The 288358-nt window shown below is 42.6% G+C and overlaps 4 protein-coding genes and 1 long non-coding RNA gene across 15 annotated transcripts; 3 read left to right on the forward strand and 2 right to left on the reverse strand.

Annotated features, from left to right (window-relative positions):
- The first annotated feature begins 22156 nt into the window (after positions 1-22156).
- RBPMS (RNA binding protein, mRNA processing factor) lies at positions 22157-181500 on the forward strand. 3 transcript variants are annotated; one of them, XM_084877076.1, is made up of 10 exons: positions 22164-22662; positions 88365-88442; positions 91858-91896; positions 93045-93107; positions 121675-121825; positions 157059-157189; positions 167768-167838; positions 169582-169651; positions 172466-172568; positions 181380-181500. In XM_084877076.1, exons 1-9 carry the CDS (start codon positions 22600-22602, stop codon positions 172478-172480), a joined length of 681 nt encoding a protein of 226 aa, XP_084733202.1. In that variant the 5' UTR covers positions 22164-22599; the 3' UTR covers positions 172481-172568; positions 181380-181500. The 3 variants fall into 3 exon arrangements, with proteins under 3 accessions (XP_084733201.1, XP_084733202.1, XP_084733200.1); XM_084877075.1 differs by lacking the exon at positions 167768-167838 and having other exon boundaries at positions 22157-22662; XM_084877074.1 differs by lacking the exons at positions 167768-167838; positions 169582-169651; positions 172466-172568; positions 181380-181500 and adding an exon at positions 160086-160268 and having other exon boundaries at positions 22169-22662.
- GTF2E2 (general transcription factor IIE subunit 2) lies at positions 160300-242609 on the reverse strand. 9 transcript variants are annotated; one of them, XR_014794445.1, is made up of 10 exons: positions 242521-242609; positions 240027-240196; positions 222381-222472; positions 214690-214797; positions 212167-212349; positions 206896-206989; positions 197467-197582; positions 194889-195020; positions 178306-178360; positions 171246-171618 (listed from the first exon to the last, which is right to left on the reverse strand). XR_014794445.1 is itself a non-coding variant. In XM_084877067.1 (9 exons), the coding sequence occupies exons 2-8, from the start codon at positions 240190-240192 to the stop codon at positions 194901-194903; spliced, it is 879 nt and encodes a 292-aa protein (XP_084733193.1). In that variant the 5' UTR covers positions 240193-240196; positions 242521-242609; the 3' UTR covers positions 160300-161346; positions 194889-194900. The 9 variants fall into 9 exon arrangements, 7 of the variants coding, with proteins under 7 accessions (XP_084733193.1, XP_084733191.1, XP_084733194.1 ...); XR_014794446.1 differs by lacking the exons at positions 171246-171618; positions 178306-178360 and adding exons at positions 182104-186526; positions 194318-194430; XM_084877067.1 differs by lacking the exons at positions 171246-171618; positions 178306-178360 and adding an exon at positions 160300-161346.
- Positions 186546-194432, forward strand: LOC311619109. The gene is made up of 2 exons (XR_014794447.1): positions 186546-188444; positions 189945-194432. It is a non-coding gene; the product is annotated as an uncharacterized lncRNA (long non-coding RNA).
- On the forward strand, positions 226045-234803 carry SMIM18 (small integral membrane protein 18). The gene is made up of 2 exons (XM_084877077.1): positions 226045-226275; positions 234313-234803. Exons 1-2 carry the CDS (start codon positions 226096-226098, stop codon positions 234640-234642), a joined length of 510 nt encoding a protein of 169 aa, XP_084733203.1. The 5' UTR covers positions 226045-226095; the 3' UTR covers positions 234643-234803.
- A 3374-nt stretch (positions 242610-245983) lies between the features above and the next one.
- GSR (glutathione-disulfide reductase) lies at positions 245984-281927 on the reverse strand. Its single transcript, XM_084877047.1, has 13 exons — positions 281628-281927; positions 273648-273674; positions 268678-268766; positions 265982-266051; positions 262453-262600; positions 261774-261828; positions 259653-259752; positions 255545-255631; positions 254915-255073; positions 252724-252835; positions 250464-250595; positions 249471-249604; positions 245984-247845 (listed from the first exon to the last, which is right to left on the reverse strand). Exons 1-13 carry the CDS (start codon positions 281901-281903, stop codon positions 247696-247698), a joined length of 1539 nt encoding a protein of 512 aa, XP_084733173.1. The 5' UTR covers positions 281904-281927; the 3' UTR covers positions 245984-247695.
- Between the last annotated feature and the right edge of the window lie 6431 nt (positions 281928-288358).

Raw genomic sequence — 288358 nt, forward strand, 5'->3', positions numbered from 1 at the left:
CAGGTTCCCCTGTGGTAACATTTTGTAAAATCCTATATAATAAAAGTATTGTATAATATGCTAAGTACCTGACCATTCATTAAACTGTTGGTTCAACCATTCCACCAGTTATTATAGCGCACACTGACCACCAGGAGGCAGATGCTCTGACTGGTCGGTTAGCATGCTGCTGGGGTCCGGCCTATTGGGACTGGGCTAGAGAGGCCGCACACGCCCTAGAGCCCTTCCACAGTCCCTCCCCAGCCAGCTAGCCCCCAGAGTCCCCAATCAGGAGTTGGAGAGATAGCCCCGATTGGCCCCAATCACAGGCCAGGCTGAGGTGCCCCACCGGTGAATAAATTCATACACTGGGCCTCTAGGTAAAGTATAATATCATAACCAGGTTATTGGCATGGCTACAATCCACCAATCTCATTCAAATTTCCCTGGTTTTACTAATACTCATTTGTGTACATGTATGTGTGAGTTCTTACAGTTTGATCACTTGTGTAGACTTAAGTGTCCACTGTCAGAGTTAAGAGACTGAATATTCCAACACCTTAAGGTTCCCCCTCCTGTTGCCCCATTAAGCCACAACGACCTCCTTCTTGCCCACTTTACCCCCAGCTCCAAGGTCCTGGCCCTGACATCCATCTTTTGTCCATTTCTAAAATTTTGTCATTAAAAATAAGTTACATCAATGGAATCATATAGCATGCAACCTTTTTGTGAGTGGCTTTTTTAACTCAGTATAATTCCCTGGAGTTTCATCCAAGTTATCCTATTATCCATAGTTCATTATTTCTATTGCTGAGGATGAATATTCCACAATTTCTCTGACCATTAACTTGTTGAGGACATCTAGACTGATTCCAGTTTTTGCCTATTACAAATAAGGTCTCTCTGAGCATTCAGGAATAAATTTTTCTGTGAATGTAAGTTTTGGGGATAAATGCCCGTGTGTGTAATTGATGGGTCATTTGATAGTTGCATGTTTAGTTTTCTAAGAAACTGCTAAACTCTTTTCCAGACTGGCTGTGCACTTTTATATTCCCATTAGCAATATCTGAGTGATCCAGTTTCTCTGTATCCTCACAAGCATTTTGCGTGGAGACTTTTTAACTTTACATATCCTGATAAATGTAGTGATATTTCATTGTGGTTTCAATTTGCATTTCCCTGAGGTTTAATGATAATAAATTTATTTTCATGTATTTATTTGCCATCAGAATATCCTCATCATTGAAATAGCTATTCATGTCTTTTGCCTATTTCTTAACTATTTTGGTTCATTACTGCTGAACTTTGCAAGATCTTTTATTATTATTATTATTATTATTATTATTATTATATTTTAGTTCTTTATGTAGTCCTTTATCCTCTATATGGTTTGCTAATATTCCTATTCATTCCCAATTTGCAGCTTATCTTTTCATTCTCCTAAGAGGGTCCTTTGTGGAGGAAGTGTTTTCAATTTTGATGAAGCTCAATTTATCAACATTTCCTTTTATGGCTCATATTTTGTGTCGAGTCTAAGAACGCATTGCCTAGCCCTAGATCATGGATATTTTCTCCCATGTTTTATTTTTAAAAATACTTTAGTTTTCCATTTTACATTAAATCAGTGACCCATCTTGAGTTAACTTTTGTATAGGTAGATGTAAGGTTTAGGTCAAGGTTTATTTTTCACTTATGGGTGGCCAATTGCTTCAGTATCATTTGTTGAAAAGCTAATTTTCCTTCAATGAATTGTCCTTGCATCTTTGCCAAAAGCCAGCTGAGTGTATTTCTGGAATCTTTACTCTGTTCCATTGCTGAATGTGTCTATCTCTCTGCCAATGCCACACCATCTTGATTACTGTAGCCATGTAGTAAGTAAGCCTTAACGTGGAGTAGAATGATTCATACCACTTTGTCCCCCCAGCTTCCTCAGACTCTGAACAGAGGCAGAGAGTCTTGGCCTGTGGGAAAAGGGGCTTCCCAGACCAGACCACTTGCTGAAGCTGGGTTCTTTTGTCTCCCAGCCTCATGGCTTTCCCAACATTTCATCATACATCCCTCAGTAAGGGTTATCTGAAAATTATAGATTTATTGAAGGTTAGGTTGGAGGAGACCTTAAGCAGCAATTATTTCGGATTTCCCAAACCATGCTCCTTTGAAGAGCTGGTATAGATATGCATGATTCCGTAATAAACAACTTTTTTAAATTCTGTATTCCTCTCTTGCAGATTTACAGCTCACACTGTATATTCAAGGTTCTGAGAAGTCTTGCTATAGGGAGACCCTCTTACTGTTGTTTAATCTAGGGTCCCCAAACTAATCTGATGACACAATTTTTTTGTTGTTGTCACAAAATATCTATAACATATCTTAGAACTAGCATCCTGAAGAACAAAAACTGCTGATCAGCCCATTTTCTAGATGAGGGGACTTGGGTTGAGAAAAGTTAAGATGTAAGCAAAGTCACAGGACTAGTTAGTGGTACAGCTGGGTCTAAAAAACACATTTCCCAGTATGGTCAGCATGGTTCAGTGGTTGAGTATCGACCTATGAATCAGGAGGTCACGGTTCGATTCCCGGTCAGGTGCATGCCCTGGTTGAGAGCTTGATCCCCACTGTGAGACATGCAGGAGGCAGCCAATCATTGATTCTCTCTCATTGATGTTTCTATCTCTTTCTCCCTTTCCCTTCCTTTCTGAAATCACTAAAAGTATATTTAAAAAGTAAAAATAAATAAAAACCATGTTTCCCAAATTACTGATGACCCAGTGTTCTGTGAATCTTTCCACACCACTGACTATGAGTCAGGCCCTCAGGCTGCTGAAAAACAACAGGAAATTGTTTTTGAAAATATTTCTACACATGTAAGTTTTTATAACACATATGTGGGATAAAAGAAGGATATTAAAAAAGACACCCATCATTCAGCTTAAGGAGTAGATTATTATCAAAACCTTTGAAACCCTTATACACTTCTACTCAATTATATCACCCCATGTTTATCACTACTTGTTTTTCTTTATTATATATGTATATATACAATTATATTTTGCCAATTTTAAGCCTTTAGTTAATGGTAATACTATAGTATTCTCCTGCAATTTACAAAGTTTTGCTTGTTCATGTTGTGAGATTTATCCATGATTAGTGTAGCTATAACTCAGTCATTGTTGTACAGAATTCCATTGTGTGAATATATTATAACTTCTTTATTCATTCTCCCATCAATTGGGTTGCTTCCCTTCTCATGTTGGTTTGTCATAAGCAATGTTGTATGAATGGTCTTACTTGTACACACATGTGTTAGCATGTGGGCTAGAGTTTCTCTAGGGTATAACCTCGGAGAGAAAGTGCTGCGTTATAAGACATACTCATCTCAGTTTTATTTATTATATTACCAGATAATATTATATGAAATGGTGGTTCAATTTATAATTTACATTCTCACCAGCACTGTATGAGGCATTCTTCATTATTAAATTTTTTTCCAAGAAGAAAGTTTTGCAAAGAACGAAACAAATGGTAATCGGAAGGGGCAATATCAGGAGAATATGCAGGTTGAGGGAGAACTTCCCATTCCAACTGGCGCAACTTGGTAACATTATCTTGCCAGGCACTTAAAAAAAAAACCAAAACCCAAACCTTATATTATTGAAAATTTCAAACATATAAAAGAAATAAGCCATCCTTTAACTTCAACACTTACCAACTCATGGCCAGTCTTCCATGAGCCATCTTGGAGTATTTTAAAGCTAATCCCAGATACAATATCACTTCACCTGTAAAAATTTCAGAATAAGCCCCGGCATATGTGTGACTCAGTTGGTAGAGTGTCCCCCTATGCACCAAGAGGTCACTAGTTCAATTCCCGGTCAGGGAACATGCCCGAGTTTCAGGCTCAGTCCCCAGTAGGGTATGTGCAGGAGGCAGCCAACCAGTGTTTTTATCTCTCTCTCACATTCCTCTCTCTCTCTCTCCCTCTCAAAAAAATTTTAAAAAATTAAATTAAATTAATAAAAACATAAAATAAATAAATAATAAAACTGGGAGCTGTCAGCAGCCATGTCCTGACATCTGAACAAAGCTGGTCTGTAAGAGTGTTATCATTGTAATTAGCTAGTTAATGTTAATAATAGGAAAATAGCAAAGGGGAGGCCACACATTATAAGCATGGTCATTTGGGCAGCTTCACCAGGAAGCTATAGCTTCACACTGTCCCCAGGGAACCACCGGTCCACTTTCTGTATATCATGGAGGAAGGGATGGAGCAAAGAGGGAGATGGTCTGGGCACATGAAGTTGGGGTGATATAGGGAAGGTGCTTGCCTGTCAGTCTAGCCTGGAGAACAATGGATTGGCTAGGGGGTGAACCCCATCAGAAGCATGTGATATCTTGGAAAGCTAAAATTCCCAAAGAGTTCCTTCTCTCTTGTTTGCTCTCCTGTCTTCTCTGTTCACTCTTACTCTCTTTTACTCCGCGACCTGCACTCACCCATGCATTCGTCTGTTCTCTCCATAGCCATGTGGCCTTAAGCAGCCTCATGGCGCTTGGCCATGCAGAAGCCACATGCAATGAACTGCAGCTGGGGACTTAAGCTCAGCTAGCCAGATGCTGGACTGGACTGAACTTTAATATGGAGCAGAAATTCTGGGAAGTGGCTTTACTTCTGGCTCTGCTGAAGAAAAGATTGAACTTCTTCCTTAATTCTGGCTCTGCTGAAGAAAAGATTGGGTAGACAGAGATGAAACATTGGAGGGGAACCCCCTTAATTTATATCATAATTAAAGCTTTCCATGAAACCTTATCCTTCTGTGGGGGCCTCAGGAAATTCTTTTATTCATGGTAACCCAAGAACTCTACTTCTACAAGAGGAATGAGTTGACACAGAGAAGCAGAGACATTACTTATTTTTTGTGCTTTCTATATAGTGTTTTTTTAAATTTTTTAAAATAAATTTTTATTGTTCAGATTATTACAGTTGTTCCTCTTCCCCCCCTCCCCCAGAGCTCCTCTCCACCCAGTTCCCACCCCACCCATACCCATGTCCTTACCCCCCCACACACACTGTCCTCATCCATAGGTGTATGATTTTTGTCCAATCTCTTCCCAACCCCCCCTTACACCACTTTACCCCAAGATTATCAGTCCACTCTCTTTCTATGGCCCTGTTTCTATTATATTCACTAGTTTATTCTGTTCATCGGATTTTTTATTCATTTGATTTTTAGATTCACTTGTTGTAGATATATATTTGTTCATAATTTTTATCTTTACCTTTTTCTCCTTTTCCTCTTCTTAAAGAATACCTTTCAGCATTTCATATAATACTGGTTTGCTGGTGATAAACTCCTTTAGCTTTTTCTTGTCTGTGAAGCTCTTTATCTGACCTTCAATTCTGAATGATACCTGTGCTGGGTAGAATAATCTTGGTTATAGGTTCTTGCTGTCCATGACTTTGAATATTTCTTGCCACTCACTTCTGGCCTGCATAGTTTCTGTTGATAAATCAGCTGACAATCGTATGGGTGCTCCCTTGTAGGTAACTAACTGTTTTTCTCTTGCTGCTTTTACTATTCTCTTTGTCTTTTGCTTTTGGCATTTTAATTATGATGTGTCTTGGTGTGGTCCTCTTTGGATTCCTTTTGTTTGGGGTTCTTTGTGCTTCCAGAACTTGTAAGTCTATTTCCTTCACCAGGTAAGGGAAGTTTTCTGTCATTATATCTTCAAATAGGTTTTCAATATCTTGCTCTTTGTCTTCTTCTGGCACCCCAGTAATTTGGATGTTGGTATGCTTGATGTTGTCCCAGAGGCTCCTTACAATCTCTTCATATTTTTGGATTCTTTTTTTCTTTTTTCTTTTCCAGTTGGGTGTTTTTTGCTTCTTTTTATTTCAAATCTTTGACTTGATTCTTGTGATCCTCTAGTCTGCAGTTGGATCTCTGTATATTATTTTTTATTTCAATCAGTGTATGCTTAATTTTTAGTTGGTCCTTTTTCATATTCTTGAGGGTCTCACTAAATTTATTGAGGGTTTCTAGAAACTTCTTGAAAAGCCTGATAACTGTGGTTTTGAATTCTATATCCAGTTGTTTGCTTTCCTCCATTTCTTTCATTTGTGACCTTTTTCTTTGTCTCTACATTTTTGCTGCTTCCCTGTGTTGAAAGAGTTGATTTGTGTGCTAGGTGTCCTATAGGACCCAGTGGCTCAGCCTCCCCAGTTGCCTTATGTGAACACTCTTGGTGCACCCCTTTGTGGGCTGTGTGCACAGTCTTGTACTTATGCCTTGATTGTTGTTGGTATCACTGGAAGGAATTGACCTTCAGACCAATTGGCTGTGAGGTTAGCTGTGTCTATGATGGGAGGACTTCCATGCTGGAGACACCCTTATGAGGCAAGACTTGCTTCAGTGGGATTTGGTGCTCACAGAGTCTGGATCTGAGGAATTGTAATCTGAATGGTCCCACTCTGACCACTGTGTACATTGACTCTTGGATCTCCAAGGAGGTGCTAATTTAGCCTTTGCCTGAGGCCACCCAGCAGAAGCTATGGAGAGATCTGCAGATTCCTCTTCTTTGTTTGGGTTTTGGAGGTGCCCAGATGAGGCCCAGCTGTGAAGCAATGCAAGCTGCTGTGGGGCCTTGGGCCTTCATTTGGATGTTTTGGGTCTTTCTGACTCAGCTGCAGTTTGTTAGATAAGTTTAGATTTCAAAAGACCAGGCCATTCATATGCAAAAGCCTCTGCACATAGCTTGGATGGGGCAGTCTCAGGGCAGAGCAAACAGCAATGGCTTCCCATTAGCCCTGCCCTAAGAGGCCCCTGGGTCTCAGTGTCCTATGGAAATCACTGCAAGTACCTCTGAGAGAAAGCTGCCCTCCAGTTCTGACTAATGCCAGACAGACCAGTTTCTCCATTTATGAGTCTGGATCCCCAGAGTCTTGCCAGGAACAGGAGCTTGTATCTCCCTCCTGCTTGAAAAAGATAGCTGCGCTCTCAGTTGCCAGTTCTTTCCTCACTCATGTGCCTCCATACCTCTGCACTTTACTCCCACAGCTCCACTGAGTCTCAGTGTGCTTTTCTCTTTCCTTCTAGTTGTAGAATTTCCACTCAGCCAGCCTTCCTGTGGTTCTGGATGATTGTCCGTTTTGTCATTTAGTTGTTTTGAAGTGGTTGTGCGAGGGTGCAAGTTCAGGTATTTACCTATGCCGCCATCTTGGTTTCTCCAAAGCAAGGACATTTTAGACCCTGTTTCCAGTTGCTCCTGAAATCTACATGTTTTTTAATGCTCACTCATCTAAATGTATCAAACCTTTCTGGATCCCAAAAGACAAATCTCAACTTGAATAAGGTACCCTGGACTGTCACCCACCTGCAACCAAGTGAATCCAACTGACATCTATCTTCTCTTTTTCCTAAAGAAATATCAAATCAGCATAACAGGAATTTGGAGAAATGTTGCCTCTAAGGTTGCCCCCAAGTGGTAATGTTCCTTATCAGCACAACCAGGTATGTTACTGTCAGACACCTTTTACCTTTATATCAAAAAGAGACACGAGGAGTTTGGCTCCCCAGAACCATGGATACTGGACTGGAAAATTAAATGACTTGGGTCCCTGAAGGCACAAACCTAACCATGCAGGAGGAAACATAACAGTAGACTGATTACGTAGGGTTAATGACCTTAATGAAACTGTCTTCTGGGCTAATCAATAAGACAGCAAGGGATATATAGTTCTCAAGTCTTGCTTCATCAGGAAAGAGAGTTTTCTTTAAAATGTTTTAACTAACCCTAACTGGTTTGGTTTAGTGGATAGAGCATTGGCCTGCAGACTGAAGGTTCCCATGTTCGATTCCCGTCAAGGGCATGTACTTTGGTTGCAGGCACATCCCCAGTGGGGTGTGTGCAAGAGGCAGCTGATCGATGTTTCTCTCTCACCGATGTTTCTAATTCTCTGTCCCTCTCCCTTCCTCTATGTAAAAAAAGTTAATAAAATATATATTTTAAAAATGTTTTAACTAATTAAAATATTGTAGCAGATGCTCTTGATGCCCACCAATACCCTGTTAATCCTCACCTGAGATCACCTGCAGCATCTGAGTCTTCCAGAGTGCTTTCTCTGGCAGGAAAAAAAAGAAAGAAAGAAAGAAAGAAAGAAAGAAAGAAAGAAAGAAAGAAAGAAAGAAAGAAAGAAGGAAGGAAGGAAGGAAGGAAGGAAGGAAGGAAGGAAGGAAGGAAGGAAGGAAGGAAGGAAGGAAGAAAGAAAGAAAGAAAGAAAGAAAGGAAGAAAGGAAGGAAGAGTTATCTAAATACTACCACATTTCTATCACTCTCCCCTTACTCAAAATTACTGGCATCTCTTGGGAGTCAACCCCTTCCTCCACCTCCAGCCCCTGGTAGCCACTGATCAGTTCTTTAGTCCCTTTCCGGAGGTCATATCCATGGAATCACACATTATGTAGCTTTTTTTAGTTTGGCTCTTTTCACTTAGCAAATTGCTTTTGAGATTCATTTATGTTGTTGAACATGTCAGTAGTTTGTTCCCTTTTATTATTTAATAGTGTTTTATTGTATGAATATATCACAGTGTGTTCACCCATTCAGCAGATGGAGAGTATTTGGGTTGTTTCTAGTCTTTGGAGGTTATACATAAAGACATTGCAAACATCACCTATAGGTTTTCCCATGAACGGAAGTTTTTATTTCACTTGGTAAATACCTAGAAGTGGGGTTGGTGAATTGTATTGTACATTTATAAGAAACTATTAAATTGTTTTCCAGACAGCAATGCATGAAATTTCCAGTTGTTCCACATCCTCACCAACGCTTGGCATTATGAGTTTTAAAAATTTTAGCCATTGTGATAGGTGTGTAGAATGATTTTAATTTACATTTCACCAATGACTAATTATGTCAAGCATTTTTTCATGTATTTAATCGCTATTTATATATCTTCTTTCCTGAAGTATATATTCAAATCTTTAACACATTAAAAATATATATATACTTTTATTGGTCAGAGAGGAAGGGAGAGGGAGAGAGATAGAAACATCAGTGATTCTCATAATTGATCAGCTGCCTCTTGTATGCCCCCTACTGGGGATTGAGCCCACACCCTGGCATGTGCCCTTGATCAGAATCGAACCCAGGACACTTCAGTCCACAGGCTGATGCTCTATCCACTGAGGCAAACCAGCTAGGGCCAGCACATTTTTAAATCGGGTTGATCTCTTCTTGAGTTTTGAGCATTCTTAAGATATTCTTTTCCTTAATTTTGAAATGAATTTTTTTTTTTCTGGTTGAAATTGTAGTATATACTTAGTTTAAAAATATCAGGAAGCACAAATTTTTTTGTGTACAGTAAAAACTAGAGAAATTTGCCATGATTATTTTAATCACAACAAGATTAAAAAACACACCCACAAAAACGTTCAAAACACTAAAAGCAGAAATTCATCAAAGGCATGTCATTTTATTGATGATGCTAAGCAACATTCGCAGGCCACCCACACTGCTTCCCACTCTCTGCTGTAGATGGATTTTTCCTATAGCTATGACCTCCAAAAGCCTTTCTGTGTCCTTGACCACTTTTTTTCCTTTATTTTGGAAATATTTTTATTGATGTCAGAGAGGTAGGCGGAGAGAGAGAAACATCAATGATGAGAGAGAATCATTGATTGGCTGCCTCCTGCAGGACTCACAATGGGGATTGAGCCGCAACCCAGGCATGTGTCCTGACGGGGAATCAAACCGTGACCTCCTGGTTTCCAGGTCAATGCCAAACCAGTGAGCCACACTGGCCAGGCCTTTGACTACTTTTCTACTGGGTTATTGAAAGGCAACTTAAATACTGGTGATGTTAAATATATTTAATTAACATTTTTAATAATTAGGAGTAACATCCTTCCCCCCCTCTTTTTCCTTTTTCATAATTTAATTTAGAAATCATTATGCAGGTCTGAGCATGGAAGGTAGTTGGAGTTTACACAAGGAAGACAGCCAGGCAGGGTGACAGCCTGGCAGGCAGAAGGTACATAAAGGGAATTGAGCAATAAGTAAATATATTGAGGATAATGAGAGCCAGGCTTCTCACTTTTGGAGAAGGGAATTACAAATGTGGAAAAGGAGAAGAACTAGAATGAGCTTTGTGTGCTGGATTGGAATTACAGGGATTGATGTGAATATAGAAACACAGAAACAAGTGTGTGTGTGTGTGTGTGTGTGTGTGTACACAGAGATATAGATATGCAAAAATGTGTGTGTGTACACATTTATAGATTTCCTAGCTCTGTCCACTAAGAGGACCTGTAGCAATGAGCTACCTAATGTCCATATCTTGGTATTTAATACAATTTTCCATGAAAAGGGCTCCTTGTAGAAATGGCTGATTCCAGGTCTGGGACATGGAAAGTACAAGATGGGTCTGCAACATCTTCTTGTATCAGAAAGTAAAAAAGTGCTCATAGACTGACGGAACACATAGAAAGGACACAGCAGTCAGTTTGAATGGGACTCCAAATCTGTGCCAAGTCTTGGCCAATTTGAGCATTAAAATAAACAATAATAGTAACCTTATATCCCACTGAATAGAATAGGGATCCATAAGACCACGCTGACATACATAGGTAAGTGAATAAATACAGGGGAGAAGAAAAGTTCTTCCTTAGAGTAGAACGCCAACCAATACATTTTAAAGGAGTGATGGAGTTAGAAGACTCCCACTGTCAAAATTAATTCAGGCAAGAAACATCAATTGATGCTAAAACTGGAAGATGAAAGTTGGATGAGAACAGGATATTTACACAAATTTAGAGTTGCTCCCCACAAAATAAGTGATTAGCTATAAGCAGAAAAAGATGAATTTTGCCATCAGACATTATTTTGGAACAAAGTGACACATGCTACTAGGAGGGGACACAGTAAGAAAAGCACAGCATCACTTCTGTGATATCCCTGACAAAATCCATAACCTTAATCTAAGGAAAGTGTAATAGGTGCTTAAAGTGTTTGTTAGTGATTATGTTACAGAAGCTGAAGCATACACCTTCTTTCATAACCTCCACACATATGTTCTTGATTGGTTGCTGACCAGTTCAAACTGACATTCAGGAGGCAGAAAAAAATTGTTGAGTTAGACCAGGTTGTAGTCCATAATCTGATAACAAGTCTGATCATGTCTGGTCAGCAGAAATCAAGATCAGCACTAGTGGAATAAATTCTAGAGAGTGTCATACCAAATAATGCTTTTTAAAAACCAAACATTTTCTAGAATGCTAAACTGATGTGGTATCAATGGATTTACATCATGGTCGAAAAATGAATCATCTATCCAAGCCTGCCTGTAATGACTTTCACATTTTAAATTTGGCGTAAATAGATATAATAGCAGTGTCAGATGAGGTTATGTAACTACTTAGTTTTTAAAAGTTAATGAATATTGTAGCAAAATTCATATGCTTGCTCTAATTTTTTTTTAAAAGTAGTGAAGACATGGATGTTATTCACTTAAAAGCTATTTATTCTACAAATACAGGGTAGACAAAAGCAGGTTTACAGTTGTGAGTACATAAAATAGAGTTTATTCTTACATTTTTATTTATTACTAGAGGCCTGGTGCATGAAATTAGTGCATGGGAGGGAGTTTCCTCAGCCCAGCCTGCACCCTCTCCAATCCGGGCCCCCTTGGGAGATGTCCGACTGCCGGTTTAGGATCAGTCCTAAACCGGCAGTTGGACATTCCTCTCACAATCTGGGAATGCTGCCTCCTAACTGCTCACCTGCCTGCCTGCCTGCCTGATCGCTCCTAACTGCCCCCCCCTTGCCAGCCTGATCACCCCCAACTGCCACCCCCACCAGCTTTGTTACCCTTAACTGACTCCCCCTCTGCCGGCCTGGTTGCCCCCAACTGCCCCCCTCCCACTGGCCTATTTACCCCCAACTGCCCTCCCTTTCAGGCCCGATCACCCACAACTGCCCTCCCGTGCAGCCATCTTGTGTCCATTTGGGGGTGGCTATTTTGTGTGTTAGAGTGATGGTTAATTTGCCTATTATCCCTTTATTATATAAGACAAGAAATGACAAATGTTGGTGAGGATGTGGAGAAAAGGGAGCCCTCATAAACTATTGGTGTGAATGTAAATTGGTGCAGCAGCTATAACAAACAGCATGGCTCAGTGGCTGAGCATTGACCTGGGAACCAAGAGGTCACTGTTTGATTTCCAGTCAGGCATATGCCTGGGTTGAGGCTCAATCCCCAGCAGGGGGCATGCAGGAGGAAGCTGATCAATGATTCCCTTTCATCATTGATATTTTTATTTCTCCCTTCCCCTTCCTCTCTGAAATCAATAAAAATATATATTTTAAAAAGCTGCCTAAATATAGAGACTACTATATGATTCAGCAATTTATGTGAATTTGGAATAAAACACTAACTTGAAAAGATATTACACCTCCCTTTTCATTGCAGTATTATTTACAGTAACCAAGATATGGAAATAACCTGTGTACATCAGTGAGTGAATGGATAAAAGAAAATATATATGTTATTAATTATGTTATTAATAATATATGTTATTCAGCCACAAAAAAAGAATGAAATCTTGACACTTGTGTAAACATGCATGGACCTTGAGGGCATTATAGTGAGTGAAATAAGTCAGAGAAAGACGAATACCATATGATCTCTTATATATAGAATTTAAAAGTAAAATAGAGAAGGGATTGGTGGTTACCTTCAGTGGGCAGGGGGTGAAGGGTAGGAGAAATGGGTGAGCAGGGTCAAAAGGTAAACACACACACACACACACACACACACACACAAATAAGGGAGTTGTGTGCATTAACATTTTTTCTTTGTAATTTTCCCTGATAGAGATGATCCCTCTAGCATTTATGAAATTACAGGCATATCAAATGTACATTAATTTTTATTATACTAGTATGTCTAGATATAATAACCCCAAATAGAAAGCTGTAAATTTTTTTTATTCTTTTTTTACTCAAATCCCTTTGAGTAAATTCATTAGTTATCGGGGGGGGGGGGGGGAGGGGGGGATGTTTTATTTTTCCTGTTGGATATTCCTAAAAAGAGGGGAGAATTTTTAAATGTCAATTTAACAATAAATTCTGAAGAAAAAAACCACATCACTTTCCTTTCGATCAATCCTCCAGGTTACAGCCCCATTTTCACTCTCACTTCCAAGGTGCCAGCTGCTATCAAGGCTTGAGTCTTTCGGGGATTCTTCAGTGTAAGGTTGTTTTTCAATTTTCTCCCATCAGGCTTAGGATTTATTTTTCTCAGTATTTATCTATATGCTTGGCAGCTTCCCAAATCTTATTGCCATTGTTTTCTTTCATTCTCTTTATCCTTATTAGTTTATGTCTTAAAATAATGACAAAAGCAACAAATCTTTTCTGTGTCTTTATTAGGGATTTTGGAAAAGAGTGGGTAGAATGGTTTATATTTAACCTGCCATCTTCAAACAATAAAATGTGACAATCCATGTAGTCTGTGGCATGGTCCCCTGTTCAGTGCTTTTAGCTGCTGTTATTTTTATTAGTGTGTCTCTCTCCTCTTGCACCTGACTGCTTAGTCTGTCTTTTCTGACTAGTCTTTCTCCTTGTCCTGTCTAAACATAGATATTTCATATGATTCTATTCTCCCACTTCATTGCTTAAGCTCGCCTATGATTTCAATTCAGATGGCACACAAATATATGTAATATCTCCTCTCTCTGGACTGGACTCATTTCCTAACAATCAGCATGATCCTGACACTAGCAAACTTCACATGTCTTATATTGAACTCATATCTCCACATAGCCATGTCTTCTCTGAACATGTTTCTTTCTCTCTTTTTTCTTTTCTTTTTGGAGTTCATATCACCAAATTCTTGACGCCTTGAAACCTGGCTCTTACGTCAAATGCCTTATTTTCCCTTAGCCCCTACAGTCAAACATTTGTCATCCATTTTTCACTTCCTGTCCCTGAACCATTCGATGGCATTGCTTCCCATCTACCGTCTTGCCTCGCCTGAATCTATCTTACTAGCCACTGAAGGGTTCTTTCTGAAGTGCGGTTCTTCATAATGACTAAATGAACTAAACCTTTAGCCTTACCTCCTAACACTCACTTTTAAGTTCACTACATCCTAGACAAGTTAGAGTACAATAGACATTTAAATTTTTTAAATTTAGCATTTGACCTTTGTGTATAAGTGACTCTCTAAAAGGCCAGAGGCATTTGTTAATTTATTTATTTTTTCCTGAAGCACAAATTCAAATCACATAAACTGTAAAACTGGAGATAAGAAAAGTCACTTCATCATAAGCATGCCTTGTCAACTATACCACACAGCCACACCTGAATCTGGCTTTGTTGCTTTGTACTTATCCTCAGGCATACAGCAATTTTTACTAAGGTTATGAAGGAACCACATACATTTTCAATTCTACTTTACTGTCTTTTAGAAGGAAAAATGTAAGCTAGAAATGGCACTTGTTTTTAACATTTTTATTTATTTCAGAGAGGGAGTGAGAGAGAGATAGAAATTTCAATGAAAAGAGAGAATCATTGCCGAAACCGGTTTGGCTCAGTGGATAGAGTGTCGGCCTGTGGACTGAAAGGTCCCAGGTGGACTGAAAGGTCCCAGGTTCGATTCCGGTCAAGGGCATGTGCCCTGGTTGCGGGCGCATCCCAGTTGGGGGGTGTGCAGGAGGCAGCTGGTTGATGATTCTCATCTATGTTTCTAACTCTCTATCCCTCTCTCTTCCTCTCTGTAAAAAATCAATAAAATATATATTTGAAAAAAAAGAGAGTATCATTGATTGGCTGCTTCCTGCACGCCCCATACTGTGGATCAAGCCTGCAATGTGGACATGTGCCCTGATTGGGAATGGAACCGTGACCTCCTAGTTTAGGGGTGTCGAACTCAATCAGAGAAGGGGCCAAAATCTAAAATCCAGCCTAAATCGCGGGCCGAATGGTTTACTGAACAGTCATAAACTGACAATGTCATAAACTGACAGCGGAGTGCAGTGATGACAGCGCGGTGCGGGCCACATTGCAAGGCCTGGCGGGCTGGATTTGGCCCGCGGGCCTTGTGTTTGACACGTGTCCTAGTTCATAGGTCGACACTCTACTGAGCCATGCCAGGTGGGGTGGCACCTGTGGTTTTGTTATTTTATAGATATAACTACTGTATCAAAGATGACTATACTTGGGAACCCTTCAAAATGTCCAGTACATTGTTCCCTCCCGCAGTGTTTGTATTATAAACATAAGTAATCACCCCAAATTGTAGTGACTTACAACAAACAATAAACATTTATTTGCTCACAAGTGTATTTACAGTTTGGGCCGTGTTCTGAGAAGACAGCTTGTCTCTGCTCCATGTGGTGCCAGCTGGGGCGGCTCAAGGTGGAGGCTGTGCCTCAAGATGGCTCACTGACAAGGCTGGTTGCTAGTGCAGGGCCATCAAACTGGGAGTGGGGATGGGAGGACTGGGGGGTGAATTTCCTCCATGCAGGGCTCTCCAGGTGCCTGTTCGGGCTTTGTCATTACATGGGAGCTGGCTTCCAAGAGAGAGGAAACAGAAATCGCCAGAATATTTTAATGCCTGGGCTCAGAAGTCCCAGAATGCCATTTCCTCCGTACTCTATTGGTCAAAGCAGAAACAGGCCCAGTCCAGACTCAAGGGGAGGGCAGATGAGCTCCAACTCTCGAGGGCAGGAATGGTATGCATATACAAGATGGTGAAGTTATTTGAGGCCATGTTTGAAAACTAGCTCCCACCACTCACCCTATGGACACAACAATACATTTCCCTCCCATGTGAAAAATACACCATTTCCTTCCTTAAGGATATCGAAATAGTTCGTCCCATTACATATCAATTCATAGTCTAGAAAAGGACTGAGCAAACCATAGCATGAGGGCCAAATCCAAATCAGCTGGGCCTGTAATTCTCTTCTACATGGGCCTCTTCATATGGCTGTGTGGGCATCCACAAATAATTGGAGGGAAGTGATTGAATCTCAGAACTATTTAGGAAGTAAAAAGATCAGGAGGATGTAGCACAACAATGTGAATATACTGTGGACTATATTTGTACAGCCCCTGAGATAAGAATGGTTTCTATATTTTCACATGGTTAGTAAAAAAAAAACACCCAGAAGATGCAACAGAGATCTCACATGTGACTGCAAAGCTTAAAATATTTACTATCTGACTATACACAGCACAATTTTGCCAATCCCTGGTCTAGGCCAGTGGTCGGCAAACTCAGTCGTCGACAGAGCCAAATATCAATATACAACGATTAAAATTTCTTTTGAGAGCCAAATTTTTTAAACTTCTTTTAACGTCACTTTTTCAAAATAGACTGGCCCAGGCGGTGGTATTTTGTGGAAGAGCCGCAAGTGGCTCGCGAGCCACAGTTTGCCTACCACGGGTCTAGGCTATTTAAGTCAGATCCAAGTGCAGATGTGGTTCCTGGATATAGTTCCTTGACTTTGGCTCCTCAGATGTTTCCCTTTGATATGAAGACCAGTGAAATAAAGAGACAAAGTGTCTGTTTCTCACACACCCACTATCGAATGGTAAACCTATAATAGAAAACCTGTAATAGATACATATTTCCATTCAAAAAGAGGAGAAAATGGAAGGGATATGGAATGTGATCCATAGCAATTCTGAAATTCAGTCACATTAGTTCCTTAATTTGACCTACTCCTGCTCTTTGGAAATGATTCTCAGTGGCCTTGTGCTCCATCTTAAGTCCTCTTCCACTTTGGAAACAGCCCATAATTGCAGATGAGTCACTTCCTCAGCCTGCCTTCTGCCTGTACAGTTGATGGTCCAGATGCTTCTATTCATTCCTAGTACAAGCCAGTAGAGATCCTTAAAGAGCCATAGGTTTCTTATATCTCAAGTTATAATCATCTCCCTTAGGCAAAAGCCACACTCATGTTTTTTGTCCCAAGACTGGCCCTTCTCTACCATGGGCCAGCATGAAACTGTTGTGGATTCTTAGAAGCCCAGCTGTCCAGTTGAAGGGATCTATTAAGTACTGTCTTAAATTTTTCTGAGATATCAACTTATCTATTGGTGTATAATAAATTACCCCAAAACTTAATGGAAAACTACAATCTGTTATTATTTCATTGTTCCTGTTGTTTAGGAATCCAAGTCTCTACTTTGCCGGATCCCTCTGCCTCAAGATCTCTCAAAGTCCACAGCAAAGGTGTCAGCTGGTCTATGGCCTTATTTTAGTCAGCTCAGGCTACCATAACCAAATATCACATAGTAAGTAGCTTAAACAACAGATAAACAACATTCTGGACATTGGAAAGTCTAAGATCAAGGTGTCAACCAATTTAGTTCTTGGTGAGGGCTGTCTTCCTGGTTTGCATACGCTCAATTTCTCAAAGTAGTAGCCTCATATGGCATAGAGAGTGCAAGCTTTAGTGTCTCTCTTCTTATAAGGGCAGTAATATCATCATGGGGCTCTACCCTCATGACCTCATCTAAACTTTATTACTTCTCAAAGACCCTAATGCCATCACATTTCAGGTTAAGGCTTCATAATATGACTTTTCAAACATTTGGGATTCAAACATTAAGTCAATAACAGGTCTCATCTAAGGCTGCATTTAGCAAAGAGCCACTTCCAAGCTTGCTCACATGGTTGTTTGCAGGATGAAGTTCCTGTGGGTTGTTGGACTGAAAACTCTACTTCCTTTCTACTCTTGGAAGGAAGCCTCCAGTATTCCTTGCCACATGGGCCTTTCTGGAGGGTAGCTCATTGCAGCTGTCTTCCATAATAAGCAGCAAATGAGAGAGAGTGAGAGAGGGTGTGTAGGATAGGGGCCGTGTCCTCTTTGTGATCTAACCTGGACATGATATCCATCACTTTTGCCATTCTCTATTTATTAAAAGCAAATCATTAGGTCCAGCTGATACTCAGGGGAGGGAACTACACAACAGCTTGAATACCAGCAGGTAAGGATCATTTGGGGCCTTTATAAAGGCTGCCTACCCCAAGGTCTTGTAGCTATACCCTTGCTTTGAACTTCCTTAAGGCCACATTTCCTTGATATCACTTTGGATTTGAGCTTTGCTGTTAGGTTTCTGTGACAGCAGGACCTCACTTTTAGGCATGCACTTATGTTTCAGTCATCTCTTGCTGTATAACAAAAACACCCTAAAGCTTAGTGTCTTTACACAACAGCACTCACTTTTTTGCTATTTTACAAGTTGGGCCAGACTCCGTGAAGACAGCTCATCCGCCTTCATGTGGCGTCAGCTGGGCAGCTAAACTAGGGCTGGATTATCCACTTCCAAGATAACTCACTGACAAGCTGGCAATTGGTACCGGCTGTCCGCCGAGAGCTCAGCTGGGGCTGTAATTCTCCTCCACGTGGGCCTCTGCACATGGCTGTGTGGGCTTCCACAGTAATTGGAGGGAAGTGATTGAATCTCACAACTATTTAGGAGGTGAAAAGATCAGGAGGATGTTACACAACAATGTGAATATACTTCATCCTACTGTACACTTAAAAAATGGTTAAGATGGTAATGCTATGTTGTGTGTTTTTGCCACAATTAAAAAGTAATAAATCAGGGGACGCTGGTGACAGCCTGGAGGTGGGTGAGAGTGTGGTGAGGGAGAAAGAACATCAAGAGTGAGAAAACCCAATAAAACACAGACTCTGGCCTCAAAAACTTTTTTTTTTGTGTGTGTGTGTGTCCAGCAGAGGATGCAGAAGAGTTCATCACAACACATGTGGTAGATACTGTAGCTTTCTGTTGTTGCGCTAACAAAGATACAAAGCCCGTGCCTCAAAACAGACCTTAAAGCCTGCGATTCCCAGAGAGAAGCATTTAAGACATAATTACAGGTTTGGATTTCTTAAAGCATGCCTCAAAACGAACACTGCCAGAGGAGCAGAGAGGAGTAATAAAAACTACAGGTGCATACAATCTTTCCCTACCAATCCAGCATGGAACCTGGTAGGCCAGAAGCAATGCGGTAGGCTGGTGGGCAGGACAGAAAGCAGATGTTTCTTGGTCATTAGCCCTACGTTTCTAGGATATAAAGTCCCTTTGTTGTCTTATGACTTCGTGCGTCTGGAAACTATTGCTACTGCGGAGATCTCACTTTTGGAACTCTCTTTCTTTGAAGTAGTAAACAGGTAATAAAGATCATTTATATCCCGAAGGAATGTACAGGCCCTTTCTCCCCCACTACCCTACCACCTCCCACATGGTCAAACTCTTTCCCCATACTCCCGGGGTTTTATAAATAGCCAAATTTACAGATTTTTATTGAGTTTTGTTGGCAACACGATTCTGTTGTTCTTTTGATAAGCTTAGACCATTAAAAAAAAATATATTTTATTGATTTTTTTTTTTTTTTTTTTTTTTACAGAGAGGAAGAGAGAGGGATAGTTAGAAACATCGATCAATCATCTGCCTCCTGCACACCCCTCCCTACTGGGGATGTGCCCATAACCAAGGTGCATGCCCTTGACCGGAATCGAACCTGGGACCTCTCAGTCCACAAGCCAAGGCTCTATCCACTGAGCCAAACGGGTTTTGGCGCCTAAACCATTCTTAATGGAAATAACAATATAGGAGCCCTCCTTTTATTGGCTTAGTACCCCCACCCCATACACTTTTCTAAAAACACTCTCACCCTTGACTAAATACTCTAGGTCTCCCTGCTTTGTTGTGAACTGCCTGAAGCGTCAGCTGACCGGCTGAGTGGTGCGATTTTATTTTTCCCTTTCCTGAAATCTCACCCGTTGTCCCAGTCTGCACAAGCTCTCTATCTGGGGTCTCCCCTATGCAAAATACCTAATAAAGATCACTACCATGAGTTTTCCTAGTGCCCTCATGGAAGCTCTCCATGTTCAGATGCTTCCACGAATTCAGACCCTCCTGCTTCATCATGGAAGAATCTAATGTTATTCAAGCTTGAAAGTCAAAACTGATAAGACAATGTGTTCATTCACTAAAAAACATTGAGAGCCTACTATGTGTCAGGCACTGTATAGGTCTTGGGAACACAACCATGAGCAAGACAAACAAGGATCCTCTCATGAAACTTGCTTTTTTTTTTTTTTAAATCCCAGAGATTTTTGACTTTTAACAATGGACAAAGTGCTGGCTTGGCTTAAAGACAAAAGAATCAGGTTCTCTGTTTGGAATGAAGCCACGTTTCCCTGAGTGGGGGCAGGGGAGGCCCTCCCAGCATCCTGGCATCACACACCTTCCACATGCTCACCGAGTCTGCCTGGAACCATCAATGACTAGATCAACTGTCATTTTTCTTGGGCCTCTGCCAGGCTGCAGCAACACAATGCCTTTCTGTGAAGGGGGTTCGGTAAAAGGCAAGAAAGGGCGAGGCGGGTAAAGTGCTGGCACTACCGGTCAGCACAGGAGCCCGAGACCACCACGCAGCCAGTGCTCGGGGACACAGTGCCCCCTCGTGGCTCCGCGTGTGCCAGAGTGAGGAACTGGAAGTGGGAACGGCTGTCCCAAGTTTCCAGATTAATTACCTCCTCTCAACTTCTACTGCCATTTGAAGACCCTGGGTTCGTTTTTTATCCAGGACACACCTTTCTCTTGCCGGAGAGAGAAATGACATCCTGACAGCCATGAAGTCTCCGCATCAAAATCTTCAGACTCCCCTCACCACCGAGAAAAACCCAAGTATCCCTACTGGTTTTCCTTCCATCATGCTCTCCAAGCAGATATTTTCTTTGCTTTCCGCAATTGTAGCCAGGATGTGCGATCGTGTTGCCGTGGGGCTGTTTGGGGTATCTTGTCGCCACAACACCGCTTCCAACGCCCCAACTCGGAAGCCTTATCTTCAATCCCCCCCTCCCCGCCGCCCTCTCCCCGCCCCGGCGGCACTCAAACCCGCTCCCAAAGACCGGCCGGGGGAGGGGGTGGGGCGGGGAGGTAAACAGCGAAGTAAGCAAATAATTAGCAATGGTGATTGCTGCTGAGCTAAAGCAGCGGCGTGCTGGGAGGGAGAATTCCTGGGGTGGGAAGTGAAACGGAACCTACTGCTGTTAGGGAGTTTTCAATGTGTGTTTGTGGCAGTCACGTTTGAAAAGCTTAAACGATAACAGTATTGGAAAAGCTCTCCATGGCCCGGGAGTAAATGGAACAACGTTAATAACAATGCAAACTTCCACGTATTGTAAACTTAGGCCGGGTAAGAATGCGTGCTGGGTGCTATCGCTCTCCCCATCGACCTATAATCTGCTCTCACAGCGAACTGCGGGAGATGAACCGACCACACCACCTCGCAGGTGAGGAAGGGAACGGAGCAAGCCGGCCTCGTGCTCCGACCTCCTGGAGGGCCAGCCCTTTCCTTCAGCTGCTGTGACCTCCGGAGGTCTGCCCCGGCCTCCGGTTCGGCTCGCAGGGAGCAGTGTTCCCACAGCCAACAAATATTTGCCCAGTGCCTGGTGTATACCTGGTAGCGCATTTTAAAGGCTGTGAGACCGAAAGGTAAACAGGGCTTGGTCTCGTTGTCCAGGGAGGGGCTCTCAGAAGAGTGAGGAAGACAGCCAGGTAAACAGATGATTCCAGAGCAGCCCGGCGCGGGCTGCGAGGGGGAGACGCCCCGGGGCCGGGGAGCCCGGCGGCGGGGCGGGGAGGCGGCCCGCTGGGAGGCGGCGATCCCGCATCCTGTCACTTCCCGCTGCCGACTAGGAAGGGAATAAGTGGGTCTAATCCGGTCCTGGAAAGAGGGGTAGGCTTTGATCCCTCGTGAGAAGCCAGCAAACAAAAGTAGCACATCGCACTTAAAGGGGGGCCTGGCGCTCCGAAGCCCCGCACCAGAGCCCCGCGCACTGCCCCGCCAGTTCACCCACGTCCGGCCGCCCAGAAGCAGGCTCTCCCTGAGGTCACCCTGAGGACCTGGCCATCCCTCCCCTTCGGCGGCCCTGACCCTCCGACCTGCCGCGGAGCCGGGGACCGGGGACCGGGGACCGGCGGGTCCCCTCCCGGCTCTCTTCTCTGGGCCGCGGACCGCCCCTCCTCCTGCGGGGGCTTCGCCCTCCGCGTCCCGTCCGGTCCCGTCCCTCCCGGCGACAGCCACTGCCCGGCCAGGGAGGGCGGGGGCAGGAGGAGGAGGGGAGGGGAGGGGAGAAGGGAGGGGAGGAGGAAGGCGAGAGAAAGGGAGCTGCCCGGATCCCGGACTTCCCAGAGCCTGTCCGGAGCGCGCACTCAGCGGCTCCCGGTCCCAGGTCCCCGCCGCCCGCACTCCGCCGCCTCCGCCTCCGCCCCGCGCCCCCCGCCCCGCCTTCCAGGAGCCGCCGGGCCCCTCGGCCGCCTCCCCACTCTCCGGGGTCACTCCTGGAGGCGCGCCCTCGCCCATCCTTTCTTCCTTCCTCCCCTGGCGCCCGCCTCGCTCTCCAGGTCTCCGCCCGGGTCCCGATCGCCCCGGTCGGTCCCGCCTCGGTCCCGGCGCCTCGCCTCGCCCGCCCGGATCCCCGCTTCCTGAGCCGCCGCCCCGCGCCCGCCGCCCGCCGCCCGGGGACGGGAAGAGGGCGAGCCCGCCGCGCCCAGCCCCGCGCCCGCCGCCCGGCGAGGGAGCCCGGGAAGATGAACAACGGCGTCAAAGCCGAGGACAGCCCCGCGAGCGAGGCCAGCCTGCAGGAGGAGGAGGTACGGGGCTCCGGGCGCGGGCTCCTCCGGGTGCGGGGCCGCCGGGCGCGGGGTGGGACGGCCCGGTCCGGGCCCCGGAGGGGGTCCCCTCCGAGAGCGCGTTTCCGTGGGTGCGCGCCTGGCATCGCGTAACTTTTCGGACTTTTCGGAGACTTTCTTGTAAGCATAATGCTCAGCTTTGTCTCCCCGAGACTTTGAAAGCGGAATCGAAAACTGACTCCGGGGTGACCTCAGATCCCTGGGAGCCGGGGTCAGGGCGCGGGAAGCGGGGGGTGCAGTTTGTGGGGTGTGTGTGTGTGTGTGTGGGTGCAGTTTGTGGGCTGTGTTTGTGAATGCGGTTCAAGGAAGGACTCGGGGAAAGTTCGTCCCAAAAGGATACCCTCCGTGCCCTGCCCCCTCCCTCAGCGTCGGAAGGTCTCGGTGAAATATCTTCCAGGCGGAGGCATTTTGGATTAATAGATAACTCCTGAGCCACATTCTTCTCTGATGAGTCAAAGACCCCGAACCTGGGCGATTAGGTTTTGTCAATTTAGGGCGACGCGGTGCTGAGGAGTAGGGGCGGGTGGGGGGTGGGGGAGGAAAGGAAGTTTAAAACTTGACAATTCACCAAGTGGTCATCGAAGCTGTTTTAATAGGACTTGGGCTTCTGAGCCTACATTTCTTGTGGGGGGGTCCCTAATAACAACTGAAAGGTTGCGGTGCGCAGCGCTCCTCCGATAGAAACAATTCAGGGAGGGTAGGAGGGAACTCCTCAACGCAGCTTTCAGAATCGTGTCCTTACACTGGTGGTGTCCCGTGTGGTGCTTCTGTTCCCGCAGGTGCAGTCTCTGGGGTCCAAGAAGCAGTCTGTTTCGCCTACTTTTTAAAGAGCCCACTCCCTTGAGTTCTAAGACATTCTAAAAAGGACTTTAGAGTGCGTGTGGATGCAAGTATGCATCTAGATGTGACCTGTAAAGCACTCTTACAGGTCTTTATCCCAATAGAGGAGGTTAGCAGAAAGACCCTAAACTTATAAAGTTTGTAGGGTGTTTAGATTATTACTGAGGCACTGTGTGGTGTGTAACCTAAAATTCTGCTAGGGAAGCCAAGCTTTGCGGAGGTTTAATAAATACATATAAGCCATCAGCACCTTGTCCACTTGTAAAACGGGGCATATTTAAATGGGGAAGATAGGGGAGAGACCTAAGAAGATGCAAACTTACATGGTAGTGTCACCTCAGTGAATTGCTGCAGGCCAAAACTTGCCCTCTCACTGGAGGAAATTGCCCATTTGATTATGAACTGTTAATTTGAAAAGTGTTGCTTCCATTCTTGTTTTCAACTACAAATGAAGCAACCATATAGACATTTTCTTTTTCAAAGAGATAAAGATTCCCATTTTCATGTTCCACTTTTTCTTGAACCTTACTGGGTTGCTTTGCTATTTATTTTCCCTACCTTTGAAGTAAAATTGAAGAAACCGTGACATTTGCCTTTTTTTTTTTTTTTTTTTAAAGAATTGCTACATGTTACTAATTCACCTAACACATCACTGTAATGCTTGCTTCAGAAACCTTTCTATTTCAGTTAGGTCGGCAGGCTGTTTACTTCGAAGGGTGGAGCTATAGTGTAGGAAACCATCTTTCTGTGTGTTCATCCAATTGAGAAAACTTGCAAATGGGAAATAGTTAAATCAGGCAAACCAAAATTTTTTTGGGTGTAGGTAGCAAAAGGTTTGCATATTCCCAATTGTAACCTACTTAACTTGATAAAATTAGAGAAAAGTCACATTTTTCTGCTTGACCTTTTATCTGTCCTGTTGCCCTGACCGTTCCTTTTCAGGTGGGAATGGCACGTGGCGCAAGGAAGTGTCCGTAGTCATAGCAAGGTATTTGCTATTTTTTTTTAAAAAAGAGGACAGTTAGGAAGATTTCAGAACCCAAATTGCACAAGAGGTGAAGAGAGAGGTTTATAACGTTAAGATTTCAGGAAAAGTGAGGAAGTTGGCCTGAAGGATCCAGGTAATTTTGCCCTAATTCCCTGGATTGGGTTATGTTTTGATTTGGAAAAACTCCTAACCTCTTTTGTCTAACCCTGAAAGCCACAAGTAAAATAAATATGGTTTTTAGTGAGTCCCATTAATGTGCTCAGCATTATACAAAACCGCCACACTGGATCCTTTTTCTGCCCACCCAGCGATCAGCAATTTGTCCCCAAACCCATTTAAAAGTCTTAGCTGAGGACTCGGGTAAACAGTACACACAAACAAAATGTTATATACACATAATGGCAAGAGAGGGAAAAAATGTGTCTTGCTGTAGTTTCTGGTGGTGATTGAATTGAGGAGGAAAAGAGTCGAGTCATCAAGAGAAAGTAGTTTATTTCATACATCATCCGGGTAATTTGCCCTCTCTGAGCCACATTATAGAATCCAAGTAATTTTCCCCCTATTTTAAAAATAAGTTCCTTTTCTCTTCCTCAACATTTTATCTCAGCTTCTAGAGCTTACACTGAAATAACTGATGCAAAAACACTTAATAGGTTACAACTGTATGGATTGTAAGTCTATTTTCTTGTACTTAAATCTAAAAAAGCAGTCTAGGATTTAGGAGAATTTTTTGCAGCTTTTTAAGTTTGGAAGTTTTTTTTTTTTTTTAGAACTTGGGCAGGACATATACTTCAGCTTTGGGTAGTATTTAAAACTTAGGGAGGGAAATAATTTTAAGATTTGGCTAGCCAACTGTGGAAGAGAGAACACATCTGGCTATGCATGTGTATTGCTATGCAAATTGTAAAGGAAAACTGGTTGTCAAAATCTTTCTGGGATCTGAGAGTTATAAGGCTTATGTACAGGGTATTAGATTATTTCTTATATCATTATGCAGTTAACAAAATAATTCCTAGAATTTGCCTCTAATTTTGGACTAGGCAGTATTTTCTGAAACACCTTTGGTAATTTACACTTGATCAGACTTTATTAATAGATAAGTAATGACTTAAACTTATTTACCAGTTGTTTTAAATATGAGCTCTCTTAAAACCTAGTAATGGTAGACATAATGTCTTTTTGGTCACTGACTTTTCAAAATAGGAATTTCTTTTTGGGAAATAAGCTAAATAAATAATTTGCTTTTAGTTTTATTTTGTGTCATTGGGTACTTTTTAGGCTGATTACAGGTTATTTTTTTAAGGTGTTTTATTATGTTGAGGTGCTGATGTTAGAGTAATATCTCCCTAAATTGCATTGACTGAGTTTTCTTGTACTTAAATCTAAAAAAGCAAAGGACTTGGCAGTGTTGGAATATTGATCAACAAGATGTTTGGCAGATGTTGGGCAGAAATCAACGTAGTCAAGTCAGTTTTTCAGAAGTTAATACCAATCTTTACCTCGCATTCCTTCTTTTAAAGTGGGTAGTAATTTTGCCAAAATATTGGGGTCATGAAGAAAATAGTTTCTTACAATTGGCACAGAGAAAAGGGTACCGTGTCCATTTGGTGTGGCAACCTCAGGTTTTCATTGAGTGTTAAGATTCATCTATATTATGAAAAGTACAGAACGGTTTTATACAATTTAACCATGTCTGGAGTTTCTGTTACTCCAAATCAAATCTAATACAATCAACGTATACTTAAGTCAAAGGACAGATTTGGTGACAAGTGCGTTGGGTGGAAATGTGGTGACTTCATAGTAAAATGATGCTGCAAGACCACCGCCCACATGGCACGCGCTTTTTGTTATTCTGGTGGTTTTTGTTATTCTCCCAGTGGTGGTTTTCCCCTGATAAACCCTTCTGTTCATGTGCAGGCTTCTTTGTTTCCATGGCATTTGTTCATGGGATAGATAGTTTGGCCAGGACAAAAGTGATCAGTATTGGGATGGGGAAGGAAAAATATCTTGGGGACTTCAATCAACAGAAATGTATTTCCTCCCAAATCTGGAGGTCAGGAATTTTAGAAGCAATGTGTGTCCACATCGCCACGCTCCCTGGGAGAATCTGATTTTGTCTCTTCCTGCTTCTGACTACATTTCAAATGAGGGGATAATCCTCAATGTTACAACATTATATGAAGAGAAAATATTTTTAATATCCATACCATATGCCAGTTCTTTAAAAAAATACATGTCAAATAATAAGAAAAATTGTCAGATTGGTGGAATATAGATCATTTTTATTTACTTTCTGATGTTTTTCTGTGCTTTCTGGATTTTCTAAAATGAACACATGAACAAAAACAACGACTTTTGCTTTGTAGAGGTCATTACGTTTCTTTGCGCTATCTGTAGGTGTCACGAAACCACTGGTCTGGTTCCGTTCTGTTTTGTTCACAAGTGTGGCTGCAGGAATCTTAGACTTTCTTCACAGTGTTTCTCACCTACTCCCTTGTCCTGGCTCATCTTCGTGATTTTGAGCAGCTCTCTTTGTTCTCATCTGTTTTCTCAATCCATCCCTACACCCTTTTGCAGTGTCCTCTGACTCCCTCAGCCTCAACGCGCCTTCAGCGTAAGGCCGATCTCCACACAGTAAGATCCAAACTTGACAAAATTGCCTGAACATACTCTGCAAACCACTGCTTTCACCCACTGTTTCCCTCTTGATCTTGCCTGCACTGCTCTCAAGTTTCAGCCTTCATTTTTGCAGGATCCCATCACTCAGTCCCTAAGAGATGGTTTTCCTCAGAATCCCAGTTATCTCTGTTTAGCTTTCTGTTATCTTCATTTAAGTCCTGAATCATTACCTTCTTTCCTGTGGTGTTTTTTTTGAAGATCAGTGACATCTTGTCACAGTATTCCCAACACTCAACACCTACTACCCCAGCACCAGCGAAGTACTGCACACATAGTTGCAAACTACACACACACACACACACACACACACACACACACTTCTTTTTCTTTATACATGCATCACTTACAAAATAGCCTTATTGGTAGGATTGGTGATGATGTTAAAAAGCAGCCACTGTTTGTGATGGAGATCCCTTGCCCACAGTCATGGATGGATCCGCTGGGAAGTTAACTCCCTCCACCTGCCATGAATGGCCTCCATTTGAGTTCACAGGTGAGCATGCCTGGTCCATCCTCCAGCCCCCGCCAGTGTGGGCCCGCTCACTCCGAGGTTGCATTTGGGTCTTCACCATTAGAATTTGGTTTCTGCTGCGGAACTCTCTTTGATCCTTGGACTTGGGCTCCTCCAAGGCTCCCTGGAAGAGCACAGAGCTCCCTGAATTAGTTCCCAAACAAGCCTGCCCTGTGTGACAGCCACTTCGGAATGTTTGTGTTCAGTTTCACTTGGCACCTTCGTGTCTGCCTGGGGATAGGGGAAAGGGAATGCAAATGTTCCTCTTGAGCAGTGCTTGCTTTGGTCAAAGAAAAAACTTAGGGAGGAATGAGGGGAATGAACCTTAATAATAGCTGCAGCAAGAGTGTGTGCACGGCTCAGTGGGCTTGAGGCCATGCGGGACGTACCTGGACCGGATATTTAAATGGATGCTATGTCAGTATCAGAATACCATCCCTGATGGGGATGAGTTTATCTGATGTCTGGGGATAACTTGGGTGTGACTCTTCAATGTGTATTGGAAGACTGTTTTAAACAACCTCAGTGTATTGTGTGTGTTTGGGGTGGGCAGGGCTTGACTGCAAATAAAACCAAGACAAGTCTTTGAGTTTATCAGAATACAGTTGCCCAGTTGGTCATGTTTATGATAGCAGAAACAAGAAAATACTGGAATATTGGATCCTATGAAATTTTCAGAAGTCTCTTAATCCATTCACCCACGAAATGGTTAACCTTTGAATATTTACTATATGTCAAGTAATGGCCAAGCAGTTGATGTGTATTAACATTGTTTTATCCTCACAACAAATTGATGCGGGTACTGCCTTGATGATGAACCTCATTTTATAGGGAGCCACTGTGAGAGGCTGAGTAACGGGGGTGATGGGCAGATTCTGGGGGTGCCAAGGCCTCTGATGGCCCTTGTGAACAGACAGGTGTCATAAAGCACCATGCTAAAGCAGGACACAGTGCACACTGCAAGGAGAGGGTAATGGAGCTGTTGTCAAGGAAAGCTTTGACAAGAGGTGACAGTTGAGCTAGGTCTCAATTAAAGATTTAGCCAGATGAGGAAAGGGTTGAGACAGTGGGAGAAAGACTGGCCTGTATCAAAATACAGGGGCTTTTTAAAAAGGACCCTTTTTGGAGACAGCAAGCAAGGCCCGCCAGGAGAGGAAGGGAGAGTCTGGGAGGCCTCAGAGGGGAGATGATGGAGGAGCTGGCCTTTGATTCCCGGGAGTCAGGCTTTATCTTGTGATGGGATCTGGGCTGCTCTGTAGGAGAGACCTGGCATTCTAGAACATTCCAGCGGGAAAGGGGGTGCAGCAAGTTTTGGAGTGGCCACAGAGCCAGAGAGACGGAGGTGTTCAGGGGCCTCAACAACTGTCAGATTCACGGGAGAGACGGTGAGCTGCGTCCGGGCAGTGGCTTGGGTTTCCCCGGTGTATAACCAGCTACAGTCTTCGGCTGTATTTGTAGAAATAGGAAATGGGGAGGCTGAAAAGGGCAGAAAAGGAGGCACATAGGTGATGAAGACGTTGGTTTGGAGGTGCAGAGATTTGATTTTGAAAAGCGATTTTCAGAACAGTTCAAGGACCTGTGGGCAATGTGAGGGCGAGGGCCCAGAAAATTGAAGAGAGATGCCAGGATTCTGTTTTCTAGGAAGCCCGTGTGGGTAGGCAACAAAAGAGAAAGGCATTTTACTTAAGTTTTTATCAATGCAAAAAAGTGTTTGGGGAGAGAGGGAGAGAACTTGGGGAAAATTAAAGCAAAAACATTAAAGCACTCTGTAATGTAGAAATATGAAAATGTATTACGTACAGTCTGCCTAATTATCACCTAGTAGTGTTTGGTATACTGAATCCATTTGAAATTGGGAATAGGAAGGAGCTTAGAAAAATCTAGGTACCTATAGTATTTCTCATGCTTTTTTTTTTTTTTTTTTGCTTTCATCCACAGTCAATGGAAATTGTTCTCTAAAATTTTCAGTCAACTCCCAGGCTTTCACACTCCATCCCTGTTCTCCCTCCCTCACCCCCCACAACACACACACCCTGTGCCTAGAAGGTCAATCTACCACAACATTTGTAGGTGGGCTTACAAAGTACAGGTAGACGGGCGGCTTGGAGAGTCTTCAGTGTTTTTCTAAGAGAAAAATTTCCCCGAGTTGCTTTGTTCTTTTTTTTTTAACTTTATTTGGTGGTGGAGGAGGAGGTGAAATAACAAAATGAGCCTTTGGCCAGAGACCTAAGTCGCCTATTCTGTGGGCCACATTTTCAATGTGCTGCTGCCTTTTCTGCTCTCGGCTAAGGATCTGCTGGTGGAGAAAGAAAAAAAAGAGAGCCTGGGAATTGAAGTCAACAACCTGCCCCTGCATTGGTGTTTTCTCCTAGGTTTTAACTCACTGTAGCCATTATGATGCATATTATGCAGAAGAGTGGAGGAAAAGGAAATAGCAGTCATAAATGCCAATCACACCAGGATGATGAGCTTAAAATTCCGGGCTGTAGTACGGCATTGTCATACAAATGTAAATGCTGAGGAGCCGCCTCCCTCCGTCCTCCCAGCCCCTGGGGTCTGACAGAGGGGCGAGAAACCCGGGTGTCTCAACATTGGGGTGCGTCTCACCAACCCTTGAAAACAAGCAGGAGGCCACTTTCTCCTTTGAATTAGCCTTTATTTCTCACGAGTTGATTTTTAAATGACATTCCTTTTGCTCTTCCTGAATTATGTCACCAGGTAGGTATGCCGGCAGGTGGCCAGCATTATTTTAAGAGAAGTCTCAGAGATTAAAAATCAGTGTTTTCCCGGAACCCCCAGGATCCAGTTTTGTGAAAAAAATCTCTCCTAGGCTCACCTAGAAGATGCATAGTTGGGGCCTCCGGAGAGAAGGGACTGCACGGAAAGTGCTATCTTATTACAGAAGTACCAGAGTTTCCTTTGTGCTGGCAGGGGAAGTGCTGCAGCGGTGTAATTACCTTCCCCAGCATGTGTGATTTACAGGACTTAGAACGTGCGAGTTCCAGAGGCATCTGTTTTTCAATACGGTATCCCTCTAAGCCAGCAGGAAGTGTTTTGGGGTTAGAGGAGGGACGGTCGGACCGACACACACACACACACACACACACACACACACACACACACACCCCGTCCAGTGCCGGCCCAGGGATGCTGGGTGACAGGGGACTGAAAACACTGTGAATTGCCTCTCCCCAGGGCCTTGCTAATCAGAAGGAACAGGGAGCGGCCGGAGTCCAGTCAGCCACTGCTGGGCCAAATCCTTGTGTTCCTGTTCTGCCTTCTCCCCTCTCTCCTTTTTGAAACCCAATTCCTCCTTTTCCAGGATCTTGAAACATTTCCCCATTCATGAGCAAAAGACTTGTTCGAGCTAACTCATGCCGAGACCATTTTTTGTTGCTCAGATTTTCTTTCTGAGTCCCACTTAATGGGTAAGAAAATTAATTGAAGGGCGAGTTGAAGATCAGGTATATATCCAAATACAATCAGATTTGTGAAAGCGTTTGTGGATTTATTTTTATTTTTGCACATTCATTCATTAAGCATTTACTAAGGAGTGTCTGTCTACTCTGCTTTAAACATTGCACTTTAACCGCATGGAGTGTTACCATCCCATGGTTAGGGGTAAGAAAACCGAGGCTCTGGGATATTAAGTCATTTGTCCAAGGTTTTACAGCTGGTGGGGAGAAGCTTAAAATTTCTCCAGTGGTGCATGTGACCGACCGGGCCCTGCCGGTCTCTGACCTCATCCTCCAGGAATCACAGCCGCCTTCAGCCTTCGGCTGCTTGGCCTTGTTAGGTCCCTCCAACTGGCCAAACCCGTTTCTGCCTCAGGGCCTTTGTGCTGGCTGTCCCACCCTACACCCAGATGTTTACAGGCCAGCCTCTTCCTTGTCACTCATTCGGATCTCTGTTCAGATTCAGATGTCACCCGGAGAGATCTTTGACCTCCAAATTGAAAGTAGCTCCACTTTCCAAACCACTGTTGCAGCCCTCCTCTTTCTTTTTCCCCGATGGTACTTCTTAGTCACTGACATTACCTGTGTACTTATTTGTCTTCCACTCCTGGAATGTGGCTCCATGGCCGAAGGGACCTCTGTCTTAGGGCCCTTTGACCCCCAATACCTGAAACTGCTCGGCAATTTTTTTTTTTTTAATAACTAGACTGACCTGTCAAACTCAAGCCTGTACAATACACCACAGCATCATAAACCTTTTCCCAGCAGTTTTTAGATTAAATTTTAATGAATACTGCCTTCAAGGCGATCATTTCTGGATCCCCATCTCCACTTAATTACATCAGAAAGTCTAATTATCACAGCTTTTAGCCAGGAAATTTGGGAGGGTAAGTGTCGATAATAGATCCCTTGTGGTCGCTTAGGGGTTATGCACAGTTGTTTGTTTTTACACATTAAGAACTCTTCCTTTCCTTTGCCCAGTGAGAATGGAGACCCAGTACAGAATTTCCCGGAGCCAGGAGGGAAATGTGGGCCTGGGACGGGGTGATGGGTAAAAGTACGCTAGGTGACTTTGATTCCTGTTTCGCAGACGTGACTGCTGGGTTGCGCAGGGTTCATGTTAGTAACCCAGGTGGAATTGATTTGGAGATAGACTTAACACACTCTGTCCTATGAGTTAGTCTAGCCTCAAGCTCAACAGTGTTTTCTCTCCCTCCGTTTGCCTACAAAGTGGAAAGGCACGCAGCTCAGGATGATGGAGGCTGTGGCTGGACCAATCCAGCCCTCAGGCACCTGTACGGGCAGCCTGGGGGGTGGGGGGGGGCGTCCAGTGTGGGTTTTGTGAGCCTTTATGGAGGCACCGCACAGGCACAGGTCACGTTCACGGGGCAGGCCCATCGACTCAGGAGCCGTTGGTATTCGAATTTCAGGATGAAGGAAATGTAAGTCTATTCCTTTGGTCGCTGGACTGCCTGCTGAGCACACTGATGCACTCATGGAAACGCAGGCCATTGGCTAAGCCTCATCTGTGGCATTCATGTCACAATACAGGACCTTGAGCAAACTTTTTAAACCTCACGGTCATCCTTTGAGAGTGTTAGAACCAATGGCAGGTACATCCTTACATTAGTTCTTGACCAAACCATCAGTACTCTTCATTCGTTTTTTAAATTGTTGTCTTAGGATTCTCTCTCCTTTTCTCAGGGACTCAGGACAAGTCATTTCAGCTGTTTTGTCAAAGATAAAGTGAAGCCTCTGTTTCCTAAACTAATATGTAGGGATTGGACAGGCAAATTGTGCGTGAAAAGAACTGTAGCTTCACTCCCACTGCCCACCTAGCCCACTCCCGTTCCCCGAGGTGATCCTGAGCACACACGCCCGCATGGCATCCACCTGGGCGGAGGGACAGGCTGTTGGCAGGAGAACGGCTGAAGCCTGACCTTTGTTTTGTTTTTCACTAAGTCAGTGCCTCTCCTGAAGAATGGGTAGGAGTTTCTGGGTGTGCAGAAGGGCCGGAAATGACCGGCGCTAAAGAAAGGGATTCTTTAAGTCCCATCCTGCATCTTTGTGTTTTGAGGAGGATTATGCAGAGGACCAGAGCTAGGAGATTAACCTCTGCCTGAGCCATTCTGATGGGGGAGAAGATTCCTTCCCTGCCTTTTCTCCCAAGGGCCCCAGGGCCAGGCGGTACCAGCCCTGAGCACCAGGGGAGCTCTTCAGGAGGGTGTTAACCCCCCCAAAACAAGAAAGGAGCAGGTTGGGCAGAATTACACCCACTGTGACATTTAGCCTTAACCTTGGCTTTCAGACTTAGCTTGAAAAACCCATCACCAGCAAAATGCAGAAATATGGAATGGAGGGAGGAGGAGAGTTTGTAGGGTCTGTTTCTCCATAAGTAAAAAATGGGGCGCTGTGATTTGCTAGTAAATGCCCTATAAATAAATCAAAGATTTGAAAAACCGTGTTAACTACTGTCTTTATTTTTCTAAATCTCAACAGACAACCTGGATCGTAGGAATGACTTCAGCCTCCTCCTCCTCTCCTAAGTGGTGCATGTGACCGGGCTCTGGGGCAAGGGGGGGGGGGGGGTAGGGGGAGGGGGGGGCAGGAGAAGGTGTTTATAATCATGTGGGATAGCTGGCCCAGATGAACTAGGAACTGCCAGGCCTCTCCCCAACTTAGGGATAACTTCCTGTCTTCACTGGTAAGTGACGTCTCTGTATCCGGCTTTGTACAGCAGGATCCTGAATTTATGTTTATTGCTGGGGAAGTCGTCGTCTTATCAAAATTACTTTGCCTTTACAAATTCTTGCTGACTTGCACCATTCTGGGCACCCCATTCCTTCCTCCCTCCCCACCCCCTCAAAGGAATATAAATTTTCTCACTCATAATTAGAAATACACATTTTGTTGAAAACGGTGTTGTGGTTTACCTACGTTTTCAGAACACTTGAAAAGGCAAACATCTTCTCGAAGAAAACACATGACTACACCACTGTTTTTAGGCTTTCCATCGTAACTGCAGTGTTAGGAAGACCTGCCGATGTGTCTGTTGGATACTGTGTGTTGTGGATAAAGAAGTCAGTTTACTTACTGCCCAGCACCAGCTACTGAATAGAGGAAGGCTAAGGCTGGTGCTCAGATCCCAACATGTGCATTAGATGTCATGGAAGACTGTACTTTATAAAATATGCTTATTGTTTAAAAGAGATGTGGCCATTGATAATCCCAAGGTGTCCAGGGGAAAATTATTCCCATTGAAAATTCCAGTGTCCGACGTGTTGGTAGATTTTCTCATTTTCGTGCCACATAAACTTTTGAGAAAGGTTACTGTCGTGTTATTAATTTACAGATGTTGAAATAGACGTTGATTTAAGATTTGTTTGGCGGCTTACTAGTATATACAGTGTACACTTGGCATATGTTTTTCATTTAGGGTATCAGTTGTTTCCCCGTTATTATCTGTGTAACACCACTTGAATTTTTATAGAGAAAATAAAACACGAGTGATAAGCTCAACATTCAGCTGCTTAAGAACTGTGCAATATAGCACTAAAATGCTTTGCATTGATCATTGTTTCTGCCCCAGCCTTCCAAGCATTCCCAATTGTGGTGTTATCTGGAGGTTCGTTTGTGGGTTTGATGGCTTTAGGGTTTGAGCAGCTTTTGCCTATGGCTCTTCACATTCGTGCGACTACTGGCAAACTTGAATCCCAGTGAAATGTCCTGGTCAGAAGTGTTGGTCCATTCCCTTCGCGTTCTCAGATCAAAGGGAAGCATCTTGCCCTTTGCAAGACCCGCATCTGTTGCCATTTGGTCATAGTGCAGCCAACCTCCGACTCCTCTATCTTCAAAACAAAAAACAAGGCAGTGGGGAGGGAGCAGAGCTTCAGAAGTGCTTGTGGGTTTGGAATATTATGCGTTTCTGGTTTTGGCAAATATACTTGGAGACGTTTTAACCATTAACTGCCTCTTCCTCTCCCTTTCAAAGCACCCCGAAGGCCTTTCATCAACCTAAGAATTGCTCTTATTTCTGTTGTTGTAAATCATGGGTCATGATTATCCAGAGAAATCCTGGTGTGAGCGCACCCTAAAGTTACCTACAAAGGGTTGTTTTTCCTTATTCACTGAGGAGGTCAGGCCAGGCGTAACCTGGGTGCCACTTGGTGCAGGAGATCGAGGCATAGAAACCCAGCTGTTTAACCTGGCGCCCCCCACTCACTCCAGTGCTCTCCAAAATCTCTCCACGAACCTAATAAGCATTATATTTTTCAAATTGAACTTGCAATCCTGCTGCTTAGGAAGCCTGCCATACATACCTCACCTTCCTCTCTACCCCTAATGGATGAATTTGCAGTCACGTGAATTAGGAAATTTCTCATAGAGAGATGTGATAGAGAAATATTGTAAGGTTCACAGGTGGTTTCCCTTTATGTGAAGCTCTGAGATGTTAGCACAGTTTTGGGTAGTTGCTGTCGCTGGGCACTGCCCACTCCCCTAGCAGGGGCTGCAGCACAGACACCTTGGGCGGCAGAGATGATCTCTTGGGAGATGTTTGCATATTTTACATCCTGTTTTGCACTCAAGTCTGTGGGTCATTCCTCCCAGAGTTTCTCAAAGGAAGGGTAGTAATGTGTTCTATTTTAGAGATTAAAAGAAAATAATAAATCCATTGGATTTTTAATTTATTTGTCTTTTAGGTTTGGGACGACCAAAATTCCCAAGCCGTTTGTTTAACTAATTGGATCACTTTGTACCCAAGTTTCTTTTCACTTTTTTGTTTTGTTTTTCAAAACAAAGTTTTTGTTTTCCTTTTTGGCAAAGACGTCCACCTACATTAATTCTCCTCCCTCTCCTCCCCTCTTCCCCCAGAAAGAAAAAAGAGGTAAACAAAAAATATACAGTTCTACAATTCCCTTCTTCACAACCAGGGTTAACACTGGTGTATATCTTTTTAAAGCCCTTTTCTCTGTGTATGTAACACACACAAACACCCACCCACCCCTGTATTTTAGCAAAGACGAGCTCGTGCTATGATAATGTTTACATTTGACTTTTTTTTCTGGTTGACAGTGTTATGAACATCTTCGCGTGACAGTGGGTATTATTGATCGTGTAGCTTGTTCCCAGCTTTGTGATATAAACAGTGTCTGTACATCCTTCTAGCGAAATCCGTGTGTGCGCCATAGTGATTTCCTCTGCTTAAACTTTTAGAAGTGGAATTTCTGGGTCAAAGGGCGCACATTCTTTGTTAAGGCAGAAGCTGTTCATTGCCAAGTCCTCTGTAGAGGCAGTGTGCTAACTTCACTCCCACCGGCGGCTTCAGCAGGCCCGTTTGCCTAGGTCCCTGACACTGCAGTTCAAAAAAACATTTCAGGGGCTGCTCCTCACCGCGGAGTTGTTCCCATTTCTATGCTCTCTGTGATTCAGAATTAATATTCCAGTCTGATCTGTACAACATCTGGACCTGGCATGTTGACTTCTTAAAAATCCCATTTGAAGATACTGTCCAATGGATTCAGGTACTGCTGTCGGTACCAGATGTTTGGCGGGTCATTTCTGGAGATGTCATCCCTGAGTTCATTGAACATGAGAGTGTTGATTTTGTGATCTTGTACATGAAGTCCTTGATAGAGATTGCTGGCTATACACGTCATGACTGGCGATGACCAGTACCTTGGGTGTTGTGTGTGCATACCCAGCATTTCATGGAGGCAGTTCCAGCATTTGTCAGGTTCAGTCCCATTTCAGAACGGTTAGATTGTGGGAACGTGTCTGAACTGCTGGGTATGTCCTTACCCCTCCACTTTCCTGGTCACTGTTTGGTTTGCTCTTGAAATGAGGGTAGAGACACGCTTAGACGTGTGGGTCAGTTTTGGAGGACAGCTAGCCAGTTACATCCCTGGAAGGACCTTGTATGGATACAGTTAAAACAAAGTCGCGGACCCAAATGTTTCTCCTCCTCCCCAGTCAGTGGAGGAGGAGGGCAGGCTCCAGTGGAGGAGCTGCCAAAAGTGTTCCTGTGTCTGAACAGCGGACTACTGGGGCGTTTTCATCCTCCCGCAAGGGGCTTTTCACTGTGAATGCCCACAGCATACCGAGAGCCAGAGACTGTCTGAGGAGTGGAGCTAAGGTCTCCCCATGTGGGCAGGGCAATCACCATTAACCCCAGCCCTCAAGGCCTCCTTAATTGTTAACAGAACATTCCTGCCGAGCACACACCCTCTGCAAAGCCTACACACATGTTCTGAGAGTGTGACTCTAGGAAGTGAGCAGATGTAATAGAAACCTCAGTCTTGACTCATCCTGACTGTTGCATATGAGTGGAATTTGCATCTCATTTAGTGTTTAACAAATTTCCACTGAGGTCATGAAATAATATCGAATTTATGTGCACACTAGTGGCCTGGTGCACAAATCCATGCACATTGAAAGAAAATTGATTAGAAGAAATATTTTAATAGCGCTATTCATCCGTTCTCTATAATAGAGGTGTCAACCAAATTCACAGTAGACAATGACAGATAGAAACACACGTGTTCAATTGGCACCAGCGAGAGCTTTATATGTATCGCACATGCCCGAGTCAATTTAGCCTTTCTTTTTTAGATATAGAACAAATTTGCTTAATTAGACCTGCTTGCTGATTAAGCTAAATTTTCCAGCCCAGTGAAGCACCCCAACTTCTCTTTCAGGTAATTGTCAGCAACACAGCAGTAAATATCAACACAGAGCACATTGTAGATCACGCATGGAGAACAAAGGTGAAATATTTAACTGTAGCAATGCTTGACTATATTCTGTGCAGTGAGAAAACCTGAAGTCATTTTCAAGGTCGACCATTTCTTTTCAGTCGGGTCAAGTTTCTAAGCTTTCTAAAACTCCATTTTCTGGCTAATGAAAAGAAAATAGGATTCCACCGAGTCTCCTATCCAGGACTTCCGTAAGGATCAAATGAGATGAGGCGTGGGAAAGCGCTTCACAGACATTTGGTTAAAGTGTGAAATGTTTCCATCTGGCTATGAAGGCAGTCCTTTTCCTGAGCTGAAGAACTGTAAGGAGGCTAGAGGGAGAGGAAGCCGGGCATTTCTATGTGAGGTCATTCCCTGGCACCCACAGCGACGGTTTCTGGGCTGGGCTGGGGGTCACGTTATGTGCCATGGGGCCTCAGCAGCATTGGCTGCGTTTTGATGGGGGGTTGTTCCGGGGTGGTGGTGGGGCCTGTGTCCCACTTGGGAGAAGCTGAGTGTGTTGCTTTGTGGGCTCCAGGTCTGCAGTGCCATTTCTCTAAATGGCCAGTGTACATCACGGCAGCTCCTGCGTCGAGCTGCTGTCCCCTGGTGGTCAGTGCGCATCATAGCTGCTGGTTGGACGGTGGGACGCTTAACATATTAGCCTTTTACGTATATAGATAGCTTCTTTCTCAAAGGAACTGGGAGCTCTTTTGCAAATAAAATAAAAGCATGCCTTCTTTTCTTGAGTCTTAGAATCCAGTTGAGAGATGGCCCAGGAGTGGGTGAAGAGAACATTGGTTAGTGGGGAGGAGGTCGATGCCCCTCGGGTACAGTCATTGGTCCTTACCGAAGGTGAGCTGTGAGCCCGCTGTTGTCTTGGCCCCTCAGCGGGGATGTGGAAGTGTGTACAGAGAACGGTTTTCCTGCCTACACGGAAGGACCCAATCTACATAGAAGACACTGAGGAAACCATCTGAGTTCCCATGTAAATGGACGGCGTTGTGTAATATAGGCAGGACTTAGACATCCAACGAGGGAGATCATTGTGGCTGAGAGTAAAACAGGCTCTTTGGAAGGAAGAGATGGGCCGTCACTGGTAAGGTTTAAATAGGTTGAAAGAATGGACACTGGTAGGAGAGTGTCACCGTCATAAAGGGTTAGAGGTAGGAATGGTTGTGGCATGTTTATGTGGTAGGGAGAGCCTTATTTGGCTTTTATTATTATTATTTTATTTACTTATTTTAAAAAATATTTTATTGATTTTTTACAGAGAGGAAGAGAGAGGGATAGAGAGTTAGAAACATCGATGAGAGAGAATCATCGATCAGCTGCCCCAGTGGATGTGCCGGCAACCAAGGTACATGCCTTTGACCAGAATAGAACCTGGGACCTTTCAGTCCGCAAGCTGACGCTCTATCCACTGAGCCAAACCAGTTTCCGCTGGCTGTTGACTTTTAATGCATGACAATGGTAAAGGTTTGAGGATATTTTAAAGAATTTTGTTTGTCAGTTGTCATTGGTGATAGTTGTACAACCTGCAGAACCCAGTGTCAACATGTTAAGCCTTTCGCCTGTTTTGTTTTTTTTTAAGCCAGGCTTGCAAGGCCACACAAGCCGTGTGGATTAGCATGCTGGAGTCAAGAAAGCATTTCCCTCTTTGACGATTTCCCCTTCACTTCCTCCACGAGAAGCCATGACTGCATTTGTTTCTTTGTGTCTTCATTCTGCCTATTCAGAATAGCACGGCTGTTATCAGTCGTGGTGACGCTTTGCCTTAGAAACGAAAGAAATATATAATTCCTAGGCGATAGAGTCATCCCACGGATACTAGGCTCCTACTGTATTTAGGCTCTGGCGATACAATGGGCAGCAAATAGACATTGTCCCGGACCTCTCTGGAACGTACAGTGCAGTAAGGAAGTGCATAATAAATAGAAGCACAAGTAAACATAGACGCACAAACTGATAAGTGCTCTGAAGGAAGGGCATAGTCGTGTGAGACCATAATTGATGGGCTTAAAAGGGGACCTTTGTTTGCTTTGTTCCAGGCACCGTTCACATGAGTGTGTGTGTGTGTTAACTCTTTTAGTCCTCATGACACCGTCACGCTAAGTGCTGACCGCCATTATTCCTAATGTACAGGTGAGGAACCGGGCTCAGAGAGTTGAATAACGTGCTCGAGGTCACAGCTAATAAACGGCAAACCCTGGGTTTGAACCCGAGCAGTTAATCCAAAATCTGTCATCTTGGGCTAAACCTCACTGCCAGTCTGGAGTGCTCTTCCTACAGAGAAGTTTGTTCCAAGGAGATCGAGAGGTCTCTTGAGCTCAGTGCCTCTTAGGATGCTGCCTTCGCGGAGAGAGGAATTTGAGGTATGGGACCTGCCTACGCCCTCAGTGATCAGTAATGTGGCAATCTCTTTTCGAGGAGGTGAGTCACCCGGTTATATATAGTGCCTCTGCTTTCAGAGGTTCTGGGTGGCCTCTGACTTCTTGCCGCAATCTAGCCTTTCCCGTCTTTTCCATCTCACCTGTCTGCACTCTCCATTAGGCCTTCAGGGCCTCAGCTGACTTTCACTCACTCTTAGTCCATTCTATACTAGTGGCAAATTCCCCTTCCAGAGGTGTTGCCTGGAGGCTCCTTGATCAAAGGATCCGATGTGTAAGAAAGTGCTCTGAAGAGTCAAGAGCAGTGTCCACCACATTTTTGTGGAGCAGTTAGGGGTAAGATCCAGATTTCATTCGCCAAATGTAAAGCTCCACATGACCCAGCCCTTCCCTGCATTTCCAAGCTTCGTGTCTACTGTCTGCCCCTGGCCCTCTCTCTCTTTAACCCCAACCCCACAGCTCGGCTGTGACGGTAGCCCGTACTTTTGTTAATAACAATTTTATTCTATTGAGGTATAATTCACCCTTCTATAGGGTATCTTACAATCCACCCCCCTAAAGTGTACACTTTATTACTCAAATATTAGAATATTTTTTGTGAGCCCCCCCCCAAAAAAAAACAACAACACATGTGCTTATTATATACTTATACCACCTATAATATTACAATGTGCTAGGCACATAGTAGGCAGTTTAGGGCAAATCAGTGAACAAAGCTAAGCACCTTGCCTTTGTGGGGACTTCAGATTCTAGCAGAGCTTACATTCTGAGTGACTTAAAAAATTGTGTGTGTGTGTGTGTGTGTGTATCTGCTACTCGTATATTTCCAGCATCTGGCCATATGCCATGCAGTGTAGAGTCTCGGCAAATATTATTTGATAACTATTACATTGAAATTTTCTTAATTTTTATGAAATTTAATGGGGCTACTTGATCCTCTACAAACTGTGAATGGGTTGCTGTCTTATTTCTTACTGGCACTGGAATCACAGTTGCTGAATTGATTCGCAAAGGTAAAAAGATGGCTACTAAGAGCCCCCTTGGAAATGGGAACCAGCGTGAGGAGAGCAAGTCTCACCTCCTGCTGAGAGCCAGTTCTTTGCCCCAGCCCCTCACCTGCTTCTTGCCCCTTTCCTAGGCCGTTCAAGTTGGAGTCCTAGTAATTCTGATTGGCGTCTTGGGTGGAGTTGGTTCTTCACTTACTGTCAGAGCTGAGAAGGTTTCCTCCTCCTCCCTGTTCGGTAGTAGGAAAGCGTTTCCTCAGTTCCTGACAGAACAGGAGCTGGCCCAGGCCCCCCAGGGAAGCTGCCAGCGCCGCCATAATTAACAGCGATTAGGCAGGTATCTCCCTTCCTCCCTCTCCCGAGGATTAATGAGTTAATGTTTGCAGAGGCCTCTGGAAATGTTAAGTGCTCCGTGTTGCTCTTATCTTCCCTCTGAGCAGGGTTGCCTTATAAGGCTGTCCACTGGGGTCCAGGGCCTTCTGCTGGGGAGCGGGCCAGCCGGGAGGCTGATGGCTATGGCAGGCCGTGACAGCGCTCCCAGAATGGGCTCAGATTTCCTATTTTAATGCTGTGATGCCACTTTTTTTTTTTTTTTTTTTTTTTTTTTTTTGCTAATTGTTAGTGTCATCTCACAAGTACTTTGCCCTCAGCTTTATTGTGTCTATATTTAGCACCCATTTCTGTGATTCTTTTTCTCTGAAAACCAAGTATGGTAAAAATCCATTTGCACGAAATACTCCAGCCAAAGTTAAGTTCTTAACTTTTCTTTTCCTGGAGAGGTAGGCTGCTTCTCCCAAAATTATTTTGAAGTACATCCATTCTTCTTAAAATGCTGTGTCTAAACAAGAAATAGCATTTCAGTGGTGCTTCATATTATTATTATTATTATTATTATTATTATTATTATTTGGTCAATTCTCACCTAAGATACTTCTTTCCATTGATTTTTAGAGAAAGTGGAAGGGACAGAGGGAGGGGAGAGAAAAGAGAGAGAAACATTGATATGTCTCTCTCACATCTATTGGTTGCCTCCTGCATGTGCTCCTACCGGGTCCTGGGATCAAACCTGCAAATAGGGATGAGCCCTTGACCGGGAATTGAACCTGAGACCCTTTGGTCTGTGGGCTGACACTAACCACTGCGCCACACCAACCAGGGCTCATGCTCCATATTTTTAAATCAATGAGTGAAAATGCCCAAATATTTAATATACGGTAGATTACTGCAAAAGTTCACTCACTTTCTTTCAACAAAACTGCTACCCTAGCTGTTTTGGCTCAGTGAATAAAGCGTTGGCCTGTGGACTGAAGGTCCCCGGGTTCGATTCCCGTCAAGGGCACCATGCCTAGGTTGTGGGCTCGATCCCCAGTAGGAGGCGTGCAAGAGGCAGCCAATCAATGATTCTCTCTCATCATTGATGTTTTTCTCTCTCTCTCTCCTCCCTTCCTCTCTGAAATCAATAAAAATACATTGGAAAAATGAGACACTGCTTTTCAATACATAGTATGTAAATATGGAAATGTACCTATTTGAAGACCAGTTTTAAAGACTTCCTCTACTGCTCTGGTTGCCCTGTGATGGCATAAAGATTTATGCTGTCATAGGTTTCACTGGAGCTGGAGGCGATCTACACAGTGCTTTTGTAATCTCTCCCCCTCCCCCTCTCCCGCTTAGTATTGAGGCAGCTAGAGAGAGGCCAGGGTGGGGTCTGCCGGTCCCTGTTTAGAGCAGTCTGCATGGTTCCGTGTCTGTCTGGAAGAAGAGCCATCCTCTCTTCCTGGATCCCTGAATGCCAAATAAAATCATTCCTGCCTTTTGAGTTCGTTCATTTAAAAAGTGGAGAGAATGGTAGCTCCTGAGCCTGCTCCGAGAAGGGTGCCGTGAGGGTGGATGGTGTACAATATGTCAGAATGGCTTTCTGGGTCGAGAGGGGTAGAAGGTTAGACTATTCTGTCTTTATCCTTGTTGAACTCTTGAAGTATCTCGGGCATATTTCCCCTTTTTTAGTATCATCAGAACAAAGAGTATTGGATCGTTAGTTGCTATCCACGCTGGCTCAGCGGGGCCCCTGTCACTTTCATTAATGATACATTTCTGCTTGCCAGGGCAAGTACCTTGCAAGTAAACATAAATTCTACTTAGAGGCAACGGACAAATATTTTTGATGAGCCTTGGACCTCCTGTGTCCGCTCGAATGTTTATAGGCAACCTCCTGTTTATAGGAAATGGCGCAGAGTCGGGGAACTTTGGCCTTGTAGTGGTGGGAAGTGGGACAAAGTGGGCCGGGCTGTTGCTGGTTAGCTCACTTGATTGGAACGGTTATGCAGATGAACCCAAGGTCACTGGACCATCTGCGCGCAGGCCAGCCAGCTCGGCTCTGCTGGGATTCCAGCCCTTGGCCGGGAGGCTGGGCAATGTGTGTCACTGGTCACCAGGCTGGAGCAGAAAGATCACCAGACCCTGAAAACCAGCTCACAACATGCCTTGTGGATAGTAGACTATTTGCGGCTCTTTAATTTATGGGGATATCATAAGAAATTCTGCATAGTTTTCTTTATTTTTTTTCATTTTTTTTCCTTTCCATTGAGGATCCTAGGAAAATATAGAAAAGTAATGAAACAAAAACCTTGTGCTACCCCACTCCTGACAGGTTTTGCACTTGGGATTTTTCCATTCCTGACATTCCTGTTCCCTGGATTCCATGATGCCATGGACTTCCCCCCCTTCCTTGTCCCTGCATTCTCCTTTCCATGTGTTGTCCTTTGGTCCTTAATTGATAGTAATCCTTAGCCCTTCATCCTGCACCTTCATTTCTCATTATTCTGCAGTCCCGTGGATGATGTTTTTTGTCCCAGACTTCTGTTCTGAGCTCCAGATTCAAATGTCCAGTGTCCACACCACTTCAGTTGGCTGTCTCCCATGCGCCTTAAATGTAACACACACAGATGATTTTATTATCCTCAGGCCTGCCGCCCTCCCAATATCCCCCACCTGAGTCACCCCTTTCTCCAGGTACCCAACTCTTCCATCTCCCTCCCTTACTCCATCGTGAAATCCAACAAGTTATCCTCCCCTATCTCTCTCAAATCTGTTGACTTCGGTCCGTCTTCCCTGCTGCTGCCCTAGTTCAGGCCACCATGGAAGCTTTCTGCATTGCAGGAACTTGGAAACACCTTTCTGTCTCCAGCCTTGCCTCCCCCCCACAGTCCGTGTTCCTCCGGCCAGCCAGGGTAACCTTTCAAAGAATGGAAATATGCTGTCACTCTCCTGTTTGTGAAAGCCTTGGACTATGCCCCTCTGCCAGATGGCCTCATCTGTGACACTTTCTCCTGGAAACTCTCTGCCATTCACTCCCCTAATAATGTGCTATCTCATTCATTCATTCATTCATTCATTCATTCAGTAAGCATTTTTATTGATTAGCCAGGGCAAACACTAGGTTTTGGGAGCACACTTCAAGGAGAAGGGAAGGGGTCGAGACAGAGCTGGGAGTGGGCTTGGCTGTAAGTCACTCGGGCTAGTGGCTTACGAGTTGGAAGGCTGGAATGGCTCTCTCTGTCTTTGTGAAACCTGGGCTGGGTCCATGGAGCTCACCGCTTGGTGTGTTGGATGGCAGTGCGGTGCTAGCACAGGGCTTGGCGTGTGGAAACTGTGCAGTATTTCAGCTTGTTTTTCTGCTGGGCTTTGAAGGATGGCTCTTGGGAAGAATTTTGTGGGAAGCACATTGCCCAGAAGGGAGGACATCTGATTTCTTCATCTAAAGTAAGTGCTTCTGAGGTTTGTCAGTTTGGCTTTGGGTTAGTTTTGTACTTATAATGTATGGGGCTAAGTCTTAATGTAATAAAACGAATCCCTTTTGTAACATTCCAAGTCATGTTACATTGCAATGTGGGAATTTCAGAGTTGGGAAATCTCTCTCTGAGCCAGGATATAGAGTGTGGTTTCTGGACATGCTAGTGACTTAGGAGCTGGAAGAGTTCACATAAAGTAGCTTTGTTCCTCTTCATTCTGGGTTTGTTTCGCATTATCCTGGCCAGATACACCAAACAAAATGATAAAGGGTAGAAGAGGCCCTCCATTAGTGGAGTCAGTGTTTGCATAAATGCTAATCCCTAGAAATAGAATGTTCTTTGCTCTTCAGCCTTACAGATCTACTCTTTTACCCTCACTCTGCCCTCCTGATGTTCGTTCATTGTTTTTCTTCTGGTGGGGGAAGCTTGTTCTTCAAAGGGGACACATTTTTATCTAATCTAAGACGACAATAAAATCTTTTGGTTGTGTTTGTGATCACCAAAAAGTTTGTTAAAATGGTTAGGTATTTTACTTTCATATAGGAACAAAACACAATAGATGACATTGTCCGGGTTTTTGAGTCTTTACCAAAATGTTTGGAATTGTCAGTGCCGTCTGTCTTCTTTGTCACTGTCTGCACCTCACAGTGAGTCTGCATGAGTCAGAATCAAGTAACTAATATGTCATCAGTGAGTGAGAACAACATGGAGATACTCAGACAACCATACATACCTTGGTCCCTCCTTTTTTCATTGTTAAAAATTACAAAGTAACAAGTACTTATGATTTTTAAAGATGTAAAAATATAGAAGTGGATGCTGCAATTTAATTTTCCCTTAAGCTCTGACCCCTATTCTATTCTAGAGGTATAATCACAGTTAGAGGTTTAATATACACCTTTCTATGTACTTAGATGCAAATAAAACGTTTTCTTACATGTAGTACGTATGTTTTGCTTCTTATTTTTATTAATTTTAGAGAGAGGGGAAGAGAGAGAGAAACATTAATCAGTTGCCTCCATATGCACCCTGACTAGGGATCCAACTCGCAACCCAGATATGTGCCCCGACTGGGAACCAAACCCATAACCTTTTGTTACGTGGGATGATGGTCCAGCCAACTGAGCCACCTGGCCAGGGTGCTCCCTGTTTTTATTTATTTTTACTTGGCAATGAAAATTAGGTCTTCTGTATCAGAATGTAGCTCACATTTTTAATAGCTACATAGTATTCCATTGTATGGATGTATGAAATATAACTTACCATTTCCCACTAACTTGCATTTCAGTTAGTTTTAGTATTTTTGCTATTACTACATGAAGCATCTTTGCATATTTATCTTTGGACACAGGCGTGCTGGTTTTTCTAACAGTGATTAGAGTTGCATTTTTATGCATTTAATTTATACTTCCAACTACATATACACTTACCTAGTTAAATGTAAGGTTTTATTTTGTTTTCTGTGTTCTTATGATATGTATATGATAAATATAACTTATATTTATGTATATTACATACATATTTGATTAATTCAAATATGTATTCCTAGAAATGGAATTTGTGGATGAAAGAGTTATGTGCATTTAATTTTTTCATAGATAAGGCTGAATTGCCCTCTAAAGAGACTAATCAATTTATAATCTCATTTAGAAAGTTCATTTCATCATACCCTTTCTAACATTAGATATTATCTTGCTTACTTTGTATTCATTGGCTGAAAGAAAGCATTTCATTATTTTAATTTGGATTCTTTTTTTTTTAAATAAATTTTTATTGTTCATATTATTACAAATGTTCCCCCCCCCCCATTGCTCTCCTCCACCAGGTTCCCACCCCACCCTCTGTCCTTTCCCCACCCCCCTTTGTCCTCATCCATAGGTGCACATTTTATGTTCAGTCTCTTCCCACATCCCCCTCTCCCCTTTTCCCCAAGAATCGTCAGTTCACTCCCCTTCCATACCTCTGATTCTATTACATTCAACAGTTAATATTGTTCATCAGATTTTTTTTTAATTTCCTTGGATTTTAGATTCACTTGTTGATAGTTACGTATTTGTTCATAATTTTTTTTTAATATATTTTATTGATTTTTTACAGAGAGGAAGAGAGAGGGATAGAGAGTTAGAAACATCGATGAGAAAGAATCATCGACCAGCTGCCTCCTGCACAACCCCCACTGGGGATGTGCCCGCAACCAAGGTACATGCCCCTGACCGGAATCGAACCTGGGACCCTTCAGTCCGCAGGCCAAGGCCCTATCCACTGAGCTAAACCGGTCTTGGCTGTTGTTGTTCATAATTTTTATCTTTATTTACTTTCTCTTCTGAAAGAACCCCCTTCAGCAATTCATATAATTCTGGTTTGGTGGTGATGAACTCCTTTAGCTTTTTTTTTTATTAGTGAAGCTCTTTATCTGGCCTTCAATTCTGAGTGATAGCTTTGCTGGGTAGATTATCTTTGGCTGTAGGTTTTACAGCCCAGCTCCCTCTGTTTGAGCCTGGGTCCCCGGGGTCTGGCCTAGAACCGGGGTTCAGAGCAGTCGGAACTGGGGCCCAGCACAGTCGGAGCTTTTATCTCCTTCCCGTTAGGGAACGCCAGCCAGGCACTTAGCCTCCCTCCTCTCCAGCTCCGTCCTCTCAGCGCGCGCCGCGTGTCTCCGTACCTTAGGCTTTTCCAGCTCCTCCGCTCTTCTTCTGGTTTTCTCCTTGCTTCTTGTTGTAGAATTTCCAGTCAGTCGACTTTCCTGTAGTTCTGGGTAATGTCCATTTTATATTTTAGTTGTATTTTATTGAAATTGTTTTGTGAGGCTGCAGTTAGGTGTTTACCTGTGCAGCCATCTTGGATTCTCCCTAATTTGGATTCTTAATGAAATCTAACATTTTCATGTGTTCACTGGTTTTAGTTTTTAACAACTTTTTAAACTATTCTTTATTTTCCATTTGTTTGTCTTTATGGGTATCTAGGCACCATTTTACATCAGAGATGGGGAACCTTTTTTCTGCCAAGGGCCATTGGGATATTGATAACATCATTCTCAGACATACAAAATTATCAACTTAATTAGGCTATTACATTTGGTCAAACATTTAATTAACTCGCTCCTAATACCTTGGCTGGGCCAGACCAAATGATCTTTTTGGGCCTTATATGGCCCAAGGGCCGGGCATTTTCCCATCCTGTTTTACATAGTAAATATTCTCTAATGGATGTACTTTCTAATAGGTATTTGGGAAATATTTACCCTAGTTGTTGTGTATCTTTTAAGGGATAGGACTAAGTTGTCATTATTTCCTGTCAGTATAACTTATTTGCCTAGAAAATCCAGGATTATCGATTGGGGGAAAAATTACCAATTGGAAAAAAATTAGAAGTATTATAATAACAATCTTCAGAAAGATAGACAAACTAGATAAACACAAAACCACAGGGCTTTTTAAAAAACATACCAGCATAGGAAAGCAGTACTAACTGATTAGAAACGATGAATAGACTACCAAAAATGAATAAGATAATTAACACCCTTGGCAGAAGTAAAAACAAATTTGTGAGAACTACTTGAATAATATATTCTAAAGGACATAAAGGACCTGAATAAGTACTATTTTCTTGGATTGGTATTATATAGTCATCAATTTCCTTCAGATTAATTTACAAATTAAATATAGTTTCAATAAAAACTTCCAAGTGATTTCAAAAGAACAAACTAGTACTAAACTTCAACTGGATTTATAAACATATATAATGCCAAGAAAATTTTTAAAAAGAGGAACTCTAAAGGGGGACTTTCCTCACCAGATAGCCAGACCCATTTAAAAACATTTAAAAAGATGTTTTAAAACAGTATAATGATGTAGTTAAAAGAGACAAGTCACTAATTGAGGAGACTGAAGGCCAGAAAGGGGAAATGACAGCTTCAGGTCATAGAGCTAGCTTAGGACAGTTTTCATAAAGTCTAAAAGCATTTCTCCCTTCTGAACCGATGAGGTGGGTATCATTCTGACTTTTAGTAGAACTCCACGTGGGGATTTCTCATTTTGTCACCTAAAAAGATAGTATAGGGATGTGTGTGTAAATTACATGTTTATTAAATGTAATAATATTTAAATACTAAAATTTTTGTGTTTGAAGTCACGAAATGGCCAATTTTCATTTACTTCCCGCCTATGCTTTAAATTTGTGCTGTGTTATGAAGAAGATGAATAAAAAAGTGCATGGATGGGAGGGGGGTTCAGAGTTTGTGATCACTTGTATGAAAATTTGGCAGTTTGTTTTGTTTTTCTTAAGTTTTTTTGAGTGTCGCAGGAGCTGGTCAGCTGCTGAACCTTGTGTTTAGCAAACTGATAGCATCTGGGGTGGGGCTCGAGGCGGAAACATGTTTAATCACACACTCACCAACTTCCTGGCACTGAGAACATTATCAACAGGCAGCAGCTACCAGGCTCACTTAACTCTAGTTCTGGACAGGCACATGTGCAGCAATAATTTTTAAAGTACATTTCTTAAAGAGAAAGGCATTACTGTGCTTCCTCTTTCTGGTGATGTTTTCAGGAGTCCTGTGCAGTCTGTGTGTGTGCATATGCCTTTCCCATTAAAACTTTCTTAAAAGTACATATGTCATATCTAAATACCATAGTTAGTGTTCTTAAATTTGGAAGCACAACATCACACAGGTTAATTTTTAGAAATTTTCTGGGTCCTGACTATGGGCCAAGCATTGTGACGCCCCCGGATGACTCGGGCAGCAGGTGAAAGTATTAAAACAGGAGGTCAGAAAAGGCTCCTAGCCGTTACAGAGATGAGAGGAAAGCAATCTGGAGGTAGGAGAGGGAGGAAGGGTTCTTAGAAGCAGTAGCAGTTGGGCTGGGAAGTGCAGGATTAATTGTGTTGTTTTATACACAAACCTGGGCCTTGTTTAGGCAGGAGCATGTTCCGCAGGCCCTCTTTGGAAGGAAGCTAGTGCACCAGAGAAACCCAAGCATATGCTTCTGAACAAATGTGGACATACCTGAGGGGAGATTTTGGAAATCCTTCCACTTTGGGTTCATTGTCCTCATTTTTTCCCCCCTTAAACTCATAGTCACCCAAGAAGGCACAGGAAAAGTACTTAACAAATACACCTTCTTTTAAAAACAAGCATCACCGTCTTTTTAATGAATGGTCATGAGAGGATGTGTTTTCCTGAAACAAAGTTGCATCTTTAAGAAATACTTGTTTATGTCTGCTATTGGCGCTGGAGGCAGTCAGTAAACAGGAAATCCCATTGACTTCAGTCAGCACCTCTGTAATTTCACGGCTAATTTCGTAGAGGTCATTTACCTGTTGATTTCAACGATCCAGAGTAGAGTTGGGAGGCAGGACCTGGGAGGAGTGAAATGCACTTAGCCCTCTGGGCTGTGCTGGAAGGACAGCCGTTCTTCCCGCTGGACCTGAGTCACCAGAGGTTTTGCCGCCTGGTCTCCCAGCCCAGCCTTTCCGTGTCCTCTGCCCACTGCCCACCGGTGCCTTTTTGTTCTCCCTCAGGCTGGGGATCCAGACTCTGCAGCACTCGTCCCTTCCCTCTTTGTTCCTGTGCTCCGGTCACCTTGCTGCTATTTATAGGTCATCAGTTCTGCTTTCGTTTGAAGGCCTGTGTGGCAGGGCTTGGCACCTCCCGCCCCTTGGCGTATGTGAGATCTGGTTGCCCAGCTGCCTCTGAGGGGGCAAGGGGAGACAGTTCTGGAAGGAGGAGGCCTGGGACCAGTCTGAGTTAGGGTTCTCCAGCGCGGGTGGGGCTCCAGGGGGCTGAGGGGAAATCTATCCTGGGAGAACCAGCCACTTCCTTCCGCCTCTCCTTGCACTCTTCCCCCCTTTCCCCTTCCTTTCTCTTAGTTCTTCATCTCTGCTCTTGTCTCAGGCCCACCAGGACCAAAGAATTCGCAGAGTTAATCTGTTGGTGGCAGGGGAATTCTGGAAAGAGAATACCTCAGTTTAGGTTTTCAGAGACCAGTCACGTGGGGGAGCTAAGAAAGGCATGATATGGTGAATAGGAAGAGTTTTACACCGGATCTGCGTGTAGAAAACTTGTAAGGGAGCTTTTAATTTCTTCATGGGGCCTTCAGCTTTGGAGTCTGACGGGTAGGTTTGGAATCCTGGTTTTCTGTCCTGGCTCTGCCGCTTGTTAGCTGAGTTATCTTGGGCAGGTTCCTTGATTTCTCTGAGGCTAGTTCTTCCGGTGTAAATTGGAAATAACAACGTCCACAGCCCCAGCCAGTTTGGCTTAGGGGACAGATAGAGCATTAGCCCATGGACTGGAGGGTCCCAGGTTTGATTCCCGTCCAGGGTACATGCCTTGGTTGCAGTCAATAAGCCCAGCATTAGTGACATTGGAGACTGACTTATAAATCAGTTACCCAAGGTACCTGGTTGGGTTGGATTCATAATTAGGTTCACAATGTGTCTCCTTGCTGACGGAGTGAACTTTAACCTCCTAAACCTTAGTTTAGTTTTTTTTATCTATTTTAAAGAAGAGAATAGCATCTTCATGGAATCATAAGGTGCTATTATACATAAAACATGGGACATCGTATCTGGCATAGAATTTGATTGAGAAAGGAAGCTTTTATTTTTACTTCATAGTAAATTTTAAGGCACAGTGAGAGCAGTTAATGCTACAGTAACATCTTTGTGCTCTCTGTCCTTGGAAATATGGCTGTGCTTCCAAAATTTGACGCTCCTTACATTATTTTATTTTCCCAGAAAACACACACACACACACACACACACACACACACACACACACACCAAGAGCATTAGTAACTCTTTACCCCATTATTTCTTATGCAGAAATTTCTGTCTTCACTAACAAGTAAGTTAAGACTAGGTTTCGCAGTATAGAATTGCAGTGTATATAAGCATGAATCCTACTTTGGCAGTATTCTCTGTACCTGTGGTTTAAAGATGCATTGCCTATGTAGAATAATTTTAATTTCTTTAGCCCCAACATTTAGCACAGTGATTAACGTGGTAGTGGCTCAATCAATGTCTCTTTAACTTAATTTGATTCCCTGCTTTATAAATATTTTTTTTACCCGTTAACAGTTAAAATATTTGTATTGTGGCGGTTATTTTTAGTGTTTTATTTCACATTGAACATTGAACAGATTAACCTTGGATATTGGCATGTTGCTGAATATGCCTTTTCTTTTCAGTTTTGTTGAAATAGCTAATGTCCTCAACCAAGAACTTCTGGTACGATTTAGTAAATTTGTCAAACACTAGGATCCAGACACTGTACTAAACATTTGATAAACATCAGCTTGATGAGTTCTCATCACAATCCTCTGAGGTGGTACCTCTACGATCCTTACTTTATAGGGGAAGTAACCAGAGAGGGTAGCTGGTCTGAGCTCACCCAGCTCTAGGGCTTTGGGCTGGCATTGGAACCCCTGCAGCTGCCAACTCCAGCAAGTGTTCCTAACCATCACTCTGCTCTTGGGGCCTGAAGGCTTCTCTCTCTCTCTATCATGAAAAGTTGCCTGTGTCCCTTGACCTGTGCACTGCTTTTAAGATGGGTTTGAACAGTGGTAGAGTTTTGTTGATTTGACATCAGAGGAATTATGATATGTTGAAACGCTGGTGACATCAAATGTGATGATCACAGACAGATGTTGGGTAGATATTCATGTTTCACTAAAAGGCCAAGTTGTCAATCAGTGAATAAGGTCTCTTGTGTTCCAACTCCTCAGCAATTCTTCTTCTTCAGGGGGCAGTCATCCTTTTAATCTCGTGGTAGAAAATTAAAGTGAGTTTCACTGAAGTGTGCTTTACTTTTAAGTTTTCTTTTAAATATTAGTTCAGAAAAGTTACATTAAGTACCTGCTCTGTGGATCCAGCTTCTTGCATTTTCTCACTGTTTCGCCATTTGGAGGGAAGGTCTCTTAGAATTAATTACAAATTGGAGGGCTTATAACTTATTGGAAAGCCTTGACCATTTGGGGTCATGAGTAGGTGGCAGGCTTGCATATTATGACCTGAGTCAAGTTAGGCAAACATAATTATCCTCAGGTCTTACAGGCCCTTTGCTCAGTCTGAAGCTAAAGTATTTGTCAGAGTTTCAAGTAAGGCCTATGGTGGGGATGAGAGTGGAAGGGGTATGGCTTTCTCATTTTGCTTGTAGTCATTTCTTGGCCCAGGTATTACAAGACACACTGTGGTCTGGCTCTACTTACCCTATTCAGTAACAGTGTTAGTTATTTTGGGGGGGTGTCATTGATCCCTAAAATCTGCTGAAACCTATGGGCACTCTTCCCAAAACACACACACACACACACACACACACACACACAGTTTTGTTCATAACCCCTTCAGGGCCACAAACCTAGGCTTAGAGTATATGGCAGTTCATCGTGGGAGCCAGTTTGCCACCATTCTCTCTCTGCCTGGATAGCCTGCTTCAGCCTTCAGCTAACTGGTTTATTATATTTTCACTGAGGGCCCAGTGCACGAATTCGTGCATCTTGGAAGGAACTGTGGGCCGTGAGGCTGTGGTGGGCACAGGGGCAGTTCTCAGCCTGTCCGCTGCACCCCCACACAGCCCCTCCTGCCATGGCCCCCAGTCCCCTCTCTGCCGGCAGCCCTGCTCCAGCCATTGCCGCTCACACCCATTGACCGTGTGGAGTAATGGGGGCTAGTGCCGTCCGCGGTGCGAGCAGCGGCTGCTTTCCTTTCTCCCTTCTGACGGCCACACCGGATTCCCCGAGCTCACTCACCTCTGTGTGCCTTGGCACATCTGTTCTCTACCTGGAACGCCCTTCCGTTCTTCCTGCACCCCCGGAATGCCTGCCATCTTTCAGTGCCCAGCTGGAGCATAGAAACCTTGCTCAACTCCACTGGCAGTCTCTCCCCTGTTGCTACAGCACGTTGTAAAGGCCCAAGTTACAGCACACATATCATGTTGTAATTATTTTTTATATGTTTGGCAGACTCCCCTGCCTGTAAACCCAGTGCTTGTCTTAATCATCTTTGATCACTCTGTGCAGTGTCAGGTGCTAGACATGTTTGCCATCCAGAGTTTAAACAAGCAAGCTGTGGTGGGTTCGAATGCCAAGATTCATATTCTGACCTGTGACCTTGTGATGAAATCACTACATCTTTGTGCCTCCGTTTCCTCATCTGTACCCTTGTGGGGAACCAAGGGAATCAGTGCATGTTGTGCCTGGGACATGGTAAAATATCCAGCCAGTGCTTATCATCATGCCATTCTATATAATAAAAGCGTAATATTCAAATTGCCCTCTCCACCGGGAGTTTGACCAGGCAGTGGAGCTGGCCAGGGGAAGGGAGGGAGGCCCTGGGTGGCAGCAGGCAGCTGGGGGTAAGGGAGGGAGTACACAGCCAGTGGCTGACAAGCTGCTAGGGACCCTACCAGTGCACAAATTTCATGCACTGGGCCTCTAGTTTAATCATGATGTTGGAGAGGGGCTGTTATTGAATGAGTGAAAAATTCTTAAAGATAATCCAGCCATAATTGGAGATAACATTACTTAGAGTTACAGAAATTTAGTCAATTCTGTATTCTCCAAGTTTTACCCCCAGGATAGATCACATAAATCAACCTAACATTGGCAGGGCACCGAGAGGCTTGGTGGGACACACTCCCTGTAGTCTACTACCCATCTCTCTGTATCGATGTTAATGGTCATCTACATGAGGGCTTCAGGTCCGTTCGAAGTAGGTGCTGTGGGATATGACTTCTTAAAAAAGAAATACAGCGCATACTGTTTTGATGTTACAGTTTAAATGTGTTCAAAACCTTGTGTTTTTCAAATTGCTTTCAGAGGCAGCTTCCGCAAGCTTCAGAAAGGGTGAGGTCCCAGTCCTGGGTGGCCCCAGGAGTACTGCCAGCCTTGGGAGAATCCATAGTACACTTAATCACCAAAGCATCTGCGTCTGCTTCTGAGACAAGCCAGATGTGGTGAGGAGAAATTTCATGGAAGGAGTTCCTTCCTTAGTGTATTTTATGTGTAAGCAGGCTAGAGACATCCTGCAGTAGTAAAAATAAATAAATTAAATAAATAAATAAATATGTATATAAATATATAAATATATATAAATATATATATACATACGTATATATGTGTGTGTATATATATGTGTATATATATATATATGTGTGTATATATATATATATATATACACACTATGTTAGAACTGCAAGCTGCAAGGCTTACTAGTCTAGCTTTTTCTCCCTAGACAGTGAGGAAACTGAGGTAAAAAACGGCGGGGTGCTTTGCCCTATAACACTATGTCATGGATGTGGGGACAGGTCTGTGCCATTCATCCTCGCGTGAACTTCGCATGGACGGCCCTGTGGCTGGTGGGTGGGGGCAGGGGTGGGCCTGGGTGCCCTGCAGCCAGCTGTCTGAGGAGGGAGCGCCTGTCTTCAGGCACACAGCTTGCTTCTAGAAAGCCTTCCTAGACTCTTTCATAACCAAATTTCGCCTAAATTAAAAGTAGTGAAATCCAGGCCTCCCGGAAGGGTATTTAGTTTTCCCTTAAAAAAAAAAAAAAAAAAAGGCAAAACAATTAAGCTAATGACAGTGTTGGAAGCCTTAACCACCGCATCCAGTGGTTGCTGTACATGTCCCCAAATGTTGGTAGTGAAATATAAAAGCAGTCTATAATCTTATTTTGCAATCAAAGTCTAGCCAATTATGGTAGCTCTCCAATGTGTTCTTAGCAATTGGGGCGGCAGGTCACCCAGCGAGGTCCCTGTCATCAGCTTGGTGCAGCCATTTCCTCTCCGGGGTGGCTGCTTGGTGTCCGAATAGTTTCTGAGTCCAGCTCCAATAAATGGTACTATTTATTATCTCCAGATCTCCATGTTTTAAAAAAAATGGTATACATCTGCTGTTGCCTCCTTTTTCAGAATACAGGTCAGTTTGTGATTTTAAATTATTTGTAAAGTGAAAGAGGGGAGAGAGCTTTAGAAGAAATTAAATAACAGTAACATAAGTTGAATGCCCAAGCCCTAACTTTGGATTTATAGAACAGCACTGTAGGTTATAACTGTGTGGTTATAGAATCTATGCAATTAAAAAAAAAAAAAAAAGTGAAATGACAAAAGCCCTGTCGCTTGCCACTGCTGGCAGCTGAAGAGAGAATTACACCTAGCACACTGTATACATACCTGTAGCTACTGTGTAATACAGAGAAGAAGCAAGTTCAATGTTTTGATTGATTCTATATTGTCGTGTGAAACAAGGTGTAGTTGAGAGCTGAAAGCAAAGAAAAGGTGGCTTTGCTGTGTGTATCCATGAAATGTACTTTTTGGACACATTTTTTCCCCCAGAAAACCAATCTTATAGTGAGTTATCTAGTAACTTCTGGTTCATTCCCCCAAAATACATTGCAAAGTATATCCTATCAAAGAACAGGAATGCAGTAGTGACATTTTAGAAGTTACTGGTATTTCAGTGCTGTGAGTGAAGAGAGTCGTGTTTGAGTGCGTGGGAGCTGTCTCCGTTATTAATTGGATCATAGGGAGTAAGCATGCAGCAAGCCTTTTATACCCGTATTTTCCGGTGTATAAGGGAAAATATGTGTCTGAAGATAGGCGCTCCCTCAGACCCCCTAATTTTACAGTTAAAACATAGGTTTAGGCCTATATTCGCTGTATAAGACTACCCCCCACTTCAAAGAAAAGACTTACTTTGCCGTCACGATCTGCAGGTAATTTTGGTCTTTTGCCCCCGATTTTCGGTTGACTTTTTTTCATTTCAAAAGTCGTCTTATACGCCGGAAAATATGGTACATGTTTGAGTGGGTATCCTTTTGAGGGACACGTGTTAACACCATATTTGGTTTCTCCTAAAGGCCAAAACTATAGCCTCTGCCTCATCTCCATTGACTTGACTTCGCTACAGATGAAAGTTCTATGAATTTTAAAAATGCCTCTTACAGTCCATTCTTTTCCAAGGTAAACTAAGTGCTTAATATGTGCAAGGCACTGTGAAAGCTACTGAAATGTAAAGACAAAACAAGGCCCTTCTCTTAAAACAAAAGACTCCTTTCTTCCCTGGCGTGAGTAGTGAAAAATGAAGCAGGTGATTACAGAGCAGAAGAGTAATCATTATTACATAAAATAAAGAGTAACCTTATTTGTAGGTACAATTTAGTTTTAATATTTAAATTAACGTGAATGAACCAAGGCCTGCTTTTACTCGTGCATATCAGTATAATTATACTTACTAATTATACAGCTCTGTTCTATCAAGTAAGAGTTTACATTTTTTTAATTAATACTTTCCAAAGACCACTTTTCTTTGAATCATTCTCTTATTTGTTAACATCATTTGAAATAATCCTATAGTTTAAATAAAGTGACTACTATACAGTCAAAAAGGAACTGTTTTTCATCCCGTTGTCTCATTAGAGGCTCTGAGTCTTTGGTTAGAGAGAAAACTGCAGGCAGGTTAGCCCAGCATCTCATTTGCGTTTTTGTGTGTGTGTTTTTTTTACTCTTAAACAGGAAATCTTCCCCAGGTCCCTGGTGACCTGGTAGTGACATAGTATTGATCACACAGGTGCTCATGGCTTCAGTGTCCCTTGAGGATGTTGGTGCCAAGACTGTGTAAATCCTTCCTGGAGTGAAATGTCATTAACCCCTCAGGAATTATTGCTTTAACCTGGTCATTTACTTATCTTGCCTTTCAACCAAACCATTTTTTTTTTTTTTTTTAATTTTGTTCTTGTAACTGCAGTGACTGCCTCCAGGAAGGTAGTTACAGTATGGAAGTTGCTGTTGTGAAAGCCAGGTGAGGGTCAGTAGAGTGTGAGAAAGTGGTGTGTGGGTTTATACGACTAACAATTTAAGATGAGGGTAATAGCTGTTGTAATAATAAAGCCAAGGACAGCTTCTGGCTCATTTATGACTTGGCAGTAAGTTGAGTTCATTATTCAGCACTTTATTCTTGTTAGAACAAGGCAAAGAAGAAACAAACAAACACATAAATAAATGGGAAACTATCATTGCACAATGGTTTTCTATCTGGTTAAATTGCAACATAGGAAAACAACAAAAGAAAAAACCCTTTAGCGTAGACATTCCATTGACCCGAGAAGAGTCACAGAAGCTTGGAGAACAGCTTTTGTTTGGAGAGCTGGACTGTTCTTGAGTCTTCCCATGTGGAATATTCCGTAGAAATCCAGCACAAGCTTCTGCTTCTCTGAAATGATTGTCTTTTGCCTGAGAATAGGCCCTCCTTTTCCGTATGGAAACCAGAGAAGCTGTCCTGCAGTGATTCAAAGAGCTAGTGCCCCCCCCCCCCCCAACCCCCAAACTTGACTAACAACACAGCAATATAATTTTACCATTTAAAACTTGGCTGACCCAAACATGAACTTTCAAAGAAAACAAGAGTCATTACTAAAAGAGATTCCATTTCTTTCCGGGGACTAATTTAAGATGACTTTCCAAAACTTTGAAAAAACGTATTCTTCCAAAGGCCACTTAATTTTGATACAAAATAAACACCCAGAAGGGAGGCAAAATATAGAGTTCTTCTCTATGTTTGCATTGTAAAATCCCCTTTTTTTCCCTTCCTGGAGGTGAGTTTTCTCTTTCTAGGGTTGTCATATGTCAAGAGCCGCAGTTTTTCCGCTTTATTGACTAATCAGTTTGCTGACCACTGGTCTAGTACATAGTAGGAGTTCATGAAATGATAGCTGTTCTTATCACTGTGACTCATTACTATAATTATTGACTTGATCTCCCATGTCCTGATTTTTGCTATTGTGTACATGCTATCTAAATGATGACTTCCAAGTACGTATGAGTTATTTCAAGACTAAAATGACTGTGCACTCATTAATCTTAGGTGGTGCTAAACCAAGGCAGTGACTTCTCTGAGTGATTCAGCCTATATTTTGTTTGCAGTTTAAAAAGAAAAGGGGGAAAACCTTTTATAGTCCTGGACCAACAAGTCACTTTACCTTTCTAAAGCAGTAAAATGAGGGAGCAACATTAGATGATCTTAACAATTACCCCTCATCACACACATTGCCCACGCACACACAGTTTAGTTCTCCAGGTAAAAGGGTTTTCTATTGGGGACTAGCTTATAGAATACTGTTTAACCAGCTACTAAGGGATCTTTGTGGCAAGAAAGGAAGACATCTCCACCCTCAAGGAATTTATAGCCTAAGCTCATCTAAATGCTATCAGTGAACAAGGTCGTGAAACATGTTTCTAGGGGATAAACATCCAAAGAAGACACAAATCTATCTGGTCAGAATAGTTACTAACTCCTTGTGCTAAGCTAGTACACATGCTCTCTGAAGACCTCTGAGGTGCATTGCTCTTAAAGTTGGTTAATTCTCTTTAGTAAATCCTTAGACCTTTGTAATCCAGTGGTACCCATATTTTATTATCTGACTTTATAAATTTGAAGTCTTCGGCTATAATGTAGAATTCCATTCGTATCAATAATACTTGTGGGGCAATGAGTACTGTATTGGTGATGTGCACAGATAATTTGGGGCTAACTAGAGGTGTCGAACTCAATCAGAGAAGGGGCCAAAATCTAAAATCCAGCCTAAATCGCGGGCCGAATGGTTTACTGAACAGTCATAAACTGACAATGTCATAAACTGACAGCGCGGTGCGGGCCACATTGCAAGGCCTGGCGGGCTGGATTTGGCCCGCGGGCCTTGTGTTTGACACATGTGGGCTAAACGGAGAGAGCCAGCAACCAATGGGGATGTGTGTATGTGTGAGGGGGTGGTGGTAGTGATGAATTAGGGAAGACTCCATATCAGGAGTAATCTTGAAGCTAGGCTTCAAAAATATGTCGGTGACTGGGAAAACAAGAAATAAATTTTGTTTAGATTACTTAAGTCAGCAATACATTGATCCAAGATATATATAAAAAAATTTCCTGAAATATATAGGTAAATTCAGAGAGGGAACAACAATTTTTCTGACATTTCCTTCAGTCCTTACTTGCAATTCAATTATTTCCAATAACTATCCCCTTTTCCTTTTGAAGAAAATAATTGTCTTCTCTTATAGTAACTGCCTCCCTCTCAAGTCAGGCCTTCTTTTCCCTTTCCAAATCTCTGAATACTTCCGGTGTAGGAGCTTTCTGTTCCACAAGCTAGCCCCTTTCACTGTGGACAGTTCCGGCGGTTAGACTCTTAGGACTTCCTATGACTTCCATGCACACTCCTCTTTCTGACTCGTTGGATGACTACATCATTAACCTGAGCCTTTTTCTCCTTCAGGCTAAGTACCTCTACTTTCTTCAACTGTTCTCAGATGCTCTAGTTTCCAGTTCTTTCACCGATCCGATTGCGCTGGTCTGGGTCTCCAGTTTGTTCCTGCCGGTCTTCAGATGGGGTCTTGTGCTCAGAGCACAGCCCTTCTATGCAGGTTGGCGCTATCACTGTCCTTTATCTAATGTCACTGTCACTTAGGACATGAGTTTTCTCAGCACATGTCACCCCGTTTTCCTGCTTCTCCACGGCTGGAGCACGTGGTTTGCCACAGCTTGCTGGTGCCCTCGTATTCTTTCATGCAGTTGTGGTTTGCTTGTGTTTAGTTTAAAAAAGATGATGTGTTCATTGTGCGTGAATCATAGGATGCCTGCTCACTTAATAGATGTTTTCTGAATATAACTGAATCAAGTAATGAAATTTAAATATTTATACTCCTTGTCATGTATTGCAATTTGACCTAGACTTGTCAGGATTATAGGACTAACATTAAAATTGATCTTATCAAAGCCTGCCATTTGGATAAACAAGTTCACTTCAGAAGCATTTTGTATTTAACTCTTTGTTTGAATGCTTTAAAAACACACACACCTTGTTTTTATGCAGGAAGTTATTTACCTGTTATGCAAGTTTATATTGGAGCATAATTTTAAGATATTTATTATTATTTATTTCCATCTTCCCCTGCTGATCAAAGGCCTCTTGGCTTTTAGTAAAATAAATGGATCAACAGGGTTCTCTAAATAATAATCTGTAAAATTTCTGAGCCAACTGCTTGTCTTACCTTTTTCTTTCCTAGTATCCATTGTATTTATATAAACTACTTTTTGTTGTCCATTCATTTATTGATAGGCATTTTGGTTGCTTTGATGTCCTGCTATTGTAAATTATGCTGCTATGAACTTGGGTGTGAAAATTTCCCTCTGAGATCTTGCTTTCAGTTCTTTTAAATATATACCCACAAGTGGAATTGCTAGATGATATGGTAATTTTGTTTACTTTTTGAGGAGTTTTTGATACTGCTTTCCATAGTGGATGCACCATTTTGTATTCCCAGTAAAAGTGCAGAAGGGTTCCAATTTCTCTACATCCTCAGCCTCTCTCCCTCCCTCCCTTTTTCTTTCCCTCATTTGATAAGTAATTGTCAGTGTTTTTGTGCCTGGAAGGTGCACAAATATATGTTGTCTAAAAAGCTGAGTTTAAAAATTGTTCTCTTTCTCTTGTTTTGAATATGTCTGGTGCAGTGCAGCCTATCATTGTTTCTTCTTGATTTTCAGCAAAGCCTGTATGGGAATCTTGAACCTATGTACAAGAAAATAGTGGGACATTTTGGTAGCTAAAATGGCAGATTTCAACTTGGCACAACTATAACACTGACAGAAAAAAAAGAGTAAAGTTCAGCAGAACAGATTGTGGGAAGCCATTATTCATGTCAGAGAGTTTACAAATAACAGGTGTACACAGTCTGCGCGCTGGGATGCTCCTTGCCCATTAATGGAAATGCTGCGGGGACCATGCAGTCAGGGAAGATGGATAAGGTGGTGGATCTCTCCCATTTTCCTCATAAAGCCTCATTTCCGCCTTCCGCTGTTAGAGGCTAGGAGTACCACAGTGTTTCCTTGCCATTAAGTCTGAAAAAGGAACCCTTCAAAAAATATTAAAGAGAAAAAGACATACGTTTTGGAAGTCTGATTTACCAGTCATCGATAGTATTTTTAACTTATTCTCGTATTTTCTTAATATTAGGAACAACTTTATAATCTGTCTTCTACATACTTTCATATGTTATTGGAGACAAGTAAACTTGTATCAAAGAACATGGAAAGTTTCTGACCTAAGAGCATGTAGTGACTGAGTGTCAGTTTTAAACGGTACTTTTTTGGACCTTTTGTGTGCAAAGTGTTCCCTCTGGTGGTGTAGGCATAATTAATGTAAAATAAAACATTTTAGATGCTTTTTACTCCAGCATCTCTGGGTATGGGTGCCTTTTTCGCCTTTGCAGCACTCGGGTCCCTGGAGGGCTTTCTCTGCTCCCGCCCCCCGCCCCCTCCCAAATGTGGCTTCGGTGGACCATTTTTCCTAAAAATGCAGTACTCGTCGTACCTTCTCTGAAGCCTAACTATGATTTTGGAAAGATAGATATTTTTTAAATGTCTGCATTAATTCAGAAATTATGGGTAGAAAATAATAAACCTAATTCACCTGTGCTATGTAAAAAGAAAAGGCTTCCCAGCATAAGGTTAAGAGTCCAGGCTTTGAACTGTTTGAGTTCAAATCCCAGTTTTAAGACTCACCCGTTTCGCTGCGGGCAGGTTCTTTACCCCTGTTCCCTCCTTGCAAAATAACTCCTATTGAATAAGATTGTGGTAAGGGTAATTGCATTGATACAGGTCCACACTTAGCTGAAATCTTTGGGACCAGATGTGCTTCAAAACCTTTTAGATTTTATAAGGGAACATAGCACTCACCCATAGGTAATAACCTCATGAAGTCTAAGGTAGCTCCTAACATTAAGCACACTAATACTTCTGCAGCTAACCATAAATAGTAACACTGAGTGGAAGACATTAAAACAGTAAATACTTACACATCGCTTTAGGTTATGTTTTGCCACCCAGTGAGTTGGCACATAATACTCTCTTCTCCCCTCACACAGCGATAGGCCGTCGGAGCGTTTAGATTTTGGGATTTGGATTATGGTTTGTGGATCGAATATAGAAAGCATTTGTAAACACCATATTATAAATGTTCGTTTATATGAATTCTTTCCATATTTTGTGACTTTTGGCTTGTCATTATTTACAAGAATTAGTTAAATCGTTTGGTTTCAAGTGGATATGGTGAGGGCCACACATAACTGTCTGTATTTTTCATGTATTATTTTATCCAGTTGTGTAACAAGAAGAAAGATGGAAAACAAGGTGGAGGTGAAAGATCCCTTATTTCTCCTGATTCCCATCTAGCCTCATCTACCAGTTGGCTCCTCCTAGAACAATTTTTTTTTTTTATTAGAAGCACTTTATTCCAGAGATTTCAAATAATTTCTGCAATGTTTTCTTCTGTTGTGACTTTTGCCCTGACTTGCCTTTAAGTGCACACTAAGAACAGAAAGGCCATTCTGTGAATTTAATCTTTTGATCTGCTTTGCTGCCGGTGGGTCATTTCTAGGACATGATAGTATAAAAAAAATCCTCAGTTTTCTGTAACTTAAGTGCTCCTAACACTTCAGCTCTCCTTTCCAAAGAGAGTTTAAACTCCTGAATTTAGACTGTGGGATTTTGTATGAATTCCTGGTATAAAAGTCTGGCAGTCCGGTACAGTGTATCCTAATAAAATTCATTAAAATATGTTGTGGCTCTTATAGTAGAAAATAATTAGAGCTCTAGATTTTCATCCTCTTTCCACCTGATACACAAGTTGGAGCCTGACCAAAAGAAGGAAGTGGGAATGTTTGGAAGAAGAATGTATGCTTTTGAAAAGATAAACCAGATACTGCAAAGCAGAAACTATATGCTCCATGAGGGGGGAATTAAAAAATTTAAGAGAAATGTTACTGTCCTTATATCTGCAAGATATAGATGTATTGACAAAAGTAACTAAATACATAGTTATTCAGACCCTTCAGGAGAAAAACATATCTTTTAGATTACTTCGTTGGTTTATAGCTAATCTCTGAAGTACTATAAATTCCACTTCTACCCATAAAGCAGTAGTCTTATTAGTTCCTAAAAATAATTGATTTTCTGTAGAGGAAAATTGATATTGGAGGGGGTTTTTTTGTTTGTTTTTTAAAATATATTTTATTGATTTTTTACAGAGGAGGAGGAGAGGGATAGAGAGCTAGAAACATCAATGAGAAAGAAACATCGACCAGCTGCCTCTTGCACACTCCCTACTGGGAATGTGCCTGCAACCAATGTACATGCCCTTGACCAGAATCGAACCTGGGACCTTTCAGTCCACAGACCGACGCTCTACCACTGAGCCAAACTGGTTTCGGCTGGAGTTTTTGTTTTTGTTTTTGTTTTTTAATATATTTTATTGATTTTTTACAGAGAGGAAGAGAGAGGGACAGAGTCAGAAACATCGATGAGAGAGAAACATCGATCAGCTGCCTCCTGCACACCCCCCACCGGGGATGGGCCCACAACCAAGGTACATGCCCTTGACCGGAATCGAACCTGGGACCTTTCATTCCGCAGGCCGATGCTCTATCCACAGAGCCAAACTGGTTTCGGCGATATTGGAGTTTTTAATGCTTTTTCTTCCTCACTATCATTTCTTTATCCTTTATCTTTCGTCTGTCTATAAAGTTATATTTGTGTGGAACTTTGTTAAAGAAGGAGGTGATGGATCGGTTAAGACATACCAATGTGGTGATTCACTAAAAATAACTTGGAAAGTTAGATCAAAATTGCCAAAAATCACCTTCTTGAAGTTAAGTCTTGGTTTTTTGTATAAATTTATCTCTATTCCTGTTTCACATTCTAGTGAGTTTGGCTAATAATTTAAAAGATGGTTTATAATTTATTGTGTATTCCTTCTAATTACTTTTCCCTTTATTGTAGTTAACCTGTGATGTAGAGTAGGCCATTTAGTACATTATTTTTAGCTGTCTCACAGTATTTAATATCTTATATTTTACTCCTTTAACAAGTAAGAATCAAGGCCAGCAGTCAGTAAGTGTGAGGTTTTCTGTTTCAAACTACACAAAACCAAGGAGGTTAAGGAAGAAACTAAGGTGTCTTAGGTTTTTCTGCTTCTGTGCTTTCTATACTAAGATTTAATACAGAGAGAGTAATTTTTCAGTCATCAATTTAATAAACTTAGCTTTAAAATGAGTTATTATTTAGTTATAGCATTAGAATAACTTGTAGGGTGTGTGTGTGTGTGTGTGTGTTTGTGTGTGCGCGCGCGCGCGCGCGGTTCATGGTGGGTATGGTAGGTCCATATTCATCAGGGATTCTTCATTTTGCTGCTCTATCATCTTATGGTCTGAGATGACTAGTTTCCATGTCGATAGGAAAAAGGAAAGATATACTCTCTATTCTAATGTTTCACTTGTAGAGAGAGAGCTCCTAATTCTTTTTTAAATTGATTTCAGAGAGAAAGGGAGAGTGAGAGATAGAGCCATCAATGGTGAGAGAGAATCATTGATGGGCTGCCTCTTGCACGCCCCACACTGGGGGTTGAGCTCACAACCCGGGCATATGCCCTGACTGGGAATCGAACCTTGACTTCCTGGTTCATGGGTCTGATGCTCAACCATTGAGCCACACCAGCTGGGCTCCCCATTCTTAATTTAGGAGAACTTTTGTAAGGAGAAACTATTATTGACAAAGTGAAACATAAGGTTAAAAATCAGTACTTTGTGGAGTTAAATACTTGCAGAACTTAATTGTGTCAGTATATAAAATGTATTGGGTTACATTCTGTTTTACTTAGCAGTGTGTCTTAGACATCTTTCTATATCAGCAATACTGATCTGCCTAATCTTTTAAAATATTATATAGTATTTATCTGGGGAATTTTTAAACAGTGCTGTTAATATATCACCTGCTTTCTTTGTGATTACATCTTTTGCTAGGTGATGAATTCTAAATAGCTCCACCACATAGACAGGAGATTTCTAAAGCCTCTTAATTCATTTTTGTCCTCTTGCCTCCGAAAGCTATAGTCTGGTCTTTCAGAGTTCTCAATTGTCACTGTAAGAATACATATGCTATGAGAGAGACAGATAGGTACAGATAGGTCCTGTACATGACCTGACGGGGGATCGAACCCAGCAACTTCTGGTGTATGTGACGACGTTCCAACCAATTGAGCCACACAGGGCAGAGCAATGGTAGGTAACATTTGTAAGAGAAAACAGTGATTAGAGCAGTGCTAATTCCACATTCTTGGGCTTTTGAACCGTTTACCATTCTGACATGTAGGAGATTGAGAATAAAAAATGAATAAAGTAAGAGAGAGGGAAATGTGGAAGACAACAAATGTCATAGTATTTTAGTTAAAATACTACATCTTTAACATGATCTTCCTTTTCTGACAGTAGCCCCATATCCTCATACATTGAACCAACTTGATTACTGTCCGGGCCTCAGGCTTAGTTCTTTGTGGTTCTGGAAGTCCGTCCTCCTCACATAGCACCTCCTCCCAGGAGGAGTCATAGATAAGGGCTGTCACCTCCTCTCACACAGGCAGGAACTGGGCCCTAGGGAGAGCCAGAGAAGGAAAGTCAACTCATCCAGACTGGAGGCCAGATTCCAGGGGGTTTCTGCTCCTCTGACAGTCTCAGGCGTTCCTGGGACTTTCGGAGTACTTTTAATTGTTTTGGAAAGAACTCCTTCAGAACCAGGGTCTATAGTTTTATGGGCGGAATTTGGTTTCAACAGAAAATCATGAAAAATTACAATTTACAGTCCAAGTCAACTGGGATATCCTGTTTAGAAGCAGGACTCCGGGCCTTTTTAAAGAACAGTTTATCTTCCTTTTAAACAAATGGAGGTATTACAAGGGACACAGATGGAAGGTAGATTGCGCATAAAATAAATTAATACATAGTCTTCTTCTCCTAAATAACTTCCCTCTTAAAATGAAGGGTGGGAGAATGGGTTAAAATTTCACAATTTTAGATTGTTACAGTTAGTCGCTTTACAATCAAGAAGCACCATAGCTAGCCAGCATTTTATTGTAATATGTTTAAAAGCAAGCTGCTTTAAAACTCCTGGGGGTAGAATATTTCATCACTTGCATGCTAGTCCCTAAGAATTAAACAGTTTAGCACGAAATGAATCGAGAATCTATAAAAATCGGCTAATTTGGGGTTGCTATACTCTGCCAATTAGACTTAGTTTCATGTGGTAGGAAGTCTGGATTGTTACAACCTGGTGTTTGTTTTTATTCCTTATACTCAGAACTTGACTTTGAGAGGAGGGTAGGATAGATATCATGAGAGGTTTAGGTAGGGGCTGGAGGGTATGAGAATAACACCATGTCCCTCTGTGATATTGGCTGGGAACTCCCAATGGTGAGTGAATAGCTCAGGCCTTCAATTCCTGCCTTGGAGTTCATGACTCTTGAATGGGCAATAGACATCATAACTATGAAAAAATAACTAGAAATCTAGAAGTCGACTGCTTTAAAACTCCAAGTCAAGTAGGATATCCTGTTTGGGTTTGATAAACTGTTCTTTGACCTAGTCTTCCCTGAGTCTTCTATAACAACACGGGTAAATGTAGCTATTAATTTATCTGTCACTTTTGGTCTTATTTGGTTTCCCTCTGCCTGAAAGCAATAAAACTTGTTAAACTGAAGGAAAAAGGCTTTCGTTTAAAAATAGGGAAACTTGGAAGTAAAATGACTTTTCCTTAGCCTTTTGTGACGATAAAAGGCAGGTGTATTTCTTTAGTAAAAATCCTACTACATATATAAAAATGATTGGAAACATTAATACTCACAGTGACTAGTCAGTGCTTTAGAATTTGTTTAAAAGGAGACTGCATAAAAGCCCTGGAGGTAGACTATTTAATCACGTACATGCCAATGACACGTTCCAGTTCGGGGTCTTTTTTTTTTTTTTTTTTTTTTTAATATATTTTATTGATTTTTTTACAGAGAGGAAGGGAGAGAGAGAGAGCTAGAAACGTCAATGAGAGAGAAACATCGACCAGCTGCCTCTTGCACACCCCCTAATGGGGATGTGCCCGCAACCAATGTACATGCCCTTGACTGGAATCGAACCTGGGACCCCTCAGTCCACAGACCGACGCTCTACCACTGAGCCAAACTGGCTTCGGCTAGTTCTGGGGTCTTGAACAGGCTCTGGTGCCACAGAGTAGCGGGTTTTTCTCTTTTTCACAAGGGGCTCGGAAGCAGAAGTAGACAGACCACAGCACATTTCACTGGCCTGGGCTTGTGAGGTCTTTGGATTCACACCTGCCATCCCAGGGCCCTACGCCTCAGAAGATTTCTCTTCATACCTCCCTAATATTTAATACACTTCTGTACAATGATGTCTGTCAAGTGTTCCCTCAGCCATTGACGTGGGGTCTGTACTCATTTGTCTTTGTTGATTAGGAAAGACCCAAGATTTCTTTCATTATTTATTGGGTGTTTTGAATTGGGTCATGTGAAGGTTGATGTCAAGCAAAGGAACAATGCTTTGCACAGGAATGAAGTCTGGATTTTGATAGATATGGATTATGATTTCCCCTTCCCCAAATAGTTTTCTCTTTGGAAATAGCTCGAATTCTTTTAGGCTCTCCAGAAATGTGAATGGGGCTAGTGTCTCTTCTCAGGGAAAACTGCCATTTTCCTAATGTTTCCCAGCAGGAAACAGTCTGTTGGTGATGAGTACACTGATAAAAATGAAGAACAAGTGAGAAATTGGAAAGTTTTGCACAGATTTTGAGGCCATATTTTACTTATGAAACATTTAATGCTTATGTTTTTAAAAATCAAATTAATTGTATAAGTCTTTCCCATCTTCTAGAGCAGTGATTTTCAACCATTTTCATCTCATGGCACACATAAACTAATTACTAAAATTCTGCAACACACCAAAAAATGTATTTTTTGCTGATCTGACAAAAAAAAATGGTATATTTTTGATTCATTCACATTGGATGGCTATTGTTAGCTGTTTTTGTCATTTTAAGATTTGACAATCTAAGGGAAAAAGAGGTCAGTGCCCCTGACTAAATAGTCAGGTATTGCATGTTTTAAAAATTCTTGCAGCACACCGGTTGGAAATCACCATTGTAGGGAATGAAGAATAGTCGGCAGCTAGATGCAGTATTGTTTTAGGAATTGTCATTAGCCTGGAACCACTATATGTAGTAGCTGATTCTCAGTTTCTTTCCCATCATTATTCTAGTTACAGTATTATTTCAAGCACTCTCAGAAAGATGTCACATCCATGGACCTTTTTTAGGAATGAAGCAGTGATCAAAGGTCATTAGTACTATAATGCAAAACTCACAATTCCCTGTCAACTCTTTTTCCCTTGCTATCATGGCCTGCTTCCTTTGTGAGCCCCCTCTACAAGGCTACATTCCCGTTTCTAAGAGATTATCAAGAAAGTACTGCCCTCGCTGGTTTGGCTCAGTGAATACAGCGTCGGCCTGTAGACTGAAGGGTTCTGGGTGCGATTCCAGTCAAGGTTACGTACCTCGGTTGCAGGCTCCTGGTCCTGGTTGGGGGCATATGGTAGGCAACCAATTGATGCATCTCTCTCCCTTCCACTCTCTAAAAACCAATGGACAAAATATTCTCGGGTGAGGATTAAAATAAAAATAAATAAATGGAATCATACAGCATTTGCCTTAAAAAAAAAAAAAGTACTAAGTTCAACTTAACTAAGCACTGGTGACTGTAAAAAATACATTCTGACCATTGCCTTCCTCTTACTAATATTTATTCTGAAACATACGGGCTTTTCATAGCTTGTTATCTCTATTCAGAAGTGGCCAAGAAACTGAGGTTCTTTTAAGTCCGGCCTATTGGAAAGCAAAAAAAAAAAGAATAATTGATGTTTGATGTGCAGAGATGATTGTACCGGGTATTATTGCCATTTACAGCGAAGGCATCCAAACCATAATAAACAACATGCTCGAGGCCGGGGGAGTGAGCGGAGGAGAATCACGTGCTTGGAGTTAGGTATTCATCGCTGGCATTTTTGTCTAGACACTAGATACTAGATAAACATGCTTGTTGCAGCGAGGTTTATTACTTCTATTCACCTTCACTGCCCAGGAATTTTTGTTTTCTATTAGAGCATAAGAATAATCCTTCTCTCCTTTCCTTCAGCGCCTGTCCTGTCACCTCTGACCTCTGTGATGATGCCCGTGTGGGGAGAGAGTGCCAAACGGTTCTTATGCCTCGAATTCCTGCCAGTCAAGTGGGCTGTTTGTCGTATTTACTGTGAGACATACAGCAGGACAGCTGGCTTTAGCATCAAATTCCTCATTGTAGCAGGGAGTGTGGGAAACTGATTCCTAGCATTTGTTGTCTAAAACCTGTCCTTTTCAAACTTAATGTCTGCTAATCAAAAGCTCAAAATCCTTTTCCTGCTAAAATGTCAATATCTCCTAACTTCACAGCAAAGTGTAGTGCTCTGCAGTTGGTATATGTTCTGTGGGTTACCTAAACCACTATCATTTAGGGTCCTTGTTAAAAATGCAGATTCCAGGGGCCCTGCCTTAATCAGAATACGTATTAGGAATGGAAGAAAAATAATAGTAATCTTCATTCTGAATAACCCTGTGATCTTTATGCCCATTAAAATTTGGGCTATTGCCCTAACTGGTTTGGCTCAGTGGATAAAGCGTCAGCCTGCGGACTGAAGGGTCCCACGTTCGATTTTGGTCAAGGGCAAGTACCTTGGTTTCGGGCACATTCCCAGTAAGGGGTGTGCAGGAGGCAGCTGATTGATGTTTCTCTCTCATCGATGTTTCTAACTCTATCCCTCTCCCTTCCTCTCTGTAAAAAAATCACTAAAATATATTTTAAAAAAGAAAAAAATTTGGGCTATCATTACTGTAGGCTAGTTCTAGTATAGTCTGTAGAACTAGCAGTTAGTTAGAAACACAGAATCTCGGGCCCCACACTCTCCTGAATGAGAATGTACATTTAAATAAATTCCTATGTGTTGATATGCACACTGAACTTCAAGCACACTGCTTGGCAACTTCTTACAAGCAGTAAGCTCTTGTTAGTTAATCATAGCTATTGGTTCGTTGATCTGCTTCTCAGATATTCTACTTTTTAAGTAACAAAACACCCACAAACTTTTAACTTCTCAGAAATTTAAGGAGTGCCTCAGGAGAATTGTTCTCTTATTACATTATTTTCAATAAAGAATCTTAGTGTAAGTTCATAGGGGCACTAGTGTTAGCACAGGTTTAAGTGATTTCTTCCTAAATAAACGCAGAAGCACCTCATAAAACAAAATTACAAATCTGTTTCTCATATGAAAGGATCTAATCCTTCTCTGCCTGTGTGAGATGCACTCTGGGCCTCACTCAGAAGCCTCTTCTCCAAGGTCAAGGGAATCTTCCCGCTAGGCCCCATGGCCCTTGGCAGTGAGGAGCTTGCAGGGGGCCCAGAGCCTCATCTCTGAGGGAGTGAGTATAATTCACTGTTGTTTACATGTTCTTTTAAAACTAGAACGCTTGCTGTGTATTTGACAGTGTGCTATTTCAGTGTTTCCCAGATAGGACTGATCAGGAAAATCGTCTGTGTTGCTTCTTAAAAATTCAGCCTCCTTAGCCTCATCCCCAGATCAACAGAATTAGAATTTCTGAGGAGAATCCAGCAATCCATAGTTTTTAACAGATACCCCAGACTTCCTTCAGGCATATTTGAGAAATCCCGAATTATTTTAATCTTCCCTCAAGTATATTATTTTTCCTGTTATACTTTTTGGAACTCATAGAATCCTCCTTTTGTTTTCTTAAACATATAGATGCCTAAGCACAGTGGAGAGGCAGCTCAGGATGGCCAGTGTAGTATTGAAAATTGGAAATGCGTAACATTGCTTGTCAGGGACTTGAAAATACTTGATTAATAAGTTATTTCTTTTTTACATTTCCTTGAAAATGTCACAAAGGTGACAAGTGTAGAGGAAACAAGATCTAAGATGCTGAAATACTGATGCATCAAGAAACACTTAAGGGTATGTGTGAGCGCGCGCGCGTGTGTGTGTGTGAGCGTGTGTGTGTGTGTGTGTGTGTGTGTGTGTGTGTGTGTGTATGCATGCATATGTATGTGGGGGTGGGGATAATATATGAACTCCTTTGTTCACATTTAACTTTTTAAAAAAATCTTCATGGTTGAAAGTATTACATATGTCCTCCTCCTAGCCTGGTCCCCTCCCCCGCCCCAGGTCTTCACCACACTATTGTCTGGGTTATACATACATGCCTTCAAGTGCGGTGGTTGATCCCCCTTCCACTCCCCTTACCTTCATCCCACTTCATCTTTCCCTCTGAGAATTGACAGTCTGTTCCATGCTTCTATGTCTCTGGACCTATTTATTCACATTTAACTTTTGAATATGCTTTACCCTTAGAGATAATCTTTTATTTTACTGTTATTATTTAGAGAAATGAATTGTGCTTCCTTTTCCTTGTAATTAAATAGTTCCTGTGCCATCCTTTCTAAACTTTGCAGAAGAAAGCTCGTTTAGGGAAAGAAACATTCTATTGATCTCTGGTTTAGAGTGATCCTTGTATCTTAAACATTTAGACAAAAAGAGAAGTTATCAAAAACGAAGGATACTGTCTTAGAAAGTCCTAAATTTATTAATTGTTTCTGTAAATCTGTGGTTAAATTAGGGTAGTGTTACCTAATATGAGATTTCAAGTTCTTGCACTTTATAAATCTTTTCAGGGGTTCATTTCTTGATTATTTTTAATGGATAGGCAGAAAGGGAGCCTCTCCTCTTACAATTAAAACCTGACCATTTCTGTGAAATAACCTAAATACTATCCAGCCGTGGCTTTCTTCAGGCGAATGTGTCATTCTCAAGTGTCAGATGCAGAAGGAAACTTAGATCCCTAATCTAAGAAACTTTATATCTCTAATTCAAGAAAATAGTGATAGGTGAACAAGATATGGTGCCTGCTCTCAAGGAATTTATAATTTAATTGGAAAGGGCTTAACTAAAGCCTATGAAACAATTAGAGAACAGAGTAAGTACAAAGAGTGTAGTAGGAGTTTAGCAACGAATGAAGGAAAGAATTGGAGCAGTCATGAGAAGCTGCCTCCTTGGAGGAGGAGACTTGGTTTGGACTTTTAAGTCAAACAGTGAGCCTTTTACACACAAAAAATAACCACACACACATACACACACACAAAAAGGCTTTTAGCCAGGAATAAGCAAGGTATGGGGTTAAGACTGTTTGTATGTAGATATGTGTATGTGTATCCTGTTTTTATTAACATCTTTGAGCCATAACATGACATTACAAATAAAATACTTAAGTGTTAATGAATGTATACTCTTCAGCTTAGATTAAGGCACTTGGGGGGGGTGGAAATGATGCTTGTGCTAGCCATAGAAGGTCATTGGAGGGTTATAAGAGAATTGTCCTAGTCCTTATTACCCAATGGTGTTAAAGGGATGAGGTGCAAGGTTAAGGCTCCATTTTCTTTTTTTTATTTTTAAAAAATATATTTTATTGATTTTGTACAGAGAGGAAGGGAGAGAGATAGAGAGTTAGAAACATCGGTGAGAGAGAGTCATCGATCAGCTGACTCTTGCACACCCCCCACTAGGGATGTGCCCGCAACCAAGGTACATGCCCTTGACCGGAATCGAACCCGGGACCCTTCAGTCCCCAAGCCGACACTCTATCCATTGAGCCAAACCGGTTTCGGCAAGGCTCCATTTTCATCTTCCCTGCATTCGTAGCATCTGTGACACAATTTTAGTTAGCAAAAATGTATATTGCATAGGATATGTGCTGCTAACCATACTAAAGAGATTTTGTTCAAGTCTTGGGTTTAGTATAAGTTCAATATATGCATATACTCTCTTTTCTATTTCTGATGAAGTATTATATTCCATTGTACTTAGAGCATTTGGAAATTCTTCCTCTAGACTCCAGGTAAAAGACACTTTAATAAACAGCCTCAATGTGGCTGTTTAGGAGAGTGATTGAGAGGTTTTGGCACAGCAGAACAGCATATCTGGGATGTTGGCTGTATCTTTATTTGGTCATATTAGACACAGACTCTGACCCTGCGAGATTGTTTCTGGCTGTGCATGTCATAGCCTGTGTTCTGGCCAGAGCTAGGCTGGCACACCAGGCTCAGGGAGACCACTGACAGGCCAAGACATGTCCACTATGAAAGATCCCTCACATGCCCTCAGGTTCTGACAATTTTGAGAATTCTTCCTCATCTGGAGAAGTAGTTCTGGAAACTGCCCGAGCTGTTTGGAATTCACAAAATGGAAAACATTGAGCTGATTTCTTTAAATGTATTGTTTGTTTGTGTTCTTTACAAATGTTACATTACTAATGCGTGTTCTCATTTGAAACGCAATTCTAAATTCCTAAAGGGAGCAGAGATAGTGTGAATAATAGCATTTCACTCTAGAAATTCAGCATTCATCTACCTCAGCGTTTTTCAACCGCTGTTCCGCGGCACACTAGTGTGCCGCGAGATGTTGCCTGGTGTGCCGTAGGTGCAGACAAGACAAGAATTTTATAATTTTTCACTATTTTTTTACTTAATATTTCATAATAAAGTAATTATAAAATACTTTCTTTGTGTTTATTTGATTCCTATTCAAGAGAATTACTTTATATATAGTCAATATAGGCACAGAGTTAAATTTTTTAACATTTTCTAATGGTGGTGTGCCTCGTGATTTTTTTCATGAAACAAGTGTGCCTTTGCCCAAAAAAGGTTGAAAAACACTGATCTACCTAATAAAAGAGTAACATGCTAATCAACCGTACCTTCTCAATGCCCACCAGCCAATCAGGAGTGAGTATGCAAATTAACCCAACAAAGGTGGCAAACAAATTAACCCAGCAAAGATGGGTTGATTTGCATACACAAGCACTGAGCTTCATCGCCATGGAGACAACACAGGCATTCCACACCACCCCAGCCACTCTGGGTAGTGTGGGAAGGCAGAAAGGCCACTCGGGTCGGAGCTGCATGGTGGCTCTGGCCAGAGCAAAGGCGCTGCGGCAGCCAGGTGAAGGCAGGCCCATTCCTGCATGGATCTATGCAATGGGCTTGTAGTAAGGAAATATTTGTTTTTGGTCTTTCTTTAATCTTACTGTCCAGTGGTGGTTGGTTTTTTCTTAGTAGCTAATTTTGGAACATTGCTTTATTATGGATAACTTTTTAAAGTATCTTTAACTGGGTAAATGAAGTCCTAAGTTTTAGGATTTGAATAATAATTTTATTTTATTTTTATTTTTTAAATATATTTTTATTGATTTTGTACAGAGAGAAGGGAGAGAGATAGAGAGCTAGAAACATCGATGAGAGAAAGTCATCGATCAGCTGCCTCTTGCACACCCCCTACTGGGGATATGCCCGCAACCAAGGTACATGCCCTTGACCGGAATCGAACCCAGGACCTTTCAGTCCCCAAGTTGACGCTCTATCCATTGAGCCAAACCGTTTTCGGCAATAATTTTATTATTTAATGTCCATGCTGCCCCTGCCAGCAAAAAGTGTTACCAGATACAATTGAGGAGTTATATTTATTTAACTTACTTAACAAAACCTTATATAATGCTTGCTATGTGCTAGGCACTTTTCTAAATGCTTTACAAATATTCGTTTGTTTAATCCATTTAGCAACCCTAAGAGATAGATTCTATATCTTTCATTTCAATTAAGGAAGTACGACTCTAATTAGTTAATAGGTTGTCCAAGATCACTCAGCTAGCACGTGTTGGAGCTGGCTTTTAAATCCAGGCAGTCTGGTTCTAGAGCCTGTATGCTTAAGCACTATGCTCTATGCTTTCCTTTCTCACAAGGAAAAAAAAACAAGCAAGTAGACTGAATCAAGAGTGTCTGTGCTGAACTGATCTTAATCGGTAACTGAAACACATTTACCTTGTTTTGTACTGACAAGTTTGCTGAATTCTTCAAAGTTGTGGCTAAAGACATCAACTTTCTTTCTCTTTTTTCTTTTAATGTATGTGCTATTGCAGCATGGCAAAGGATCTCTAGATAAGTATCAGCATACATTTATTTCAGGCAATATCCTTATTCATTGGGAGCTCTAATCCATTGGAGCTCTGAAATCCCAAATCTTGTCTTCCAGTCAAGATACAAAACATGTTTTGAACTCCAAGATTGTGAGTTTCAAGTTTTTATTGAATAGCTTCAGTTTTAGCCTAAAAAAACCATAGGTTATAAAATGAGAATCAGTCCATTATCTAGTTCAGTTTTCAGTATGCCCTTGTCTGTTAGCTGCAGTGAAGTTTAACTGTCTCAGGGTCCCGAGCCGGCTGTGAATGCCGCTCCCCGGAAATGCCCTTGCACTTCCTAAGTTTAAACACAGCGCTATTAAAACAAACCCTTTGAGGTCGAGAGGTTTCATGCTTATCAGAGATGTGGAGACCACAACTATAGTGATTTTGTAGAGAGCCTGAAAACTTTGGGGAGCCTAACCAAATAAAAATAGCAACACTAAGGTCCTGTGAACTTGTATTTGTTGGAGTAATTGAAACCATCAGGCTTAATTTAGTGTTTTTTTTTCTTCCATTATAGTAACTGAAAAGTTACAGTGCTATGGGAACCCATATTAAATATTGAACAAACTTTAAAAAATTTTAGATCTAGCCCTGGCCAGTTGGTTGAGTATTGTCCTTTGCACCAGAATGTCACCAGTTCATTTCCCAGCCAGGATACATGGCCTAGGTTGCTGGCTCAATCCCTAATAGGGGTTGTGCAGGAGGCAGTTGATCCATGTATCTCTCTCACATCTATGTTTCTCTCACCCTCTTCCTTTCTCACTCTCTGAAATAATATATATCCTATATAATAAAGAGGGCATATGCTAATTGACCATCACTCCATCACAAAGAAGGCTGACCCACAGCTGAGACCAAGTTCCCATAAGGAGTCTTAACGAGCAATCAGCAGGGACTTGAGGCTATGCCCTCCCCTGCCCCCATGGGGCTTGACAGGGGACCTTAGGCCATGCCCCCTACCCTGGCACCAGGCCAGGGGACCTGAGGCTACACCCGCTGCCTGGCAGGGCTTGATAAGGGTGGGACTGTTTGGGTCTGGATCTAGCCCAGTGTTGGGGGTGGCGGGTACAGTTGGGTCTGGGTCTCACAGGATTTTGAGGTGCATATGGGTGGGTGGGGACTTGACTCTGGGTCCCGTGGTGAGCCCTAGACTTTGACAGGAGAAAGGTTTTCATATACATTTTACCAATTTTCTATTATAGAGAAAGGGCAAATAGCAATATTAAATTATTTCCTCTAATTCCCTTTTAATGTACACAGATTTCATGCACCAGGTCACTAGTGTGTATGTACGTATGTGTCTATGTGTATATATACATATGTGTGTGTGTGTGTGTGTGTGTGTGTGTGTGTAACATTTTAGATCTAAGTGCAAAGCATATTTTATTTTTGTTAACCTAGGTTATTTCTCAACCTCAAACCTCACCATTTTTTTTCCTGACCATTTGTTATGTCTTTCATTGCTCTGTATTTCTTTGCATAATTACACATACATAGGTATATACATTCAAGTTATTTGTGAACTAAATGTTGACTTCATTTATGACTGTATAAATGGGAAATAGACATAACTACAGGTGGGAATCAAATCAAATATGTCTCAGAGGAAAGTTGATTCCTATAGTAGGCTGGGGATTCATTGTTTTAGCCTGAATGTATTGGATGTATTCTGGAATTGGAAACTCATATGACTGGAAAAGCTAGGGAGTGATCTAAAGTTAGGAATAGACATTTGCTTTTTTTACTGAAATAACACATAATAAGAACTGGGCTTTGAAGTGTCTAAAATAAACTAGTTAGTTTATGAATTTGTATTTCAGTCATGTGGTATTTTAAATGCAAACAAATATTGGTGGAATGAATTTTCATGTAGAAGCAGATTTAGAAAAGTAGATGGTTCTTCGTAGCTTCATATATGTGTCTGTGTTCTGTGCACTTCCTGGGCTCGATGCTCCTAAGTCCTTTCCCTGGTAGTAGGTTAAAATATATTAAGTTCATATATTTATTTGGGTGGCTTTTTTATATCATTTGAGACATATCTGGAATGAAGTATGGATGTTAATTAAAATAGACCATACCTAAGATACCATATATTATGTAATGACTGAACAAACCAGAAGAATTATAAATTGAATAAAATATTCTTGTTTTTAAAAAGTCACATTTATTTCATTTTAATGAAATAATACATATTATTTTAATGAAATAATACATTAATTTTAATGAAATAATACAATAATACAACACTGAATCTTGAATCAATTAATATATTACTATCAATAGGAATAGACTAACTTGTGATAGAGCTTTAAAATAGAAGTGTATGTGAATTTATGGCCTTGCAGCTTCACTGTCCAGCTTTACCAACTGATAAAATGCTCTTGATTCATGTGTATGTAACTGTGTCAAACATTCTTCTAAATGTACACTTAAGTTTACTTAACTAAACTTTTTTATTTTGAGGTAATTATAGATTCACATGCCATTCTAAGAACTAATGTAGAAAGATCTTTTGTGCCCTTTGCCTTGATTTTTCTAAATCTTGTAAAATTATAGTACTGTCACAACTAAGAAATTGATATTGATAGAATTCACTCATTTTATTTAGACTTCTCCAGTTCTGCGTGTGTTTTGTTCTATGATGCAGAACAGTCCCATCATCACAAGTATCCCTGCCGTCGCCTTTGTGTCACATGCACCCTTCTCTCACCCCTCACTCCTCCTTTGGCCCTGTCTCCACACACTCCGCATCTGCTTTCCATCTCTGTAATTTCATTATTTAATAAATGGAATCATGCGGTATGTGACCCTGAGGAATTTGGGTTTTTCACTCAGCAAAATTCCCTTGAGATTTATCCAAGTTGTTCGTAATCACAGGTTTGTTTTGTTCGTTTTTTGCTGAGTGGTATTCCATGGTGTGGGTGTGCCACAGTTTGACAACCATTCACCCATTGAAGGCCATCTGGCTTATTCCCACTTCTTGGTTATTATGAATAAAGCATCTACAAACATTTGTGTACAGGCTTTCATATAGTAATTGCTTTTTTTGTTTGATAAGAGACTGCCAAACTGCTTTCTAAAGGGCTTGTACATTTTTGCATTCTTACCAGCAATGTATCAATATATGAGCGATTTAGTGTTTCTGCATCTTTGCCAGCATTGGTATTGTCATTATTTTTGTTTCATATGAGATGATACAATCTGGTATGGATATTAATCAAATGAATGCTTTCGTTAGTTATGGGTATTACTGAATGTATAATATAATTAAAACATACAATAAAAACGTAGTGATAAAAATTTATGGAATATTATAAGATTGCATAAAATACACTTTTAATGTACCAAGAATGCTAATAGTTAATCTAGAAGTTAATTCGTACTTTTAATTTTCTCTTTGATGTAAGTAGGAAGAGGGCAGATGTTATTATATGTCCAAGTTTAATTAAATGTTTTAGAGTGATTATTTGCTTGACTGCACTTTAAAATGTATTGCTTTCTTTTCCTTTTCTTTTCTTTTTCTTTATAGGAATGCTTAAATCTATCAGCTTGCTAGATTTATTTTAAATCTCAGAACTAGGATGAAAAGAGAAACAGATTTCCCCGATGTGACAAAAGTTGAAAAAGAGAGAAAGGAATTAAGAGAATGCATGGAGGTGTAAGAAGGTGGAGTGCTGGTCATAATGGGACTGGCAATGGCCTTGGAAAGAGGTGGAAAGAGATGTTACTGAAGGGACTTTGAGTCACACTATTGGGTTCATAATTTGGAAAATACTTCTGGTTTAACTTACGCATGTTAGTCCTTTTTACTGTGCAATCTTTATTTCCTCTCTTGCCCACTGTAAGCCTGTGTACAACAGTTACATGAATGTTATCAGTTGCAGCCTCTCATTTCTGAGCTCTTACATGAACTCTGGGCACTTTCTGTTAACGCATTTAATCCTGTGACAACTCTGTGTAAGAAATTACTCCCAAATTTAACAACTTAAACAACAAGCAGTTATTATTTCACAGTTTCTGATGGTCAAGAGTTTAGGAGTTGGCTTAGCTCAGTGGATCCGGGAGCTCAGGTTCTCTTGTGAACATGCAGTCAGGACGTTTGAACTGGGGCTGCAGTCATCTTGACTGGGACTGAAAGATCTGCCTCTAAAATGATTCACATGGCGTTTGGCCCCAGACTTCGCAGTCCTTATCGTGTGAGATTAATCCAAGAACTCATTTATATACATATATGCAGGGGCATGTTTTAAAACTGCCAACGTGGGTACCATTATTGTCTCTCTTTGCCAGGGGAGAACAACCAATATTGTCTCTACTTTCCAGGAAGAACACTTGGAGAGGTTAAGTCATCTGTCCAAGGTGCATACCTGGTGACTCCATATGAATCTTTTAAAAATAAAAAATAAAAAAACCTATATATGCTTTACTGCCTTGAGTACTTAACCTCTTAAATGCATATTAAGACGTTTCATGACTATTCTTCACACTTACCCGTATTTAGACATTTATGTACCATAGTAGAGGCCTGGCGCATGACATTTGTGTGGGGAGGTCGAGCCCCTCAGCCCAGCCTGCATCCTCTCACGATCCAGGACCCTCGGGGAATGTCAGACCTAAACTGGCAGTTGGACATCCCTCTCGCAATCCAGGACACTGCGTGCTCCAATGACCATACCTTTTATACAGGGGAAAGGCATCTTGCTGTTGTATGGGCAGCCACATGTTTTTGCTCTGATTATAAAAAGTAATACATAGCATGATCCTTCTGAGGCAGTAGTACCATTTTCCCCATCTTATGGGTGGAAAAAGCTGAAGCAGAGAGAAGTTAAGTAACTGGCTTTGTCACACAGTTGTAAGTGTCAGAATCAATGATGACCGCAGAATGTGCAAGCCAGAGTCCATGGATGTCATCGCTGCATCATCCTGTTTTTTCAGTGTTAGAGTAAGCTTTCTAGGTTTTAATTTTTAAATCTAAGAGACTGTTCCCAATATATAGGCGAGGGTCCTTAGGCCTGGCCTGAGATCAGGGCCATCTGTGGAGCAATGGGTGGGCGGGGCGATTGGGGGAGCCCCCGCTGGCTCATGCCTTGGCTGGTGACCTGGGTGCTGCCTGCCAGGGCCCCACCCCTTGATCGCCATCACTAGTCACCTCCTGGGGGGGGGGGGGGGTTGAAGATTGAATGAATGCCCCCTGGTGGTTAGTGCCCATCATAGTGACCAGTTCCATCAGTCGTTCTGCTGGTCGGTTGATTTGCATATTAGGGTTTGATTGCTTAGGATGGCTGTCTTTTATACCTTGTTCCTAGTACTGTGACTTAATTTTTACATTCACCCATGTAGTTTATTCAACAGATACTTAGTCATCATCTACTGTCAAGTACTGGGATGCTCACCATTATCACATGGGGAAGAGCTTTCATTTTTGAAAGTGAACTGATCTGGCACCAAAAATTTTAAGGCGTATATTGGGTTGACTAAATATGACTATGACTGAATATCAGGGAGCATCTTTCTAATTTTGCAATTCTCACACCCTCTCTAGTTGGTAGAACTGATGGTGCATCGGGGCTATGGTGCATTGTGATGGTTCAGAATGCATTGTAAATTGAAGTTGAGAGTGGGATGAAGCTCCTCTGAGGGAGTTTGTCCACTGCTACTGTCAAAACCTTTAACGCTTTAGATCAGCGATTTTCAAGCTTTTTCATTTCATGGCACACATAAACTCCTAAAATTCTGTAGCACACCAAAAAATGTATATCTGACAAAAATAGATAAAATTTTGATTGATTTACAACAACAACAATAATAATAATAACAACAACAACAACAACCTATCCTTGTTGCTCCAAAGTGACTTTTCAAAAAAATCAGGTGCCTATGCTTGTGTATAAGGATTTCTGGTACCAAGAATTAACCAATCATACACAACCCTATTATGCAGTGTGGCCAATAAGATGCAACTCTATTATATGACCTACATATTTATGGTTCAAAACAGGGTGTTCACACCAGATAGCTATTGTGTTAGCTGTTGTCTTTTTATTTTTATTCATTCTAAGGGTCTGAATAGATATTGCATGTTGAACATGGCTGCTTTTAGAGCCCTCGGGAGTTGTGGGTTCATTTTCTGCCACTGTCTAAAAGGTTTGATTATAAAGAACTGTGTGTGCTATCTGGCATAGTTTTCTCTACATAGTTTGGAATGACATCTTTGAACAGATTTGCTTTGTTAACTAACAAACAAACACTCAATGTAGAAAGAGAAGGAAAATGAGGTCTTGGAATATTGATAATATCTTTTTCACATATCTGCTTATATTTCATTTTGTTAGGCCACGGTGAATGTTTTAGACATTCAACTTCAGGCTACTCTACAGGATTAAAATTCTAATTTGTACTTTAGGGCATTAGAATGCAAAATTCTGTTTATAATACACTGGATTAATGTATACATCTTTTAATCTTTAATGTTTTAGCAATGTAAGCAGTGTAATTAAATGAAGAGGAGGGTTCCATGGCTTAACTCGGGAAACGAGTAAGCCATCAGAAAGTTGACTGAAGGAACTAAGGGAAGCCAGGGTGGAGTAAGAATGGGGCCACGGTTAAGGACTAGAACTCCCTGTCTTTATAAGGAACTTCTTTTTGAACTATGAGTTTATGGCTGCCACACTCCTCCTCCTACCACAAGTGCTCCCACAAGTCTCCCTTCTTTTCCTGGTACTTCCGGAAACTTTCTGGTCACCTTGGCAAAGGGACTAGTTTCCATGTGCCCTAAATCAAGGTGTAAATTTGTCAACCAACTGAACACCCAGGGCAAACCCTACTGAGCACCCCAAAACTGGAGAGGCGTGCATTGCAAGTAATTATGTGGCTTTTTGTCCTTTAGAAAGAAAAGAGCAATTATCACTTTAAAACTAAACCAAACCTGACAGAAGCCATCTAGTTAGTCCTTGGTGTCTGTAGCAATCTGGACTCTTGAACCAAAACATACCTTCCTGGGGCTAGAAAAGGAGTGAATCTTCAGGACCAGTCTGTGGCCATTGTCAGGAAGAAGAAACTTGAAGTCAGTGCCAACAAGAACTGGAGCGTGACCAAAGGCCGATCAGGTTCTACTGAGTTGCAACCAGAATTAAATGCTTGGCAGTCCGTTTTGATGATTGTGGTCATCTGTTTCCATGGTGGCAAGACGTGAATAGGAAATCATAGCAGGGCAAACAGCCACCTTTGGAGCAAGATGACCCACAGACCTGTTTTGCAATAATGGTGTTTCAACCGGAGCTTACAGATAAAGCAAAGAATGAAATCAATGTATACTTCATTTAAAAGAGTAAAGTAATTTAACGAGTGTGTAAAACTTACAAACATGGTTCTGGAATGCCTCTATCCTCCCCTTCCCGCCTTTTGGGTTAAAATACCCCAGCTCTATGGGATTTGTGCTGCACAGATATGTGAAGCTTTTTTAGAACTTGTCCTTGAAACCAAGTTTCTGAAACCAAGTTCACAGTACAGGGTCTCTCAGAAATGAGGTGTTGGAGAGCGAGTGAGCCCTCTGTTCTCGCCTTAGTGGAAAGGAGGATGGTCGCAAAGCTGGAAATCCCCTTGGACTGCAACTAGGACGATCCTACTCTTCTGGCCTTATCTTAGAGGCGTTGGTGCCCCTCTTAGGCTAGATTTTTTTTTTTAGATTAAATATGAAGAAACTGATTTGTGGTCAGAATTGAAATGTGACTCAAGTGCATGAATGTATATTTCCACTAGATCAAGCTTGTCCCTATGGAGCAAGGGGAGGCAGGAAAATGAGAATTTCTAAGGACAAAAGTGGACAGGCAGGACCCAAGGTTTATATCTTCAAAGAAAGGACATACATTTGGGCTTGGGCTTGTTCTCTCTTCTTAAAAAGTAAATAACTTATGCTTATAAATATTTCAGTGCCAAAGTGTGTAAATATATAAATTTTTTTCTGTGAATTCTGTAAATCATACCTACCAGCTCCACTATAAACATAAAGAACTCCCTCCCCACTATTAACATGTAAGGAATTAGATATACATTCTTTCAGTGTCCATCCCCCACCCCCCACCCTTTTTTTTTTTTTTTTTTACTTAAGCATGTCTTAAGTCTTAAAAATATTGAAAAAACTAAACTAGGATCATGAAAAATTTCTGGGGTTTGCATTTTACTGTGCATGTTAGTGAATTTAGGAATCCTTTTTAAAACTTTTTGTAAATTACATATATTCACATAATTTGTTAAAATTGGACTTATACATAAGTATGTTTCAAACATCAATTGGACTGTGAGCGGTTTCACTAGTACCAGATATTGATCAACCTGTTCTTGTTAATAGGTGTAGTCCTGATTTTTTTGTGTGATCTTTTATGGTTTCAGTCAATTTTTCTTCTCCTCCCCCCCCCCCGCCTTGATTCTGGTTGTATTTATCTCCTAAATGTCCATCTCTTATAATGTTAATTTCTTTTGCCTTTTTGCCATGTGTGAGTGTTTATCATTTGATATTGTGGAAGCTGCACTGATATGATTGTGATAGGAAATGTGATCACCTCATTTTTGTTTGCCATGTCAGTCACCAGAGGTGTCAATAAGTAAGCACTTACTGTATCCCATGAATACACAACGTTGTTCTGTAGATTTCTAAATAAATGCAAGAGATTATATAGCATACACTCTGTGACTGGGACTTTGCTACCCACTGCAAAAAAAGCCTTCAAGTTCTAAAACATGCTTTGAAAGTTCTTATCTGTGAGGCCACTTGTGTGTTATAAAGAATGATTACTTGAATGCTTTAAACACATAACATTCGAAAGCTTCTCTTGGAGTCTGTAGTTAATATGTTTAAGAAGGTGGGTAGATGGAGAGAAAGTCATAGGAGCACACCCCATGAGTTTTACTCATTAGAATGTTTCAAATGAGTAGCTAAACGCAGTTATTCACAAGTCATTAGAAAATGAGAAATTGCCTTTCCCCATCCTATGAATTTAAGAGAAACCTCATGAGGTTTCAGAGCAGACAGAGGATGATCCCTAAGACCTTTTTCTAATCAAGTAAAACATATACAGAAAATGCCTGTTGTCTTTGCACACTGGTTTTTATCAGATGTGGCTGCTTACTGAAAAGTGCATGGTTATTCTCTGCAATGTACTGAAATGAACAAGCATTGTCTGTTGGTTTTAACTTTAATGTTTAGGTTACTTAAAAGATAATGCCTGTTATTTATTAAAGGTAGGCTCTTTCCATTTCAAGGCCTGTTTTGGCCTTTCTATCCAGGAAAGCTTAAGACCGACACAATGACTTTACTTACTGAATTAGAGTTTATTCAATTAGAAGCCAGTCACTGAATGTGGCTTATCTTTCCCACGGGGTGCTGGCAGTGCCATGTAAGAACACAGGATATAACCGTGGCCTCGGCAGGAATGATACATAGAGCTGAGTCAAGAAGGCTCTTGCTCTTACTGTTCTGCATAGGACCACTTCTAGCATTTATTCTTAAGTCCCGTTGGGGTAAAAATGAAATTGGAGGTACACCCCCTGAATTCATTAGAGTCCCTTTGGGATAGAGCTGTCGGCATGTCTTGAACTTCTCTGAGGCAAGCTGTGTCCTTGACTAAGAAGTGTGTTTCCCCATGTGTCTGATAAAGTAAACATCTGTGATGCTGAAGGCCTAGTGCCAGGCACATCTGCATCCTTGGACACTGCTTGTAAATGAAAGGCTGCCCTGGAGGGTGATGAACCTGCCACAAAGTTCATTTGGTGTCTTTCGTTTACTATTTTGGGGAGGGGGGATTTTTTTCTGAGTATTTAATCATGGATATACATGTTAAGTTTTTCACTAACTGTAACTTTGTGAACGAGTTAAGCCTCCTGTTATTACAGAGGTCATTGCTTATTCTGCTTCCTTCCCTGACTGTAAGCTCCCTGTGGTCAGAAACCACGTCTGTCTTCAGTGATTCCATAGACACAGCACAACAAAACCCCGAGTGCTCAGATAAAAAGTGTGGTGGTGAAAAGAAAAGGAAACTGAAATGTTTTCAAATATACACATGATTCCAGGTTCCAGTTACTTAGAACTTATAGAAAAGCATGAATTACATGCTCAAGAAGAGTTATTTTCCAATACATTATGCATGACTTTCTTTAAAAAAAAAAAAAATCTGGCTTAATGAACTTTGGTTGATCTCTAATTCCCCTTCCCATCCTCCCTTGCCTTCCCTCTGAGGTTTGATGGTCTGTTTGATGCTTCTATGTCTCTGAATCTATTTTTGTTCATCAGTTTATGTTCATTATCTTCCACAAATGAGTGAGATCATGTGATATTTATCTTTCTCTGACTGGCTTATTTCACTTAGCATAATGCTCTCTGAGTCCATCCATACTGTTGTAAATGGTAGGAGTTGTAAATGGTAGGAGTTCCTTCCTTTTTACAGCAGCATAGTATTTCATAGATGTACCACAGTTTTTTAATCCACTCATCTGCTGATGGGCACTTAGACTGTTTCCAAATCTTAGCTATGGTGAATTGTGCTGCTAGGGTGCATATATGATTTCTGATTGATGTTTCTGATTTCTTGGGATATATTCCTAGAAGTGGGATTACTGGGTCAAAAGGCATTTTTAGTTTTTTGAGGAAGCTCCATACTGTTCTCCACAGTGGCTGCACTAGTCTGCATTCCCACCAGCAGTGTACGAGGGGTGGCATGCCATTTTACCATGGACTGTGCTGGATCAGTGAGATGATCTTTGCTTGCTGATTTGCACTTTACAAGCAGAGCTAATGGGGAGTGTTAGTATTCTGGAAACTATTCTCCCTATTTCTTACTGGGGGTAGAGGGGCTGAGGGGAGAGTGACTCACATTTATATATGTTAACAATTGAGCATTGAATTTTTAAGTAGCCATGTGGTTTCTAATGAGCTCAATCATATGGTATCAGCCTGAGTAGAGAGAGGAATAGAAAATATGGGGTAAAGCCAAACCCACAGAAACAGAGTAGAGTGTTGCTTACCAGGGGTAGGTGCGGAGAGTGATGAGGGAAATGGAGAGATGTTCAGCAAAGGGCACGCACGAACTTTCAGTTAGAAGTTGAGTAAGTTTTGGGAATCTAATGCACAGCATTGTGATTATCATTAACAGGGCTGTATTATATACTTAAAAGTTGCTGAGAGGAAGATATTAAATGTTTTCGCCACAAAGAGAAATAGTAATTATATGATGTAAACGGAGGCTTTAGTTAATGCTGTGATAGTAATCATTTTGCAGTATATAAGTATAGCAAATTAACACGTACATCTTAGGCTTATGCAATGCTATATGTCAGTTACCTTTCAATAGAGCTGGGATAGAGGGACTAAAGGCACACAAAACACACTAAAGTAAATAAGTAGGAACAGAATTTATGGTGGTGATAACTCAGTGGTTACCCCTTGCCAATTGATTGAAGACCAAGTTTCTGAGCCCCAGTGACTTTGAATGTCCTCTGTGGTTTGATCCTATCTGTTCGATTTTTCCCACCCATCTTCCAGAATGCACTGTGCTGTCCCCTCTTTATTGCCTCGGTTAGTGCTTTTCTCTGCACCATTCCCTCTCACCTTTTATATCTGTGTGGTAAGATCCTACCGATCCTTTAAGTTCCCACATGTTTTCTCTGATCCTCCCCACTCGCAGTGTGTCCTCTGGGAGCTGTAGTTTAGCTGACATTAAGTTCAGAGTTTGTACCCTGGGCCTTACAGATACAGATCCCTGGGGTCTGCCCTTCAGTCTTGGAACTGGGAAGGGCCGAGAGTTAGGCATTCTGGCTACTGTTTGCATGTATTTAGTAAACTTCCCCACTTACTAAAATCACTGTAATTATCAGTGCAGGCGAGGGAAGCAAACGTTGTGTTGATTTTATTTTGGAGCCACATTCTATGTTCGTGTGCTTGGAGCAGAGGAGTGGTAGACTTTCAGTCTTGATGACTTTTTTATTTTATTTTAAAGCTAACACTTTAATTATATGGACCCTCTCTTCCCCTCACATTTTTAGGACCAGGCAATTGCTAGTTGGGGAGGAAGTCAGTTTGTGGATTTAAATCAGCTATAGGTGGTTCACTTTGAATAATCAACATAGAAGAGTTGACTTAATGGCATCTTAACATTAGAGTACTCTTGCATCATGGAAAGAATGAAAATTAGGAAGGATTTATGGAATATTTTGGGGGAAAAATGTGTTTTTGAAGTTTCAATGAGAGCTGTTATCTGGATTCGACTCCATTGATCTCTTCTCATATTTCTTTTCCAGGTCCGGACCCTATTTGTCAGTGGCCTGCCCCTGGACATCAAACCTCGGGAGCTCTACCTGCTTTTCAGACCATTTAAGGTACCTTTTCTATCAGAGATTGTAAAAGGAAACAGAAGTCTTCATAGGGTCTCTTTGGAGGAAGAAACGAAATGGTAGAGAAAGTCCCCTATAAAGGTGATATTTTTAAAAGGTTAATGAGCAATGGGAATTTAACATCTCAGCCCTACTTGCCAGTGTCACTTACGAAAGATGGAGTGGTCTTTTGTCCTTCCAGTAGCTAATCTAGACAAGTGTCTTCTCTCACTGATGTGGACATGTTTCTGTCTCTTCCACGTAGAACAACCCTAGTGTCCTCTGGCAATTGGGGGTATTTTTCTAGGTATAGATCACCCAAAATATTACCAATTGCTCATGTATTTATATTTCAAATGCAAGAATATAAATCAAGTCCTTTCCCTAGGAGATAATTAGTTGAAATAGTTGTATTGGTACTAGTCTTCGGAGGCAGAACTAGGCTTTTAAGAATTAGACTAGGAACCTAATACCATATTTGTTTCATGAGAAAAATATGGTAAGCTTCAAATAAAGTAAAAACAATATTGTAAAGTGTTGCTTGGCATAAGGGGAAGCTTTCCTGGTGCTTCACAAAATATTTAATGCAGTGTGACTATTGAGATATAACTACGTTGGAGATACTGAATGAATCTGGAATTGAAAACTTAATAGGAAGTCAGACTAAAGCTGAAGTAACCATGCATGCTGCCTAGGTCAAGCCTTGAAGGCTAGCCTGTGGCGGGTCGGAAAAGGCTGGGCTGGGCAAATTGTGGGCTGGAGGCCGTGGCCCTCAAGGTGTGAACCTGGAAGTCACAGTAACCTGTGTCTGAGCTGGATGCTGAGGACATGTCAGCCAGTGATGCCAGCTGGGGCCATACTTACGCTTAGGCAATGGACCATCTTGATTTTTGGTTGAAGTCCATCCCACTTGAAGCAGGAGCTCAGCCAAGACAGGCTGAGGAAAAGTATCTAGCTTTTTAGGGAGAGGGAACAGGATGTGATAGCTGAAAACAGCTGTGTTAGGAAAGGAAGAAAGAGGATCGAGAGGGCAGCCAGTTTAAACCAACAAAGGTAAAATAGAGTCTAGTTTAGGTGCCAAGAAGGCACCATACCATGACATACTTCCCTTCTGACAGACATCCCCTTAGTGCAGCGATTTTTCCGCCCTTTTCATCTCATGGCACACGTAAACTAATGACTAAAAATCTGTGGCACACCAAAATATATTTTTTGCTGATCTGACAAAAAATGTATAATTTTGATTTATTAAGAAACGGGAAGCTATTGTTGTTTTGGCTGTTGTTTTTTTTTTTTTTTTTTTTTTCCAATCTAAGGGAAAAGAGGTTAGTGCTCCTGACTAAATAGGCAGGTATTACATGTTTTAAAAATTCTTACAGTTAGAAATCACTGTCTTAATGCAGTAATAATGTTGACAGGTCAGAAGAAACAGAAAGCTTAAACATGAGGTTAGCTGAGAGGAAGTGGGGAAGAAATAGAAGGTGTTATGGGAAGAGACTGCCAATTTGATAGAACTTCCTGGCTTCCTTCTTCAGGGTTGCAATTTTTACTGTCCCTTTTGTAGGATGAGGACATTTTAAGCTAATTGATCCTCTTTTTAAAAATATATATATATTTTATTGATTTTTTTTATATATATATAGAGAGGAAGAGAGAGGGATAGAGAGTTAGAAACATCGATGAGAGAGAATCATCGATCAGTAGCCTCTTGCACACCCCCCACTGGGGATGTGCCCTCAACCAAGGTACATGCCCTTGACCGGAATCGAACTTGGGACCTTTCAGTCCGCAGGCCGATGCTCTATCCACTGAGCCAAACCGTTTTCAGCTAATTGATCTTCTTAATGGACAAAATACTATTGTGTTTATGTATGTGGAGAGATTCAACTAGCAAGCCTCTTATATGAATTATCTCACTTAATTCTCATTGCAATCCTTTAAAGTGGGTTGGTCTCATTTATTCAAATGAGGAAAATGAAACTTTGAGCAGTTGAATAAATTTTGCTCAAGTGTACACACACAGTAAATGACAGGGCCAAGATTCGAACCCCAGCAGCCTGACTGCCATCCCTGCTCTGAGCTACTGTGTGATGCTAATTCTCTTCTTGTGACTGAGAGCGCAAGATAGTCCTGCCAGTGGTTTGTACTTGAGTGAAATATTCGTTTGTCCTTTGCCGCTGGGGCCTTCAGGGTGTTTAAACTCTGGGTTTTTCAGAGAAAGCACCTTGAACAAGGAAGAGGCAGGGCTGTGAATCATGACCTCTTTGTCCAAAAGAGCTCAGGCCTTGGAGGTAAAATGTTTATAGTAGCTAATTGGTCACACAGTTCTATGCTGGGAAGATGTGAGGATGAATCAATCCCAGCATTCTGCCCAGAAATGCTTCCCTAAAGTCAGGACCCTGTTACATTTCTAACAGCCCTCTTTTAATTAAAATCCCTGAAGGTTAACCCTGGTCTGCAGATCTGTCTCCGTACTGATGTGTGCGGTGGTCAATCATGTCAAGTGGTGTTTTTCCCCCTCTGTGTCATCCGTCAGTGCAAGCCACCCGCTATTGATTATTTTCAGAACTAAACACACTTTGTTGTCCTTATCCTGAGAAGCCAGGGAGGGGTGAGAGGGGGTTTTGAAGGGGAGTGTTTCTATCTTCCTTGAAGATGAGCTCAAGCAAAACCCCAGTAGGGCATTTTTGTATGTCCCAATCAGAACACCAGTATGAAAATTGGCTGATTTCAATAAGTAAGCAAAAGAACTGGAAAAGAAATTTAAGAAACCTCAACTAAATTTAGCATCACTACCTGCTTCGCCTTTCCTGGCAGTTTTGAAATTTTGTTGAGTAGGTTCTACCTAATGCATTCTTTTTTTTTAAAAAAAAATTATTTTTATTTTTTCAGTTAGAGTTCATGTACAATATTATATTAGTTTCAAGTGTACAACCATGTTGATTAGACATTTATATAACTTACAACGTGATCACCAAAATATAGGGCATTCTTCATGTATAATTATTGTTATTTTATAGCAAATAAATGGCTAAGTTATCACATACTCTTACCTTCCTATCTGATTCAATTTACCTCCTTCCCTCTCCTAGTTCTATAAAACAAAGAGATCTGCTGTACACAGACACCAATTCCCTGCCATTGCATAATTTCATGGGGAAAAAAGGGAAAGAAACATAAAAATGCATGAATTTCAGGGTTTGGTTTCTTGCAAACAGATATATGTACACATGGGTGTGAGCATATGTGCCTGTGTGTACAGCTTGCTTTCCTGATTAATTTAAAAGGCATTTGTGAGAGAGGTAGTCAATAGTCATAAAGGATAAAGAACTTACCTTTACTTGAGAAGATGCTATTATAATTCCTCCCCCCCCCCTTTTTTTTTTCTTTTTGTCTAAGTGTGGTTCTTTTTTATTTTCAGGGCTATGAGGGTTCTCTTATAAAGCTCACATCTAAGCAGGTAAGAATTTTAAACTTGGATATTCATGGTCACTTCTACAATAAGTTTGAACTCACTTTCTTCAGGAATATTACTAGGGCTCAACATTCTTTATTTATTCCCATTAGGATTTTATTTTGTTGTTGTAGCTTTAAAAGATAAGAGTGATACTGGTTAGGAATTAGCACAGGAAAATGGCTTGTAATTCCATAGTCTTCAGCTAGGATGTCTGGGACTAACCCCAAGGAAGACAACTATAATGCATCCAGCCTAGTTATATTGGGGTTTATTTGTATATTCAAAAGTAATTATTATCCACATTCACTTTTATTCCCAATTCTTTCCTGTTTTTGTGTGTGTGTTTTTTAATAAGGTTAAACAGGCAGCCTTTCACAATCGGTATGAGTATCTGGTGATGAAGAATCATGTTCTCTCTCAAACCCCGAATGGAGGTGGTAATCAGTAACCCTGGTAGTTCCTGCAAACTTCTTAAAATTTTCAGCTGTATGCTTTTTCCCTCTAATGCTGAGCACTCAGCATGCTCACCTCCCAATCACTTTTTGACACTCAGTGGGGTATTCTCTGGTTCATCAGGAATAAGCTATGTTGCAAGTATCCTTCTGGACTAAAAGATACTGAGTCCAAAGGGATTATGACCCCTTTCTCTTCGGTTGGAACATTATGGGATTTGCCATGGAAATGTTCATCTATAATTTTGATCACGCAGTGGGAGTACGAGCCTTTATCATTGTCATTGTAGTCCTTGCACTGACTGTGTACCAGAAGGTGATTTGGTTCTCTTTCTACTTAAAAAGATGAAGAAACTGAAGGACATTGAATTAATTGAGAAAAGTAGAATCTCTTGACCCAAGTTTTCCTCTATTCCCTTGTTCACTGCTGCTCACCTACCAACCCCTTCTAGATTATTTTATGATTCTCTCACACCCCAGCTATATGCCCTTAAAGAACCACACTCACAACCCCTTTGATTCGTGTTAGAAATTAGCTAAACCACTGAGTCATGATTCTTCTGGACTGGCTTTCTTATTTCCACACAAATGCCTGTGGTCATTTCTTTATCTTAGCTCTTCACTTTGACATCACCTTTGACCCAGAAAAGTAGATATCCTCTGATTTTTTTCCCTTCATATTTCTTTTTCTTTCCTCAGCCTGTAGGTTTTGTGAGTTTTGACAGTCGCTCAGAAGCAGAAGCTGCGAAGAATGCTTTGAATGTGAGTACTCGTGTAATCATTGGGGAGTTTCCTTAGGAGGTGGTGGGAAATAGTAGAGTCTCAAATGGAAGGAATATGACTTCACAATCCAACAGGAAAGGATTCATCAATTTAATGAGTCCTCTAAAAAGATTTTTCCCCCCTAGAATTGTGGTCAGATATGCAAACTATTCAGTAACTTTGCTCTACTCTAGCTTTTGCTATAAGGCTCACAATACCTGATAATGTCTTATTTTAGTTTAGTCATATCCCATGGGGGTGTACAGCTTAGTTTGGCCATCACTGTGCTCTCAAAGGTAAGCCTAAGCCAAGAAAACATTTTAAAAAATCAACTTGGCTTTTCTTATTTCATGAGGTTTTATTTTAGGTATGTGGCTTTTTATTTTTAAACAGGTCATTGTCATTATCCTGACTGATGAAAAACTTGTATATGTGGCTTTCCTGAGAGGCACACTGCATTGGGATATAAGTGAAAATAAACTGTAATTGAATAGACATAGCTATATTTGGTTGGTTAGGTGTCTTGTCTGCCATATGTTACGAAGCATTTCCCAGTTTTACCTTAGTAAATACTTTCCCCCTTTGGTATGTCGAAAAACAAAACAACTTAAGGGAACCAAGCTGAGAGAATGTGGAAAGAAGCCAATTTAATTTGGTCCAGATGCTGAGAGCAGACCCTCAGGTGAGGAATCTCGGTGAAAAGCTTGGCTCCATCCTGCTCCGGGCAGTTGGCCTAAGCAGCTGTGGATGAGGGTTGATTAATGTGGCCAGAAGTGTCCAGGGTGCTTCTTGAAAGGAAAGTGGTAACTTAACTAGCTGTACTCTGGGTGTCATGGTGAAACATCTGTGAGCTTATCACTGGCCTCTGTTTTGCTTTAGAGTCTACCAATACCCTGCCAGTTGCTCTCCTGAGCTCCTGGAGGCTAAGACAAACCACGCTGAGGATGAGCTGTAGAAAAGACCCGATGTCCCATTGACTTGGTGGCCCAAGAGAAAGGGGGTCAACATAACAGTGTCATTGTGACACAATCTTGAGAGGTTTTGGGCTTTGGGAAAAAATTAATACAGCCCCAGAAGAAATAATTTGCTTGTTATTGTTGGACTTTCATGAAAACATACAGGAATGTCTTCGGAATCCAAGAGTTTCCAAAGAGCTTAGAATTTTTCTAGATTTGGATAAATGACCTTCTGGTTAAAACAAAGGCTCACTTGCCCTGTCCTCTCCCACAGAACAAAATGTAAACCAGTTATTTATTGAGTACCAGTGGTACACACTAAAGCAAAGTGGATAGCTGGATATTTTTACTTAAAAATTATTTCATGATTTTTCTATTCTATAGATGCAACCAGAATTTTCTCATAAAAAGAAATTTTTAACTCAAAAATTAAACCACAGTTTCTACTTAAGCAGTGTTTTCTTTCATTCTAACCAGGTGACATCTCTCTAAATTCAGAAATATTTTAGGTTCTTCAAAGTTATGTTAGATGACATTTTTACCAGGTTCTTTTCATTGTTCTTACAAAGGAAGTAAGAGCAGTTGAAACTTGCTCCCAGAATGGAGTCTACATTGCCTTCCTTTATCTTTGCTAGGTATATGAAGGTGTCACTGACCCTCTGTCTGAAAAACAGCAGGCTTTTATATAGTTAGTTACCTCTCTCTTCTGACTTACGGCAACATTCTCTTATGAGCTAGGTTATTAAATGGTCATAGTCATGTGATTTCTTGCCTTCTGAACAAAATCTAGCAATATAAAATCAAATTTTCTTGGTGCCTGAAGATTATATAGTTTAAAATAACAGGTATTGAGCTATGCTGTAACGATAGAGATATTTAAGTCCACCCCTATGCCAAATGGCTCCAGCTCATTTGCTTTCTTGTCTTGAGGTCTGGTTTTAGGTTCTTCGTGTGCTCAGCTCTTCTTCTTTATCACTGGCAATAAGCCTTCCTTTAGCAGCATCCTCTCGCTAATCATTAATTTTGTTTGTTGCTCATATATTAATAACTTGGAAAGAACTCCAAGCAAAGCAGGTCTAATTCTGTCCTGTTCTGTGGACTTTAGGGTTACTGTTAATATTTACCTGAGGAGTATTAAACCTTAGCTTTCTTTTGCTTAGAAGCTGTCTTGTGAGTATAGGGCATATATTGAGCTCCTAGTTGACCTCTTTCTCAGTGTTTTAAACTTTTAAGCATAGAGAGGTCTTTGTAGCTTAGAAATCACCTTATTGTTACAGTTGGGAGAACAGACCTAGAGAGAATGGCTGCTACCAATAGAAGTAGGCCTCTTGTATCTTAGTCCTGGTGGCATTAACAGACTGTTTAATTCATGCTATCTAGGACAAATGGTCGTGGTCATGTTTGGTGTGTGACTATGGAGCAAGGTGACTTCTCTTTGGAGAGAGAATGGATCCATCTATATCGACAAAAGCCTAAGTGATTGTTCAACTGGTAGCTATGACATGCACTGACCACCAAGGAGCAGATGCTCAGTGCACAGGCATGGAAACATGGAACAGACTGATGAATCTTGGAGGGAAGAGGGGAGGAGGGAGGGTGGGAAGAGATTAACCAAAGATCTTATATGCATACTAGAGGCCTAGTGCACAAATGCTCCAGTGGGGACCCTCAGCCTGGCCTGCAGGGATTAGGCCAAAACCAGCCCAGTGCACATGCACTAGTGGGATCCCTCACCCTGGCCCGCAGGGATTGGGCTGAAACCGGCAGTCTGACATCCCCTGAGGGGTCCTGGATTGCAAGAGGGCACAGGCCAGGCCGAAGGAACCCCACAGGTGCACAAATCTGTGCACTGAGCTTCTAGTTTAGGATAATACATTGTATCATGAAGCTGACACATCTCTATGTGTCCAATATATCATGCTTGTTTTCAGGGTCATCTTTTCTAATTAGTGAATTAAAAACATATGATGCTAACAGCTATTATATTTCACCTCGGGTCTTTTGTCCAGGCAGTTCTCTTAAATGCTTTTCCTCAAATTTCTTTGGGGGAAAATTCATTTTGTAATGTTTTCTTTGATTGTCCTATTAAGAAACTTAAACTTCAGTTCAGTAAATCCCTCTATATTGAATAGTTGATAGTATTATGAACCACTTCTCCATGTTGGAGAGATTATTTTCTTATAATGATTTCTGTCTTGGTTACTCTCTGATTCAATTATTAGTGTTAGTAATTAGTCTTCTCTCATAATGACTGATTTTTTTAATCCATTTATTTTATTTTTTGTATTATGCTCCAGTCAATTTAATAATTTTATGGAAAAGCTCTGATTGAATTGAGTGGCAACATTGAATTGTATCAGGGGATAACTCCTATCTTCTAAATTAAGTACTGTAAATTCCCAAATTAAGCTAAAAATAACCCAAACCCAGGCTTCCCTTCAGGTTATCTGTGTTCCCATTAATCCTCATGATTAGAAACCCTGTTTGTTTTTTAAACTGGTAGCAAAGTATCTGACCTATTCTTCACCCTCCACACACATTGGTAATTTCTGTACCAGCAGTTTTCCATTTTCCATATTAATAGAAGCGGGAGATGAAAACCTAAAGTATCTAACTATTTTTATGATTTGTTTAAAATTTGGGAAGGTAGATTAAGTACAGAGTTAACCTGGTGAGTAAAAATTTGATTTTTGAAAATTTTAAGATGAAACACAGGAAGCAGCGTAGGTCTGAGGATAAAGACCCCAAGCAGAGGTGAGATAAGTCATTTCTGGCTATTCCTACCAATTGTAAAGACCCCGTTATTGCTGCTGTTGCCTAGGTGACATCATGTCTGACTGTGAATAAAAATGATTAGTATTATAGTTAGCACTTCCGATCAGCAGGCTCAGTGTACTCCTTGCTTGTGTACCGTTCCTTAGTGAGCATCCTCTTACACCGGTACTTGGGAATTGCTCATCTGAAGTACTTGAAAAGATTGTGTGTAAATTCTTGTGTATATGTGCCAATTGTTTTATATCTCTTCTCCCCTATTTCTAAATAGCTATTATGGGGGGAGGGGTAGGTATTATATTAGGACTAGAGAAGTCTGATGTTATCAAACTATGTACTGCAAATTGTCTTAACTAACATTGCTTAGGCTAGCAGTACTTTGCTTTACTCTCAAACTAGACTCATTGATCTAAGTCAGCAATTTTTCAACCCTTTTCAACTCATGGCACACCTAAACTAATTACTTAAATTGTGCAGCACACACACACACACAAATATATATATATATTTTTTTTTTTTTTTTTTTTTTTTTTTTTTTTGCTGATCTGACAAAAAAATAGGTATAATTTTGATTTGTTCATATTGGCTGTTGTCATTTTTATATTTGACAATCTAAGGGAAAAGAGGTCAGTGCTCCTGACTTAATAGTCAGGTATTACATGTTTTAAAAATTCTTACAGGACATCAATGGAAAATCGTTGATCTAAGTCACCTCTAGTTATCATTGCACCCCAAACCCATTGAGTCCATTGACTCACATACTATATAATTTGCCCTTAAATTTTTTTTTTCTTTTTTCACTTACAGTTGACATTAACTTTATATTAGATTTAAGTGTACAGCACAGTGGCGAGACATTTATATAATTTATGAAGTGATCCCCCCCGTAAGTCTAATACCTACCTGACACCCTGCATAGTTATTACGATGTATAGTTTGCCCATTTAAAGTGTACAATTAAAATTTTTTGGTATGTTACATTATTTTTAGTTGTGATAAAATATAACAAAATTTGCCATTTTAATGATTTTTAAGTGTACAACTCAGTCGCATTAATTACATTTGCCATGTACAACCATTGCCACTATTTCCAATACTTTTTCATCACCCCAAACGGAAACTCTAACCATTGAGCAGTACATCCCCATTTTTCCTTCCATCTAGCTCCTGGTAACTTCTCATTGTTTTCTGTCTATCAATTTGCCAATTCTATATATTAAAATATTGGGTCGGCAGCTAAGTAATTGCGGATTTTTTAAAGAAAATCAAAGACAATTTTTTCATGGAACTAAATAACTTTATTCTATAATGTATTGCCCATTTTGATCAATGACCTTTTGCCATCTTTCAGGCAGCATCATAATCCCACGTTCAAAAAACTTCTGGTTTTTATTAGCAAAAAACTGAATCAGGTACGATTTGACATCATCATCATTATTGAAATTTTTACCATTCAAGGAGTTTTGTAAAGATCGAAACAAAAAGTAATCAGATGGTGCAAGGTCAGGACTATATGGTGGATGTGGCAAAACATCCCAACCAAGCTCCATTAATTTTTGCCGAGTGACCAAAGATGTGTGTGGCCTTGCATTGTCATGATGGAATACAACACCTTTTTGATTTGTCAATTCGGGCCGCTTTTCTTCAACTGCATTGTTTAATTTCGTTAGTTGTTCAATGTAGACATCAGAATTGATCGTTCGGTTGGGTGGTAAGAGTTCAAAGTAGACAATTCCTTTGTAATCCCACCAAACTGATAACAAAACCTTCTTTTGATGAATATCAGCTTTTGATGTTGTTTGAGTTGGTTCACCTGGCCTGCTCCACGATCTTTTCCGCTTGATATTGTTGTAAACAACCCATTTCTCATCGCCAGTTATCAGTCGTTTTAAAAATGGATCATTTTCATTACTTTTCTTTAGCAAATCGCAGCTGCTAATGCGTTGCGTTAACTGTGATTCTTTAATTTCGTGAGGAACCCATGTATCGAGTTTTAAAACATAGCCAAGTTGTTTTAAGTGATTTTCAATGCATGTATGTGATACATGAAGCTTCTCTGCAATCTCACGTGTTGTACTGTGACAGTCCGAATTGATTATTGCTTTGATTAAGGCGTCATCAACTTCAACTGGACGACCAGAGCGTTTTTCATCTTTGAGTGAAAAATCACCAGAACGAAATTTGGCAAACCAATTTTGACACTGCCGTTCTTTTAAGGCTTCGTCACCATAAACAGCACATAACTTTTTATGAGCTTGCGATGCGTTTTTCCCTTTGAGGAAATAAAAAAGCAAAATATGACGAAAATGTTCCTTTTGATTTTCCATTTTTTAACGAACGCCAAACGAAAACTACAAAACAGATCAAAAAACTTTTTTTACTGATTAACAGCTGAATAGCCAACTATCAAATAACAAAATGTGTTTTACATTTGTACTACGTCTGCAAACCTAAAAATTCAACTGAAGCCATATATGTGTGAAACCCGCAATTACTTAGTTGCCGACCCAATATTTGTCCTTCTTTATCTGGCTTCTTTTACTTAGCATAATGTTTTCAGGATTCAGTAGAATGTATGAAAACAACATTCCTTTTTTGGCTCATATTTCACTGTATGCATATAACACATTCGGTTTACCCATTCATCTGTTGATGAAATTAGGGGTTATTTCCACCAGTTATAGATCATTGTGAATAGTGCATTGGTGAACATTGGCGTACAAGTAGCTGTTTGACTAGGGACAATTTCTTTGGCTATATACTTAGGGGAACATGAGTCATATGGTAATTGTATTTTCAGCTTTTTAATAACCTTCAAACCTTTCCATATTGTCTGCACCATTTTATATTCTCACCAGCTAAGTTATGAATGTTTCAATTTTTCCATATCCTCACCAATACTTGTTATTTTCTGTTTTTGTTTTTATTATAATGAAGCTAGTAGGAGTGAATTGATCATTGGATTCTTGATAAGTACTCCTGATTTCAATAGTGGATTTAAGTTCTTCTGGTAACTTATGTGACTTAAAACTTTACTAACAAAAAGAAGCATTTAGAATTGTGATGGCAGTTCTAATTAATGGAACTGTTGACCTTAAATATTTACCTGTTAATAACAGAAGAGAAGGGAAAACCCAACCATTGGATGGTTCTTTTAATAAGATAAGATTTGCAGGCTGTATGTAAAAGAATGCAAAACTTAAGACATCAGGAAAAGGTGTTTTCTCAAGGTCTAATAGACTTTGGAATAAAGAGATGAAAGCAATTGAAGAGGAAAAAAGCAACACAGCCTTAATAGTAAGTGGGAAATGAAGAGGAATTGAGGACATATAATACTAAATTATTCCTTGACTAGAGGCCCGATGCACAAAGATTCATGCAAGAATGGGCCTTCTTCCCCTGGCTGCTGGCACTGTCTTTGCTCCACCCAGAGTCACCTTTCCGCCTTCCCACGATGCCCAGAGGCCCTGAATGGGTGGGGCTGTGTGGAACGCCTGCGTCTTCTCCATGGCAACAACATACGCATCCCGCCCCCGGCCTCTCTCAGCACCTGCATATGCAAATTAACCCATATCTTTGTTGGATCCATTTGCATGCCCACTCATGATTGGCTGGTGGGTGTTGCGAAGGTACGGTCAATTTGCATTTTTCTCTTATTAGTATAGATTATTGTAGAAATTTATTGATTCAACTGTGTGCATGATAAAAATAAATTTTAGAAAAATATTTAATAATTTGTAAGAAAGCACATTGAAAAGGTACTTGATAGTGTCACGTGTTGAAAAACAACTTATATAATCAGGAAAACTTCACTTTTTTCATTTCCATAAGTTCCTGGCATTGAGGTAAACACTGTAGGTATTTACATCTCACTGATTCCAACCTTTCATATAATTTTAGTTTTGTTGAGTAGTTTGAGTTCTCCAACTACCGAGTTTCTAAACAGTTGGGCATAATTAACTCGTTATTCCTATACGGGTTCCTCATCTGTGAAATAGGGGTATTGTTCACTTCCAAAGGTGTTCAAGGGAAACTACCAGGCAGAAACACTTGGAAGTGCTGTGATTATGAACCTATACCATGAATAAACTTTTTTACTCCCAAGATACAGCCATAAAGTGCTGGTACAAATTCTTGAGTACAGAGGGACAGCAGGGCAGTTGAGACAGGTACTGGCCACACAAAGACGTTTGGCTTTGGTTTGACAGAGGTCTGGACAACAGTCTCTGTTTCCTGTCTCACAGGTTTTCCTGGCAGGTTGTGCAAGTTAGGACTTTTGATCTTACTATTTGTACAGCTTGTGAGTTAGGTGAAGTATTTCCACTAAACAAAACCTTTTCACAAACATAAGCATCAGATGGCTTACCTCAGCTTTCCCCTCACCAGGCATCATGTCAGTATGGTTTTTACCAGTTTTTACATTTTCTCCCTACATTTCTCTTAGCCTGTTGCTCAGAGTGTTGAAGAGGCCTAATTAGTGTGATCCCAGCTGGGACTTTTGGATGGGGAATATGCAAGGCTGCCAGATGAGATCATGAGTCTGATCTAGTGTTTATCTGTTAAATCTGTTTGTAACTGCTTACTGTTGACTTGCAGGGTTTTAAGGCAGCCATTTGACGTCACCAGGCTGGGGACTGTGCCTGCGCTAGCACCGTGGCGCCATGATGCAGGGTGCTGGACTCCTCTTTTTCTCAGTGATTGCATGCCTTTTGGGGCTTGACAAACATTTCAGTCCAGCTTGAAACAGGGCGCCCCCTCCGTGCTCTGATCTCTTTGTGATGGTCTTGCATTTTTGAATTGTTATAAAGCTTCCATAGCAATGGTACGACTCATAATTTTGAAGTTTTCCTGAAAAAAACAACAAACAAATGAAGGTTATTGTGAGGTATACGCTAAATTCCTAATTAGTGTCTTTGCCTTAAGAAAAGTAGGTTAGCCGAAACCGGTTTGGCTCAGTGGATAGAGCGTCGGCCTGTGGACTGAAAGGTCCTAGGTTCAATTCCAGTCAAGGGCATGTACCTTGGTTAGGGGCACATCACCAGTGGGGATGTGCAGGAGGCAGCTGATCAATGTATCTCTCTCATTTATGTTTCTAACTCTCTCTCTCTCTCCCTTCCTCTCTGTAAGAAAATCAATAAAATATATTTAAAAAAAAGAAAAGTAGGTTATTTACATCTGTTAAGCATCCACATAGGAAACTATAACATACAATGCTGGTAAAAGAAATCCTAAGGAAGTTGGAGAAAGAATAGTAGCCAGAAATGTTAGCATCATCCTTTCCCCTAGGACAGGGGTCCTCAAACTTTTTAAAGTGGGGGCCAGATCACGGTCCCTCAGAGAGCTGGAGGGCCGGACTATATGAACTACTAATTCCTACTGTAACACCTCGGCTGCGCTCACTGCCCAAAAAACCTGGCGGGCAGGATCAGACTCCTCTGCGGGCCGCATGTGGCCTGCGGACCGTAGTTTGAAGACCCCTGCCCTAGGAAATGGACAGAAAGAACCACAAGTTCTCACACATAAACCATATACTTCCAGTGGCAAGTACAAGTGGAAATCTCAAGTTCGCCCAGCTCTTCTGTAGGTAAAGTAGTTCACCAAATATTACATGGCTATGTGAAACTGCCCTCAGACTTGGTAATTTTGCCTTTTTTGAAGGATCTACTTGTTTAAACTTAACTAGATTCCCTTTTTGAAGGGAATCTCATATTGACCCTGCCCTATTTCCGATTTTTCTTCAGGTATTTCAGAAATGCTGAGAATCTTTTTGCCCCTATTGTAAGTGAAAGTTGAAAGTGTAGTTAGTGTTTGTGGAACATGAAATGCGAATAAGTGACGTATTTGCTAGAATTTCTTTTACTAAAAAGCCACGCCAAAGATCTTAAAACCAAAGATCTCCGCTCTCTAGGTCATCCACATTGCTGATTGCTCTGCAGTGCAGCACCTTGTGGCTCCTAAAACTCACTGTCTTCGTTGTAAATTCAGTCTTTTACTTACTACTGGATGATCATAACCATCATCATGACTAGGGCCAAGAGAGCTCCCTCCACATTGGCCTAATGTGTCTGATTATCTACTTGGATTTGAACTTGTGGTCCACAAAGCTGAAACCCTTGTTCTTATTCTGTAATTGGAATGAATTCGAACATTTTTGAGTCTTAGAACAAGTCTTGAGGAGTGGGAGTGGGTCTTATCACCCTTAAAGTAGAATAGGGTACATTGAGAGAACATTAATTATTGTACTCTTATTTCCTTACAAGTATATACAGTATGAGGTATTTTCTTCATTTATACTTAAATGTAAACTTTTCTTGTTTTAATAGACATATAATAAATATTACACGGAGCCTTAGCCAGTTTGGTTCCATGGATAATATGTAGACCTTCGGACTGAAGCGTCTCTGGTTCAATTCAGGTCAAGGACACATACCTGGGTTGCGGGCTCAAATACCCAGTGTGGGGCGTGCAGGAGGCAGCCAGTCAACGATTCTCTCTCATCATTGATGTTCTTATTTCTCTCCCCCTCTCCTTTCCTCTCTGAAATCAATAAAAATATATTTAAAATAAATATTACATGGAAATATAAAGAAATTTAAAAAATGAATCCCAAATAGTTAAGGATTTTTTAATATGTAAAAAAGAAAGAATCAATGGAATAAATGCTTCTATAATAGAAAAAAAAATATATATCTAATGCATTGTAAATATGGAGAAAGGAATTCTAATAAAAGACTGATATGAAAATTGACAGTCACTCCAACTTCCTTCTCCTTTCTTCCTTCTTTCCTTCCTTCCTTCCTTCCTTCCTGACCAGGGCCAGGGATCAAGCCTGCAACCAAGGTACATGCCCTTGACAGGAATCAAACTTGCAGGCCAATGCTCTATCTGTTAATATTTTTGTTTGTTTGTTTTGTTTTAAAATTAATCTTTGGCTGCCCCCATGTGGACACAAGATGGCCACCACAAGATGGCTAGCAGGGGAGGGCTCTTGGGAAGGATCAGGCCTGCAAGGGAGGGCAGTTGTGGGGTACCCAGGCCTCAGAGGAAGGCAAGGGGGTGGGGAGACTAGACCAGCAGGGGAGAGCAGTTAGGGGCAATGAGGCTGGCAGGGGAGGACAGTTAGGGGTGACCAGGCCTGCATGGGGAAGGCAGTTAGGGGCAATCAGTCTGGCAGGGGAGCAGTTAGGCATCAATCAGGCTGACAAGGGAGTGAGTGATTAGCGGGTGATCAGGTTGGCTGGCAGAAGCAGTTAGGGGCAATCAGGAAGGCAGGCAGGTGAGCAGTTGGGACCCAGCAGTCCTGGATTGTGAGGCATGGGCAGTCAGACATCCCTTGAGGGGTCCCAGATTGGAGAGGGTGCAGGCTGGGCTGAGGGACACACTCCCCTGTGCACGAACTTCATGCACTGGGCCTCTAGTTAAAAGATAAGGCAATTCTAGTCAACATAATTTGATTAACTTAGAATCTTAAAAATAATAAAATTTGCTATAAAAGGCCAATACTTATAGAATATAAAGCATGAAATATATTTTAAGACAAAGTTTATCTTCTAAAAATGTAGTGGTAAGTTTCAATAGAGAACATTTTGAAAAATTGAGTGGTACCTTGAGTAACCTGGACAGTGCATAAAGAGTGTAAGTTTTATTTTCTAGCTGTTGTGGAGCAAGTTAATTTAATATCTTTTTGTTAGTCCTCACCCACGGATATTTTTCCATTGATTTTTAGAGGGTGGAAGGGAGGGGGAGAGGCAGAGAGAGAAAAACATCGATTGGTTGCCTCTCACATGCCCCCTGACCAGGGCCAGGAATCGAGCCTGTAACTGAGGTACATGCCCTTGACAGGAATCAAACTTGCAGGCCGATACTCTATCTATTAATATTTTTGTTTGTTTTGTTTTATTGTTTTAAAGATTAATGTTTTAAAATTAAAAGGTCAACATAATGTCCCCAGAAAATGTAGTTGGGTCAAAAATTTTTGTTGAAAACTCATAACTAATGGCTCTCTTCTAATCATTTTAATTAATTTTGTCCTTTAGAGTAAATCTGGGAATGTATTATGGGAAATGAAAATAAGTTTAAAAAGAAAGGCATTTATATCACATTCTCAAGCAGAAATTTTATAACAAATGAGCAAAAACAAAGTATAAAGCCATTTCAAAAATCAGAATAAAATTTAGAATTCTCACAATATTACAGCATAATTTTTCATAGAATTTTGGTTTGCATTTAGATTGTCAATGTAATGTCCAAATAAAGGACTACTGAGTAGAAGGCAGAAGTGATTATTCAAGGTTACATACAGGTCATGGATACACGTCAATGAAAAAAACAACCAGGCTGTTTACACATCTTAGAATTCTAAATAAATGAGTGACAAAACTAATGGAGGGTAGGCTTTTAGGCTTAGGGACATCCTAGGTAACTATAGTAGAAAGATGTTGACTTTTTCAACACTACTATGTCTTGTTGGTTTTGTCTATAGCAGTGTTCACCAAACTGAAAATATACCTTAATACAATCCTAAAAATCACTGATGCTAAAAATGCACTGTATATTTTATGTATTAGGGTCGTTTTATGTATTTGTGCACAACATTAAGTGTAATTGTGTTTGTACCTGTGAAATGGTATTAAATCTCTAAGTTGAGACTAAGAGTAGAGCAAGGAAAATGTCTTCTTGGTAACAAAGTATGTCTAGGGGGCTTTCTGGTCAAAGACAAGATAACAATGGTGTTAAGAGTCAAGCTGCTCAAGTTCACATCTAGGTTCTGCCACTTACTGATTTTTTCATTTAATTTACACTTATTTTATTATGAACATTTTATGTTTATTAATTATTTGTATTTTCTTGTGAATGATCTTCTCCCTAGGGGCCCAGTGCACGAATTCGTGCACCTTAAAAGGAACTGTGGACCATGAGCTGCATTCGGCTCAGGGGTGGGTTTTGGCCAATCCTCCGTGGCCCCACCTGGCCCCTCCCACCACGGCCCCTGGTCCCTGTCTGTCTGCAGCTCCATTTCCGCCGCTGGTGCTCCCACACGCTGATGGTGCCAGCCCTGCCTGCACCTGCTGAAGGCACAGAGCAATTGGGGCTGGCACCAGCAGTGGGTGCAAGCAGCAGCGAGCACTGGGTGGAACTGTGGTGCGTGGGAGCAAAGAATTTTCAGTAATCACCAGAGGCTTACCCAGATGACAGCGACTGGCATCCTGCCTTGGTCTGGCACCCCCCTGCCCCCCTTACCTCCACCATTCCGCCACACAAGGCTGACGCCCACCATGGTCCATCCATGCCCCCTGGTGGTCAGTGCACATCATAGCGATCAGTTCGATTGTTGCGTTTGTTCTGCTTATGGTCTTTTTGCATATTAGTCCTTTATTAGATAGGATTAGCATTGTAAATATTAATGACTTTTCCAGATTTTCCTCTTTTTAATTTTTAAAAAACTTATTTTTGCTTCGGCTGTGTTGCTCAGTGGTTGGAACATCATCTCATACACCAGAAAGTTTTCGGGTTTGATTCCTGATCAGGATGTATGTCTGATTGACGGTTTAGTCCCTGATTAGGGCTCTGAACCAGCAACCTAGAAAGCAACTGGTCAGTGTTTCTTTCTCATATCTCTCTCCACCTCCCTCCTTCTCTCCCCCTCTCTTCCCTCTCTTTTTCTCTCTCCAAAACCAATTCACATATCCTTGTGTGAGGATTTTTTAAAAATTAATTTTCAGTTAACAGTTTACATTCAGTATTATTTTATATTAGCTTCAAGTGTACAGAACAGTGGTTAGACAATCATATATCTTATTACTGAGTATTCCCTCCAGTATTTCTAGTACTCACTTGGCATCATACATAGTTTTTACAATGTTAATGACTATATCCTCTATGCTATACTTTATATCTCGGTGACTTTTTTGAAACTACCAATTTGAACTTGTTAAAAAATGAATTATTTATTTTTCAGTTATAGTTAACATGCAATATTATATTAGTATCAGGTGTACAACCCAGTGATTAGACATTATATAATTTACTAAGTGATCATCCCAATAAATCTTGTACCCATCTGACACCACATACATCATTATCCCAGTATTATTGACTATATTAAAGTCATGAGAACTATAATTCTCATGACTATTTTGTGACTACCAATTTGTACTTCTTAATCTTTTCACTCTTTCACCCCATCCCTAAACCCCTCTGGCAGCCATCAGTCTGTTCTCCGTGTTGATGAGTCTGTTTCAATTTTATTGTTCTTTAGATTCCACGTATAAGTGAAATCGTATGGTATTTGTCTTTCTCTGACTAACTTATTTCACTTAGCATGATATTCTCTAGGTCCATTCATGTTTTTGCAGATGGTAAGCATCACTTACTGATTTTAGGCTCTTCTCTGAGGCTCAGTTTTCCTCCTATTGATAATATTTCAATGGTTAAGTGATCAAATTAATTAGATAAGTATTTTTAAAGCGATTAGTACTCAGTAAATGGTAAAAAAATCTATAATTGATGGTGATGATAACTTTCACAAAGGACTTATTTTTATTCCTAAATCCCCTTTCCTACAGACTTTATATGTAAAAATATAGAGAATACCAAATTCTGCTGGGTTCTGAGTACTTCTAAGCATTGATTCGTATTATAATTAATGGTGTACTGACTAAGTAATTCTTTCTTGGAGCTTTTCAGGGAAACAAAGTTATAAATGTCCTTAATATTCTCAAGCCTTCTAAATATTGAAAGCCCAGCAAACACACCTGCATCTCTCATGTATTCTATCCATTTAATCATGCGCCTGCCTTTCTCTCTTTCGGGTTCCCCTTGAATTGACTTAAAACCAAAGACTCCTACATCCATTCTGTTTAAGTTGTTTTATCAGCTAGTGAGTTTCCTTAGAATTTATCATCTAAACAATCTTTTTCATAGAGGGAGAAATTCAGCCTCAGTTTTGTAAGTGGCTTAGAGGGGATGCATTGGAGAGGAGGAAGAGTGCTGATTGAAATGGCTCAGAGGTGAGATCCATTTTGACTCACTTTGTTTTGGCTCCTTGTGAAGCACAGGAAGTACTTTGTAGTGAACTTCCCAAGTTTAGACATCACTGTTTACATTCTTTTCAAATAACTTGTATCTGAGCCCCAGATTTTTGTTTGGAAAGAGCTTGCAAGCCATGTGATGGTCTGTCCTAGAGTTCTTTTAAAATAGGTTTAAGGAACAAATGCTACCCCTTTTCCTTATTTCTATATATTTAATGCATTCATTAGAAAACAGATTGCCTACCTGTGTGTTGATTTATCTATAGTGATGTTAATTATTGACTTTGAGGGCCAAGTAAATAATTTCTTGGTGTATTTGGCACTTGTTTTTATATTGAGTAAAGTGAGAATATAAAGCAGTTGACATCTAAAATATTTTAAATTTAGCACTTTTTTTCTTTAAAGAATTGCCATTATCCTGTTATACAGATTAAAAATCAATAATTAGAATACACATTCTTTTTATTTCCTCTTGGCATTTAACTTAAGACTAACTTTAATATTAAGATTTGACATTAAGATGACCTGAACTTGATTATACACACACAAATGCGGGAGATTCCACTAGATTATGTTGGGAAGTGCGGTGTTCAGCACTGAAGAGCTGGCAAGCAGAAACAGGGCTGTTAAGCCGAAACCGGTTTGGCTCATTGGTAGAGCGTCGGTCTGCAGACTGAAAGGTCCCAGGTTCGATTCCGGTCAAGGGCATGTACATTGGTTGTGGGCACATCCCCGGTAGGTGGTGTGCAAGAGGCAGCAGGTCGATGTTTCTCTCTCATTGACGTTTCTAGCTCTCTATCTCTCTCCCTTCCTCTGTAAAAGAAATCAATAATATATATATATATATATATATATATTTTTTTTTTTTTTTGAAAGAAAGAAAGAAAGGAGGAAAGGAGGGAGGGAGGGAGGGAAAGGAAGGAAGGAAGGAAGGAAGGAAGGAAGGAAGGAAGGAAGGAAGGAAGGAAGGAAGGAAAGGAAGGAAGGAAGGAAGGAAGGAAGGAAGGAAGGAAGGAAGGAAGGAAGAAAGAAAGAAAGAAAGAAAGAAAGAAAGAAAGAAAGAAAGGAAGGAAGGAAGGAAGGAAGAAAAGAAGGCTGTTAAAATATACTAGGAGACTTATTGTGGCCTGTGTCTAATCTATAAATGGAAATCTTGTAAAATGATTTTGGAAAGTTTAGGCAACTGTCTTTTTTTCAATTACAGTGTCTGTTTATATCAGCACTGTTTTTCCTTTCCTCTCTACCCCCATATCTTTTTCCTCTTTTACACCAGTCACTAATAATGACTCCAAGTAAACTTTACAAAATGATCCTTAAAGCTTATACAGAAAGTTAAGATGGGTCCTCATGATCTAACAAACGCTGAATGCTAAAAGAAGAGTGTGCTAAATGCACTTTCTTAGCCCGTCTACATCACAAGTAAGACTTATTCTTTGTATGGTTTTCTACATAGACACAAGAAATACTTGGTTTTATAATTGAGACTTTATATTGCACAGTGTTAATCATTCAACATATCTCAGTTCGTTTTGTATTTTCACAATACATACATACATTTTCTTTGCCTGGCATGTACCTAATATGTATTGAATACAGAAGTAGGTCAGTCGCCTTATTTTTAATAATTAGAAGATGAGTGTGTAATTATGTATAACTGGAGGTCTAGTGCACAAAATTCATGCACGGGTGTGTGTGTCCCTCAGCCCAGCTTGCACCCTCTCACAATCTAGGACAGCTGGCTCCCAACTGCTCACCTGCCTGTCTTCCTGATTGATGCCTAACTGCTCCCTTGCCAGCCTAACTGCCCTCCCCTGCAGGCCTGAGTTCCCGCCCCCCCCCAACTGCACTTCCCTACAGGCCTGGTCACCCCCAACTGCCCTCCTCTACTGGCCTGATCCCTCCCAACTGCCCTCCCCTGCTGGCCATCTTGAGGCTGCCATCTTGTGTCCAAATAGTGGTAGCCGTCTTATGTGTTGGAGTTATTGTCAGTTTGCATATTACTCCTTTATTAGATAGGATTGAGGCCTGCTGCACTGGTGGAGGCCAGCTGATTTGCCCTGAAGGGTGTCCTGCATCAGGGTGGGGGTTCTCTTGGGATATGGGCAGCCTGGGCAAGGGGCCTGTGGTGGTTTGCAGGCCAGCCACGCCCCCTAGTGACCCAAGTGGAGGCCCTGGTATCTGGGATTTATTTATCTTCTATAATTGAAACTTTGTAGCCTTGAGCAGAGGCCTGGGCTGGCCAGGGTGTCCAGGAAGCTTGGCTTCCTCCATTGCCAGGGAAACCCAAGCCTTCTGCTCACTCAGTGGCCACAGCCATCTTGGTTGGGTTACTTTGCATACTCACTCCTGATTGGCTGGTGGGCATGCCTTGTGGGTATAGCAGAGGTGTGGTCAATTTGCATATTACTCTTTTATTAGATAGGATAACTCTTTTCCTCAAAGTGCCAACACCATCCTTGAAACTTAAGCTTCAACATCAGTAACCTTTTTTATTTTTAGAGGACTTGTGTTGTCATCTACAAATGAGCTTTTGGATATGTGATTAGTAAGTATCTAAAAACTCATTTCTTCCCAGTTTAATCTTGAGTTTTGTAAATACACAAAGCTGTATGAGCACATAGGTAACCTTATGAATGAAAATGATGGTCTCAATTTTGCCATCCCTAGGAAAAAAGATTTAAGTGATTGCTGTTGTTGTAATTGATAATAAACAACCTTGCCTTTTCATTAGATACTCTTTGTGATTAAAGATCTATATTTTCTATACTGGCTCGATTTAATAATATAGACTATAGCTAAGAATAGGATTGTGATTTTTTTACGTTGTTAGTTTTCTTTTTCTTTGGTCCCAATCTAGCTGATTTAAACCCATAATCTGGATTTTACAAAAGAACTGATTCATATATCCTAGAAATTATTCACGTGTTCACATTGACAGAACATGTTTTCTTTAATTTTATTTATTTTGTTAACCCTCACTTGAGGATATTCTTCATCGATCTTTTTAAAAAGAGGGAAAGACAGAGAAGACCATTGATGTAAGAGAAGCACATCGATTGGTTGCCTCCTCCTCCTCCCTCCTCTGGACCAGGGCCCGGTCCAGGGAGAAGCCTGCAACCAAGGTATGTGCCCTTGACTGGAATCAAAACCGGGGACCTTTGGTCTGCAGGCCGATGCTCTATCCACAGAGCCAAACTGACTGAGGGCCAGAACGTATTTTATATTCGGCATTTCTTTAGACTGTCAGTTTAATGTCTGAAAGCTCTGCTGTGAAGCCATACGGCTTTGGACAAGTACAGGGAAGTACTTGGTTGTGGCAGATCTTCTTTCTTTGTTGATTTCCCAAGTAAGTGAAATAAGCTGCCAAATTCTGGGGTTTCACTGGTGCTCATTGGAATGACAGACAGCACATTAGAATGTCATGAGACAATATTTCGCTGATGAGGACCCAAAGATCTTTTCAAGGTCAAAAACTATTGCTTAGGAACCACTTCCTTTTAAGCTTTCATGGTGAGAGCCATTTGTTGGGGTACCTTTATTTGACAGGTAACAGGAGTATAAGGCAGTCATGCAGCTGCTACCTTTTATCCCTGAGAAGGGGGCTGCTTATAGGTATATTCCTTGTCCAAAGATGAGACATGAGAGGAGGTGTGAGGTCTGTATAATGAAGGGACTGCTGGCTGCACTGGCCACATTAGGTATTTGTGTGTTCAGGATTCTAAGAGATTCCTTTGTCCCTCCCGGAACTGTTGAGTCCTGTTTACTTTCCAAGTAAAAAGGTTAACATCAGGATTCCCGAATGAAAGAATACCACCTGCACTCTGACCTGTTTCTTTCCACATAATACCACCTATTTCAGAGCATCAGTACGAAGTATTGCTTTGATGGGTCACTGACCATGCTTCACGTGGAGACATCCCACACCCTTCCTGACGCTGTCAGGGACCAGGTCTCTCGCATTCTCTTAGGACAGTTTGAGAAAATGGCGGCAGGAGTTTAAATAACCATGCCCTCGCAACCTTTTGGAAAATAAACTCTGTTTGACTCCTGTTCTGTTGACATGTTAAAGACTGAGTTTATAGCTGTTTCAAAGCCCCTGTCAGGAATTTATAGTCATCCTATACAAAGCAGATTCTCCCAGGGCAGCGTGGCTGTGTACACAAGGGGTGGCTGGCTAGCGAAAAGTATACTTTCGTGAAGAAGAAATAAATTTAGCTGGGATGGTCAAGTCAAATGAAGACCCAGATACCTCTGAAGTGCTTCTCCCTAATTCTCCTGCAGAGTGAACCCAGTCTCTGCAGTTCTATACCAGCCAGTCCCCCTAAGAGCTGCCCAGGCTCTGCGAAGCAGCAGAAGTGGGGGGAGAAGCGGGACATGCTTCAGGTCCTTTGTTTGGCAGGTACCAGGAGCATATCCTCCCGGGGGGGAGATGAAACCAGGTGGGATGAAAGGATTCCCTGGCACCAGCTCAGATAGCAGCTCCAGAGGCCACTGCTTCAGCACTCCATCTGGGGCAGTGGTCGGCAAACCGCGACTCGCGAGCCACATCGGTTCTTTGGCCCCCTGAGTGTTCTAACGCCACTTCAAAACAGACTCGCCCAGGCTGAAAACCGACTTCTGGGCACGGGCCACGAAGTTCAATCGCACTGTACGTGCGTGCCCGCACGTGGTATTTGTGGAAGAGCCACACTCAAAGGGGCCACAGAGCCACATGTGGCTTGCAAGCCGCGGTTTGCTGACCACTGATCTGGGGGATTCTCAGAGCCGAGTATAACTCTCTTCTCTTTTATAAGCGGTAGAAGCACCTTTGCAGAAGGTCCAAAGGAGAAACCCATCTCAGTTCATGTTTAATAAGCAGCTCCTTCCTCAGCTGATGAGCGCGGGACCACAGGAGCATTTGTCACAGGTCGACCCTAATCTAACCATTGGCAAGGAGAGCTCATATTTTTTCCTTACAATTAGCCTTATGAGGTATAGACTCATCATTTCTAGATTATAGCTGAGGCTACTGAGGCACAGAAAGGTTAAAAACGTGTCCAAGATTTACCACGGAGGGAGGTCTGATTGCAGGCAGGCAGACTCCCAAGCCCACAGTTGTAATTGCCACAACTTAAGCCTCTTATTGGGTGGGGGGGGGGGGGCACCTTCCACTTAAAATTGTTGTGAACTGGAGTTGGGGTGTCTCATTTGTAATATTCACTGATTTAGCTACAGTTGATGTACTTCTGGGGATCCCACTTCCTTGCTGCCGTCACCAATAAGTAAAAGGGATCTGCCATCTCCTAGGTGTTTGCCTAAGCCTTCTAGATTGGGGGTGGGGGTGGGGTGGGGGACAGGAACAAGGTTTTCCTCATTTCATTGTCAGGGCAGATATTTTAACCACTTTGTAGGCTTTCCATAGGAGTCTGGCTTGGTGGTGAGAGGGTGTCCATTGGAGTGTTAACATTTGTTCACAGAAAAGTGAATCCAAGGCTAAACTGCTTTAGGAAGTGGCCTAGTCACTAGGAAATATTATTAAAATCCTTTTATTCCAGACCCAGGATGGCTAGTGAGAGATGATGGGTTTTGTGATGATGGCCAAGCTGATTCTGTTGCAACTCTCAGAGACGTGAGCTTGTTCTAAAGTATTATCAGAGGAGAGAATGCATAGGCTTGAAGTCAAGGATAAACCTCAGGAGACATTCTAGGCTAGACCTGGCCGTGCATTTCTGTCAGTGAAACTTTCAGAGCAGGATAAGATTTCATTGTGTTTTAAAGAACATCTGGTTTAGGAACAAACCTACTTCTTTAATTCCAGGGGCTAAAAACAAGGGGCTACAAGACACCCAGAAACCTAATGGTTCCTGGAAGACTGTTACATTAGGCAGTAGAGCAAGGACCTGTACCTGTACTACAGCCCAGCTTCCGCCCACACAGCCACATAGACACACAGAGAGCTCTTAGATAAAGGGTCTCTTTCTTTTTTCTTTTTTAAAATATATTTTATTGATTTTTTTACAGAGAGGAGGGGAGAGGGATAGAAAGTTAGAAACATCGGTGTGAGAGACACATCAGTCAGCTGCCTCCTGCACACCACCCAATGGGGACGTGCCTACAACCAAAGTACATGCCCTTGACCGGAATCGAACCCGGGACCTTTCAGTCCGCAGGCTGACGCTCTATCCACTGAGCCAAACCGGTCTTGGCCAAGGAGTCTCTTTCTTAAGTGTGATCTAGATACATCACCAATGGAGAAGGACACGTTCTTTTCAAAAGACTGCTCAGGCAAGGAGGACAGCCAGTAAGTAGATTATTCTAAGATAAATGCAGGGCAAGCCCTTGGAGGTAGTTGAATTAAGAAAGAGAACAAGGCATAATTGGTCTGATAGTTTCTCAATGGGCAGTGACCCAGCAGCACAGGCTGTTGTGTTAACAGTCCCGATGTTTCTGCAAGCAGTGCCCTTATTTAGGAAAAGTATGAAATACGGTTTACATCTGACGGATTCTTCTCCTCACTTGTTCATTCCTTGCTGGAACCCGTGTCTACCTAAATTTCAGCACAGTGGAAACGGAACAACGACCTCTATTATTACCTGAAAATAATATAGTCTTTGTAAAATAATGAACTTCCCAGAACTGTCAAGTACACACATACCCGCACAATCACAGGAATCAGAAAATTAAATTCTGGATTTCCCCCAATTAACTGAATTTAGCTGGGTTACTTGACTTTTCTGGATCTTACTGTCTTCCTCAGTTTTGGGGAGTCTGTTGGCATTTTGAAGGAGATCATTCTTAGGTTGTGGAGGAATGTCTTGCTTGTTGTAGTCCTTTAGCCTGTCCACTGAATGCTGGTATGGCCCTTGGTCTTACAACAGCCCCCAAACCCCGCACACATTTTCAGATGTCCCTAAGAAGTGTGGGAGTGGTGGGAGGGGAGAGTGAGGACAGTAACCAACCCACGGTTGAAAACCACTAGGTTAGGAGGTCCCAAAAATTCAGTAATAAATATTGTGAATTTCATGCTTTTTGTAGATAACCCTCTACTACTTAGCAGCAAAGAATCTAGTTCTCTGCCAGCCTCCTGCTTCTGTCTTCACTCACAGATAGTTTTGTGTGTGTGTGTTTTTAAAAATGTTTGGGCATCACACGTTTTTGCATGTGATTCAATGATATGTTTATAAACGATAGGAGGTTTCTACTTGTTCATTTTTAGGAATAGTATTGAGTGAGGAGGAATTTTTTAAATTGCAGCATCGACCATCCCCCATTTCTTTTCCTCTGTCACCTATCTGTTTATATGTGTAACATGCAGCTCTTCCTTTCACTTCCCTCCACACTGGTGTTTGAATAAGCCCCGTCCACCTCACTGCAACAGTCAGATTACCCCAGGTTCAAGTTTCCTGCCACTGAGTCATTTTAAGGTTCCAACTGAATGACACTTGTTTTCAGACTCCTAGGGAAACTTCTGCATATACCTTGCCTACAGTCTTTCTAATTTGATTGGGTGTTTTATGCTGCCTGTAGAAGAGAAAGCTCACAGTACTCAGAAAACTGTAAATATAATTTGGTCCCTTGAGACTTCGGACTATCTCTATAAAGTATATATTTACCTACATAGTTCCTGATAGGACATATCTATCAATTTTCAGAAAGCCAGTTTATATTTCTAATTTATGTTTTTAACTTCTGAAAAGTAAAAGTTCTTTCAACTTCATTCCTTTATGTTGAAAAATTTGTGGTTCTCAGGTTATTTCTTTGTGATAAAAATGCTATTTGAAAATAGAAGGCTTTTATTCTTAGTCCTCTTTAACAAAATGTTTTAAAATGAAACAGCATTGAGAAATGCGAATCAAAACCACAAGGAGATAGAGCACTTTACACCTAAGATAGCTAAAATAAAAAAGGCAATAATAAGTGTTGGCAAGATGTAAAAAAACTGGGACCCTCACACTGGTGATGGGATTGAAATGGGATAGCCACTCGGAAAATAGTTCACAGTTCATTAAGAAAGTTCACCTAATCACCATGTGATTTAGCAAGTCCACTCCTAGAGAATTGAAAACACAAGTCCATGTAAAAACCTGTACACAAGTGTTTAAAGCTGTATAGTGGTGATGGTTGCCTAATTCTGTTACTATACCCAGCGTGGCCACCTTCCTGGGTGGCAGGGTTTTCTGGATGTGCCACATTCCTCAAAGCAGAAGTGGGTTTTCATTGGTAGTTAGGCCCAGAGAAGGGAGCAGTAAGAAGCTTATAAGAATCTCTTCCAGCATATCAAGTTGAACCTTATGAAATTGCCACTACTTTATATCTTTATTCTACAAAAAAAAAGTTTCATCTGGTTCAGTAGGTATGCCTCAGAGCCCTTGGATTAGGGTATCAGCACAGAGTCTGTATGCAATGCCAGGAGATGTTGATAGGAAATTCCCTCCGTTCTAAAAGAGGTGGGAGACTTATGACTATCCATCAAAGGAGAGCAGAGTCCACTGACAGTGGAATGAATGGTAAGGGTAGTCTGATCCTTTCCAGTAGTTTCATGTGGTTTATCCAAATGGATTAGCATTCTTAAACATTTGCATTTGCCCATGTTGTCACTTTGTAAAGGCTTTTGGTCCAGGACTCACCAGAAGCCGTGCATCGAGCACAGCTCAGCCTTGAGAATGCCCCATTCCCGCTAGGTTCAGGCCACACACTAAGCTGTTCCTTTATAGCAGTGATTATCTACAAACCGCCCCCCCCCCTTTTTTAAAAAAAACAAAACAAAACAAAACAAAAAAACAACATTTTAATATATTTCAGTCAGAAATCTAAAAATTTACTAGAATAAATGACATTAAAAACCTTTGGTTATTTAGAATCTTCTTTCAAAAGGTTCAATCTCAGTAAGTTGCAGCAAGTGTGGGGGGTTGCTGTTAGAATTCTGGGTGCTCGCTTTTTAGTGAAATACATAAAATTAGTCATGGGGGAGTAAACAAAGGTAAATGAATTGATGAATTAACTTTAACCTTTTAAATGGTAAAACAGCTTTACCTGCTGTAAATACATAGGTAGAGAGAAAACAACGTGAAGACAAGGATGGAGAGGGACCCTAAACTGAGTACAAACAGGAAAAGATGAATCTATTACAAATGAATAATACAGCCACACTGAACGGGAGAAAAACTAACCCAAAAGATTCTTAAATATACATATTGACTGCTACTTTTAGGCTGAAGACAAAAGGAACTGTAAATGAATAATGAAAATTAGTTTTGGTGGGGTTTTTTTTTGTTGTTGTTGATATTGTTTAGCAATTCTGAAACTACTTTGTATACCTTCCTGTACTGAGCAAATAAGTAAATAAGTGTATAGTTGATAATGTGAGCTAACATTCAGAGAAGGAGTTACAAATACAGAAAGAGAGGGTAAATTAACCCAATCGTGTTAGATTTGAATTGGAGCTATCAGTATGCACTTGTGTTTTTATTATATTGAAATTGATATAGATAGGAAAGCGTGTGTGTGTGTGTGTGTGTGTGTACATATAAATCTTAGAAAATTTTAGCACCAAAACAAGTGATAATAATAAATTATAAATCCTAGAATAAAATAAGCTATGAATCACCACTGATGTGTGAGTGAATTAATGAACAAATTAATGAATAGATAGTTAACAAAGGAGAAAACTGTTAAATACAGAAGGAATAACTAGCAAATCATTTGGCAACCACAGTAGTAGTGATTGCTTTAGGTAAGAATCATCAATAGATGATAAAATTTCTGGGTGAAAGTTTATCGAGAAATAAGTTATTTATATAGTCTCAAAATATCTCCCTGTATGAGATACTTATTAATAATTAAAAAAGGGAAATTAGTGACTTATAGTGAGAACTTGACAAATGATCAAAGTTGTTATTGCTAGTGAATGAAACAAAAATGATATAATATGCATTGAGAATGATATAAATCTCTTATTCCTGCCAAAAATGCATAACTTGAATCTAAAAAGTCAGATAAACCCAAATTGAGGCTCATTGTACAAATAAATAGCCAACTGTACTCTTCAAAAATGTCAAGGTCATAAAAGACAAGGACTGAGGAAAAGACTCCAGGAAACTGAAGAGATGACAACTGAATGCTATATATAAATCTGGATTATATCTTGGATCAGGAAAACAAAGATGTTTTTAGGAAATCAAACTATAAAGGGTAAAAGGGGCATCATACTTTCAACTTATTCTTAACCTATTCAGGGATGAGAAAATAGTTTGTGTGGCAAATCTGGGCAAAGGGTATATAGGAACTCTTATCTGTGACTTTTTTAAAAATCTAAAATTATTTCAAAACTAGAGGCCCAGTGCACAAAATTCATGCACAAGGTGTGTGTGGGGGTGTCCCTCAGCTCAGCCTGCACCCTCTTCAATCTAGGATCCTTGTCACAATTCAGGACTGCTGGCTCCCAACTGCTTGCCTGCCTGTCTTCCTGATTGCTCCTAACCACTTGTGTCTGTCAGCCTGGTCACCCACTACCCACTCTCCTGCCAGCCTGATTGACGCCTAACTGCTCCCCTGACAGCCCAATTGCCCCTAACTGCCCTCCTCTGCAGGCCTGGTCACCCCTAACTGCCCTCCCCTGCAGGTCTGGTCCCCCTCAACTGCCCTCCCCTGCAGGTCTGGTCCCCCTCAACTGCCTTCCCCTGCCGGCCTGGTCATCCCTAACTGCCTTCCCCTGCAGGCTTGATCGCCCACAACTTCCCTCCCTTGCAGACCTGTGCCCTTCCCTGCTGGCCATCTTGTGGCAGCCATCTTGTGTCTAGAAGGGGACAGCTGTCTTGTGTGTTGGGGTGATGGTCAATTTGCATATTACTCTTTTATTAGATAGGAAAGAGGCCTGCTGCACAGGTCGGGGCCTGCTGGTTAGCCCTGAAACTGCTCTTGTGTACTTTTAATATACTAGGCTACTTGGGATTCCGTATTTATCAACAGTGTCTATACCTTCCAGAGTTGGCCCTGGGGAGGGAGTTTGGCCCCTGAGGATCGTAAGGAACCTCTGTTGCTTCGGTCACAATGCTTTAGGCCCATCCTGAAGATTGTTGGCTGTCCCTGTAGCCAGTCAGGGCTGTTTCTAAGTAACTGTTCTCAAATTGATGTCATCACTGCTGTCCAGAAACCATCCTTTCTCCTCGCCTTGTAAAGAAGACAGCTCTTACACATGGAAAACTTTCAGTTCGTTATAAGATAGGTTTTGGTGAGGTAAAGGCAAGGGTGTAAAAAAGTTGATTTTGAGAGGCACAGATTTGACTTGGCAGTCATCTTTATCCTGACAGCATTTAATGTGAAGTCCCTGTGGCCAGAAGATAATCTTGTTAGGCTCTAATTAAAAGCACAAGGTATTTTTTCATGTCTCCCCCTTATCTGTCTCTCCCTTTTAAATCTCTTCCTCTTCCATATTCCCCCACCCCACCCCTCTGCCTCCTCTTCGTCATCTTTGAACATTTAAAATGTTTTGGGCTCGGCTAATCCCTGTGGATAGAAACGGAGCTGAGCAGGATATTGATTACCAAATATGGTATTGCTGCTAAAGATACCAGAGGAATGCGGTTTGTATGCTAAGCCTCCAGCCTATGAAAACGCTGCCAAACAAATTAGGTCATTTTAACTTCTTAGCTTTTTTAATAAGGAGCTGGAACTTTGATTTGGAACACGGTGGTGGTGCTATTTTCTCTCAGTGAAGGAGGGGTGTAAAGAGGGGGGGATGAGAGGGAGGAAAGACTCCCTTTGGTGTGTGTTAGGACCTGAGCCTCCAGCTTGGGTTATGTAGGAGGCAAGCACATGTGTGGAGCCTCCTTTGACTCTGAAGCACCAGTGAAAGCGCTGAGGCAGCAAGTTCAGCTGCGCAGCCTCGTTACCTGAGGCTGGAAGCTCGGGAGGGCCGACAGGCCTCAGGATGCTTCCTCGCATTACGCCGGCCCAGGCCACCGTGCTCAGGCTGATGTGGCCCAGGCTTAGGAAAGTTGCTTCTTCATAGAAAGGTTCGTGGAGTTTATGCTGGTGAGGACAGACTGAAACCGACGGCAGGTGGTCACGTGTGTGCCCGAGGGTGTGTGACGCGAACATGCCAGTCCCATCGCGGCATACCTTTACATGACACACAGGGACTGCGCCTGCCTCCCACGGCCTTCGGGTCCATGTTCAGAAATGTTTATTCTGTTGTGACATTAGTGCTCATACAGTAAAATGCTCTCAAGTAGAGTGGATGGGAGCAAACACTGCTTCAGAATTTTGCTTTGTTCTTTTTCCTTCTACTGGATACATGTTTAGCAATATAATATTAATGTTTCCCAGATTAAAAACAAAAAGTGAGACCAGTTAAAAGAATTTCTGTTTCTGTCTCATCTTTCGCTTTTCGTTGTTGGTTAGGGCTGCACAACTAGAGTCCCTTTCTTCCTCCCTCCTCTTCCTTCCCCCTGCCATTCCCTCCACACACACACCTGTTTCCCACCTTCAGTTGGTTTCTTCTAAGAGAATCTTAAAGCGGGCCCGTAGAGAAATTCTTCCACCACCAGGACATCTGGGCAGGCTCTGTGGCCTTCCTTGTACCTCCAGAGGACCTGTCTTCCCTCTTCCCCCACCTTACTTCTCTTGCTACTCTTTCCATCCGCTCACAAGCTCTTCCTCCCATCTTCGGAACTGAGCCTGTGAAGCTCAGTTCATCCTGATCAGCAGAGTCAGAGGTTCTTACTGATTTCCTGTGGAAATTGCTCTTGTTTTTCTTCCAGCTAATCAAGGAGAAGAGAGGGGGCTTTGGAGCCCACAGGCCTTTAGGATGGTCATTTTCAGACCTTCTTTTCCAAAACCTGTACAGACACACCTGGGACCTAAATCTGATTTGGGTGCACGTTTATACGCTATACTGGGGTATCTTTTTGATGCTGTGGTTTGAGTTCAGAATCCCCGTTATTGCACATACATGTCATGAAATGATTTGTTATGCTTAGCAATGGAGGCATTCTTGAATGGGGGTGGGGAGGTTCAAAATACACTTATCTTGCCCTGAATCTTATATTTTATAGTGTTTGTGGTTGATTTCATTGAATGTGTTTGTTATAGGTAAACTGAAATAATGGGGTCAGAGTAATTGAAATGACTATCCTCTCGCTGGCCCACATAATCTGTTATTTCTCTGTGTAGCTAATAAGCCAGCTATAATCAAGATCAGGGCTTAACCACATCAAGACATTTGGATTTTATGTACATTTATAAGACAACTAGAATTAAATGATACTTATTATATTGAAATCTTAAAAGTGTAACTCTGAGTACATGTGTCACTGCTATAAAAGCTCTCCAGTTAGAGAGGGATGGGAATTCCCCTCCATAAACTGAGGCCTTGAAGAACTGCATTAGGTCAGTGTCAGTGTCAGAACGCGGGTCAAGCCTGGGCCTTTTTTATTTCAGGGGTTAGACTTTCTAGTATTGCACAGGGCTTTACACTGATCTATTTACTCTTATCGGTAACCATTAATTGAAGTGTTTATCTGTGCTCCTAATTTGCTGGTCTAAGTTTAAAACTTGAATCTGAACCTTTTTGTCCAAGAGGAAAAGCCATGAAGAAGAGTTGAAAACCCATGTAACTAAAAGAAGCAGCAAACAAAATCTCTCTGGCTTTCTGAACGTGTCGGGTTATGAGTTTTCATGCATTCTGTGCAAGTGGAGAGAATGAGAGCTCTTGCTGACTTTTTTCTCTCTCAGCTAGGCCAGGATTTACTGGTGTGTTTATCTTGTCACCATTCCGGTTTGACTCTAAGGAAATGAAAACATCTTCCATTTGTTCTTTTCTTTCCAAAGGGCATCCGCTTCGATCCTGAAATTCCGCAAACACTACGACTAGAGTTTGCTAAGGCAAACACGAAGATGGCCAAGAGCAAACTCGTAGGGACTCCAAACCCCAGTACTCCTCTGCCCAACACTGTACCTCAGTTCATTGCCAGAGAGCCGTGTAAGTGGATCTGCTTTTCATTTTTTTTTTTGGGGGGGGGGGGGAGCACAACAACAAACGGATCATTGAGACGAGCTGATGTGCTGCCTGTGGGAGCACACCGCGGGACGGAGCTGGCTGAGGGTCATGTCCAGTTCCATGGAGAGGCCGCCTGCTCTTGCTGTCTGAGCTCCAGATACGGCTGTCTTGTTTGTGATTCGTGCCTCCAAAGATGGTTTGGCTCGATCAGAGCTATAGCTACAACATGTTGATGTGTTGTAGATTTTCTTAATGGGCTTGACTTTATCGTGGGTATGTCCTATTTGCCTTGGAGTGTAAACCCTTTTTGATTTCCCTGTTCTTGGACATGGGAGTCAGTTCTCAGCAATCACTTTGTTGAAGAACATCAGTTCTGCGGTTTTGGGGAAATGCAATGTTAAAAATGAAAGAAGCGGATATTAAGTTTATTCTATTTTTGAGAACAGTTTGGCCATAAATCTTTGGGGGGAAAGTAAACACATTCAAAGCATTTATGTATTGGAACAACCAGTTCCAGCAAACAAATACCAGTACAGATTGAAGGAAGTTGGGGGCTTTCTGTTTTAAATTAATTGGGTATGAACACTTGACTAATTGCTAAAAAGTATTGTACCCCATCTCATGAGCTTATTTCCTTAAATGTCCAGGCTACAATTTCTGTGTTTGACTGAAAAGATTGTCTTAATTTTCTTTTTCAAGCTCAATCACTAGCAGAAGTGAGGCATGAAATGGCCTTAACTTTTCCTTTCTTTGCGTAGCTATATATGATTGACTGTGGCAGGACGTTCAGGAGTCCCAAAGGACTTGCTGTTATTTGGAATATTCCTATACTCTCGTTCTTCATCTTCCCAGACCACGTGATCTTCATCTCCTTCCTGCACACTCTGACAATATGTTCCAGCTTTTCTTACTGAAACTGAAGGTCACATGGGTTCCTTTCTTCCCGTCATGTGCCTGTCAGATCTGATCAGGCTACTTTGGAAGTTGTAGTCATCCTGTAGCTCAGTCATTCTTGAGAAAGCTGTTCGCGTGTCGCTGGAAACTAACAGATAAAAAGAGTTTCTCCCCCAGTTTGTTCTAGAATGTTTCTGTGAAGCCTCAGAGTAATAAACAGAAGGGGAAAAATTGTTCTTCCATGTCCTAAGGAAACGAAATCTTTGTTTATTTGGGAAGGAAATCTAAATGAAGGTTTCATTTTCAGGTGCAGGGGCGCTAAGGGAGTATGCATGGACATTTCTTACAGAATTCTATATCCCTACAGCATCTCGCTTAGTACCTTGTATATTGCATACATTTATAAATATTAAATTAAAAAATTTAATTTAGCTATTTTCAGAATTATTCCATTTGTATGAATTTTTTTCTGAAAAAATTGTTCTCTTAAGGCATCAGAAAAGGGTATTTGTGGGATACTTTGATTTAGAAAAGATAACCTAGAGTAACTCTTTACTGTTTGGAGAAATTGCCTGCCTCAGATAGGAAGTGAAATGCTGGCCATACTTGACCCTTTCAGTTCTTTGTGCAGTGCTTTTTCTGAGAAGTCAAAATGTTTTCTAAGTCTGCTACAGCAGCTCTATGAAACAGGTAGCCAGCAAGGTGATAGCCAATTCACAGCAGGGTACAGAGAAGCAATGGAGATGGACAAAGCGAACATCCACAAATCCACAAATCCCTGAAGTCACAGGAGAGCTTAACTGAGTTTAGACACTGCTTTGGCCCACTCTGCCTACCTCCCTTCCCTGTATATAGGGCAACTCAGAAATGCTCAGATAATTTCTGTGGTGGAGTCAAAACTTGCCTGTCAGCCCAGCTGGGATGGCTCAGTGGTTGAGCATTGACTCATGAAGCATGAAGTCACTGGTTCAGTTCCTGGTTGGTGTGCATGCCCAGGTTGTGGGCTTGATCCCCAGTAGGGAGTGTGCAGAAGGCAGCTGATCAATATTTCTATCTCCTTATCCCTCTCCCTTCCCTTCTCTAAAATCAATAAAAAAACACTTAAAAACAAAACAAAAAACCCTTGCCTGTCTGATCATGGCACAGTGAACTTGAAGCTAAAAAAAGAAATCCAAACAGCCATATATTCTTGAGAAAATAAAAGTTAGCATGACTTTTCTTAATATAGCTCCTTTTTACGACATAGTACCTTGACAAATAGCAGTTCCACTGTGACTCAGATTGACCTTATCATCTATTACCATTCCCCCTGGAATGGGTAACTTCCCTGTCATATATACAGAGGTGTCGCTTTTCCAGAAGCATACTGCAGACTAAGAACATTGTGAGGTTCTGAACTGTGAGTGCAGTTATATTGGCCCATAGTTGGTGCTCTAGGTGAACGGTGTAATTGCCTGTCAGGAATAGACTTGCCGTGGAATCATAGACTTTGGGAGTTGGAAAAACACTATAGGTGTCTGTTAGAGGCCATCAGAGAGAGGTTTTTTATAAATGCTCCTTTGCGTTGATGTTTTTATATGGTGGTGGCTATAAAGTACCCATTGCCATCACTAATGGAAGAATTTTCTGTGATTTGATTATATAGCAAAATTTACTTGGACATTCATTTCTCAAGTATCTGTTGAACTTAAACGAGCACCCAGTATGCTATACACTGGGAAGGAGGAGTCTGTGGTTGCTGCCTTAAAAGAACTGTCAGGCCCAAACATTGTCGCCCAGTGATTGAACGTCAACCAATGAATCAGATTACAGTTTGATTCCCAGTCAGGGCCCATGCCCGGGTTTCAGCCTCAATCCTCAGTAGGAGGTGTACATTATCTCTCACCATTGATGTTTCTCTCTCTCTCTCCTTCTCTGAAATCAATAAGAGATATATATTTTAAAAACTGTCATCCCAAGGGGTTGGTGATAGTTGTCAGGAAACTTGGCCTTTACAAAGGCTGTAGGAAATTCCTTGCAGCTTAGTCTAGATTGCTCCAAATCAAACCACCCTATTCGCTGAGCACCGGCTCTATCTGTGATAAGTATGAAGATCAAGAAAACTAGGGATTGCAGCTTGCCAAGGCAGAGATGGTGGCCTCAGGGGAGAACCTTGGCCTTAGACTTGAAGATGTCCGTGAGAGTTCTGGCTTTGCCAGTTAATCATCAAGCTTTGGGACCTTAAAAAAATTAACCTTGTTGTGTTCCTGTTCCTTCAGCTATAAAAAGGGAATAATACCTTCTCATGATTATAGAGCTACATAAAATGCCATTTGATTTGTGTTGCAGATTAAATGGTTGTAATATATGTAGAGTGCTAGGCAAATGAAAAGTACAATCCTTTTTAAAAAAAAAAAAAATACTGGTTTTAGAGAGAAAGGAAAGGAGAGGGAGAGAGAAATATCAGTGTGAGAGAGAAACATCAATTGGTTTGATCCCCAAATGAGGATCGAACCTGCAATCTAGGTATGTGCACTGACCAGGAATCAAACCCACCATCTTTTGGTATATAGGTTGACGCTTCAACCAGCTGAACTACTCAACCAGGGCAATCTTGTTTTGTTTTGTTTTTTAAAAGCACTGAGTTGTTTTTTTCCCCTAACAGTTCAAAGTAGGTAATGATTTTATGAGGTGTCATCGATGTGTGACTGTAGCCAATTGTCTTTGCAAATTAGGAGAAAGGATTAATAAAATTCACATATAATCCCAGGAAAGTAGTACATTTCCCTAACTAAATTTTTATTAATTTAAACTTCCCCTTCTCGTACTCTCTTGTATGTAATAAAGTAAGGAAAATACTAGAAGAAGATATAGAAACGTTACGTTATATAAAATTCTTCTAGATAATCCATTCGGTTGTACAGAAAAGTCATGTTCTGTAGTGTAAGTGGAGACTCTTTAAAACCTTACAAGGACATAGCCATTTATGACTCATCTGACCACTTCCTAGTTTTCCTGCGACATCCCTGGAATTTCCCATTTATCCAGTACTGACCCTGGTTGGGTGGGGAGCCGGAGTGTGAAAAGGAAGTTCTGGAGAAAGATGGTTGTAGGGACTCCGGGCAGTCACAGACCTGGGGCAGGAGTAAAGGAAAGAGGTCAGGAGATGGACACAGCTGGGAGGCCAGAGGCAGCCAGCTGCTGACAGTAAAGGAGATGAGTCCATCAAAGTGTGGAGGCTGAGCTTGCAGGATTGTACACATTTGACTCCTGCGCATTCCCTCTGAGGCACCTCCTCAGTGGGGAGTGTCTAGGGATTCTGTGCCTGTGGACTCATGTGAAGCTACCAGAAGTGATGTTCACAGAAACATGCCAGTGATTTTCATTCTGCGTATCCAGACTTGGTGATGATTGAGTAACCCAGTGAGCGGTCTCTGATCTCTCACCCAGCACAACTAAGCGTTTGTTGGCCCCATTGTCACATCACAAAGAAAAGCCCACAGTCAAGAGTTAGGACACATCCTTACTTGCCATTCAGGATATGTATAAAGATATCTATCATGTGCTTTGGCCCCAGACATCCTGAGAAATCCACAAAAACATGAAACAAAACTGTAGTCAATAAAGACAGCAAAATACTCTTAAAAAGCCAGAGGCCTAAACTAATGTTCATTTCCGTATATGCCCCACTCTGACAAAGCAAAAATATTGTTTTCCTCTTAAAAAGAAGGGTTAAGCACTTACTAAGCCAACCAATATTTACAGGGGCCTATCTTCATTCACTCTATCCTCAAACCACACATTTCTAGTTTTTGCTTGATGTGTATAATTTTGGTAATCTTTAATAATTAAATTTAGTAATATTAAAGTAACTTTAGACAATGGATTTGAGGAAGGGAGAGGGATAGAGAGTTAGAAACATCAATGGGAAAGAAACATCCGTAAGCTGCCTCCTGCACTGGGGATGTGTCTGCAAACCAAGGTACATGCCCTTGATAGGAATCAAACCCGGACCCTTCAGTCTGAAGGCCAACGCTCTACCTACTGAGCCAAACCGGTTAGGGCTGTAAGAATAGTTTTTATATAGACATCTTGTTTGATGTGGGAAGTAAGTTATTGCAGCATCATGTAGATCTGCTAATCTGATCCACTTTATTTACATTTTGATTTCAAAAATAGTCTATCTTTGATTAGCAATGGCTGTTAACATTTTGCTTTGATTTTATTTCTTGTTTACCTAATAATTGACCAGCTATAAATAAATCCCTTAAGAACTCAGGAGGTCAAAGCACAGAATTCTTTTGTAATGCCAATAACTGTCCCAACTGTAGTGTTTTGTAAACTCCAATTATTCATTCCCTCTGTAGAGAAATGAACAAATAAAGGGAGTTAACGTACTGGGACAGGAAATTTTAAATTCCGAAGAAACCATGGACATAATTCTTTAAGACCATGTTCTCTCCTCACCTGCTCATTAAAAGAAAGGCATTTCTTACTTCTCCAGATAAAGAGGTGCTTTTTCTCGTACAGCCGTTCTCAGGGTGTTTGTCTGCCAGCCCCTGGTTTGTCGCCAAGGCTCTTGCAGGGAGTCTACAAGGTCCCTGTTTTCACAAGAACAGCTTGTTTTCCTCCGTGTGCAGCAGCGGGCACAACTACTGGCACCATGTACATGTCAAGACAGCTGCACCAAACCATGTTAGTAATCACTGTCTTCTCAAACTCCGTTTTCACAAAATCCAGATTCACCTAAGACTTTTGTTGATGAAGACGTGAAAATTGAAGAAGAAGAAAAAAAAAAGTGAAAATTATTGGCCTGGCCAGCATGGCTCAGTGATTAGAGCATCTGCCCCAAAACCAAAGTTGTCTCAGGTTCCGTTCCTAGGCAAGAGCACACACCTGAGTTGTATGTTCCAACCCCTGTCCAGGTGGGTGCAGGAGGCAATGAATTGATGCGTCTCTCTCACATTGATGTTTCTTTCTCCTTCTCTCCCTCTCCCCTTTCCCTCCCTCCTTTCCACTGTCTTTAAAAATCAATGGGGGAAAAAAAATACTTCAGTGAGGTTTAACAACAACAAAAAAGGAGTAAAAATTATTAATTTTATTTCATCTCAATTCTTGCATACAAGTCATATTTTGATAAAATGGGGAGTACACATAAAGCACTCAGCAGGCAAGTTGTAAGTTGAACTAGCTGCTTTCCTCATGAATGCCATTTTTAGTTAAAGAAAAACTGATAGGCAGACTGGTTATTCACGCTGTATATTTGGCAGACATTTTCTTGAACATTGATTAAATGAGCATGTCATTTCAAGAAAAAAAAGAATATTGCCCTAGCTGGTTTGACTCAGTGGATAGAGCGTTGACCTGGGGACTGAGGGTCCTGAGGTCAATTCCAGTCAAGGGCACATGCCTGGTTGTGGGTGTGCAGGAGGCAGCTGATCAGTGATTCTCATAATTGATGTTTCTGTCTCTATCTCCCTCTCCCGTCCTCTCTGAAATCAATAAAAATATATTTAAAAAAAAAGAAAAAGAATACTATTGCAATAATTTGAGCTTTAAAGCAAAAATTAGATTTTTTTAAAAACCATGTATCTCACAACTTTCCAACACAAGGACTTTTCTGGTAAGATTGCTATTGATATTTAAAACTTTTTATTGAATAAAATAAGTCAACATTTGTAAGATCAGTATAATTCAGTGGACCAATATTTTCCAAGTGATCAATGCATCATGTTGTAAAATCATGCATGGGTAAAAGATCTATCTAAGTATAAAATGAAATTTAATGTGGCCATATGAAAAGTTCATCGTTAAGGTTTCAGATTCCACACTGTAACAAATCTTTTGGTGTTACATAAAAACAGAGTAGCCACAATTACTTATAAAAGATATTAAAATAGTCCTTCCTTCACGAGCTACATAACTTTGTGAGGCCTCCCCCCCCCCCCCCATACTGCAGCTGATACAATACATTGCAATAGATTGAATTAGGAGTGAATATGAGAATCCAATTAGTGTCCCCCCCTTCCCCACTGGGGATATGTTTCAAGGCCTCCAGTGGATGTTTGAAACCACAGATAGTACTGAACCCTATATGTACTACACATATATCTATGATAAAGCTTAATCTATAAATTAGTCACTGTAAGATTAACAACTAATAATAAAATAAAATAATTATAACAATATATTGTACCAAGAGATGATATGAGATGGTTGATACAATACCTACATGATGAGACAAAGTGACGTACTCAGAATGGCATGCAATTTAAAACTTAAGAATTGTTTATTTCTGGAATTTTCCACTTAATATTTCTGGACCAGAGTTGACCGTGGGTAGCTGAAACTGCAGAAAGGAAAAATGCAGATAAGAGGGAACGACTGATGTTTGCCAAAGTGTACAACTAAAGTTTTTCCTTGTTTATTTTGGAATATGTGATTGTTTTTCATAAAAACATGCTATTTTAATATGTAGTGGGGTTTTTTTTAATGAATTAAATGTATTTTTAATTTTTTGTTTTAATTTTTAATATGGTAAATTATTACCAACTGATGGAACCTACATGACCAAAATTTATTTGGTGTGTTCAATAGGTTTTACTAGTGTAAAGGGGTAATGGCACTAAAGTTTAAAATCCACTTTTCTTAAACGTTCTTAACGTTGTTTTGTTCCTGGTTGAATAGGGTAGGCATAGAGATCTGCAGCTCTCAAGGGCAGAGATTTAGTTTGGCTACTGCAGCTAAAGCCATTCAGAGCTAGATTGCAGAAAAACAGTGTCCAGGGCCCTGTGCCAGCCTCACCTTTGACGAGGGGCATCTACTTATGCCATTGGTACTTTCTAGAAACCAGCCTAAGGATGATTGCATATGAGGTGGTTTGGGGGGATGTACCTGGATGAGCACCTTTGAAGAATGCCTAATCCTCCCCGGCCACTCCACCACACCCCTGCTACCCCCCATCACCAGACGTAACAAGCTCACTTTAAGAAACTTGGAAAAGGCCAAGACTGGTTTGGCTCAATGGATAGAGCGTCGGCTTAGGGACTGAAGGGTCCTGGGTTCCATTCCGGTCAAGGGCATGTACCTTGGTTGCGGGCATATTCCCAGTAGGGGGTGTGCAAGAGGCAGCTGATCGATGATTCTCTCTCATCGATGTTTCTAACTCTCTATCCCTCTCTCTTCCTCTCTATAAAAAATCAATAAAAATATATTTTAAAAAAAAAAGAAACTTGGAAAAGATAGAAAAGGGGGAAATTAATGCTTATACAGTGGACCTAAAGGCATGCATTACTGAATTTCATAGTATTTTCTTTGTATTTTTTAACATTTAGTTTTACAATAAAACACTTTAGATACAAAGGTTTAAGGCAGTTTAGCATTGTTTTAAAAAATATACATGTGTAGTTTTTATCTTTCATTGCTTTCCTAATATGACTACTATTTTTATTTGACATATTATCTAGAAAATTCTCACCCACCCAGAGATGAGCATTTTAACATCTGTGATGAACAGCCATGCAGATATGCACACACACGGATGCTCGTATGAATGAGGCTATCCATTGCATGCTGCTCTGGTGGGTACCTGCATTCGTTCTCAGCTCTAGGCCTCACTTTTGCAGATGAGTAAATGCATACCTGATGTACAGTGATCTATTACCCTGTAATCAATCAAGGCTCTTTTTCTTGGGGAAAAGACTAGAAGTGGAGGTTGATTGGAGAGTTAAAGTGAAGAACCTCAGACTTGAGGTTGTAAGGTAGTCAGTGCAAATGCAGGTCCTCTGTCATCCTCCTTTCCATTCCCCAGTTTGTGCAGCCCCTAGGATTTTAGAGAAATGATGGCGCTGGAACCAAATGAACAAAGTAATCTAATTAGTGGCTGAGGCTGAGGAGTGTCGATCGCGCGCGCGCGCGCGCGTGTGTGTGTGTGTGTGTGTGTGTGTGTCTTTTAATTAAATCTCTCTCAAGAGGTCAGCGAGATGAACCCCATCGAACATTAACAGGTCAGGATATTATGGTGACTTCCTGTTCCCTTCTCTCTTGAGTTTAGCAAACATTTGAGGGGAGGGGAGTGACAAAAAGCTGAATAAGGGAACAGTTCTGCTCTTCAGTAGTTAGTAGGGGAAACTGGCCTGTAAATGACTATAATAGAAGGCAAAGTAAGTGCTAAGTTGAAGGTTTAGATAATGATGAAGCTGGTAATTATGGAGAGAATGGGGAAAGACCTTCAGGAGATCTGTTGACTAACCAGCTGGAGAAGGATTTCAGTAATCTCTAGCGGGCTGGTCCACATGAATTTCAAAACTTTGAAGAAGGAGCCCAGGATCTGGTGAGGCCAAAGAAGTACACGGAAGGAACAGAAGGCAACAGCACTGACACGGATAATGTGCCAAAGAGAGGAAACCCAAAGACACCAGGTGACGGGTTTTGTTCTGCGAACAGGAGGAAACTGGTTCAGATTTTTCACTCCCATCACAGTCTACCTCTCGCCAGCATACTTAGTCCTCTCAGATAAGCACTTAGGAAATAAGCAAACTGGTAAAGGAGCGTGGGTTTGGAGATCGTGTATCAAGATGACATACATTTGCTGTTTCCCAGATCGTGCAGGTCAGACAGAATTCCAGGCACAGGCTAGCTGGACCCTCTGCGGGTGATCGCACAGGCTGAAAGGAGTGTGTGGGCTGGACTGCCATTGCATCTCATCTCCCCGACCCACGTGGCTGTGGTAGATTTCAGGGTCTTGAGGTTGTTGGCAGTAGGGTAAGGAATGTGATTTTTTAAAACTTTCCATGGCTTAATTGAGCCACTGCCATGTGCCAAATACAGACACAGACTTACATACGTTATCCGTTGACCCCTAATAAGAGCTGTGCAAAGCAACGTCCTCTTTTGACAGATGGAGAAAGGATCACAGAGAGTACATGGAATCCTGTGTGTTTTTTCTCTCCCTGAGGAGATGAGCAGAGAAGGATTCTCGGGCGGTTTTGCTTGCTTACTGTCCCACCCCCAGAAGCCTGAATTGAGACTGAGAGGAAAGCCTTTATTTAAGTGTCTTATTATCATTCCTCCAAGACGGGAGGGGGGCATGTTTGCATAACAAAACGCTGATGGAAACATTCCCTGGACAGCTTAAATCACCTACAGCTTAGAATCCCATCTCCTGAAGCTGGTGTCCCCTTGGCAGCTTTACAGAAGCAGCATGTTTTGACCACAATACGGAAGATATTGGTGTCTTGAAGTTTTGCTTTTTTTTTTTTTTCTGCGTAGGATTGAGTGTGTCTCTCTCTGTCTTTTGTTTTCTAACGTACCAAAATATAAAAAAAAAAAAAAAAAGAGTGTAAACAACCCCAGAAACCATCATTCATATTTATGTTATCAAGATTTCAGCACAGCTAGTTTGTTAAATCCCTTCTTTCTCTCCCTCTCTCTCCTCTTTAGTCTTTTTACAGTTGGATTGTTCCTGTGAGGTCGATATATTTAGTTATGTCTCTTAAGTGTCTTTTAATGTAGAGGAGTCCCTTTCTTCAGTTCTCCCTCTTTTATACCATTGATTTGTTGGGAAAAGTGTCAGCCTTCCTGAGAGCAGAGCCTCCTGGGTTTTTCTGTTTGCTCCCGTGAGGGCAGTTCCCATGTCCCCTCTACTTACTGCGGAGTGAAAGGCATGATTTGATTTGAAAGGTTGGTTAAAGTCAGGTTCACCTTTTTGCCAAGAATATATACCAGGTAGTGCTGTGTGCTTCGTGAAGTAACTAAAGGTTGGGTTATTTTAAGTTAGGCGATGCTAAGGTGGGCCAGTGGATTCAGGAAGTAATGGCACACGCCTTCATTTTAAGACACAGACCTGACCTTCATTTTCATGGTTTCATCTAGTGATCTGTATCTCTACTTGGTTAGGGGTTGGAAATGGCCACTTTCCTAATTCTGATTGTTCACCCTAAGATAGTATAGTTAGTTCACCCCCCAAAAATTAATGTGCAGTTCTTTCCTTTTCATTGGCAATTTTGAGCATAAAGGATTGGCAGCTGGTTATCTGAATTAGTTGTCATTGTTTTTTGTGGGATTTTTATTTATTTATTACTTTTCCCCTATTAGCTTTTCCTATGATTTTTTTAAAAATATGTATATATTTTCAAGATATTTCGGTGTATTGCAGCCACTGCTCTTTCTGAATCCTAGAGACAGGGAAGGGGCGAATTTTTTTTTATTTTTTTATTTTTTTTTAATGGAAGAAAATTCCTGAGCTGCCTCAGTAAGCAAAGCTTTAGAATAATCCCAATTTGGCTCAGTGGATAGAGCATCCGCCTGCGGACTAAAGGGTCCCAGGTTCAATTCTGGTCAGGGGCATGTACCTGGGTTGCGGACACATCCCCAGTAGGGGGTGTGCAGGAGGCAGCTGGTCGGTGTTTCTCTCATCGATGTTTCTAGCTGAATCAAAATATATTAAAAAAAAAAAAAAGAAAGAAAGAAAGAAAGAAAAGAAAAGAATATCCCTCACCTGGGGGAATGAGGAGCTTTATGGCCTGGAGGTGCAGGCTGGTGTCGTGTCCCTGAGTGCTCAGTGGGACCTGTCATCATTGGAGTAGAATGCATTTCTGGGACTGTTTATCTGGTCACAGCTTCTTTTTTATCCACAGTAATGGCCACTTCTGCTGAGGATAAGGATTTTAGAAAGAAAAAGTTGGGTGGGTTTTTTGTTTGTTTGTTTTAATCAGATTCCTTCATTCAGAGCTGCAGTAGGACACTGTGATTCTTAGTGGTTACATAACATTGGTTATTTTCTTCTTCATTTTAAGAATATTTAAGCAGAAGAGTAATGAAAAATAGTGTGGGTCCAGGGATTTCCCTCAATGAAATTAAACTTAAAAATGGAAAGGTGGGACATGTAACAGCCAGGATGGTCATCAAAAGGAAATGACATTTATCTCATAAAGAGTGTCTTTGAATGATGCACGTAAAATAAACATAAAGCAGACGGTGCGGTGATATTGACTAGATGCTTTAAAATAAGCTCGGGGGGCAGAAAGTTAAATATTTAGATCAGCGTGGAATGTTAGCTTTGGAGCAGTGTGCCATTGATGGAGTACTCCTGGAACACGTCTCCTCTGCTTGTTTTAACATCTGACCTTGGGCCCTGGAATGGAATGTGTGGACGGGAAGACACTCGGCCATAGGGTGCGTTTGTTTGACATTTCCTCTTTGTTAGATAAGTCCTTTAGTTGTTTCTTTGCACGCTCTTTAATACTGTTGAAAATTTGGTGGCTCTCTAGAATCAAGACAGTATGGATCTGTCATTTCATTATGAACTGTTTGGGTTCACTAACTTTTCCCCCCACAGAAAGACTAGACACTTGAGTCTGAGGCTGAACTTGTCTTTTTCATCTTGTGTTTATAGTGAGGAGATTGATTCCATCAACACTCTGGTGCCCCGCTCAAAGATGGAAACTTAGTAGGCAATTTGGAATGAGAATGTCTGTTTTTCTGTCTCTCTCCCTCTATTCCGTCTGGTAGGCAGAAATGGCATGGCGTTAATGGTTTTCTAATAAAGTTCATTTCTTTTCATATTCTCATTGGCCACTTAACTTGACGGTGGTATTTTTCCTGTTGTCTGTTTCTTATTTTCCTTCCTTAAAGATATATCTATGAAAGAACAGTGCTTTCTTGACTGGTGTAGTTAATTTTCTCTGAATATATTATCCATTGATTTTTTTAGAGAGTGGAGGGGAGAGGAAAAGACAGAAATATCCTTGTAAGAGAAACACATTAATTGGTTGCCTCCTGCACGAGTCCTTACCAGGGCCCAGACTGGGGAGGAGCCTGCAACCAAAGTACATGCCCTTGACCAGAATCGAACCCAGGACCCTTTGTTCCGCAAGTTGACACACTGTGCATTGAGCTAGGGATGGTGGGTAATTTTCAGTGGATGATTTCTTCATAATTTTTTAAAGGAGAAGCCCATAGCTTTCTTTTTTCCTCTCCTATAAAATGGATAATATGAGCATTCCTCACAGCTTCTGGCTTCTCTTTAATATGATGATAAACTCCCTGTTCTGATTGACCTCGCAGAGCTGCAGTGGGAACGAGATGTGTTTTGAAACTTATTAAGCACCACATAATGGCACATTGCAAATGGTATTGCTATGCCAGGAGGACTTGAAGCTCAAGGCTTAAGCACAGCTTCATTTGGAGTGCCATTCAGAATGCAGTTCCTCAAGTACCATTTGCTTTTCTTAATTCCTGGGCTCTTACAGAGTCCATAAAGTGCATTACACTTAATACAGACAGAGATTGTGATGTAACTGTCTTTTGGCATGTTGCTTTATCGTAAAAATGAGAATGATCAATAACCAAGAGGATGGACAAGAAAAGAGAGTTTATATTTACAAGTAGGTTGTTACCTTGTGTTTTAGTGTTACCATTTTCAATGGTGATTTTATAATTTCTTATTTTTAACTTTTTTATTATGGATAATTTCAAACATACAAAAGTAGAGAGGTTTTAAAGGTAATGTTTTTATTGGTTTAAATCAAGACTCACATCTATTCCATCTACATTTGGTTGGTCTCATGAGTTTCTTATAATAATTAATCTGTGTTCCCTTTTGTTCTGTCTTTTTCCCCCCCCTTGCATTGTATTTGTTGAGGGACCCAGATTGTTTGTCCTCTAACTTCCTGTAGTGTAGGTGTTTTTTATTGCATCTCTGTGGTGGTGTTTAGCATGTTTCTGTTTAAAGGCTTGTTCAAATTTGAGTTAGAATTGGGAGTGGGGCAGCAAGTACTGGAGGCACATAATTATTAGTTAGTTGTCTCCTCTTTGGTAATTTCAACAGCCATCAATTCTCTTTACCTAGATCTGCTAGTTAATTGCCTGCTCTCAGCTATTTTAATGTAGTAAATAAAATTTAAAAGTCATCTTACATTTTTGCCAAATAGTCTTATATAAAGATTATAGGCCCAATGCACGAAATTCATGCAAGGGGCTCAGCTCTCTGCTCTGGCAGCCCTGGCTTTGTCCGGAAGGACGTCCAGAAGGTCATTCGGCTGTCCGGTCTAATTAGCATATTACACTTTTATTATTATAGATTATACATATTTACATAGCCAACAGCCCTGCACCAGAGAACTCAAATTTTAATTTTTGTATTTCATAGATGAGGTATCTGAGGCTAAAGAAGAATCAGAGTTATCCCAAATCATACCCTACAATACCCAGAGTTTAATATGAGTGTTGCCTTTATTTTGTATATCACACTAGCTTCCTTCTCTTCTTTTACCACAGCCCCAGGTCATTGCTCATCTTCATTGAGGAGAAAGTAAGAAATAAAAAGGGCAAAGTGAGAGATTAGAAGACAGGAGCTGAACAGTGAGCAGGAAAGTTAGACACAAAATGTTTCCAGAACACCCCCACTTTCTCCCGTCATTTTGATGCTCTTGTGCTTATGATACAGCCACTGGTTACCATTACTTAAGTCTACTCATTCACTGCCTGATCCTCTGTATTTTTCAATAAATTTATATATTCGACCAAACACCTGTGGGCTTTAGAATCTTAATTTCAAACTTTGCCAGAAAGACTATTTTTTTTGTAGCACCTTCTCCCATGCCCTTTAAGGACCACTTATTAATGCTATAAAAAGTACCCAAGTTTGGATCCTGTGAGAACATTCCAAGTTCAGTCCATCATTTCACCTAAACATTAAGCCGTTTTCCCTAGCGCTCCTATCTTCATTTATCAGCGGGTGTATTTATGAAGAAATTTAATCTAGACGTGTTTGATAAACCTTGTCATTCAAAGGTATTTCAAGAGCCATTTTATTATATAACAAACATTTCTCTGATTTTTTTTTTCATTCAAGTTATCTTCCTAAAATAGCAATTTAATTTCACTTCTGGCAAATAGTCACTTCTCTAAGGGTGAGCTGAATTTTGAGTGTAGTAATGGTACTCAGAAGCTAAATTTAGCAATTAGCAGTTCTCCCACTTCTAGTTTAAATCCAAGTGGACTTTTAAAAGTCTAAAATATATTGCCCTCTCCCAAGTCCCACACTCTGATATTAACAAAGGCCAAAAGAGATGTACAAACAGGAAACTATGTGATCCTTTAAAAAAAAATTCTTAAATCATATAGTTATTTTTTTACTTGGCCCTCACCCACCAAAATCAAAAGGACCTACAATAATCCTGTGGAAATGTTAGAAGTCTTTATTTTTCTTCCCCCAATCTCCCTATTTATATGTTTTAAGAGCTACCTGATACAGCAAACAAATGTAAATGATGTCCTTTCAAAGTTCACTGACTTCCTCTCTGAAGTCATCTAAAATTCTGGAACCATAATACAAACCACCAGATAAAAGAGTGATACTTTATATTTGAGAAACATGGAAGTGCCTGAAATGATGAAATGGCACCACAAAAGCATTTTTTTTGTTTTGTTTCCAGTTTGTAGAAGGAATTGTGTCATTCCTTTAACTGAATCAGAATGAGAGTTTAGTTCAGGAGAATGGGAACTCTTTGAGGTACTGTGGGTAAGGAGATGCTGGGGTAGAAAAAGGTGTTTGGCCGGGACCGGTTTGGCTCAGTGGATAGAGTGTCGGCCTGTGGACTGAAAGGTCCTGGGTTCAATTCCGGGCAAGGGCATGTACCTTGGTTGCGGGCACATCCCCGGTGGGGGGTGTGCAAGAGGCAGCTGATCGATGATTCTCTCTCGTCGATGTTTCTAACTCTTTGTCCCTCTCTCTTCCACTTTGTGAGAAATCAATAAAATATATTTAAAAAAAGAAAAAAAAAGAAAAAGGTGTTTGATGGGCCACAGACTCAGAGGCCTGGGAGGTTGCTGGTCTCAGGACCAACCCACATAGAGCACACACACACCCCCCCCCCCCCCCCCCCCCCGCCACTTGTGACATCCCCTCCAGTTGGCCTTCTGAACCCTCCCAGTCACTCAGCTTCCCAGCCTCGGCCACGGGCCACGTCCCTATTGGAATTCTCCTCTGAACACCACAGGCAGTGTGAGGGTTTCTCACCACCAGTGAAATGTACTGAATCATCGTGAAATATTGATGCCGTTAAATCCCAGATTAACAGCAGTTTATAACAGACCTCCTTCTGATGAAAAAGTGTCAATAATAATAAAAGCATGACATGCTAATTAGACCAGACAGCCAGAAGACCTTCCGGATAAAGCTGGGGCTGCGAGGGCGAGGCTGCGGCTGGGAGGACCAAGCACCTTGCAGGAATAGATGCAGGTCCAGAGCCCTATTGATTCTCAGGAGAGAATCTCACCTCCTTGCACTGATTCAGGCCCCTCAGGCCCTTCGTGATCTGCACCTCTCTCCTCATCCTCAGCCGCCAGTTTCTTAGGTACTGAGCTCCCGGGAGGCTGCTGACAAATCACGTGCCTTCTTTGCACCCAAGCTTTTTGCCGTAAATTCAATCGTTTTGCAAATTAGCTGCCTGTCCTTTGGAAGTCACCTTAACTGTCTCCTCTGGGAAGCTTGTCGGACTCTCCAGAGGTGGATGAATTGCCATACGGGGCTGGTTGCTGCTCTAGAACTGTGTTGATTCCTTTAGAGAGAATATGTCATCCTGTATTGAAATTGCTAGTAACTTCTCCATATCCCTCTGTAGCCTCTAAATTTCTTGAGTAATAAGACCAGGCTACGCATAGTGTTAGATGCATAGTTGATGTTTAATAAATACTTGCTAAATTAATACTTGCTCCAGTTCTGCTATTAACTGACCAAAATCTGTATACTCTGAAATTTCCACTTACTGACTTATTGTTCCTCCCTGGACCTCAAGAATAAATCTAATCCCACATTTACATGATAGACCCAGAGTCTGGACTTCTGTGGAATGGCTACCCAGAAAGTATGAGATATTCCAGAAGTGATTTTTTTTCCCTTCCTTCCTTCCTTCCTTCCTTCCTTCCTTCCTTCCTTCCTTCCTTCCTTCCTTCCTTCCTTCCTTCCTTCCTTCCTTCTCCCTTCCTCCCTTCCTCCCTTCCTCCCTTCCTCCCTCTTCCGAGGATATTTTCCCATTCATTTTTTAGAGAAAGTAGAAAAGAGAGGGAAGACAAAGAAAAACATCAATGTAAGAAAAGCACATTGATTGGTTGCCTCCTGGTTGAACTCTGATCAGGTCTGCGGACTGAAAGGTCCCAGGTTTGATTCCGGTCAAGGGCATGTACCTTGGTTGCGGGCACATGCTGAGTAGGAGGTGTGCAGGAGGCAGCTGATCGATGTCTCTGTCCCATCGATGTTTCTAACTCTCTTATCCCTTTCCCTTCCTCTCTGTAAAAAAATCAATAAAATATATTTTTATTTATTTATTTATTTATTTATTTATTTATTTATTTTTTTTAAATAAGTTTTTATTTTTCATATTATTACAAATGTTCCTTCCCCCCCCCCCCCACCATTGCTCTCCTCCACCAGGTTCCCACCCCACCCTCTGCCCTTTCCCCTCTCCCCATTGTCCTCATCCATAGGTGCACAGTTTATGTTCAGTCTCTTCCCACGCCCCCCTCTCCCCTTTTCCCCAAGAATCGTCAGTTCACTCCCCTTCCATACCTCTGATTCTATTATATTCAACAGTTAATATTGTTCATCAGATTTTTTAAATTTCCTTGGTTTTTAGATTCACTTGTTGATAATTACGTATTTGTTGTTCATAATTTTTATCTTTGTTTACTTTCTCTTCTGAAAGAACCCCCTTCAGCAATTCATATAATTCTGGTTTGGTGGTGATGAACTCCTTTAGCTTTTTTTTATTGGTGAAGCTCTTTATCTGGCCTTCGATTCTGAGTGATAGCTTTGCTGGGTAGCTTATTTTTGGCTGTAGGTTCTTGCTATTCATCACCTTGAATATTTCTTGCCATTCCCTTCTGGCCTGCATGGTTTCTGTTGAGAAGTCAGCTGACAATCGTATAGGTGCTCCTTTATAAGTTACTACCTTCTTTGCTCTTGCTTCTTTTAATATTCTCTCTTTATCTTTTGCTCTTGGAATTTTAATAATGATGTGTCTCGGTGTGGTCCTCTTTGGATTCCTTTTGTTTGGAGTTCTGTGCGCTTCCTGGACTTGTAAGTCAAATTCTTTCACCAGGTGGGGGAAGTTTTCTGTCACTATTTCTTTCAGTATGTTTTCGATATCTTGCTCTCTCTCATCTTCTGGAACCCCCATAATTCTGATGTTGGTTCGCTTGAAGTTGTCCCAGAGGTTTCTTACATTATCTTCAATTTTCTGGATTCTCTTGCCTTCTAGCTTCTGTGGAGGAGTGTCTTCTGGCTCTTTATGTTCCAAATCTTTGACTTGATTCTTGCGATCTTCCCTTCTGTTTTTAGGACTCTGTAGAATATTTTTTATTTCAGACAATGTATTCTTTATTTCTTGTTGATCCCTTATCATTTCTTGTTGACTCCTTATTAATTCTAGTTGATCTCTTTTCATATCCTCATAGGCCTTATCCATCTTTTCTAGGAAATTCTTGAAAAACCTTATAAGCGTAGATTTGAACTCTATATCCAGACGCTTTTTGTCCTCCATTTCTTTCGTTTGTGATCTATTTTGTTGTCGCATTTCGCAGTTACAGATGGGGCGGGGTTTCAGGGTGGAGCCTGCAGCTTTGGCTTCCGTCAGCCCCGCCCTATGCGGGTCCTTCAGTGCTCGCTGCCGGCGCCTCTGAGAGAAAGGTGCCCTCGATTTTCGCCTGCTGCCAAACAGTCTATGCTCTCCCCCAATGAGCCCGGTATTGGGGTTCAGTTCAGTTGGAAGTGGAGTTGGAGGTGGCGTTCACAGCAGTCTGGAGCCCCAGTCTCCTTCCCGTCAGGGCAATCCCGCGGCACAGCCGGCCGTCCCTTCTCTGGGGGCAGTGTGCGCGCCTCCGGGACCTCCTTTCTCCGCTACCCCGGGGTTCCGACTTACAGCCCAGCTCCCTATGGCTGAGCCTGAGTCCCCGGGGTCTGGCCCAGATCTGGGGTTCAGAGCAGTGAGGGGCCCAGCACAGTCGGAGTTTTATCTCCTTTCCGCTAGGGAACGCCCGCCAGGCACTCGGCCTCCCTCCTCTCCGGCTCCGTCCTCTTCGCGTGCGCCGCGTGTCTCCGTACCTTGGGCTTTTACAGCTCCTCCGCGCTTCCTTCTGGTTTTCTCCTTGCTTCTTGTTGTAGGATTTCCAGTCAGTCGACTTTCCTGTAGTTCTGGGTAATGTCCATTTTATATTTTAGTTGTATTTTATTAAAATTGTTGTGTGCGGCTGCGGCTAGTTGCCTACCCGAGCAGCCATCTTGGATTCTCCCCTAAAATATATTTTTAAAAGAAACAAAACAAATTGTTGAGAATGCATCGCCAAAACTGTCGGGTGATGATTCAGATAGTCCTCTGTGGCTCCGTCCTAAAAAGGGCATGCTAGCCTGTTCTCTGACACATGCCCTCAGACTTTCCCAGTGCTGCCGTCCCTACCTCCATTTATTTCCAGCACCATTTGCCCCTTGGACCTGATTCTCATCTAAAGATTCGAGAGTGACAAAAATAACTTTTTCAACAAAACCTTGAGACAAATTACTGTAAACTCTCATTCTATATTTGCCGCAGGGACAGGAATTAGCAGCTGGAGCAGCCCTGGGAGCTGGAGTGGAGGCTCCACACCGTGGAGGCCTGGCCCTGGCCAGGATCTCACAGCTGCCCCCAGAGGCCTTGCCTGGCGCTCCCAGCCCCGCTCTGGATGATGCTTGTTTTCTTGCCCCCAGCCATGAATTCTCTAGGTCCCCAACTACCCATTCTCATGTCTTTTCCTACATTTTTGTGGAAGGTCCTCGGGACAGCTCTCCAAAGAGTTTCTCTTCCTTTTGTGAGACGTTTGTGAACTCCGATCACGTCACCCGCGAGTTGGCCTGCAGCCATTGGTTACATACATATCTCAGCCTAATCTTTTCATAATTCACCACCCGAGCCCCACAGTATATGTGCAGGGGGCTTTCTGATCTGTTTACCAGACTTTTCCCAGCCCCTGCATCTCGTGCTCAGCCCCAGCACTGTGAGAAAAGAAAAACTTGGAGGAAATCCAATGTGAAGAAAATGATTGGAAGATCAGGAAAAAAAAGGAGCTGCTATAAGAAAGGGTGAAGGACCTGGGTGGGTTAAGTTCTGAGAAGAGGTAAGAGAGACAATCAGAAGTGCCTTTGCTTGTTTCATTTAATTTATTTTTAAAAAATATATTTTAATGATTTTTTACATAGAGGAAGAGAGAGAGAGTTAGAAACATCAATGAGAGAGAAACATCGATCAGCTGCCTCCTGCACACCCCCTACTGGTGATGTGCCCGCAGCCAAGGTACATGCCCTTTACCGGAATCAAACCTGAGACCTTTTAGTCCACAGGCTGGTGCTCTATCTACTGAGCCAAACTGGTTTCAGCTGCTTGTTTCATTGTAATCGTAGTTATAATACCCATAAAGATATTTAAGTATGCCCTCCCTTGTTTAATGACGGACTGTTTGAGTAGGATGTTACAGTGCTGAGACAGATGGGCTGAGGTGCTCAGTCTCTTCTGGAGGATTTTGCTCCCGATTTTCTATCTCCTCGGATTTGCCGTGAGATGTGATGGTGAGAGAGGTGAGCTGATGTCCATAGACATGTAGGGTGTGGGAGAGTGGAGCTCCTGCAGGTATGTTTGCCTGGTGGACTTCAGATGGGGGGCCAGAACATTTGCTGAATCTTTCCTCCTATCATGTGGGTCGTTAGGTCTGAAAACTGGTGAAACCTGGAGTCAGGAGGTAGACTATGTTTGACCTGTGGGAATCTTCAGGTATGAGATGTTTGAAAATGATGATGATGAAAATAGCAGCAGCTGTTAGGATAATCCATTGAGCTCTTTATATTTATTATCTCATTTATACTTAACAACCACCTATTACAAAAGTACTATTATTATCCTTATTTTTCAATGAGATATTAGGCCCAGGTTGTTTAAAAAGTGTATCTTGGTTCATAATTGGTAAGCTGTCTATCTGAGTTTAAAGCCACTTCTGTCTGGCCACAGAGTTTAATGTGGTTTTATTTTTCTTAACTTTTTTGAGATATTCATATACTATACAATTCAATTTTTTATACATTATTTTTTAATTGTGATAAAATATATATGATGTAAATTTTGCCATTGAAACCATTTTAAGTGTACAATTCACTGACATTAAGTATCCTACTTAATAAAAGAATAATATGCAAATTAACCATCACTCCGCTACACCCACAAGCCATGCCCACCAGCCAATCAAAGTGAGTATGCAAATTAACACCAACCAATATGGCTGCAGCCACAAAGAGCAGTTCTGTCTCTAGATATTTAACTAAAGTGGAATCATATGTATTCTTTAATGTCTGGCTTCTTTCTCTTGGCATACTGTTTTCAGGGTTCATCAGTGTTGTAACATGTTAGAATTTCATTCCTTTTATGGCTAAATAATATTCCATTGTTTTGATATGCCACATTTTGTTTAGCCACTCATCTGTTGATGGATACTGGCGTCATTTCCACCCTTTTGCTGTTGTGCAGAGCCCAGGCTTTAACCAAGAAGTACATTACAGCATAGCTGAGGACCACCCTGGGATGGGATCTCCTGACCTCAGTCCTGGGCGCCTCGCCATTTTTCAGCGGAGTTCACGTCATACTGGCACTTTGTAGTATTCACAGGAATCAGACGTACCTAGGTTTTGAAATACACGTGTTTCTCATGTAGTTGTGGGACACAGTACTCAGTGTTTTCTCAATATTTAAGGTGGAATAATATCTACCTTTCACGGTTATTTTAAGAGAAATAATACACAATAGTTTTGTTTTTTTTAATGGCTCATATGCTGGGGATTAGATATTTTCTTCTGTATATTTTTACTGATATGGAATTTCACAAGTATGAAATGAAGAAAATTTTTTATGTTTGTTTTTGTAACATTGGAAGAATAAATGTTTTCTTTTTTAAACCCCAAAGGGCCCTTATGTTCCTTTGTGCCTTTACCCCTTAAAAAAAACTGTAAGAATAATACATGGCCATGGTAGAAATTCATAAAGCATAATGAGCATTAAAAGAGTGTGTGAAATCCTCTATTCAGAGATAATCATGATAATATTTTAAAATATATGTTATGTCACAGGGAGTTTTCTAAATCCTTGACATACCTCACTTAATTCTCATGACCTCCTATGAGAACAGGTGCTCTCTTCCTCCTCTTCCCCTTCTTCCTCTTCAATAATTTTCAGATTAGAAAACATGGCCCTTTTTAAAACATATGTTTTTATTTCAGAGAGGAAGGGAGAGGGAGATAGAGATAGAAACATTAGTGATGACAGAGAATCATTGATCAGCTGCCTCCTACACGTCCCGTACAGGGAGATCAAGCCTGCAACCTGGGCATTCTGCCCTTGACCGGAATCGAACTCAGGATTCCGTCCACAGCCAACACTCTATCCACTGAGCCAAACCACTTAGGGCGATTTGGTCTTTTTAATTTGGTAAAATTAAAATTATGAAGTTACTAACTTACCCCAGGCACATAAGTCATGAGTGGCTCAAACTCACGGCTCCCAATCAAAGCATTGTGTCGACACCTAGTATGTGGGATTATACTATTCATTTTGTTCTGCAGACTTTTCTTTTTCATTGAGTGTTAACATTTTTCCATATTTGTAGATACAGCTCTCACACATAGTCATTTTCAGTAGCTACAATATGCCTTCTTATCGTTACCTAGCCTCTAGGTAAGAATATTAAGACCCTTCTCAATTGGTGTGTGTGTGTGTGTGTTTTAAAGCAACCTCATATAACCGTCTTCATAATGCCAGTTCCAGATCTGTGAGGGATCTTATGGCATTGGGATGGCTTGGGAATGCCCTTTCTGCTCTAAAACATTCTGGTAACAGGCTCTGGGAATTGAAGCAATGCACAAACTCCTGGGTTCCCGTGTAAATGGCCCAGCAAAGCTCAGAAGTCATGTGAGATCCAGCCGGCTTCCTGCTGACTCTCTCACCAGATTTCCCTAGTGATGCATGGCAGACTACAACTGGAAAAAGACTCAGACCAACAGGCAGCGTTTTAGAGTTTGCAGGTAGTCTGTTCAGTGCAGACCCCAGAGCCTCATGAGTTATAAGAATTGCTTATTATTTCCCCGAATGTAGAAGCAGCCTAACCCAGTCCGGTTTTCTTCTGGTATTTCAGTGCTTCTGACCAGGTTAGGGTGCCCTGTTCTCTCAAGCGACCTCCTCCTGTCACTCACATCCCAAGAGTGAGTGTATCATCATCAGGAATGAGATGTGGTGGTGGTGTATACATTAGTCCTTGCCAAGTTTTCGTTGTTTATCTTACTGGAAAGTCAACAACGTGACTGTTAACCTCCCGCACAGTGACCATCTAGGCCCTTTGTTAAGGTTGTTATCAAATTCTGTGGTTAAATCTTTCTGATTTCGTAAGGCACAGAGATGCAAGAAAGGAAATAAAGTATGGCCAGTCGGGAGGGTTGGACGCAGCGACACCTGGAACTGCTATTGTCACTGCGAGTCTGCAGCTGGTAGAATGGTGGTCAGGAAAGTGGAGATTGGAGTCTCCAAAGATCCTGGGCCGGTTTTATTCATGAGGTTAAGTGGACCACTGAGCAGATCAGATTCCCCTTGAAAAGCTGAAGGGTAGTGAGACTTCTTTTAAAGGAAGCCTTCTCTCAAAAGAGCATGTTGTTTTAAAAATAAAAAAAAGTGCACACCACGGAGTCACCAAAGTTTTATCTTAGAGCGACCATCAGGTTGTTCCCAGTAAAAAGAGCTGAACAAGCAGAATGAGGCACAAAAGAATGAGGAAGAAACCGTTAGCATGAGAAGTGGCACACATTCCAGAGCACCACTCCCTACCGCTGCCTCCAAGCAGGTGCTGCCCAAACAGTTTAATGAACCCAGGAATCTTCTTGTAATAAAAGAGATCTATCGTTCAGGCAACTTCATTTACACCCCCAGATTGGGTCCTCAGGCTCTTTCCTATGTCAGTGTTCATTGCTGTTAGCTAACACCATGGTACTACGCACTTACTATGCGCATCTCAGATTTCTCATTTTTTATAATTAACGGACGTGATGATCTGTATTTGTATCTGAGGAAATTGAGGCTCGGAGGAATTAGGTAAATTGTCCAAGCTTGCACAGCTAGCACATTTACAACGGAAAGACTTAAAAAGGAGAAACAATGGCTTGACTATTCAGGGGACACTTACTGAGACACCTTTCACCACATTTCTGGACTCACCTCAGATGTGACACGCACACAAGGTCATTTGTTCTCCTCTCGTCCATTTCCTTTTCAGTGTTCATTTGCTGGCTCCCTTTCCAGATGACAAATCACATCTTCCTGGTAGCCCACTTTCAGGACACGAATATAAGAACTTTCATTTTCAAATTCTGCCCCCTACCCCACCCCAGATCATCAAGATACATTTAATTAAAGAGGATTTACCTTTCAAATTTGTAGATAGTGAGGCCCTTCTGTGGCTCAGCAGTTTGGGGCGGAGAAATAAAAGATGATGGTATTCATCCAGCATCTGCTCCATCGTAGGCATTTAGACATTAACAGGGTTGTGATAAATTTGAGAGAAAATAAATTTGACATTTTTTTAACATTGTGGGATCTATTCGTGCATGCTGGCCCTGAGCTGCATTTAACTTGAAGAACTAGCTTAGTCTGTCTTTGTTATTTTTGCCTGGAGATGGCCCGGTTACTTCACCCATCTTAGGGCCTCATGGTTCAGCACTCAGCAAACGCTTCATTCAGTTCCATCACAGAGTGTGCAGGTGGGATTGTCCTTCAGGGATGACTTGGGGGTGAAGGAAAGCAGCCCTAGACATCAACAAATGTACCTGGAGGTGGAGTTTGCTTTGTACTCAAGATTTCATCAGAAGCCACCAGATTATAAAACTGGCCCAATCAAGGAAGGAGCGTTTGGAGGAGATGGGGAAGAAGGGCATGCTTCTGAGTTTCCATATGCTTCTGGACTGAAAGTTCCAGGTCTACCGATGGCTTTGTTCATATAGGTCTTCCATAGCTCAGAGTAATTGGGCAGCATGAGGCTTTTTATATTTAAGGGATTGGTTTCTAGCTTCCCTAAAAGAGATATCAAAACACCCTAGCACAGAGAAATGTTGGCAGCCTTCGCTATATGCATTATGGTACTAACACGGCTGATATTGAGTAGGAATTTCTTTTCTACGGTAATGAGGATTGTCCTCAGGCATTTGGGGCACTTTTAAAATACTGCTTCAAGCGGTGGCCACCACAGTGCCCTGAGGGTAGATGTCCTCATTTATTTTGTGTCTTCCTTTCTACTCCCTCCAGTATTCCGGGAAAGCACACGTTGTTGACATTTCTCACCTCTCATCTCTTGTCCAACCCTGCAGTGTCTCCTGCTTCTCTCTCGCTTCCTCAGTGCTCGCATGCAGATAGTATGTCTTCCAACTAGTTTCTGAAACACTCGTGTCAAAATTTACCTTACGGATATGCTCTTCTTTTTATTACAAATTTTAAAAGTAAATTTTAGTAATAATTATATATTATCAGGGCCTGGAAAAGCAGATCAGAATTGTCATGTGTTCAGAATAGCTCCTTGTGTTATTCATCCACCCTAACACAGTATTTGTTTTGCTATTTGAAGGCAGTGCCCCATCTTTTCTAACTTGGTTTGGAAATTAAGCTTTGGCTAGACAAAAGTACCATGGCTTAAGAGCATGAACTCCAAGCCTTGGCTGAGTAGCTTAGTGGTTAGTCTTCCCAATATGCCAAGTTTGTGGGTTAGATTCCCAGTCATGGCCCATACAAGAATCAACTAGTGAATGCAACTAGTGAATTCCCTCTCTGAGTCTCTCTCTGTGTGTCTCTCAAATCAAGAGAGAGAGAAAGCATGAACGCTGGGGCCACACTGCTTATATTCAAGTCATGGCTTCACTTCTCCTAGCTGCATGGCCTTGGACCTGCCACTTACTCTCTCCAAACCCTTAGCGTCTTCCATCTGTGATGAGGTGGTAATAACAGTACCTGCCTCATAAAGGTGTTTTGGAGAATAACGGGGTTATAGTTGTGAAGTAGTTTGCATAGCGTATACACTGTATAAGTATCCTTATATTACCATTTGACGGGACAGCGTCCTATAGACGAGCTACAATACATAGCCACTCTGATGTATAATACTGAAATCCCTTTATAGTTTGTTACCTACCACAGATGGAAAAGGTTGTTTAGGCACAAAACAGGCAGAAGAAACACTTGATTGGGCACTAGAGTTCTGGACTAGAAAAAGGAGGTGAGGGTGTGTTATGCAAAAGGGACGGTATTTTCACTCAGGACGTATTTATTGAGGGCCTGTTTTGTACCAGACACTGAAAGGGCGCATTACTGAATGCCACTGAACAGTGTCCTACCTTCGCAAAGCTTCCCAGGGTCTCTAGCAGAGGGGAGCTGGCAAATGTTTTTATGTTGGGGTGTGATACAAAACCATCGCTTTCTGGAACTTCAGCTCGTGTTAAACATCCACCATCGTCTGCAATCATTAGGAACCCCACGCTCTCCAAGAGGCTGGCAGACACCTCAGGGCTCAGTTGCTCATGTCAGGGAAGGAAATGGCTTGGGAAAGCTGTGGTGACCCCTCACCCCTGCAGCTGCCGGTCCCGGGAAGGAAGAGGGATGGAAATGTCCTGTTGTGACAAATAAGAGCAGATAACAGTGGTCACTTACGGAACCGTTTTCTTCCTGCTTATGCTCTGGGTTCCCTTCAGCTCGCAGATCAAGTCCTTCTAAAACTATGGACACAAAACAGCTGTGGTGACTGCTCAGAGACAAGGCAGAAAATCATTTGCTGGAGGGGATGGGACTCTGGCCAGCTGAATCAAGACCCAAGTGGTTTTGGAATTTCCTTGGCATACCTGTTTTGTGTGTCTGAGTTTGCCTTCCTGCATCAAGCTTAAGGAGTTGCTCCAGGAATATGTGTCATGAGAGAAACATTGGAGGGAAGAGAGTAGAAGTTATTAGGAAGCCAGTTTAAAAATCAAGAGACGGTTAAAGCAGTCCAGGTGAGAACCTGCCTTTGGGTGGTAGAAGTAGGGGTTCAAAGGGAAAGATGGTGAGAAAGGCACAGAGGAAGCGTAATCAAGAGAAGGGAAGCGAAGCATGCGGGTTCTGGACTCATCTAACTGACCTGGCTCCCTCATTTGCTGTGAGCCGTTAGTTAATGACTGCATCTCTGTGCCTCTGCTTCATCACAATGTGAGGGCTAATGTTAGCACCTCCCACAGAGAGCTCTCGCACAGTGGATGGTACACACATACAGTGTGCTCAGTAAACATTAGCTACCATATTACTGCTGTGAGTGTCATTATTACCAGTATCTTTGCCATCTTTAATGTTATTAGGATGTGGCAGTGGTTTGGGTATGGGAAATTTGGGGAGGTAAGAAGAGGGATTCGTTTATGAGTCACAGTGAATTACTTTTGAGTTGAGTTTGATGAATTTAGGATGTCTACATTGGAGGAGAAATCAAAGCTGTAGATTTATGAGTTATCCTAAATAGGATAATTGAAACAGTAGAAGTGGCCAACAATGTGATACTGAGCAGGTACCGTAGAAGGAGAGGAGGGTGAAGCCCAGACTTAATTTCTGCGGGTGTCTCTAGCACTGAGCACTGTTGGTTTTCTGTGCAGAACACAAAAAATTCCAGTTGTAATTTGTGCTAGTCGGTGCTAAGCATGTTCTTTGAGCTTTTTGCCAAAGTTTTTTTTTTTTTTTTTTTTAAATATATTTTATTGATTCTTCACAAAGAGGAAGAGAGAGGGATAGAGACTTAGAAACATCGATGAGAGAGAATCATCGATCAGCTGCCACGTGCACACCCCCTACTGGGGATGTGCCCGCAACCAACGTACATGCCCTTGACCGGAATTGAACCTGGGACCTTTCAGTCCGCAGGCCAACTCTGTATTCACTGAGCCAAACCGGTTTCGGCTTTTTGCCAAAGTTTTTACATCTTCCTCTCTACTTACCTTCTTAGGGAACCAGCAGAGATTTGTGACCTTCTATGGGAACTGTAGTTTTCCAACAAATTACCACCGACTCGTTGACTGAAAACAACATACATCTATTTTCTCGCAGTTTAGGAAGCCAGAAGTCTGAAATCAAGTTGTCAAATAGCATTTATTTTTGGAGGCTCTGAGGGAGAAACTATCCCATGCCTCTCTCTAGGCCTATCCTAAATCCAGGATGATTTCATCTCGAGATACTTAAATATTTACACCTGCAAAATTCCTGTTTTCAAAAAAGGTTACACTGTGAGGTTGTAGGTAAATGGGAATGTTGGGAGCTCGCTGTTTCGCCCTCTGCAGAAGCCAGGGTGCTGTGCTGGGCCGCCGAGCTGGGCATGGCCCATAGGCACTCTTAGATGTAACACCAGAAGGGCGTCCCAGAATAGGCCTCCAATGGCTCCTCACAGACATGGGTCAGCTACTTGCTAAGGTATGTGAGTGGGAGCTGATTGTTTAACAGAAGCCTTGATTTATTTTTCTTATTTCAAAATGTATTTTTCCCCATTAAAAAAATGGAATTTGTCACCCTATATGAGCTTTCCATGTTGGTTGCTGTTTTTCTGGCCATTTTCTGCATCTGTCAGGCAAGCTGCCCTTATTCCAGTACATTGAGAAGACAAAAGCTAGAGACGCAGACCACCTATGCTCCAGGAGCTGGCCACCCCCTCCAGTGCTGGGCTGGTGCGTAGGGAGGAACCTGAGGCTTGGGTTCTGATTCCAGTTCAGACACTGCAAGTTCGCTGTGAGACCTTGAAGAGATTGTTTTCTTTGTTAACATGAGAAACCATTGCTGCCAAGTCCCTGCTTTTAGTGAGATTCCCGGATGATAATGGATGTGCAAGTTCTTGGCTGTGTATAAAAATGTATGCAAATATAAGGCGTTATTAAACCAGGGTAGGGATGTAATCTTATTTAAGAATAGCATCTACATGTCTCATGTTCTTGATCTTTCTGTGCATATTTCTCTCCACAGAATTGAATTAACCTACAGTTTTATCACTTCCTCCTCTGAAGGGCAATATGGAAGCATATTTTTCCCCCCTCATTCATTTTTTTCAAAAAAAGCAAATAGGTGATTTTTTGCTATTTTCTGTGCTATACACGGTGGTAGGCACTTCAATAAGTTAAATCCTGGAGGTTGCTGCTGTGAGTGGGAGGTGCAAGGTACAGCAGAACAGAGACGGTGTTTCCCCTCCACCACCGAGGTAGGGTCCTTTGAAGAATGAGTAAGAGGTAAGCCAGGTGAAAGGAGGGGAGAATACCCTAGGCAGAGGGAACAAGTGTGTGTTCAAGGCCTAAAAGTGGGAGAGGACCAAGTCTACTCAAGCAATGAAAATGATCCAGACCTTGAGAGAGAACTGGGTGAGAGCGGGGCTGGAAAGACAGGCAGGCCAGGTCCTGTGGGGTTTTCTAGGCTGTAGTATGTGGAGTTCAGGCACTACCCAACAAGCAAGGAAATCCCAGAAAGGTTTTAAGTGGGCAAGTGACATTACTGACGTGTGTATTTAAAAAGTTGTCCTGGCTGCAGTGTAGTGGCCAGTGTAGTATCAGGAGGCCTTTTCAGTAGTCCAGTCGGGGAGAGGATCAAGTGGACGAGGAGATAGATTAAGTAGGACCTTGGTGAAGGATTGAATTTGAGGGAGAATCGGGTGACCACCAGGTCTCTGGCGTGGGTAACCGAGTGGCATCTTTGGCTGAAATCGGGAACCAAGGAGGACAGGCCACTGGAGCGAGTGTGTTTAGTTTCAGACATGTTGACCATGAAATTGCTATGCAGTGTTTCCAATGAGCAGAAGAAAGACAGGATTGATTTGAAGTTCTTGGGCCTTATATTCAACTACACTCAGATGAAGTCTACCAAGAGTGGACTTTCCCCTCTGTTTCTAAGAGTCCTTCATCTTCATCTGTTTCAGTGTGATCTTCAACTGGTGCTTCACCTTTTGACTTTGGTTTCCTCATCTAAAGTAAAAGGCAGACTGGATGACCTTCATGAATTCCTGGGTTTAAACTTTCCTCAAGACTGCACCTCTTTCTTTCCAAGGGATGGGGGTGGAGAAGTTTTAGTCCTTGTTTGCCCTAATCCAGTGTGAGCTCTTCTGGTTGCATATGCTTATGCTGAGAGAATAGCCTACTTGGTTGTATATTGTGAGCCTTTAGTAACACCATCCTTAGATGCACAAGGAGGAAGGATATAGCTGGATCTGGTGCAAGGAGAAAGCCCAGGGCCTGCTGATCTCTTGGCTCCCTGGGGCCTAGCTCACCTTGCAGTAGGGTAGTCAACATTCCTCTCAGGAGGAATCTTATCCCCTCCCTGAACCCCATTTCATCACAGTGGGGCCAGGGAAGCAAACCTTCTCTTCTTTTTTAGCCTTCCCATTCTTTTTTTTTTTTTTTTTTTTTTTTAAAGAAGGAGGAAACGGATGGGAGGGACAGGACATTGATGTGACAGAGAAACATCATTGCCTCTTATATGTGCCCTGGACCAGGGATCGAGCCTGCAATCTTTTGGTGTGTGGGATAACACTTCACCCAAATCGAACCACAGCATCCAGAGCAGCCTCCCCATTGTGTCAAGTGTGAGGAGGATGGACAGTGAGTGAGGAAGGTTGAACCCTGCAGGTTGCTCCCAGGAAGCTAGGTTACTCCCTGCTGCTGCTGCTCCTTCAGTTGGGTACCCAAACATTAGAATTTTCCAAGACCACATTGAGCAACCAAAAAGAATGTGCAAGTGCAAAAAACTCATTCAGCTTACCATCCTCTTTCATCAGAGGGGAGGAATGGGTTTGCAGAGTCCTCAGCCTCATACTGAGCTGTAGCTGTCCCATGAGGGCTGCTTTCCTGGAGGTGCAGTCCAGACCCTGCAGGCTGCCCCAGTGTCCTCTGCTGCTGTCACCGTGGCTCTGAGCCCAGCAAGGAGTGCACGGCTGGGTCTGTTCTCACCCTCCAGCTCACTTCTCTCACAAAACAAGTCCAGGATTATTGCTTTCTTTTGCATTTCCTCTCCTGCAGTGTTCTATTTATTCATTCAACAGGTACTAAACTAAGCTTTTTGAAAGCAAATGTATCATAGTTTGTGCTCAATCAGCTAATACTACAATAAGAAAAGTAAGATAAGTAACTGACAGGGCTTCCCAAACTGAAGTATTATTCAGAATCCCTTGGAGAGCAGACTTTCTGATTCGGTGGGTGCGGGTGGAACCAGGAGCGTCATTGCTACAAGGCTCCCGGGCCGCTGTGGTCCCTGACCACTGTGCGGTGCATTGTACCGGAGTGCAGACAGGAGGCATGGTTAGGCCTTTGGAGTGTGGAGGAGGAAGGAAGGAAATAGCTCCAACTGGTTTATTTACCTTTTTATGTTGTTTTACCTGCTATATTTATTTCCTGGGTCAGAAAAATCTGACCCTTTGAGGCCATAAAAGCTCACTCGAGGTCTCCATGGGCTGCTAGGGAGTCCATGTCAGGCAGGAGACCTGTTTGTTCCAATCCCAGTTGTTTTATCCTCCTTTATGTCTCTTCCCTGCGCTGGCTGCTCATGGTCCTCCCTCCCAGACAGGGTCCCGGGGGGTGGCAGGAATGAGCGCAGCCCTCACAGGTTTTTGAAGAGGAGCTTTATTTTTTATTTTATTTTATTTATTTATTTTTTAATGAGTATTCTTTCTTTTTTATATATATATTATTGATTTTTTACAGAGAGGAAGGGAGAGAGATAGAGAGCTAGAAACGTCAATGAGAGAGAAACATCGACCAGCTGCCTCTTGCACACCCCCTACTAGGGATGTGCCCGCAACCAAGGTACATGCCCTTGACTGGAATCGAACCCAGGACCTTTCAGTCTGCAGACCAACGCTCTACCACTGAGCCAAACCGGTTTCGGCAAGAGGAGCTTACTTTAAAAACCCGTCCCTGGGTGAGAGCGGCTGTCAGAGCAGCTTTCAGATGGCGTTCTCTGGAACCCGGTACCTCAGAGGCTGTCATAGGGGCTGAGGTCCTTCAGTCTCCCCATCACCACCAAGTGAACCACAATAGCTGTACTTTTATCTAAAAGGGGTTCTGGGAAAATTAGTTCGAGAAAAGGGTTCCATGGCTTTTATTTCTAACTGAAAATTACTGCTCTTAACATTTGCTCTGAGTTTAGCCTCCTTTTGTGAGAGGGAGAGGGACAGGAAGCGGGGGGGGGGCGAGAGAGAGAGAGAGAGAAATACTGCAAGGATTGAGAAGTTTTAGATACAGTGATCTAGTTTCTATGGATATTATCGAAGTTCCTTTAACAAAGAAAGCCGTGTTATATCTTTACATGTTTTATGACTCTCCATTGGATACTATTCAATAAACAAGCAGCATCACACCCGCATGCCAGTCTCGGCCGGCCCAGGGGTGCAGACTTGAGTTAGACCCAGATCCTTGAAAACGTGTTAGGAATTATCCTCACTCCTCTCCCGTCCCAGCGGTCACCAGCTCAGCTCACACACCTCCACTGACTCATTGTGAGCACACCCTTCCCCTGACCACCCCCTGTGTGCTCTTGTCTCCGGCATACAGTGACTCCTTGTGCTTCCCTCACAAGAGAAGGGGGACATGTTGGGGTGTTTCAGGAGATTGGCCATGTGTGAGTTCCCCCTGATCTCTCAGGCCTCCGCCTCACTACCTGACCATCCCATTACTCGGCCGCTTTGGGTCTGCCTCTAAATCCCCATTCTGCTGGGCTAGGGTTTGTGCAAACGTTATTCAGCGAGTCATCTCTGAGCATCAGTGGAGACCAGTGGGTGGTGATGCTTCCGGATGAAAACGGCAGTGTCCGGCAATCAGTAACTCCGTCAGTCAGGCTGAGCCTGGAACGCTGACTCCCCTCCTCTCCATTAGTTCTCTTTCTAGGATCAGATATGTTAAAAGACATTTGTTGTAAAACCCTCTAAAGCACATGTGTCAAACACAAGGCCCGCGGGCCAAATCCAGCCCGCCAGGCCTTGCAATGTGGCCCGCACCGCGCTGTCATCACTGCACTCCGCTGTCAGTTTATGACATTGTCAGTTTATGACTGTTCAGTAAACCATTCGGCCCACGATTTAGGCTGGATTTTAGATTTTGGCCCCTTCTCTGATTGAGTTCGACACCCCTACTAAAGGAAGGGCCCATGAATCCGGTGAAAGCCCGGCCCCTCACAGCCCCTCTGGCGGCGGCCACTCCTGCTGTCCCCGTGGGGCTGAGCGCGGGGCTGAGAAACGAGTGTGCCGGGCCTGAGACGCTCTTGACTTTTCAGAAAGACTCCAAGTATCTTAAAATAGCGTGGCAGCTCAGGCACCAACAATAACAGCACCGTTCCTGAGAACGGCCATCTCAGTCCGGGCATTCGTTCCAGCAGCTCGGGGCTCCACGGGGGCGGCTCCAGTGGGACTCGTGTGGGCTCCTCGAGACCGGAAACGAGGCCTGGTGGCACTCCCTCAGACCGCCCCCTCTCACAGAGGAATCTCCCTACAGAAACTGTGCTCACCTACGCCCTGGAACTGGCGGTGTCCGCCTGATCTTTTTTTTTTTTTTTTTTTAATATATTTTATTGATTTTTTACAGAGAGGAAGAGAGAGGGATAGAGAGTTAGAAACATCGATGAGAGAGAAGCATTGATCAGCTGCCTCCTGCACACCCCCCACTGGGGATGTGCCCGCAACCAACGTACATGCCCTTGACCGGAATCGAACCTGGGACCCTTGAGTCCGCAGGCTGACGCTCCATCCACTGAGCCACACCGGTTTCGGCCACCTGATCTTCTTAAAGTGGCTGTGACGCTGCTCTTTGCCTCCCTCAGTAACAACAGTCACTCCACCCTCGGGGCCGAGGCCTCCAGCCTGGACACAGGCCGTCGTGTTCGGGGAGAGGAAGTGGGGAAGCCGGCCGGCCAGCCCCCCTGTAGGGCACAGAGTGTTGGGATCCCCACGCCGCCCTCTGAATGGACAGGCATCAGCCAGCCCTGGGCTCCCTCGTCCTGGCAGGAGCCCCGGCCATGTGCCGGCTGTGGAAAGCCTTGCCCGCCCCCCACCCACCAGGTGCACATGCACCCACAGGCTCAGCTGCCTTCTGGCGGCTCCATAGAGCAGTCACCAGCTCACACTCAGCAAGCAGTTTGGTTTCTAGCCCCTTCCCGTACCGAAAACCCTGCTCAGAGCCAGGGTTTGGGGGCGGCGAGGGTGAGGGAGACCTGGGGTGGGCAGTGACTCTCCTCCTTGGGTCACATGCACGGCAGGCCTGGAAAGTGCTGATGGCAGGGTCACTGATAGCTTCATCGGCCGCCTTTCCCTGAGCAGGTCTGGGCAGCATCCTTGACCTACTTCAGTTCCCGTTTGACAGGCGGTAAAAGCACACGTTGAGGTTGCCGCTTCACGGGGTCCAGATTCATCACTATTGACGGATGTGCCTTCTGCCTCCGCCCGGTGCTCCCTCAGGTGTCTGCTGTTACTGTAATGGGCTGCTCCTGGCGCAGTCTGAGGCCCAGGCACTGACCCTTCGGCCTGGAGAACGGCAGCTTGGCCCGAGCGGAATCAGCTGCACGGGGATGGTTTAGACCAGTCAGGTGCAGCTTGACTCACTTTTTCCCCATGGAAAATAGAGTCGGTGTCAATGGCATTTGTGAGTGTTCATATTTGCATCTTTGCGGAGCTTAAAACTTCAATCAGGATACTCGAGGCTTTCCACTTCCATTCTCTGAGTTTTTTTTTTTTAACAACTTAAACGCTGTGTAGGTACAACATCTGGTCCTGCGCTTCTGAGCGCCAAAAGTGAAATGCCTGGTGAACACCATTTATTTGTCTATTCGTTATACTGGTAAGCAGACAAGTCCCTCCGTTCTTCCAGGCTTCTGGGGTCGTGCCAGGAAGCTGTTGTTCTCCCAGAGGCTCTCAGCGGTTTTCAGGAGATGTCTCCTACTGGTTCTTCCTCTTCCTCCTTCCCGGAGAGGACCGCAGTCACTGTTTGTCCAGGAAATCCCCGCTGCTCCGGGCCCCCAGCTCCGGCTGGAAGGACATCAGAGCGCCCCAGGCAGTGCCTCGCAGCAGGCGCCCGCAGCCGACGCGTGTTGCTCTCTCTCGCTGTGTGTGTCCCCTTCCCTGGCTCAGGGTTCGCAGGCCAAAGCCAGCAGGGTATTGAAAGAATGAGAGTCATTTGACCTCGGACATGTGTTGGGGCTCTGGGTTATGGGGTGTTTTGTTCTGATTCGAAACCAGCTGTGTGGTAACCACTAACTCTCCCCTTATTCTTTTCTTGCAGATGAGCTCACAGTGCCTGCACTTTACCCCAGTAGCCCTGAAGTGTGGGCCCCGTACCCTCTGTACCCAGCGGAGTTAGCGCCTGCTCTACCTCCTCCTGCTTTCACCTATCCCGCTTCACTGCATGCCCAGGTAATTTATACCCATCGGCCACGACTCCACTCACCCCTCCACCGGTCCTTTCAAACCTGGTTCCCAGAGCACCGTACCACTAACACCTACCGGCTAACAGATGCGCCTTTGAGAGACTACTGATCCCCTCTAAATCGAGCTGCCACTCCTCCGGGACTTACGAGGACCATCTGACAGCAATGATATCACCCACTGCCTGATGTCTGCCCAGACAACACCTCTCTCTCCCTTAATGATCTCACCCTCGTGTCACCCCCAAGGGGCCGGGCCCAGGTGACCTCCCCAGCGCCCGGCCAGCTGGAGGCGTCACCAGAGCATAGACGTGCGTGTGCCTTGTCGTGTGGGAGAGCCGCAGGGGAGGTGTGCGCTTGGTGTAGGCGTGACGTGTCTGCGTGTGCTTCTGCGTTCTGGGAGAGTTTTCTTTCATTTTCTCTGAGAGCTAGGGACCAACGGGGAAGTTGGGAGCTTCCAGGAATATGTTACAGAAGAAATTAAGGGTTTCTTTTTCCCCATTTTCAGGAAATCCTGAAGAAAAGAAAGTGCAAAATAGTGTCTCAAGTGTAATTGCAGGTCAAACTAGAGGCCTCTGCTCTGACCAGCTCTTTATTTTATTTTTTTACTAAGTTAAGAATAGCCTGAGATTTATAAACTGCCTGTTTGGGGTTTTTTTGGTTTTTGGTTTTTTGGGTTTTTTTGTTTTGTTTTGTTTTTAACAAAGATTACTGTCTACCTACCAACCCTTTCTCACCCCTTGGGAAAAAAAGCTTTAAGTGCAAGTAGTAATAATCAGTATTACGATTCGTGGTGATGATCAGCAGCAAGAAAGATAGGAGAGTCCAGGTTTCACTTGTCTGCTGCATGTGTAACTCCTCTAAGAGCAGGAAGGTCTAACTTTTTAAGACACGTTGGCTTGGACATGCAGGGTTTTTGTCTGTCTGTTTTGCTTAGTGTGTATTTCCAAGGCTGGATCGGAATAAACAGCTTCCCAGTATACTCTTCCTTCCGACCGAACCCTTCTGTGTTGTACAGAACTCACTGTGTTGTGTCAGACCCTACAAGCAGTACAGCGAAGGTTCCCACAGGCTGTGGGGCCAGGCGTGCTGACCATCCTTCCGTTCTGTCAGCTAAGCTCTGAGTGCTTCCTGCGAGCACTGACTACCCGGCTGCCGGGCCTCCTGCAGGCGAGCTGACAGCCCGGGAGTCTAGGCAGTGGTTACCCTCTGTGCTGGCGGGAGGAGGCAGAAAGTAGTGAAGAAAAATGCAGATGGCATTTGGTCCAGAAAATATAGTAACAGGATTATTCTGAGACTAATTCCCTTTCTCTATATTAGCTGGGCTTTCTGCTGCCTTTCTACCTTTTGTCCTTGTCTGTGCTTGGTCAGCGGGAGATGGCAGGGAGAGGAAGGAGGGGTAGAACGTAAACCTGTGTGTATCTTCTGCTGAGTCATCATCCTGCTCGGAGTGGCTTGGAAATCACTTGTAGAGACGGGAAAGGTGTCCCCTCTGTGTGTGCCCATGCACCCCACCCCTATCATCTGCGGATGCGTCTGCTCTCCCCTTCCTAGATTGCCTAGAACCATGGTCGGCAAACTGTGGCGCTCGAGCCACATGCAGCTCTTTGTCCCCTTGAGTGTGGCTCTTCCACAAAATACCACAGCCTGGGCAAGTCTATTTTGAAGAAGTCTAGTTAGAAGAAATTTAAGTTTAAAAAAATGTGGCTCTCAAAAGAAATTTCAATCATTGTACTATTGATATTTGGCTCTGTTGACTGAGTTTGCCAACAACTGGCCTAGAATATGGATCAGTTGACATCTGAGGCAAGTGTTAATAAATACCGTGAAATAGTGCCAACTTCGCATGGTCGTCTGAATATCCGTGGCTTTGGTTAATCAGCACCAAAGCTTGTCACCATTGCTCTGGACAAGCAGGGATTGACAGTGGCCAGAAAGGACTGGGAATAGTGGCTTTTGGCCATGGCATCTGGGTCATCTGCCTTTCCTTCATCATGTAACAGATGAAATGAAAAATAGTACCTGGAGATGTGGTGAGAAAAGGCACTCAAGAGCCATAAGAGATTAGAAAGCCCAGGCCATTGGGAGAAAGGATGGGAGAGGAAGCGCCAACATTAGATGGACTCAACCCTCTTAACTTCGTAGGATACATTGCGCAGGTGGCACCTTCCCTATGAGTTCTTCCTTGGCCTGGAGACCTGCCCAACCCGGAACCCCCTTGGCTCTGCCACCGCGGCCCTAAGGGTGGTGGAACTCTCCTCCGGCACCAGAGCTGTCCTGTGCTCAGTCCCACTTCTTGTTCCGAGTCATTCCCAGTGCGAGCGCGGGCTCTGTATCGTAAAGACTCATGAACAGATACGGTCATTTAAATGTCTTTGTCCAACACGAGCTTCATAGAACAAACGGGCAGAGGCTTTCCAGCTGACCTGGTCTGACCATTTTACAGATGAGGAAACAGACCGGAGAAGACCGAGAGTTCCCCAGAATCACAAGTGGCTCCGCCATGACGAGAGCCAGGTCACCTGACTCCCGGCCTGGCTCTTTCCATGCCACAGTGCTGGCTCGCCAGGCTTACTCTCTGGAATTTTTAAAAAGCCTCACTTGGATCTTTCTCCTCTAAGTAGATAAGACGCCTGTAAGAAGAGACCCGAAGGCAAAGACAAGGGCATCAGAACTTAAGCTTCACCAAAGGGCCTGAGAGAGTTGTTATGACCTGGAGGTAGAGCAGTGGGAAACCAACACGGAGCATCCCCTTGGTTGATGATTCTGTTTCGTTAAGGAGATTTATTATTATATGTCTTTGGAGAAGCTTTTAAATTATTTTGCTTTTCTCAGCAATGTTGTGCTCTGTTTTGAGACATGGATTTTTTTTTTTTTTCTTCTAGTGTTTCTGTCCTGAGGCAAAGCCCAACACACCTGTCTTTTGTCCACTTCTCCAGCAAATTAGATTTGTCTCTGGGAATGTGTTTGTAACGTATCAGCCTACTGCAGACCAGCAGAGGGAGCTCCCAGGCTGAACTGGCATGTTAGCCATTCCCCCCCCCCCCCCCCCCAAAACCCACCCCCACCCCAAACTATTTCTTGGTAACATTTGAGAAAATTCAATAAAAATTTTAATCAGAGCAAAAAACGATCTCAAGTCGACTGCAGCGTTTTGTTTTTACGAGGATGGGCTTGTGGAGCTAAGACGTCACCGCCGGCTGAGCTTGTGGGAGAAGTGGGCCCAGTGACTCTCAGTACATTCTCCGGAAGGAGGACTCGGAGCCTCTAGGGGTGAGGCAGCCCAGAGCTGGGGCCTCGCCGCCGCCGCTTCCACCTTCTCTCGCTCCGAACCCTCCAGCGCTGTGTATTGGGAGATTCCCGTTCAAGCATCACGGGGTCGCGTCTACCCGGAGACCTGGCTTCAACAGGATGGTGTGTGTGGCCGGCGGAAGCCTATTTGAAGCAAGCAGTGTGTTTTCCGGTTATCCATCCCGTCCGGAAGGAGGAGGACCCAGGAGACAGGAGAGTTGTCAAGGAAGAGGAGTCGCATCACACATCTAGTTCCGTGCACCTTCAGTTCTCGGTCTGGTGTCTCCATCTCTTAAACTGACATCCAGTCCTGCTCCTAAAGAATCGTTGGATACGGTGGTAGGATTGTAGGCCTCGGTGTTGCTTTATTTTTATTGAGATGAAACATTACTTGGTGCAGCAAACATTTGACTTCTGAGAAGATCATTCATATTTTTAGACGTGATCATCCTGTTTCCTTTCAGGGTCATTGGTATTTGAAATTCATTGGCTACGTTTTGTGAGTCATTGGACAGGCGAGGGAGGCTTCCTCCGTGGCCTTCAGGAGCACAGGACTCTGCCCAGCTGCTCCGGTCACCTCGTGGTCACACATCTCCGTGTGTCGTCCGGGTTCAATGTCGCTCTCAGCCTTGTTGCCGATGGGGCAGCAAGAAAGTCAATGAAGCACAGTCCTCACCCCATTCCAGAAACAAGGCCACGTCCCCTAGGCCAGGGGCCCGCTCTTAGGCCAGGCCTTCGGCAGGTCGGGGGCTGGGAAAGCGGGTGCCGGTGCCTGTGTGTGCCCCGGTGGCCCCTCTGCCTGAGCAGCAGCAGATCTCACAGGCTGTCCCATGGCCCTGGGCTCGGACACGTCACCTGCACGTAAACAAAGGTTTTAAAATGACAACACAGACTTCCCAGGGGCAAGACATGCCCCTTGGGAGGTCCCTTGTGACACACTGGAAAAATTTAAAGGTTAAATGCAAAATAAGTACAAAAATGGACCATGGGAAAAGAGACACAGCAAACAGGGAGGGGGGATCGTGGGGGGAGCGGGCCCAGGCGTGGCACGCGGTGGCCTGACGCGGGGTGTCCCACCGCCACCGCCATCTCCCGGTGGACTCGGCCGCACCGCAGACGTCTGAGCGCTGCCCTTTAGAACTGTTTTTTTTAAAAACAAATGCTATTAAGCATCTTCTCCATCACTAACTGTGCCCTGTAGAGGAAAAGAGGACATGAGAATGTCTGGTTTGGGATGGGATGTGCGTTAAGCACAGAGACCATAAGCAGGGAGTGTCTTGAGAGAGGCAGGGAGCAGTGGCCTCAGGGGAGCACACAGCCCGTGGCCTGGCAGCTACTGGTGTGCCCGTAGCCCCACACCCGCTGGGACTCAAAGAAGGACTCGCTCTCCAGCTCCCCCTCCTTTCAGAGGCAGCATCCAGCGCTGTCACGGTGGCTGGTCCTGCAGGGGGACCCGTCAGTGTCAATAAAGCCGTCCTGGGAGCGGGAGGGTTCGGCACTTCCAGCCAGCAGCCTCCCGAAGGGGAGGGAGGAGTCCTGAGGTCCGGGCCTCACTTAGGAGCATCATACATGGCCTCGGCCCGGAATCCCTGCTTCCTCGTCCTCAAGGCCTGGCTTTCCCAAAGGGCTGTGGTCCTCTGGCCACCCGGGCTGGGCACTGTCTGGGGACCACAGCTTGAAGGAGCCTGGGGGCTGTTCTCGAGGCTTTCTGTGGCTCAGACATACGTGAAGCTGGGAATCCTCTGGCATTCCTTTCTGTCTAAACCTGCAGCTCTGAAGGGCAGGCTGTGAGGAGAGAGCACCCTCTGGTGTTCCACAGCTCTGTCCAGTGTCCGGTGTTGTCCCGTGTCCGGTCACCCAGGAGCATCTGCCTTGACCCCCCTGGGAGGCGGGGCCGGGCGGCCAGTGAGTGAGCTCCGGGGAGCGCCTCCCCTGGCCTTTCCCGGTGCCCTGCTGTGGTGGCAGCTCCCTGTCTGCCCAGGCCCTGCAGTGTGACCTGTCTGAGCAGGGGCCTCAGCCTCAGAATTGCTGTCAGTGAGAATGAGGAGCCCTCGTGCGAGACTTGAAAGAGTGCCCGGCTCACCTAAGGGCTCGGTAACATTAGCCCGTAGGGAACGTACGGATTGTCAATGAAGAGAAGGGAACCTGGGACCAGCACCACGAGGCGCTGCTAGTTCAGCACCGAGGACACTCCACACCCCTGGCAGCACCAGCCGGGCTCCAGAGGCGCCGCCCGGAGGAAGGCCAAGCGGGGAAGAATGGCAGGGACGGACGGAGCAAGACGAGGAGGTGTCTGCCCCAGCCAGCAGCGTGCTCGCTTCTGAGCAGGCACCCACAGGAGACAGCGTGCTCGCTGCTGAGCGTGGCACCCACAGGAGGACGTGTCCCATGGGGAGTCTCCCCCCTGCCCGGCCCCACGCGCAGGAAATGGATCAAGAACAGGAAACAGCTGCCATCCCAGAGACCAAGCAGTGGGTGTGTTTTGCTGTGCTCACACCCGCTGGCCCTGAACTTTCCAGCTGCGGCCTTATCTTGCTTTAGATCGGAGGCCGGATCAGAGCTGGCAGGTCCCACCTTCCTCCCTGGGCTTTCTGGCTGGTTCTTCCTGCAGTTAACTCCTCCCGCCGCCCCCACCCCCTTTGTTAGGACTGGAACCAGCCTCATTTCCAGGTGGGTGGAGTTGCATCTTGTGCCTCGTCATTCTCACCACCACTGTCCTGTGGCTGAACCCCAGAGGATCTCACTCCTAGCCCAGCAAACACCTTCTCAGCATGTCCGTCCTGCCCGTCCCTTCCCCTCTGCCTGGTGTTGGGAGAACTAGGGAAGTGAGAGACATGGGCACGGGTCGTGCCTTTGGCAGAGCTGCAGCTTCCGAGGCCAGGCCGGCCCACACCGGGCAGCCTCTGGCAGTTCCCGCTCTAAAACGAGTCAGCCCCCGGCCATGCCCTGCCCAGGGTCGCTGATCCCAGGGTGCGAGAACAGCTCAGAGCGGACCCCCTGACAGGGCAGCCCGTCGGCCTCCATCGGTGCAGTTTTCCGGGTTTCTTGAGCAGGTTCCACTCTGTGAAGCCAAGCTCAACATCCTCGGTCTGTTCCTGGCCTCGTTGGCCACAGCAGCCCATCTCTGAGGCCGGGGTCATGCCCGCAGGCACATCAGGGAGCCAGCCTCTGCCAGACGGGGATTCACAGAGGCAGGTCTGACCCTCAATCAGGACGGCTCAGCGGGGCCAGAGCAAAGCTCAGAGGGTCGCAGCCCTTTACTTCAAAAAGGCCCCGTTTTAATGGGGGTTTCCGCCCATTCTGCTAACTTTGGGGCTGTAGCAGGTTCTTCTAACATTTCTCAGAGCTGTTTCCTCATCTGTAAGGAAGAAGGAACACCTACTTCAGGGTGTTATTTGGTGGGAAAGAGTACGGTGCTTGGCGTAGTCCAGTAATGATGAAAGTCGCTCTATATCAGAGCTTGGTGGTGCCCGTGGCTGTGGTGTGCGGAGGTGGGGTGCTGGCTCAGGCGGGGGCCGTCCACCCCGGGCTTTAGGCCTCGTTTTACAGGAACAGGCTCCCAGAGAGCGCGCTCACTGCTTTGGCAACACCACCAAAGCTGCAGAGAAACTCCGCCACGATAACACACATCCTCCATAAAAAGAAAGTGAACTTTTCCGTGAAGATAACCGGTTGTGACAGGGGCAGAAGGAACACCGGCTCCAGATGGGGTCATGTTTTATTCAGGCTCGGTGCTGCTGGCGGAGAAGGCCCGGGCGCGGGGACGGGTGGGAAAGTGGGGCGCCCCGGCGTCCAGCCTCGGCTGCTCTCCCCGGAGTTCTTCTCGCTTGGCCGAGCTCGGCTCCCGGAGACCTCTAATGGCCCTCCGTCGCAAACATGGTTAAAAATTAACAGGCCGACACAATTAAATATGGATGACAGGCAGCCGCGATGGACTTGATCTGACACAGGGCGTTACATGCTTGGGTGCCTCGACCCAAGCGGCATCTTGCATGAGCTTCTGGGACGTCTGAGCGCATTTCACATGCCTGTTTGGAAGTAAGAGCCTGGCTTGTGCTCAGGACAGACAGGGTTAGAGTCTAAAAGCCCAGAAGAGAAAGCCATCCCCGAGGGCTTATGTTTAATTAAGGCCAAGCCTCACTGGTCTCAGCAGGTGCTCAGGCCTACGCCTCGCATTTGGGGGGGGGGGGGGGGGGGGGCGTGGTGTCTAGATCTCGCTCCTGCCCAGGCTCAGAGCTCAGCAATATCCCACCATTTTGACTGGGAGGTGGGCAGGAGCTTGGCCTTGTGTGTCTCAGCCGGGGATAAGGTGGCAGATAACTTTGGAACCAACTCTTCCTGTGAGACGTGACAATACGCCTAGACCACATATGTTAAACACAAGGCCCTCGGGCCAAATCCAGCCCGCCAGGCCTTGCAATGTGGCCCGCACCGCACTGTCATCACTGCACTCCGCTGTCAGTTTATGACATTGTCAGTTTATGACTGTTCAGTAAACCATTCGGCCCGTGATTTAGGCTGGATTTTAGATTTTGGCCCCTTCTCTGATTGAGTTCGACACCCCTAGCCTAGACAGTGGCAGCCCGTTGAATTGCCCGAGGCGAGGACTGTTACATGCCAGCCCAGGAGTGAAGAGTGCTGATGGCACTGCACGCCCTCCGTGCTGTTAGGACAGGGGCAGAGGGAGATGGGACTGGAAATTCCCTTACAGAGTGATCGTCAGTGGGCCTCATTTCTTGGAACAAATTCCCAAATGTTCTTCCAGTGGGGAGAATGCTGTATTAAAAATGGGGAGGGTTGCTGTTTGAACGAACCCTACAAAGAGTTCCATCTTTATTGTATTACAAACCGTCAGCGCGTTTCTTGGATCAGAGTAGGTAAACATCTGGCTTGGTGGCCTTTCCCTCAGCCCGACAACCTGGAGCCGAGTTCGCTGTGGGGCCGACGGGCTTCCTTTGTGATGCTCAGCAGTGACAGTCCCCAGGCCGAGGGAGGGCAGAGTTGGCCGAGTGTGAGCGAGTGTGAGCGGCTGCAGCAGTGGGCTCCGAGCCTGGTTCTGAATGGGGAGCTGGGCAGTGAGCATGTGGGCACAGCGTGTGCACAGGGGAAGGGAAGCGCCTTACAGATTGGACGTCCAGGGCGCCGGCCGGCTGGGGCCCTTCCAGCTCTAGTTAGTGTCCTAGGATCCACCAAACGCCACCACCAGAAGGGGCCTTCCAGGCCAACGTGTCTCCCCGCCCTCCGTTACTGCAGCTGTCACTCAGTGAAAAGAGGCTGCAGTCAGATAATAAACCTGGAGAACCCGGGGTCTGCGCACGTCAGACCGGCTTCTTTATGGAGGACTGCCAGCCTTTACTGTGCCCATGTGTGTGTGTGGGACCTGCTGAGGGGAGACTGTTTCTCTCAAGCCTGTTTGCACAGCATCTCTTCTGGTCGGCTTCCGGACACACCGTCTGTCCGTCTCATTCAAGAACAGTCTGTCTGGAGCACAGGCCCCCGTTGTCCTGGGAGCTTGTTAAATGCAGGTGCTCGGGCCGCGTCCCTAGAGTTTCTGCATTGCTGACATGTTCTCGGGTGATGCTGAGGGTCTGCGTGCAAACACTGTGAGAGCCACAGCGGGGAAGAGGGCAGAGCCGGGGTGTTTATTAATGATGGCTACCGTAACTGTGCCCAGCACCTGGGAAGCACTTCTGGTGGTTATTTCTAAAGGCACGTGTGACGCGCGAGTCGGTCCCTGGAGAGGGGACAGCAGAGTGCAGACAGTGAGCCCTGTGGCGGGGTGGGGATGGGGGTAGGGGCCTGGCAGGGGCTCCCCCTGGAGGCCAGCCAGGGTCTCCCTGTCCTTGGCAGCGCTATTGGGAAAGTGACATCTGTATGCGTTCAGTCCTCTGGGCCTTGTTGTCCTTATCTATAAATGGAAGAGGGTGGAAATTGTTTTTATGGGTGCTTGCTACTTTTTCTGGCGTTCCGCTTTATTTTTGCCCAGTTATATTTTATTTTTTGCTGGGTGCTCTCCTTTTACCAGCCACAGGAGCTGGTACACGCCCAGCATGGGAGACCCCGTTGTGCCCGGTCTGGAGGAGCGTGTCTGAGGAATGTGAGGGCAGAACCCAGGCAGCGTGGCTCCTGGACTGGACTGGCAGTGACTGCTGTTGCACTGAGTTCGAGTGGAGAAGTGTCCCGGGGCCTTCGTGCCGCTTATCCACTTAGGATGTCACAGCCTTAGTCTCTGGCACAGAGGGAGTAACCAGTGCTAGTCCGGGCTGTAGATATTACGTTAGAGGTTCTTGCAGGGACTTCTGAAGCCCCTGGAAGCGTATGCACGATTGTGAGTGGGAGTTTCTGCAGACAGACCATTGCTGTGCATGGCAGGTCAGCCGTGTGGCCTGTCCCTGCTGAGCTGTCCGGAGCAGGAGCCAGGGGCGTGTGGGTGTCCTGGTGGTGGTGGTGCCCCTAAAACCCCTGGACAGTGGGCAGCAGTGGCCACGAGCAACCCGGGGCCGGAACCACAGCAGAACAAGCAGCCCATGTGGTGTAAGGGTTAAACCTTCTCTTCCCCCAGAGGACAGCAGGGAGTAGCACATGTAGGTCATCTAGGTCAGCTCGCCTGCCCGCCTGCACCCAATTTCTCCCCGTGAGCCATGCTGCCTCTGAAACATAGACGTCGGCCCTGGGAACACCGCCCTCTGCTGGAAGGCGGAAGAGGAGCAGGCCTGGGTGGTGAGAACTCGAGCCTGTGGCGAAAGCGATGGATTTCAAGGCCTGTCTTGACTCCTTCGCCTCCACGTGCCCCTGAGAACCAGCCAGCAGGCCACCTGCACCTCAGTCTGCTGAGCACAGCTCTCCCTGGACCCCGCAGCTCGGAGCGGCCTGCTGGTCACCCTGGGGGTCTCAGGGCTTCCAGGCCGGGCTGACATGGCGCTGGTCCCGCAGCAGCAGGCCCGGTGTGTCTGAGAACGGATGCAGTGCCTTGTGGGTGGCAGAGGTTGTCAGAGAGGCCGGGGTGGGTGCGTGGAGACGAGGGCTCCCTTCCCGCAGCCACCTGCACTGGAACGGCCATGCCCGCCCCTCTGCGGCTCTGTCTCCGAGGGCCGGCACCCTGGCACACCCCCAGGCAGCACCAGTCACATGTGCTCCCCCAGCCCTGGTGCACACAGACCCCTCCCCTCCCGCTGTGTTAGGTTCCCAGCCCTTCACCTCCCCATGGCTGTGTCCCGTCCCCCCCTTTACACCAAAGACTCTGGGGATCAGGCAGAAGGTGAGGGTACTGTCTCAGGGAGGCAGCTCCAGCCCTGCCCTTTGCTTAGGGAGCAAGTGGACTCAGAGGCACAAAGCCATAAGCCATGGGTAGGTACGCGTGTTTTCTTTGTGTCTCCGTCTTCCTCTCCTCCCCTCTGCGCTCTCCCCTCCCCTTGTTGTCTGCCCTTCCTCTCTCTCCCTTCTGGTCCTCCTGCCTCCCACGTGGCCCCTCTGTTTCCCTCCTTTGCTGTTTATACTCCCCTAAATTCCCAAAATGACCTGTTCTGTAGCCTACCTACATGCAAAGTGTCTGGTCCGTCATTCCCTGAATTGCTCTGCGGGTTGGAATGAGCTGGCCCTGCCTTAGCTGGCCCTGCCTGCTGGTGGCTCCTGAGGAATGGGTCCCTGCCCCCTCACAATGTGGGGCCCCGGGGGCCCCGGTCCAACTGCTCATCTGATTTCTAGTCCGTGTGCTGTGGTCCCTCAGAGGATCTCTAAGCACAGCTGGCCCGAGGGGCTCCCCAATGCAGCCACCGTGCTTTTCAGGCCACTTCCCCGGTGGCGGGGAGAGGGTCCCCGAGAGCAGCACTGCCAGCCAGGCAGGTAGTAACCGCTCTGGGGGGAAGCCCGTGGTGGGAGTGGAGGGAAACACCAAGGACTCTGTGGGGACCAGGCAGAAGGTGGGGGTACCGTTGTGGGCTTTGCTAGGACCCATTCTGAGCCAGCCAGCTTCCGAAGGACATCGGGAGAGCTGGTGAGCCTGGGCCCACGGGCCCGTGACCAGGGGGCATCGTAGAAAACACCCAGGACTCGGCTGGTTCTCCTGCAGACGCGGGGAAGACGAGGCAGGAGGTCTGAGGCCTCAGCCCCCAGCGCCGGGGTCAGCCAGAGAGCTGCTGCACCTGCCCGTGTGTGGAGATCGGCTGCCACGGGAAGAAGGGTTTCTGGTGCAGAACGCGTTTTATTAGACCTCTGGAGTAGATCTGTCAGGGTTACATTCTTCCCGGCATCACGTTATACTCTGGAAACGTTTCCAGGAGAAACGGTTGGGGCCAGATCCAGGTAACACTGGAGGGTGTCACCTCCAAGGGGCACCCAGCCTCCTCTTTGCGCCCCCCACACCCCACGTTATACTTGGCTCTGCCATCACTGCTCCAAGCAGTGCCTGCCATTGCTCACCAAGTGGAAGGAAGGTGTCCCTCCTCAGTGCAAACAGACCCTCTTCCCTCTGTCCAAAGGCTCAGGAACAGAACTGACGTGGCCGATAGAGGGACGTTTTACAGCCCCAGCACTCTTGCCCTTTGGTTTGTTGTTTTAACATTTTCCTCGGTGCAGGACCGGGAGCATCCTGCCAGGTGGACAAAGCCTCCTTCTGTCCTCTTGTTCCGGTCTGGCCTTCCTCTTTGGAAACCTAATGGAATCGGGGCTTCAGTCCCTCTGAGCAGAGGGCACAGGGTGCCAGACACCCCACAGCGCCAAGGAGCCAGACCGCTTTTCTAAAAGCACAGGAACAGAAGCTGCAGGCCTGGCCGGGCCACGGGCTTGATGGTGGCCTGACCTGTCCCTTCCTCGTCAGAGCAGATCCGCATGCTCCGAGGGAACCGTTAGCAGCCTGTCCGGCAGCCCAGGCGCTGCTGAGTGCGGGAGGGGGCTCCCTGGGCCAGCACCCTCTTACTCCTGAGAGGAGGATCGGGTGTTTTCCCGCAGCCCGGCCTCTGCATTCACAGGGGCATGTGTGAGCAGGTGTGAGCAGGCACCTCCCGTGGAGCAGAGCGGGGTGGAGCCCAGCAGGACACACTGACTGAGCAGCTGGGCGCCCTGGTTTACGGCCTTCTCCCAATCTCTCTCCAGATGCGCTGGCTCCCTCCCTCCGAGGCTACTTCTCAGGGCTGGAAGTCCCGTCAGTTCTGCTGAATACCGCGTGAGTACCTGCCTTCGGTGATCGCTGGGGCATGTTTATTCCTTATTTTCACCTGGGGCAGGATGGCCTAATCTCTGTGAGTGTGAGGGCCCAGGCATGGAGCCGGCATCAGGGGAGTCCCAGGTGCTGGAGTCACGGCAGAGCTTGGAGCCAAGCCGAGCAGAACAGTCCTGGGTCTTCACTGGCCCAGAGGGCTGCTGTGGCACCAGTCACCTGCTCCTCCCTGGACGGGGCCCGGGCACTGTGCTCTCACGGGGCAGGCTGCCCGGAAACCGCAGTGGCACTCAGTCACTGATTGGCCAGGCCCCTCTGTTAACCACGGCCTCCACACCACACTCCAGCTCATGGGCACAGTCAACATGCAGTGAACGCCTGTAGCGTGGGAGGGTCTGTGCTGGGTGCTGGGGACAGCGAAGAGATGCAGACAGAACCCTTTCTCTCATGGAGGAGATGGGCAGTAACATACTAACCACAGGCAGGATGCGAGAGGTGCCAAGGGGAGAAGAGCACAGCAAGTGAGAGGGTACCCGTGATGGGCTGGCAGGCACTTCATTTCACAGGGGACAGAGGAGTCAGGGCAGCCCAACACCCTCCACACGTTTCCCCAGACTCACCTGGGCTGCGTGTTCAGAACATGCCTCACGTGATTCGAGTTTAGAGAATGATTTCACTTCACTGGTCTTCCTTATGGCCTCCCTTAGCTAAATCAAAGGAAACGGCTGAGATCCAGCAGGCTCGGGTGAGGGGAGTGCTGGCAGAGAACTGGGCGGCCTGTGCGGCTCACCCTGCCTGCTCAGCCCCTCCCTGAGGTTTCTCCCCTGTCCCATCCCTGAGCCTCAGGGACTGTGAGCTATCGAGTATGACCAGGCCTGAGAGCCTGCCCTCACGAGTCCCTGTGGTGGTGCCCTTCCAGCCACGGCCCAGTCCTCCACGCCGCCTGCTTAGCACATGGGCACTTACTGAGCTCATCTCCCGCCAGGACTGTTAGGACAGCCTAATGCAGGCAGCGCTGGACATTCCTATTTCCTGTGAGTCGGGCTGGGAGACCCCTGAGCATGTGTGATTTGCACCGAGAGAGCTGCCGGCCGGTCCCTGGAGAAGGTTCAAAGGGAGCAGCCATGTGTTACGTCCTGGCATGGAGTCCCAGAGCGGCTGCTGGAGACAGTCACGGTCAGGGCCACCCAGGCGAGCCTCTGCCCCGACACGCACTCCTCCGTCTGCCCCAGGGGCTGGCAGTGGACAGTCCAAAGCCCTGTGCTCGCTGTGTGTGAAACACGAACACTCAGGCTTCCCTCCGGGCCACCTCCCGGGATCTCTGTGGAGCGGACTCTGCCCGCCAGCTGAGCACCGGGGAGTGGACAGAGCAGCGAGGTGACTTCACAGTCCCAAGTGACACTGAGAGGAACCTGCAGCCTTTCTTAAAGGCAGGCATCCTACCAACGCAGCCTCGGTCAGGCGGCCATGGGGACCCCAGGTCTGCTGCTGCTTGGGGTGCTCCCTCCTCGCCCCCCTCCCTCCGGTGCTCTTGGCAGGTTAGGAAAGGGTGAGAGAAGATAGGTAAGCTGGTAAGTTTTGTTTGCAGGGATGGCCTTTTCCTGTCCTGAAATATCCCTACTTTTACTCGGAAACTAGAATCACATCAACGCATTCTTTATTTTTATAGTGAAATTCTGAGGGAAACATTTTTTCTCAATTCTGACACATTCTTCAACCTGACCCAGAATCCCAGAGGGGGGTTCAGTTGGATCTCGAGTGCCACGGGGTCTCCTTCTGAAAGGCCAGCTACCTGTGCGGGAGGCCCTGAGACCCGCCGGGGAACTGAGGGTCCCTGTGCACAGGGCCGCACCCACACACAGCCTGTCTGCGGAGGGAGCAGGCTGACCGGGCTGATGGAAGAACTGGTGGGGAAAGGGGTCACCGGGCTTCCTCCCTGGATCTCCTGGAAGCCAGCTGGCTCAGAGCCATGCCTGCAGGAAGAGGATCAACCATTTACTGTTCGCTGCGTCTCTGCACCTCATTTCAAAATCCTCAGACCCCAGGGAACAGGAGGATGTGGTCACAAATGCTTCCTGGGTCCTGTTTCCCGGGAGGCGCTGGGAGTGGAGTTTGTCACCACAGGGCTCTCCGGGGGAAATGACAGTGGCCTCGGCCTGACCAAGGCGGTATCTGGTCTGAAGGCCCTGGCGCTGGAGAGGTTTCGGGCCGCTTTTGGGGGCCCTCAGGTCCTGTGCCGTCCTCAGCAGGGCTCCGGGTAGTCCTGGGATCAGCCACGGGAGAGGCAGCCCCTGGGTCCCTCCCCCCAGGTGATTTACCCGAGAACATCGCCCGAAGCACTTTCCCCAGATGCTTTCCCTCCCTGAAGGTCTTCCCTCCCTCGCTCCACACCCTAAGCTGGCTGTCCTGGCTGCAGCTTTTCAAGCCACAGATACACGTTCATGCTCGGGCAGTACTTGTGGTCAGCTCAATGGCAGAGGCCTTTGGGTCCTTTGCATTAGGCCCATGGTCGGCAGACTGCGGTTTGCAAGCCACATGCGGCTCGGCCTGGGAGAGTCTACTTTGAAGATGTGGCATTAGAAGTTTAAAAATTTTGGCTCTCAAAAGAAATTTCAATCATTGTACTGTTGATATTTGACTCTGTTGACTAATGAGTTTGCCAACCACCGCCTTAGACTCTCAGCTCATTGCCCTCAGAATAGGCTGGGCTTAAAGGCCCAGGGAACCCTAGCAGCAGGCCAGGCTGTGGTGGAAACTACTGCACTGTTACTGCGTTTAATACTGGGTTTAACTAATACGCGATCTCTTTCTCCAAACCAGGTTCCAGGTGTGTGATGGTGGCTGCAATCTGTCTTGTGGGTATTAATGCATCTTCAGTGGTGGCTACTGTTCTCGAGCTGTTCTACAGAACTGGAGCATGCTGGTGAGTCAGAGCGGGGAAGCGGCACGCCCCGTGGGAGGGCACACGACGGTGTAGACACAAGTGGCCAGGGCCTCACCAGCATCACCTGGGAGGCCCAGGGCCCAGGCGTGAGGCTCAGCAGTCTGGGTGCTGCACCTGTCCCAGGGGGAGCTCTAAGTTTGGACGTGCTGGTGTGGAGTGCTTAGGGTCAGCGGTTGGCTCTTCATTATCTCCTCCATGGCCTGCACAGGGATGGGTCTCAGTATAGCAGCTGAGAGCTTTGCAAACCCTCAGAGCCCAGTACGTGGTTCTCACCACAGCCATCCTGGGTGGGCTGACACTTCATCACCCGCTTATCCAGCAGCAGCACTGAATCAGATATAGATGGAACATTCCCTAAAGCCTTGAACTCTTTGGGGGAAATTAACCATTTTGTCTTTGTTTGTTTGGGGTTTTTTTTTATAGAGGAAGAGAGAGGGAGAGGTAGAAACATCAGTGATGAGAGAATCATTGCTCGGCTGCCTCCTTCAGATCAAACCTGGGACCCTTCAGTCTGAAGGCCAACACTATCCAGTCAAACCAGCTAGGGTGGGAATTAACCATTTTGGTGGAAATCTTTTTCAGATGTAGTATGTCTGCTCCTCCTGACTTACTAACCCAGTTATATGGCATATAGTGTAGCCCTTTCTTGATGACTGAGGGACATTTTTATGAGCCTCTTCAGAAACAGGGTGAATGCCCTTGGGCATAACTAATGATCCAGGATTCGCACTGAATCCTCCAGACTTTTCTAGTGGGCGATCATTTGGGGATTTGTCCGTGATTTTAGTCAGTGCCCGTTGTCACTCCTCAGTTCATCTATTCCTGGCAGTGCGTGGTCTTAAAACAATGACGTATCATTCCCAAGAGGCAACTTGCCCACCAGACTCTCTGGCAAGCTTGGCCTGGAACAGCAGGAATGCCAGGGACAGGCTGACAGCGGTTATGTCTCAGCCCAAATAAGGTGGCAAATTTCGTCCCTGCGGGGGGCCACTAAAGATGAGTCAGAAAAGGGGCAAGATTCCTGCTAAGGACAGAGAACCAGGCAGTGCTGGCCAGAGGTCATTACCACATTTCTGGTGCTTAAGTAACCGTGTTCAGAACAGTACCATTCAGCGCCTGTCCAGCAGCCTGCACTTGGGGTCTCTTTCCATTGACGCTTGTTTCTTACACTAACCAAACTTACCAATGTTTTTCCTCGTCACAGGGCGGTAGTGTTATCACTCCAATTCCACAGCCAGTTTATTAGGCTTTCCTATTGTCAGAGTAACATGCCTACAATATTCTTAATGATATTATCACTTAGCAAAGCTGCTTTGAAAGGCAAGATTTTGTTTTCCCCCTCCTCTGGGGAAGCTTAAAGGCCAGTTAAAAGCCACATGTACAGTTTTTTGGAGGCAGGTGAGAACTGTTTTATTTTCTAAGTGCGGTAAATGAGCCCAAACACTATTAACTAGAGGGCCATGCAGATGAGCCGTCAGGAGGCGGCAGCAGCTGAAGTGAGTGGTGAATTCATGCGGACACTGGGAGGGTCTGATGAGGAGAGGAAGCCAGGATGTGGGGGGAACTGGGGCTTAGTCCTGATTGGGCAGCGAAGAGTCAAGTTGCAAACCTGTCTGATGTAGTGGAGCGGGGGATACCTTCAGCAATGGCCACAGTAAGGTGGGCTCTGGGCTCACAGTTCCTGGGCCATCGAGAACAAGCCTGGCAGAGGCTTTCCTCTTCCAAATCTAAAGTCGGAGGACACTGTGCAAGGCCCGTCCTTCGAGAGCAGGCAGGCCTGGGCTGGGCAGCTTGCTGGTGACTGTGGCAGGGGAGTGTCTTTAGGATAAGGAGGGGTCTCTAACTACAGGGACTGTTCTCCTGGAGATTACAGAGTGTGCGTGTACCTTTTTAAATGTTAACGAGTCTTTTTATTACAAATTAATGTTAGCATTTGATTAAAAAATATATATATGATTGACTTCAGAGAGGAAGGGAAAGGAATAGAGAGAAACATCAAAGAGAGAGAATCACTGTTCGGCTGTCTCCCATCCCTCTCCTAGATTTGGCATTCAAAAGATCAACCAGAATTTTGGGACCAAACCCAAAACCCAGGCACATGCCCTTGACCAGAATCAGACCTGGGACCCTCAGTCCGCAGGCCAATGCTCTATCCACTGAGCCAAACCAGCTAGGGCAGCATTTGATTTTGTATAAATCAAGCTGACAAGTATAAAATGAAAACTAAATCACTCATTTAAAACTTTTATTTGGATGGAGGGAAATATCTTCCCCCCCCCCCCCCATTGCTCTCCTCCACCAGGTTCCCACCCCACCCTCTGCCCTTTCCCCTCTCCCCATTGTCCTCATCCATAGGTGCACAGTTTATGTTCAGTCTCTTCCCACGCCCCCCTCTCCCCTTTTCCCCAAGAATCGTCAGTTCACTCCCCTTCCATACCTCTGATTCTATTATATTCAACAGTTAATATTGTTCATCAGATTTTTTTAATTTCCTTGGTTTTTAGATTCACTTGTTGATAATTACGTATTTGTTGTTCATAATTTTTATCTTTGTTTACTTTCTCTTCTGAAAGAACCCCCTTCAGCAATTCATATAATTCTGGTTTGGTGGTGATGAACTCCTTTAGCTTTTTTTTATTAGTGAAACTCTTTATCTGGCCTTTGATTCTGAGTGATAGCTTTGCTGGGTAGCTTATTTTTGGCTGTAGGTTCTTGCTATTCATCACTTTGAATATTTCTTGCCATTCCCTTCTGGCCTGCATGGTTTCTGTTGAGAAGTCAGCTGACAATCGTATAGGTGCTCCATTATAAGTTACTACCTTCTTTGCTCTTGCTTCTTTTAATATTCTCTCTTTATCTTTTGCTCTTGGAATTTTAATAATGATGTGTCTCGGTGTGGTCCTCTTTGGATTCCTTTTGTTTGGAGTTCTGTGCGCTTCCTGGACTTGTAAGTCAAATTCTTTCACCAGGTGGGGGAAGTTTTCTGTCACTATTTCTTTCAGTATGTTTTCGATATCTTGCTCTCTCTCATCTTCTGGAACCCCCATAATTCTGATGTTGGTTCGCTTGAAGTTGTCCCAGAGGTTTCTTACATTATCTTCAATTTTCTGGATTCTCTTGCCTTCTAGCTTCTGTGGAGGAGTGTCTTCTGGCTCTTTATGTTCCAAATCTTTGACTTGATTCTTGCGATCTTCCCTTCTGTTTTTAGGACTCTGTAGAATATTTTTTATTTCAGACAATGTATTCTTTATTTCTTGTTGATCCCTTATCATTTCTTGTTGACTCCTTATTAATTCTAGTTGATCTCTTTTCATATCCTCATAGGCCTTATCCATCTTTTCTAGGAAATTCTTGAAAAACCTTATAAGCGTAGATTTGAACTCTATATCCAGACGCTTTTTGTCCTCCATTTCTTTCGTTTGTGATCTATTTTGTTGTGGCATTTCGCAGTTACAGATGGGACGGGGTTTCAGGGTGGAGCCTGCAGCTTTGGCTTCCGTCAGCCCCGCCCTATGCGGGTCCTTCAGTGCTCGCTGCCGGCGCCTCTGAGAGAAAGGTGCCCTCGATTTTCGCCTGCTGCCAAACAGTCTATGCTCTCCCCCAATGAGCCCGGTATTGGGGTTCAGTTCAGTTGGAAGTGGAGTTGGAGGTGGCGTTCACAGCAGTCTGGAGCCCCAGTCTCCTTCCCGTCAGGGCAATCCCGCGGCACAGCCGGCCGGCCCTTCTCTTGGGGTAGTGTGCCCGCCTCCGGGACCTCCTTTCTCCGCTACCCCGGGGTTTCGACTTACAGCCCAGCTCCCTCTGGATGAGCCTGAGTCCCCGGGGTCTGGCCCAGAACTGGGGTTCAGAGCAGTCAGGGGCCCAGCACAGTCGGAGTTTTATCTCCTTCCCGCTTGGGAACGCCCGCCAGGCACTCGGCCTCCCTCCTCTCCGGCTCCGTCCTCTCCGCGCGCGCCGCGTGTCTCCGTACCTTAGGCTTTTACAGCTCCTCCGTGCTTCCTTCTGGTTTTCTCCTTGCTTCTTGTTGTAGGATTTCCAGTCAGTCGACTTTCCTGTAGTTCTGGGTAATGTCCATTTTATATTTTAGTTGTATTTTATTAAAATTGTTGTGTGCGGCTGCGGCTAGTTGCCTACCCGAGCAGCCATCTTGGATTCTCCGGGAAATATCTTTTTGTAAAAAAATGAGTAAATTTAGAGAAACTCGGTGGTGGTGGTGGAGGCATCATTAGTAAGTCAAATACAGATGGTCCCTGCTTTACCATGGTTGGAAAGCGATCTGCACTCAGTAAATAGAAATCTTACTTCAGATTCTAATGATCTTTCCCTGTGCCAGCGATATGTGGCACGATGACCCTCTTGGGATGCTGGCAGTGATATACACAATTGTGAGGGAAAATAACCGACCTCTGCAGTGTGCTGCCAGCATTCTTTTTGGATGTAAATTACATGAAATATTGAACACGTCATTTTTTTCAACTACAGTTGACATAATTATTAGTTTCAGATGTGTAGTAATTATACTACATTATGAAATAATCACTCCAATAACTCTAATACTCATCTGACACCATAGTCATTACAATATTGACTATATTATCTATGCTGTAGTTTACATCCCCATGACTATTTATAACTACTAATTTGTACTTAATCCTTATGTATCTGAGTATGTTTGTCCATTTATTCTATTCTTTAAATGCCACATGTAAGTGAAATCATTCAGCATTTGTGTTTTTGTTATTGTTTTTCACTTAGCAGAATACCCTCTAGGTCCATCCATTTTGTCACAAATGGTAAGATTTCATCCTTTTTTGTGGCTGAATACTATTCCATGGTGTATATGCATCTTCTTTATCCATTTATCTATTGATGGACACATAAGTTGTAACTAATGCTGTAATGAATATAGGGATGCATATATTTTCAAATTGGTGTTTTTAGATTTCTTAACATAAATACCCATAAGTGCAATTGCTGGGTTGTAGGGTGGTTTTATATTTTTTGAGGACCCCCCATGCTGTTTTCCACAATGGCTGCACCAGTAGTGCACAAGAGTTCCCTTTCTCCACATTCTGGCCAATACTTGTTGCTTGCTGGTTTATTAATGGTAGCCATTCTGACGGGTATAAGGTGATAGGTGATATCTCATTGTGGTTTTAATTTGCACCTCTCTGATGATTAGTGACATTGAGCATCTTTTCATATGTCTATTGGCCATCTTCAGGTCCTCTGCCCATTTTTAAATAAGATTGTTAAGAATTTTGGATATTAACACCTTATCAGATGTCTCATTGGTGAATGTCTTCTTCCATTCAGTAGATTGTTTGCACTTCGTTGATGGTTAGCTGGGTGCAGAAATTTGTGTTAATGTAGTCCCATCTGTTTATTCTTTACTTTTCCTTGTCCAAGATCTACCCAAAAAATATTGCTGAAAGATCAGTTTACTGCCTATGTTTTTTTCTTCCAGGCCTTTTTTGGTTTGAAGTCTTACATCTACTTTATTATAAAAATAGGCTTTTTATTAGGTGATTTTGCCCACCTAAAGTCTAATGTAAATGCTTTGAGCACATTTAAGGTAGGCAAAGCCATGATGTTAGGCATTAAATGTGTTTTCAATGGGTATTCCAGGGATGTCTGTATATGTAGGTGGATTGGGAGGAAAAGAGAAAATTTCTTATTGCTGGGAGAAAAAGCTCACAAACAGATTCCAACTTACCAGAGAAAGTTGAGTCAGCTGCCTCCAAGGACTGACACACATTGCTCAAGGACAACTGAAATGAAATGTTTTGGAATTGTGTAATGTGCTTAAGATACCAGGAGACGTTCTACATTGTCTTAAAACCTCAGGATTTTAAACGTGTGCTTCCTTCCTTGTTTACCCCATCACACGTCTGCTGGAGATGTTCTCCTTTAAGGAAAGTTTCCGGAGGAGCCTGACCCTCTCCCCCACGGTGCTCTGTGTTCTCGGATGTCTTTGCATTCTGTTTAAAATGTCCTTGTTAATACATTCCAAGGTTTGAACTCCATTCCTAGCGAAACCCCTTCCTTGTTTACAGGGACTGAAATAGCCACATTTTGACCTTCTGTTCAGTCTGGGAACATCTATGGCCACAGGGACACATTCTTTTCCCATGTGAGCATTACATTTACACAACATCGTTATGGAAAGAAAAGCTCAGGAAATTAATAGACTCCCATCCCTCTCCTAGACTTGGCATTCAAAAGATCAACCAGAATTAAGTAGGAACCCCTCTTTCTTCCTGCTCAGGGGTGCTCAGAGCCCAACATGGTCCCCAGGCGTTTATCAAGACGAGGGGCCAAGTTTCAGGGCCATGGCCCATCGTTCCTGGCTCATTTTTCATGTAATCCGAGGGTCTGAATTATGGCTATATGCAAGTGACCACATCTGGGGTGAGGGAAAGAGGAAATAGTTTGAGGGAGGAAACTATCCAAGCTAATCCTTCTGAGAGCCAAGTGCCTGGATAGTGAGAGCTCAGAGGAGAAAGGCTGGAGGACCTGGGGCTTATTCTGAGTCTGGAAAGAGAGTAGGGTTGGAGGGGGAATTGGACAGAGAGGAAGTAGGAATAGGAACAAGCTTTTAAGGACTTTGGGGGAAGTATTGGTGAGATCTGAGTGGAGGTGGGGATGTGTTTTAGGAGTCATTGTCATCTTGTTGCTGCACACCTTCAGGGAATCATGTTAGAAACACACACCAGGAAAGGTAAGCTCTTGATGTTGATGTCAGAAGTGAAAGAATGACCCAAGAGAGCAGGGCTGTGTCAGGGACAAAGACACACAGGGAGAGGGGTCAGGAGCTGTTTAGGTAAAGTTTGGTAAGTCCGAGTTTAGACATGTTGCTTTTGAGGTCATGGCAGAAATGTCAGGGGCTGAAATTATAGGAGCGGGAGAATTATCTAGGACTAGAAACATCCATTTGCCCAAAAATGGTCGTGAGCTCCCCAGAGAAGCAGAAGTAGGCCAGCCAGGCCCTTACTATCCACAGCCAAGGGCTGGAGCAGATGCAGGGACAACACGTATCCCGATGTTCCTTTGCCTGTTCATTCAGTCCCTGACAGCAGTGTGGCAGCTTTGGCTTCAGACCCTTGGTCTCAGTGTTCTGTCACCACATCCAGTTTGGCTGCTTTCCCAAGATGGCCCTCCAAGCCATGCTCGTTAGCGGCCGTTGGCAGCATGCAGGCCGCTTTGGTTCCAAGAGTCTAAGGGCAGCCAAGTGCCTTCCGCTGTGAATTGTTCCAAAGTACGAACAGCCGTAGAGGCTGTTGTTCCTCAGAAATGGTTTCCTGGAATCAGCACACACAGCCTGGGCTCCTGGCGCACGGTCAATCTGGGATGACGTGTAAGGTGTCATTCCAGGCCCGAAAAGCCAAGAATGTGGGGGGAGGAAGCTGACCTTGAGAATCCAGTGCAAGCTGGTTTTGCCTCTGTTGGTGGGTGGGGGCCTCTTCACACTCTAGGGAAGGGTGTGGGTTCATTGGAAAAGTCAGCTAGTATAGCCTCCACGGTGATGCCTGGCTTCATGAGCCCCTGCAGCACTGCCCCATGGAAAGATGCCTCTGGCCCAGGCACACACTCTCCTGCCACCCACCGGGATGATAGAAAACCAGAGCATAGCAGAAATGTAGCTTTCAAGAGGGGGTCCTTCTGCTGGCCCTGCTCACTGAGCCCCACAGGATGTGTTTACCTACACCAAAGATGGACGTGAACAGCCTGGCCACCAGCTGGTGAGCAGGGGCTGCGCCCGCTATCGTGTTTACCAGGGGAAGCACCAGTCAGAGTGGGATTCCCTGAAGGTGTGCACTTCTAACTGCTGGTCACATGCTTCTGTTTCAGAGAATTCTGCTGAGAAAGTAAAGGCAGGAGCTAGCTAGGGGCCGCTGAGGTAATGGCATTGGGTTTTCTGACTCATGGCTCATTATTAGTTTGACCCATTTGTGCTGTAATATACAAACCTGGCTGTTAAAGGACTGACCGGCACTGGACAGATCTGCTTTGGGAAAGAGTATGTACCAAAATCATGCCATTAGCTATGCTTGAGTATTTACCAAAATATGTTTCTAATTTCAGGATTTACTGCTACATATATATTTTCCCAAATAAGTTTAACTTAGGACAGTTATATGGGTTTTCAATAATGATATTTTCGTTATATCCTCCTCCCACTCACAAATAAGCATTTCCTGTACAAAATTCCAGTTATACCGATTTACGCCTACATATACCTTTTCTACAACCACAAATTTATGAGTCTGGCATGCTGGTAAGAGGATGGCAAGAAAACAAGGTACTTGGAGAAAGAAAATGACAGAATAATCAGAGGTTTCACAATGCAGCCTTTAACATAGTTAACTAAATCTAGACAGAGGAGCTGAGATACACTTCCCAACATCCTGGGACCAGGGAGGCTCTGCCAGCGACAAAGGACTCAATGACTGTCCCAAGGCCCCACAAAGCAAGACAAGTATGAGCATTTCCTTGCAATTGCAGGAGAAGGAGGTACTGGGAATTTCTAAGAAATCAATGGAAATTAAATATACTCCCCACATATCTAAGGTTAGACCATCGATACTCTAGTGTCTTTACTCGGCGAGTCAGTAAATATATTGCACGCTGACAAACCTTTTTGTAGAGAATCACCAGGAATTTCCCCAGGTGATGAAAGTTTCATGAATTCTATCAGGAGGTGTCTCCAAGCACAACCCCGCAGCAGGCAGGAGGGATTACTGCACACACTTGTGACCTGCTTTCCTCACACATTCCTTTCTCTTTCAGGCGTGAAAAAACCTTGCCCAGTTTTGATCCCTTCAAGACTTTGCCACAGCCTCTATCACACATCTGTTTCTCTTGAAGAAAAAAATATAATAAAAATGTTTTACTCTTTTACACTGTATAATTGTAAGAAATAGTGTGTTATTTGTGAATGCATGATCTGACATCCATTTCTGTACAGTTTGGAGATATTTTCAAATGAAACATAAAAGACATCAACATAAACCAAGAGTGAGTATTTTTATACCGAACACTGAAATATGATAGGATGATCTTACACTGGGTTGGATCACAATTTTTGTGCTTATTTTTTTCTAATATAAGGTGCATGTTTGAGGCATGCTTTTAAACATGAAAATCTCCAGAATCACGTTGTTGTTAATGTACAGAAACCTGTGCCTGGCCTGAGTCCGGGGAGAATGAGAACAGTGGAGTTAGGTGTCAGAGCTGTGCTGATTGAAGCACAAGGTGTGCGCTGGCCGGTCTAGGACGCCCTGCAAGGCCAGCGCCAGCCTCCAGGAGCTGCTGCCAGAGTGACAGGCTCACAGCTGGGCGAAGGAGCCTTTCCCTGGAGAGGGGTCCCTTAGCCCTGGCAGCCCCAGAGCTAACACAGTCTGTCTCACTGAAGGGAAACCTTGACTCTAAGAGGCCAGTGCTGCCTCAGGAAGCTGGCTTTGCCCATCCTGCATAGCTGCAGTGGGCGGCTCATGTCTCCTAAATGATATTGCAAATTACTGGCAGAGTTGGTGCTGGCAGCACCGTGCCAATGAGCCATTCAAAACATGGTTTTTAACCCTATGCACTTCCTGGGATGCTTGCACCACACCAGCCCATGAAGATGGCACAGTAATATAGACCTAAGAATTCCAACGGCTGATCTGCCAAAACATGGATCATAATCTTTCTTAACTACCTGCTCATGTTGTGCTACAGACTTCTATGTTTTAATGATTATGTGGTTGGGTTAGGGTTTGTTTCATTGTTTTCCATTAGAAATAAACATGTCAAGAAGCTTTTAAAGGTCATCGCACAAAAAACAAGGATCGCCAGGAAAGAGGCCTCTTACCTTCATAAATGAGGCCAAGGGCACTGACAGCGCGGCATGGGCGGCTGTGTCCAAACCCTGGATGCCTTCAGCACGCCTGGCTCTCGGTGAGACTTATACACTCGTTTCTAAGGAAAGCAGCAACTTTCACACCGTCTATTATGCTTTTATACACTGTTTAAAGGTACTTTTCTATTGTCATTTAAAAAAATAAAGTGCTTATCCCAAATGTCACACCATTGCTTGGCAAATTTCTTTTTACCAGATTAACTAAGAGCAAACCACACTGCAGCTAGGGACCAACAGGCAGATTTCTTTATGCCTTCTAAGTTCTCGACAGAGCCATGGCAGAGAGACCACGAGAAAACAGGGCTGGGAGAGCCAGACAATAACCACCACAGAGGCCCCGCTGTGGCCATGTGGTAAGCGACACTGACGCCTTAGGCCTGTGGTTGGCAAACTGCGGCTCGCGAGCCACATGCGGCTCTTTGGCCCCTCGAGTGTGGCTCTTCCACAAAATACCACGGTCTGGGTAAGTCTATTTTGAAGAAGTGGCGTTAGAAGAAGTTTAAAAAATGTGGCTCTCAAAAGAAATTTTAATCGTCGTGCTGTTGATACTTGGCTCTGTTGACTGAGTTTGCCAACCACTGCCTTAGGCCATGGCCCTTACTGACCTGCTGGAGGCGCTCCTCGTTAAGTGCACCACTTCTTTAGTGATGCCTTTTACTGACCACATCCACCTCAGCCTACAAAACAGGCTGTTTATCTAAAATCTGTAGTCATTTATGGTGCCTGCTAACTTAAAATACAATTGATAGCCAAGATGATAAAAGCGTTTTTTCTATACACTCTCACCAAGCCCTCTTCCCCCAGAAGGGGAAACCACAGTGCTCAGTTCCTGCAAGTCTTGTCGGGCACTGACATTACTGTTCTGTGGTTTGGATCTCACATCCCTTTAACAGAGGAGACCGTCACCAGAAGCAGGTCCCCATCGCAGCCTTCCACTACCCTGGAGCCCAGGCGGAGCAGAAGAAAACCAACCGGGCTCTCCCCAGGCTGCGGAGGCCAAGCCAATGGCTCCAGGACAGGCTTGGTCATGAGGCTCTGGCTTCCGCCCATCCGTGACTTCCCGGTCAGAGGCACCAGAGGTTAGCAGGTCAGCCTAGAAATTAAGGGCTTTACCCCTGAAGAACAAGGCTGAATGAGTGCTCCAGCATCACCACACTGATGGTCATCAGTGATGTGCAAGGGCCAAGCCTACCTGGTGCTTATGAACTTGGTGTGTTCCCACTGACTACTCAGCTGGGTACCAGCTTCATTACAGTCTGAAAACTGCCTTTTCAGTCACTATAGGCAGGAGTGAAGAGTGCCTAGAATTGGGAACCTGGGATATGAAAGATCAGGTTTGTTTGTTCCCTCATGCTTACATTACACTCCCAGTTTGTAGGCGCCACAAAAAATGGGAACTAAGCCAATTTTTTTTCTTTCATTAACAAGCAAACCGTCCATTGGGAGGTGAAGGCCCTGCCCTTGTGAACATAAGACTAAACTGACATCTAACATTAAATGCTATGCTATGCTATACCTTCTGCCTCTAACAAAATTACAAATTAAAAGAACTTTGAAAATGAAAGTCAACTCCAGTTAATCATATCTAAGCTTCAAACTCACTAGACCCAGCATTTATACATACGCTGGGCCTTCTATGGGACCAATGTGTAAGTCTCACTGCTCTCATCTCTGAGGTTCCCCGAACCCCAGCACCACACGGCATCTTTGGGTCCTGAGTTGTGTGGCATAAGGAACATTCCTGAGCAAGCCTAGTGCTAGGAATATGTACACATTCCCTACGGCTGCCGCATCACTAAGACATGTCAAAGAACAGAGCACCCTCACCCAGTTTTAAGAGTGTTGGTACATGACTGGTCTTACTCTTCAACTCCTAATCCACTCTATCCCATAACAATTATATAGCATTCAAGGCCCAGTGCATGGAAATTCATGCACCGAAGGGGGGGTCCCTCAGCCTGGCCTGCCCCCTCTCACAGTCTGGGAGCCCTTGGGGGCGGGAGGCAACCTGGTGATCAGGGGAAGGCAACGCCCCATCACACCTCTGCTGAGGCCACTGCTGGCAGCTCAAGCCTCAGGTGGCCTTGGGCACCTAAGTAGCTGCCATCCAGGGCTTGCCTGCCCCTCATGCCGGTCCTGGGCAGCTAGGCAGCTGACAGCAGAGGCTTGCCATGCCTTGGGCTGGCCTTGCGGGGCTGAGGAGGCAGGTGCGTGGTGGAGCTAAGGGGACTGGGCGCCACCATCTCTGAGGGCATGGTATTCAATTAGCATATCCCTTCCTCATTGGCTGTGGGCGCCGCCATCTTTGTGATGGCATGAAGGTCAATTAGCATCTTCACTCTTTATTAGATAGGATTCTTGGAAGGCAGGAGAATATCTATCATTAGTGAGGTGTTACCTGAAATACTGGTATTCAAAACACCTACACTACTAAAACTAAGGACTGTGAATACTGAAAACATATGGAATCAGCTAATTGAGTGAGGCCCCAAACTGGGAAATTTTTAAACTGCCACAGTGAAGCTCTTGTCTGCCTCTGCTACAGGCCCTCCTAGATGGAACTTAATAGTATTAACCCTTCCCTAAACTGGCCTGGCTGTCCTACAATCCCACAACCCAAAGATGCCAATAAGTCATGAACATTCTTTCTTGTTTACCCTCTCTTCACAGCTCTCCAGTAAACCGGCGAGTTCTATTTCACCACTACTTCCAGGGTACCCACCACACTGATTCCTGCTTTACAAGTGAGGGGAAAAGCCCTTTCCTACAAACCATAACACACTATGCCCATAAGTAGGACAACAGTGAAGCCTTCCACACACCACTGCTCACACACATCTCTCGCTTAAAATTCAAGTGAAACACCAAAACCAGTTTGGCTCAGTGGATAGAGCGTCGGTCTGCGGACTGAAAGGTCCCAGGTTTGATTCCGGTCAGGGGCATGTACGTTGGTTGCGGGCACATCCCTGGTAGGGGGTGTGCAAGAGGCAGCTGATTGATGATTCTCTCTCATCGATGTTTCTAACTCTCTATCCCTCTCCCTTCCTCTCTGTGAAAAATCAATAAAATTCAAGTGAAACCCTGACCATGCCAATTAACACAGTTAAATCAGAAACTTAGGCCAGAGGCTTAAATTCAACCCAAACGTCTTCAGAGCAAAAAAAACTCCCTAAATTGAATGAGAAATGATGCTCAGGGCAATATTTACCTGTTCAAAAGAGCACTTTCCCCCAAAAACTAGCATACAGGGCTTGGGTGAGAGGGAGGGGTTCAGCAAGAAAGTTCAAATTGTTAGAATAGTCAAGTGCAAGATAAACCTGCTCCTGGGTGTTTGTGAAGCAGGTCCTGCCTAATTCAGGCTCCGGTTACTCAGTTCTCTCCTTTAGTACCTTTCTGTGTTTTCACTTATTTTAAGATAAGTTTGGATTGAATGTCCTTTGAAGCATGACCCCTGCAAAATTCTGGGTGGCTGAAATTCACTGGGTTCTCACAGGGTCTTGAAGCCACATGGTTTAAGTCACAGGAATATGCTGGCTTGCCTCCAAACCAGGGGAGCCGGACCAGTTCTACGGGCCTACCTGTCCAAAGGGGCCTATGACGGCGGCCTTGCCACTCTGCTGGAGGGCACCAGCAAGTTTATTTCTAATGGAAATCCTTTTATAAAGGAAAATGTGCTTTTCTTATTTTAACTATGGCCAGAAGGAAGGTCAAAAGCACAATGCCAGGGTCTAGTCTATCTGTTTCCAAAGTATGTTCCCTCCACACACACACACACACATGCTGGGGCAGGGTTCCAAGGTCTAATTTACCACAGAGACCAAGACAGATGACATCAGAAGGTACGAGGAACAGGTCCACACCAACCGCATCGTCCAGGCCACAGCAGCACCACACCGAGGTCTCCTCTAAGCCTCCAGTTCCTCCAGAGGAAAGACACCAGGATGGACATCCACCTGCCCCAGCGCTGAGTCACTTCTTAGGAGACCCCCTTCAACCTCACCCCTCAGGACTGCAGGGAAATTTAACCATTGGGAATCTGATTGTGGCAGAGAAGGGGGAAGGGTTGCAACCATCAGCACTGAGTTCTTGGCAGACTGAATTCCTACCTGCAGAGCCCAAGTAATCATGCATAACATAATGACATTTTGTTCAACAAAAGACCACATATAGATAGTGGTCTCATAAGGTTATAAAGGAGCTGGAAAATTTCTATTGCCTAATGACATTATAGCCATCATAATGTAGTGCAATGCATGACTCGGTAAACAAGTCTAATGCATTACCAGTGGTACAAGTGTTCAACACATACAATTACAGTAGTAGGCTATGACACCTACCTTTGTGTAAGTACACTGTTATGTTTCCACAACAATGAACTACCTAACAATACACTTCTCAAAAAATATCCCTGTTGTTAAGCAGCTCATCACTGTAATAATCCCAACCAGCATATTTGTTCCTCTGTAAAACAAGTAGATGTCACAGTCCAACCAGGGAAATGAGCAGGTGCAGGTCTGATTTGGTTCTCAGACTAAGAGCTTTGCTAGCCCTTGAGCCTAGTCTGCCCTTGCCCAGGCAGGGGGGCTGAATCAACAGATTGGCAACAACACTTAGAAGCTGCGTAGTCCAGCAATGCTAGAACAGATCCGAGGCAAGCAGAGCTCATCACCTGCCAAGCTAGTGCCACATGTGTAGGGTTCCCGGCTCTGCCCAAGCAGGGGAGTGAAGTCACGGACCCACCCACCGCTGAGTGTTACCCCCTCCCAAGCAGAAGTCCTGATCAAGGCAACCTGGAAATTTCCCATGCCATCATTGCTGAGTGAAGCTCCCAGCCCCACGTGATTAGAAAACCTGGCCAGAACGTCTGTAAAGTTGAGTTGCATAGCCCACAATGCTCAGCTGTTAAGTCTGCAGTGAAAATCTAGTGTCCCTATTTAGCCAGAGAACTTTCACATCAGCTTGAGTCAAGATCATAAAGAGCCGTATCAGCTTTGGAGTTGGTTCTCCCACTGCACCAGGAAGGGAAACTAATTGGAAGCATTACCCATTTAAGAAATTTTAAGTAAGCCTCATGGTAACATTAGGGAAAAACCTGTAGTAATTACACAAAAGAACAAAGTCAAAGCATACTGATACCAAAAGGTATCAAAACACAAAAAGGAACACGGGATATGAAACAGGAACAATGGATCTACAAAATAGTCAGAAAACCACGAAAGCCAGTAAGTCCTTACCTATCAATAAATGTAAATGGATTAAATTATCCAATCAAAATACAAAGAATGGCTGAACGAATAAGCAAACAAGATCCAAAATGCCAACAAGAGACTCATTAAGCCTTAACTACACATATCGACTGAGAGTGAAGGAATGGAAACAGATACTTTAACCAAATGGTATCAAAAGAAAGCAGGCACAGCTACACTTACATTGGACAAAATTAACTTTAAACTAAAAATAGTAAAAAGAGACAAAGAAGAACATTACAAGATGACAAAGGGATCAATCAATCTATCAAGAAAATATGACAACTGTAAACATTTATGCATCCAACATCAGAGCACCCAAATAAATAAAAAATTAACAGAACTAAAAAGATTAAAAAAACAGCAGTACAATAATAGTTGAGAACTTTAATACCCCACTCACAATAATGGCTAGATCATCCAGACAGAGAATCAATAAGGAAACAGTGGATATCAACACCACTATAGAGCAAATTGACTAACAGTCATATATATAGAACATTCTAGCAGATAACAGAATACACATTCTTATCAAGTACACATGGAACATTTTCTAGAATAAGCCATATTTTAGGCCACAAAACAAGCCTTAGCAAAATTAAGACTGAAATCATACAAAGCATCTTCTGTGATCAAAGGGTATAAAAATGGAAATCAATAATAGAAGGAAAACTGGAAAATTCACAAATAAGTGGAAATTAAACAACAGTCTCTTGAATAACCAGTGGATCAAGGAAGAAATTAAAGGAAAAACAAAGAAGTATCTTGAGATAAATGAAAATGGAAACACAATATATCAAAAGCTTATGGGAGGCAGCAAAAGCAGTTCTAAGAGGAAATTCATAGCAATAAACACTTACATTAAGAAATAAGATCTCAAATAAACAACTCTATGCCTTAAGGATCTAGAAAAAGAACAAACAGGCCAAATTTAACAGAAGAAAAGAAATAATGAAGATTAGAGAATTAATGAAATAGGGAATAGGAAAACAACAGGAAAGATTGACAAAACTAAGAGTTGGTTTTCTTTAAAAAAAAAAAAAAAAAAAAAAGAGAGGACCCAAATCAACAAAATTATATATGAAAAAGGAGACATTATAACTTATTCCACAAAAATATACAGAATCATGAGAGGCTACTATACTATAACCATACTCTCACAAACTAGAAAAAAAAGGAAAAATTCTTAGCAACATACTACTAAGAAATAGAAAATCTGAACAGATCAATTACTAGTAAGGAGATTGACTCAGTAATTAAAAATATCCCAATAAAGTATAGCTCAGGACCAGGTAGCTCCCCAGGTGAATTTTACCAAACATTTAAAGAATTAATGCCAATTTTCTCATATTATTCCAACAAATCAAAGAGAAGGGAACACACCCAAACTCATCTTACAAAGCCAGCATTACTCCAATACCAAAGACAAAGAAGAACATTTTTAGAAAAGAAAATTACACACCACTATCTCTCATGAATACAGATTCAAAAATTCTCAATAAAGTACTAGGAAATTAAATCCAACAGCATATTGAGAAGATCATTTATTATGACCAAGTGGAATTTATATCTGGATGCAAGAATGGTTTAATGTATGCAAATCAATCAATGTGATACATCACATTAATACAATGGCAGAAAAACATCCAATGATTATTTCAAAAGACATAGAAAAAGCATTTGACAGAACTCAGTATCTGTTCATGACAAAAACTCTTAATAAACTGGGAACATACCTCAACATAATAAAGGCCATACATGACAAGCCTAGTGCTAACATCACACTCAGTGAAGAAACAATGAAAGTTTTTCTAAGAGTGCGCACTCTCACCACTTACTCAGCACAGAACAGAAATTCCTAGTCAAAACAATCAAGTGAGAAAAAAAGAAATAAAAAGCACCAGAACAAATAAAAGAAGTAAAATTGTTTTTACTTGAAGATGACATGATTTTATATAGAGAAAATTCTAAAGAACCCACCAAAAAAACTATTCACTCTAATAAAAAAAAAAATCAATAAAGTTGCATACCAAATTAACATACAAAATCAATAACATTCCTATACACTAACAATAACTTATCTAAAAAGAAATAAAGAAAATAACCCCATTTACAATAGTATGGAAAACAATATGAAACACTTAGAAATAAATTTAACCAAGGTGGTTAAAGATCTCCACACTGAAAATTACATAACATTGATAAAAGAAATTGAAGACACAAATAAATGAAAAGATATCCCATGTTCATGGATTGAAATAACATTAAAATGTCCAGACTACGCAAAGCCATTTATAGAATTAATGCCACTCCTATCAAAATTCCAGTGGTATTTTCTACAGAAGTAAAAAAACAATCCTAAAATTTATATAAAACACAAATGTGCCCAACTAGCCAAAGCAATCCTAAGAAGAATAAAGCAGAAGGCTTCACACTTCCTGATTTCAAGATAAATTATAAAGCCACAGTCATGTAAGAACAGAAATCTTAAAGCTTCTAGAATAAACAAGAGCCAATAGATGTTTCCCTCTCATTGATATTTCTCTCTCTCTCTCCCTCTCCCTTCCTCTTTCTGAATTTTTTTAAAAGGTACTTGACATGAGTCTTGACAATGACACTTTAGATGACACCCAGAGAAAGCACAAGCAACAAAATGAAAATCAGGTAAGTGGAACTACATCAAACAAAAAGTTTCTGCCCAGCAAAAAAAAAATTAACAAGCTGAAACCGGTTTGGCTCAGTGGATAGAGCATCGGCCTAAGGATTGAAAGGTCCCAGGTTCGATTCCAGTCAAGGGCATGTACCTTAGTTGCGGGCACATCCCCAGTGGGGGGTGTACAGGAGGCAGCTGGACGATGTTCATCTCTCATCGATGTTTCTAACTCTCTATCCCGCTCTCTTCCTCTCTGTAAAAAAAATCAATAAAATATATTAAAAACAAAACAAAACAAAAATTAACAAAATGAAAAGACAACCTATGAAACAAGAAAAAATATTTCAAGCCATGTATCTGATAAGGGGTTTATATCCGAAATATATAAGTAACTCATACAAATCAAAAACAAAAAAAATAACACTGCTGTATGGACAAAGGACCTGAATAAACATATCTCCAAAGATATAAATATGGCCAACAGGCATATAAAAAGATGTTTAAGCATCACTAATCATTAGGGAAATGCAAATCAAAACTACAATGAGGTATCTCCTCAAGCCTGTTGGAATGACGGGCATCAAAAAAATCAAGATAAAGCAAAAGGTGTCAAGGATATGAAGAGGCGGGAAACTGGTACAGACACTATGGAAACCTAATGAGTTTCCTCAAAAAATTAAAAGTAGAACCACCCTACTCCTTGGCTGAGTGGCTCAGTCAGTTGGAGCGTCGTCTCATGCACCAGAAAGGTCTCAGGTTAGATTCCCAATTCTCCGCACATACAAGGGTTGCAGGTTTTATCTTCGGGTTGGGATACGTGTGGGAGGTGGCCAATTGATGTTTCTCTCTCTCCCTTCCTGTCTCTCTAGAATAAAAAACAAACAAGCAAAAACACCCACACACCAAAAATAAAAATAAAATAAAAATCATCTCACACCTGTCAGAATGGCTATCATCAGCAAATCAACAAATGACAAGTGCTGGGAGGATGCGGAGAAAAAGGAACCCTCGTGCACTGCTGGTGGGAGTGCAGACTGGTACAACCACTGTGGAGAACAGTGTGGAGTTTCCTCAAAAAACTGAAAATGGAACTCCCTTTTGACCCAGTAATCCCACTCCTAGGAATATATCCTAAGAAACTAGAAACACCAATCAGAAAGGATATATGCACCCCTATGTTCATAGCAGCACAATTTACAATAGATAGGATTTGGAAACAGGTTAGGTGCCCGTCAGCAGATAATGGGATAAAAAAAAAAACTATGGTACATCTACACAATGCTGCCATAAAGAAGAAAGGAATTCTTATCATAAGCCGCAACCTGGATGGAATAGGAGAACATTATGCTGAGTGAAATAAGCCAGTCAATGAAAGAGAAACACCACATGACCTCACTCATTTATGAATAATAAAGAACATTATAAACTGATGAACAAAAAGATAGATGCAGAGACAGTAAAGCAACAAACAGACTGTCAAATTACAGTGGAGGGGAGGGAGATATGGGGGAGATAAGAATTCAACCGAAGGACTTGTATGCATGCATATAAGCATAACCAATGGACGCAAAACTCTGGGGAGAGAGGGCATACATGAGGGGGGTTGATAAGGTATGTACACATATAATACCTTAATAAAAAAAAAAAATCACATGATCCAACAATTCCACTTCTGGGAATATTTCTGAAGGAAATAAAAACATTATATCAAATAGATATCTGCATCCCTATGTACAGAGCAGCATTATTTACAACAGCCAAGACATGAAAACATGTAAATGTCCATCGACAGATGAATGTATAAAGATGATGATGTGTGTACACAGTGGAATATTATCCAGCCATTAAAAAGTAGGAAATCCTGCTATTTGCAACAACATGGATGGACCTCAAAGGTAGTTTACTAAGTGAAATAAATCAGGCAGAAAAAGACAAGTACTGTACTATTTCACTTTCACGTAGAATCTAAAATAAAATCCAAACTCATCAAAAAAAGATCAGATGTGGTTACCAGAGGTGAGAGATCAGGGAGGAAAAACTAGAGAGGGATACTTAAAAGATACAAATTTTCAGTTTTAACCTGTTAACAGAGCGGGACGTATAAATACATCAAACATAAACAATATTGGGAACAGGTAGGACATATGAATGCGTCCTGGAAATATATGTTGCCCCCTGAGAGGGACGGTATATATTTTTTTGTAATCTTTATAATTGTTTGTAAAATTTATAATTTTTTAATTCGATGTTTCCATTTTTTTGTTGGTATTCTTTTCTATTTTTTTGTAATTTTGTATTTTCCTTTGTGCTTTATATATAAATAAATGAAAAAATATATATATCATTTATTTTAATTAAGTATAAATAAAAAAAATAATAATATGAAATTACATCCTCCGGGCGTGACGTACTGACACGTCCTAGTGAAAGAGTACGCGCCCATTACAGGTTGTGTAATTAAAAAGGGAACTCCCCGGTTAACAGGTTTTAAGTACCAGGGAAATAATAATGTACAACATGTTGACTACAGTTAACACTGCTGTTTGGTATATGAACTTTAAGAGAGCAAATCCTGCCCTGGCTGATTTGGCTCAGTGGATGAGTGTTGGCCTGTGGACTGCAGGATCCTGGGTTCGATTGCAGTCAAGGGTGCATATCTCAGTTGTGGGCTCGGTCCCCAGTGGGGGGCCTGTAGGAGGCACCGAATCAATGATTCTCTCTCATCACTGATGTTTCTATCTCTCCCTCTCTCTTCCTCTCTGAAATCAATTAAAAAACATTTTTTTTTTTTTAAAGAGAGTAAATCCTAAGATTTCTCATCAGAAACAAAACCATTTTTGGTATCTATAATGCGGTAATGGATATTAACCAGACTTACTGTAGTAACAATTTCATGATATATGTACAACCATTATGCTTTACACCTTAAACTTGTACAGAGCCGTAGGTGAATTATATCTCAGTAAGACTGGAAAAACAAAACAGAAGGATGGTGTGTACAGGCCACGAAAGTAGGCATAGTTGGAAATAAGTTAGCTCCAGATTTTTACAGAAAAATTTACTAGTTTTATACCTTAAAACATTAAAGATCTACCTCACTTGCCAAAACACCTCTGATATACAGCTAGACCAGCAAGTTTCCCATGCTCTGGGGAGCCTCAGTTTTACATATTCTCATGCCATGTTTTGGGACTTGGATGTAAACAGCCCTGGCTAGTTTGGCTCAATAGATAAGAGCATTGGCCTGCTGACTAAAGGGTCCCAGGTTCATTTCTGGCCAGGGGCACATGCCCAGGTTGTGGGCTCAATCCCCCCCAGTGGTGGGTGTGCAGGAGGCAGCCGATCAATGATTCTCTCTCATCATTGATATTTCTGTCTATCTCTCTCCCTTCCCCTCTGAAATCAATAAGAAATAAATATTTTTTAAAAAGAAAGAGGTAAACAAGGACTCTGTAGATGCAGGTAAGAAGTAAACAGAAGGGATAAAAAAAACTAAACCCGAAAAAGTATTCCTTGTCATCTGCACAAAGTACTTACTGCTTTAGGATACCATGGCACCTTTTTTTGAGAACATCGAACCTTATTTTTATAATCCACTACAATTCTAATTTGTGATATGAGGACTGTAATGACCGTATCACAAGTACAGTTAAGTAAAACGGATAGTTTGCTACAGAAGGCTGGAATGATTATAGAGATTTCCCATAAGGCATCGTGACTCGTAAGAGCCCATGTATTTGATAATAGCTCTCAAGAGCTTGCCCAGTGATGAGGAGATAAACTCTCCACCAGAGGAATCTCACCATCAAGCTGACATTCAGGTTGGCAAGATGACTCTATCCATCCTTGATGGCGTGAGACAAAATCCAAGAGGCTAAATTCTCATTACCCTTTTAAAAGAAAACATTACAAATCACATGTCGTGTACCTTTACTGCTTCACTGGCTAGCAAAAGGCACGCTCTGAGTTCCAACTACAAACTCTGTATGTTCAGTAACGCAGCACAGGTCCCAGTCTCCAACAGCATCCCAAACACGCCCCCTGTTGGGAGTTAAAGACAGGAGCTGGGAGCTGCCAACTGCCATTGCCAAGAATGAAAAGAAACCACCTTATTCACTAACTTCTGCAATTCCTTCTGCAATGATTTTATTATAAATATGTTACTTTGGAATAAACAAATATTGCATTCAAGACTATCTGCAAACTTGTGCTAAAGGAATAAAAGGGAAAATGGAACCAGGAACCACTTAGAAGAAGAGATAAAACAGCACAGACACCTGCATGCCTCTCCCCCAAGAAGTAAGAGAAGTTAACAGGGAACATCACATTTCTCATCAGCCTATTCAGTTAGAATAAGCTTTGAGTCTGGTAATTTGCACTTGTTCTGTAAACGGAACTGCTCCTCTCCTCAGTCCTAAGAAGTAGAATGGGAAGACAGTCTTCAGATCCCAGTATCATCAAGAAAGATCTTGACTTTGTATTTGTAACTCTTTGCTCACCTACAAAACTGTTCATTGTTTGCTAGGAGCAATGTCAGAGTAGTCCTTCAGCACTCCAGCCATGTGTTCGTTATGAGTCTTAAATCGTCGCTTTTTCTGTGAAGCAGGCTTTTTCCTTCTCTGGATAGGGGCCTACAGGAAAAGGTAAAAACAAACAGCAGCTCTCAGAGGGTAAAGCATAAGGACTTACTCAGGATGCTCAGAAACCAGCAGCAAGAGATTCGGGGTATTTGGCCTGTTTTGCTGCTTTGTAACCAAACTTCACGCACATCAACCCATAGCACACTCCCAACCACAAACAAGAAACTATACATTCTATTATGATGCATATGCATCTACTGGAATAAATGGGTTGGCACAACTTCTCAGAATTATTCTAGGCACTAAGTAAATGAAAAGAGAGGCAGTCAAGTTTTGTTTTTCATCACTATTATCTGGTTTAAAAATATATACTTCAGCCCTGGCCAGTATTGCTCAGTAGGCTGGACATCAAACCAGGAGGCTGCTGGTTTGATTTCTAGTCAAGGGCATGTGCCTGGGTTGCAGGCTTGATCCCCGCTAGCGGGCAAGCAGGAGGAAACCAACCGATGTTGTACTCTCACATCGATGTCTCTCTATCCCCACTTCCTCTCTCTCTCTAAAAAAAAAATCCTATCCAATAAAGAGGGAAGGTGCCAATTGATCATCACTCCGTCACAAAGATGGCTGCACCCACAGCAGGGGCCAAGTTCCCATAAGGAGCCTTAACAATCAGCAGGGACCTGAGGCTACGTCCTCCCGCACCCCCGTGGGGCTTGACAGGGGACCTCAAGGTGCACTTCCCGTCCTGGTGCTGGGCTAGGGGAGCTCAGGCTGCTCCCTCCGCCCCAGTGCCAGGCCAGGGGACTTCAGGCTGTGCCCCCACCCGGCGGGGTTTGACAGGGGACCTCAGGCTGTGCCCCCACCCGGCGGGGCTTGGTGGGGCTTGACAGGGGACCTCAAGGTGTGCTTCCTGTCCTGGTGCTGGGCTAGGGGACCTCAGGCTGCTCCCCCACCCCACCCTCCGCCCCAGTGCCAGGCCAGAGGACACCTGGCCACCCCCCCACCAGGTTGGGTTTGACAAGGGACTTCAGGCCCCGCCCCCCACCCCAGCACCAGGCCGGTGGACCTCAGGCCACACCCCCCGCCCCAGCACTGGGCCAAGGGACCTGAGGCTGCACACCCCTGCCTGGCTGGCTTACAGAGGAACTCAGGCTGTGCCCCCCACCCAGCGGGGCTTGACGGGGGACCTGAGGCTGAGCTCCCATACCTGGCGGGGCTTGACGGGGGACTTCAAGGCATGCCCCTGTCCCGATCTGGGCTGGGAGAGGCCAAGCCCCCAGTCCTGGCGCCGGGCCAGAGGGCCTGAGGCTATGCCCCTGCCCAGCAGGGCTTGACAAGGGTGGGGCTGGTCGGGTCTGGAACTGGCCCAACTGGGGGTGGGGGGCGGCCAGGTCTGGGTCTCATGGGATTTTGAGGTGCATGTGGGTGGGTGGGGACCTGACTCTAGGTCCTATAGAGCCCTAGACTCTGACAGGAGGAAGGATTTTTACTAACTTTCCTTCATCTCTGACACTTGTATTATACAGAAAGGGCAAATAGCAATATTAAATTATTTCCTCTAATTAATCCCCTTTTAATGTGCACAAATTTAGTGCACTGGGTCACTAGAGTGAATGTGTGTGTGTGTGTGTGTGTGTGTGTGTGTGTGTATATATATATATAAATAAAAAAGATCCAACGTAAATAAGGCAAACAGACATATGGCAAAATTAGGAAGTAGAAGAGCACATAAAGATTTGTTATTATTATTCTCTATTCTTTTCAGTATACCTGAAACCAAAAGCACTGGAAGTACACTAATTTACGGAGATCACTGGCAATAAATCTTCCTTTTTAAGGAGCCCTAAAAATTCACCGAAACACACACCCACAAAAAGTAAGGAAGAAGGCAAGTTACACAGCCTGGTGGTGGACAGAAAAAGAGGGAGAGAGGTGCTGCAGCTAGAGTCTAAAGTGTGAACTAGTTCTCATTTAGGCTTTGTCCTTGGACTAGCACAGTTATTAGCCAGCACAGACCATTTCACAAGTCTTCATCCCATTATAAATCCTTCCTCAGGGCAGGATTTAGGCTAAAAGATTGTATTACCTGGTTCAGAGGGATCTGGAAGGTAACAAGGACAATTCAACGTGATCAGGACTGCGGGAGAGCCAGACTCCAACACGACGGGGCCCTGGAGCAGGAGTCTGGGGGTAGGGTAGATGGCTAGAGTCTTAAAAGGCCACGACCAGGACATGTGAGCACTAGGAAAAGTTTGCTATGGCTGGAGCTTAAGAGCAGACATTACTAGGACACGGCGGTCGGATGGGGAGCAACCCTGGCAGAGATCTGATGGCCCTCAATAGACCACATGTGATCTGGTTTGCAATTGACCAAGACCAAGATCAGGACACAGAAAAAAACTGAAAGGGAGAACTGACTACCTGCTCTTCAGAGAAGAGAAAGCAGGCTAACAGTTCAAAGAACAGAGGACTACATTTTTTCCCAGCGGTTACATACCACTTTCTTTGGTCCGGATTCCTGCATGGAAGAAATACCCTGTCGCTTCAGATATTCTTCAATTTTCTCCTCATCCATTGAATCCACAGTGACACTCCTCCACAGTTTCTGAAACTCTGTGCCAACAAGACAGTAGGTATTTTACAATAGATGTTTACAAGCTATAGCATCTCAGTGACGGGAATCCAAGCTTCAATGTTAACTCCCCTGATCTATATTTGCACATCTGTGATTTCATTATAAACACAAAGGAAGTGAGACAACATTCAAATGCTGGACACTGAGCAGCAGAAGGGCCTGAGAACAGAACTGCATCCTCACAGAACAGATCAGTAATGCTCTATTTTTAGTCTGTAAATGAGGGGCCATGTGCAAAAGACCTCCCTGCTTTCCTGGGGAGGAAAGGCAGTCACAGTCTCCTTTTATTACACAAATCAGTCCTCTGCACTGAAATAGTTCAAATTCCTGCTCATCTCCCCTGAGCTCAGTACTCCATTTCCTCTCCTATTGGTAAAAAGAAACACACAGGGACAATGGGAACTTTTTACATGGAGTGAGGAGCTATTCAGATCACAGCTGATCCTTGAACAACTGGGTTTGAACTGCACAGATCCATTTATATGCAGATTTTTAAAAAAGTCCTCACCTGAAGATATTATTTTCACATTGATTTTCTTCAGAGAGAATAGAAGGGCAGGAGAGGGAAGTGGGGGAAAGGAAAGATAGAAAAGAGAAAGTCATTGATGCAAAAGACACATCGATTGGTTGCCTCCCACATGCACACAGACAGAAGCCGAGGATTGAGCCTGTAACCACGGTATGACTGGATATTGAGCACTGACCGGCAATCAAACCTGAGACCCTTCACTCCAATGGCTGATGCTTCATTAAGCTAAGCCATCCAGGGCTATACACAGATTTCTTTCAATAAATGCATTGAAAAATTTTTTGGAGATCAGTGACAATTTGAAAAAACTCACAAACCTTATTAAATACACACACACACACACACACACACACATACACGCACGCGCGCGCACATATTTTTTAGTATAGCAAAGGTAGAGGTTTATTGAAGAACAAGTACAGACTCCCACATGGGGAGAGGAAAAGGTGCTGGAGGTTAATTCCAGCAGATCATAAATGCAAGAAGTTCATCAAAAAAGGTGGTGGACCTTGAGCTTCAGCAAGGGCTGAAAGATACATATTATTGCCTACAGGAGTGGCCAAAAGCATTTCCTCCAAAGCTAAATTTATATAAATAATTGCTTGTTGCCAGACAACTGAAGGCATTTCAATCTACATGTTATTGCCTCCTGCCGGCCAAACATCTGAACAGCTGAAGGCAGTTCCCCCAAAACTGACCATGCCTACTGTATACTAAACCTTACCTTTGATATGTACAACTACTTTGCTATAGGGAAAAATGTAGAAATAAAGAGAACCCTGAGTCCGGAGATAGGGAAAACTTAGCTACTACAGCTAAGCTTCCTCTGGCTCTCCCGTGAATTACAAACTTATATTGTATTTCTAGTCTCTTTATTAATTTACATGCAGTGCCTTCTCCAGATCCCTGAACCCTTCTAGATGCTGGATTAAGACCCCTGGCATCAGAGAGGCTTCCCTTAAATTTTTCATAACATTTTCTTTTCTCTACCTTACTTTATTGTGAGAATACATTATATAACATATAAATATATGTTAACTGACTACTTATTTTATCAGTAAGGCCTCCAGTCAATAGTAGGGTATTAATAGCTATATTTTTGAGGAGTCAAAAGTTACAAAGCATGCCCTAGCCAGTTTGACTCGGTGAATAGAATGACTGAAGGGTCTCAGGCTCAATTCCAGTCAAGGGTATGTACCTTGGTTGCAGGCACATCCCCAGTAGGGGTGTGCAGGAAGCAGCTGATAGATATTTCTCTCTATTCCTCTCCCTTCCTCTCTGCAAAAAATCAACAAAGTATATTACTAAAAAAAAGTTACAATGTGGGGTTGGAGGTGGGGTGGGGGAAGAGATTAACCAAAGAACTTATATGCATAACCCATGGACACAAACAATATGAAGTGAAAGGGGGTGGGGGTGGAGGGAGCAGGTAAAGGGAGATCAGTGGGGGGGGGGGGGGGGGGAGGAAAGAAGGGACATCTATAATACTTGCAACAATAAAAATAAATATTAAAAATGAAAAAGGGAGGGGCGACACTGTGTGGAGGGTTGGAGCTTCTAGTTCCTGCTTGGAATTAGAAAAATGTGTGAAGTGTGGCTAAAAGGTAGGTAGTTGGGACATTCTATAAGCTCGCATATAAATATGTTATAATAGTAACTAGTAAACTCCATCATGACCTTTGAGCTATTGTTGTCATAAATTTTACCATTACATATACTTTAAAAATAAAATACATTTAATATTTTTGTTTTAAGCAGCTTTCAGAGCAGTTAAACAAAAGAAAAGGTTTTTAATTAAAATTAACATTTTTAAATTAGAGACATGAATTTTATATTTACCTTCATTTATTCCATTTAGAGCACTCTCACTTATTTGTACAGGTCCAACTTACTGTCTAGTATCCCTTCTGCCTGAAGAACATCCTCAGTACTTTTAGCAATGCAGGTCTGATGATAATTCTCCCAGTTTCTGTCATGTCAAGAGAGTATTACTTTGAAAGTAGTTCTCTTTCATTTTGAAAGTATTTTTTGCTGGGTACAGAATTCTAAGTTGAAAAGTTTTTCCCTTTTGGCACTTAAAAGATATCACTGCAATGTCTTTTGATTTGCATGGGTTCAAATGAGAAGTCTGCTGTAATCCTTTTTTCCCCCTCTATAATGAGCTTTTCCCTCTATCTTCAATATTTTCTCTTTATCTTCATTTTTTCAGCAGTTTGAATATAAGCTTTCCTAGCATTTGTTTCAGGGGTGGTAATCTTGCCACTTGTATTCTCTTAGCTTCCACATCTTTGTTTTGTTGTCTACTGTTAATTTTGGAAAATTCTTGGCCATTACTTTTTCTATCCCATTCTCTTTCTCTTCTTCTGGATTTTAATTACACATTCAGACCACTCTATATTATCTCAAAGCTAATGGATGCTGTTTTTAATTTTTCATGTTTTTCTCTTTGCCATTTCAGTTTAAAACATTTGTACTGGCCTATCAGAAAGTTAAGATTCTTTCCTTGGTCATGCCAAGTTTACTGATGATCTTATTGAAGACATTATTTCATTATTGTGCTTTTCATTTATAGAATTTTCATTTAATTATGTTTACCTTTCTGCTGAAATATCCTAACTGGTCATACATGTTGTCTGTCTCTTCTACTAGAGGGCTTAACCTATTAACCAGTTATTTTAAATTCCATATCTGATAGTCCCAATATCTGTGTCCTAAGACAGTTAATTTCCTGGCCTCAAAAGTGCATTGCTTTTCTTGTTTCTCTTTATGACTCAATTTTTAAAAACAAAACAAAACAAAACAGGATATCCTCTGTAAGACAGCTGAGACTGAGGTAAACAGATTTTGTGCCTGGAAAGACACACGCCTTCCTTTCTGCTAGGCCTTTAGTGTGTGGAGGTGGGGTCATTCCATTGTCAGGACCTGAGCTTAGTTTGGAATTTATTGCTACCATTGTTACCCATAATGCACCACAAGTTTCAAATTCCTCTAGACATAGAAGCTCATTTGCTAGAGGGTTTTTCTGTGTCTGCTCAGCCTGTGGTCTTCCCTTTATGCTGCACCTAAGAAGGTCTGTTAGCCCCAGGCTCTTGCACTTCCCTGCATTGTTAACTGCTAGCCATTTCGGTTAGCCCGGTATGGGGGTGGGAGTTCTCTGTTACTATCATTAAGCCTAGTCTTGGGCAAGCACTGTGTTCCCTGGTGACTGGGGAGTGGCCTCCTCAGTGTCCTGCCCTGCCCTGTCTCCTCTGCTGAAGTTCTGGACCCAGCACAGCTTTGCCCTTTTTTCCTGTAGGTAGAGGGTTTTCTTTCTGATCCCCTCCCACAGCAGTTTAAGGCTTTGTCTTCTCATAGGAGAGATAAGGGGAAGTCAGGGGGAATTCATCTTTCCTGAAGCATCTACTTACTGCTCCCTCCTCCAGACCTGCCCAATGAAGGCAGTACGCCCACCCTACCCCTATCTTTTTTTATAGACATCAAATAAAGTCTGTGGAGTCAGGTGCAAATTCCTATGTATCTGCAGACTCCAGGGGTTCTACACTGTCTTGCTAGTCCATACAAAGCCTTTAGCAGTTCATTGAAAAATTCAACTGACCTGGTTGGGGCGCATGTGGGAGGCAACCAATTGATGTATCTTTCTCACATCAATATTTCTCTCTGTGTCTCCCCCAACTTTCCACTCTTTCTAAAAATCAATGGAAAAAATATCCTTAGGTGAGAATTAACAAAATAAAACAAAAACATGAAGAAAAAATACAGGATCAAGTCAGTTGTTAACATGTATATTTTATGTTAAAATTGTACTTCTTTCTCAAAAAAATTTTTTTTCCAACTGAATTCTTATGGGCACTGTTCATTTTGTCTGTCCCAGGTAAACAAGAGCTTCTATTCCATCTTTCCTAAATGCTTGCTTTACTTAGATTTGAGGTCAAGTAATGGCCCTGCAACCTCAGCTCTCCGCTAGATTCAAGAAAATGGTACATTTGCAGCTGTCTATGATTTGTTGTTGTTGTTGTTGTCATTGTTATAAGGGTAGGAACAATTCTTTCTCCATTCTAAGTGAAAACTAGAATTCCCAACTACCTACCTTTTAACCACATTTTACACATTTTTCTAATTCCAAGAAGGCACAAAAATTGTTTTAAAATGTACACCATAACCAGAATTTTATTTGGTTTACCATAGCTATTGAAGGAAATAAGTCACATAAAATAGTTCTTGAGTTTTAACCATGATTTTTTCATGAATGTGGAGAAAGCACATGCTCAGTTGACAAAAGTATTGAGAAAAAAACATGTTTTTCTTTAATTTTATAAAATCATTGCAAGAAAATACAAATTAAAATCAGGACAATCTTTGTTTTCTACAAGGCAGGCAAAGTCAACTAAAAACATCCAGTACTAGAGAGGGTGAGGAAATGGATACCTTCTCATACACTGCTGTGAAGGATAAACTGGTTCAAATTTTATAACGGGTATCAGGCAAGCTGTTGAAAATTTTAAAAATATGCCTATGTTTTGACCCAGCAATTCTACTAAAAACAAAACAAAACAAAAAACTACAATAAGGAGATAATTAGGCAAATGGACAATTATATTTATGTGCAAGGATTGAGCATTATTTATAATATCATATAGAAAAAAGTTAAAACAAAACAAAAAAGCAACCTAAATTTCTATCTGTGAAACATCAGAAAAATGGTTTACAGTACATCCATAAAGACTGAATAGCATATAGCCATTAAAAATAATAAAACAGCTGAGACCGGTTTGGCTCAGCGGATAAAGCATCGGCCTGCGGACTGAAAGGTCCCGGGGTTTGATTCCGGTCAAGGGCATGTACCTTGGTTGCCGGCACATCCCCAGTGGGGGGTGTGCAAGAGGCAGCTGCAGCTGGTCAATGTTTCTCTCTCATCGACATTTCTAACTCTCTATCCCTCTCAATTCCTCTCTGTGTAAAATCAATAAAATATATTAAAAATAATAATAATAATAAAACAGCATCAAAGATTCTAGGGAAGTAACTACTGGGAGGGGTCCTGAATTTTAAGAGTCAAATTGAAACTGTTTAAGCTTCCAGGCATAAAAGAACAAGATACCAGCAAGGGATAAAGTCATCTGCTTTGGTGAAGTACCAATAAACATTACATAACTGTAAAAGGTTAGTGCAAATCTAGATCTGAGGCAAATTATGCCTCAGACTGCTAACTTGGCTTTCTTTGCTGTCTAATCAAATACAAAACTTACAGATCCACTGAGTCAATCACCAGATAACTAAGTAAAGGTAAATAAGTAACCAGATAAGATTAAACACCGAGTATTTTGGTGCTTTTTTCATCTTTTCAATGCTACTAACAACAGCTAACATTACTGTTACTATTATTCTTTATTTTGCAGGATTTATTTTTAAAATCTTTATTGTTGAAAATATTACCAAAGTGTGTCGTCCCCCCCCCCCAAATTAACTTCAACCAGTCCGCTCCTGTCCTGCCCCCAGGCCCTCACCACCCCACAATTGTCTGTGTCCACATATTTGCATATAAGTTAATTGGTTGATCTCTTCCCACCTACTTTTCCCACTGTTACTATTATTCTTACTATATGCCAGGTTCCATTCTAAGCTCTAAGCACTTTTATTAATATTAACTGATGTAATCCTCTTAAGGGCAATAAGATACAGGTACCATTATTCCTATTTTACAGATAAGGAATCTCAGACAGGGGTTAAATACCTTGCCTAAGTTAGTAAGGCGCACAGCTAAGATTTAAACCTACAGTTTGACTATTCAGGCCATCCTCTTGACCACTGCATTTATACTGCCTCTAAATTAATAAGATCCTGATTTAAGGAAATACTAAATGCCTTTGTGAAATTAGATACATACCTAGATCCAACTATTCTGTGTTCAGTCAAATTCTATTTGATTTGTAAAAAATCAAAATTTAATTTTTAAAATTACTATACAATAAATTCTCTTCTTACTTACACTCTCATTGTAGGATATTTGCTTCTATTACAGAGGTAATAAAATATGATTCTTCAGAAACTGAATACTTGCTCACCTAAGATTTCTACTTTATAGCTAAGACTGCCACCTAGTGGGCCACAGCAAAAATCTTTATCAATAAAATCGAGACAAAGAACTTTAAGGTACAAAATACAAAACACATAAAAATAGGAAGACAAATATTAAGATACTAGAAGCCTGATGCACGAATTCATGAATGGATGGAGTCCCTCAGCCTGGCTGGCGATGGGGGGCCAGCAGGCCGGGAAGGGACGGCAGGAGGGCTCCAGGGCAGGTCCAGCCTTCTCGCCCAGTCCCCATCGGCCGGACTCAAGCAGCAGACTAACCTACCGGTCAGAGAGTCTGCCCCCTGGTAGTCAGTGCGCATCATCATTGTGATTGGTCGAGCGGTCAGCGACTTACCATATTACACTTTTATTATATAGGAATGTATCAACTTTCAATGAGACTTTTCTAGAAGCTCACATTTTCCGTAATTAACAAAAACTCAGATTTTTTTTTTTTAAATTAGAGATTTATGAAATACTGACGCTTTCAACTACAAGAAAAGTGCCTCACCCCTGAGGTTCCTGTGGGTAACTGTTCTCCCTAGGGCCTTACAGCACTGTATGAAGATCACAACGACAATATGCACCATGTTGTACTATATGTGTTCCTGGGTCATTCCTTCCTCAGCTTATAAGTTCAAGGACAGAAACCTCATTCACTTCAATGTCCCTTGTATCGATGAATGGCTTGAATGCAAAAGTGCATGAAAAAAGTTTGAAGAGCCCTGGCTGGTGTGTCACTGGTTAGAGCATCAGCTCAGGACCAAAGGGTCTCAGGTTCGATTCCCAGTAAAGGGCATGCAACTGGGTGCAGGTTTGTTCTGCAGTCCTGGTCAGGAGTCTGCAAGAGGCAACCAATCTATATGTGTTTCCCTCACACCAAGGTCTGTCTGTCTGACTGTCTCTCTCCCCCTCCCCCACCCCACCTTCCCCTGCACTCTATCTAAAAACAATGGAAAAATATCAACTGAGGATTTTTTAAAGAGAAGTCAGAAGACTATCTTAATTTTTCCCTATTTTATAAACATAAGCTGTACCTTTTTAAAAATCCTCACCAGAGGATAGTTTTTTATTACTATTGATTTTTTTGAGAGAGGTAAGGACAGTGGAAAAAGAGGAAGAAAGAAGGAAACATCGATGTGAAAAACATCAATCTGTTGACTCCCCTACTTCAAACAAGAACTGAACCCATAACCTAGGCATACACCCTGACCAGGAATCGAACCCACAACCTTTTGATGTACAGGACGATGCTCCAGCCAATTGAGCCACAGGGACAGGGCCATATATGCTGTACCTTTAATAGAATTCTCAACCCTGGCAACTTGCTCCCCAGGGAACATTTAGTAATGTTTGGGACCTTTCTGATTGTGACAGTTTGAGGGAAAGTATGCTACTGGCATCTAAAGAAATCAGACATGCTGCTCAACAGCCTATAGTGTACAGTGACAACCCCAACACCAAAAGACATTATTCTGCTATAAATATCAACACTAGCAAGATTGAATGACCTGCTTCCTCCCAACCATTTTTCCTAGAAAGTACAGATTAATAAAAAATACCAGTTTACAATGATAAACTGAGCCTAGAACCCAATTGTTTTATATTAGAAACTTATTTTTATATTGGTTTAATACACACAGGATTTTTCTAGAAACATACAGTTTCTATAAGTATATAGAATATAGTATGATTAACCTTTGTAAATCAAAGCTGCACTTTTTATTTCTCAGATCTTTACAAAGAATTCTTTATCATTTAAAGGAAAATACCAATTATGACATGTAAGTTGCCAATGCATCACAACTGTATTAGTCTATTTGTAGCTATCACATTGTAGACAAAAAACCCTCCACAAAAACAGTTTTACGAAAAGTAATTTCACAAGGTAATCTGATCATAAATTCCTAAATGGGCAGGTCATGGTGGGCAATCATATAATATGATAATCAAAAGAGAAGTTACTTACGAGAGTATCAGTCACCAACAACTTTTTCCCAACATGCATAAAGTTTTCATATCAAGATATGAAGTAGTATTTTAAAAAATAATCAAGAAATAAACTTTTTTTTTTTTTTTTTGGTACAACTGAACTACAAGCATAAGAAATCATAAAATACAAGCATCATGTTATACAGGCAGTCCTCGGGTTACGTTGGACTCGACATACATCGTTTCGTGGTTACGTCACCATCTCTCATTTACAGTCTTTATTTTAAAAAAATTCTGTCATATAGACATATGTACATATGTGCTTTATGTTTTTTATTATTTATTTACCACAAGTAAAGGTCAGGAATTGTTATCTTTCTTTTAAATTTTTTTTACTGTTTCACTTCATTACTGCTGTGTGTGTGCTCCATGTGAGTGATGAGGTGCTTTGTAGGTGGGTTCCAACTTACGGCGAAAATCATGTTATACTGCACCGTAGGACCATATCTCCCACGTAACCCGAAGACCTACTGTATAGGCAAACTGCTATAGCATGATTGCAAGTGCTACAATTAACCTGAACTCTTTCAAATTACATTAGGAGTTATTAGCTCTGTTCTAAGAGATGACAATGCTTAAAGAAAAGAAAAGGCAGTATTATAAAATTTGAGTTATAAATTGTATTATAAATTTTGTCACCTTAAATTTGTAACATACTTGCAAACTAAAGAAAGTATTACTACAGAAAGTCTTACCTTCGTCCACAGAAAATTGACAGCTTTTATCATTGAAGAAAAGAATTTTCTTCTTATCAGGACGATTTACAAATAATATCTGGTCCCCTAAAGCCTTCAAAATAAAGAAAAAATTTTCAGTTAACTCCAAATTACTTTATCAACACCATCAATACCAATTATTCATTCTTTCTTTCTTTCTTCTTTCTTTCTTTCTTTCTTCTCCTCCTCCATCAATACCAATTATTCTTTCTTTCTTTCTTTCTTTCTTTTCTTCTTCTTCTCCTCCTCCTCCTCCTCCTCCTCCTCCTCCTCCTCCTCCTCCTCCTCCTCCTCCTCCTCCTCCTCCTCCTCCTCCTCCTCCTCCTCCTCCTCCTCCTCCTCCTCCTCCTCCTCCTCCCCTCCCTCCTCCTCCTCCTCCTCCTCCTCCTCCTCCTCCTCCTCCTCCTCCTCCTCCTCCTCCTCCTCCTCTCCTCCTCCTCCTCCTCCTCCTCCTCCTCCTCCTCCTCCTCCTCCTCCTCCTCCTCCTCCTCCTCCTCCTCCTCCTCCTCCTCCTCCTCCTCCTCCTCCTCCTCCTCCTCCTCCTCCTCCTCCTCCTCCTCCTCCTCCTCCTCCTCCTCCTCCACTCCTCCTCCTCCTCCTCCTCCTCCTCCTCCTCCTCCTCCTCCTCCTCCTCCTCCTCCTCCTCCTCCTCCTCCTCCTCCTCCTCCTCCTCCTCCTCCTCCTCCTCCTCCTCCTCCTCCTCCTCCTCCTCCTCCTCCTCCTCCTCCTCCTCCTCCTCCTCCTCCTCCTCCTCCTCCTCCTCCTCCTCCTCCTCCTCCTCCTCCTCCTCCTCCTCCTCCTCCTCCTCCTCCTCCTCCTCCTCCTCCTCCTCCTCCTCCTCCTCCTCCTCCTCCTCCTCCTCCTCCTCCTCCTCCTCCTCCTCCTCCTCCTCCTCCTCCTCCTCCTCCTCCTCCTCCTCCTCCTCCTCCCCTCCTCCTCCTCCTCCTCCTCCTCCTCCTCCTCCTCCTCCTCCTCCTCCTCCTCCTCCTCCTCCTCCTCCTCCTCCTCCTCCTCCTCCTCCTCCTCCTCCTCCTCCTCCTCCTCCTCCTCCTCCTCCTCCTCCTCCTCCTCCTCCTCCTCCTCCTCCTCCTCCTCCTCCTCCTCCTCCTCCTCCTCCTCCTCCTCCTCCTCCTCCTCCTCCTCCTCCTCCTCCTCCTCCTCCTCCTCCTCCTCCTCCTCCTCCTCCTCCTCCTCCTCCTCCTCCTCCTCCTCCTCCTCCTCCTCCTCCTCCTCCTCCTCCTCCTCCTCCTCCTCCTCCTCCTCCTCCTCCTCCTCCTCCTCCTCCTCCTCCTCCTCCTCCTCCTCCTCCTCCTCCTCCTCCTCCTCCTCCTCCTCCTCCTCCTCCTCCTCCTCCTCCTCCTCCTCCTCCTCCTCCTCCTCCTCCTCCTCTTCTTCTTCTTCTTCTTCTTCTTCTTCTTCTTCTTCTTCTTCTTCTTTACCTTTAATAGGCAACCAATCTATATGTGTTTCCCTCACACCAAGGTCTGTCTGTCTGACTGTCTCTCTCCCCCTCCCCCACCCCACCTTCCCCTGCACTCTATCTAAAAACAATGGAAAAATATCAACTGAGGATTTTTTAAAGAGAAGTCAGAAGACTATCTTAATTTTTCCCTATTTTATAAACATAAGCTGTACCTTTTTAAAAATCCTCACCAGAGGATAGTTTTTTATTACTATTGATTTTTTTGAGAGAGGTAAGGACAGTGGAAAAAGAGGAAGAAAGAAGGAAACATCGATGTGAAAAACATCAATCTGTTGACTCCCCTACTTCAAACAAGAACTTCTTCTTCTTCTTCTTCTTCTTCTTCTTCTTCTTCTTTTTTTTTTTTTTTACAACAAAGGACTCCCATTTCTTTTAACCCTCAGTATATCAATTTCAATTCTTGAGTTTCTTAAGCAGTTCTGACCATAATTAAAAGTTGATATTTCAAGATGTTTATTCTTAAAGGTCTTTCAAAGTACAGAAAAAAATACCTATTTTAAAAGAAACAGAATAAAATTCAGTATGTGTGACAATTACAATTTGGGACCACAGGACCTTTTTATTAATCTAAGAAAAATGGTCAGATTTTAGTGTTTTTACTTTTCCCTCTACCTTGAAATACAATATTTTGCTACTTACTCATCATTACACCTCAATTATTTCCAAGTATGTTTTAAAAGCTAAAATAAGAAAATGGAAGAATGATCAATCACCTAGAATTGTAATGCTACAGTGAAATAGCCACATTTCAGTTTTCTTATTGCCCAAATTACTGCATCATCCACCAAGAAAATATAAAAGACTGGGGAGACTTTGTTGTCTTTCACCTTTCTTGAGCACAGCTGACAATTCAGAATTTATTTTCTACTACTCAGAGCAATGACAAGAAAACTGAAAGATGTTTCACTATTATTAATGAGTGAGAACAAGAATGAAAAAGCCTGAGAGCAGCACTTTAGACCAGCGGTCACCAACCGGTGGTCCGTGGACCACTGGTGGTCCATGAGGTCTGAAAGGTTGGCGACCGCTGCTTTGGACTCTACTGACAGTAAAATGCATCACAGAAATGGTCTCAAACTAAAAGTGCTTAGATGATAATACCACAGATGAATAATCTCAAGCTTACAAATCAACGTGAACAACCTATTTTGAAAGACATAAAGAAAATAAGAGTATTTTTTTTTAAAATATATTTTATTGATTTTGTACAGAGAAGAAGGGAGAGAGACAGAGAGTTAGAAACATCGATGAGAGAGAGTCATCTATCAGCTGCCTCTTGCACACCCTCTACTGGAGATATGCCCACAACCAAGGTACATGCCCTTGACCGGAATCGAACCCGGGACCCTTCAGTCCCCAAGCTGACGCTCTATCCATTGAGCCAAACCGGTCTTGGCAGAAAATAAGAGTATTTTTAATCAGTTATTCAACAAGAAGACTTCATCATACAAAATTGTGTGATAAGAATCTTTGCCATCTCACTTTGCTAAAAGGACATATAATAATATTCTTTCATCTTTTTGATGTTTGCCAATATATACTTGGTACAAAGGGTTGCTATGCTAAATCCTTATTAAAATATTGACTAAATCTGTTTTTCTCTATCCCTTTATTTTTATGTAAATTATACATAACATGGCTTAAAACATTTTTGTAAATAATAAAATAGACTTCACTGCACCCAGGTATTAAGAATAGAATAAACATTCTGGGTTCAGACAATTTAGAAATAATCCCTCCTAAAAATGAAATAAGCTTAAGCTCTAATCCTTAGGAAACACAGCCACTAAAGATAAAGTATCAAAGTAACTTTACATCACAAAATTACCTAAAATAGAATAAACAATTACCAGTTTATGTCACTGTTCTATTAAGAATGTAATGAAAAGCCTATTGCATAGTAATAATGCTGGTCCCTAAGAAAAAATTGGAGAAAAAAAACAAAAACAAAAAACAAAAAACAGCCCTAACTGGTTTGGCTCAGTGGATAGAGCGTCGGCCTGCGGACTAAAGGGTCCCAGGTTCGATTTCAGTCAAGGGCATGTACCTTGGTTTTGGGCACATCCCCAGTGGATGGTGTGCAGGAGGCAGCTGATGGATGTTTCTCTCTGATCAATGTTTCTCTCTATCCCTCTCCCTTCTTAAAAAAGTCAATAAAATATTATATATACCACACACACACACACACACACAAAAAGAGGAGGAGGAGGAGGAGGAAAAGGAGGAGGGGGAGGAGGAAACATAGCTAGCACTCTCATCCGTTAAGCTAGAATTCAGTAGTTCTACATTTTTAACATCTACAAAGTACATAATTCATATACTTTGGTCACATTTTATTTGCAGCATTTCTGCAGGTTAAGCTTACCAGTAGATACTTTTTAACTTAAAAATCTTAAAAGGGTCAGGCTTCTAGCAATGGTCAAGTAGCTCCTAAGAGACCAACCTAACCCTCACACAGAAAATTACTATACATTCTGGACATTTTCCAAAAAAGTAAAAGAGCTAAAAGAATAAAACAGATCATATGCCACCCACTGTAGAAAGGAAAGTCTAAAATGCAGTCTGGCCAAGATACCTGATCACTTAAAAACAAAACCAACAAACAAAACATTCTTTGGAGGTGTAAAGCAGAATCCTGTTTTACAATATTCAGTAAACAGAACATTATCTAACAGAAATTTATTAGATATATGAAGAAACAGGAAATTCAAGAGACAAAGAGTCAGTGCAGACCAGCTCCAAGAAGCAACTATATAAGATATTATATTCAAGGGGGTAAAAGGAAATTTGCTTGTAAAGAATGAAATTTCAAAAAAGAAAGCATAAAGAATAAAGAGTCTAGAAATGAAAAATATATTATCTAAAATAAAAAATTCACCAATTGGGCTTAACAAATTGGAAGTAAAGAAAAGTTAGTGGACTTAAAAAACAAAAGACAGGTTGGAAACATATTTATACAGAGCCTCAGAAATTTGTGGGATAACACCAAAAGGTCTAATATATGTAACTGAATTACCAAAAGATAGAGGAGAGAAAGGAGTAATTTTTTCCAACAGGTAACAAAAATACTGAACCTGCTTACAGGTTAGCATCTATCATCATTAACTGTGAAGAATAGAGTTAGACTAAGCAGCCTTTTCCTGTGAGTTTCAAATTTAAACAGGAAATGTAATCTGTATGACTTTTAAATTCTCACTCAAGCATATGTTTTATTGATTTTTGAGCGAGACAGAGACATCAATGCAAGAGAAACATACATACATCAGTTGCCTCCCGTATTGCGCCTGACCTAGAATGGAACCTGCCACCTTTTGGTATATGGGACAATGTTGTAACCAACTGAACCACCGGCCAGGACAAAACTTTCCAGAAACATTCTGAAGAGTCAAAAAAATCACACATATAATCACAAAAGGGAGCTGTCACAGGTACACAAAAATGGCTGTGCTCAGTAGCACAAACACAAATTTCAAACTTTCAACTGCCCCACCACAACCACAAGTATATATGAAGAAGGCTTTAAAAATAAAAATTTAGCCCAGCCAGGTGGCTTATTTGGTTGGAGTATTGTCCCGTACATCAAATTATTGTGGTCCAATGCCCAGTCAGGATTCATATGGGAGGCAACAGATCAATGTTTCTCACATCAATACTTCTAATATCCTCAGGTGAAGATAAAAATAAAAATTTAAAAATTCTTGCTTTTTAAAAAAAGTGAAATGACATTATTAATTCAAATTATATTAAAGCATAGAAAGAAAAGTTACCTTGACAGCTTTCTGGGAATTGGGCAGTCCTTCCTCTATGTCTTCTAGAAGAATTCCTCCTAAGCCTCGCTGGTCATGCTTATCTAAGAGCCTAAGCAGAGCCTTCTTATCTTTTAAGTTGTACTTGGGCTTGAAGGCATACTTCCCATCTATTACTTCAATTTTGGGATTATTGACTAATGCCTGTAACAATGACACAATTGTAACATATTAACAAAAAGAAAAGCTCAAACTCTACTAATTATTTTAAAAACACAATACCCAATTAATGGCAAATTGAAAGTATCTTATGTATATCAACTAGTAAATCTAAAATCCTGAACATCCATGATCCAAAATAATAGACTATAGAGATCAGCATGGTGCTCAATTTTTATAAAAGAAAATTAATTAATTATATAAATTATTTTGATGAGAAATAAACCATTTTATCACAACTACTTTAAAGAAAGCTATACCCATATTCTTTTGGAAAACCAAAGAGGTAAGAATCAATAAAACAGCTATTAACATTAATAGACAAAGTAAACTGGGTATTGCCTATCCCACTCTCAAAGTATATAGTTTATTGCATATTGCCATTATGGGATAAACACTACATTGAGATGAAGATATCAACAGCCAGTCTGCCCCACTTGGTATCAAATAGCAGCTGTGGAAGGAAATGAAAAGGACCAAACTAGTGCATGTAAGAATGAAACTGAGAGGAACATAGGAATTACTGAATACAATTGTGTTCCTAGTCAGTTCTGTTGTTCAGCAAATATCAGAAGAAAACTCTTCAAGAAAGAGCAACCCTATTTTCTTTTGCAGCTGCCAGCCTGACCCTGAAAGGAGAACAAAAAGAAACAAAGGAGGAGGGAGAATAAAATAGTAATAAATGTAATCTTTAATATCTGTAGTCTGTGAAATTCCAAGATTAGGTATAGCAACAAAATTTAAATGTGGATTATCACTATTTGTATATCATTAATACAATGAGCTACAATGATAGTGATTAACTGATTCATTTATATTATGAAAATCAAGAAAATTATTTCACTTGGTAAAATAAATTAATTGAATTATATTGTAAGAATTTTACATTTGGTCTTTCAAATATAGCACTGGTCCTAGAAAACAGTCTTCTAAATTGTCATTTCATATTTAAACAAAAAAGAAGCAAATATCTGAATTTTTAAAATTGTTATCCATTTCCATATTAGCATAGTCACTGATTGGTTTGAGATTCCTTTTCTTCCAATGCTGTGTTTATATACACAATGTTCATAATTATTCTTCCAAGTTACCTAGTAAAGGCAGTAACATAAAACTATCAAATCATACTACTAGTAATACTCTTGCTATCCCTACAATACCTCATGCTTTCAATGTCCCAAAACACTTATAAAAACCAATACAATTTCCCAACACATACATTTTAAATTCATCAATTCAAAATAAGCAACAATTATTTAGTAAAAAATAATGGAGCCTGGCCAGTGTTGCCAAATGGTTAGGCATTGGTCCATAAACCAAGAGGTCCCTGGTTCCATTTCCGGTCAGTCAGGCACATGCTCAGGTTGCGGGCTCAATCCCCAATAAGGTCGTTCAGTAGGCATAAGATCAATGATTCTCTCTAATCTTTGATGTTTCTATCCCTTTCCTTCTCCCTTCCTCTCTCTAAAAATATCAATAAAAATGGATTTTAAAAAAAATTAACACAAAAACTTGCTGGGCCATAATGGCTCACTGACTGTCAACCTGTGAACCAGGGGATCACGTTTTGATACTCAGTCAGGGCACATGCCCAGATTGCACAATCGGTCCCCAGTAGGGAGCATGCAGAAGGCAGCAGATAAATGATTCTCTCTGATTGATATTTCTCTCTCTCTCTCTCCCTTCCTCTCTGAAATCAATAAAAATATTTTTTAATTAAAAAACAAAAATAAATGGAATACAATGGCTGACTTTTTATAACTTTTATACTAAAGTCTCTGACACTTTTAAGCAGATATATAAGATTAGAGGCCGGATGCACGAAGATTCATGCAATAGGCCTTCCTTCCCCTGGCTGCTGGCACCAGTTTTCCTCAGGCATCTGGGACCCAGGCCTTCACTACAGACGGAGCCTTTAGTCTTTGCTCCAGCAGGAGCGTTGCTCCTATAGCTCCCTCTGTCCCCCACCCTGCCCGACATAGCAGGTGCCCCGCCCACCCGGCCACTCCACGCCTGCATGCATGCTGCCCAGAGGCCCAGAGCAGCTGGGGGGAGGGGCCCCTGCCATCTTTGTCAGGTTAATTTGCATACTCACTTCTGTTTGGCTGGTGGGTACCATGAAGTGACAGTCAATTTGCATATTTCTCTTTTATTAGTGTAGCTTGTATGAAAATAATCTTAAAATGTTTACAAAATAAAGACTCTCTACCAATACTTTTATGAAAAAGTGAAAACAATTATCAGTCTCAATATATTAAAAACCCTATAGTATTTATTTCACGATAATCAACTATTTTTTTAATAATATTTTAAGCCTATTCTTACCTCAGACATTAGCCATTGTTTCTGCTTGAGTCCAATATCTAAATGTTGTGTTTCATCCAAAATTTCTTCTAAAGTTAGAGGATGTGTATCTCCTCGCTGATGACGCGTCTATTTGGGGGAGATAATATTGGAATTCTTCAATGCTAGATGCATTAAATAATAGTTACAAGTAAATAAATCATTTCAGCAATGTAGAACATGCATTATTTGAAGTAGGACAATTATAGTGATGAAAAAAATAGACTATAAAATCAGACAGAACCAGATTCAAACTCAGAGTCCTATAAAATCAAATGTTAAACTGAGAGAAAATATTTGCAACATCATCATAGGAACTAATCTTCCTAATATTTTAAGGGTTCCAAAAATCTAACAGGAAAATAACCCAAAGAGAGGAACACATAAGTCACAGAAAAAGAAAGCAATGACCTTAAATACAAAGATACTCAACCTATACCAAGAAATTTTTTTTACCTATTATGTTGGCAAAAATCCACGACTGATGATAAAGGCTGTAAGAAAATATACCCTTGCCGAAACCAGTTTGGCTCAGTGGATAGAGCGTTGGCCTGTGAACTGAAAGGTCCCAGGTTCGATTCTGGTAAAGGGGATGTGCCTGCAACCAAGGTACATGCCCTTGACCGGAATCGAATCTGGGACCCTTCAGTCCGCAAGCCGACACTCTATCCACTGAGCCAAACTGGTTACGGCATAAAAGGAGCTTTTTTGTTGCTACCTTTAAGTTCTTGGTTGTATAAGATCTTCAAAAAGACTACACAAGGGACCGTTGAAAACTTTCCAAGAATCAATTAACAGGCCACCTTTCACATGTATTTTTTCCTCTCTCAAAGAGGCCCTACCCTCATTCAAAAAAAGGGGTAAAACTTTCACTTCCACCCAAATTTATAATGCATTGCCAGGAGATGTAATAAACTCTAGCGCCTCAAAAAAACACAAGTCAGAAAAATATTTGGGAAAAGCTTTTATAAAGATAACTGAGGTGTCACAGACTACCCACTATTATAGCTTCTTGTCCTTTTCAGCATTATGTATTTTTCCAACAGTTCAAAATGGGATATTCTGGCCCCTAAGAGGGCTTTCTAAATTCTGATACATTATAGTTCATGGGCAATTGAGAGCAATTTCATTTAAAGAACTCTGTCTCTTCTATCTCCACACATTCCACCTCCATGCTGTACTATCCAAGAAGGCATCACTCTTTGGAAGAATCTAATTAGAGCAAAGGGACCACTGGTAAGAAACATCTAATAAAACTCAATTGTTTCAAGTATTTAAATATGTCATTTTCTTCAGCACATTCCCAAAATTCACTCCTTGAATATTTATTAGCTTGAAGAAAAAGCACATTGAAAGAGCTGAAACAGTATCAAGTAAGGAGGCTGATTCTTTTACATATAACAGAAGTATTTTCCAGGACTACCAAATTGTTCAAATTATCTCCATAAAACCCACAAAAACAGCATACAAATTATTTTAGATTAAGTGTGAATTACTCATTGTGAAAGTTTAAAACCTATTTTGTCAAATCCTATCATGAAATTTTTATTGTAATTAGATGTAATTCTCATTACATCTTCTAACCAGTTTAATATTCCTACCTCCTATTACAAAAGTAATAGCTAGCTCTAAGACCAATTCTTTTTTTCTAATATTTTCATTGATTTTTTTTTTTTTTTTTTTTTTTTAGAGGAAAAAGAGAAACATTGATGAGAGAGAAACATCCATTAGCTGCCTCCTGTATGCCCCCTTCTGGGGATTGAGCCCACAAGCTGGGCATGTGTCCTGACTGGAATCAAAACAGTGACCTCCTGGTGCATGGGATGAAGCCCAATCAACTAAGACACAACAGTCAAGGCCCAATTCATTTTTAACAATACTTATCCTTTTCCATTAAATATCCCAAAATAAAGTTATTAATATAGTTATTTCTGAATCACTCCCTTTTATTTATATCTAAAAGCTGAATATCAGGGACCAGAAGATAAAGGCACACACTTTCACAAAAGCAGTAACACACCTTTTTCCATATCCCTTACTTCATAAGTATTTTATTATGTAATTTACTACAGGCCCTGTGCAGGAAATTCATGCATGTGGGCATGGGGGGTGTGGCCTTCAGCCAAGCCTGTACCCTCTCCAATCTGGAACCCCCTTGAGGGATGTCTGACTGACTGCCTTGTGGGATCCTGCCCAAACGGGCAATCAGACATCCCTTCTCATAATCCAGGACTGCTGGCTCCCAACTGCCTGCCTGCCTGATTGCCCCTAACCACTTTTGCCTGCCAGCCTGATCACCCCCTAACCACTCCCTGCCACCTGATCGACACCTAACTCCTCCCCTGCAGGTCTGATTGCCCCTAACTGCCCTCCCCTGCCTGCACAGACACCTTTAACTGTTCTTCCCTGCCAAACCAGTCACCCCTAACTGCCCTCCCCTGCAGGCTTGAACCCCTGCAACTGCCCTCCCCTGCAGGCCTGGTCGCCCCCAACTGCCCTCCAGTCAGCCCAGTCACCCCTAACTACTCTCCCCTGCAGGCCTGATCGCGCCCAATTGCCCTCCCTTGCAGGACTGGTCCCTCCCAACTGCCCTACCCTGCTGGCCATCTTGTGGCAGCCATCTTGTGTCCACATGGGGGTGGCCATCTTGTGTGTTAGAATGATGTCAATTTGCATATTACCTCTTTGTTATATAGGATGACTCAATGTAACATGATAAGCAGCCTATTTGTTCTTTAAATTATTATAAAAATTGATATATTAATTCTATTTGATCTATATAATTTTCATCTCAATTACCTTAGTAATATCTTTTAGTATGCATTGTATAATTTATTTCTCAGTAGTTTTTATATTATTTAAAATGTATAGTGCCCAGCCAGTGTGTCTCAGTGGTTGAGCATCAACCTATGAACCAGGAGGTCATGGTTCGATTCCCAGGCTGGACACATACCTGCATTGTAGGCTCGGTCCCCAGGAGAAAGCAGGCAGGAGGCAGCCAATCAATGATTCTAGCTCATCACTGATGTTTCTCTCTCTCTCTCTCTCTCTCTCTCTCCCTCTCCCCTCCACTCTGAAATCAATTAAAACATATTTAAAATGTGTATTAACCTATTTATTTGAACTTAAAAGTAGGAGATATTTTATGATATAGCTGGTTGGTTTGACATGGAGACTAGCTTCGTTAATCGAGAAATACTTCCCATAAATCAAATAAGCTAAGCCTTCAGCCTGAGGGTTTTGACAAAAATGTATTTATATATATAAGATAAAAGCATTTTATGAAAAACCACATTGGCAAAGGTGTACTGAAATTAGTATTTTTATTTTCTCAACCACTTCTGATTGTAACAGATTACAGAGTGCCTACAGGGGAAGAGGGAGAAATGATATAATGAGACACTTGCTAAGTCCTGGTAAAGCCTTTCTGATATACTCCTGGAAACTAAAGAAGTCAATGGTTAAGGACCAGGTAACAAATCCCTTGGCAAGTTAGGCAGTTCACATCATTTTGTTTTCAACAAAACTGAAGGAGGGCCTAACAGAACTATCAACTGATGGATGGTTGATGATAAATCACTAAGTGAATTTTGGCATATAACTTGCAAGATTTTGCTATCATAAAACTCCCATTAGAATATATGTTTGTATACCCATTTATTTCTCAGCACTTAAACCTACAAAATCTAAAAATAAGAACAGAAATTGCTGCCAAATCCTGTTTCATTCTATCAATAATTAATTTCCCTTTCCCTCTCTCCCTCCCTCCCGCTCCTCACCCTCTCTCTCTCCAAATACAAGAATTACTAATAGAAGAAAAATAGCACCATGCATTTGATTAAAACAAAAATTTTTGTTGTTAACCCTCACCAGAGGATATTTTTTCCATTGCTTTTCAGAGAGATTGGAAGGGAGGGATGGAGGAATGGAGTAAGAGACATCGACAGTGATTGATTACCTCCCACAAGTACCGTGACTGGGACTGGGGATCGAACCCGCAACTCAGGTTAAGTACCCTTAACCAGGAATCAAACACGCAACCCTTCAGTATGTGGGGCAACACGCTAACCACTGAGAACATTAACCAGGGCTCATTTCATTTTTAAAAAATGAATTTCTATTGAATTATTGTTACAAAGTAAATTTTAATCAAAATTTTCATATAAGGCATCCTAATCAACTGTGTGCTAATAATTATGATACCTCAAACCAACGTATTTTTAATACCTAGAGCATTATAGTCACAAGGAAAACATTTCTATTATAATCCTATCCTAATAAGGAGGGAATATGCAAATTGACCACACCATAACAAGATGGCTGCACCCATAGCAGAGACAGGGATCCCATAACAAAAGATGGCTGTGCCCACAGTGGAGGCCGAGTTCCCATAATGAGCCTTAATGAGCAATCAGCAGGGACCTGAGGCTGCATGGCACTGGGCCAGGGCAGGGGACCTGAGGCTGTGTCCCCTGCTCAGCAAGGCTTGACAGGGGCCTCAGGCAGTGTGTAATGGGCCAGGGGACCTGAGGCTGCATCCCCCACTCAGCGGGCCTTGACAGGGGTGGGGCCAGCCGGGTCTGGATCTAGCTCAATGGGGGTGAGGAGAGGCATACGATTTAGAGGCACACATGGGTAGGTGGGGACTTGACTCCAGTTTCCGTGGTGTGCCCCAGACTCTGTCAGAAGGAAAATTTTCATATACATTTTACTAATTTTCTTTCATCACTGACACTTTTATTATAGAGAAAGGGGAAATAACAATATTAAAATATTTCCTCTAATTAATTCCCTTCTAATGTGGACAACTTTCATGCACCAGGTCACTAGCCTATATATATGAAACCCTAACATGCAAATAGACAGAACACTCAGTTGCTATGATGTGCACTGACCAGTAGGGGGTGTGCATGGACCATGGCAGGCTTTGGTAAGCAGGCAGCAGGGCACAGAACATGGCAAGCATCGGCCACAGTGGGATGGTGGAGCAGGTAAGCAGGGGCGCCAGACCAAGGCGGGACGCCAGTTGCTGTCACTGCAGTGAGCCTCTGTTGGTTACTGAAAATTCTTTGCTCCTGCATACCGCACTCCTGCCCAGCACTTGCACCTACTGCTGGTGCCTGGTGCTGGCTCTGTGTCCCTCGGCGCAGTCAGTGGGTGCGAGTGGCAGCTGCCAGCCCCGATCACCCCTGAGGGCTTCTCCACTTCCCTCTGCTCCTGAGGGCAATCTGGGAAGCAGCTGCCGCTCACACCCGCTGATGGCGCCAGCCCAATTGCTCCACACGGTCAGCAGGTGCGAGCAGGGCCAGGGCTGTCAGCACATGGGAGCAGCGGGAGCAGGCCTGCTGGCAGACAGGGGACCAGGGGCCACAGCAGGAAGGGGCGCAAAGGATGGGCCAACACCTGCCCCTGTGCCCACCACAGCCTCACGGCCCACAGTTCAAGGTGCCCTAATTTATGCACTGTGCCCCTAGTTCGTGTGTGTGTGTGTGTGTGTGTGTGTTGTGTGTGTGTGAGTGTGTTGTGTGTGTGTATGTGTGTGTGTGTGTGTGTGTATATATATATATATATATATATATATATATATATATATATATATAATGTGTACACATATGTAAATAATTGTGGCAAAGAAGTTTGACTGATATTCAGTAGAAGATTTTCAAGCATAAAAATACCTAACATTAGCATATAGTATAGAGGGAGTAACAGGATGGACAAGTAAGTTCAAGGGGAAAATAAAATTCCAACCATTGAGTTTTGTTTTAATTTTTTAATGTTTTTATTGACTTGAGAGAGAGAGAAGCATCAACCAACTGCCTCCTGCATGCCCCCTAATGGCAATTGAGCCCCAAACCTGGACATGTACCCTGTCTGGGAATTGAGGTCTTAAGCTCTGGTGCCTGGAACAATGCTCAACCAACTGAGCCACACTCATCAGGGCTTCGTTTTTTATTTTTAAATTAATGATGGCATTTAGATTTTGTTAAATATAAAAAAGAGTGCTTTATTTCATTAAAATATTACGATATGCCAGAAGTTTTATCCTTTGCCATTTTTGCTGAAAACCTGTAGTTATCAATTTAAATATGTACAAAGGAATACACAACTCTTCAAAATTGTTTTAGGGAACAAGGAGTAAAAATTTGAACACTGTACTAGATTAAAAAAAATTACAGTAAGAGTCATCTATGTAAGTGAAGACTATTAGGCAAAAGAGCAAAAACTTGACATTTAAATGTCAATCTCCCTCAAAAGACTGACAGCCACAAGGACATACATTTTTCCCTGGGCATTTCCAACTTTAGTGCTGCAAACAGTATATAGTGGGTTTTAAGAATTGTTTACCTGGTAGGGTAATAGATGGTTCAAATTAATAGTGAAAGATAAGTGTCAATGTATAGTATTTGATAATGGGAAATTATAAACCAGATTTCTACTAGAAATTAAATGGACATAGGCAGACACTAAGACTTTTAAATTTTGAAAATCTCAGCATAAAATCTTGATTTTTATTTTTTAAATGATACCTAAAATTAGAAATAATTATAAATACAGAACTTTGATTCTTTTCAAGAGACACAACTACTAATTAAATGGGAATAAGAGTTTGCCAAATGAAGGGTATAAATTTGAAATCAAGTAACCATCCTAGTTATAAAATAAATTTTGCTTTAATAAGTTAGGATTCAAAGTCTTTAGTAAGCCAAAATGTTATAATTATTAAAACTTTTTTCAATAAATACTAAATCTTCCATCAAACATTAAATTCAAATTATTTTATGAATTAATGTTTTTCTAAGACCCTCAGTAATTCTCCAATTTTCTCCTCCAAGATGTAGAAAATCCATCACCACCACCTGCCTGAACTATGTACTTTCTACTTCTCACATCAATGGAAGTAATATTCTCTTCTTAGGGGTTTTGCAAATAGGTACTGTCTTATCCTTGAATGTAAATTAAATATACTTAGGTGACTCACTGCAATGTCAATCTTCTATAATAATAAAGAAGTAATATACTAATTAGACCGGACAGCCAAATGACCTTCCAGACATCCTTCTGGACAAAGCCATGGTGGTGGTGGCTGAGCACAGGTGGTTAGGGGCAATCAGGCAGGCAGGTAAGTGGTTAAGGGCAATCAGACAGGTAGGCAAGTGGTTAGGGGCGATCAGACAGGGAGACAGAGGAGTGAGGCCGTGAGGCCGTGAGGCCGTGAGGCCGTGAGGCCGTGAGGCCGTGAGGCAGGCAGGCAGGCAGGCAGGCAGGCAGGCAGGCAGGCAGAGTGGTTAGGGGTGATCAGGCAGGCAGGCAGGCAGGCAAGCAATTAGGAGCGAGCAGTCCCGGATTGTGAGAGGGATGTCCTACTGGATCGGACCTAAACCAGCAATCAGACATACCCCAAGGGGTCCCAGATTGCAAGAGGGTGCAGGCTGGGCTGAGGGACATCCCCTATCCTGTGCATGAATTTCATGCACCAAACCTCTAGTTAAATATAAAAGGCTTAAAACATTATTTTTCGTTTTAGAGATATAATAGGCATAAAATAAACTACATATATTAAAATATACAATTTTTTTAAATGTGACATACATAAATTTACATGTGAAAATCTCAATCCCCTTTTGCCCAAAGGTTAAATAGGACTTTTGTTACCTGAAAGAAGTACTTACTTTCATATAATTCACTATCTTAGCAAGAACACCAAACTTATATCCAGAGCTTCCTGAAAGAGCTTTCAAGTTAAATGATCCATTGCTATGATCTGAAAACAAAGTTCAAAAAACATAAAATTTTCATATTAGATGTGATTATGACTTGTAAGCAGCTAAGATGACTTTAACTCAGATAAAGATTTTTCCTGTTTGAGATTTTTCTATCCAGTGAATTCTAAAACTTGGTGAAAAGTTAAAATCCTTGAGTGTATAATTAACTACCCATTGTCTCACTAAGGAAGGGAACAAAGTATACATAGTAATTCAAAAGCATTAAAATACATTTCTTTTGTAAGTAACTTTATCTCACTCTTTCCTTAATTTTGATTAGATTTCCCTCCATAAACAGAAGACTTTTTAAACAAAACACAATACAGATCTCAATCTCATCATTTTTCTTTTTAAAAATTTTTTAATCCTCACCAGAGGATTTTTCCCCCAATAGTTTTTAGAGAGAGTGGAAGGGAGAGAAGAAGAGAGAGAGAAACATCGATGTGAGAGACACACGTAGATTGGTTGTCTCCCCCATGCTCTCCAACCAGGGTGGGGATCTGAACCTACAACTCAGGTATGTGTCTTCTTCTTTTTTTTAATCTTCACCCAAAGATATTTTTTCTCCATTGATCTTTTAGAGAGTGTAGAAAGGAGGGAGGAGGTGGAAGAGAAAGAGAAACATTGATGAGAGAGACACACAACAACTGGTTGCCTCCCAAACCTGCCCCGACCAGGACTAGGGATTGAACCTGAAACCAAGGTACAAGCCCTTGAACAGAAATCAAACCCAAGACCCTTCAGTTCTCAGGATGACATTCTAACCACTGAGCAGCCAGCCATGGCCAGGTAATTGTCTTCGATCTGGAATACAACCAAGACCCTCAGTGTGACGGCCTAACACTCTAACCACACTGGCCATAGTGCTTTTCTAATACATTTAAAACCATGAGAAGTAAGTGGTTACTTCTGGGGATAAAGAGTTCAATATATCACTTATGACATCAATTCCTGCTTATAAAGTTAAAACAAATGGGCATTAATTAATAGAATAAAAAGAATGATACCATAATTATTTTAAAGTAAACTTGAGAGATAAGTTAGGAATAAGAACTGTTAAGTACTGACACTTCATAAACATGGATGCTTAGAATGATAGCATGAAATGAGGGGCAATGTGTACAGAGGACTATTTGTTTCAGAACATCTACCATTTTGTTGCATTTTTACAGGCACAAATCTAATGCCACCTTGCAGCACAAATGCATTCCTTTAGTCACAAGCAAGAACCAGTAAAAAAAATTCGTCATAAATACTAAAAAAACAAAACAAACAAAAAAAACCCCCCACACATTTCAGAAGTATATTTTAGTATGGCATCAGGTCAGAAATTATGAAGTTCCCATGTGGCTGATACATAAGAGCAGAGGTTAAATAAAATGGGAGAGAGTCAATGTCTGATACCAGCTTGATAATAATAATTTAAGCAAAAGAATGCATTAGAACAACAAGTCAAATGTAACAATTGTCAGAGATCCAAAAGAACGGTTTCTAGATGGCAATACTCCTTTGAGATTAGTTAAAAGGCTTTATTGAATATGCTTTCATGACTCTAAAATGAGACTTCATATGCAATTTTCATCTAAAAATAACTGTTACAATTTTGGTAGTTTATTTGACACATTAAAGTCTACTTTACTAATGTTTCCCAAAATATCAATAGTAAGAATGAGAATGCCATATACTAAGTGTACTTTCCCACTCATTTTTCCAATTATGAAATACTACCTACCTACATCGTTCACTTTTCAGATGTCCAGGACCCTTATAACAATAGTAGTAACTAAGCTTTATTGAACATTTACTATTTGCCTAGAACCCTGCTAAATGATTTTTTCATTTAATCCCTCCCCAAAGTCATAGTTAGAAGATACTATTGTCCACTTTTAAACAACAACACACAAAAAAAAACACAGAATAGTAAGTGGCAGGATATATATTCAAATCCAGGGATAAACCCTGTGATTTAATCATTAACTAACCTTTTACATAGATTATGCCATCAGAAATTGGCTATTTTGTCAGAGTATGAAAATTCATAAGTGTACATCTAATGTTTTCTTGCTTAACTTTAGTAAAGTAATATAAAGTTTATCCTGTATAAACAGCTACCTGGGAAGACAAAAAAAAATGATGAGTATGTTAAGATTAAGCACTAAAAGGTCAATCATTATCCACATAGATTTGTTTACCAGAGGGTCCCCAGCATTTAACTCATTACTAGCCAGAGTAAACAATAAATGTTGCCCTAGCCAGTTTGGCTCAGTGGATAGAGCACTGGCCTTTGGATTAAAGGATTCCAGGTTCTATTCCGGTCTAGGGACCGTACCTCAGTTGCAGACTCCTTCCTGGCCTAGGATCTGGTTGGGGACCCATGCAAGAAATAACCAAGTGTTTCTCTTACATCGATATTTCTCTCATCTTTCCCTCTCCAACTCTCTCTAAAAATCAATGGAAAAACATCCTCAGGTGTAAAACAAACAAAATTTATACTTCTGAAATGTTGGGGGAGTTGTTTTTTTTTAGTATTTTATGGCCCCAGAATGTGATTTACCTATAATTAAAATAAGTCTATATAGCAAGCATTTACATAGCCTACTATTGTTATAATAGTCACCCCCGTAATTAAAAACCTTGATTCTGTTATGCTTAGACCACAACTTTAAATAATACACCATAAATAAAAACATTCTATTTCAAACATCCAAATGAGAGTTCTTTTGTCATTTAAATTCACAGGCTGCCCTGGCCGTGGCTTGGTTGTTTGGAGCATGGTCCCATACACCAGAAGGTGCCAGGTTAAATTCCTGAACAGGGCACATACTCAGGTTTCAGGTTTGATCCCTGATTTAGGGCACATATGGGAGGCAACCCATTGATGTGCCTCTCTCAGATCATTGTTTCTCTCTCTTTCTCTCCCCTCCCCCTCTAAAAATCAATTTTTAAAAAATATATTTTATTGATTTTTTACAGAGAGGAAGGGAGAGGGATAGAAAGCCAGAAACATCGATCAGCTGCCTCCTGCACACCCCCCACCGGGTATGTGCCCACAACCAAGGTACATGCCCTTGATCAGAATCGAACCCGGGACCCTTCAGTCTGCAGGCAGACGCTCTATCCAACTGAGCCAAACCGGTTTCAGCAAAAATCAATTTAAAAATAAAAGACATATCATTGGGTGAGGATTTAAAAAATTGAATAAATTTCACAGACTGCTTTTTTAATGTGGGTGGTATACCTATCCTCTCTCAACTAGTAAAGCCAAAAACCTTATTTCTCTCAGAATTTTTCCTCTATCAAACCACCACATGCGAGTAATAAAACACAGTAATGAAAGAAAAAAATATATAATTTATAAAATTGTATTCACAGTTCCTGGAGAAAATATAAAGCCGATAATCCTGAGCTGTTTGTGTCCTAGGTTACTACCTCTCTCGACATCATCTTCTAGCCCCAGCACCAAAATATTCACTGAAGAATCCAAAATATTACAGTTAAACAATGAGGAAACATCAATTTATTGCTAACTTACAAATTCCTATCCAGGAATTTAGCTGAAGGACAAAAAATAAGGCAAGAAAAGGGGTGACAGCTGATATCCCAGACAGCTTTATTCACATTTATGAATGATTTACTCATAAGGGTGGCAGGACTTAATGCAAATGAATGTAGAGGAAACTGTCAGCTGCCCTGTGGTTCAACCAATAGAAGCACAGCTCCATCTTGGCTGTGCACTAGACTGCATTACAAACAGACTGTACCATCGATACCATCGCTTCAACAGCGGCCCTTCAGACAAGAGGTAGGTTTATATAATTTTTTTCATTAATATATATATGTCCTTATGATGCAGTATAAAAATATTTTACCATAAAAATCAAGCAGAAAGCTTTGTTTCTACTAAAAACCAAAATAAGTAATGTATTCATTTCATTGCTTGGCAGGGTTTTATTATGGAAACATAAAGACTGCCTGTGCTATTTGAGAGCACCCTTACCATCTGTGCCTTAATGGAAAATTCATGACATTGTCTTTAACCGGATCTATATCCAGACCTCAGAGTAAACCATAAGCATTTGATTTTAAATGGTTACTTGCTAATTTTATTTTCTCTGAACTATTTCATTTCAGCAGTTTGGTCTGCCTTAAACAAAGGATTTTTCTTAAAGAAACCTCTAGACTAAAAGCGAATCTTGGACTAAAGCTTTCTGATTATATATGTGCAAATCATATTGGCTAGTAAAAAGCAGTTGCTTACAAGTAAGTTTGATATATTTTAACAAATATGAGAAAATAGTTCAAATTTGTTTTTTATTTGATTTTGTGAATCTACAAAATATCACAACTGTGATCTTTATATAAAAATAAAAAGACCATAAAGGTACCATAATGTAGGCTGCATTATACTATAACCAAAGACATAATTTCTAGAGCTTCCGACTTTCCTAACATTTTAATTCCCTTACATAAGTAAAATCTTAAAGTCCATATTACTGCAATGTTCAAGTCATGCTATTTTTAAATGAAAACCTTTTTGAAATAGCCTTTCATTTTTGCATATGCCACAAAAAGATAACACAGTAACTTCAATGTTAAAGTTATTCTCAAATTGACCCTCATAATAAATACGGGGTAAGTCTTATTAATTTATTGCATTTAGAAATAAAAATATGTCCTAAGAACTGGTTATGGTAGGATAGTACAATACCTTTCTTTTTTTTTTTTTTTTTCTCATTTCAATACCTTTCAAGGTACTAAAATTACTTGCATGGCACAGATCAACCATTCATGTCTACTAAAAATCAGTAGCAACTGCTGACCAAATTTCTAATTTTATAATATTCAAGCATGAAAACATCATTATTTAGTAGATGCTAGAGTTCAAAGATATTACCTATAAATGTTGACCTAAAGATCCAACTTCTGCACTTTTCTTTGCTGGTTAATCTATTTAAAGAACTTTTTTTTCATAGTTTTTATTTGTTTTATTTCTTAGCTGCATATAACTAATATAAGTGTCCCTTACAAAGACCAAAGGTTGCTATAAGAAGATATTAGGTCTCTCTAGGTTTAGCACAATGGGGTTCGTTACATAGAAAAGATTCCTGTTTATCAAACAAAGTATGGGTGCCCAAAAAGAGTCTCAGATAAAATAAAAACTACTTTTCAAAAAAAAAAAGTTAACTTGTTACTCAAATTTCAGATAAATTGTAAACCAAAACCCCTACCACCTACATTTTCCTGGTAACACATAACACATCTCTAGTTAGCACAGATGGAGGCTCATTGCTGTTTCACTAAACTGACGAGAGGCCTGGCCTGTCTCAGAGTTCCAGAGCTAAATACATTGCTCTATATGTAAAGGCCATTATTATTAATTGATCATATTTCAAAGTAACATGCTTAAAAGGCACTAGAAAATGCAATTCAAGATTTCAAAACAGTTGCCATAAATTATTTCACTAGAACCATTTGAAATTGGAGGAAAAATAGGTGAAGGTAATTGTTTCAAAAATAACAAACTATATGGTATTTACTTTAACACTTCCCCATTCCTATAATGAAATTTTACTTTATTGTTTTAATATATTTTTACTGATTTCTGAGAGGAAGAGAGAGGGAGAGACAAACATCAATGATGAAAGAGAATCATGATCGGTTGCCTCCTGCACGCCCCCACACTGGGGATTAACCCCACAACCAGGCATGTACTCTTGACCAAAATCAAACCTGGGACCCTTCAGTCCACAGGCCTATGTTCTACCCACTGAACCAAAGTAGCTGTAATAAAATTTTAAAGAGGTTAAAGGGGATGCAAAAAAGTAGAATTTTCTTCGTTTTTTTTTTTTTTTTTTTTTTTTTGCACTTTCTCTTTTCAAAAGGCATGTTTACAGCATTTGCTTGATATAAATTTACACTTTAGTTTCAAAAATATAGTCTCAGGATATTAAAAACATCCTAATGGCCAATACCTTTTTGCATGTCCAGTTTTGTCCAATCCAAAGTAAGTTCATTTTACCCTAAATTTAACACAAAAAATTACTAGAGCTCTACTGTACTTGGGGGGTAGGGGGAATAAATCACATGAAATATAAAGTGAAAAATGATTCCGTATTATATGGGTTATAAGGGTTTACTATTTTCATTTTTTAATATATTTTATTGATTTTTTTACAGAGAGAAAAGAGAGAGATAAGAGTTAGAAACATCGATGAGAGAGAATCATTGACTAGTAGCCTCCTGCACACCCCCCACCAGGGATGTGCCCGCAACCAAGGTACATGCCCTTGACTGGAATCGAACCCAGGACCACCCTTCAGTCCGTAGGCCAACGCTCTATCCACTGAGCCAAGCCAGCCTCGGCAGGGTTTACTATTTTCAGCTATGCCTAGAAGCTAACTAGAAAGTGAGTGTTTTAAGCTGCTCATCAGTTATCAATGCACTTACAGGAGGCACACTGCCATCATTTGTAACATAAACCTATCATGTACACACTCTTTCTTAAACTGCTAGGTGCTTCCAGCAAAGCTTACAATGCCCTGGGAGATGGCATACACTGCTCTCCACTGTGTTATTACTAGCATTATGATAAGCACAACTGTACAAATAAGGTATGCAGTCTAATCAAAACGACAGTGTTTGCCCTAGATGGTTTAGCTCAATGGATAGATCGTCAGCCTGTGGACCGAAGGGTCCTGGGTTCGATTCCAGTCAAGGGCATGTACCTCAGTTTTGGGCTCCTCCCCAGCCTGGGCTTTGCTCAGGACTCGAGCAGGAGGCAAGCAATCGATGTGTTTCTCTCACATAGATGTTTCTCTGTCTTTCCATCTTTCTTCTCTCTACCTAAAATCAATGGGAAAATATCCTTGTGTGAGGATTTAAAAAAAAAATGACAGTGTCTGATAATCCTAATTTTGAAAATCCAGAAATCTCAATAAATATAATAAATAAGATATAGAACACAGTAGAATTTTCAAAGTCAAAGGCAAGGAATACTTTTAAAATATATTTATTTGGGTTTTGAATCAGTAATATAGTCAAACGGTTCAAAAACTAAAAGTGTCCAGTTGGTGTGGCTCAGTGGTTGAGTAGTATGAACCAAGAGCACAGTTCAACTCCCAGTCAAGGCACATGCCCAGGTTGCAGACTTGATCCCCAGTGTGGGGCATGCAGGAGGCTGTCAAACAATGATTCTCTCTCATCATTGATGTTTCTATCTCCCTCTCACTCTCTGAAATCAATCAAAATATATTTTCTAAAAACTAAAAGAATGTAACAAGGTATATCTTGAGAAATCTCACACACAGCCCTGACCCACAAAACTACTGTCCATCTAAGCCCACAAGTAATCACTGTTCGTATATTCAAGATTTTTGTGCAGATACAAGCAAATAAAAATATATTTCCCCCTTTCCTATGCATGCTGTACTGTACCTTGCTCTTTTCACTTAACAACATATACTAAAAATCTTTCCTTATCTCCACACAATTACCTCATTCATGAATAATATTCAATTGGGTGGATATATTAATTTTAGCTATAATAGTTCATTAATCGGTACAAGTTAACTTCAAATAATTAAATTTAGTTGTGTATCTGTCTGCCTACCTGCCCCTTTCTCTCCTCCCCTTTTCCCACTCTCCCTCACTATATATTTTTTTAAAATATATTTTATTGATTTTTCACAGAGAGGAAGAGAGAGGGATAGAGAGTTAGAAACATCAATGAGAATCATCGATCAGCTGCCTCTTGCACACCCCATACTGGGGATGTGCCCACAACCAAGGTACATGCCCTTGACAGGAATCGAACCTAGGATCTTTCAGTCCGCAGGCCATCGCTCTATCCACTGAGCCAAACCAGTTTCGGCCTCCCTCACTCTATTTATTTACGGGGGAAAGAACCTGAAAAAAATTTAAGCAATTCATTTATACCTCAAAAATAGAGTATGAAGCTCCTTAAACCAAATTTCTAATCATTTTTAAATCTCATTTTGAAATAATAACTTACATTAGTCTTTACAAATTCTCCTGTTTTAAAGTCAAATTTTAAAAAGGCCTATTCATAATAAATTAAAATACAAAGTAGTAATTTCAACCAGGTATGAGTTACAGATTTATATAACCAATTTCTAGGAGAAAAGAAAAAAAATAAAAGTTTGATATATTCGGGAGGAAGGATTCTGGGTAAAACTTTCAGATTTTTTTTTTAATTGCTATGATATTTCTGAAATCAATAGCATAGTAACACTTTAAATTAACATAGTCAATGAATAAGGTAGATTAAACTAATTTGAGGTGCATAACGTGGAAATTGCTTCACTCTACTTTCTCTTCCCTCCTTATCATTATTTAGAAGAAAACTCCTCAAAAAAAAAATTTTGTCCCCCAGAGATTAAAAAGAAATCAACCTGAAAGGCCTTAACCAAAAATCTAAGAAATACTTTCATCAATACTGGAAAGGTCCTAGATTGGTTAGCACAAGTAAAATTATTACATAGACCCTTATGTAATTTTTCCTATTCTAACTACCCATATAAGTGGTACGAGGACCTACTATTCTTCCTTTCCCTCTCCTCTATTTGCTCTGCTTTTCAAAAAGGGCCTGAAGCTCATTTATACTGAAGTAAAAATAACTAACAATGTGTGTTACCCCTCCCAGGAATATCTGCATTTTAGTAGTGCTAAAAATCTTTTAAAAAGCTGAACTTTTTTAGGGGTGTGTGTGTCATGAAAGACTGGATCAGAAAAGACTTAACTTTGTTTCCCTTTGAGTCTGTTTCTGTGGGTTACTTGACAAATTGTGTGCGTGATGATTAGAATCAGAGTCAGCAATAATGCAGAGGTTAGAGAGGTAGCCTATCAGGAAATCTACATTATATAACTCTATGTAAATGGCACCCCACAATGCAGTATGAATGGTGCTCCTTTGGGCTGTCAACATTGCAACCCTGCTTTCTTTAAGAACATGCTCTGGCCCTGACTGGTATGGCTCAGTTGGTTGAGCGTATTTCCATGCACCAAAAGGTCACTGGTTCGATTCCCGGTCAGGGATCCCCAGGTTTCGGGTTTGATCCTCAGTTGGGGTGCATGTGGAAGACAATCAATCGATGTCTCTCTCTCACTTTGATGTTTTTCTCTCTCTCAAATCAATAAACATATTAAATAAAAATTAAAAGAAGAAAACATGCTCAGAAGAAAAAAAATTCAAAGACTAGAAGAGGGTAACTTTGAAAGGCTAGATCTCCAGATACACAGTTTGAAAATAATGTAATGTAATACATAATGGAATATTGACAATCTAGTTTTGTATGTCCCAGAACTAATAGAAGCAATTGATTCGATTATGTACATTAGTCTGTTATCCTTCAATTCAAGATAAAGGGTCCCAAGCATCATAAAACTGAAGAATTCTTGGCCAGACAGCACAGCTCAGTGGTTGAGAGTCAACCTATGAACCAGAAGGTCACAGTTCGATTCCCGGTCAGAGCACATGCCCGGATTGAGGGTTTGATCCGCCAGTGTGGGGCATACAGGAGGCAGCCAGATCAAAAGTTCTCTCTCCTCATTTCTCTCTCACTCTCACTCTCCCTTCCTCTCTGAAGTCAACCAAATATATTTTACAAAAAGCAAAAAAATACTGAAGAACTCTTAAATACAAAAGAAAAATAAATTGAAGCCTTTACTTTTGGCCTCAGTTCATCAACTTAACCTTCAAAACACACAAAAGGAGGCACCAAGCCCATCCAGAGAGGTGAAGGGATTTGCCAAGCAAATCTGACTTAAAAAAACAAGACGCTTAGAAGATAGCAATTTATCAATCCAAAGTTTTAAAAGTGTATCTATAGCCGAAACCGGTTTGGCTCAATGGATAGAGCATTGGCTTGGGGACTGAAGGGACCCAGGTTCGATTCCGGTCAAGGGCATGTACCTTGGTTGCGGGCATATCCCCAGTAGGGGGTGTGCAAGAGGCAGCTGATCAATGACTCTCTCTCATCGATGTTTCTATCTTTCTCCCTTCCTCTCTGTACAAAATCAATAAAATATATATTTTTTTAAAAAGTGTATCTATAAAGAAAACAAAGAAATCTGAAGGAATTATATTGTCACTAGTGCCTCAGTGCACGGGTTCATACACATTGAAAGTAATTAGAAAGTGGCCAGCGGAGCAGGACTGGGTGAGACGGGCCGGACACACCTAGAGCCAACTTCCTGTGGTTCCTTCTCGGCCAGCCCCTTCTCAGCTAGCCGCACCCGCGGTGGTGCCGCATCACGAAGGGCTAGGGAGTGAGCAGGGTCCCTCTGGAGGGTGGGGCCCTCGGCCTGGCCTGCGGGGATCAGGCCGAAACCGCCTCTCCAACATCCCCCAAAGGGTCCCGGGTTGCTAGAGGGTAATTCTCGGGTGACGCACCCCAGAATCGGACTCCCTCCTCTCTGGTTCCAGGGAGTGTCACCCGAGAACCGCCACTGCCAACCGCCACTGCAAGTCACTGCAGCTCAGCACCTCCGCTTCCAGCATCTGCCCCCTGGTGGTCATTGCGCATCATGGCTACCAGTGGGATAGTCACTTAGCCTTTGTATGCGTAGAATAGAGGCTTGATGCAGGAAATTTGTGTGCGGGTACAGTCCCTAGGTCTGGCCTGTAATCAGGGTCATCTTCCCCAACTGCTGGCCCCCCCACCTCCCCCCCATCTACCCCCATTTCCCCATCAGGCAATCGGAGCCTGCCAGCCAGGGAAAGGGACCCAGAGGAGGTGAGTGCACCTCATAGAAACTGGTCCAGCCATCATTCTGGTCATTCTGTCGTTAGGGTCAATTTGCATATTAGCCTTTTATTATAAGATGGTTTTAGGTTTTAAGTCACTTTTTAATCTTTAACACTCTCAAATTAGGGCAGCAAGTCTCCGGTCAACAAGAGCAAAAGTTAATGTAAGAATACTGAAACTTGAACTCAATACCTAATTTTGTGAAATGGAATAATTCAATAAATGGTAACTTTGGGGCATTGAATTTGCCTGTTTTTAAAAATATATCTATAGGTCATTTAGGCACATGAAACATTTAGACACAAAAAAACCCTAAGATTTTAATTTCTTCAGAGGCAACTTAATTTGACTTTTCTTTTTCTACTATTTTTCACTCTGCCACTATTTCCCGATTCAGGTCCCTGTTCTATGGGGACACAGGAGCCAAAAATACACAGAACTGAGAAGGTGAGAGGATTCACAAGGACATTTTGAAGAACATAACCTTAAAATGCAAAGAATTCCTGACCACTTTTTTAGTCAAACTTTAAACCAATTCTGTTGCCTTTTTTCCCTTCCATTACAGTTAATTTCTGTGTGTGAATATTAAACATACATACTTGTTTAACAAATAATATACACAGAAATATATTGTATAGTATGGTTTACAGACTACACTGGCATTGATATAGAAAAAATTAGCCCAGCCATTGTGGCTCAGGGGTTGAGTGTTGAACCAGGAAGTCACAGTTGAATTGCTAATAAGACACATTCCCAGGTTTTAGGCTTGATCCCCATTAGTGGATGTGCAGGAGGCAACCTATCAATGATTCTCTCTCATCATTAATGTATCTATCCCTCTCTCCTTCTTCCTTCTCTATAAAATCAATAAAAGCACATTTAAAAAAAAAATAGTACCATTAAATGTGCTTTTAAATTTATTTATTAAATTAATAAGATTCAGGCATTAATTCTGGCAGAAAAGGAACACTCAAATTGCCTATATAAATTTATTAACAAATCTTAGCACTGAGATTTGGATTGATAAATCCGTAGAGTCTGGTTACATATATTCGTTTTCTATCTTTTTATAGATTCAAAAGAATACAAGAAGTGGAATCCTAAGAATGGCCTCCCTGAGCTCCAGCCTATGGAATGAAACCACTACATCTGTTTATCAGTACCTTGGTTTTCAAGTTCAAAAAATTTACCCTTTCCATGATAACTGGAACACTGCCTGCTTTGTCATTCTGCTTTTATTTATATTTACAGTGGTATCTTTAGTTGTGCTGGCTTTCCTGTATGAAGTGCTTGACTGCTGCTGCTGTGTAAAAAACAAAACAGTGAAAGACTTGAAAAGTGAACCTAACCCTCTTAGAAGCATGATGGACAACATCAGAAAACGTGAAACTGAAGTGGTCTAGCACTCTACATAAGATGAGCAAAATCTCTGAAAACAGCCTTCAACTTCGGAGAAAGAAACTTTCTGAGACCGTTATTATAAAATTGACTTTATAAGGGAAAGACAAGTTAACTATGTACTGTGTGTGTGTATCCCTTTCATTAAACATACAGTAAAACTTTATGTGAATAATTTACCATTCTCTTTAAAATGACACTTTAAAAACTAGATAAAAGATTCCTAGAATTCAATATTAAGCAGCAAAAGGGAAACTGGAAAATATAAGCCAGGCTAATGATGCCAAAGCAACTTATACCTGAACAAATGATGTGGACTAACAAAAAGAGTAGTACTATGTCCTGACCAGTGTGGCTCGGTTGGTTGCAGTGTCTTCCTGTGTACCAAAGGGTCACATGGGTTTGACTCCTGGTCAGGGCACATACCCAGGTTGTAGGTTTGATCCCAGATCGGGGTGACAAGAGGCAACTGAACAGTGTTTCTGTTTCCTTCCCTCCCTTTCCCCTTCCCTTCTTCTCACCCTTCCTCCTCCCTTCCCTCCCTCCCCTCTCTAAAAATCAATTTAAAAAATAGAGGGGAGCCGAAACTGATTTGGCTCAGCGGATAGAGTGTCGGTCTGCGGACTGAAGGATCCCAGGTTCGATTCCAGTCAAGGGCATGTACCTTGGTTGTGGGCACATCCCCAGTAGGGAGTGTCCAAGAGGTAGCTAATCGATGTTTCTCTCTCATCGATGTTTCTAACTCTATCCTTCTCTCTTCCTCTCTGTAAAAACTCAATAAAATATATTATTAAAAAAAAAAAAAAAAATAGAGGGGAGCACCCTGATGGGTTTGGCTCAATGGATAGAGCGTCATCCTGTGGACTGAAAGGTCCCAGGTTCGATTCTTGTCAGGGGCACGTACCTTGGTTGTGGCACATCCTCGGTATGAGGTGTGCAGGAGGCAGCTGATCGATGTTTCTCTCTCATTGATGTTTCTCTCTCATTGATGTTTCTCACTCTCTATCCATCTCCCTTCCTTTCTGTAAAAAAATCAATAAAATACATATTTTTTAAAATAGAGGGGAGCAATGGAGAAAAAAGAGGGACATCATATCCTATATAACGCTAAATAATAAAAGCATAACATGCAAATCAACCGAATAATCGAAAAGCAGAACGACCATCAGGACGACCATCCAGGACCAGGCTATAACACTCACTGGCACCAGGCAAGCCAAGTGGTGCGATACAATTGGTGGGGGCCCGGCCACTGCCCCATGATCGCCCCACAGAGGGAGGCCCAGGCCACTGACTGGTGAGCTGAGGCGGGTAGGTGGGGCCTCTCTCTGCTAGGGAAGCCTGGGTCTGGGTCGGCAGCCAGAGGGAAACCCAGGGCCCGGGTGCCAGAGGAAAGCCAGTGCCAGCAGCCAAGGAAAGGAAGGCCTCCTCTTGCAAGAATTTCATGCAACGGGCCTCTAGTCTGTAATAATCTCAACAATAAAGATTTTTTTAAAATATATTTTATTGATTTTTTAGAGAGGAAGGGAGGAGGGATAGAGAGTTAGAAACATTGACCAGAGAGAAATATCGATCAGCTACCTTCTGCACATCCCCTACTGGATATGTGCTTGCAACCTAGGTCCATGCCCTTGACCAGAATCAAACCTGGGACCTTGAGTCCACAGGCCGACGCTCTATCCACTGAGCCAAACCAGTTAGGGCAAGATTTTATTTTTTAAAGAGTACTACATCTACTTGTATTTTGGTAATAAAAATACTTCCACTTATATTAAAGTCCCTACTTATTAAAAAGCAGTATTTCCTAGTTTATTGAAGACAACTTACGCATTTTGAAAGACTTCATTTTTTATGTAGGATTATTGTAACAAAAATCTCAAAATACTCAGAAAGGTCCCAAGTATACTTGCATAAAAATTTTATTAAATGAACTAACTGTTGCCCAGCAGGGGCTTAGTGGTTGAGCATCATCAGGAACCAAGAGGTTACTCGTTCAATTCCCAGTGGGGACACATGCCTGGATTGCAGGTCAATCCCCAGTAGGTGTGCAGAAAGCAGCCGATTAATGATGTTTCTATTTTTCTATCCTTCTCCCTTCCTCTTTCTAAAAATAAATAAATAATTTTTTTTTTTTTTAACATGAACTAACTGTTGAAATGCAAGGTCTAAGAAGGCTCATGTTATCTTCAAGCTAAGATTTACTACTACACCCCCCAAACTGCATTTCTTGAGCTTGTGCTTTCAGTTTGCTTCTCATGTTCGCACTCTCAGGGGCTAAGATACCCAATGTAGAAAAAACTATAAAATAAAAGTCAAAAGAGCCGAGACCGGTTTGGCTCAATGGATAGAGCGTCGGCTTGGGGACTGAAGGGTCCCGGGTTCGATTCCGGTCAAGGGCATGTACCTTGGTTGCGGGCATATCCCCAGTAGGGGGTGTGCGAGAGGCGGCTGATCGATGACTCTCTCTCATCGATGTTTCTAATTCTCTATCTCTCTCCCTTCCTCTCTGTGAAAAATCAATAAAATATTTTAAAAAAAAAAAAAAAAAAAAAAAGTCAAAAGATAGGATCACTCAACACCTGTTAAGAAATATGGCAGTTTTATTTCTTGAAATTCCAATGACTATACAGATATTATATTTTAGTGGAGGCCCAGTGCATGGTCCCTCGGCCTGGCCTGCACCCTCTCGCAATCCAGGACCCCTCAGGGGATGTCAGGCTGCAGTTTCGGACCAATCCCTGCAGGCCAGGCCAAGGGACCCCACTAGTGCACGATCGAGGCCTAGGAGGAACCGCAGGAGGGCTCCAGGGCATGTCCAGCCCATCTTACCCAGTCCCCATCGGCCAGACCCCAGCAGCAAGCTAACCTACCAGTGGGAGTGTCTGCTCCCTGGTGGTCAGTGCATGTCATAGCAACGGGTCAAACAGCATATTATGCTTTTATTATATAGGATAACCCTAATACTATTTTGCTACTGCCCATGCCTTTAGGGCAAAAATGCCACTCCTGAAAATTTATTGAGAAATTAGTTCAAAAGAAAAAAAAATCTCAAGATACAAAGATATTTATAATAGCACTATTAAAAATAACAAAAAATTGAAAATAACAGCTTAAATGTGGCACATTAACAGATTAAGTCACTAAAAATTATGACAAAATAGAAAACATTTGCTTTATAAAGTGAAAAATAAACCTGTCATTTTCAATTTAGAGAAGCCTAACTGCCATTCTGAAATAGCTTTTCCACAAAATATTTACCTATTTTCTAACATTAGTAACATATTCAGTTTTAAAGGACTTGTGAAATCTAGGTATTCAAAATACTTTGCTAGTCAGAAACTATTCTGAGTAATATTAAAACCACATTTCCATAAACAGTAAATTTTGGGTCCTTGCCATAGATGGAAAGCATATAGGTTCTTTAACTAGATTATTTGATAACTAGAGGCCTGGTGCACAAAATTCATCCACAGGGGTGGGGAGTCCCCTCAGCCCAGCCTGCACCCTCTCCAATTCAGGATCCCTTGGGGGATGTCTGACTGCCGGTTTAGGCCTGATCCCTGGGATCGCATCTAAACCGGCAGTTGGACATCCCTCTCACAATCCAGGACCACTGGCTCTTAACTACTCACCTGCCTGCCTGCCTGATTGCCCCTAATTAACCCCCTCCCCCCCACCTGCCAGCCTGATCACTCCTAACCGCTTCTGCCTGCCGGCCTCATCGCCCCTAACTGCCCTTCCTGCCAGCCTGAACACCCCCAACTGCCCTCTCCTGCCAGCCTGGTCACCCCCAACTGCCCCCCCTGCCAGCCTGGTTGCCCCCAACTGCCCCCTCCACCAGCCTTGTTGCCCCTCACTGTGCCCCTCTGCTGGCCTGGTCACCCCTCACTAGCCCCCATCGGCCTGGTCGCCCCACGCAGCCTGCTGTACAGTTGTTTGGTCGTCTCTCACTAAACCCCTGCCAGTCTGGTTGCTCCATGCAGTCTGCTGTTAGGTTGTTACTGTGAAGGCGTCTTGACCAATTTGCATATTACCCTTTTATTAGTATAAATGTACACTATCAACTCTTCCCTACCTTACCCTGTAATTTATTTAGTCATTCCAAAAATAAATATTGAATGCTTCTATGTCTGAGGGACTAGTTTACAATAGCAAACAAGTAATCAATTCATCCAGCCAGTGTGGCTCAGTGGTTGAAAGTCAACCTATGAAACAGGAGGTCACGGCTCAATTCTTATCATTGAGGGTCAGGGCATATGCCCGGGTTACAAGCTTGATCCCCAGTAGGGGATATGCAGGAGACAAGCAATCGATGATTCTCTCTCATCACTGATGTTTCTATTTCTCTCTCCCTCTCCCTTCCTCTGAAATCAATAAAAGATATATATATTTTTTTTAAATTATAAAACTCTTAGAAGAAAACAGTAAGTTTTCATGACCTGCATTAGGTAAAGATTTCTTAGATATAACACCAAGAGCACAAATGATAAGAAATTGGATCGAGAAACTGCCCAGAATATATAAAGAACTCTTACAAATCCATAGTAAGAAAACAACCCAATATTTTTCTAGTGGGCAAAAAATGTGAACAGACATTTCACCAAAGAAGATACATGAATTGTCAAATAAGTACATAAGATGACATCCAACATCATTAATTATAAGAGAACTGCATATTAAAACCAAAATACCATTTTATATCCACTAGAATGTGATCAGAAAGACAGGAATAACAAGTCTTGCCAAGAACTAGAAAAGAATGGAACCTTCATACATTAATGGTGAGAATGTATAATGGTATGACCATTTTGGTAGTTTCTTAAAAAGTTGAATATAAAGTTACCACATGACCCAGAAATTCTATTCTTAGGTCTCTTTACAAGGAAAAAATTAAATAAAAAGATGTCCACACAAAGACTTATCCATAAATGTTCATAGCAGCACTATTCATAGTAGCCAAAAAGCAGAAGGAATATAAATGTCTATTAACTAGACAGCTTGGCTCAGTGGATAGAGCGTCTGCCTGAAGATTGAAAGGTCCCAGGTTCGATTCTAGTCAAGGGCACATGCCTAGGTTGCAAGATCGATCCCCAGGATGGGGCATGCAGGAGGCAGCTGATCAATGATTCTCTCTCATCATTGATATTTCTATCTCTCTCCCTCTCCCTTTCTCTCTGAAATCAATAAAAATATATTTTAAAAAATAAAAATAACCTAAATTCTAACTACAAGACTTAACATCTTAAAAGCAAAAAATTCTCTCATCATTATATCCTTTCTACTTAAAGTGCCCAGAATCAATAAGAATGCTGAACTGAAAAATGAACTTGCCATTACTAAAGGTTTTCTGAAAAATAAAAACGAAATAGTTCTAGTCAACTTTACTAACCTGAATTTTGTTTAGAGCCTGATGACCCTCCATGTTCTAGTTTTGCTTTCTTCTTCTTCGATGATGATGTTGATGACTCAGAAGATACTGAACGTTTTTCTACTACAGGAGTGTTAAGAGCTCGTTTTCTGAACAGCTCCCTTTCTCTCAAAAGGCTTGGATCCATAATGCTGCAAAGATAAAAATAAGTACCTTAATACAGATTCCAGTCACTCGAACCTATATGCTAAATTTGTAAGTCTCACCAAGAGTTACTTCCCAAACAAAATTATCTTGTTACTAGTTGTCTAGCGTTTGTACTCACTTACTCATTCATACAAAAAACCTTTTAATTGGTGCCTATTATGTGCCAAGCACTGTGTTAGGCACTAGTAAAGAGAAATAGACTTGCTCTCTACAACTGACTCGCACTTGAAGCTTATACTGCAATTCCACTAAACAACACTGCTCTAGAAACATCAAGAACACTGTCTTGCTGAAACCAGTTTGGCTCAGTGGATAGAGTGTTGTTCTGCGGACTGAAGGGTCCCAGGTTCGATTCCGGTCAAGGGTATGTACCTTGTTTGCAGGCACATCCCCAGTGGGGAGTGTGCAAGAGGCAGCTGATCCATGTTTCTAACTCTTTATCCCTCTCCCTTCCTCTCTGTGAAAAATCAATAAAATATATTAAAAAAATAAAAAAGAATGCTTTCTACATCCACAAGTGTAAGGAAAAATAGGAGAAAGCAATGTTTTAAAATAGTCAAGATATACAAATATGTTATTTGGGTATTACTATTTTGAGTTGGATCTGAAAATAACCGATTAACTTTATGCTGTGGCGAGGAAGAGACCATCTGGGGGGAGGGAAAGTGTCAGAACAGAAAGGAGAATTCACAAGTGATCAAGTAGGGGAGACAAGCCTAAAACAGGAAGCATCTGTTTATTTCACCTTGTGAAGACAGGTGATTAACCCAGGCTTTCAAGCATGAGTGTATCACAAACTTAAATAAGCCTTACAGTTTAAAGAGACCTATGCGGTTATAGCATTTGATCCTCAGAGCCCTCTGAGATAAAAGGTATCCATTTTATTACTCTTTTAATATGTAAAACCCGAAGTGGAGAGTTAGGGTTAAGGTCACAACAGCTGGAAGTACTTGGATCACAGAACCCAAACATCCTAACTCCTAAATCAGTGCTCCACGACCCACAGCTGAGACACTGGTGAAGCCTCTACATCCAGGTCACATTTTATTTCTTTACTGCTTTTAAGCGAGGTGCTCATGAGGAAGTGAGTACAAATGCTTTCATGTTCTCAAATGCACGCTTCTTGAAGGCAAGGGTGTCTGTCTCGGCACTTCGAGGCCTTTCCCAGCATTGTGGAGAGTGAGGGGCACTGGGTTTGGAAGTCAGGAGGTCCCGATCCGGATCCAGGGGCCTTTATTCCTCCTTCCTCCACACCTGGATGCCGGTCAAGGCCTGTCAGTAAAAGGTGCGATACTGATCACATCCCAAGGCCCAGAGCAGAAAGCTTCATGGCTGTCACCAACGAAAGCTCCGCCTCACTCTGCCTCCTCCTCTTAGGCGACCGCTCAAAACCTGTCGAGTTTTACATGTGTGGTCGAGTTTTACATGTGTGGTCGACAGGACACATCACCCTGCCCGTATTACACTGGAAAACAAAAACCACCACCACAACCCTGGGTGTTCACGTGTCCACGACACCGAGAAGCCAAAATTAAGTCACAATCTTCTAGACGCCGCGTTCTTTCCAATACATGGTTCGACTTCTTTCAACCTCTTCCACTCGCCCCTCTCGCTTCTGAGGCTGCCTGAGCCTCAGCGGTGCCCCCGGCCCCCAGAGCCCCGTTAGGAATGGGCGGCCGGCTGAGGGGCTGCGCACACCCTGGAGGGGGAGGAACATGGACCGCAGCGCTTCGTTTCAGAAAATACCCTTAGGCTCTGCAGAAAACCACCCCGCGATAAACGAGGTCTCCAAAAGGCAGCTTACAACGGCAACAACAAAACCAGCCCGTGGACGAGCCTCCACATCACAGCCTTTCGCTGGCGGGACACGGTGGTTCCCCAAACTTCACACACTCGGCTCGCTCCCTAAGGCAAACTCCGGGGCGAGGACGAGGCTTCTACCCAACGGCGAATCCCCCCCTCCTTCCCACCCCAAAAGTTTGCTCCCTAAACCGCCGGCCTCAGAGACAAGGCTCCCCAGAAGTTGTGAGGGTGTGGAGGGGCTCCGCGCTGGGCACGGCGGCCCCCGGCTCCCCGAGGGTGGGAGCCGCGCTCGCCCCGCCGGAGGAGGCGGCGGCGTCCGGAGGAACCACAGGCCGGAACCCGCGCCCCCCGCCCGGCGGCGGCGGCGGCGGCCCCTACCTGAGCGAGGAGGCCGCCCCACGCGACCCGCGCCGCCTCCCTGCGCCTCCGCCTCGCCAGCCTGTCCCGCCCGCGCGGCTGCCGCTCCCCGCTCCCAGTCGGCGCCCCCGCCGGCCCGAACGCTCACCCAGCGTCGCCCCGCCAGGCCGGGGTCCTTGGACTGGCGGCGGCGGCTGAGGAGGAGGGACGCGGCCCGGAGCCCCGCCCACCACTTCCGGATCAGGTTGCTCACACCTCAATCCCGGCAGCCACCGCGGCGCCGCCGCCGCCGCCGCCCACAGCGCGCGTGCGTCCTCGCGTACTCCGCGAGGGGTCCCGCGGGAGGATAATCAGCCAGCCGGAGCGTTCTGGGTCTCCATGGCAACGGGAGGGGATGGCTGGGGCGGGGAGGAGAAAGGGCGCGGGTGCTAGGCAAGCGGCGGCCGCCACGATGGAAATCTTTCCTTGGCAGAAATGTAGAGCTACCAGATCTGCTTCGGAACCTGTTGAACGCAAGTGGCAACGTGATTTTTCAAGTGATTGTCTACCAGGTTTTGGTGACTTGACATCAAATGCCTGTTCCCAGCATTGCTCCAGCTCTTTCTGCTGCAAGTGAGGAAACTAGAGGACTAGGGGAGCCAAGTGGCTTGCTCAGGACTAGAAGGGCCAATCCTGGAGTGAAGCCCTTTCTGAATTCTCAGCCACCACACCTGTGAGCCCCCTCAGAAAAAGATTTCGAATTCAGATGCAACATAAATGGGTAGAAATAAAGCGAGGAGAAAGACTGGCCTTGGCCACAGCCTGCAATGCACAGTATGGGAGTGTGTCCCAGTTGTGGCTGTCCTCTCCTCACTTATAACCCAAAGCCGCAGAAAGCCTGTGCTCAGCTACTCTGTAACTGTCGTTTAATTACTCCTCAACCTGTGTTGGTTTTTTCATCAGGAATAATTGTACTACCACAATTGCATTAGACTGTTGTGGAGATTAAATGAGATAATACATAATTTTTTATTCAAGTTTTGGAAACAAAACCAAAAGATTGTGTGGCTTTTTAAAATTGGTTTAACTCTAGAAGATTTTTGTAACAAACCCACTTGATGTTCATCTGACACTCTCAGGAAATTTAACTTTGAATAACAATTTAGTAGGGCCGAGGTTTTACAACTCAGTAATTCCAGATATTAACTGGTAAAAACCTGATGAGGTGTAATGGGGAGAAGGAGCCAACATCAAGTACAGAAAATAGTCCCAAAGGTTAAAAAATCAAGAAACATGAGCCAGCATTGTATCAATTTTCAGTTGATCATTCTCCAGTGACTATATAAAATTCCAGTTCCTCATACTCTTGTAGAATCAGTTCCATCGTTCTACTGGCTACCTTACCAAGAGTGAGAGACCTAATATACATAGTAACAATGGGTAGACCATAAATGATCATAAAACTGACCTGCATAAGAAACCAAGCCACAACCTTTGCAACCATAAGCTCAGAATAGTCAGGATTTGTTCAAAGACTGCCAACTTCCTTATTTTAGGCACACATATACCTACTCCAACACACGCACCAGGACTAATCAGAGAAAACCAAGTATGCTCCCCAAAGCAATCACAGATATGCCCCATTTCTAGTTACTTCACCTCCAGCTCCCCTTGCCAACAACCTTTAATCACAGCATACCAGGATTTTCTTACTGTGTTTCTCGTTTTTTGCACTTCACAGGTGTTGCATATTTTACATATTGAAGCCAAGACTCACCACCAGCAAAAAGATTACAACTCACTTTACTGGCAAACTCACTTTACAATAGTGGTCTGAAACAGGAACCACAATGTCTCCAAAGGTACACTAGTACTTGTAAAGCTTCCCCTCTTTCTGATTGCCTTTGAATCTCTGCCAAAGTGATGGTGGCTGACATAGCAAGCTCTGTAGTTTCTGTTCTCATTTAAGTGTTTTTCATTTTAAGCCCACTTGTGTGAAATAAAACTCTGACACATGCTCATTGTCTAGTCACGTGAGAATGGAGCCTAGCAATTAGAGAATAATGCTTTTAACTAGATCTACACATGGAAAGCACTCATTGAACTATTAAAAAATAGACTAAGAAACATCAACATTTTGAAGTTTAAACATTTTGCATTAAAATAGATTAAAGTCAGGCAGGCCCGAAACAAAAAAGATAAAGAGCACTCCACCAACCAGAGCTCAGGGAAAGGTGTTTATAGCTAAGACTAGCAAATCAAAGAAAGTATTTGATTGGCTATAGTTCAAGCCATTGCCTTATTAGGACAGCCTACTTGGTAGGTAGTGATTAGTAGTTCTTAAATTTCATTTTCTCAAATTCAAATGTATTAACTCTGGTTTAGCTTTCAGTTTGCTTATGTAAGCTACCAGGTAAGCTACTAGGCATTAGAGTCACCACAGTCTAATAATGGCCTCCTTGCCTAAGTACTTTAACCAAATGCTCACATTATTCCTTTACTTCTTTTTTAAAATACATGGTTTTTATTTCAAAGAGAGAAAGAGAGAAAAAGAAACATCAATGATGAGAGAGAATCATCTATCAGCTGCCTCCTGCACCTCCCGAACCCCCACTGGGGATTGAGCCTCTAACCCAAGCATGTGCCCTAACCAGGAATTGAACAGAGACCTCCTGGTTCATGGGTCAATGCTCAATCATTGAGCCACATAGTCTGGGTTCCTTTATTTCTTTTTCTTTTTTTATGTTTATATTGATTTGAGAGAGAGGAAGAGGGAGAGAGAGAGAGAAACATTGATGGGCTACCTCCTGCACACCAGCATTAGGGATTGAGCCAGAAATCCTGGCATATGCCCTGATCAGGAATCGAACCAGCAACCTTTCAGCACATAGTGTGGCTCTCAACCAACTGAGCCACACTGGCCAGGGCAATTATTCCTTTATTTCAATGTCTTGTCTCATCTCAGCTAGTTGAAACAGATTTTGGACAGTTAAGCCTTCTAATGGCAATATTAGAGTGTTATTTATAATGCAAACTCCCAAATCTCAGTTGCCCATCATTTACCCAAATATTAGCTATTATTTTCATTGCCCAACTTGAAACCCTCCCTTAATCAGCCCTAATTAGCTTGATTTCAGAAAATTCAAGATTTGGGGTTAAATTCATATTTTCATTCTGCCTTCACATCCTTGTTACACAATAGAGACACCATCTGAGGCAACCTCTAACCAGAGATTAGGGAAGTGATAGGGAAATATCCCACTCTAAGTGTGGGACATAACTATTTATAAATTTTATAGGGACATGGCTATTTGTGTAATATCCACAAAGTCTCAACCACTGATGCTTTAATAAACCTTTATTATAATTAAAACCACCTACATGTTGGCATCCTCGGTATTTCAGAGCAGAAGGTGTGGCTAGTGTCAATTTATGAGAAGAATGATTCAAGCTACTAATGCAATGCAATTATGTCTTATCTCATGAATGCTTATAACATCCGCATACTTTTTGGTAGGAAGTGTGGTGGCTTCTTTAGGGAAATACAATTTGTGTATTTTATAAAACATTCTTCTGTCCTGATCCATCCAAAACACCCAACCCAAAGAACACAACTCAATATAACCATCGGATTAATTCTAATATAGTGGCTTTTTTTACTATTTTATTTTATTGTGATAAAATATATGTAACAAAAAAATCTAAAACTTACCAGTTTAAAGTGTACAACTTGATGGCATTAATTACATTCACATTATGCAACCATCACTACTTCCAAGATTTTTCATCACCCCAAATAGAATTCTGTACCCATTAAGCAATAAATCTTCATTCCCTCCTCCCCAGGTAACTTTTAAAAAATATATATTTTATTGATTTTTTACAGAGAGGAAGAGAGAGGGATAGAGAGCTAGAAACATCGATGAGAGAGAATCATTGACCAGCTGCCTCCTGCACACCCCCTACTGAGGATGTGCCTGCAACCAAGGTACATGCCCTTGACTGGAATCGAGCCTTGGACCTTTCAGTCCGCAGGCCAACGCTCTATCCACTGAGCCAAACCGGTTTTGGCCCCAGGTAACTTTTAATCTATTTTCTAGCTCTATGAATTTGTCCTTGTTCTAGATATTTTATATAAGTGGAATAAACATTTTTAAATTTGTCTTTTGTATCTGACTTATTTCGCTTAATGTAATGTTTTCTAGATTCATCCATGTTGTAGCATGTATCAAAACTTCATTTTTTATGTGGTGGCTTAATTTTGTGTTTTAATTTCTTACATTATATAATTGTTTGGAAGAGGAAAACTGAAGTAAATAAATTTACTCATTCTGCCATCAAATAACTACTGCCTTTCAACTCCCCTCGCCTGGCAATCTATCTCAACTAACTAGACACTTAAATTCTCAAAATAGCCAACGAAGCAAGTTAACCCACATCTACAATCAAGAGCTAAAGGATGTACTTTGCTCATCATGTCCTGGATTTCTCTAGCATTAAAGATCTCTCCTCCCTTGAGGCTTTTCCTTCCTCCAGCAGCTTTTCATCCACATTCAAGTCAGATTCGTGGAAAGGGAAGTTTGAAGACCCGAAAATCATGCCTACTCATTTTCCAAACACGTAAAGGATTAAAATGTTGGCTCTTTTGAATTATAGATATTGGTGTGAAAAACCATTCACACACCTGTGCTCTCTTGCAGACAAGAAAACATTCTGTGCACTTGCATTATTTAAACGTGAGCAGCTGTTATCGTCCTCTATAAAAAGTGGCAAACCAGCCCTGGCCAGTGTGGCTCAGTTGGTTGGGCACCGTCCTGTGCACCAAAAGGTTGCCGATTTGATTCCTGGTCAGGGCACAGGTTGGGTCCCAATTGGGGGGCCCATGAAAGGCGATCAATCAATGTTTATCTCTCACACTGATGTTTCTCCTCTCTCTTTCCCTTCCTCCCTGCCTGCCTTATTCCCTCTAAAATCAATAAAAACATATTTTTAAAAAAGTGGTAAGGTGTATGCATTCAAGTACATTTTTAATTGTGGTTCATATAGATTTACACTTGGGAAGAGGCTGAAACAAAAACAAAACCAGCTAACAGAGCCGTTAATTAAAAAACGTATTAATTGTTGTGAGAAGCAATCAAATGAAAATCAATCTTAGATAACAAAACAAATTTATAATCACGTAAATACATTTTTTTTTTTTTACTGACATTTTCCACTATCGGGAGATCCTGGATATAATATAGAAATAGTACATAAAATAGAAACAGTTTAGGTAAATGGGATTATTTGGTTCATTTCAGAAGGCCTACTGGTCCGACTGCCAGCCACACAAGTTTCTGGGTCCTCAGCGAAGCGTGACCAGTTCTTCCGAGGAGGTAGGGTGAATGGCGACCGTGTTGTCAAAGTCGGCCTTTGTGGCTCCCATTTTGACTGCAACCGCAAACCCCTGCAGCATTTCATCACACCCGATTCCTTGCATGTGGATCCCAACCACCTGGGACACAAAAGAGAAAGATGCCTACTATTTAAAAACCTCTAAAAAATGTACATCTCTAATGACCCAGCCTCAACATCCCTCCACAGCCCGCCCCACACAGCCCTCCCTCGGGCTCTCGGCCTCCCTCTCTCCAAGGCACTCACACGTGCTCTCGCCTTTGCACAAACTGTTCACTACCGGGACAATCTTCCCTCTCCTATTTTTAAGGGTTAAAGCCCATTTATTCTTTTTTAAAAAAATATATATATATATTTTATTGATTTTTAACAGAGAGGAAGAGAGAGAAACATTGATGAGAGAGAAACATCGATCAGCCGCCTCCTGCACACCTCCCATTGGGGATGTGCCCATAACCAAGGTACATGCCCCGGACAGGAATCGAACCTGGGACCTCCCAGTCCGCAGGCCGACGCTCTATCCACTGAGCCAAACCGGTTTCGGCCATTTATTCTTTAAAAAGCTATATTTCTTTCCATACCAAGTTAAACTATCACATGACCTCTCACGACCAATAAGTTTCCACCATAGTTCTATCACAACTTCAATGTTCTATTTTGTTTGGGGACCAGATGTTGCAGTCCATCTTATCCAGGTGAAGGGGCTCCTATCTGCTCTCGCTCCCCACTCTATCCCTATGGCCAAGCACAAGCATGGCCCTTAGGAGGCACTCAGTCCATAATGTTGGATGACTGAACAAAGGAGTATATTAGATGTACCAGTTAATAATGTGGATTTTTTAATATAATTAAATATATATTATATATATATATATATATATATAAAAAATTTAATTTGTAGAAAAGTCCAATAGGCTGACCTAATACCAAAACAAAACCTACTTCAAATATTCTGTTTTAAAAAAACCTGTTCAGCCCGGCCAGCATGGCTCAATGGTTGAATGTTGACTATGAACTAGAACGTCACGGTCAAATTCCTGGTCAAGGCACATGCCCAGGTGCAGGCTTGATTCCCAGTAGGGAGTGTGCAGGAGCCACCTGATCAATAATGTTTCTTTCTCTTTCTCTCTCTCTCTCTCTCTCTCCCCTTCTTTCAACTCTCAAATCAATAAAAATATATTTTAAAAAACCCAACCTGTTCGAATTCAAACCCAAACCACAATAAGATACCACGTCATGTCCACTAGGATGGCTATAATAAAAATGATAATAACCAGTGTTGTGCAGGGTGTGGAGGAATTGGAACCCTCATATATGGCTGAGGGGAATGTAAAATGGCAGCCACTTTGGAAAATAGTTCAGTAGTTCCTCAAAAAGTTAAACCAAAAACAGACAATTTTACTGACTAAACTTCCTCTTCTTCACTGATTGGTTATATTAAGTTTATTTTGCGTTAAATTCTTACACTTAACAATATATCTGAGTTTCCTATCTATTCTGGCTTACCGGCCCATGACAGCAAGCCTTTTGTGGTTTTCAACCTTTCCCCTAATGGTGGTGGTAGAACCTTCTTTCTAAATAAAACATTATGAAGAACCTCAGTATACGGACAGATAGTTAAAGTGGGTCCACACCAGTTGAATCAAAATGCCCCCATCCCACCAAAATGCCCCCGTCCTTGCCAAACTTAAAGTCACTCATTAGCTTACGGGGTGTTTCCCATACCTTCTCCTCTTTGTTAGCACAAACCATTTTCATCACACATTTTGTTTTCCTTTTGGTAACCGCATGATACATTGGGGTAAAGGTGGTTGAATAGGTCTTCACATTTTCTTTTCCATATTTAGAAACGGCCTCATCTATAATGTACAGAAAAAAAACATTATCAAAAACTAAACAATTCCACTGACCTATCAAAGAGAGCAAGAAATACATAACCTCCCTCCAATCATAAAGAAATGCCAAACAAAACCACAATGAGTGATAGTCTACAAAACAAATCTTGATGTCGTGAAAGATAAAGAGGGGAATTTTGTCTCTCGATTAAAGGAGACCAAAGAGGTTATAAGAACTAAATGCAGAGCGTTATCCTCGACTGAATGCTGGACTTGAGAGAGAAAAATGTTAAAAATGACATTATTTGAGATAACTGGCTAAATCAGAATAAGGTTTAAAATTGAGATAATATTATATCAATTTAAATGTTCTTGTTGAAAATTGCACTGTACTTCTGTAAGGAACAACCTGGTCTTGAAAGATACTAAAGTGTGTGTGTGTGTGTGTGTGTGTGTGTGTAAAGAAATTGTTAAAGTGTGTGTGTGTGTGTGTGTAAAGAAATTGTTGAAGTGTGTGTGTGTGTGTGTGTGTGTGTGTAAAGAAATTGTTAAAGTGTGTGTGTGTGTGTGTGTGTGTGTGTGTGCATGTGTGTAAAGAAATTGTTAAAGTAAAAATGTTAAGGGTATTAAAGAATCCTCTATATTATTTTATCATTTTTCTTTATATTTGTAAGTAGTTCAAAAAAAAAATCAAAGAGGTAGACAGGGTGGTGTGGGGAAAAGGAATTATACTCTCAAAGTGGCAGGAGTCAGGGAGGAAACTGGAACTGTGACAAGAGGCTAACTAAAAGGACTGTAAGTTGGGGGCTGAGAGAGACTTAGTCAGCTGACAGACACCCTTTTTAAAGTTGAGGGCGGAAGGAAGAAAACGGTAAATATCTACCTTCCGTGAGTCCCACCGTGCCAATAGGGGGGTGGCTGAAGACCACCGTGGGGATGTTGTCATAGTCTAATTTGGAATCTGCTTTGCATTCAAACAGTCTGTGGGCAAGTTTTCGGCCAGCAGCGATGGCAACTGCAAAGATATTTTAAAATCGGTGGTTAGTTTATTGCTCATTTTAACACAGCTATTTGCTTACCTGGCTTGACATGCTAGTTCTGAAAACGCTTTATGCCAATGTTCATTATACTACCCAGTTCTATATAATGGACACATATCAATGCTTTAGTTAACAATTCCAAACGAGCCGTTTATTATGACAAGAAAGAAAAGAACACATGTACAGGTTCTCAGTCACTTGGTAGCCACCTACTTAACGAGGCTATTAGTTTTGTGATGTAATACTTATGGAGCAATCTTTATTTGTCTTGAGCATCTTCAGTTCTACTTTATAACCATATTCAGTTCACACAAATATTTTAACATCTACTTTTAAAATTATTTATCTATTTACCAATCTATCTATTTTTTTTCATTGATCTTTAGAGAGAGCGGAAGGGAGAGGAATAGAGAGTGGAACATCAATCAACTGCCTCCTACATGTGCTCTACTGGGGATCGAGCCGGCAACCTGGGCATGGAACCGACAACCTTTCAGTGCACAGGGCAATGTCCAACCAACCCACTGAGCAACACTGGCCAAGATATTATTTATTTATTTATTCGGTCATTTATTCATTTATTTATTTATGTAAAAGTTTATTCTCCTTAGCCTGTTTTTATTCATAATAGTCTTTTAGAACAAATGCCTGAGTTCAGTAAAAGCATCAGTTATTAATTTTATTGATTTCAAATTGACAAGTGTCCTCCCTCCCCCAAAATAAGGTATCAGTAGGATAGATGAGAAATTTCTTCACTTTGACATAATTTTCAACCGTTAGATTATGTTTTAAAGTTTTGAAGCTCAGCCTGTTATTTTGCTTTTGAGAGAACTTCTAAAAGACGTCAAGCCGAAGCCGGTTTGGCTCAGTGGTAGAGCGTCGGTCTGTGCACTGAAAGGTCCCAGGTTCAATTCCGGTCAAGGGCATGTACCTTGGTTGCGGGCACATCCCCGGTGGGGGGTGTGCAGGAGGCAGTTGGTCGATGTTCTCTCTCATCGACGTTTCTAGCTCTCTATCTCTCTCCCTTTCTTTCTGTTAAAAATCAATAAAATATATTAAAAGTAAATAAATAAATAAATACGCCAAAAGTTTTGGGTGTGTACCTGGGGCCATTTCCGTTCTGAGGTAAGACCCAGGGCCATTTTGGAATAGCTGGTGAGGTCCCAGAGGGGGATGGAGTGAAAGCGGATGGAGTGGTGCTAATACCCTGAAGTGGGACAGAGAGCTTGAAAAGGTGCCAGTTAGCTCAGGAAGTAGGTTGCAGTACAGATTCTGAGGATGGGATCAGTCTTGGTTGTATCAAGACTAAATAGTCATATAAGAATGCCACCCTAAATTACTTCTTCCCACATCCACTTCTTTCCACTGTCAACCACACACAACCCAGATTCTAACTTTCAGCATTTTTCAGGGGATGACTGTTATCATCAATATAAAAATGTCAGTCTTCACCAAGCATTTTTGTTTATTTAAAATATATTTTTATTGATTTTAGAGAGGAAGGGAGAAGAAGAGAGAAATAGAAACATCAATGATGACATTTGATCGGCTGCCTCCAGCACACCTCACACTGGGGATCAAGCCCGCAACCCAGGCATGTGCTCTGACCGGGAATCGAACCGTGACTTCCTGGTTCATAGGTCGATGCTCAACCACTGAACCATGCTGGCTGGGCTTCACTAAGCATTTTTATTTTTTTTTATTTATTTATTTAATTGATTTTTTACAGAGAGGAAGGGAGAGGGATAGAAAGCCAGAAACATGGATGAGAGAGAAACATCCATCAGCTGCCTCCTGCACAACCCCTACTGGGGATGTGCCCGCACCCAAGGTACATGCTCTTGACCGGAATCAAACCTGGGACCCTTCAGTCCACAGGCTGACGCTCTATCCACTGAGCCAAACCAGTTAGGGCTCACTAAGCATTTTTAAACCAAAAATGAGTATCATTCATAAAATGTCAGGGATCCAACCAACATCTATTCCAATACATTTTTTTAAAAATCATTTTGATGATATAACATGTCATCCTTTTGGCTTTGCTTAAGCTGATTTTATACAAGACACAGAGCCTCCCTTCCCCAAGAAAAGAAGACACGTTACCTGGAGTAAGAAGAGCCTTTCCACACACATCCCCAACTGCGTAGATGCCTTTGACACTAGTGTTCTGGAATTCATCCACGATGATGTGACCTTTGTCGTCAGTCTGAATCCCCTACAATTGTGAACGCACATCATGTAAATATTTGGTCTATTTACAAAAAGAAAAAAAAAAAAATGGCAGATCAAATCTCGGATCCACCTCATTTTAGGCACCTCTTCAGCCTGAATCTCAGAACCACAAGGCTCAACCACAAGATGGAAAACATCTTTGCAAACTAGAGTGCTTTGTATCTTTTGCTTAATTTAAAAAGGAAATATTTTATCCAATTTTGAGGTAGTTTAACAGGATTTGACTTTGCAATGAACAACTCAACTGGCTAGGTAAAATGAAAAGGAATCATTCAATCAGCAGACTTGCTTCTCGCTATCCCCATGAAGTCCCCTTAGGACAGTGCTTTCCAACTTTCCCCACGGCAGCACTCCTCCTGGAGGGTACCAGCTCGCACCTCAGAGGGGCTCAGCCCAAAGCCATCATCAAAAGCAGATGTTTGAAGCTTACCATTTTATCTTTAAAAATCCAAGCAAATTTTGTGTTCTGCTCTTCCTTTTAACCAATCTCCTACCCCATATATTGAGTTACATTTTTGCTCCAAGATGTGTCATGGTTGTCTTGTGGCTTTCTAGACCCCAGGTGTACATACTCCCATGTGAAAAATAGAACAGAAGTAGGAGTAGGTAGCTCAGTGTTTAAGAGTGTATTGCCTCTGAAGCCACATAGAGCTGAGTTCAAATCTAGATATGAGACCTTGTATAACCATCTTATGAACACATATTTGAACTTCTAGTACAAATGATGCATTAACCCAGACACTGTGAAAACAGTGGTAACACAGACATTCTCCTGGCTCCACGGAGTTACAGCCACGAATTATTTTATTAACTCTGTGCTCCTGGTTTCCCCATCCTTACACCTCAAAGAGCTGGCGCCAATATTAAAGTAGGTTAGTAACATGTGGACAAGACCTACACATAGGAATCATTCCATCTGCGTTACAAATATAGATCGTAACACTGACTGTGATTAAAGACTTAGCCTTTTTTTTTTTTTTCTTAACTAAGCAAATATAGTTGAAAACTGGACCTGCCAATGCCTATAGCTGTACAAAGGCAAACATGCCTAGAAGGGTAAAAGGCTGAGTGACCAGTCTTGTTATATGAAAATAGTTTTACTAAATTTCACTGAACGATAAGATTAAAAATAAGTAAAACATCTTATTTTTAACCTTATTGTTATTTTGTATACCTTTTATAGAAATGAAAAAGGAATCTATATTATAACAGATATTAATATTAGAAGATAAAATATAAGTATTATTTAGTTCTCCAGAGGCTCCATCAAATGTATAAACTTCAAACACATAAAATATATATTATTACTAGAAGAGTAGTAGAGCATCTCAAAAAAAAATCATCACCACCAGCAACAGCAGCTGATTAACATTTATCGAGTTGATACTATAAGCCGGAATCTCAGCTAATTACTTGGCAGGTACTTTCTCATTTATTCTTCTCTTCAACTCAATGAGGCAAAGCACTATTATTATTCCCATATTTACATGAAGCAATTCAAACTTAAGAGTGATTATGCTGTTTGTTTGTTTAATAAGGCCATGCAACTGGCAAGTAACAGAACTAAGGTTCAAAACTGGGTCAAACTCTGGGACCCATGCCCCACGTGACTCCACCAGACTTTCCTTCAAAATTTAAAAGAGCAAACAAGAATGCCAATTATAACGCCAGTAGATCAGCTTCACATCTGTTTCATCCCCAAGTGCCACATCGTCCGGACGATTTATACACCCAGCCATCAGGATGAGCGCTGCAGACCAGAAGGAATAATTGCAGGACTTTAAAGGGACAAGTATCACAGTGAAAAGGAAATCTGTAAGAAAGAGGCTGGGCAGAAAGCTGCTCGACAATCCACATGAGAGGTGGCAGGGACCTGATCTAAGGTGATGATAAACCAAAAAGGATAATCTTTAAAGAAGCAACAATGGGGTTTGGGGAAAAACTGAATGCAAGGAATAAAGAGGGAAAAATCCAGTAGAACCCACCAAAATTTGGGGGGTCTGGGAGAACACAGGGCTCCTTAGAGATCCAAGCATGTTTTGGGCAGATTAAATGGGCTTACCACTTTGTTTAGATTCAGGCCCCTGGAGTTCGGGGCCCGCCCAATGGCCCAGAGGAGGCAGTCAACATCTGGAATCGTGGTCAGGGCGGGTTTCCTACCCGGAACTGAAGTAACCAGGGAGACTTCCAAGCCCGAGGAAGTCTTTTTAACTTCCTTGACCTGTTGGCAAATAAATGTGTTACTTGTAGGGGAGGGAGGAAGGAAAGCAACGAGGAAATAAAAATTCTTCAGTTGCCCCAAATCATCCAGCCAACAGCCAAAAATGTCAGCTCATGGCACCCTCCTAATGCTTCTGCTTAAAAACAAAGTAAACATTCCACAATAAAATTTCCTGAAAAATAAGGATGTTCAGTAAGGCATCTAAGCATAAAGAAGTTGTTTTAGTTCTAACTGAACTAAATTCAACAACCAGATTTCTGATATTTTATACCTTGGCTTCATTAATACATGAATGAAAAATACAGCATCTTAGGATCAAGAAAAGAATTGGTAGGACTCTAGAAACTGACTAAAAGGAATCAACTGACTGGGGGGCACACAGGAGTTCCTATTTATAAAACGAATGGGGTGAAGCCAAAAGCACAGAGTGTGATTCATGACGGCTGTCAGCGTGCCCTGGCGGGGTCATACCTGCGAGTACTTCAGGACCTCTATGCCAGCATTCTCCAGCTCCTCCGTGCAGTTGGAACTGATTATTGAATCAAAACTCCTAAGTACCTGTATACAAATAGAGGCAGCAAAAGGTTGGTGGTAGGAAAGGGGAAGAAAAAAAAAAAAACTTGGTTAAAGTTTATGCTATAAATTTGGGAGGGAAATTTCAATATCATCCCCCTCTTAGCTCCTTCTTTGTTTGTTTTGTCTTGTTGATATTCACCCAAGGATATATATTGATATATATATTGATTTTATTCCATTGATTTAAAAAATATATATATATTTTATTGATTTTTTTACAGAGAGGAAAGGAGAGAGATAGAGAGCTAGAAATGTCGATAAGAGAGAAACATCGACCAGCTGCCTCCTGCACACCCCCTACCAGGGATGTGCCCGCAACCAATGTACATGCCCTTGACTGGAATCGAACCTGGGACCTTTCAGTCTGCAGACCGACACTCTACCACTGAGCCAAACCAGCTTCGGCTCCATTAATTTTTAGAGAGTGGAAAGGAAGGAGGGAGGGTAGGGAGAGAAAAACATCGATGTGAGAGAGACACATCGATTACTTGCCTCTTCATTTCTCAGAGCCAAAGCTCATTAATCCCCTTCCCATATCTATGGAAGCACTTTGTTTTTTCTTAATTGCGTTCAGAATATCAAGTAGAGGTGAGAAGACCAGGGCAACTGGTAAGTTATATATTTGGAGGCATTTACATATGCTTTAACGTTGCTGTTATAACAATATTCTCACAGCAATCATTCACTTAGTCTTTGTCAAATGCCATCATTCGTTTAAATTAGTAGACATGCAGTGAGTGTCTATTTTTGGGATTTACTCTAAAAGGTGCTAGGAGGATATGAATATGGCTATGGACACCCTCTTCCCTTTCCAGTGGAGGAAAAGACATGCAACTCTTGCAAGCTAACCTGAGGTCAACCCTGTAGATCACTCATTCTATCAACACATGCTTATCAAGCTCTACTACGTGGGAAACATAAAATACCAGAATAAAGGACAGAGTAAGAAGTAACGTAAAGGATGTACAGATACGGTGGTTTATAAAAGATAGAAATTATACAAAGAAAACAGGGAAGGTTTCATAGAGAACATAGCATTTGCATCAGATCTCAATGACGTGGGTAGGGAAAGACCTTTAAGGAGAAGAGTCCATCCTATATAATAAAAGGCCAATATGCAAATTGACCAGACAGCAGAACAACTGGTTGCTATGACCCACACTGACCACCAGGGAGCAGATGCTCAAAGCAGGACCTGTCCCCTGGTGGTCAGTGCACTCCCACAAGGGGAGCGCCCCTCAGCCAGAAGCCGTGCTCAAAGCTGGTGAGCGCTAAGGACCCCTAAGTGCTAAGCCGGGCTCTCTGCCTAGGGGTCCCAGACTGGGAGAGGGTGCAGGGACCGACCCCTCAGTGCACGAATGTCATGCACCGGGCCTTTCATATAAAGATAAGGAGATGGGACTAGGTTACAGCTGGAGAATAGCACACAGGCAGGTTTGAACAAAAGAAATCTGAAGAAACAAAGTGGAGAATAGACTAGAGAGGGTTCAACTCCTTCTGGAAAACAGGGGGAATGTCCAATGAGACTGCTTTTATGAGGACTCAGTCTATACTGAGAGATACTCAAATCTGACAAATCACAACAGCAGGTCAATATGCCAGGAAATATATTTATGGAGGATTTGGTGGTGATGGTGATAATGACAGAGAATGATGACCTTGGTGACAGGATGATAGGAGTGATGAAGAGGAAAAGGATACTCAGTGGGAGAGACGGATCTTTTTTGGGGGAAATGGAAAACGTACATTGTTGGTGAAAGTATTAATATATCCTAATTCTTCTTCTCCTTTTTTTTTTTTTTTAAATATATTTTATTGATTTTTCACAGAGAGGAAGAGAGAGGGATAGAGAGTTAGAAACATCGATGAGAGAGAATCATCGATCAGCTGCCTCTTGCACACCCCCCACTGGGGATGTGCCCGCAACCAAGGTACATGCCCTTGCCCGGAATCGAACCTGGGACCTTTCAGTCCGCAGGCCGACGCTCTATCCACTGAGCCAAACCGGTCCCGGCTATCCTAATTCTTCTTAAGGTATGCAGCCTCAAAGATGGTATTCGTCACAGGGGAGATCATGGAATTGATAATGCAGTAGATTTAATAGTGAGCTAAGCTAATTAAAGGAGGCAATGAATCTAATGAGATGTGACCCAGCCTCTTTCAAACAAAAGAAGACACAATGAAAGACAAGTAAGACTGGTAGCAAGGAAACAACCTAAGGAATGTAGTTAACCTGTAGAACCCAGGGACACTGGATAAATTAACGGATAGTATTAATTGAAGCAGAACTGTTAGATTTTAAAAGCATTTATTATTTACACCTAATAAGCTTTAGTATCTAATGTCCCCAAAATTAAGCATTATTGTTACTTTTCACTTAAGATGCTGAAATAGCTGTTCTTTGCATGCCCTTATGAAGTTCCGTGATTATGAGAATCACACAGCCTTGAGCTAATTAGGAGCCACGTGAATTCTCCAGTATAACACCACTGAAGCAAGGAATAGAATTGACATCATAGTTAATCTACATTTTTGCTAACAGGATTTTTGCTCTTTTTTCAGAATTCTCAGTATTATTTCCAGTTGCATTTCAATGTTCTTATGAGGGCTTCCATCACTGCCCTAGGGAGGCTGTTCTTTTAAATAACAGTTGTTACTGTCTAGCAACTTTCTTTTCTCATAGGGTCCTCTTTCTTTCTCTAGACACGTTTTTTGTGATAATACATACTATGCAACATACCCTAGGCAGGGTAAAGGTGGGGGGTCGTGAGCTATTAGAGGCTACTTCTAGCATAGAGTTACGCTGGGACAGGGAGGAAAGGGAGAAAGGGCCTGAGGCACTAGAGACAGGAGAGGGCAGGAAGCCCGAGTAGAAGTGGCTCTCGGCAAACAAGCCACTTTTCCAAATGCAGGAAATGAACCACCCTTCGGATAGACTGCTGCAGTTCATTTGCTTATTTACATATTAAATTCAGGCTAGCCATCCCTCTGCCTTCCTCCTTCCTTCCAATTTGCTGGCTGTATTCCAGCAATGCAAAATATAACATGACCTAAGAAAAACATTCAGGACATAAATTAAAAACTGGTTTGCCCTGAAGGGTGTTCCAGATCAGGGTGGGGGTTCCCTTGGGGCATGGGGCAGCCTGGGTGAGGGCTGTGGTGGTTTGCAGGCCGGCCACACACCCCCAGCAACCCAGTGGAGGCCATGGAATCTGGGATTTATTTATCTTCTCTAATTGAAACTTTGTAGCCTGGAGCGGAGCCAAGCCTCCTGCTCACTCCATGGCCGCAGCCATTTTTTGTTGGGATTTATTTATCTTCTATAATTGAAACTTTGTAGCCTTCAGTGAAGGCCTGGGCCCTCCAGAGTGTGTGGGAAGCTTGGCTTCCTCCATTGCCTGGGAAACCCAAGCCTCCTGCTTGCTGTATGGCCACTGTCATCTTGGTTGGGATTAATTTGTATACTCGCTCCTGACTGGCTGGTGGGTGTGGCTTGCTGGTGAGGCGGAGTGATGGCTAATTTGCATATTACTTTTTTATTAGCTAGGATACCACTTTGTCATCCACCAATGGACACTTGGGTTGCTTCCACCTCATGGCTATTGCAAATAATGCTTCCATGAATATCTGCATGTAAATATTTTTGACATTTTTTCTTTTAATGCAAAGAACTTAGTTGACTGTTAAAAATCCAATAGTACCTGATTGAATAAAATTGGTTTCCAGAATAAAAAATTAAACTGATCTTGTGTCCTAGTACACATAATAAAAAGACCAGCCAGTTTGGTAAAAATCGAAATCATTATTATCAATCAGCAGCTGGTAGCTGGGAAGGACATAAGGCCTAATTCAAACGGCTTCTATGAGCATCACATGGGACAAAGCAGCCAACCTCCACAGGCTTTGCACCCTAGTGTTTAATGACGACATAAGAGAAAATTCTCATGGCGGGTTTTTGAAAAGACGAACATCAGAAAGGAGAAGGTAAAGGGGTGGAATTTACCTTATCGTGCCGTATCATGAGGGATGTCTTGGAACCCAGGGCAGACAGGATCCCCGCTATCTCCACGGCGATGTACCCTGCACCCACAATGACGCTGCGGCTGAAGTGAAAGCACAGGGTCGAGATTTTAAAATAAACTTATTTTTGAGTAATTTTAGATTTCCAGAAAAGTTGAAAAGCTGGCACAGAGATTGCCTGTACACTTCTGCCCAGTTTTTCTCAAAATTGACATCTTATGTAACCATGGTACAGTTGTCAAAACTAAGAAACTGACATTGGTACAATTTGAACGAATTCATTTAAATTCATGTATTGCTAGCTAGCAATGCAAGTTTAAGAAATGATTTTAAAATGTTTAATGCAAAACAAAACAAAAAAATAAAGTAAAATGTTTAATGCACATTTATATAATAAAATGTCTCTGAGAGCGAGTCTAGGTTGAATTATATAATCCAATAAACAAGACGAGTCATGACCATACGTGTCACATCATTCAGCCCTCAAAGCAAACAGTACAGGGTGGATCACGAGGGAAATAAAAGGCTGTTTTGTAACATGTTTCCATGCTCCACAGACTAAAAAGGCCGTTTGCGCTGGAACCGGTTTGGCTCAGTGGATAGAGCGTCGGCCTGCGGACTAAAGGGTCCCAGGTTCGATTCTGGTCAAGGGCATGTACCTTGGTTGAGGTCACATCCCCAGTTGGGGGAGTGCAGGAGGCAGCTGATCAATGTTTCTAACTCTCTATCCCTCTCCCTTCCTCTCTATAAAACATCAATAAAATATATATTTAAAAAAATAAAAAATAAAAGACGTTTACAAACTTAAAAAAAAAAAAAAAAAAAAAAAAGGCTGTTGGCTCATCTCAAAGTCAAAAGATGGCCCGGTCTGCATATCTCAAGGGGACAATTTCGCTGCAGCCTGGAACTGCAAGGAAACCCTCTTGTCCCCCATTAACTGTGGCTCTCAGTGAAGCTTCTGTGCTCAGTTTGGTGGGGCGGGGTCTCAGGGCAGAGCTTCTGTGCTCAGTTTGGTGGGGCGGGGTCTCAGGGCGGAGCTTCTGTGCTCAGTTTGGTGGGGCGGGGTCTCAGGGCAGAGTTTCTGTGCTCAGTTTGGTGGGGCGGGGTCTCAGGGCAGAGCTTCTGTGCTGGGTTTGGGTGGAAAGGTGTGGGCATGACTTGCTGGCCGCCCTCCTGCGAAGGCCTTTATGAAAACACAGGGTGAAGACCTCAGACTGCGCTCTGGGCGCAGCTTAGTTGGGCTGCTGACTCCGGAGTGAGTGTTACCGGGAAGGAGATCCAGTCCCTGCGCTAAGGGTCCCTGCTCCGGTGCCTGAGAGTCGCCTCTTCCCATGAGTGCAGGGGCGACCCCTGTGACTTAGGAAGTCTGCCACTGGGGGCTTCCGCGAATCAGAGAAAACTTCTTCCTCGTTGTATTTCTCCTCTCTGGGTGTCTAAACCCATGGCAGACACTCTCTAAGGTTAGCTGAACAAACACACAGAGGGCACGGTTTCGGAAAATCTATTTTCGTGAGCCTGACAGAGCCTTCCTCTGTGCACTAGCTGCTCTGAACACCAAAAGCAAGTATTGGAGACACCTCATTGGTTGATGCTGCATCAAGCTGAAGAGAGAAGATCCTGTTAGGGCTTTACCGTTCTTAAGAGCCATCCTGTGTTTGACTCTGGTTCTAAAAATTCTGCAATAAACTCTGCCCAAAGGCACGAAAGACCCGAGTTACTTCACGAGGGGTACGAGTGAATGAGAGACCCAATGTCATAAAAAGAGACGATAGGGCCAAAACCGGTTTGGCTCAGTGGATAGAGCGTCAGCCTGTGGACTGAAGGGTCCCGGGTTCAATTCCAGACAAGGGCATGTACCTTGGTTGCGGGCACATCCCCAGCAGGGGGCGTGCAAGAGGCAGCTGATCAATGACTCTCATTGATGTTTCTAACTATCTCTCTCCCTTCCTCTCTGTAAAAAATCAATAAAATATATTTTTTTAAAAAAGAGAGAGAGAGACGATAGGAGAACAGAACCAGGAAAGCCTGTGTCTCAGGCTGAGGGTGGAGGGTGAGAATGGCAGAGGAGACATGAACACCGAGGTCAGGAAGAACACCAGCTTACCCAGGCAATTCCTCCAGCTGAAAAAACCCGTCACTGGTTATCCCCAGGCTGGCACCTAGGAAAAGTGCAATACGGATCACACAGACTGAGCTTCCTCTGGGAAAATAATCACAACATCTTACACAAGAACCCATACTTTCTTAGCCACCATGCTTTCTGTTTTGACAAGTTTGTAAAAGTCCTCACTTGGGAAGCTGCCAACCAAGCCTTTTCCTGGTAGACATTTATTTCCCTCTGGAAATAAGAGCAGTGATGACCAAATAATTATCAAATTCCTCTGTGAAACGAACATTTGCTCAGCTCTTAAGAGTAGACGCTGCTGCCGAATCCGGTTTGGCTCAGTGGATAGAGCGTCGGCTTGGGGACTGAAGGGTCCCGGGTTCGATTCCGGTCAAGGGCATGTACCTTGGTTTCGGGCATATCCCCAGTAGGGGGTGTGCAAGAGGCAGCTGATCGATGACTCTCTCTCATCAATGTTTCTAACTCTCTATCTTTCTCCCTTCCTCTCTGTACAAAATCAATAAAATATATATATTAAAAAAAAAAAAAAAAAAAAAGCTAAAAAAAAAGAATAGACGCTGCTGGCTCCGCTTCACTCCCCGCCCTCCAATCACCCCCCCCATTCCCCCCTCTGCCCCCCCGGCTGTGACTCACAAGCCTTGGGCTCCCGGAGACTCACCCGGGATCTGGCTGTCCTGGGGATGCGAGGGCACGCCGCCTGTTGCAATCAGGATGTGAGGAGCGGTGTACTTCTCCCCGTTGACCTCCACGGTGGGCCTGGGGTCCCCTGTGAATGCGGCATAGCCGGTGATGACCTCTATATTGGCCTGGAGAAGGAGCCGTGGCGTGAGAATGTTGGGAAGCTAAAACAAAGCACCCGCTGCACTTATCCGACCGAGCTTTCCCTCTCTCCACTGAGGATTCTGAATTTGGGTTTGCTGAGGCCAAGACAACTCCCAATGTCCAAGTTTCCTCAGAACTTCTGATTCTTCTTTTTTTTTTTTTTAAATATATATTTTATTGATTTTTTTTACAGAGAGGAAGGGAGAGGGATAGAGCTCTAGAAACATCGATCAGCTGCTTCCTGCACACCCCCCACTGGGGATGTGCCCGCAACCAAGGTACATGCCCTTGACCGGAATCGAACCAGGGACCTTTCAGTCCGCAGGCCGACGCTCTATCCACTGAGCCAAACCGGTTTCTGCTGTTAACTGATTCTTAGGGAAGGGGGTTGCCATTCGATGCCGGAAATGTACGAGTAAGAAGAAATAAAGGTGCTATTTTGGGCCAAAACCCAGAGACCAAAAAGAACAGGCAAGTCACCCCTACAAGGAAAAAGATATGTTTGTCCCCAGGACTTGAGGGGGAAAGTCTCACTTGCAATGGGAACACCATGAAGAATGGTGTTGTCTGGAGGAGGAACAGAGGGCTGAGGAAGAAAGAAAGATAAAGGCAAAGGGAGCAGAGAGAAAAGAGAAATGCTCAGGCACGGCAGGAAAAGGCGATGCTTCGGGGTTTCTTAAACCAAATGGGAAGAATACCTCCAACAGGCATGACAACGAAGGTCCAGGCTAGAGATGCTGAGAACTCAAACGCCCACTTGCTCTTGCTGTGCCTGGGGCCTCCGTTCAGGGAGCCTCCATTGAGGACTGGAGATTGCCAGCAAGCTCCTGCCAGCTATGATGCGTGTATTGGCATGCAAATGTGGGCAGCTTACACGGATAATGGCATCATGCAAACAGGATTACAGAACAGAATGTTGAACACTTTAGAACATGCTTGGTTCTGAATCAAGCTGTTGCCTCTTTTGCAATCACCCCTCCAGGCCTGCTCTGCGCGTGCCCTGCTTAATCAGGATGAATCAAGATCAGTGCCCAAAGCCACAAGCCTCCACAACATCCTTCCTACGGGGGGGTACTAGCCAAAAAGGGGTACGCATCAAGTGGCACTAATATAGACAATGGTTTGGAGGAAGAACTGATGAAATTTCTATTTTCATTTTCCTAGGATATTTGACAGAAAGTTTCCTCTCCCATTCACAATTCCTTCCCCATAACATCAAGGTAAGTTATAGGGCACACCAAGATTTGTGAGTGTTAAAAAATGCTGTTTCTTGCTGATACCGGTTTGGCTAAGTGGATAGAGCATCGGCCTGAGGACTGAAAGGTCCCGGTTCAATTCCGGTCAAGGGCATGTACCTTAGTTGCTGGCACATGCCCAGTAGGGGGTGTGCAGGAGGCAGCTGATAGATGATTCTCTCTCATCGATGCTTCATACTCTCTATCCCTCTCTTCCTCTCTGTAAAAAATCAATAAAATAATATATATACATATTTTTTAAAAAATGCTATTTCTTGAGTGGCTTTCCTATCATTTTTGCACGTTAGCTAGCTCCACTTTTTTAATAAAATCTGATGTGGGTGTTTTAGTAGAGCAACTGTTATCTCTATACTCATGTCTGATAGACTTCAAATGTCTTGTCATCAGTGCCTAGGGGACCAACGGCCCCAAGTATTTCCCCCTTGAATTTCGGATTAAGGTCAGAAAACATCAACATCCAAAAAGAAACCCAGAGAATGATAAGACTCAATATAAAAATGTCTGAGGTTAGCCATCTGTAGAAGTAACTCAAACTAAAAACTGGCTTATCAACAATCTGCTAAGGAGATTACAGTGGCCCGAATATCATCATGAATCTTCCGATCTAGCCTGGCCCGTGTGGCTCAGCAGTTGAGCGCTGACCCAAGAACCAAGAGGTTGCTGGTCAGGGCACAAGCCCTTGTTGTGGACTCGATCCATCAACAGGGGGCATGCAGGAGGCAGCCGATCGATGATGTTCCTCTCTCACTGATGTTCCTATCTCTCTATCCTTCTCCCTTCCTCTCCCTCTAAAAACCAATAAAAAATATTAAAAAAAAAAAAAAGAAGAATCTTCTGATCTAAATATAACCTCAGTTACATTCAAATCTTAGAAATTGCAAAGTGAGAGCAAAAAGGCAAATGAAGGGTGATGAGATAAATGCTGTCAAGAAAGAGTCGATGGCCGAAACTGGTTTGGCTCAGTGGATAGAGCATCGGCCTGCGAACTGAAGGGTCCCAGGTTTGATTCCGGTCGAGGGCATGTACCTTGGTTGCAGGCACATCCCCAGTGGGGGGGAGAGGGGGGTGCAGGAGGCAGCTGATCGATGTTTCTCTCTCATCAATGTTTCTGGCTTTCTATCCCTCTCCCTTCCTCTCTGTAAAAAATCAATAAAATATATTTTTTTTTAAAAAGGGAAAAAAAAGAAAGAGTTGATGATGCAAAATGTGTCAATGCCCCTGGCATAGTCCCAGTGGGAGAGGTATGATATCTGAGCACTAAGACAGAAAAAGCCTCAGGATAGCCAAGAACAACAGGTATTTGCTAAAGGCAAACCCATCTTTGCCCAATTTTCTTGATGAGATTTCATTCACAGAAAAACAACCTTCTTAACCATAACTTGGATTACTGAGTAGATTTAGCCACCAAGAATGAGGGTGCTCTGAGCAAATAACAATGGCAGGTTCCATCCAGATAATGCTCCTGATTTTTTAAAACTTTTTTTAAAAACATATTTTATTGCCGAAACTGGTTTGGCTCAGTGGATAGAGCATCAGCCCTGTTTAAAAAAAAAAAAAAATCAATAAAATATATTTAAAAAAAACAACAAATATATTTTATTGATTTTTTAGAGAGGAAGGGAGAGGGAGAGAGAGTTAGAAACATTGATCAACTGCTTCCTGCACACTTCCTACCAGGGATGTGCCCTCAACCAGGGTATATGCCCTTGACCGGAATCGAACCTGGAACCTTTCAGTCCGCAGGCTGACGCTCTATCCACTGAGCCAAACCGGTTAGGGCAATGCTCCTGATTTAATTAATAAACTGGCACATTCAGTCTCTTATGGGCTTGGCTTCTGGAACAAACAGGAAAGCCAGGTCTACTCAAGATACAGCCATCACGTGAGACCTGGTCTCCCAACTTTGATGCACCTCTCTGTGGAAAAGAGACTGGCCCGCCAAGTGAGAGGCGTTCTCTGACAGGTCAACCTCAGACTCATCAATCACAAAAGAAGTAACAGACACAAGGAGAGAGACGGGCAATGGCTATGCTTTAGTCTGGCCAGACTTGTTAGCATACGCAAGCAACAAACAGCAACTTCTCAAAGCTCAAAGCCCAGCATACTCACCTTGGTCAGATTATTCTGATAGAGTGTGTTCAGGCGGCTCACATAGGCATCCCGTTTCTCCTTTATAACCCTGCAGGGAAACCCGAGTCAGTGCTGAGAAAGAGGATTCTCCTCCTCCAGTTAGTAACTAGGGCATCTGTCCCCGAACGGAGAATCACAGACCGTCAGCACGAACCCCAGGAGTCAATCAATGTCTCTAAAGACAGCCGCCCCTCCCTGTGTCCATCTGCTCTCCCCTATGTGGAGAACCCCTTATTCTGCTCCTTATTCTGGAGAATGTTCACTCGGCATCCATGGTATGTAGATAACTGCCAGAAGCCAACTCCAGCATGTCAGCAGGGCTGAATCATCCGGAATGGCTGAGGGCATTTCCCCAAAACTGAAAAGGATGCACAAATGATTGCATCCTGCCTAACAGATAAGGTGGTTTCAATCTACATGTTATTGCCTCCTACTGGCCAAACACCTGAACAGCCAGAGTTAATTCTTCCAATCTGGACAATGGATTCTGTAGACCAAACCCTGGCCTTTGATATGTATATCTACCTTGCTTTAGGACAATTTGTGTTAATAAAAAGCAAAGGGTCCAGAGAGACTGAGAACTTAGTTCCTTTAGCTAAGTCTTCTCTGGCTCCCCAATATGCCTTCCAAAATTATGTTTTGTCTCTGGACTCTTGATTAATTTACACCTTAGCACTTCTCCAGATCCCTGAACCCTTCTAGATGCTGGATAAAGACCTCCAGCAGGTAACATTTTTCTTTGTACAGAAGACCAAGCTACTTTGCCACAGTACCTAGCATGGTGGTAATAAGAGCTTATTGGAACTAAATGGTTGACTGCATCTAAGGGAATAAATAATATTCAAATCACACTTGACACTCAATATCTGTTAAATGAATGAATTTGCTAAAATTAAAAAAAAAATTTGATGGCTTCAAAAAGTTTATGGCAGCTCCTTAGAAAAATCTAAACACAAAACTGCCACATGACCCAGCAATTCCACTACTAGGCATCGACCCAAAATAACTGAAGGCACGAACTTATAGACCAATGTTCGTAGCATAATTATTCACAATAAACCAAAAGTGGAAAACCCAAAAGCCCATTGAAAAACGAATGGAGAAACAAAATACGGTACATAAATATAAAATAATATCATCCAGCCTTTAAAAGGATTGAAATTCTGCCACAGGCACAAGGATGAACTTTGAAGACATGCTAAATAAAATAAGCCAGGTATAAAAGGGCAAATATTGTACAAAGTACATAGAATATGCAAATAAGAAAGTAGAATAGAGATACCAGGGACTGGAGAAGGGGAGAAGAGGTGTTGTTTAATGGGTCCACTGAGCAACACTGTGTCTGTTTGGGACTGTGGAGAAGTTCTGGGAGCGGATAATGATAATGGCTGCACAAGACTATGAATATGCTTAACGCTACTGAATTGACCACTTAACCCATCGTATGCCATAAGCATCTGTAGACACAAGCAGCAGATCTCCCCCACATGCCACCCTCATCTATAAAAAAAAAAAAAAAAAGTTTTCCCTAAGTGGCAGCCCTGACCAACTTTAAAATCGTTTTTGGTGAGAATTTCCAGCCGAAAATATTCAAGAACACTTGAATTGTGAGTAATATGTTTATTTTTATAACATTCATTGCAAACTGATTATTTACATTAAATTCAAACTGTCATGGCATGTGGGGACGGTTTCCGTTTTGGACATGTAGCAATTAATTGGTTAAAAATGGTCAAAACTGCTGAAACCGGTTTGGCTCAGCGGTAGAGCGTCGGTGTGCGGACTGAAAGGTCCCGGGTTCGATTCCGGTCAAGGGCATGTACCTTGGTTGCGGGCATATCCCCAGTAGGGGGCGTGCAAGAGGCAGCTGATCGATGACGCTCTCTCATCGATGTTTCTAACTATCTCTCTCCCTTCCTCTCTGTAAAAAAATCAATAAAATATATTTTTTTTAAAATGGCCAAAACTGCCGAAACCGGTTTGGCTCAATGGATAGAGCCTCGGCTTGAGGACTGAAGGGTCCCGGGTTTGATTCCGGTCAAGGGCATGAACCTTGGTTGCGGGCATATCCCCAGTAGGGGGTGTGCAAGAGGCAACTGACCGATGACACTCTCTCATCGATGTTTCTAACTATCTCTCTCCCTTCCTCTCTGTACAAAGTCAATAAAATATATTTAAAAAAAAAAAATGGCCAAAACTGACATTTGACGTTGTGTGTCTGTAGATGCACATATTTATTTATTTATTTATTTATTATTTATTTATTTTTAAATTAAATTATTATCTGTGTACATATTTTAACATTGCCCCCCCCCCGCCCTTCCCCAGAGTTTTGTGACCATTGGTTGTACTTATATGCATGTATACAAGTCCTTCGGTTGATCTCTTATCTCCCCCAGATCTCCCTACTCTCCCCGCTGTAATTTTACAGTCTGCTTGTTGCTTTACTGTCTTTATATGTAGATGCACATATTTAATGTGTACAGCTTGATGAGTTTAGAGATAAGTACACACCCGTCAAACCCTCGCCACAATTAAATATCTCCATTACCTCCAAAAGCTAGTAATATACATTTTACCACAATACAAGCCCCCGAAAAGGTTTGTGGAGCATTTAATTCTGAAAGGAAAATATTTATATTTGTAAAAAGAACCCTCTGAGAATGAACACTTACCGCCAATTGAATTTGCCATCACAGCTCTGAAATCCGTAATCGACATGATCATGCATGAATTCAGAGTGCACAGCCGTGTTCCACATTACCTGCAAAAAAAGTACCCAAAACAGTAGTACGTGAGTCCTGAGGGAAGACAGAAATCAGGAATGAAAAGTAACTTTGTAACAGCCGATGATAATAATACTGGCCTTTAACTTAAAAATGAAACTACGTATTTTAAAGGAGAAAGTTCAGGAATATGACCAGATAGATTTTATAGGGTGGCTTCTGAAATATCGGGGGAAATGACCTCTAGAGTTAAATACCCTAGTTTATAAACTCTGAGAAGCAGGATATTATAAGGCTCAGGGTGCTTCCAGTAACATTTATTATTGCTTACCTTCTCTTTTGTATATATACATTTTTTGTATATATACTTTTTTCTTTTGTATATATGCTTTTTTGTATATATCACTTTTTTTTTTTTTTTCCCTTAACTGATTTCAGAGAGGAAGGGAGAGGGAGAGATAGAAACATCAATGGTAACAGAGAACCACTGCTTGGCTGCCTCCTGCACATCCCACACTGGGTATCAAGCCCACACCCCAGGCATGTGCCCTGACTGGGAATTGAACTGTGACCTCCTGGTTCATACGTTGCCACTCAATCATTGAGTCACGCCGGCAGGGCTTACCATCTCTTTTGAAGCTTCAGATTTCGTTAAGCCCTGCCTTTTGTGATTAAGTCCAGGAAATGGAATTGCATCTGTAACTTTACAGCACAGTGATTTGGAAGGAAACTATGAGGTAAAGATGAGGACTGAAAACTTTAAGAGAATGAATGCCTGTTATGTATTCAGTAACTATAAACATGCCCTTGTAAGAGCGTATGCGATCAGACACCAGGAACGCAAAGGTTCAATGCATCTCTTGCAGAATGTAGCCTCCAAACTGTAAAAGCCTTTTAAATGCCAACCGATCCTCGTGATAACTGAATTCAAAGTGGCATCCGGCCGCTACCATTTTTCTGGGCCAGACAAGTCTTAATTCCACCTCTGACAAAACTTAAGATTCCCTGTCTGCACCTTTTCCCCTTTATGCCTAATGATGAATGAATTGATGATTACTGGATTCTGTTTCCTTTACTGAGGTGAAATTCATGTAATATAGAATGAACCATTTTATCTGCTAGCTTCTTTTTTTAATGTTTGTATTGTTTTGTTTTGAGAGAGAGAAGAAAGAGGGGGAGGGAGGTGAGAAAGAAACATCAATTAGTTACCTACTATATGCAACCCAATATGGAATCAAATCCATAACCTAGGTACCCTGTTTCCCCGAAAATAAGACAGTGTCTTATATTAATTTTTGCTCCCAAAGATGCGCTAGGTCTTATTTTCAGGGGATGTCTTATTTTTCCATGAAGAAGAATACGGTACACATTTATTGTTAAATGAAAATAAAGGAAATTTATTACCTGTCTACGGTACGGTAATACGGTAGTTGTCAACACAAAGCAGACAAACTGTGAATCCTACAGTATCAAGAATTTACTCATTTATTCAATGACAATCATGTTATCATCTTCTGGAACATCATCATAACAATCCAATTCCTAAATTTCCTGGTGAATTTCTTGTGACTCCATTTCTTTCAGAATCAGTGGACCAAATCTCTCATGTTTAGCCTAGTGGGGGGCCTTATTTTCGGGGAGATGCCTTATATTTCACTCAGAAGGAAACCTGTAAGTAGGTCTTACTTTCAGAGGATGTCTCATTTTCGGGGAAACACGGTATGTGCCCTGACCAGGAATTGAACCAGAGACCTTTCGGTGATGTTCAACCAACTGAGCCACACTGGCGAGGGCTATCTGCTAGAGTCTTTATCTTAAACAATGCATATGAAAAATGTATCAATACCACAAATAAATAAATGTTATTTTAAGAAACATCACTAAACCTCATATTATCCTGAGGCACCATATTTATTTACTTCCAGTTCATAGTTTGTACGGTGTTATAGCATCTAACCCTCTGGAGAGGGTGCCTCTGTCTGAACTGCATTTGCTTTTAGACTAAGACCTGATTGGGCAGCAGCAGGCCCGTCCATCCAGTTCCTTCTACTGAAAACCCTTCTGGAATTAAACTCAGGCTTGTGTCACTGATTAGATTAGGGTATTTGCTTGTATACCGAAAAGCTGCCAATTTAACATGTCATCTCAGCCTTGGTCGATATGGCTCAATTGGTTGGACATCATCCCATGCACCAAGAGGTCGAAGGTTGGATTCCTGGTCAAGGCTCATGCCTGGGTTGTGGGCTGGATCCCCAGTAGGGGGTGTGCAGAAGGCAGCTGATCCATCGATGTATGTTTCTCTTTCTCCTTCTCCCTTCCTCTCTCTCTAAAAATCAACAACAAAATTTTTTTTTAAATAATAATAATAAATAAAATGTAATCTCAGTTACAAAATGTTGTAAGTTAGGATTATAACATGTTTTAAAATTGCATTCAAATGTGGAATAAAATAATAAGCAAGAGTCAGCTTTGGAAATCAGAGCTGTCATTTTTTCCTTTGTCAAAGCTAAGGATGAGTTCATTCAGGATAACCTGCACCACAGCTACTAGCACCAACAATCACTACAGTGGTAAAGAGAATCCATGAGGTTACAGAATGGAAAACTTAAGAAATTTTCACTCAAGAATTTGGTTTGCCAGCTTGGGTCTCCATATTGAGAAAAAGCTAACCTGTCCTAATTAACAAAACCCAGATATAATCTCACTCACACTAAACTGATAAATCAATATTGTCATTTTATAAAAACAATTTCTTGTGATGTCAGATAACCAATTCACTCCTGAGTAAATGAATATACTTAAATTTCTGGAATAGCAAAGACGGGGCTAGTACCCAAGTACACAGTAACTCCGACAACAGACTACCTACCATAAAGGTATCCAAATACTATACTCAGAAATGCCACTGCCCTGGCCGGTGTGCTCAGTGGTTAGAGCTTTGGCCCAGATTCCAGAAGGGTTTCGGGTCTGATCACCGGCCCTGGTTGGGGCATATGTGGGAGGCAACCAATTGATGTGTCTCTCTCACATTGATGTTTGTCTCTCACTCTTTCTCTCCCGCTCCCTCCCTCCTTTCCACTCTCTTTCAGAAAAGCAACAGGAAAAATATCCTCAGGAGAGGATTAACAACAAATAAAAAGAAAAAGAAATGCCATTCAAGTAACTTGAGAAATCAATCTTAGCATTGACATAAGATACCCAAAGTCACGTGATTCATGATTTTAATATGAGCAATGTATAGAGATATCGATTTCTGTGCTTAAAAACAAAACTCCCACCAACAAAATGAAACAAAAATACCTATGACAATCTTGATTTGTCTTTTCAGGAGAAAAACTTCTATCCTCCCTGGGATAAAATTACTTCAGAGATGCACAGATGGCTTGAGGCAAACACCCCACCTCGACACCGTCACCCCATGATTCCGGGTAGTTAACTAGAGCCATGTGTGGGAGGAGCACCCACCCACCACCATCAGCCCTTTGGTCTTGGTCAGGTCAGCACGTGGGCTGAGAGTTGGGCATAAACTTTTTATTTCCTGGCTGGATCTCCCTAAGAAAAAGTTACCTTGTGCAGATGAATACTGCTTTTCTCTTACGCCGTGATTATGGATGTTTTGTTGGTCACTGCTCCTTATAAAGTTTTATATTGGACACCGTGGTCACTCTCCTTATAAAGTTTTTTTTAAATTTATTTTTATTTTTATTTTTTTATATAAAGTTTTATATTGGACACCGTGGTCACTGCTTCTTATAAAGTTTTATATTGGAAACCGTGGTCACTGCTCCTTATAAATTTTTATATTGGACACTGTGGTCACTGCTCCTTATAAAGTTTTTTTTAAATTTATTTTTATTTTTATTTTTTTATATAAAGTTTTATATTGGACACCGTGGTCACTGCTCCTTATAAAGTTTTATATTGGACACCCTGGTCACTGCTCCTCATAAAGTTTTATATTGGACACCGTGGTCACTGATCCTTATAAAGTTTTTTTAAATTTAATTTTATTTATTTATTTTTTATATAAAGTTTTATATTGGACACCGTGGTCACTGCTCCTCATAAAGTTTTTTTTTAATTTATTTTTATTTTTATATAAAGTTTTATATTGGACACCGTGTTCCATTCCTGGTCACCTCCCCACTGTGCGCCCACAGGGATTTTTTTTTTTTTTTTTTTTACTTTGTCACCCTGTGGTGAAAACTCACCACATGGCAAGGCCCAGGATGAATTTCTTTTGCATGCAAGATGCAATTAGTGTCCAGGAGCTCATTAGTTCTGGGGTTATCGGCCTAGGAGCATCTCCCTCCCCCAGGATCTCCTCAACCCTTGTCCAGACAACCCAAAGCAATGTGCAGAGACAGAGCGGGGTGGGGACCTTCTCGGAGAGCCATCCTGTGGCCATGAGGCGGGGGTACTGTTGGTTGTACAGCCAGGATATCCGAATGGAAAGAGGGAAAGAAGCCAGGGCTCTTTCAGATTTCCTTGAGTACCAAGCCAATCTCAGAAAGTGCTTCTCTCCGGCTTTTTGTTTTTCCCTCCGGCTTTCTTAATAAGTGATATTAAAAACAAAACAAACAAACACTAGCCTATTGTTTAAGCCATTTTAGTTGGTTTCTCGGTTATTTTTTGCAGAAAGATTTTCACGGAAACGTTTGGAAATAACCTTATCCTGATCATGATTCACCAAACATGTAAAAGGAGTGTGGAAGGAATGAGAAATAAAAATCCTACCTTTTTGGGGAGGGTGGGAAGAAGGGGTAAGAGATCAACCAAAGGACTTGTATGCATGCTATAAGCATAGCCAATGGACACGGACAGGACGGGGGTGAGGGGGATGGGAGAGGTCAATGGGGGTGGGGAGAGAGAGACATATATAATACTTTCAACAATAAAGAATTAAAAAAAAACTCTACCTTTTTGGGTACACATCCGACATTCACCTAGGGAAAAAAAATTAAAAGGACATATTTTAATAATATTGAAATCAATATAAAACAAACCTGCAAGAAATGAACCTCAAGCATCAGGCCAGGAGACTTACTCGAGTTCTAAGTCATAATCTACAATTATTTCGTTTTTTTCTAGTACAAAGCTGGGAAACATATGGGCATTACTTTTCTATGTCACGAGGGAGAGAATTTTACTCATCAGTAGGTGCCACACACTCAGCGACAGTACAGGTCAGGAGCTGGCAGAAGCCTGAGCTTGCGCAGAACCCAGAGGGAAGCAGAAGAGAAACAGGTTGGAAGTGAGAGGACCTACCAGCTGAATAATAGCAACTGAGCCATCTCAGCAGCTGTCCTAGAGGATTTCTGGGCCCCTGGAGCATCATGGGTAAAACCCCCAGAATGTCCCCTTGGAGAAAAACTCTAGTGGAAATTCACATTATTTTTCAGGACCAAAGGATGATAATCAAGCAATAAGGTTCATCTATGCTGTTAAGTCTTACATACTTAGTAGAAACATCATAAAATTGATTCTCAGAATTCTAGCAGCCAACACATAAGGAAAAGCACAAATACTTAGAAGATTTCTTATAAAAACAAAATGCTAAATGTTTATTAGACGAGAGAGAAATTACTCGTAAGGGTCCTTGTAAACAAGCTGTGATATATGCTTACACACAAACTCCTGTTTATATCTGTTTACTTCCCTTTGATCACAACCTAAAAGTATAACTTTTTTTTTTAACCTCTGCCAGCCACTCCAACGCAGGCACCGCGGGCCACACTTCACAGTGACACCAGGATGGAGAAGGCCTTGGTCAGGTATAAGCTCCCAGTTCTAGGATGTGTCAGTCCTGGGGGTGGCGTACAGCATGGTGACTCCACTAAACAGCACAGTGTTGTATATTTGGAAGCTGCTAAGAGTATAGGCAGTGAAGTTCTCATCACAAGAAAAAAAAATTTTGTAACTGCATATGGTGATGGATGTTAACTAGACTTGTGATTATTTTGCAATATATTGAATCATTATGTTGTACACATGAAACTAATACAAAGCTATATGACAATAATAGCTCAATTAAAAAAAAAATTTAAAAAGCCCTGACCTGCTGAAGCTGGTTTGGCTCAGTGGATAGAGCGCCGGCCTGCAGACTGAAAGGTCCCGGGTTTGATTCTGGTCAAGGGCATGTACTTTGGTTGGGGGCACATCCCCAGTAGGAGGTGTGCAGGAGGCAGCTGATTGATGTTTCTCTCTCATCGATGTTTCTAACTCTCTATCCCTCTCTCTTCCTCTCTGTAAGAAATCAATAAAATATATTAAAAAAATAATTTAAAAGTAAGTAAATAAAAAAATAAAAAACCCTAACCGGGTAGCACAACTGGTTAGAGCATTGTTCCAATATGCCAAGGTTGCAGGGTTTGATCTCTGGTCAGGACACATACAAGAATCAACCAGTGGGGAGTGGGGAGAGTAGGGAGGGGGGAGAATCAACCAGTGAATGCATAAATAAGTGGAGCAACAAATCCATGTTTCTCTCTCTCTCTCATCCTTTCTCTAAAATCAATAAATAAATTTTCAAAAATTAAAAAACATATAAAACCAAAAAAAAATTTTTTAAGTGTTTTTTGTCCTGGTGAACAACGCTTACCACCTTAACCCTATTAGGGGAGCACTGCACACCAGAACCTGTGAACCTGGTTACTCTTTAGTGCAGACTCAGTACACTCCGCAAGAATACCTGGGCATGCTCCCACAGGCCCTGCGGCAAAGGGGGAGCCATGGAACATCACAAAGAACCTTCCTCAAGCTGACTCTTCCCGCTCTGCGCAGGCAGAGAACTGAACCGCAAAGACAGAGCTCCCGGAAGGCGCTAATCCACCTTGACTGGGGCACTCCTTGCACTTCTCACGGTACACCTTTGATCGTGAGAAAAGCATTGCATTTAGCTTTTTGGAGGCTCCAAAAATGGAATCTGCCTTCAGAAATGACTTAATTAATCACAGTGGGCAATAAGAGATTACTGAATTCTAGGGGAAAAAATAGATGATTTCTTTCAGTATCCTACTTTTTACATCTAACCTAATACTCTACTACAACTTTTTTTTTTTTTTTTTTTGCCCGATCCAGAAAAATAAAGACTAATATAAGATTGAAATCATGTTATTAGAAATACCCATGTCTTTGATGACCTAGTGCTGTGGTCGGCAAATTGCAGCTCGCTCAATGTCTTTGATGCGGCTCGTGAGCCACAGGTGGCTCTTTGGCCCCTTGAGTGTGGCTCTTCCACAAAATACCACGGCCTGGGCGAGTCTGTTTTGAAGAAGTGGCGTTAGAAGACATTTAAGTTTAGAAAATGTGGCTCTCAAAAGAAATTTCAATCGTTGTGCTGTTGACATTTGGCTCTGTTGACTAATGAGTTTGCCGACCACTGGCCTAGTGTATCCAGTAGAAGTTTAGCAGCAGTTCTGGCCCATGTGAACCAAAGGGAGTCACAATACGCCACCCCAAAATACACCACTTTGGAATAAGGGTTATTTTGAGCTGAAGACAAGAAACAGTCAACGAATGAGGAACCCTTTGCCCTCCCGTTTCTGCTTAAAATCAGGGCATACACTTCCCTGTGTGCTGGTGCCCCCCACGCCTCTCCTGAACCAGAACAACCCTTCGCAGTGGAGGTGAAAGGACAGCACTGAGATGAATCTGCACTAAAAAACAGTAATAAAGGAACCCTTATCTTCCATTAGTTTCCCCCATCTGTTTGTCTTCCCATAATTTACCCCCTCAGAAGCCCCCATCCCCCTTTCCTCTGTCTAGTCTCTTCCCCACAACTTATTACCCTTTGTTAAACTGGTATTAAGCTCAGAGGCCTAACTACTTCCTTATTTTTAAAAAATATATATTTTATTGATTTTCTTTCTTTCTTTCTTTCTTTCTTTCTTTCTTTCTTTCTTTCTTTCTTTCTTTCTTTCTTTCTTTCTTTCTTTCTTTCTTTCTTTTTATACAGAGAGGAAGCGAGAGGGATAGAGAGCTAGAAACATCGACCAGCTGCCTCCTGCACACCCCTAGCAGGGGTGTGCCCACAACCAAGGCACATGCCCTTGACCGGAATCGAACCTGGGATCCTTGAGTCCACAGGCCGCCGCTCTTTCCACTGAGCCAAACCGGTTTGGGTTAGTAAGCCAGGACAAGTGGAGTAAGGAAACCGAGAGACAGTTCAACGGCCAACGGTTTAGCATCAAGTCAATTGCAAAACCCTTCCTTCCCTAACCAAGAACCCTTAAGAGCAAACGGTCTAAGGGAGATGATGTGAAGTTGGCAGCAGAGGTAGGAGCAATACAAGGTCAGAAACCAAGGAATGTGGGAGCCTCTAGAAGCTGGGAGAGGCTGGGGAATGGCCTCTTCCCGAGAACCACCAGGAAGAACAAGCCTTTGATTTTATCTGGGCCAGAGCCAGATGGACTTCTGACTTCCGGAACGAAACCACACCATCCTCAAAGCCTCGCCCACCTGCTATGGGCAAAGTGACTGCCTCATCACAGCATTTCATCCTACGGGGAGTTTGAAAAGGAGAGAAGGCAAGGACCTCAGGAGCACCCCAAAATGCACACTTACGGTATTATTAAAAAAAAAAAAAAAATGGTCACCAAAACCGGTTTGGCTCAGTGGGTCCCAGGTTCAATTCCGGTCAAGGGCATGTGCCTTGGTTGCGGGCACATCCCTGGTGGGGGATGTGCAGGAGGCAGCTGGTCGATGTTTCTAGCTCTCTATCCCTCTCTCTTTCTCTCTGTAAAAAAAAAAAAAAAATCAATAAAATATATTTTAAAAATAAATAAATAAAAAATGGTCATTTTTTTCTTTCTTTAAATAAATTTTTTATTGATTTCAGAGAGGAAGAGAGATAGAAACATCAATGATGAGAAAAAAATCATTGATCAGCTGCGGCCTGCACGCCCCTTACTGGGGATCAAGCCTACAACCTGGGCATATGCCCTTAACTGGAATCAAACCCAGGACCCTTCAGTCCGCAGGATGACGCTCTATCCACTGAGCCGAGCCAGCGAGGGCCTTATAGTATCATTTACATGGAGGTGCAATATGGAACTGCTTAACATTTTCCTTTGGTTCCCTGATTAGCGGGAACGGTTTCTAAATTAAAGAGAGTGTGTGTGTGTGTGGGGGGGGGGGGGGGAGTAAATGGTTTACACTTCTCCTCCCCAACCAGGGTGAGTTAAATGGCTTAACTCACCCTATTCAGGGAGATAACAGAAATACAACTAGTGCCATCTGTACCACCACCACCTAAGGATGATGAAGCCAGGAGAACAATGTGCATCAGCATAACGCCGATAAATATTCTGTGAGATCCTCCCCTAAAATACCTCCCTTTAGAGAAGAGATGAGAACCAGGAGACGAAGGTCCAGAGCTGGCTCTCTCTGGGGCATGCCCATGCCTTTCTACCCTCTCAGGCAGACTGTCTTTGCTTCCCTCTCCTAAACCTTTTTTTTTAAACACAGTAAGAACCAGTGACTGACACTATACTTCCCGTCCAGAAGACAAAACAGGCTGGGCGCTTAAAGTGTTAAATTTCACAGAGAAAGGGAGAGGAAGAGAGAGAGGGAAACATCAAAGAAGAGGGAGAACCAGTGATCAGCTGCCTCCTGCATGCCCCACCCTGGGGAAGGAGCGGGCAATCCGGGCCATGACCTCCGGGTTCACAGGTCAATGCTCAACCACTGAGCCACACCGGCCAGGCTTCCCTCCGAAACTCTTAAGAGTGAGTCCCCACCATACTTGTCACTGGGGAACAAGGAGCATGTTGTCCCGGGCTTACCTCCTGACCTGTGCCTACGGCCCCCTTTCCTCTGACCGCTCCCTGAGCCAACAGCAGCTGTGCTTCACTTCTTTCCTATAAGGTTTCTAGAGAGCCGCCTAGGCGCCCACCTGTTGCTTCTTCTCCTCAGCTCTTCCTTGTTTCACTGTCCCAGCTTCGATAAGCGTACTCTCAGAATAAAATAAAACAAACGCACTCTCAAAATCTCCTAGACTCGTTTTGTGAAATCTTTCCTGCATGAAGTCAAGAACCCACACACTATCAGCCCACACGAGGCAGACCTGCTCCAGGCCTAGTCCTTTTCCAGTTACACTTCCAGAAACTTCATTTAATAAAATAAAATAAAATAAAATAAAATAAAATAAAATAAAATAAAATAAAATAAACACACACACACACACACACACACACACATATAGATTGATTGATTTGAGAGAGAAGAAGGGAACATCTATACATTGTTCCACTTATATAAGGTTGATTCTTGTATGTGTCCTGACCCGGGAATTGAACCTACAGCCTGGGGGTATCAGACGAGGCCCTAACCAACTGAGCTACCCAGCCAGGGCACCCCAAAAATCCACATTTTTAACCCCAGCCATTACCCATTAGCTTCCCATCTTTTCGACTAGAGACACCCTCTGCTCCAGCTAAATTCGATTGCACAACATACACTGACTCCAGGCCATTGTCCTTACTCTACCCTCACAAAAAATACTCATCCGTTCAAGTTCAGAAAGATACCATCTCCTCACAAAACCACCTCCAGTGGCCCAGGCAGAAATGATTAATGATAACTCTTCTCTTAACCACTGTAATTTGTTATTACTGTAGCAATTAATGTATTTAATTAAATAACTTCCTTTGGGGTTGACTTTGTTCCCCAACTATATTGTAAATTCCTTTATGGAAGGGACCTTTGTCTACAAATATTTTGTATCTACCTACCCTTTTCTCTCAGCCAGCCCCCCTCCAAGTACTTAGCACTTAGAACTCAACACAACGCAGACATGAGCAAATGAAATCATGTGCTTCGGAAAGCCTTAAGTTTCCCTATACCTGCTTGGAAATTCCTGCACATAAGAAGCTTATTGTTGCAACTGAGGATAACCCAGATATCTGGAATCTGAACTCCTGTCTTATCGATTGGTTATATCTTCTCTCGTATTCAACACGTACCAACACCCTTCCTTGTACAAAAAGCCAGTTTGAAAATGTTAAATTGGGGGATTTCCCCAAAACATCAGAGCTTTACAGGAAAATAGAAGTTGCTGCAGGAGAAGGAGCTAAGAGGCCAGGCTCTATCTGAAAAACAGCAGTGCTGGCCGTCCTGGTTCACTCTCAGAGGCAGTTTCTCTCTCAGTGTGTTCACATCACTAACAGCAGGGGTCTTCAAACTACGGGCCCGCGGGCCACATGCGGCCCGCAGAGGAGTCTGATCCTGCCCGCCAGGTTTTTTGGGCAGTGAGCGCAGCCAAGGTGTTACAGTAGGGATTAGTAGTTCATATAGTCCGGCCCTCCAGCTCTCTGCGGGACCGTGATCTGGCCCCCACTTTAAAAAGTTTGAGGACCCCTGACTAACAGGGACCTAAAAATGGGTCGGCCCCTTTCGGTTAATACCAACGGAACCAGACAATGAGGAGGAAAACCACAAGCTGACTGTGTCCTAAATGAGGAAGGAGAAAAGGAACGACCTACAAAGATGAGCAGTTTCTCAAGTTGTCCGGGGGCCTCTTAATGGCACCCTCAGTCTGCTTTCTGCAGAGACAGGCTTCTGCTAATTCAGTTCCTCAGGGCAAAGGTGCAAGTTGCTAATTAACAGGGATTTTTTTTTTCTTTTCTCATTCCCATGTTTATTTTGAACTTGAAAAATGAGGACTGGACAAAGGAGGTGGCCCTTCCATAGCTGTCAATACTGAGACTCATTCATTTCAGTTATTGAGTAAGGTATTTTGTGAAGATGGTAAGAGGTGCACAAACACAGGAACCCGTCCCTGCCCTTAAGGAGTTCCCAATTTAGTACAACTTGTAGGTCCGCATCCGAAGGAACTTTAGAGAGCCCAGCCCCAAGCCCAGGTTAATCTTGGAGACATTTTAATATTAACAGCAAGTACCTCACCCAATCAAGTCCTGTGATAGAGCCACGCCAGAAACTTGGGAACAAAACTTTTTAAAAAAATGATGAACAGTTTCTTAATTGCAGGATTGACAACCCTCTTTTTTGGGGGCTAATTTTAAAATCCCCACGCCCTCCCCCCCCCCCCCCCAAAAAAAAAAAAGTCCAAACAAGCACAAAGTCTGAGAACTCATTTAACAGTACTAAGTCATCACGGTAACCTGTAGTCCGTGGTGCTCTGCCTTGACTGAAATTCAGAATCACCCAGGGAGCTTCCAAAATCCTAACGGCCAGGCTGCACCTCGGACCACATGAAACCAGAGGCCACGGGAGCGGAACCCAGGAGGGATTTTTCCAGCTCCTCGGTGATTCCCATGTGCAGCCACGCGTGGGAACCACCTGTGGGTCCCTCTGCCCTTGCAATGGGGGGAGGCCCAGGAACCTCACTGCTCAGGGACAGACACCCCTCTCCCCTCCTCCCGCGCACCCGGGCCAGCCGCGGTCTGTCCACTCCAGTCTGATGTGTCATGGACCTGGCCATGCGCTCAGGCGCGGAACACAACACTCTCCCACCCGGGGGAACGGGGATGTAGGAAAGTTACCCTTGATTGAACCACTTCGGCCACCGCTGACTTTGCACCTGGGCCGGGACAGACCAGGTTTCGTTTTAGGGGTCGCAAGGATGCCCCTTTACACTTTCCCCCTCACCCCTCGCCCCTCACCCCCCAATGTAAACCCGCTGGGATCCCGGCCGCAGCAGCGGGTGGGCAAGCGGACAGCACAGCGCCCGGTGCCCGGGCTTGGGGCCCGGAGGAAACCGGAGGGAAAGGAATCGCAGGAGGGAAAGGGGTCGCAGGAGGGAAAGGGGTCGCAGGAGGGAAAGGGGTCGCAGGAGGGAAAGGGATCGCAGGAGGGAAAGAGCGCAGACCGTCCCCCGAGAAGCGAAGCGCCAGCGGGCTGCAGCAGAGACGGGGTGGGGGTGCGGGACCCGTACTCACGCAGGTGCCGCCCAGCTTGTGGCTCTCCACCACGGCCACCCTGGCGCCCAGCTCGGCCGCCCGGCGCGCGCTGGCCAGCCCGCCCGAGCCGCCGCCGATCACCAGGTAGTCGTAGGCCGCGGGGCCGGCCGGAGCGCCCTGCCTGCCCGCCATGGTGCGGGCCACGCAGCGGGGAACGGCGCGGGCGCGCGGGAGGCCGGCGGGGGCGCGCGCCGCCCGCTGCCAGCTCGCCCACGGCCGCGCGCCGGCGCCCAGGGCCCGGGGCAGCAGCGCCATGCGCGGCCGCGCGGAGGGCGGGCCCCGGGGCGGCCCCCGGGAGGGAGGGGCGCGGGCCGCGGGCCGGGTGGCCTCGGGGTGACGAAGCGCCTGACCGGGGTGCGCGGAGGGGGAGGGAGGAAAGGCGGGGTGCAGGGCGGGGCGTGCGTTTCCCGGCCGCGGTTCCGGGAGGCCGGGATGGGCAGGCGGGGAGGGCCGGCCCGCCCTCCTGCGTGCGAGCCCGCAGCCCTGCCCCGAGCGGGCGCTGGGCGTGGGGGAGCCAGCTCCCTGCTTCCTTCTTCACCCGGCTCCTGGGGTTTCTGCAGGCCAGTGGGGCGAGAAGGGATGAACGCCCTCTCTATTTTCATCAGCCTCTGGGAAGGTCCCTCCATTATTGTGGAGGCTGATGTTAGTTTTGGAAACCTCGGAATAACGAGTTTCGTGATTGCCCAAACCAGGGTAGACTGCCCTGATTCAATCCACAATTATTTCTAACTGAAATCACCCAAGAAGCAGGAAGAGCTGTCTCTGGAATCTCTGTCCCCGTAAAAATAGAAAATAAATCTCCAGGGTAGGTGACCTCCCAGCTCCAGTACGGTGGCACACGTTATAAAACCCGGGATTGAAAGGCATGTGCGGCCCTGGCCAGTGTGGCTCAGGAGGTTGAGCATCGTTCCATGCAGGGAAAAGTTGACCCTTTGATTCCTAGTCAGGGCACATACCCAGGTCCATCCCTGTGGATGTTTCTCCCTCTCGCTCTCCGATCAATTTAATATATATATATATATATAAATTTAAAAATATATATATATATTATTGATTTTTTACAGAGAGGAAGGGATAGAGAGTTAGAAACATCGATGAGAATCATGGATCAGCTGCCTCCTGCACACCTCCTACTGGGGATGTGCACGCAACCAAGGTACATGTCCTTAACCAGAATCGAACCTGGGACTCTTCAGTCCGCAGGCCATTGCTCTATCCACTGAGCCAAACTGGTTTCAGCAATATATACATATATTTTTTAAAAGGGTGTGTAAACAAGGCCTTGTAAAGCCTTTACTAATTTACTGCCAAAGCCCAAACTTTTGTTTAGATTCCTCACCAGCAAATACCACACCTTGCTTTAGATTCATTTCTAATGAACACTTTCTTTGTCCTGTCAACTTCTCATCAATTTCTTTGTCTAAAAAGAATAAAAGGGTGCCCAGTGTAATCATGTCTTTGAACCTTATTTTATGTTCTGCGCATCATATTGTCATTCTACTGTGCAAACGTATTGTTTTTTTTTTTTCCTGTTGAGCTAGTGTGTCAACTTTATTATAAGTAGTTCAACCAGAAGAACTAAAGAACGGTAGAGTGAGGGTAATTCTCCCACTCCAAACCTGATCTACAGATGGAGCATATAGGGTAGAGTCCTGGTCGGGTTGTTCAGTGGTTAGAGCAGCAGCCTGCATACCAAAGGGTCTTGGGTTTGACTGCTGGTCGAGGGCTATCCCAAACACAGTTGGGCACGTGTGAGAGGCAACCAATCCATGTGTCTCTCTCTCCCTCCCTCCTTTCCACTCTCTCTGAAAAGCAATCAAAAGAATATCTTTGGGTGAGGATTAAACTAACGAAAGACAGGACAGAGATGGAGACACAGAAGCATTTTCCTCCCAACCTTGTCCAGACTGGGGTGTGGTTGTACATCATCTGGAACTACCAACTGGACAGCAACGGAGTAAGTGGGCTTTGAGCTGGGGTGATGACCGGCCAGAGCCCAGGCCCATCTGCAGACTGAGCTCTGCAGGCAGAGGAGTGGAGTCCCGGTCACAGGCACTGGGCCAGCACACTGAAGGGACTGGGAGTCACCACACTCCAATGGGAACAGTACCCAGGTCCTTTGTGAAGGCTTCTTCCCTGACCCAAAGGTTGTCTAGGGGGAAATGGGAAAGTTCTTCCTTCCAGTCAAATGCCGCATAATACATGTAAAAGGAACAACAGAGTTAGAAAGGCCACCATTTTGCAACTATCCTAGTAATAGTGTGATTAACAATCAGTGGATATTAAAACCACACTGGGTGAAAGTATGATGGCAAAAGGGTTACTACACAATCTCTGAATAGGTCCCCATAGACTGCTTCTTAGTCACAAAGGGAAAAATGGTAACTTCAAAGTTAAACATTGCCAGTGAGGAGACATTTGTCACTGTGTACCTCATGAGCAGATGCAGTAAGAAGTGCACAACTAGCCCGGCTGGTGTGCCTCAGTGGTGAGCATCAACCTGTAAACCAGGAAGTCGTAGTTTGATTCCGTGTCAGGGCACAATTTTAGGTTGTAGGCTCCATCCCCAGGGGGGTCGTGCAGGAGGCAGACAATCAATTATTGTCTCATCATTGATGTTTCTCTCTCCTCCTTTCTTCTCTGAAATCAATTAAAAAAAAATAGTGCACAGCTTCACTTATGTAATATTCTTGCTAAAAATTCATAACCTAAAAAATTGAGGGAAATGTTACAATTAGCCTGGTAGTTTAAAAACTATCAATGTCTTAAAAACAATGCAAGGCTGAGGAAATTTTCCAGATTAAAGACTGAAGAATCCTGGCCGATGTGGCTCAGTCGGCTGAGCATTGTCTCATGCACTGAAAGGTCGAGAGGTTGCTGGTTCAAGTCCAGGTCAGGGCTCATGCTTGGGTTTCAGGTTTAATCACCAGGGTGGGGCGTGTAGGAGGCAGCAGCCAATGGATGTTTCTCTCTCTTTCTTTCTCTCTCAAATCAATAAAAATACATTTTTAAAAAAGATTGAATATGAGAATTAAAAGTAAGGCCCTAGCCGGTTTGGCCCAGTGGATAGGGTGTCGGCCGGATTCAATTCCAGTCAAGGGCACATGCCCGGGTTGCAGGAGGCGGATGATCAATGATTCTCTCATCATTGATGTTTCTATCTATTTCTCTCCCTTCCTCTCTGAAACCAATAAAAATATATATATTTTTAAAAAGGCTTGATCCTGGATGAACTTTTGAATTGGGACAATTGACAAAAATATGGTCTGGTAATATATAATGGTATTACATTAGTACAAAATTTCCTGAGTTTGATCACTGTAGTGTGATTATAAGAAAATATCATTGTTCTTACGTGTTGAAGTATTTGGCAGTTAAGAGTCTGAGTCAGAGGCGCTTGGATTCATATCATACCACAGGCACTGTCATAGTTAACTTAACCTCTCTGAGTGTCAGTTTCTTCACCTGTGAAACTGGGAGGCTGACCAAAAAGGAAATAAGCACATGAGAGAGAAGGCAGAGTGGAGGAAATGAGCCAGCAGGAGCTGGAGACAGTAAGCAGAGCAGTGCAGACAGGCAGTTGAAGGGGGTAATGGAGATGGTGAAGTCCTAGAAGACCTTGGATGTAACCTGGCACAGGTGTTTGAACATTACTCCATCGGCAATAGAGTCACTGGGGGTTTTCCGGAGGTGCATTTCCCTGAAAATATATGAAATGAACTGGAGATGGTGAAACTGGCAGTACAGGAGGCAAAAGTAATAGGTAGCAGTATTAATAACAGGGAAGGAACGGATTGGACAGACATGAAATAAAATTGACAAGTTGAGGAAGGGTTCAAGAGTCAAAGATGACAAGTCTTGAACCAGGAAATATGGGGGTGTGTGGGGGGAGAATACTCCATTAAGCCAACATAAAGATGAAAGGAAGTAAACGTCTATGATTCCGATAGTTTCAAAGGAGAAAGGAACTTTTAATCACCTAGTTACATAACCCATGCAATATGTTGAAACCAAAGGTTCATAAGGTATTTAGGGCTAAATTATTTTATTTTCATGTAAGCATTTTTCCATTTTGCTTCTGATTTAGGTGGGAACAGGAATAGGTAGCCATATCCCAAGCACTTAAAGACTTCTGACCTTATCTAAATTTTCTCTTTAAGAAATGTCAGCTAGCTGAAACCGGTTTGGCTCAATGGATAGAGCATCGGCCTGTGGACTGAAGGGTCCCAGGTTCGATTCCGGTCAAGGGCATGTACCTTGGTTGTGGGCACATCCCCAGTAGGGGGTGTGCAGGAGGTAGCTGATCGATGTTTCTCTCTCATCGATGTTTCTAACACTCTATCCCTCTCTCTTCCTCTCTGTAAAAAATCAATAAAATATATATCAATATTAAAAAAAAGAAAAAAAGAAATATCAGCTAGCCTAGCTGGTGTGGCTTAGTTGGCGAGTGGTGACTACCAACCAAGAGGTGGCAGGTTTGATTCCCAGTCAGGTCATATGCCAGGGCATGTCCCCAGGGTGGGTCAAGAAGGAGGCAGCCAATCAATGATTCTCTTTGATCATTGATGTTTCTCTCTCTCCCTCTCCCCTACTCTCTGAAATCAATAAAAAAATATATTTTTAAAAACTACACTAAGATATCATGCCGAAGCTGGTTTGGCTCAGTGGTAGAGCGTCGGTCTGCAGACTGAAAGGTCCCGGGTTCGATTCCGGTCAAGGGCATGTACATTGGTTGCGGGCACATCCCCAGTGGGGGGTGTGCAGGAGGCAGCTGATCGATGACTCTCTCTCATCGACGTTTCTAGCTCTCTATCTCTTTCCCTTCCTCTCTGCAAAAAATCAATAAAATATATTTAAAAAAAAACAAAACAACTACACTAAGATATCATTTTTTTTTATTTTTATTATTTTTATTTATTTATTTATTTTTTTTAATATATTTTATTGATTTTTTTTTTTTTGCCCCCCACCCTCCCTCCCACACATCCCCTCCCTCCCCAGAGTTTTGTGTCCATTGGTTATACTTATATGCATGTATAAAAGTCCTTCGGTTGATCTATTATCTCCCCCAGATCTTCCTCCCCTCCCCGCTGTAATTTGACAGTCTACTTGTTGATTTACTGTCTCTATATCTATCTTTTGGTTCATCAGTTTATAATGCTCTTTGTTATCCACAAATGAGTGAGGTCATGTGGTGTTTCTCTTTCATTGATTGGCTTATTTCACTCAGCATGATGTTCTCAAGTTCCATCCAGTTTGCTGCAAATGATGAGAATTTCTTATTTTTTATGGCCGCATAGTATTCCATTGTGTAGATGTACCAAAGTTTTTGGATCCAATCATCTGCTGACGGACACTTAGGCTGTTTCCAAATTCTGGCTATTGTAGATTGTGCTGCTATGAACATAGGGGTGCATATATCCTTTCTGATTGGTGTTTCTAGTTTCTTGGGATATATTCCTAGAAGTGGGATTACTGGGTCAAATGGGAGTTCCATTTTCAGTTTTTTGAGGAGACTCCACACTGTTCTCCACAGTGGTTGCACCAGTCTACATTCCCACCAGCAGTGCACGAGGGTTCCTTTTTCTCCGCAACCTCGCCAACACTTGTCGTTTGTTGATTTGTTGATGTTGGCCATTCTGACAGGTGTGAGATGGTACCGCATTGTTGTTTTGATTTGCATCTCTCGGACAATTAGTGACTTTGAGCATGTTTTCATGTGCCTTTTGGCCTTCCTTCTGTCTTCTTTTGAAAATGTTCTATTTAGGTCCATTGCCCATTTTTTAATTGGATTATTTATCTTCCTTTTATTTAGTTGTATAAGCTGTTTGTAGATGTTGGAGATTAAACCTTTATCAGTGGTATCATTTGCAAATATGTTCTCCCACACTGTGGGCTTTCTTGTTGTTTTGTTGATGGTTTCTTTTGCTGTAAAAAAGCTTTTTATTTTGATGTAGTCCCATTTGTTTATTTTCTCTTTAGCTTCCATTGCCCTAGGGGTAGTATCAGTGAAGAAGTTCTTTTGGCATACGTCTGAGATTTTGCTGCCTGTGGATGCTTCTAGTATTTTTATGGTTTCCCGTCTGATGTTTAAGTCCTGTATCCATTTTGAGTTTATTTTTGTGAATGGTGTAAGTTGGTGATCTAGTTTCATTCTTTTGCATGTGTCTGTCCAATTTTCCCAACACCATTTATTGAAGAAACTGTCTTGACTCCATTGTATATTCGTGCCTCCTTTGTCAAATATTAGTTGAGCATAGTGATTTGGGTTGATATCTGGGTTCTCAATTCGATTCCATTGATCTATATGTCTGTTCTTGTGCCAGTACCAGGCTGTTTTAAGAACAGTGGCTTTGTAATATAGTTTGAAGTCTGGTATTGAGATCCCTCCTACTTTACTCTTCTTTCTCAGGATTGCTGTGGCTATTCGGGGTCTTTTATTGTTCCAAATGAACTTTTGGAGAGTTCTTTCTAGGTTGGTGAAATATGTCGTTGGTATTTTAATGGGGAGTGCATTGAACCTATAGATTGCTTTAGGAAGTATGGACATTTTGATGATGTTGATCCTACCAATCCATGAACATGGTATGTTCTTCCATCTCCTTACATCTTCCTCTATCTCTTTTTTCAGTGTCGTGTAGTTTTCCCCATATAGGTCCTTTACTTCCTTAGTTAAAGTTATTCCTAGGTATCTTAATTTTTTTGGTGCG

Source organism: Pipistrellus hanaki, assembly GCF_964339955.1.
Source record: "Pipistrellus hanaki genome assembly, chromosome: 3".
Taxonomy (NCBI): Eukaryota; Metazoa; Chordata; class Mammalia; order Chiroptera; family Vespertilionidae; genus Pipistrellus; species Pipistrellus hanaki.

Coding starts and splice junctions, on each gene's coding strand:
- GTF2E2 (XM_084877067.1), bottom strand. CDS start 240,192: ATGGATCCAAGCCTTTTGAGAGAAAGGGAGCTGTTCAGAAAACGAGCT. Junction 212,350..214,689: donor AACAATGGCTAATGTCTGAG/GTAAGAATAGGC, acceptor TCATTGTTACAG/GCATTAGTCAATAATCCCAA. Junction 195,021..197,466: donor AATCCGGACCAAAGAAAGTG/GTATGTAACCGC, acceptor CTTTTCCTGTAG/GCCCCTATCCAGAGAAGGAA.
- GSR (XM_084877047.1), bottom strand. CDS start 281,903: ATGGCGCTGCTGCCCCGGGCCCTGGGCGCCGGCGCGCGGCCGTGGGCG. Junction 266,052..268,677: donor GATGGCAAATTCAATTGGCG/GTAAGTGTTCAT, acceptor GTTTCCCTGCAG/GGTTATAAAGGAGAAACGGG. Junction 262,601..265,981: donor ATCAGAATAATCTGACCAAG/GTGAGTATGCTG, acceptor CTCCTTCTCCAG/GCCAATATAGAGGTCATCAC.
- SMIM18 (XM_084877077.1), top strand. CDS start 226,096: ATGAATGATTTACTCATAAGGGTGGCAGGACTTAATGCAAATGAATGT. Junction 226,276..234,312: donor AGCGGCCCTTCAGACAAGAG/GTAGGTTTATAT, acceptor ATCTTTTTATAG/ATTCAAAAGAATACAAGAAG.
- RBPMS (XM_084877076.1), top strand. CDS start 22,600: ATGAACAACGGCGTCAAAGCCGAGGACAGCCCCGCGAGCGAGGCCAGC. Junction 88,443..91,857: donor TGCTTTTCAGACCATTTAAG/GTACCTTTTCTA, acceptor TTTTATTTTCAG/GGCTATGAGGGTTCTCTTAT. Junction 157,190..167,767: donor CCGCTTCACTGCATGCCCAG/GTAATTTATACC, acceptor GTACTGTCTCAG/GGAGGCAGCTCCAGCCCTGC.